Below are 288358 nucleotides of genomic sequence, written 5' to 3'. Positions count from 1 at the left end.
GCCCTCGTCGTACGTTCAGCGGCCGACTTACAAGCAGCGATGCAGTGGATTACCCATTACAGTGCAGGGGCAGGAGCGCTATGAACGTGGAAAAATCATGCGCCACGAAGATCGACCGCGGCCTTCCCGCAGACAGCGTAGTCCCATTTCAACTGGTGGACACCCTTCGTTGTCTCGGATTAGTGTACACGCGAGACATTCGCCGCACCTCGGCGATCAATTTTCGGGCGCTACTGCAACGCATCCGGGCCAACACACAAAATCACATACTACGCCCGCTGAATATGTGCCAGAGAGTCACCTTCGTCAATACCCATCTGGCAGCCCGGATACCCCATATAGCGCAGATTCTGCCCATCACTGCGACAATGGCGGCCAGATTACAGGCGGCTTTCGGCTATTTTATTTGTTCTGGACGCATCTTCAAAGTCCAGTATGAAGCTCTCACCTTACTTAAGCGGGACGGTGGCCTCGATCTGGTTAATGTGAGAGCCAGGACTACGGCACTTTACACCAATACTATGCTCCGATTATGGAAAAGCCAAATTGCTAGTTTTACTGGAATGTTGACCACCGAGCTCGCACCTGTTTCGAGACGCCCACCGACGTCTTGGCACACATCCCACCCCCGTTGTCACATATCAGCCGTTTATTTTTGGAGTACAGCTACATATGCACCGAGCTTCCCAGGACCAGGAAGACGACCACCCGCGACATCTATTGCCTTCTCCGAAAGTCTCCACCCCGCAACCCCATCGAAACACGTCACCCCCAGGTTTCATGGCCTACAGTTTGGAAAACGATCCACCAACCATATCACACCACTGACACCACCGCTATGTGGTACCTTCTCGCCAACGGCAAGTATACTACAAGACAGAAACTGCATCGCATCACGCTTGTGGACTCACCCCTGTGCCTCAATTGCAATGTCGAAGATACTGATTTACGTCTTTTTGAGTGTGGGCCAGCCGCAGAAGATTGTGGCTTTCTACCTCCGAGTACCACCACATCACGTTTTTCTCCTACCATGATGATACATTCCGACACGACCTGCTTTCCATCGGCTAAGTGGCACGCCATCACATGGATCAGTGGCATGGCTGTCAACTACCTCTTCCGGGACGACATCGTCGATCCGGCTGACTTTTGGACACGCCTCCATCACCACACCCTTCGCCGACGTCGACACTATCGGGCCACTTTCGCGAACTATTTACAGAGTATTTTCACCAACCCGCCTCATAGCTGGAATGTCAACGAACAAGACTGGACGATCCCACGTTCCCCTTTGATGGTCAATGATTGAATGCATTTTGTTCTGATGGCGAGCCAAAGTGGAACATGGCGCGGAAAGTATTCCTATTTTATTTCACTTCTCTTTTCTCCTGCTCTTCTAAGTTTTTTTTTTCCTTACACATGTTTATCCTTTTTACGCATAGCTCTCTATCTGCAGCCTATTTGTTTTCTTTCTCCTGTGATTCCCCCAAAAAAATAACATTAAAAAAAATTTAGGTTGCTGCTGATGGTGAGACTGTATACTCACTTATGTTAACAAAAAAAAAAAAAAAAGAAACAAAGGCCGTTGCGGAAATATAGCTACCTTTTATGTTTTGCGTTTTTCAAAGTATATTGTGTAAAAAAAAAAAGATGGTAGAGCACTTGAAAAAAAAAAGTTGGTAGAGCACTTGCCCAAGAAAGGCAAAGGTCCCGAGTTCGAGTCTCAGCCCGGCACACAGTTTGAATCTGCCAGGAAGTTTCACAGAGTAATTATAACACAACTGAGTAAACAAAAAATACTGTCGATATCAGTTTACATATCGTAACAAAAACATTTTCACACATCCGGTAAAGTTTGTAAGTCATAGTCTGTATTGTTTAGCTTTACCTAAAAGTATTTATAGCTCCATGTTTCGCGGATTTTTGCCCACCATACGCATCTACTGGCACGCACCGCGACCAGACTACCTTACTAACAGGATAACTTCATTTATAGTATCCTTAAAGAGATATACGTCTGTATGCACCTCATATTTAGAATGGTATTCAAGCCTTCTTCCATACCATATATCCTAAAACGGTTAACGTCGGGTTTCTCAGTTAGTAATTTTCTGTTTTGTACCACTAATGACTCGTGTTTTATTACTTGTTGAAATTGAGCTTTCTCTCTTATGTTATTAACAAATTACCAAGTGGAAAAGTAGGTGAGTGCTGTTGTATAAACCGCAATAACCGGTTTGGGCGAATTTTGCATAGGCGCCATTGCGGCCATCTCACCGACGTAACTACTAATTGCAATAATTCCTTAGAGTCTGGTCTTTATTTAATTAAACGCGATTCCGAGTGCCTAGTCTGAATTAAATTATCGTACTTAAAAATTTCTAATTCACACGGTTGCGAAAAAACGAAGCCAAGGCAGCTATTTCGAGACAAATAACTTTAACTCCGAACTCTTATCGTCAGTTTAACTCGCCCAGTTCTTATTAAGGCGAGTTAAACTGGCGACCGTTTGTTGTACTATTTAAAATAGATCATTAATATTCTGCATATGCAGTTTTATTTCAAAATGTATGTATTTCATGAGTGTTTCCTTTTCATGTAAACCAGTACATCTTAATATTTAATATCGCTAAAAATTAAAATGGAACGACATTTATTGGAAAGTAGCAAAGAAATTAGAGGAAGGTGTATAAATAAGGAAATGCCATGAAACATTTGTAACTGATAAACTTTTTGGAAGCTCAGTACTAACGGCTACACCACAAGGTAAGATAACACAAATCCATTCCGCTTAGTTCTTATTTCTGTAGCTGTAACTTTTTTATTTGAGGCTTTAGGAGTAGAAAATTTGATCAGTGCTAAAATTTGTAATTACTACGTAATTATAGTATACGTTGTAAAACAAGGCCAATTTCGTAGTTAGAGGTGCGCAGCTTGCAGTAGTGATTAGCAGTTGTTTCACACAAATGTATTTTATGGGTTTGAGCCATGTTTTTCAGCCGTGCGGAGGTACCGTCTGTGTACTGCTCACAACTTAGCTGCATTACAGTGATAATTAAATTCGACAAACTGTATTGTACGGTACTATAATGATAACTCGTCAGCAGTAAATAACACGATAGCTGCGACGAGTAAAATTACGTCACGGTCTATAGATCGGACTATTTCTGAACCTGTTAGCGTCGCAACATATCCTATTACGTAAATTGTACGAAAACTAGAAACTATGGCTGATGACATCGCCCCTTTGAGACAACAACAAGATAGCTTATCTAATTAGGTTGCGCAAATAACTGTCAAGGCCGGAAATCAAACTGAGCAGTTAAAAAACTGCTAGTCACGTGACCACTGTTTTGCAAACCGATCTAGAAACGGGCGAGTTAACATACATTAAAAGCACAATTACAGGTCTTCCTGAAGCTGTAGAGAAACTGACTGAAAACCTTATCACTTTGCAACTAGAACAAGAAACTTCGAAATCCACCATTCAGTAGGTAATAACCTAAGTAGAAGATCACTGATCACGAAAACAGAGGACATGCTTATTTAAAGTAAAGGAACGAACAAATTGCAGAAAGTCTAGAAAACAAATTAAGGAAAGCTGTGCAACAAACTACACTGAAGAGCCAAAGAAACTGGCACACCTGCCTAATATCGTGTATGCCTATACCAGTTTCTTTGGCACTACAGTGTGTTGCTAAAGTGCACTCCGAACCGAGCGACTTTCACAAAGAACTTGGACACAAGATTTGCGTAAACTGTAAGAAAATGTCGAGATTCATCTTAATGATGAGAAAGCTAACACAGAAAAAGACTTAAACGCTGTAAAGAAACACACCCCAGGCAGCTCAGGTAACAGAGGCCTGTGATGATTTCCATAGTTCAGTGTACAATGAAAATATATAAGTGGATGAGATGCGTTGTAGTAATCTGTTGCCCCAAAACCATGCAAGTAGGAATAGAGTGTGCAGAATTATCTTTTTCTGTTATTCTACCAGATAAAGGCTATTCAAAGAGCTTCATCTATTCATATTTATGACAAACGATAATAATAAGAATAAAAAACTACAATAACAGTTGCGGTGCGAGTTATATTTCGCAGCTGCATGTAAAGTTTTGTCGGCGCATTACGCCACAAGATGGAGTCGTCGGTTCGGTGACAAAAGCAATGAGCAGCGTCACCTGTCGAGAAGTGAGTGCCAGTCAGACACACGCAGCATCAGTGAGCGGGCTGTCCGTGTGTAGAATGGGGAAGGCGCGCGATCTATCTGAGTTTTGACCGTGGGCGTATTGTTAAGGCCCGGAGGCTCGACACAAGCATTTCGGAAACGCACGACTCGCCGGGTGTTCGAGGAGTGCTGTGGTGAGAGTCTTCAGCACGTGGCGAAATCAAGGTGAGACCGCGTCCAGACATCGGGGCGTTGGGCGGCCGCCCCACATCACATACGTCTGATGTCGTATGCTGGGCAGACTGGTAAAGCAGGACGGGCGGCGAAATATGGCTGAACTAACATCAGACTTTAATGATTGGCGGAGTACAAGCGTGTCTGAACACACAGTCTACCGAACACTCTTAATCTTCTTCACTATGATGAAGAGAGGGCGCGAATCCGTTATCTTCCAGGGGAACAGTTCCTCGACACGTGTACTGCTGGATGGAGCCAAGATGGCGGCGGCTCCGTTATGCTCTGTGAAACATTCACGTGGGCATCCAGAGGAGCTCGTGCAAGGCACCGTGGCGGCCAAGGAAGTCGTACACTGGTTGCGGACCAAGTAAACCGCTTCATGACGACTACGTTTCCCGACGGCAGTGGCGTTTTTCAACAAGATACTACGCCATGTCACAAGGCCAAGAGTGTGATGGAGTGGTTCAAGGAACTCAGTGCAAGGTGCAGCTCATGTGCTGGCCCCTGAACTCGTCAGATCTGAACCCAGTCGAACGTATCTGAGATGTGACTGAACGTGGCGTCAGATATCATGGTCCTCCTCCCCGTAGTCTATGGACATTAGGTAACTTGTGTGAGCAGATGTGATGCCAACTTCCTCCAGCGATCTATCAAGGTCTGCATCTACATCTACATCTACATGGTTACTCTGCAATTCACACTTAAGTGCCTGGCAGAGGGTTCATCAAACCATTTTTGTACTACTTCTCTACCATTCCACTCTATAATGGCGCGTGGGAAAAAGGAACATCTAAATCTTTCCGTTCGAGCTCTGATTTCTCTTATTTTATTATGATGATCATTTCTCCCTACGTAAAATATTAACGCATTCGGAAGAGAAAGTTGGTGATTGAAATTTCGTAAATAGATCTCGCCGCAAAGAAAACCGCCTTTGCTTCAGTGACTGCCACCCCAACTCGCGTATCAGATCAGTGACACTCTCACGCCTATTGCGCGATAACACGAAACGAGCTGCCCTTCTTTGCACTTTTTCGATGTCCTCCGTCAATCCTACCTGGTAAGGATCCCATACCTAGCAGCAATATTCCAGCAGAGGACGGACAAGTGTAATGTAGGCTGTCTCTTTAGTGGGTTTGTCGCATCTTCTAAGTGTTCTGGCAACAAAGCACAGTCTTTGTTTCGCCTTCCCCACAATATTATCTATGTGGTGTTTCCAAATGGTTCAAATGGCTCTGAGCACTATGGGACTCAACATCTTAGGTCATAAGTCCCCTAGAACTTAGAACTACTTAAACCTAACTAACCTAAGGACATCACACACACCCATGCCCGAGGCAGGATTCGAACCTGCGACCGTAGCTGTGGTGTTTCCAATTTTAGTTGCTCGTAATTGTAATTCCTAGGTATTTAGTCGAATTGACAGCGCTTAGATTTGTGCGATTTATTGCATACCCAAAATTTATCACATTTCTTTTAGTACCCGTGTGGATGACCTCGCACTTTTCTTTGTTTAGTGCCAACTCCCCCTTTTTTGCACCATATAGAAATTCTCTCTGCACCACTTTGTAATTGGAACTGATCGTCTGATGGTTTTACTAGACGGTAAATTACAGCGTCATCTGCAAACAATCTATGGGGGCTGCTCAGATTATCACCTAGATCATTTATATAAATCAGGAACAGCAGAGGGCCTATGACACTACCTTGCGGAAAGCCAGATATCGCTTTTGTTCTACTCGATGATTTACCGTCTATCACTACGAACTGTGACCTCTCTGAGAGGAAATCACGAATCCAGTCACACAACTGAGACGATGCCCCATATGCACGCAATTTGATTAATAGTCGCTTGTGAGGAACAGTATCAAAAGCCTTCTGGAAATCTAGGAATGTGGAATCGATCTGAGATCCCTTGTCGACAGCACTCATTACTTCATAAAGAGCTAGCTGCGTTGCACAAGAACGATATTTTCTGAATCCGTGTTGGTTATGTATTAATAAGTCATTTTTTTCAAGATGATTCGTAATGTTCGAGTATAGTAAATGCTCCAAAATCCTACTGCAAATTGAGGTCAGTGATATGGGTCTGCAATTCAATGGGTTACTCCTGTTTCCTTTCTTGAATACTGATGCGACCTGCGCTACTTTCCAGTCTTTAGTAGCGAGCGGCTGTATATGATTGCTAAGAAAGGCGCTATTGTGTCTGCATACTCTGAGAGGAACCTGCTTGCCTTTCTTACATGATTTGAGTTGTTTCGTAACACCTAAGATATCTACTTTTATGTCACTCATGATAACAGCTGTTCTGGTTTCGAATTCTGGAATATTTACTTCGTCTTCTTTCGTGAAGGAATTACGGAAAACTGTATTTAGTAACTCCGCCTTAGTGGCACCATCATCCATAACATTTCCATCGCTATCGTGCAGTGACGGTATTGACTGTTTTTTGCCACTGGTGCACTTTACATACGACCAGAACCTCTTTGGGTTTTCTACCATATTTTGAGACAATATTTCATTGTGTAAACTATTAAAAGCATCTCGCATTGACTTCCAGGCCACGACTCGACGCCACTGTTCTCCGTGTCAGAGGTGGACATACCGACTATTAGGTAGGCGCCCATAATGTTCTGGCCGATCAGACTGTTACTCATGCTACGACAAGGAACCGACCACCAGAATGGGTGTGGCCAATTTAATTCTAAATCAATTGGTTATTAGAATATCAGATTACCAAGAAACGACTAAACGACTTTATACGTACCGGGCCTTAAGAAATACTTTTCCCAAGTAAAGAGAGGTGAAAAGCAAACTACAGGCTCAGGAATCGCATTTTATAATCTCAGTTAATTATCGCTGAATACACTCTTACTATGACAGAACCAAAGTACAGTAAAAGCGAACAACTGCTGTCTGACTGCTACAAAAATGAATAAATGACTCTGGTTGTATTTCACTACGCTAGTAATAACGCAGTTTTACAAGTAAGTTGCTATTATTCACTAGCTACACACTTATTGTGGTGAGTAATGATAGGTGTATGACCACTGTAATTTTCAGCGTAAGTTTGTGAAACGGAATCGTAGTAATTTTTGGAGGGGACAAAAGAATCGACCTTCCATAAGGAATGGAATTTATCTGATGGGTGAGTAACCAAATGTGTACGAATTTTTGTGTAATATGTACGAGATAGAGAAGATGCCACCTCAACTTCAACTCAGAGAAAGAAGAGTAATATTAGCCAAAGATTAAATTGTAGTGTTCTCGGAGATCTGACAGAATGAATGAATAATGCAATGGCAAACACCTATGAAAACAGAAATTTAAAGATGTACAAAGTAATAGACTACCTATGTATAATCAAGAGTGAAGCCTTAGATGTGAACTTTCAAGCACTGTTTTACTCACAATATTTGTGGCAAAATATTTTATTTTTGTTCCCTAGATTAAGGTGTGCTTTTCCTCTCGTGAGAATAAGAGTCAGATGTTAAGTGCTATGTAAACCATTCAACTTAAGAAACGCGGTCTGATGAGTCATCTGGGGATTTATTTCTTTAAGATGTAGCCTATAAGGAACTCTGGACTGTGAATTTAAAATGACTACATTCTATTGAAAATCTTGGCCACAAAGTGGCCTGTTGAAAAAAATATAAAGATACCATGACTAGGTAATCTAACCTTCATCCCTGTATGCAGTAGGCGACGAGAAACTCACCGATTAGTAACTAATAGTAAGAGACTTGATACGTTCCACTCGTGACACTGGCTAAAATTTCGGATAGAGTGCGAAGTTTTGAGTAGCACATGCCAATAGGGGTATTTTTTTTATATCCATGAATTTTACTAACTATATATACACATATCTGTAATTAGTAAATGAGTAGCCTTACACAAAAATAGCTATTAACACGTTATCTGACCTATCAGTAAATGAAGGACCTCAATTTGCAGTAGGATTTTGGAGCATTTACTGTACTCGAACATTATGAATCATCTTGAAAAAAATGACTTATTAATACATAACCAACACGGCTTTAAAATTCCAGCTGAAGATAACCCAGTACATAAGAAATGTACGAGGGTCATTCAATAATTAAAGAGACAAAGCGGTCTGCGGAAAGACTGTTAGAAGGGCAAGTTTGGTACTTTTATGGCTTTAAGTTGGCATCACTGTGATGAGCTCTGGTTAGCTGATGTGTCAACATTGTTTTGTTTATAATCTCAAAAATACATTTGAAGATGGCGAGTCCACTTGAAACGTCCACATTAGTTAAACAACGTTCTGTTATTCCATTTTTACTTGCTGAAGGCGAGAAACCAGTGAAAATACACCGTAGAATGTCTAAGGTTTATAGTGAAGGTTGTATGAATCGTGCAAATTTTTACAAGTGGTTAGAGCAGATCAAAAATGGTCGCGACAGAGTGACTGACGAACACTGTTCCGGCCGACAAGTTGCAGTTTCAACAGCCTCACTTGAAAGTCGAATTGATGATATTATTCGTGCCGACCGCTGTGTGACTGTCGAAATGATAGTTGATAAGGTTCAGATTAGTACTGGTTCAGTTCATAACATTACCTGTAATACGCTGAAGTACCGCAAAACATGTGCAAGATGGGTCCCAAAGGAGTTGTGCAGCTACAGAAGGAAACAGGGTTGAGAGTCTGGACAGAGCTAAAGGAAAGTTATGAAAGAGAAGGTGAACACTTCCCCAACAAAAGTTTAGCTTATGATGAAACTTGGGTTCACTATTATCAGCCAGAATCAAAAAGACAAAGCATGGAGTGGAAGCACACCAACTCTCCTTCAAGAAAAAAATTCAAAACCGAAGCATCAGCAGGAAAAGTCGTGTTGACGGTGTTTTCGGATGCTGAAGGTCCAGTTTTTTGTGATTATTTCAAAGAGCACCGTACAATGAACAGCCAATACTACTCGTATTTGCTTTTAAACAAGGTGAAGCCAGCCATGAGAGAGAGACGTCGTGGATCTCAGAGGAGAGGTGTTCTGCTCCAGCAAGACAACGCACATCCCCATATTGCTTAACTAACCTGTGAAACCATCGACAAAATGGGCTGGGAAGTACTGCTTCATCCACCTTGCAGTCCTGACTTAGATCCTAGTGATTTCCATTTCTTTGGTGCACTGAAGGAAGCCTTATGTAGGAAGAGGTTGCAGGTCAACGAGGACGTGAAAAAGTTTGTGGGAAATTGGTTCAATCATCAAGCTAAACAGTTCTTTGCAGCCGGAATAAAAAAGCTTGTAGCCCGTTGGAACAAGTGCATAAATGTTCAAGGGGAATATGTTGAAAAGTAGAAAACGTATTCTTTCGTAAAAATAAACGCTTTTTCCTTCAGAACAATTTGTCTCTCTGATTATTGAATGGCCCTCGTACATTTACAGTAATATCTCAGATTTATTTCCTTTGACAAGTGAGTAAATGAGAGGTACCCTAGAATCTTACGAACAAGCCTCAAATGAATAAATTTTACTTCTACTTCATCTTTCCGTAAGCTCCGTGGTTAGGGTTTTTATTCTTTTTTTGTCTTCTTTAGTGAGACTGTTTTCTGCATTCATTGGTGCTCATCACGAGTTGTTTCACTGGTTAGCTGTCCGTTACCGTTTTTATCTTTCAATAAAGGAACGAATGGCACCGCCTTGCTAAGTGTGGCTAACGAAAACAGTACATGTCTAAAACACTCTTCTAATATGAACGGAAATAACACACAAAATATTTTCACTTAGATTAATCGAATCATCTTCCCTTACAGAGAGTTTTAATTAAATAAAAATTTATTATGGAATGTAAACGCACCAGGTGAATTCTTAAACGAATAGCAATTAAACTACACGTGAGTGAGACCTAAAATATATAGTGTTCCGTTAGTAAGGCAAGAAGGAAGGAACCAAATAATTTTATCCAGTCTCTGCAGCTATTTGTGATATGTGCATTTAGAACTATTTGTGGTGAAATAAAAGGTGAGGCAGTGTCAGCTGGCGATGCGAAATATCTGTGCCGTCTGCCGATTAAACTAAGTGAAAACGAAAGTGCGTTTCTATTATTAATGTTATACTGTGAAGGCGCACGGCATTTTTAGTCACTAAAGGAGTCGCCTCTTCACCCACAGAATTCTACATCTACATCTACATCCATACTCCGCAAGCCACCTGACGGTGTGTGGCGGAGGGTACATTGAGTACCTCTATCGGTTCTCCCTTCTATTCCAGTTTCGTATTGTTCGTGGGAAGAAGGATTGTCGATATGCCTCTGTGTGGTCTCTAACCTCTCTGATTTTATCCTCGTAGTCTCTTCGCGAGATATACGTAGGAGGGAGCAATATACTACTTGACTCCTCTGTGAAGGTATGTTCTCGAAACTTGAACAAAAGCCCGTACCGAGCTACTGAGCATCTCTCCTGCAGAGTCTTCCACTGGCGTTTTTCTATCATCTCTGTAACGCTTTCGCGATTACTAAATGATCCTGTAACGAAGCGCGCTGCTCTCCGCTGGATCTTCTCTATCTCTTCTATCAACCCTATCTGGTACGGATCCCACACCAGTGAGCAGTATTCAAGCAGTGGGCGAACAAGTGTACTATAACCTACTTCCTTTGTTTTCAGACTGCATTTCCTTAGGATTCTTCCAATGAATCTCAGTCTGGCATCTGCTTTACCGACGATCAACTTTATATGATCATTCCATTTTAAATCACTCCTAATGCCTACTCCCAGATAATTTATGGAATTAACTGCTTCCAGTTGCTGACCTGCTATATTGTAGCTAAATGATAAGGGATCTTTCTTTTTATGTATTCGCAGCACATTACACTTGTCTACATTGAGATTCAATTGCCATTCCCTGCACCATGCGTCAATTCGCTGCAGATCCTCCTGCATTTCAGTACAATTTTCCATTGTAACAACCTCTCGATATACCACAGCATCATCCGCAAAAATCCTCAGTGAACTTCCGATGTCATCCACAAGATCATTTGTGTATATTGTGAATAGCAACGGTCCTACGACACTCCCCTGTGGCACACCTGAAATCACTCTTACTTCGGAAGACTTCTCTCCATTGAGAATGACATGCTGCGTTATGTTATCTAGGAACTCTTCAATCCAATCACACAATTGGTCTGATAGTCCATACGCTCTTACTTTGTTCATTAAACGACTGTGGGGAACTGTATCGAACGCCTTGCGGAAGTCAAGAAACACGGAATCTACCTGGGAACCCGTGTCTATGGCCCTCTGAGTCTCGTGGACGAATAGCGCGAGCTGGGATTCACACGACCGTCTTTTTCGAAACCCATGCTGATTCCTACAGAGTAGATTTCTAGTCTCCAGAAAAGTCATTATACTCGAACATAATACATGTTCCAAAATTCTACAACTGATAGACGTTAGAGATATAGGTCTATAGTTCTGCACATCTGTTCGACGTCCCTTCTTGAAAACGGGGATGACCTGTGCCCTTTTCCAATCCTTTGGAACGCTACGCTCTTCTAGAGACCTACGGTACGCCGCTGCAAGAAGAGGGGCAAGTTCCTTCGCGTACTCCGTGTAAAATCGAAGTGGTATCCCATCAGGTCCAGCGGCCTTTCCTCTTTTGAGCGATTGTAATTGTTTTTCCATCCCTCTGTCGTCTATTTCAATATCTACCATTTTGTCATCTGTGCGACAATCTAGAGAAGGAACTACAGTGCAGTCTTCCTCTGTGAAACAGCTTTGGAAAAAGACATTTAGTATTTCGGCCTTTAGTCTGTCATCCTCTGTTTCAGTACCAGTTTGGCCAAAGAGTGTCTGGACATTTTGTTTTGATCCACCTACCGCTTTGACATAAGACCAAAATTTCTTAGGATTTTCTGCCAAGTCAGTACATACAACTTTACTTTCGAATTCATTGAACGCCTCTCGCATAGCGCTCCTCACACTACATTTCGCTTCCCGTAATTTTTGTTTGTCTGCGAGGCTTTGGCTATGTTTATGTTTGCTGTGAAGTTCCCTTTGCTTCCTCAGCAGTTTTCTAACTCGGTTGTTGTACCACGGTGGCTCTTTTCCGTCTCTTACGATCTTGCTTGGCACATACTCATCTAACACATATTGTACGATGGTTTTGAACTTTGTCCACTGATCCTCAACACTATCTGTACTTGAGACAAAACTTTTGCGTTGAGCCATCAGGTACTCTGAAATCTGCTTTTTGTCACTTTTGCTAAACAGAAAAATCTTCCTACCTTTTTTAATATTTCTATTTACGGCTGAAATCATCGATGCAGTAACCGCTGTATGATTGCTGATTCCCTGTTCTGAGTTAACTGTTTCAAATAGTTCGGGTCTGTTTGTCACCAGAAGGTCTAATATGTTATCGCCACGAGTCGGTTCTCTGTTTAACTGCACAAGGTAGTTTCCAGATAAAGCACTTAAAACAATCTCACTGGATTCTTTGGCCCTGCTAACCCTTATGAACGTTTGAGTCTCCCAGTCTATATCCGGCAAATTAAAATCTCAACCCAGAACTATAACACGGTGGGGAAATCTACTCGAAATATTTTCCAAATTATCCTTCAGGTGCTCAGCCACAACAGCTGCTGAGCCAGGGGGCCTGTAGAGACATCCAATTACCATGTCTGAGCCTGCTTTAACCGTGACCTTCACCCAAATTATTTCACATTTCGGATCTCCGTCAATTTCTTTCGATACTATTGCACTTCTTATCGCTGTAAACACGCCTCCACCTTCACTGCCCAGCCTGTCTCTGCGGTACACATTCCAATCTGAGTTTAGGATTTCATTACAGTTAACATCTGATTTCAGCCAACTTTCTGTCCCTAGCACTATGTGGGCATTGTGACCGTTTATTAATGAGAGCAGTTCTGGGACCTTTCTATAGACGCTCCTGCAGTTTACTATTACCACATTAATATTGTTATTCCCTGTTGCATTTTGCCTACTCCGACCTTGCCGCGTCTCAGGAGGCGACTTGTCGGGCCTAGCGAGGGAATTCTCTAACCTAAAAAACCCACATGTGCACTCCACACGTACTCCGCTACCCTTGTAGCCGCTTCCTGCGTGTAGTGCACGCCTGACCTATTCAGGGGGACCCTACATTTCTCCACCCGATAGCGGAGGTCGATAAATTTGCACCCCAGATCTCCGCAGAATCGTCTGAGCCTCTGGTTTAAGCCTTCCACTCGGCTCCAAACCAGAGGACCGCGATCGGTTCTGGGAACGATACTACAAATAGTTAGCTCAGATTCCACCCCGCGAGCGAGGCTTCCCGCCTTCACCAACTCCGCCAACCGCCTGTATGAACTGAGGATGACCTCTGAACCCAGACTGCAGGAGTCATTGGTGCCGACATGAGTAACAATTTGCAGTTGGATGGACCCAGTACTCAGTCCGGTAAAATAGCCACTAAAACACACACACACACACACATCCAGAACGTCCACTGAACCGATGCGATTCACCGCCGATGTGTAAGCGCCGATCACTCTTGCAGCACGATTCAAACCATGGCACGCCTGGTGTGCTAGCCTTGAAGACAGTTGTCGCTATCTACCTCTGACGACTACTTTCGTTAATGTTCTTTGAAACGATACGAAGCATATTTGCAAACAGTAGGGATACGTCCCTACACGTAGGAACTTTTGTAGGGACGTAGCGATGGATTTTCGATCATTCTGTAAAACGTAGGGACGTTTTGTCCAAGAAAGAAATATTACAAAAAAAGAAATTGAAACAGAAAAATTACGAAACTGTATAAATTTTGAACGCTGAATACGTCTTCACCACTGCGTATAGAAAGTTTGCCTGTAAGGCCCTACCTCAGGGACGAAACGAGATGCGGAAGGAAGTAGTTTAGTCATTGTCCGGAGAGGGGAAACATTGACGTGTTTGTTGTTTAGCGCGCCTCGTGCCGACGAGCTGCAGCCTCCTAAGACAAATTTCGCACGGAAGTAACTTTGATTCGGGAATGCACATTACGAGACAACATTTTCAAATGCGGTACAAATTTGCAGCAAAGAACGTAAATTAAACTACAGTTGTTGCAATACATTGCACTGCTTACAAGAGAAATGGCCACTGTTGAGGAAACGCAGACCCTAGCAACAATCGCCGGCCGAAGTGGCCGTGCGGTTAAAGGCGCTGCAGTCTGGAACCGCAAGACCGCTACGGTCGCAGGTTCGAATCCTGCCTCGGGCATGGATGTTTGTGATGTCCTTAGGTTAGTTAGGTTTAACTAGTTCTAAGTTCTAGGGGACTAATGACCTCAGAAGTTGAGTCCCATAGTGCTCAGAGCCATTTGAACCATTTTTGAACCTAGCAACAATCGTGAACGGAAGACAATCAACGCGAAGTGCTCCGAATGGGGCCGACATGAGGCGACCGAAACCAGTCATTCATCAGGCAACTTTTTGCGTGTCTGCTGTAATCTCTGCACCACTGTTACTTCCCTGTTACATTCTTCACTTCCACAACGGCGATTACGTTTGGGTCTCTGCTGTGCGTTCACATGTTGAAAATAAAGGATAATCAGCTCGCGTAGGTCAGTTCAGTTCCTTGAGTCTTCACATAATCTTCTAAAGTTTCTTTTTCGGGGGTGTTTAACTGTAGTATTAGCACTCTTTTATTACGGCTTCAGCACCGAAAAAGAAAAGAGAACTAAAAGCAATGATAGTCAAAGCCGAAACAAAAATTTAGGGAAGTGTGGCAAGAGGATGAACACTTTAAAAGGTGGTTAACTGCAGATTCCATGGACAATTACCGTGCTTGTTGTATCGCGTGTGATATTAGTTCGTGTACTAGAAGAAGCGAACTTTTGAAACAAACAAATTGCGACTCGCAAAAAAGTCGAGTGTCACCATTTACTAAACAATCAGTGCTTTCGTCGTGGGGGCATCAACCTACTACAAGTACCGCAAGTCTTAAGCCAGAAGAGCACACCATAGCTGCTGCAATAAGATTGGCGACAGCATTTGCTGAGCACCCACTGTGCTCCTTGTGTCCTTGTAGGAAATAAAGAATGTACTTATTAATAAACAGCACAGTACGCGTAAGCTTGTACACATATTAGTTGTAAATAATCTGGAAAATAGTAATGCTAGACAAAGCGGTAGACAAGTTTACTCCCATATCTCCTTAAGCTGGCTTCTCGGACCCCTGGTTCCATAACTTAAAATTGTTCAGTGGAGTATTTCTATGTCATGTTGCATTTTTTCACGCTCTTACGGAAACACTCTGCCGAACACTCACTCGTTCAAGTTTCGTTAGAATGCAAGTATATGGCTTAGTGGCTACGTGAATTAATCCAAAGGCCGATGGATCATTCCTAGTTGGCCTTAGGATTTATTTATGGTATTTTTCACTGTCACCTCCGTCAGTGTTTTGCGTATGACAAAAATTCATTTTTCGGAATCTGTATTTAGGCTGTAAGTTGCCCTGCTGTTAATTAAGCAAATCAGACGAATTACCAAATGGTTCAAATGGCTCTGAGCACTATGGGACTTAACTTCTAAGGTCATCAGTCCCCTAGAACTTAGAACTACTTAAACCTAACTAACCTAAGGACATCACACACACCCATGCCCGAGGCAGGATTCGAACCTGCGACCGTAGTGGTCGCGCGGTTCCAGACTGTAGCGCCTTTAACCGCTTGGCCACCCCGGCCGGCAGACGAATTACCGCCTCCCATAAGTTTATGTCCGGTTGCTATTACTGTGACCTTCAAACCTACCTTCAGTTTTATGACAGCTTTGCTTTTTTATGAAGTACTGCAATTTCTATTTATCACAAAATTAAGTTAGCGTCAGCGTTGATACAAATAATTTGGCACTTTTTCTACGCATAATATTTGTTTCAAAACAACGCACTATTAAATACACGGTAAACACTTGATGACAAAATACTGATATGATACTGTACTTTGTTTTCAGTAAGATTCCTCAGACTGTTAAAGTTCAGTTTATGTAACTGAGAGAGAACTGCACACTTTTAGACACTTACTTTGGAGTAGTTTCAACAAATGGAATCTCATTACCTTTTGCGTGCAGGACGTGATTTATCGCTCCCATCATGACTTGTCAAATCTAATCGACACCTCGTTATCGCGTACCGCTGATAATTATTAGTCTTGGCGTCAAAAAACTCCGCCCACTAGAATGTAATGGATTGTTATCATGATCAGTGCCTCATAAATATGTCATTTGTTATTGTCCATGAAAAGCAGGGAGGCTGGAAAAGTATCTTCCTTTGCACTATCCAGATGTCAGATTAATATGACATCCGTCACATGCAGGCTATTAATCCGCACAGAAACATCTCAAACTCGCGAACGTCTGCACACCAGTCGTGTATAGACTTATTTGCTTATGTCGTGGCCTTACACGTAAAAGCTACGATGTGATTCTTTATGATAATGCAGTTGTATCCTGTCGAATTTACTCCTTAGCATACCAATTTTTCACAATTTTAACCTAGCGACACAACCCAAAAATAGCAATAAACGTATGAAAGGACGTGCTGACAATAACTCCCAGAAATTTCAAATTCACGCGTGAACGGATTTGAAGACACGGAAAAAAAGCTAGGTGTACACGTAGACGTAGATTGACCCAACCTTCTTACGTATGAATACACGAAGATCCCTGGAAATCGCGGCAGGCATAAAGAACGGCCTGAATGAATCCTAACTTGAAGGATATGATGAAAAATATACGAGTAGCTTCACTGAGCGGAATCGGGATGTATAAAGGCGGCGTACGGTTGGGCAGTGCAGCGTCCGCTTGAGAGGGATCTCCATCATGATCACGTAATAGGTGAACTGACAGCTGCCGGCCCAAGGCTGGTATCTTCAGATCTCTACAGAGGAGAAGGATGTGTACACTAATCCTAGGAGACTGTTACTGTGATGACACAGGGCTTTTTAACGTGTTATTTTTTGCAGCTACGACACGTCGTAAAGTGTCCACCTGAATTTACTAATGTCACGTAGTACATAACAAAACCAATATTTGTATGATGATGTTAATTTTTTTAAAACTACAGACTTGCTTATTTGCTTATTTCTTATGTTTCATGAGGGGGGCAGCAGATAACACCCAAACCTTCAGATGTCAAACAGTCGGGTCGGCACCAAACATTGCAGGTAGATAAAGTATCAACGAAAACACTGATTTAGTTCGTGCTATGTACTGTCGTCCAGTAGAACATGCGTAAACGGCAATTAAAAGTAAAACCAGAACTACAGAGCACAGTGACAGTTTCGTAGGTCTCGCGAGGCTGAGTTGGTAGAGCGGGACATCGTCGTTCCTAAGGTCCCGCGTTCAAACTCAACTGGTGACAAATCCTTTTAATTGTTTACGGGTGAAACTGCCACACGGGAAAACATTTTCCTGACATGTAGAAGTACTTTACGAAGTTTGTAACAATGTTCTTCTGGCAATCTGCTTTCGCCTCGTTAGCTGAAAGTAGCAAACCTATAGAGCACATTTGTATAGATAAGTGTCGCGTTCTGTCGGAGATGTGTGACAGAACAGACACCGCTCATGAGGAAGCAGCAATTGTAGTTCCACAGAACAATGGCAGCAGTAGAATAAAGAAACAAATACATCACACGTGCGGAAGTATTAGTAGTCCCATATAACACACGTATAGCCGGCCGCTGTGGTCGAGCGGTTCCTAGGCGCTTCAGTCCGGCACCGCCCTGCTGCTACGGTCGCAGGTTCGAATCCTGCCTCGGGCATGGATGTATGTGATGCCCGTGTGGCAGTTTCACCCGTAAACAATTAAAAGGATTTGTCACCAGTTGAGTTTGAACGCGGGACCTTAGGTTAGTTAGGTTTACGTAGTTCTAAGTTCTAGGGGACTGATGACCTCAGATGTTAAGTCCCATAGTGCTCAGAGCCATTTGAACCATTTTGGTGAGCATAGAGCACATCACTGAAAACTAATCGGTTTATCATTTAAGAATTATCTAAAGTGATCAAGATTTGCGCAAAATAATTTTCCATACTTGGGAATTTTTAGTACGCCAGCTAGACATAAGTGCCCTCGCTGATTTTGGTGTTAACAATGGTGTTAACAGTAAACCTTGGCCGGCATAGTTAACCGAAATAAACCCATAGAGACAATCTTTGAATCAACTCACGTAATTAGATTTTTGAAGATAAATTTGAAGCATGAAAACTATTCAGTGCCCATAATTGGCCACTAGAGTGGAAACAACCTGTCTATATATATTGTTGCTGTTTTATACTCAATATACTTCATTATTAAAGGCGACTCTTTGCTGTTATTATTGATAATGCAAAAGTCGTTTATGAATAACAGAAACATGTTTTTTTATAATTTTGACGAAGTGTTGAAATGATGATTGATATATGTTTGTTTAGTGGTTTTTTTTATTTTGAGGAAATTGCATTTTCTGGTGCTACGTGATAAATCTGTTCATGGGTGAAGGGCACAATATTTTGGCAAGTGACCACGTTCCCGTCATCTGTTGCACTGATGGACTGTTTCGACGTGAGTTACGCTGGGAGAAGCTGAAGAAGCTTATTAAATCTGTAGCGATGACTAAAAATCTTTAGAACAGGCTCTCACTTTTGATTAAGGAAAAACTACGCCCAAGTTTGCAGATATAATAAATTTTATTATAGTGTAGTTCCTCAGCACATGTTCACATCCCCTTGGTACTCAAAAAAATATACTGTACAATTTACATTCGTTACACTCTTTATCCTTTAGCAAACAAAGTTTGAAATAAATGCGATCACTATCAAATTCTCTTTAAGCCATTTCAGTACCACCAAAAATTTAAGCAAAGGCTTTCGAAGTCAAATCAGAAAGAAACTCGCCTCACAACCAGGCTAAAGTTTACCTTTCCCTTAAATAAAATATACTAAAAAACTCAACGTTAAAAAGACACAACCGTAATTGCATTTAAAAAAAATATTTACCCAATTAATAAAATTATTGAACGTTCAACATTATCTTATCAAACCTTGAGCAAAGCGAAATTTCTGTAAGCTTAATTACCACACGTTTAAGCAAAAGCTACTCAGACAATTATAGCTCAATAAGAGTGCTAAATTACAGGAAGAAAATACAATTTGGAATTTTACATTCCTGTTCTGTACACATGCCCTTCTTGCCCTCCGAACGGACCCACACGACCCGCGTACTCCTTCGGGCCAAGGTACATAAACATTGAAACCAGAACAAGAATGCCTGCTAGAACATGCAGAAATCTGCTGTTAGAAACATTTCTACCCACGGCCTTATACATACCTTGCAGTCTTCAACATGCAAATAAAACACAATAAAATAGTGGCCATACAATTAAGAAAACAACCCTGCAACTTAATTACGAGTAAAAAAACCTTAACAATTACAAATCTCTCTTTAACTAATGAAAAGAACATTCACTGATATACACATACGAAAACCAAAATGCCTCTTTCGCAACCAATTAGCGTGTCCCAGCTTAGTCGAATATTAATTAACGACAGGTAATGAGCAGCACCAGTATCATAATCTGAATTGAGAAAGTTCTTATACGACGAACGAGCCTGCGCAATTCTTTAATTTTTGCGATAACCACAGTTGTCGTTGGAATGATGCTCACGAGAAAGATTATCGGTAAGAGTGAAATTCCAGCAGATGGAAACGGAGCCCCATAACCAACGTCTGAGGGCCTGAGAGCAGATCCACGTCCGGTGTTAACACCGAGGCAGTGCAGCCGCCACTCGCCCCTCTCGCACACTGTGCTCCAGCCCCCCGCATCGCACCACAGTCGCGCCTCCTGGTCGCTCAGTTCCGTCCGCCCCCCTGCTTGCCTCGGACATGCGCTATATACCCAGCCAGCGCGAGACACTGGCTAGCTTACATAGTCTTTGAACCAGAGGAGATAGATTCTATTACCTCGTTGTGAACACATCAAAATCTGTATTGTTTTCTTTCTCTTATACTACGACATCCCTCTGCTTCACGTCACAAGTCAGCCATTTTCTATTAAAATCTGAATTTAATATTGGCTACTTCGACTTTGCTATAAATACTATTTGTTTTTAAGCGACAGACAGGAGGAAAATTTTGTAGAACAAAAATATTCCATAGGTTATGGGGCCCTTTATACACCCTCACTCAGTTTCTAGACCGTTGATCTTCGCTTCCTGTTTCTAGGGGCATCCCTTACGGCACTTGTCGCATACGTAAAGAAAGAGCTTGGTATGACGTAACGTCTGATAGGTATGCAACACACCTAACGTAGAGGTAATGCAGGTATGACCTTAACTGAGCAAAGTTTCTAGGAAAACTACTATAGGTTGTCCTTATTACAGTAGCTTTACAACTCTACACGTTACGAAGTTCCTCGCCGCGTTTTTCAGTTTGCGTGAAAGGCAAAGCTCTCAAATTGCAGTAGCGTTTTGGATGTGAGTTTCACTAATTGATAGATGGATTTATGAAGAAGGTTTTGGCTGGTTCAAATGGCTCTGAGCACTATGGGACTTAACATCTGTGGTCATCAGTCCCCTAGAACTTAGAACTACTTAAACCTAACTAACCTAAGGACATCACACACATCCATGCCCGAGGCAGGATTCGAACCTGCGACCGTAGCAGTCGCGCGGTTCCGGACTGAGCGCCTAGAACCGCTAGACCACCGCGGCCGGCAAGGTTTTGGTATCTTATTCTTTACAGCTACACCAGACAAGTCATCCAGTCATAGATATTCAACGTTTCGATGTTACCCATGCGAGGATGAGGCAGGCGACTAGTCTTTACTATATTTGACAAAAAAATCAGCTACAAATCTTTCAAGCTATGTTATAGAGCTTTCATTTAAGGTGTTTTCTGACCATAAGTTAAAAGTCAAATGAAACGGTATGATGTCCATGAGATGTGTTTTCTATTTCACCTAGTATTTTATCAAATACTTTGTAACATTCTACCTCAAGTAGTCTCGCTCAGTCCTCAGTCGGCAGAAATCGGAAGCCATTGGTTGAATAGCATATTTGCTTCAGCACCCAATCGCTGACCTTTGAGATCTCACAATACGATAGTGAGTGGCAGCAACACGAACATGAGTGAGATGTGCAGGCGGCAGTTGTTCTGTCACAAAAACCACGTTGGGGATGGACGCCTGCTCGTTACTAGTCATTTCTATGTGACGCTACTTGGACGAAATGGTACTGTGACAACAGCGTGCACCTGCAGCAAGGAGGTTAAACTGAGGGCAGATGGCACTACCTTTGCCTAGCACAGCCATCGATTGAAGCCAGTGGCACAATCTTTTTCACTCCCGGTAGTGAGTTTCTCGGTTAAATACTGCGTGAAACTTGTCCTCTTAGCTTTCGATATGTCTAATGGAAAGTCATTTCTGGGTATGCAATTTGCTGCAATATAAAGCAGTACGGCAATGCAGTATGAATACTCACTCGACACGAAATGTTATAGACACAGCAGTACAGCGGCGGTAACTTCATTTTTTTTTTTTTTTTTTTTTTTTGTGTAAGGGCATCTCCCCTTATTCTAACCTCCTTGGCTTACACTCACGATCGAGTGAAACCCAGGTTTCCACGGGTATGTATTTCTTGCGTACCATCATGCAAACTTAACGCGTAAGTTACGAAAGCTGAACGGTTTTCTACTTTCTTGCACGATGCCGCTTCCCCCACCATCATGTACGAGCTTCAGCAACTATCGATAAGTGGATCTGCTCTCGTTCTACTCTTGTTCGGTCGACAGCACAACTCTAGAACCGTTTGTTTATGTACGTGGAAAGCTAGCATCATGCCAAACTAAGCCAAGTAAGTAAATACTTTCTAAAGTGGCAAAATATTCTTAACCCTAAATTATTAAACCCTTAGAAAATTTACGATTGTAGTAGGGTATAAAACAGGACATTTTGTACTTAATTTGGTATGTGGCATACCATTGGAAATCTAATAATCGTAATTAGCTAATGCATAACCTATAAATTATAACTTACTTTGAATAAAGTGTAGACTGGGAGTCTTTACGATGATTCAGTAGCAATATAAAATACCTCCCCTCCCCCCTTTAGTGTTCTACAGGGCTGCACCTAGGGCAATAGCCTACCTTAAAATACCAATGGGTCTGAGCACTATGGGACTTAACTTCTGAGGTCACAAGTCCCCTAGAACTTAGAACTACTTAAACCTAACTAACCTAAGGATATCACACACACCCATGCCCGAGGCAGGGTTCGAACCTGCGACCGTAGCGGTCGCGCGGTTCCAGACTGTAGCGCCTAAAATACCAATACACTGCCTTAAAAATACCATCATTTAATATGCTAAGTAAATTGTTCGTTCGTAGTATGGAATGACGTAAAAGAATTGATTTACTGCTAGAGTAGTGGCATCCAAACAATTCCTTATTAATCACAGTTTCTCATACATGCTAATTCGTTATTCTGCCCATAGAACCATGGACCTTGCCGTTGGTGGGGAGGCTTGCGTGCCTCAGCGATACAGATGGCCGTACCGTAGGTGCAACCACAACGGAGGGGTATCTGTTGAGAGGGGAGACAAACATGTGGTTCCTGAAGAGGGGCAGCAGCCTTTTCAGTAGTTGCAGGGGCAACAGTCTGGATGATTGACTGATCTGGCCTTGTAACATTAACCAAAACGGCCTTGCTGTGCTGGTACTGGGAACGGCTGAAAGCAAGGGGAAACTACAGCCGTATTTTTTCCCGAGGACATGCAGCTTTACTGTATGATTAAATGATGATGGCGTCCTCTTGGGTAAAATATTCCGGAGGTAAAATAGTCCCCCATTCGGATCTCCGGGCGGGGACTACTCAGGAGGACGTCGTTATCAGGAGAAAGAAAACTGGCGTTCTACGGATCGGAGCGTGGAATGTCAGATCCCTTAATCGGGCATGTAGGTTAGAAAATTTGAAAAGGGAAATGGATAGGTTAAAGTTAGACATAGTGGGAATTAGTGAAGTTCGGTGGCAGGAGGAACAAGACTTTTGGTCTGGTGATTACAGGGTTATAAATGCAAAATCAAATAGGGGTAATGCAGGAGTAGGTTTAATAATGAATAAAAAAATAGGAGTGCGGGTTAGCTACTACAAACAGCATAGTGAACGCATTATTGTGGCCAAGATAGACACAAAGCCCATGCCTACTACAGTAGTACAAGTTTATATGCCAACTAGCTCTGCAGATGATGAAGAAATTGAGAAATGTATGACGAGATAAAAGAAATTATTCAGGTAGTGAAGGGAGACGAAAATTTAATAGTCATGGGTGACTGGAATTCGAGAGTAGGAAAAGGGAGAGAAGGAAACATAGTAGGTGAATAGGATTTGGGGTAAGAAATGAAAGAGGAAGCCGCCTTGTAGAATTTTGCACAGAGCATAACTTAATCATAGCTAACACTTGATTCAAGAATCATAAAAGAAGGTTGTATACCTGGAAGAATCCTGGAGATACTAAAAGGTATCAGATAGATTATATAATGGTAAGACAGAGATTTAGGAACCAGGTTTTAAATTGTAAGACATTTCCAGGGGCAGATGTGGATTCTGACCACAATCTATTGGTTATGAACTGCAGATTGAAACTGAAGAAACTGCAAAAAGGTGGGAATTTATGGAGATGGGACCTGGATAAACTGAAAGAACCAGAGGTTGTACAGAGTTTCAGGGAGAGCATAAGGGAACAATTGTCATGAATGGGGGAAAGAAATACAGTAGAAGAAGAATGGGTAGCTCTGAGGGATGAAGTAGTGAAGGCAGCAGACGATCAAGTAGGTAAAAAGACGAGGGCTAATAGAAATCCTTGGGTAACAGAAGAAATATTGAATTTAATTGATGAAAGGAGAAAATATAAAAATGCAGTAAATGAAGCAGGCAAAAAGGAATACAAACGTCTCAAAAATGAGATCGACAGGAAGTGCAAAATGGCTAAGCAGGGATGGCTAGAGGACAAATGTAATGATGTGGAGGCTTGTCTCACTAGGGATAAGATAGATACTGCCTACAGGAAAATTAAAGAGACCTTTGGAGAGAAGAGAACCACTTGTATGAATATCAAGAGCTCAGATGGCAACCCAGTTCTAAGCAAAGAAGGGAAGGCAGAAAGGTGGAAGGAGTATATAGAGGATCTATACAAGGGCGATGTACTTGAAGACAATATTATGGAAATGGAAGAGGATGTAGATGAAGACGAAATGGGAGATAAGATACTGCGTGAAGAGTTTGACAGTGCACTGAAAGACCTGAGTCGAAACAAGGCCCCGGGAGTAGACAACATTCCATTAGAACTACTGATAGCCTTGGGAGAGCCAGTCCTGACAAAACTCTACCATCTGGTGAGCAAGATGTATGAGACAGACGAAATACCCTCAGACTTCAAGAAGAATATAATAATTCCAATCCCAAAGAAAGCAGGTGTTGACAGATGTGAAAATTACCGAACTATCAGTTTAATAAGTCACAGCTGCAAAATACTAACTCGAATTCTTTACAGACGAATGGAAAAACTGGTAGAAGCGGACCTCGGGGAAGATCAGTTTGGATTCCGTAGAAATATTAGAACACGTGAGGCAATACTGACTCTATGACTTATCTTAGAACAAAAATTAAGGGAAGGCAAACCTACATTTCTAGCATTTGTAGACTTAGAGAAAGCTATTGACAAAGTTGACTGGAATACTCTCTTTCAAATTTTAAAGGTGGCAGGGGTAAAATACAGGGAGTGAAAGGCTATTTACAATTTGTACAGAAACCAGATGGCAGTTATAAGAGTTGAGGGGCATGAAAGGGAAGCAGTGGTTTGGAAGGGAGTGATGCCGGCCGAAGTGGCCGTGCGGTTAAAGGCGCTGCAGTCTGGAACCGCGAGACCGCTACGGTCGCAGGTTCGAATCCTGCCTCGGGCATGGATGTTTGTGATGTCCTTAGGTTAGTTAGGTTTACCTAGTTCTAAGTTCTAGGGGACTAATGACCTCAGCAGTTGAGTCCCATAGTGCTCAGAGCCATTTGAACCATTTTTGGAAGGGAGTGAGACAGGGCTGTAGCCTCTCCCCGATGTTATTCAATCTGTATATTGAGCAAGCAGTAAAGGAAACAAAAGAAAAATTCGGAGTAGGTATTAAAATCCATGGAGAAGATATAAAAACTTTGAGGTTCGCCGATGACATTGTAATTCTGTCAGAGACAGCAAAGGACTTGGAAGAGCAGTTGAACGGAAAGGACAGTGTCTTGAAAGGAGGATATAAGATGAACATCAACAAAAGGAAAACGAGGATAATGGAATGTAGTCAAATTAAATCGGGTGATGCTGAGGGAATTAGATTAGGAAATGAGACACTTAAGGTAATAAAGGAGTTTTGCTATTTAGGTAGTAAAATAACTGATGATGGCCGAAGTAGAGAGGATATAAAATGTAGGCGGGCAATGGTAAGGAAATCGTTTCTGAAGAGGAGAAATTTGTTAACATCGAGTATAGATTTAAGTGTCAGGAAGTCGTTTCTGAAAGTATTTGTATGGAGTGTAGCCATGTATGGAAGTGAAACATGGACGATAACTAGTTTGGACAAGAAGAGAATAGAAGCTTTCGAAATGTGGTGCTACAGAAGAATGCTGAAGATAAGGTGGGTAGATCACGTAACTAATGAGGAGGTATTGAATAGCATTGGGGAGAAGAGAAGTTTGTGGCACAACTTGACTAGAAGAAGGGATCGGTTGGTAGGACATGTTTTGAAGCATCAAAGGATCACAAATTTAGCATTGGAGGGCAGCGTGGAGGGTAAAAATCGTAGAGGGAGACCAAGAGATGAATACACTAAGCAGATTCAGAAGGATGTAGGCTGCAGTAGGTACTGGGAGATGAAGACGCTTGCACAGGATAGAGTAGCATGGAGAGCTGCATCAAACCAGTCTCAGGACTGAAGACCACAACAACAACAGATGGCGTGCGAAGTTTGCGTGGGAGTTGTGCCTTTATTGCAATCTACGGTGCGAGGAATTCCCTTTTAAACCGAAATAAGTAAATTAGAGGTTATTTGTCCGTCGTGTTTGCTAGTGTAGTGTTGGTACAGTGTTTCAGTCAGTTAGCGACACAGTTGTTTGTTTGTTGCTATGAACTGAAGATTGACTAATTTTGCAATGGAGATGTTCGCTTTCTTCAGCAAAAAATGAAGATTTGAAGAGGAAAGTGACTAAGAAGAGCGGAATTCCTCAAAACGGATGGAAGCGCAAGATACAATTGCTACATATAGTTCTATGGAAATGAGTTCGGTGAAATATGTTGGTAATGTTTGCTATGGTATTCCTGCAGAGATTGTACAGATCGGACAACTGATAAAGCTAGTTGTTTTAGACATACATCCAAAATAAAATAACTTGGCCTGTGTAGCGGACTGGTTCAAGCGACATGAATAGTTGCAGTATTTTGTCGAAAAAGGTGCTGCTTTTTGCTTTCCTTGCCAGCAGTTTTTACCTCCTGGTAACACACAGGCTTCGTAAAGTTCCACATGATTCAGAAACTGGAAAAATGACACTGATTCAAAAACTGGTTTTCCAAACCACAAAAAATTCAGTTCTCATACACAATCTATGGCGATATGGTATGACAAACTATATACAACATCTACAACTTAGCAGTGCTGGAACGTTGATGCATCAGAAAGCATTAGAAAAAAACTGGTATTACGTGAAGTCGGTTATCGAGGTAATACAATTTCTAGTTGTCAACGAAACAGCTTTGTGTGGAAACTATGTTTTGGAGGAAGAAAGAGAACAATGATTATTTCAGAATTTGCCTGAACACACTTACATGAAAGACCCGAATCTGAAGGAGGCTGTCAGTCATATAACACAAAATGCAATATATCGTTCACTTGAAATGCAAATCCAAATAATAATTCAAGCAATGATTCAAGGAGTACGACGTTCTGTTGTCAAAGATATTAAGGAATCTGAGGTGAACTGGAAGATGGGACAAGCTAAAAAAGAAAGTATTGCAATAGCAGTACGTTACGAAATGGATGGTGTAGCCATTGAATCGTCCCTGGAAGTTACAACTGCTGTAAACTTGATGCAGCCACTTTTACAGAAACTGACGTTAAATGACCTTACGATAAATGACATTGACCTCTCTCGTATGCTAAGCCAATGCTATGATGTCGCAAGTGTGATGAGTGAGTAAGTTTCGGAAGCTACGAATAAGAATTGAAAATAAAGTGGCCCGGAGAACTCCTTACGTCCACAGCTATAGCCATTGGTTACATTTGACAGTATCAGGACTAACTCGGAAATGATTTTCATTGGCTCACTTTTTCATTAGAGCATCATGTTATAGGAAATCTTTCACCATGGCAAAATAGCTGCCTGAGTTGGGGAGAAAGTATTTGCCGAATCCTCGAACAGCGATGGTCAGGACACTTGGCGGTTACAAAAGTTTTTGAAGACTTCAGATGAACTTAAAAATCACAGATTTAACTGTGACGACGTTGCCAATACTGTCGAGATTTAAAAAGTCATGCTCAATTTGGAATTCCGAAAAAAATCTTATCCATACTTCAGCCTGCAACAACAGCATTACAAGCCGGAAGCGCAGGATTGAAAGACGCCATAATAATCATAATGTGCGTCCAAAATGAAATGACGAAACTGAGATCAGATAAAATATACAATCAAATTCTGGAAGAAGCTAAGTCTATGAAAAGCGGCGTTTCCGAAAATAGGACCCAGACCCATAAGACACAAGTCAAACACTCAAATCGGACAGATGACTGCTTGAAGTGTGGCCCTTCATGTTCCTCCGCGAGACAGTATATAGAAGACTAGGATGCACAGCCATTTAAATCTGAGTATTTTGAAATGTTGGACATGCTAATGGCTGAATTGCAAAGAAGATTTTAGGACAACGACCTACTAAATTCATTACCGAGTCTCGATGATTTGGAAGCAGACAACATGATCCAGCTGAAAAATTTAAGTAGACTAAGTGTGAGAAAATTAAACAAAACAACGCTCGAAAACCAAAGATATAATGGGGAAAACATAAGAGCATTTTCAAAGTATATCTTCTAATAGGGTTGTCATCTCGTAAAGCATTTTTGTAGTACATCTTTCCCCAACGGAAATCCAGTGATAGCATTTGACGTGTGAAAGCAGCGGAAAGACGGGCCGCGGCCACACACAAAAATATATTTAAATTGGTTTTTAAGCAACTTCGCGATGTCCGGTACAATTCTCTTAACTACAATTTTGTTCAAAAAGTCCTAAGCATCGTTAAGATCAATTTTTTTGAAAATGAATTCACAAGCAAAGTAGGCTTAATGTGCATATATGGGTAGTGGCTGGGAGGGAGGTGGGGGATGCACGTGTAGGAAATTCATTTCAGTAGAAACGCGGCTAAGGGCTTCTTCGCGTAGGCAGAAGATAGGAACACGACGGTTGGGGAAAGTCACGTATCTCTGCCTGTTAATTCTTATATCGTCTTTCTCTCCTTTTGCGGGCGGTTTTTGCGTCCGCTCTGACTTTGTGCCCATCCTTCTACTGCAGAAGAAAGCTATTAGGGTATTACAGGCTCATCATATAAGGCACACCGTAAACCTGTGTTTTCTGAGCAAAAAATTGTGACAGTAGTAAACCTGTATATATACTGTGTCTTAATCTACACGAAAAAGAAGCTACCCGAAGCTAAACGCAGAGAAAATATACATTGCTACAACACTAGGACGAATAGATGTATTTATACTCCATTCCACAGACTCTCAAAACCACTGAACAGTTGTGAACTAATGGGGCACAAATTATTTATTAAACTTCCACTAGCTATGCAAGATTTACCAGAGCAACCATTTAAACAAGCACTGTATGACTGGTTTTATATAGTAATATAAGTATGACTTTGTAGGATTTCACCAATCGTAATATTACCCTGTAATAACAAACCTATTGTTCTTTTGCAACATGAATAACATTGCATTATATGTTTGACCTTGTAATTGTAATATTATAGCGTTATAACAAATCTATTGCTCTTTTGCAACAGGAATTACATTGTGTTATAAGTATGACTTTGTAGGACTTCATAAATTATAATACTACACGGTAATAACAAACCTATTGTTGTATTGCAACATGAATCATACTGTATTATATGTATGACTTTGTGTGGTGTCACCGCCAGACACCACACTTGCTAGGTGGTAGCCTTTAAATCGGCCGCGGTCCGTTAGTATACGTCGGACCCGCGTGTCGCCACTGTCAGTGATTGCAGACCGGGCGCCGCCACACGGCAGGTCTAGAGAGACTTCCTTGCACTCGCCCCAGTTGTACAGTCGACTTTGCTAGCAATGGTTCATTGACAAATTACGCTCTCAATTGCCGAGACGATAGTTAGCATAGCCTTCAGCTACGTCATTTGCTACGACCTAGCAAGGCGCCATTATCAATTGCTATTTATCTTGTGATGCATGTACCGTCAGACCGATGTTCACCAATTATGGATTAAAGTTAAGTATTCCTGAAGCTACGTACTTTATTTGCTATTCTCCATTACGTGTCCTGTTCCAGACCTCACGCCAGCCTGCGTGAGCTAAACGCGTGCCTTTCGGTCTCCCGTCCATTGTGGATTGGCTGTCTTGCCAGTCCACAACACTTTGTCCATTGACTTAATGGCCTAACGAAAGTGAAATTATTCTATTCTATTCTATTCTATTCCATCTCGTCGCCACACCATCGGCGCGGCCCTGGATGGTGTGACTGGAGGACACGAGGTGGGAGTGAAGGTGGATTCACACTTGCCTGAATGTCACCGTCACGTTTCTTAACGTCGACGGTCAGAGGAATTACTGAACATTGACACTACACGGCACGTCAACGTCGAAAGAACTGGTTCATAAAACACTCATCAGAGGCTTCGTAGTTCATGGTAGATCTTCATAAAATGCCGAAACTTAGTTTAAAGCAGTTCGCAATGACTGCTGTTGCACTTAAAGATGGGGAAAAACAGAGAGCAAACAGAGTCTGGGTTGGAAAAATGGTAAAAAATCGAGACCGTGAAGGTGAGTTCCACATTCCTTACAAGGGGCTGGAAGAGGAGGAGCCATCGTTCTATAAATATTTCACAATGTGTAAAGAGCAGTTTTTTTTTACCTGTTAAGGAACATACAAATAAAAATTATGAGGAGAAATTCAAGATTTAGGCGTCGAATATCACCTTGACGGAAACTGAAGGTTTGCCAACGGTATGTCTAGATGAGCCGTTATAGACTGCTTGAACTATGTTTACACATATTTCTGCTACCTGTTGTTGGTCATTAATTTGGTACGAATCTTATTTTAAATTTCTGCAAGCCGCGTGCCTTTACTCCCGGTTTTTTTTCTTTTTTTTTTTTTTTTTCTACTGGAAAAATCGTGAGTAAAGCACACTGAACAAGATATGTGTCGTCTATTTTGCAATGTATTCCTTCAGTGTATAAAGTACAGTACGTTAACTTCGTATTGTCTTCCAGTACATATTAAGACTTTTTCATAATAGCAGTTAGTGGGGAATACTTTCGTATTAGTTCGCACTGTGTACCTAATGTAACAGTTGCTCGTCAAGTAGACTACCTATGGTCCGTCGAAACACTCTCCCCGAGGAACCCTGACGTGACGCCGTGACGTGTCGATGGCGTTCCGTTGACGGCGTGTGTGAATGGCACCGTTTGACCTACAGGTGAGACTCTTTTGACGTGACGGTTAGGTGACTGTGACGTTCCGGCAAGTGTGCGGCGCGGCGTGACGGAGCGCAGTGCGGTGGGCCGCGCGGAATGCCGGCGCGGCGCGGCGCGGTGCGGCGGCCGCCCGTGGGGTCCGGTCTGCCTGAGTTACTGCGCTGACCGCCTGCCTGCCAGGGTCGTCGACTCGGCGCGAGCACCGGCAGCGGGGCGCCGCCCACCTGCCAGGGCTCCGGCAGCTCCGGCCCGGTCTCCTCTGGCACGCAGCGAGCCGTGTTCCACGCGAGAGCACCTCTGCTCGTGGCTGTCACTTGCAGTACACATCAAAATACCTCAACTTTCTCACGTTCAGAAATCAGAGGGAGCGATCTGCGTTTACTTCGTAAAAACTTTCTAAAGCCGAAATAGCATATGTCTTTCTTTATTTACAACAACCATAGTTTTCTGTCATCTTCAGGTCTTCAAAAATTTGTGCTATAAAAGCGTTCATTTTTGGTCGGAACCTCACGCCAAGTTGTCATGTTAGTGGGCAAAATGTAGCACACTATACGTAGGTTTATCGTCAATAGTACATTTAAAATAAAAAAGCGTCATCTGCATGTAGCCATGTCCAGGGTGACAATTATTGAACTACACTGAAGAGCCAAAGAAACTGGCACACCTGCCTAATATCGTGTAGGGACCCTGCGAGCACGCAGAAGTGCCGCAACACGACGTCGCATGGACTCGACCAACGCCTGAAGTAGTGCTCGAGGGAACTGATACCATGAATCATGCAGGGCTGTCCATAAATCCGTAAGAGTACGAGGGGGTAGAGATCTCTTCTGAACAGCATATTGCAAGGCATCCCAGAGATGCTCAATAATGTTCATATCTGGGGAGTTTGGTGGCCAGCGGAGGTGTTTAAACTCAGAACAGTGTTCCTGGAGCCACTCTGTAGCAATTCTGGACGTGTGGGGTGTCACGTAGTCCTGCTGGAATTGCCGAAGTTCGTCGGAATGCACAGTGGACATGAATGGATGCAGGTGATCAGACAGGATGCTTACATATGTGTCATACATCAGAGGTGTATCTAGACGTATCAGAGGTCCCGTATCGCTCCAACTACACGCGCCCCACACCATTACAGAGCCTCCACCAGCTAGAACAGTCTCCTGCTGACATGCAGGGTCTGTGAATTCTTGAGGTTGTCTCCATATTCGTACACGTCCACTCGTTTGATACAATTTGAAACGAGACGCGTCCGACCAGGCAACATGTTTTCACTCATCAATAGTCTAATGTCGGTGTTGACGGGCCCAGGCGAGGTGTAAAGCTTTATGTCCTGCAGTCATCAAGGATACACGAGTGGGTCTTCAGCTCCGAAAGCCCAAGTCGATGATGATTCGCTGAATGCTTCGCACGCTGACACTTGCTGATGGCCAAGCATCGAAATCTGCAAAAATTTGCGGAAGGGTTACAGTTCTGTCACGTTGAACGATTTTCTTCAGTCGTCGTTGCCCCGTTCTTGAAGGATCTTTTTCCGGCCACAGCAATGTCGGAGATTTGACATTTTACCGGATTCCTGATATTCACACTACACTCGTGAAATAGTCGTACAGGAAAATCCCAACTTCATCGCTACCTCGGAGATACTGTGTCCTGTCGCTTGGGTGCCGTCTGTAACACCACGTTCAAGCTCATTTAAATCTTGATAAAAGGTGCCATTGTAGCAGCAGTACCGATCTAAAAAGTGTCCCGGACACTTGCTGTCTTATATAGGCGTTGCTGACCGCAGCGCCGTATTTTGCCTGTTCACGTATCTCTATATTTGAATTCGCATGCCGATACTAGTTTCTTTGGTTCATCACTGTCTATAAAAAAACGGAAATCAGTTACAAAATACGGTGTGCACACACTTTACTTAACTTGTAAACATTACTACGGGTTGAATCTAGAATGAAATTTTATGTCTTCAGCGGAGTGTGCGCTGATTTGAAAGTGCCTGGCAGATTAAAACTGTGTGCTGGGTCGATACTCGAATTCGGGACCTTTGCCTTTCGTGGGGAAGTGCTCTACCAATTTTTTTTTTCATTTTGTTTGGTATTATTCGTTGTGTTCGGTCTGGGCGAACGACATATGATATATGATTTGATCGTTAATTCCATTACGCAGTTTTTTAGTTACAGAGGACCACCGGCTCTCTGACCGAACACGCTGAGCTACCGTGCCGGCACCAACGGAGATTTACTTCCGCCAGTGCCTCGTCTCCTACCTTCGAAACTTCACAGAAGTTCTCCTGCGAAAGTTTCGGGACCAGGACTACCGGAAGAAAGGATATTGAGGAGACATGGCTTAGCCACAACCTGGGGGATGTTTCCAGAGTGAAATTTTCAATCTGCAGCGGAGTGTGCGCTGATCTGAAACTTCCTGGCAGATTAAAACTGTGTGCCGGACCGAGACTCGAACTCGGGACCTTTGCCTGTCGCGGGCACTACAGGTATTGGGATTAGGTTATGGCATGATCCATATACATGCCATCATTGGCGATGATGTGGCGCACACGAATAGCGAAATTCTGCCTGAACCGGTGAAGTGTCGGAACATCGATGCTGTCGATAACCTGAACGGCGGTTTTCAGCACAGCAATTGTTTTGGAGTTATTGCTGTACACCTTGTTTTTAATACAGCTCACAAAAACGAGTCGTATGTGTTCAGATCCGGAGAATATGGTTGCCAATCGAGGCCCTGCCAGGCCAGTGGCCTTTAGGTACACCAGAGCCAGTATGCGTTCCCCAAAGTGCTCCTCCAGGACATCAAACAGTCTCTGCTTTTATGGGGTCGAGCTCCATCTTAAATGAACCACATCTTGTCGAAATCAGGGTCACTTTGGGTAATGGGGATGAAATCATCTTCCAAAACCTTCACGTACCGTTCGGTAGTCGCCATGCCATCAAGGAAAATCGCATCGATTATTCCGTGTCTGGACATTGCACTCCACACAGTCACCCGTTGAGGGTGAAGAGACTTCTCGATCGCGAAATGCGGATTCTCAGTCCCCCAAATGCCCCAGTTTTCCTTACTGACGAACCCATCCAAATGAAAGTGAACTTCGTCGCTAAACCAAACCATACTAATTCCCATAACGCCCCGTGGCCAACCGTGCAGTTTGAACGTACTAACGCAAACCGTTCAGAAGTTAAGACGATTTTATTTCATGTAGTTCAGTAACAGTATGTAACACTCACAGATGATTGTTACGTCAAAAAAACGTAGTACACAATACAATGCACAGTAACCATCTGTTTACGTTAGTTGTACATGTTCTGATCAGGTCTGCACAGTAGCACTTCTGTTTACTTTAGTTGGACATGCTCTAATCAATAGCACAGTACGTCCAGCTAAGATAAACAGTGTTATGTTTATGACACAACAGTCTAATCCTGATTAGATTATATCCATCTAACGTAAAGAGATGTGCTACTGTACATTGTATTGTGTGCTGTGATTTTTATGACATAAGAATCATTTATGAGCGCTAAATACATGCACATGGCCATGTGCACAATGCGTTTTTTTTATTTTAAATGTTTTATTTATGACAGACCTTCGTATAATGTTCTACATTTTACCCACTAGCATGACAATTTGGCCTCAAGTTCCACCTCAAAATGAACACGTTTTATAACAAAAATTTTTGAAGACCTGAAGATACAGCAGTCTGGCGAAACAGGTTATCGCAAATAAAGAAAGATTTACGCGATCTCGATTTTAGAAAGTTTTTACAACATAAAGATATGATTAGGATTACAGCGGTTGGACGAAAACATGGAACTACCGTGAAAACTGCATGCTTGAACATAAATGAAGACGCTAGCCAAGCCTGCGGGTTGCGCCGTTGTGTTTGACCACGAACGGCAGCTGTGCAGTGTCCTCAACACGTTGCAAGTGCCAGTCGCGGTCAGAACAGTGTTCTGTGTAGCTGTGAGTGCTTTAAGTCGGAACTGAGTGAATTTGAAAGTGGTCAGGTTTTTGGTGGTTGTATGGTAGGAGCTTCCGTAACCAAGGGCGCAGAAGTATTAGGTGTGCCAAGAGGCACATACAGGGAAGGCATACCGCATACAGGGGAGGTGGAAAAACATCGTCCGCTAAGCCACAGCGCGGACGGAACTGAGTGTTGAGTGATCGTAAGCGTATACACGTAAAGAGCAAGCCACTACTGCACAACTAACCTATTGACGAGAAACTACTGGCAATAGCATCTGCCGTTAAATATTTACGAGTAACTATCCAGAGCGACCTTGAGTGGAATGACCACGTAAAAGACATAGTAGCAAAAGCAGATGCCAGACTGAGATTTATAGGAAGACTCTTAAGGAAATGTAGCTCTTACACGATGGGAATGGCTTGGTTCAAATGGCTCTGAGCACTATGGGACCCAACTTCTGAGGTCATCAGTCCCCTAGAACTTAGAACTACTTAAACCTAACTAACCTAAAGACATCACACACATCCATGCCCGAGGCAGGACTCGAACCTGCGACCGTAGTGGACGCGCGGTTCCAGACTGTAGCGCCTAGAACCGCTCGGCCACTCCGGCCGGCAGGGAATGGCCGATAGGGCGCCTGTTCGACCGAGTCTTCAGTGTTGTTCATCGATCTGGTGTCCTTACCAGATAGGAGTGATAGAAGAGACACAGAGCGTGAAGATCAACTAAGAGCGGCACGTTTCGCTACCCGATCGTTCAGTCGGCGCGAGAGTGTTACAGAGATGCTCAACAAACTCCAGTGACAGACGTTACGAAAGCGGAGCGGTGTATCGTGGACAGGCTTACTTTTAGAATTTCCAGAGACAACATATTACTTCCTCCCACATACATCTCGCATAATGATCACGACGAGAAAATTCGAGAAATGAGAGACAATGCAGTGGCTTACCCGTAATCATTCTTTCCGTGAACCATTCGTCAGTGGACCAGGCTGGAGTGCGGGGAGGGGTGGGGCGGAAGGGGGAAGGGTGAATCAGTAGTGGTACCAGAAGTACCCCCCGCCACACAGCATTAGGTGGACTGCGGAGTACTAGATACAGATCCTGGCAGACGGTGATTGAAGAGGATTGTGACGAAAAATAATTGGACGACAGCAGCAAAAGTCACTGCAGAACTGAATGTCGCACCCGCGAACCCTATCAGCGCTAAGGCAACTCGAAGGGAGCCCCACAAGCGGGGAATTGCAGGGCGAGGCTGGAATTCCGACTCTACTCGTCAGTGGTGCAAATACCCGTAACAGGAAAACGTGGTGCCGAAGTCATAAGACCTCGAGTGCGGAGCACGTCGGCTGAGTCTTTCCAACTTATGGCCGAGTTTACATCCCAGCAGTGAAATATGGCGGAGGATCGGTGATGATTTGGGCAGCCATACAGTGGAATTCCATGTGCACCACGGTTACTGTGCAGGTCGTATTACTGCCAAGCTCAAGCGGATTATGTAGCCACTTTGCCGATCTGGTTCATCCATTGGGACATCGTTTGTTTCCCAGTAGTGATACTGTGTTCCTGCAGCTCGCATCGTTTAGCACTGGTTTTTTGAGCATGAGGATAAACTGTCATCTTTGTGGTTTGCTATGGAGGGAAGATAGTCACCTCCATCATCGTTATCCCAACTCTCCACTACTTTGCAGGAAGCACGGTATAAGATTCCCTCGAATACCATACTGGACTCCTATCTATCCATTCCGAGACGACTGGAATCTGTTTTAGCTGCTAACACTTTTCCTACACCATATTAACCACGGCAATGCTCTGCCTTTTTGGTGTTTCCATAATTTTGTTCACCCTCAGTATATGCAGCGTACAAGCTCAAACCTCCTCTAGACAACCGATCAGTCAACTAGACATTGCATTGCATTAGTCATATACTGTGGGGTCTTCCCCACTTATCTCGTATAGGGTGCCTAAGGGATGCTGCGTTCTCGGAATGCTATACAACAATTCAAGCAAATAGCATTAGTAGTTTTACTTCAATAAAGCGGATTGACAGTACTTAACTTTGTATTTAGAACAAGTGTCGCAAGCAATGGGCGACATGCAAACAGTAATGTTCTTCGCTGTAGACAAAGTCCAAACAAGCAATGGATATGGATCACTAATAATAACTGGTATCGTAGCACTCTCTGCTAGGCCGCGCTAGTGCTGTCCCAGTACTCCACTACTGTCCGGCCGAGGCTGGCAGGAGTGGCCCTTATATTCACTTTCTGCAGAGGTCGCTCCTGTCGTGACGCGATCCTCGTCAGCGGGCTATTGGCTATTGGCTGACGTCGCCTCACTGCCTTCTCTGGTCTTGCGTTCTTCCTCTTTGTTCCTGCGCTTGTGGGTACGCCAGAACATATACCATGAATCCCGCAAACAAAAAAAGTCTAAGAAGTACAGGGTGCCGATAAATTATCTTTACAGTTGTGGACTTCCAGACCTTTATACCAAAACTAGATAATAACAACTTGTTTTCAGCATCTGACACGATAACTCACTGAGGTTTTTTTTCTAATTTCCACGCGCGGCAGATGTGGAGAAACACTGTACGCCACACGAGAAAGCTCAGTTTGTAACCTACTGCATAGAGAGAAATTCCGATACTTAAGCGTAACGAAACTTTCGGACACATAACCCATTAGTGAATGAAAATATGCGGAATAAACTAACAATACCTACACAAAACATTTACCCTCTTATGAAGCACATCACTGAAAAATTTTCACAACCTGCAAGAAACAGCAGTGTTAAGTATGGCTTTTAAGAATCTCCGACATTTGCTAAATACAATGTTATTCATTCTTATTTTATTTTGCTGTAGATATTTCGACAGATATGAAACCTTCTGGCAGAGCGATACTCGAGCTCGGGACCTTTGCCTTTCGTGGGCAAGACTTCTACCGTCTGAGCTACCCAAGCACAGCTTGGCTACTATCAAACGTCCTTACACAATGAGGCTTAGGACTTCTTTGTCACGAAATGAAGATAGCCGTGCCTTGGGCTTCTGGGATATGACAGTCGGCAGTGGTAGAGCATATTCTTAATGATATGTAAAAACAACTGGTAACCGTCTGTATGGTGAATTCAGTGCAACTATAAACGCAGTCAATAGCAACTCTTCATTGATTTATAATGTCCAGAAGACTTTTATGTTTTCCTAAAGATCGGGTATTGATTCTCGTAAGTCTTTTGTTGTTGTGGTCTTCAGCCCGAAGACTGGTTTGATGCTGTGGTGTCACCGCCAGACACCACACTTGCTAGGTGGTAGCCTTTAAATCGGCCGCGGTCCGGTAGTATACGCCGGACCCGCGTGTCGCCACTGTCAGTGATCGCAGACCGAGCGCCACCACACGGCAGGTCTAGAGAGACTTTCTATCACTCGCCCCAGTTGTACAGCCGACGTTCATAGCAGTGGTTCACTGACAAATTACGCTCTCATTTGCCGAGACGATAGTTAGCATAGCCTTCAGCTACGTCATTTGCTACGACCTAGCAAAGCGCCGTATTCAATGGATATTTCTCATGTGAAGCATGTACAGTCAAGAGCGATGTACACCAATTATGGATTAAAGTTAAGTATTACATAATCTACGTACTTTATTTGCAATTCTCAAGACATTGTCCTCTTTCCAGACCTCACGCCAGTCTGCGTGTATATAAACGCGTGCATTTCGGCCTCCTCTAGCAACACGGTGTTGGCTCTTCTGCCAACACTTCATATGGCGACGAAGATTTAACGGTCGTATTGCTCTAATTTCATTGTGTCATGGCTTCGCCACAATCTCCCGATGTACTGTCCGAATTTTATCGCTTGCAGAATCAGCAGATGCAGGCGTTATTGGATGCCCTTGGACAGATCGTCCAGGGTCAACGTGCAATGCAAAACGATGCGGCCGCCGCCGCTCCACCGCTACCGCAGCCACAACATGCAGTTGCACCACCTTTTCGTCCTTTTGATGCGGCACTGGAAAGCTGGACGGAGTGGTCACGCCAATTTGGATTCCATCTCGCCGCCTACAGAATTCAAGGTAACGAGCAGCAGCCTTTTTTGTTAGCATCCGTCGGGGTGCGCACGTACCGAGTGATAGTGAAATTATTTCCCCGATGCGACGTAGCAACTCTGTCCTACGACGAAATTTTGTCTGCATTAGATGCACATTTCAAAGAATCAGTCAATGTAGTTGCCAAACGGTATACGTTCTTTCGTACCAAACGTACGGCCGGTCAAACTAATCGGGAGTGGGTTGCAACTTTGCAAGGCCTTACTAGGGATTGTGCTTTTGAGTGTGAATGTGGACTCCCTTATTCAGATACTATGGTGCGTGATGCAATTGCACAGAACGTTTCTGATGTTCGTATCAGGGAACAGATTTTGAAACTCGTCAATCCCTCCCTTCAACAAGTGATGGACATATTGGATAGGCAGGACACACTTGACTTTGCTCAGGAATCATTTGCAACTTCGCCAGCCGTGTGTCACGTTAACCGGCCCGCCGGGCGCACTGCACGGAACAGTAAACAGCCCTCGTGCCCATCCGCGCAGCTGCCGCCAAGCTCTCCGCTACGTTTGCTGCGGCAGCAAGCAAATACAGTGAAGTCATGCCCGCGGTGTGCTACTAGACATTCGCGTGAGAATTGCCCGTCACGCCAAGCTATTTGCTTTTTCTGTAATAAAAAACGACATGTTCAGAGTGTTTGCCAGAAAAAGCTAAGATCGGACACTAACAACCATTCCAGGCCCTTTGATTCGCGCCGGAATCGAACCAAGAATACACGGGCTCGTGAGCCTTCGCCCATGGACATTCATGCAGTTCATTCCACTCCACCCAGTGCCACTCTCTCTAACAGTGACTGTGTTCGTTACACAAAAAGTGTGCGTCGACATCGCAGGAAATCACGTCAATTAGCAAGGGATTCTGTACCAGTGTCTGTTCACGTTGCACGAGACAGTCGCTCTTGTTGTCAGCAGGACAATAAACTTTTTGTAGACTTGGACATTCATGGCCACATGATACCATTCCAGCTCGATACCGGAGCTGCAGTTTCATTGATCAATAAAGACACGTACAAACAACTGGGCACACCTCCCTTGCGTGCCGCAAATGTTACGTTAACTAGTTATTCCGATCAGAATATCCCTGTGTTAGGACAGTGCTGCCTTCTTACGACATACAAGGGACAAACAAAACTTGTGTCATTTTACGTACTTCGTTCTTCTTCTGCTGTGAACTTGTTTGGTTTAGATTTATTTCAGTTGTTTAACTTGTCTATAGTCAATCAGGTCCTATCAGTGAACCAGACTGTGCCTTCAGCCAGTGTTTCTCGTCTATGTGAAGAATTTGCAGACATTTTTGCACTGGGCCTTGGTTGCGCTAAGAACTATGAAGCACATTTGGAACTGAAAGTAAACGCGCAACCGAAATTTTTCAGAGTGCGCAATGTTCCCCACGCATTGCGTGATGAGGTCGCAAGAACATTAAACGATTTGGAATCACAAGGTGTGATTGAACGTGTGCAGGCTTCTCTCTGGGCATCACCCTTAGTAATATTGCCAAAACCTTCGGGAAAATTGAGACTTTGTGTGGACTTCAAGGCAACAGTGAATCCCCAACTAGTGATTGCAACTTTTCCTTTACCCCGCCCGGAAGATCTTTTTGACAAACTGTGCCCGGGTAAATATTTTTCGAAGTTGGACCTCGCAGATGCGTACTTGCAAATTATACCAGTGGACATTGAATCCCAGCGCGTCTTGGTGGTTAACACGCATCTTGGTTTGTATCAATTCAAAAGACTGCCATTCGGGTGTGCATCCACCCCTGCATTGTTTCAGCAATATCTGCAAACTGTTTGTGCGTCGGTCCCTACTGCAACAAACTATCTGGACGATATTGTGATCTCCGGAAAACCGGAAGAAGAACATTTAGCCAATCTCAGAACATTATTTCAGGTCTTGCGACAAAATGGTCTTCGCTTGCGGAAGGACAAATGTGTGTTTTTTGCTCGTGATTTACCATATCTGGGACATGTAATCAATGCCCAAGGCATACATCCCAGTCCCGAGCACCTCAGTGCCATACAAGACTTGCCTTCGCCGCAGAATTTGAAGCAGCTACAGAGTGTGCTGGGAAAAATGAATTACTATAAGAACTATGTGTGCAACGCCTCTTCCATTTCAGCTCCGCTTCATCGCTTACGCCGTAAAGGTGTTCCGTTCGTCTGGACGACGGAATGCGAACGCGTCTTTCGCCAGTTGAAATCGGCGTTGCTTTCAAATACTTGCCTTACGCCATTCGATCCCCAGAAACCCCTTTTGTTGATGGTAGATGCGTCGGATTTCGGGATCGGTGCTGTGCTTGCGCACAAAGATGGATCGCATGATCGCCCTATTGCCTTTGCGTCCAAATTGCTCTCGTCTGCGCAAAGAAATTATTCACAGATAGAGAAAGAAGCTTTGGCTCTCGTATTTGGTGTTACAAAGTTTCATGATTTCTTGTATGGTCGTCACTTTACCATCATCACAGACCACAAACCTTTGACGTCGCTTTTTCATCCGAACAAGCCTGTACCTCCACGTACAGCGCAGAAATTCATTCGCTGGTCTATTTTCCTCTCGCAGTACCGCTACGATATCTTGTATTGGTCCACTGCTAAGCACGGAAACGCCGATGCGTTGTCCTGTTTGCCTGTTGCTGAGGATAGAGCATTCGATTCTTCCGAACTTGCTTGCATGTTCATTGATTCGGAAACCGATAACGTGGTCGAATCGTTTCCGATTGATTTTCGTCGTGTAGCTACAGCCACAGCTGCTGACCCTGTCCTTGCTACCGTTTTGCGTTTTGTTGCTACGCAATGGCCCTTGTCGAAGTCACAGATCGAGGATCCGTTGGTTTGCAGATTTTTTGCTCACAAGGAGAGACTTTTTGTTCGACGTGGTGTTTTGCTGTTGCGTTCTGATAATGATCAGTCCAGGGTCGTGGTCCCACATTCGTTACAGTCCTCTGTCTTAAGGCTTCTCCACCAAGGTCATTGGGGTATAGTGCGAACGAAACAACTTGCTCGTCAGCACTGTACTTGGTTCGGAATCGATGCTGCGATTACGAATATGTGCTCTTCTTGCATGGCGTGTGCCGAACAACAATCCGCACCACTGCGGAAATTCTTTGCATGGCCGAAAGCCACTTCTCCTTGGCAACGTTTACACATCAATTTTGCTGGTCCATTCTGGAATGCTCGATGGTTGGTTGTGGTCGATTCATTCAGTAATTTTCCTTTTGTTGTCCGGATGTCTTCCACAACGTCATGTGCCACCATCCAAGCGTTGTCCGCTATCTTTTGCATTGAAGGTCTTCCACAAACTATTGTTTCCGACAATGGCCCACAATTCATGTCCGCAGAATTTCAGTCATTCTGCAAGGCCAATGGTATTCAACATCTGACATCCGCGCCGTTTTCGCCTCAGTCAAACGGTGCCACTGAACAATTGGTCCGGACTTTCAAGTCACAGATGTTGAAGCTGAAAGAGTCGCATTCTCGGGAGGACGCGTTATTGCTCTTTTTGTCTTCGTATCGCTCTCAGCCCCGAGATGGTCGCTCGCCGGCTGAGTTGCTCCACGGTCGTCCTCATAGAACCTTGATGTCTTTGCTACATCCGCCGCCTCAGGTTCCTGTGCAGCGGCAGCCACCTGCTTTTGCTCCAGGCGACGTTGTGTCCTATCGTCACTATCGAGGTTCACGGCGTTGGCTCGAAGGGCGCATTCTTCGCTGCCTCGGCCGCGCTATGTATCTGGTTTTGGGGGCCTCTGGTGAGGTGCGTCGGCATCTCAATCAGCTGCACCTCTGTCGTCGCACGGGTTCTGCCGCTCCCCGTCTGCTTTCAGCAACGGTGCCGTCAGGTCAGCGCCCTGGGGACCCATCTACTGGCTCGCCTCATCCCCAGGTGTTACCGACGATGCCTTCCATTTTGCCCCATGGCGACGCGCCGCCGCCGGTCCTCCCGCCGGCGCCGCCCGCAGTGGACGCTTCGCTGCAGCCGCCAAGCGCCTCCCTGGGTCACGCGCCACCGATCGCTTCCCGTGACCAGCTGTCCTCCGACATGGAACTCTTGCCCGCTCCGGACCAGATGTCGTCTTCACCCGTCGGGTGCTCGACTCGATGGAGGTCGACCCTTCGGCCCCTCCTGTGTCTCTAAGGGCGCATACACTGCATGTTGGCGTGCACCCTGGACTAGGTTTTCAGGCGTTTCCTAGCTCCCCTCGGACCGAATGGCCGGGTGCGGGTGGCACAGCCTCGCCTGTTGTTAGGCTCCCCAGCTCGTCGCATACGTCAACATGGAGTCCTCCCCACGGCGGGCGGAAGCCTTGTAACACAACCGTTCGCCGATTTGCGGGGGAGGAATGTGGTGTCACCGCCAGACACCACACTTGCTAGGTGGTAGCCTTTAAATCGGCCGCGGTCCGGTAGTATACGCCGGACCCGCGTGTCGCCACTGTCAGTGATCGCAGACCGAGCGCCACCACACGGCAGGTCTAGAGAGACTTTCTAGCACTCGCCCCAGTTGTACAGCCGACGTTCATAGCAGTGGTTCACTGACAAATTATGCTCTCATTTGCCGAGACGATAGTTAGCATAGCCTTCAGCTACGTCATTTGCTACGACCTAGCAAGGCGCCGTATTCAATGGATATTTCTCATGTGAAGCATGTACAGTCAAGAGCGATGTACACCAATTATGGATTAAAGTTAAGTATTACATCATCTACGTACTTTATTTGCAATTCTCAAGACATTGTCCTGTTCCAGACCTCACGCCAGTCTGCGTGTAATTAAACGCGTGCATTTCGGCCTCCTCTAGCAACATGGTGTTGGCTCTTCTGCCAACACTTCAGATGCAGCGCTCCAGACTCCCTCCACAATTTACCCCTTCCCTCTATTGTCAAATGAACCATTCATTGCTGCCTCCCAGGATGTGTCCTAAGTACCAATCCCTTCTTTTAGTCAAGCTATATCGAAATACCTTTTCTCCCTGGTTCGATACACTTCTTCTTCATTAGCTATACCATCTGGTTCAAATCTGCGTTTAATTTTTCGATATTCTTTCCAAGCACAGCATTTCAAAAGTTTCTGTACTCTTCTCATCTGCTCTGTTTATCATCCATGTTTCTCTTCAGCACAAGACTGCACTCAAGAAGAGATTCTGGGAGAATAAGATTGCAAAAACCAGAAAACCAACTGCGAAGATTAAACATGCTCCTTCAGTGGAAAAAGCACAGAGAGAAGGAAGGAAGCGTTGACGATAATTTACGCAATTAAAGGTTTCTGTTTATGTGTCTGGTGCAAAATTTATTTTCGTCATTGACACTGAACGCTTCATCGCATTTTCTGATCCCCGCTCTTGTTTATCCAAAATAACTGCATAAATATAAAAAAGGTGGAGTTTTTTCATGAGTATATATCAGTATCAAATAATACAAAAGTTGAAAAATCAATATGTAAACGCTAATGTGCTTTCCAACTTCTCCACGGTCGCAGTTTCAGCTTTCGATTCACAAAAAAACGAATGAAGAGTTGACTCAGCCAATCTAAGACCCTCTGCACAAGTTTGCACATACATTTCAGCTCATGATCTGCTTCACTCAGTAGCTCCAGCTGTGTGGTGTTAACAGTCATCAAATTTCTCCGGTACCACCTTGTGCAGTTCCTTCTCTCTGCACCACCGCCTCGCAGTACCAGAAGCGCTGTAGAGCGCAGAAGACAGAGACCATCGCTCGGCAGTCCCACCCCCACTCTCTTCTCGCATACTGGAGGTGTTGTATCAGAGCAACTACGGTGTTTCACAAATATAACCGTTGAGCTGTCGCCTTGCTAAGTGGCCTGCCATCGGTAAACATATCAAGCGACTGCCCCACTCCTGCGAAGACTGGAAGCAGCAAAATGCAACTGCACTACGTGTGTTCCTCACACGGCTCAACTCACTGAAGCTTGGTGGCACCTGCACGTAGACTATGCAGAGCCCTTTTTAGCTTTTCATAGATCTGACACTGGTTAATGTGTTTTTAAAAGTTATTTTTGTGATTTCAGTTCATACAACTGTCGCTGAGGCTATTGTACCTGTCCTGTCAAAAATCTTCTGAATTGAAGATCTTCTTGAAACAGAGGTTTATGACTATGTCAGTCAGAAGCTCAAATTTTCTTTCATCAAAATGATATGAAGCGTATCTTAGCGCGATGGTACATTATCATTCAAAAGCGAGGCAAAAGCTGGGTGCGTATGTTTAAGGAATACATGCAGAGTACAAGAAGAGAATAGAAGCTTTTGATATGTGTTGTTACAGATGAAAGCTGAAGATTAGATGGGTGGATCCCGTAACTAATGCAGGAGCACTGAATAGAACTGGGGAGAACAGAAATTTGTGGCATAACTCGAATAAAAGAAGGAATGGTTGATAAGATTCATTATGAGACTACAAGACATCAAGGTATCGTCGTTTTATTATTGGAGAGATGTGTGAGGGTTAAAAACTGTATAGACGATTGCAATAAGCAGGTTCAAATGAATATTAGTTGCCGTAGTTATTCAGAGATGAAGAGGCTTGCACTGGAGAGCTGCAGCAATCCAGTCTTTGGACTGAAGACCACAGCAACAATGACATGCAGAGGAAGGTGTGATGGGTACCCACAGAAGAATCTTTAATCACCTTCCTGCAGAAGTGGGTGATGAGACTCATGTGGAGCTGTCACATGGGCGACGACCCTGCATCCTGGTGCACCGACTATGACCAATATTAAGAGCAGTAGCACAGCACAGCCAGTACCTCAAGCCAATGAGATTTCTGAGCATAGGTTTACAGTCGAAGATCAGGTCGGTTGTAGGGTGCCATTGTGCACACGAATGGATGATGCATACCTTCGGTTGTCATAGAGTTTGGCATCAGCCTCAAAACGTGCCATCGCAGTCTTCAGTCGCCGCCATCTCCGACTCCGTCAACGAGCATCGATCAGCGCCGTGGCTCTCAGGCGGTCGTGTGCTGTCCACTGTGGAGCGTCACCGCTGCCAGACTTGAGTGGACGATGGCGGTTGAAATTCCGCCGCCACAGCTGCCCTCCATGGAGGACTATAAAGAAAAGAAGTCATTGTTGCATTTGGCTAGCTGCCAATCTCCTCCTCACAGAAGCAGGCACGAATTGGGCCGTTTCCGTATGTATGTGCCATTTTTCTAGGGCAGTGGGAGAGGTGCTGTATCCTCGAGACCCATTCATGATGTTACTACGACTTGGGTGTCGATGAAGTGGGGATACGTTTTTCATCACTAGCAAATTGCGGCAGTCAACAAACCGATGGAAGCCCTTATTTGCATCATTGCCGCAATCCGCTGGAGATGTGATAATCGTGATTATGATGATTTTGTGATTCTTCAGTTTCTCCCGGCGTATTTCTAGCTCGAACAGTCCACGGGTATACTGCCGGTTCATAGTGTCCAACGGGCACTATATTTCGGCAATCAGACATGTCGCCATCGTCAGATGCGCTGACGAACTGAGCTCCTGAGGGCGGGCGGCCGATTTAAATCCCCTCCCCCCGCGGGCCGCTCTCATCGCCGTCCGCGCCCGCGCGCCGGTGGTCGCGAAGACGTGGGCGTCGGAATCTGTCGTAGCGTCGATGTGCTTGCTACTTCCGCCCTGGTCGCCAGTTCGTACTTCTTGCTGAGAGTCTTATTAATTATATTCAGTGCCGGGTCCCAAGCCTTGCTGAGATTGTAGCCGCAATCTCGGTTGATAAGATCTTCCCTGGTGCGAATTTCGATAGCCTCCCTTATAACGCTATCCCAATATTTAGAGGTCTGAGTCAGGATCTTGGTACATTCATAATCCATCTCGTGTTTCTCGGACAAACAGTGCTCTGCTACCGCCGACTTATTTGGAGTGTTCTAGTCATAAGCAGGATGAAAAATTCTGTAATGTGCTTTTGCTTAGCAGACGAGAATTTTTATTTTGCCGCTATGTTCTATCATTTGGGAGTAGACCGAGACCTCCGTTCGATGTATTGAAGAGCATGTGTTTTTAGCGCCTGTATGTGATTCTTGAGCCTTAGGTTCATTGTCTTTCTGATCGCCATCAGCTTTCTCATTCTCATCCATTGTTCGAGTTACATCATTGGTGAGTTGGTCTCCACATAATTCTGCTTCCGTTATGCAGTCAACATCAGCTGTACTGATGCACTCACTCACATCACTGGGCTCAACATCTGCTTGTAAAGTAAAGACAGCATCATACTTTTACGATTATTTTGGTACCATAATTTTTACCCCCCATGAACCATGGACCTTGCTGTTCGTGGGGAGGCTTGCGTGCCTCAGTGATACAGATGGCCGTACCGTAGGTGCGACCACAACGGATGGGTATCTGTTGAGAGACCAGACAAACATGTGGTTCCTGAAGAGGGGCAGCAGCCTTTTCAGTAGTTGCAGGGGCAACAGTCTGGATGATTGACTGATCTGGCTTTGTAACATTAACCAAAACTGTCTTGCTGTGCTGGTACTGCGAACGGCTGAAAGCAAGGGAAAACTACAGCCGTAATTTTTCTCAAGGGCATGCGGCTTTACTGTACGGTTAAATGATGATGGCGTCCTCTTGGGTAAAATATTCTGGAGATAAAATAGTCCCCCATTCGGATCTCCGGGCGGGGACTACTCAGGAGGACGTCGTTATCAGGAGAAGGAAAACTGGCGTTCTACGGATCGGAGCGTAGAATGTCAGATCCCTTAATCGGGCAGGTAGGTTAGAAAATTTAAAAAGGGAAATGGATAGGTTAAAGTGAGATATAGTGGGAATTAGTGAAGTTCGGTGGCAGGAAGAACAAGACTTTTGGTCAGGTGACTACAGGGTTATAAATACAAAATCATATAGGGGTAATGCAGGAGTAGGTTTAATAATGAATAAAAAAATAGGAGTGCAGGTAAGCTACTACAAACAGCATGGTGAACGCATTATTGTGGCTAAGATAGACACGAAGCACATGCCTACTACAGTAGTACAAGTTTATTTGCCTACTAGCTCTGCAGAGGATGAAGAAATTGATGAAATGTGTGATGAGATAAAAGAAATTATTCAGGTAGTGAGAGTAGACGAAAATTTAATAGTCATGGGTGACTGGAATTCGAGAGTAGGAAAAGGGAGAGAAGGAAATATAATAGGTGAATAGGGATTGGGGGTAAGAAATGAAAGAGGAAGCCGTCTGGTAGAATTTTGCACAGAGCATAACTTAATCATAGCTAACACTTGGTTCAGGAATGATAAAAGAAGGTTGTACACATGGAAGAATCCTGGAGATACTAGAAGGTATGAGATAGATTATATAATGGTAAGACAGAGATTTAGGAACCAGGTATTAAACTGTAAGACATTTACAGGGGTAGATGTGGACTCTGACCACAACCTATTGGTTACAACCTGTACATTGAAACTGAAGAAATTGCAAAAAGGTGGGAATTTAAGGAGATGGGACCTGGACAAACTGACTAAACCAGAGGTTGTACAGAGTTTCAGGGAGAGCATAAGGGAACAATTGTCATGAATGGGGGAAAGAAATACAGTAGAAGAAGAGTGGGTAGCTCTGAGGGATGAAATAGTGAAGGCAGCAGAGGATCAAGTAGGTAAAAAGATTAGGGCTGGAAGAAATCCTTGGGTAACAGAAGAAATATTGAATTTAATTGATGAAAGGAGAAAATATAAAAATGCAGTAAATGAAGCAGGCAAAAAGGAATACAAACGTCTCAAAAATGAGATCTACAGGAAGTGCAAAATGGCTAAGCAGGGATGGAAAGAGGATAAATGTAGGGATGTAGAGACTTATCTCACTAGGGGTAAGACAGATACTGCCTACAGCAAAATTAAAGAGACCTTTGGAGGAAAGAGAACCACTTGTATTAATATCAAGAGCTCAGATGGAAACCCAGTTCTAACCAAAGAAGGGAAAGCAGAAAGGTGGAAGGAGTATATAGAGGGCCTATCCAAGGGCGATGTATTTGAGGACAATATTATGGAAATGGAAGAGGATGAAGATGAAATGGGAGATACGATACTGAGTGAAGAGTTTGACAGAGAACTGAAACACCTGAGTAGAAACAAGGCCCCGGGAGTAGACAACATTCCATTAGAACTACTGACGGCCTTGGGAGAGCCAGTCCTGACAAAACTCTACCATCTGGTGAGGAAGATGTATGAAACAGGCAAAATACCCTCAGACTTCAAGAAGAATATAATAATTCCAATCCCAAAGAAAGCAGGTGTTGACAGATGTGAAAATTACCAAACTATCAGTTTAATAAGTCACAGCTGTAAAATACTAATGCGAATTCTTTACAGATGAATGGAAAAACTGGTAGAAGCCAACCTTGGAGAAGATCTGTTTGGGTTGTTAAGAAATATCGGAACACGTGAGGCAATACTGACTCTATGACTTATCTTAGAACAAAAATTAAGGAAAGGCAAACCGACATTTCTAGCATTTGTAGACTTAGAGAAAGCTATTGACAAAGTTGACTGGAATACTCTCTTTCAAATTTTAAAGGTGGCAGGGGTAAAATACAGGGAGTGAAAGGCTATTTACAATTTGTACAGAAACCAGATGGCAGTTATAAGAGTTGAGGGGCATGAAAGGGAAGCAGTGGTTTGGAAGGGAGTGAGACAGGGCTGTAGCCTCTCCCCGATGTTATTCAATCTGTATATTGAGCAAGCAGTAAAGGAAACAAAAGAAAAATTCGGAGTAGGTATTAAAATCCATGGAGAAGATATAAAAACTTTGAGGTTCGCTGATGACATTGTAATTCTGTCAGAGAGAGCAAAGGACTTGGAAGAGCAGTTGAATGGAATGGGCAGTGTCTTTAAAGGAGGATATAAGATGAACATCAACAAAAGCAAAACAAGGATAATGGAATATAGTCGAATTAAGCCGAGTGATGCTGAGGGAATTAGATTAGGAAATGAGACACTTAAAGTAGTAGATGAGTTTTGCTATTTGGGGAGCAAAATAACTGATGATGGTCGAAGTAGAGAGGATATAATATGTAGACTGGCAATTTCAAGGAAAGCGTTTCTGAAGAAGAGAAATTTGTTAACATCGAGTATAGATTTAAGTGTCAGGAAGTCGTTTCTGAAAGTATTTGTATGGAATGTAGCTATGTATGGAAGTGGAACATGGACAATAAATAGTTTGGACAAGAAGAGAATAGAAGCTTTCAAAATGTGGTGCTACAGAAGAATGCTGAAGATTAGATGGGTAGATCACATAACTAATGAGGAGGTATTGAATAGAATTGAGGAGAAGAGGAGTTTGTGGTACAATTTGACAAGAAGAAGGGACCGGTTGGTAGGACATGTTCTGAGGCATCAAGGGATAACAAATTTAGCATTGGAGGGCAGCGTGGAGGGTAAAAATCGTAGAGGGAGACCAAGAGATGAATACACTACGCAGATTCAGAAGGATGTAGGTTGCGGTAAGTACAAGGAGATGAAGCAGCTTGTACAGGATAGAGTAGCATGGAGAGCTGCATCAAACCAGTCTCAGGACTGAAGACCACAACAACAACAATTTAGTTTAGCATAACACTTTTTGATAAAGTTAGAAACAAGCTATTTCATACTAAAACTGATCGCTCTATCACACCTGGCAACGGTCAACTGTCTACTGAACCATATAGTAGACGATGAACCCATCAACAAGCCCAGTTCTGCTTGTAGCAGTGGCCCATGTAGGTAAACAAACACCTAGAGTGGGATGGTTGGACTAAGTCGGGAGTTGGACCATCTGAGGTCAGATTAGAGAGATTATGAGAAACCAATAGACAAGGTGTAGTATAGACACGGTGAGTTGGCCACCGGCCCTCAAATAACAGATCATTAAGAGTCAATAGTTCCTTCTTTCAGGTGCTTTCATCCTTAGCAACCCCAAAGTAGTAACACTGTAATTGCTTGATGATGTGCTATTGAGTTTTCTGTGTGAAATGATTAATTGGTTAATAACAGCAATTGTACCGGTACTTATATTTGTATGCATTTTGGAGTGTGAGGCACCATCAAAAATGTTTACTGAATGTTCAGAATGTCATTTTCAGCATTCGACACCTCAGTCAGTAGAAAGTTCCGCTTTCTGGCCGAGGACAGCCCAATCGGAGCCGACTGACTGCCATGCCAACCTCTGCCAAAGGCATTATTGGATGCGATGTGCAGGTGCTGTGGTCATCTTACTGCTCTCCTGGTCGTTGTCGAGTTTCTCAACCTTGGAGCCTCTACTAATTGGTCAAGTAGCTCCGCAATTGGCCTCAAGAGTTTAAGTGCACCCCTCACCAGTGCTCTCAGTACTGAGAATCAAACCTGACTCCTCCACATGACATTCAGTTATGAAGGCAGACTCACTCAGTACAAACTGAGCTGTTGCAAAACCTATAGATGAATGATCTGTATAACCAATTAAGTTTGTACAAAACCCTCAGAGTGCCAGCTTACTTGCTCTTCTGTATGTTTTTCTTCTACTCATTGCATTGTATCGCAACAACCTAGATTTAATTTCATATTCCTTTGCTACAAATGTGTACTGCATTTGTCTTATTATTTACCTTATGTCTTATTATTTGCCTAGTTTGCAGTTCCATTTGCAAAATGGTGTGTGGGAAGACCTGCTGTCAGTGAGCCTCTCTATGAATTGTATCATTCTGGTCATTTTATGACACACGTGTAAGAGGAAGAGCCGAAACTTGATGCTTGACTCTTCTTGGAGTACTGTATGCAGTCTTGTAATTTGAAAGGTAAATATCTTGAGTATGCATGATGCCTCTCTTGTAGGGGCTGCTACTGTAAATGAGTAAACATCTCATGCTTACTATATGAATTTGTGATGAAATGTGTGGCTCTTCTTTGGATATTCTCTCCCTACTTGGTGAATAAGGTTGTGTAGCTGTTAAGGTCCTGGATTCACATTCTGAAGGAGTGGGATATTCCATCCTCTAAGCTGAGCACTTACATGCAGAGGCTATCTAAACACAGAAATATCACCAGTGCAAATGAGGAGAGATGATGCGCTAGGCTCATTTTACCCAACCGCCTTTTCATTTACTGGGTCTTTCTCACACTCATCTGTGAATGGTTCTTTGCCTTCTTTACGGGTGGGGTGGACTTCCATTTTTCATCTATGAGTTTCTGTGAATTACCAGACTTTTTTATCATCTTTTCGATGCATCAGAATTCTCTCCTAACACATACAGATGTGGTACAGCTGTGTGATGAAGCCCAAGCACAATGGAATGTGGTAATATCAGTCTCATTATCAGTCTTACAGTACTATAGCTTTTGGCCACATGGCATCACACAGTCAGTGGAGACAATGACCAAGGGAATGAACATTGTCAGCAACTACCAACTAGATGGCACACTTTTCTCTATAAGATGCCATTGAACATTGTGATACCATTGTCAATTACAAGTGCTAGTATAGGTTGCCTACATACAGGCGCAATGACGAAACAATCCAATATGGCGTTATGAAATGCCCATCCTAATCAATGACATCATGATAATCATGATCGTCATCAACATCGTGTAATGAGCCATGTTCTCCTTCAAAGACACCATCATACCCCTCATCCATCCCTCCCCTCTCCAGCCAATAACAGCACGTTATTAAAAGCAGGCACCAAATCACAAAGTAGCTGTCATATTTCGAAAGCTTCACTTAAATTGTGTAAAAATGGCAACACGTTCAAAAATATTTGCCAGTACCACAGTATTATTTATTATCATCCCAACTATCACATTTGTGATATAAGATTTGACAGGGTACATTTTAACAACTATATAATATCTTTACAAAATTTTTATCTGTGCTGAATTCATATGAATCTATCTTATGTTTAATACAATATACAACTAATAAGTGTTTTATAACATAATTTGTTATGTACTTGACAGACATATTCACTGATGTAATTTCATTTTTCACGTTAACTTAAACATATATTCTTATACAGTTGCACAGAGATATTCACTTATGCTGTAATAACATTGGCCAAGCATGTGGTTCTTTATAACAGTTTTAAATTTATCCTCATTTTCCAGCTCTTTGATATGTTTTGGTAGTGCATTAAAAAGTTTGATGCCTTGATTACATACATGTTTCTGACTTCGGGTTCCTTGTTACAGCTTGTATGTGATCTTTCCATTTCCATGTATCATAATTATGGTAGTCTGTATTGGTTTTCATTTTGTCCTGATTTCTTTTGATCACCAACAGACATTTCAGAATGTATAATGATGGAATTGTTAAAATTTTCAATGCTTTAATAAGGAGCCTACAATGCGTTTGAGGTGGGCTCTGGGTCATTATCCCAATAGCACGTTTTTGTAATTTGAAAATTTCATTTAGACAACAATTTGTTTTTCCCCAGAATACTATCCCATAGGATGCAATGGACTGAAAATAGCCAGAATATACTAATCTGGTACAGTCATTACTACAAACTCTTGAAATTATTCTAAATACAAAACATGCTGAATTTAGTTTTAGTGCTAAGCTCACCACATGGTCCTTCCAGTTAATCTTCTCATCAATGTGCATACCCAGGGATTTTACACACTGTACTATTTCAAGTTGTTTGCCCTCCATGGTAGGATTTAGGTTGTCATGTTCACTTATTTTTCCATATTGCACATAATTAGTCTTTTTTTCATTCAGTGTCAGCTTGTTAGCACTAAACCATTTTTGTATATCTTGCAGGACTTGATCCACAGAACTGTGCAATGACTGCTTCATATCACTAACTATTAAACTAGTATCATCAGCAAATAACATGACGCTAGCTTTTCTCTCTGACACCTGAATATCATTAATGTAAATGAGGAACAGCAAGGGGCCTAATACACTTCCTTGGGGTACACCTACTGTGACCTCCCTTGGATCTGATCTTAATTTAATTTTTTGATTAATATTTGGTGCTGTAATTTCAACCACCTGCATCCTCTTTTCCAGATAAGATTCAAACCACTTTTTTACCGGTCCTCTGATACCTATAGCTTCAAGCTTTTCCAAAAGTATGCTGTGGTCAACAGTGTCAAAGGCTTTTGACTAATCTAGATTTATCCCAACTACACTTTTTCCCTCTTCCAATTTAGTGATTATTTCTTCTGTGTATTCCAGTACAGCTGTTTCGGTACTTCTCCCAGCTTGAAATCCATGCTGATTACTGTTTATCAGATTGTGGATATTAAGATAATGTGTGACTCTGTACTTCATTAGTATCTATAAAACCTTAGAGAAAGTTTGGAGAAGTGAGACAGGTCTGTAGTTTTCTATTTTTAGCTTATCACCCTTTTTCAACAGGGGAATGACTTTAGAAATTTTCAGTTTCTGTGGAAACACGCCCTCAGCCATTGACAAGTTTGCTATGTGCGCCAATGGTTTTGCTATTTGATTAGCTGTTTTCTTTACTAGTATTATTGGTACCTCATCTACTCCAGCTGACATCTTGGACTTGAGACTTTTAATCACTTTTAAAACTTCCTTTTCATTTGTTGGAACTGCCATCATACTGCTGGCTGCCTTGGGTGCTTCCATCTTAATCTGCTCCCCAAAATTATTGCTTAATGTCTGGGGTACATTTAAAAAGTAATTATTTATATAATTAGGCATGGCATATTTATCTACCATTTTATTCTCCTCATCTTTTAGAATAATTTCCTTGTTTTTGATAGGTACCCCAGTTTCTTTTCTCACAATTTCCCTTGCTATTTTAGTTTTATTTCTAGACTGTTTTATTTTCATATCATTACTTAATAACTTTGCATTTGCAATTACTCTGCGGTATATTTTCCTATATCTTTTTACATATTCTATAAAATCAGTATCTGTACACTCCCTCAACTCTGAATTCAGTTTTTCCATGTTTTCACATGATTTCTTAATGCCAAGAGTTATCCAAGAACTTGACTTTATGTGTCCAGTAGACTTGATTAGGTCAGTTTCTTTGGAAAACACATCTCAAAGTTCATCATGTAAATCGATGCAAATACACTATATGCCTCATCTGTACTTGTTTGTTTCATAACATCTAACCAATTTTCATTTTCTAAGATACTTATGAACTGATGACAGCTGTCCACAGAGAAATTTCTTTTGTAAATATTATTTACACCTTTATCTTCCTTTGACCTTAAAGAGATTTCAATGGTGAGAGCATTGTGGTCAGACAATCCCAAATCTATGTTTGTTACCTCTATGTCAGTTGCTGACATATTTGAGAAAATGTTATCTATGAGGCTATTGGAGGTGTTTGCTATTCTAGTTGAATTTTTTATGTGTGGTGACATTTTGAAACTCTTTAATATGTCGAAAAATTGCCTTTTTTGTTGACTTTCAACTAGAAGATTAATATTGAAATCACCACAAAGAATAATCACAGTTTCTTTTTTGTAAAAAGTATTTAGCAACAATTCAAATTTATCAAAAAAGACTTCTATGTTTCCACATGGTGACCTATACACTGTTATGACTATGACTTTTTTCATCAGGCCATATAGCTGGACAGCACCTGCTTCAAAGAACTTTTCAATACCTAAGTTCTCTGCTTCACATCTCTTTTTAAATTCTAACTCTTGTCTAAGGTAAATACCGACTCCACCACCTTTTGCAAATTTCCTACTATAATGATTTGCCAGTTTAAATGGATTAATATGAATACTACTAATTTCATGGTCCTTACACCACTGTTCAGTAATACACAAGACATCAGGTTGGGTGTTACTTATTCCTATTTCAAGTTCACAATATTTATTCTTGAGGCACTGCACATTTAAAGTCATAATCTTTAGAACAGGGGAATGAGCACCGATGATATTTCTCCTTTCGTTCAACACTGTTAACTTGGAGTTTTCATTATGGCCGGATACCAAAAATCCTGTTGTACCACAGGTTTCTTGTTTCTGTTGCTTTTCCTACTTGAAGTGGGTGATGCTGATTGGTTGTTTATACTAGCTGTGGCAGCTGATGACATTTTAAGATTCACTATAGCAGATGTTGATGTTTTTAGTGCTTCAGCAAATGTCGCTCTTGTTAAGGTTTTCATTTCTTCTGCTTCTGCCCTCATTTGGAGTGGGATTTTAGGGAACTTTTCTATTGATATACGGCTTATTTCTTCTAGTATCTTTTCACCCATCATCTTTTTTCCATAATAGTTCCTGTGCTGTCCATGCCTTGTGAACTGATTTCTCACTGAGCTGTTTGCATCCACAAAAGTTGCACACTTAAAAGCACAGCAGATCTTCGTAAATTTATTATTTGTTGACTTTATTTCTTTGTTTACACAAGATTCCTCGATTAGATCATGTCTATGTAGCACACTTACAATGAGAACCTTTAAATTTAGATCTGACAGCTTTTTTTAGAGTTGGTTGAAGTTTTTTAAAAAAAATACATAAGCTTCACATGATTAGTACCATGTTCAAAGATGTTTTCCTTTGAATTGCGTAAACTGGTGCCATCACTTACACTCACACTTACAATTACACACACACACACACACACACACAGACTCACTCTATTGGATGAAGACAATGATGGTCAGTTGACTGGGTGACTGTCATTATCCCAGAAACTATTTGGTACAGCAATGATGGTCGGTTCACAGACTGACTTGGCATTACCCCCTGATAATACTGAGTGGGGCAGCCATTGTCAGTTGAAGAGGTGGCTACCGCCATCGTCATCATCATCTTTGTTACCCCTCTATCCAACACCTGGTTGGGTTGGGATATTAATGGTACTTCGCCTGTAGTACAATTTCATATATAGGCTATTATTACGATGGGGTCACCACTCCCAAAGACATTTGGACCCCCCTGGAAAGGAAATAGTGTACCCCAACTGTCTGCGTCTAGTGTAATCCGTGCAATAGTGCAAACGTGTTCAGATGTTTGTGAGCCATGTAACTGAGGCGGAACGTGAGGACCAGTCCAGTATTCACCTAGTGGGATGTGGAAAACTGCCTGAAAACTGCATCCAGGCTGTCCGGCACACCGGCCCCATCGTTAGTCCTCTGGGCGGATTCGATCCAGGGCCGGCGCACTTACCCAAGTCCAGGAAGCAGCGCATTAGCGCTCTTGGCTACCCTGGCGGGTCTGAAAAGGTGATTGCCATCACCCCATATTCTATTGGATCTGACAATGGTGCTCATCAGACACTGTGAGTGTCATCTCACATGCGCTCACACATGCTCTCTCTCTCTCTCTCTCTCTCTCTCTCTCTCTCTCTCTCTCTCTCACACACACACACACACACACACACACACAAATCTGAGGAAAATCTAATGGACTCAGTGCAATTACTGGCTGGATGGCAGACAAACAGACAGACAGACACACAGAGAGAGGGAGAGAGAGAGAGAGAGAGAGAGAGAACCTTGGGGCTAGTGTGAGAGAAATAGCTCCTCGCATCACTGGTGAAGATAGCTGATAACATGCCCAGTTGGCTGCTAAGAGGCTACACATGTTGACCCTGCTAATGTTGTGTTAAATTCTATCTGTCTCTCTTGCATGAAGCACATATAACAAACCACAGAGAAAAAAAGGAAGGAATAAAGTCAAAAGGAATGCAGTGGATATAAACTTTGTTATAGAAAAGATTACATTCCAAAGATAAGTTAGATATAGATTTGGTTGACTGAGAACATTTACATACACCATTCAGTACAGCCCATTATACACAGTCACATAATCACAAAAATCAGTTGCATGTTACATTTCCACTATTTGAGCAATTATGATGAACATTTCTTGATCACAAAAAGATGCAAATAAATGAAATGATATAAATTTCTGATATGTCAAAAATTATACATCACAAGAAAAAAACAATATATGTGAAAATATGTTCCTGGTGATTGCAAATTTAGTCTGGTCAATCAGAAAGGAGTATTTCCATATGAGTATGTGAATTCACATCTGTTTCAAAGGTAGTAGTGACACCAAGCTACAATTTACAATTACAGTACAATTTTTCAATTTTTATCTAGGTCTCTCTCTCTCACACCCACCCACATACACAGAGAGAGAGAGAGAGAGAGAGAGCGGGGGGGGGGGGGGAGGGGGGGGGGAGGAAGAGAGAGATTTTATATTTTTCAGGTGTTTACATTATACACATTTTCATATAATTTCATTACTTACAATAAAATCAAACATATAGTTTTTCAGATGGTAGTAATTCCATGGCAATGGGTTTGGGTGACCAACATTTAATTATGGTTTTAAGGGAGATGATCAACATATGACCATGATTTAAGGGATGTTTAAGGGAGATTTAGTTGCAATAAATTTCAACTCCACAACTACATTTTTTGGAATGAATGACAATAGAAATATAAAAAACTGACATAATTTGCTTGCTTTTACTCCACAAACTGAGGGAGTGCAAAAGTGTGTACTAAAAGGATTCAGTGAAAATAGTACACTGTAGTAAGTATGATTATGGAAAAAGACTACACAAATCAGAATATTTTGCACTGACTGTCCTTTGTTTTCAACTGCTGCCAGTTTCAATGATTTGTCAGTGCAGGTTTTTTTGAAGTGTTGCAGAATGTTGTCATGTTGTGTGTGACAATTGAGAAATAAATAATGTAACAAGGATGTTTAAACACGGATGTCTTTATAATCTCAGTTCACGGTGAGTGCATCACTGTCAGTACTGACCAAGAAACAAATAAATGTACCCCCGTCTAAGTCAGTGTGTTTCTAGACACATAGGCTATGTCTCTCTTTCTCCACTACTTGCATTCCCTTGAGACAAAGTGCCTTCTTTCCATAGAAACACAAAGAGGAAAATGAATATATGTTGACAATATGCTGCAGACTTAGAAAATGCAACAAACAGAAGCCAAAATGAATACGTTTTTCTATGAAGTATTCAGAGAACAAAGGCAACGCCACAGGAAGGGTGGTGGCTTGAGTGTTGGCTGGCAATGTTATGTGGACTCATGTGGTATCACAAGAACTCATGTGGAAAAGCTGTGAGGTGTTGCAAGGCATTGGTGAGGAACCATATACGGTCACATACTAGGTCCCAAAGGGTGGTGGCCAGAAGCACCGACGTGCAATGGGTGATACAGCCTGCCACACAGATAAAAGGTGGGAGCAGCATAGCTTGAAAGAGTTCAGTAAAGATAGCAGTCCAGGAGGGATGTCTGCTTAGGCCAGGCCATGGACTGAACTTTAAGCATTCGCTCTGGCTCTGCTTGTGCTTATACTTAGCTGTGTACCTCCCTCCATGGGATTTTGCAATCACTTTCACTCAAGTCATTATCCAATTCTTGCCCAGATGAGCAATTTGTAGTTATTCAAGTCTGGTCTTTGTTCAGTTATTTCCTGACTGAGATCAATAACTCTTTCAAACTTCTAGTTAGCGATCTCCACTTTAGCTGACTGGATGGACCTTCTACAGTCACTGAGCGTCTAGACTTCTCACTGGACGTGACATAGAGATGTTTTTTCTGGTGCCAGGTATGGGGTTAGGTCACGGAATTAGCATGCAGTTATTAGACCATGAGTTTTAGGAATAGGTCACCTCTTTTTGGAATATCGAATCTTCCCAAGTAAGGCAATGGAATGGCTTTGAGAACCCCTTTTCCATTCTTTGAGTAACCCAAATACAGGCCGGTGGCAGATCCAGGAGCCTGGGCAGAAAAGAAAGAGGGTTCCTCTCTCACTTTCAAGAAGAAGAAGAAGGCACCCAAATTAAGAAGAAGAAGCCAATCTGGTACCACGTCCACAGGATTTGAATCCCTGCCAGACGTCATTGATGTCGAAGACCCCTAGAGGTCTCTGCACCATCGCACCGTGAGCTGTGGTGGCGAGCGCCTCCTGGTCTGCATTTAGTGTCAGGGTGCCACAGTGGAGCACGTGGTTGCAGTGGCCAATAGCGGTGCCCCCGATAGAGTATTTAAGTGCCTGCCTCTCACTCAGCCAACGAGTCTAATCTGGCATAAGTCTCTGGACACATTACCTTACGTTAGACAGCTTACTTACTTTCTTGTTCTGTGTACGAGTGGATGTGGTGGTAAGGTTTCCTTGTGACTCCATTGTGTTGTTTGTTCTATCCTTCGTTGGTCGTGTCTGTCCTCTCCCATTGTGTTGTCCGCAGGCCGTTCCGTGGGTCCTGCCGTGCTTTTTGTCACTTCAACCCCGCGACTATTCCGGTCGCAATTACAACATCCAAGACTAGCCCAGCAACAGACAGTGTCTGGGGACAATGAGGATATTCCAGAGGCATCCATGATTGGTGCAGCCTCAATAGCAGCAGACAGATGGTGCCTGGAGTCGAGGAGGACATCCCAGAAAGCAACCAAGTGTGGCTGACAGCAGGACGAGGATGCAGACGACCGTGCAAGAGCAGCTGGCAGCCATGGCAGATGGCACAGGCTCACTGGATGGCATGCAGAGGCAGTGCAGTGGCAACAACAGTCGCGGATAGTGGTGCAGGCCACAGATGTTGTGAGGGTACCAATAGCAGTGCAGTGACAGTGGTCAGCACAGGGTCGCAGATGCCACAGAGGTTGTGCGTTGGGACCGGCAATGACAGACAGTGGTGTGGGTAACACACAGCATGAAGGCAGCCAGCAACAGGGCAACACTTCACAGCAGACAGCACAGAAAAGTAATGGCAGCAGTGAGAATTCCAATGGAGAGTTAGAAGTCTAGCAGGCATGTCATGAGATTGAGATAATGTTTCTGATGCAGGCTCTGATGTGCCTGAGTCACAAAGTAGGCAATTCACAGTTTGTCAGATGTGTTAAAATTAATAGCATAATCATGCAATGGCTCTAAGGACATTCTAAATGAGTTCCTTTACAATTGTGATCTTGCATATGCACTTACAGATGCAGAGTAGCAAATACCATTTTGTAATTTATTAAACCTAAAATAGTGGGCTCAACATGTAGCAAATTATAAGTCAGAGATCCAGGCACACTTGGCAAGATGTGCACGCTATATTAGTAGAAAACTATGCTTGTAAAAGGACACTTGACTTCTACACATGTCAGATGTTTGCAAGTCAGCAAGAACGTAGGGAAAGTATAGCTCAGTGGGGCTCAAGGTTGGATGCCATGCAGCACCGTTTCAGAGAAGCAATTAGAGGTACGGCACAACAATCAGAGCTAGAAGCCAGCCTTGCTCTCATTTAGAAACATAAGCTGAGCAGTGTTTATCCAAGGGATTTACAATGACAGGATATAGACAATCTTGCGAACACGAGGTGAGCAGCTAACGTTAGCAGAATCTGTAGAGATAACTCTGACAGAAGAGAGTGTGACAGCCTCAGCCCAAGAAAAGATGATCACTGGAGGTGGTGGTGCAGTGCTGTGGACTGAGAAGAAACCCACCAAGTGTTTGATGTGTGAGAAGCCAGGCCATTTGGTGCAAGAGTGTTGTGCTGACAAAAGATCGAGAAACATGGGACTAGTCACAAGTAGTCAGGTCATTCACCAAGTCATAGAGGCCCATCTTTTTATTTGAAGTCCATAACATGTTTTAAATGCAAATGAAATGGTCACTATGCAAGAGGCTGTCCAGAAAGCATTTGCCATGTGCAGAATGCACATAGGAGAAGTAAAAGCCAGAAAAACTAAGTAATAGCATGAGAAAGCAGTTGCCTTATGCCTTAGCTGGAAAGATATTAATAGCCAACTGCAAAAGTAAAAGTGAGTTTATACAGTTGGAGTGTCAAGACGCCATCACTAATTGTCTGACGTTGCTCATGGATAGCAGCGCACAGGTAAGCCTAGTTTGGAGAAGTAGTTTGACAAATTGCGGAAAAGTGTAAGCCAGCTGAATGTATTAGGATTAAGGGAATCACCAATATGATTGCAAGGACAGAGGGAACTATAACCCTTGAATTACAAACGATAAATGGAATGAGAGTGAGGTACCATTTCCACGTAATTGAGGAAGATGTGAAACTTCCATATGATTAGCTTGTGAGCTGAGACTTTTTCAAAGAAAATGGAGTTGTAATCAGTTATGCCACCAGAAGCCTGTTGATTTGTGGAGAATGGATCAGAATGAAGACAGAATAAGAGGTGAACTCTGCCTGGTGCAAATTGGTATTAGAAGTCAGAAACTTGCTAATATGGTTATGCAGGTACAAGAAAGAGAAGGCTCTTTCAGAGAAACCTCAGACACAGAGCAAAGGGTGTCTAAAGAAATGAAGACAGAGGGACAGGGTGAGTTCTGCATAGTACATTCAAAGAAACTAGTGGGCTCTTGTGAGAGTGCAACGTGAGAAACATGTGGAAAGGCGAGAACAAATAGTGACAGAAACTCCTTAACTGTTGGAATACAACAAAGTTAAGTAACAGGTAATGCCAGAGAAAAGCAAAAGGAGTGCATACAAATTGTTTCAGTGTTAGCAATAGGATCCCAGGAAGAACAGGTGTGTCAAATAAAAATAAAGGCAAATGGAATGAGAGAGACTATCATTTTGAAGCATGAAATCACAAATGGAGTGTATTTTCCTGAGGCATTAGTAAAATTAGAATCAGGATAATGCCTAATGAGTGTGTTGAACACTACAGGTGAGAGTGTGTTACTGAACTGACAGCCTGTGGTTGGTTGCAGAAGCAATTCTGGAACAGGCATTGTTGTGGCAATCGTTCAGCATGAACCATCAGTAAAAATAAGCCACACCTGAAATCAAGAATAAGTGTGCTAAAGGAGAACATCTGCATGAGTCATTTGAATGCAAAAGAGAAAGCAGCAATTATTCAGTTATGCGCCATGACAGTGACATTTTCCATTTGCCTAGAGACATATTACCTTACATGAATAGTATCAGGCACAAAATTAAACAGCTACCAGGAGCAGAAGGTAGGGTGATATGTTTGTGACACTATAGAATACTGAAAGCACAAAAGGAGGTGATCCAGCAGGAAATCAAAACAATGTTAGAGAATGACATTATAGTTCCAAGTAAAAGTGGTTGGAATTTTCCTGTGATTTTAATTCAGAAAAAGATGTGTGCCAGTGGAAAGAAAATGGGTCAAATATTCATGGACTATAGGTGACTTAATAAGATCTCCCTAAATTTAGTGTATCCATTGCAAAGAATAGATGAAATTCTTGATGATCAAGGAAAGATGAAGTACTGTTCAGCCCTTGACTTAGAGAAGGGATATTATCAAGTCTTATTAGACAAACAGGATAGAGGAAAGATGGTTTTCAGTACGCCATATGGGCATTACGAGTACAAACAAATGCTCATGTATCTTAAAACAGTTCCTAGTGCATTTCAGAAGATAACGAACTCCATTTTGACATGGCTACTAGGTGACAAATTGCTCATACTGGGATGATGATGTAATATTTGGCTCGTCCTTAGAGGAACACAATGTGCAGCTGATGGAGGTATTCAAAAGGCTTAGACTCCAAAATTTAAAGCTGCAAGTGGACAAGTGTGTGTTTTTGTAAAATGAAATGTGCTATTTGGGTCACTTTTTATTGGTCCAGGGCTTGAGGCCAAGTACACAGAAAGTCAAGGTGATAAAGGAGTATCCACAGCTCAAAACACTGAAGCAGTTCAAGGTGTATTTAGGCCTTGTGGGATACTACCAGCATTTTATAAGCAACTTCAGCAAAATCATGAAGCCACTACATGACTTAGTAAGAAAGAGGTGACTTATACATGAGGTATCAAGAAAGTAAATGCTTTTTAACATTTGAAAGAGAAGCTGCACTACAGTACCTGGACTTTGAAAAAGACTTCATAATTACTGTGGATGCTACCCAGTCAAGTACTGGAGTGGTTTTAAGCCAGAAAAGATCGCAAATGACTTCCCTGTCATGTACGCCTCGTGGACGCTGAACAAGGCAGAGAGAGGGTACAGTATGACTGGGAGGGAGATATTGGCCATTTATTGGGCAGTGAAATATTTTAGACCATATGTATTTGGAAGGAACTTTTTGATATGTACTGACCATAAACTCCTAACATGGGTAGGGAGTTTATCAGATCTGTCATCCAGATTGATGAAATTTAGGTTAAAGCTGGAAGAATAAGACTGTCATATCCTGTGCAAGAACAGCAAATGAAATTCAAAGTGGCTAGTGTGCAACCAGAAGGTAACAGTAGTTTAGCTCAAAATACAGTGGAAACAGAAGCAATGGTGTGGGTCAGCGACCCACCGACAGGCGACAACAGCAGGGCTGCTGGCAGACACGAGCAGGTGGCAGGCAGGGCAGACAAGGACACAGGACATAAAGCGGTTGATCCAAGAACAGTAAAAGATATTATTCAGGAATGTGAAAACTTCATCAAGGTTATAGGAAAGAATATCTGGAAACAAGAGACAGTTGAGTTGGGAAAGAGAAGAAATAAGTGCGAGTGAAAAAGCCACAGTGTTAAAACAGCTTCACGGTTCTCCCGTTGGAGGAGACCAGAGCATAGGGAAAACCTATGAGCAAATAAGGAAGCACCAAGTATGGAATGGTATGAAGAAAGATGTAGAAGAATATATCCAGAAATGTGAAAGTTGTCAAAAGAATAAGCTTACTAGGAAACACATAAAGATACCTCTAGAGATCAGGATGATGCCTGAGCATGTTTTCAAAAGGTGTGGCATTGACATAGTAGATCCATTAAACCAGAAGGACAGAGGCAACAAGTATATACTTAGGTTTCAGGGTACACTGATGAAGTTTATGGCAGCTGATCCCATTAAAAGGCAAGATCCAATACAGTAGTTAGATTGATACTTGAGAATATTATACTGATGTATGGAATATGGTCAGTCTTATTGACATGGGAAGTAATTTCATAAGTAAGACTATGGAAAGAGAATGTAAACTACTGCATATCAAAAAGATAAAGACAACAAGTTACCACCCTCAAACAAATGGAGTGTTAGAAAGGTCACCTCAAACATTAACGGAGATGTTGTGACACTATGTGAATAGAGGTCAAACAAATTGGGACAGCTGGGTTCCATTAGAAGTTGTTGTGTATAATATGACACTGCATAGTGCAACAGGATATATGCCACATGAGCTATTCTTTGGAAGAACATGTAATGTTCCAGGGGTACAGCAGACAGATACAATTGGAACTAGGTATAATTTTGATGATTATGTGACAGAGGTAAAGGAGAGTATAATATGCAGAGAAAAACAAAGAATATTGTAATAGGACACAGAATCCAAAGGAATTCCATCATGGGGATAAAGTTCTGTTGTTTGATGAGAGCATATGATGAGGCCATCATTTAAGTTAGATACACAATGATGTGGTCCATATGTGGTGGTACAGACAGAGGGCCCTAATGGTATATCCTTCTGAAACAAAATAAATATCTCACAGTTCATGCAAACAGACTGAAGGAATTTTTCTAATTCCAGATGTCAGCCTCATACTGCGTCATCAGTGTCATCCTACTGCTCACTGGGATTCAGCACAACAGAGAAGAACCATACACACAAGTAATGAAGTTCCAGTTATCACCTGGACTGTTTTATGACGATATGGGTCAAGTGAAAATTTACAATGTAGCCCAGAAAATTATGAGTTATTTTAATTTGACAGAACAGAGAGAGATATTTGAGTGCACTGAGGTTCTCGCAGTGTGAGCAATTGGATATCATAAAGACAGGTTGGAATTATTGAATATGAAAGCAACAGATTGTAACAGTGTAGAAGTTATATTAAATGGCACTTAGGAAAAATAGAAAAGGTACAATATCTTCCTGGGCAATAGACATGGCGTGAACCCTGTCTAAAGAAATGAGGAATCTTAAACTTTGTGGGTGAAGTCAGGCTGTATCAAAATGTCTCAAATTATTAATTTTTGGAAAACTTGCAGTTCATACCAACAGTTAACTGTTGCAAATGTAATTGTTACATAAGTGACCAGCACAGGAAAGAAAATTGAAACATTGCATGATGTTACAATACAGATGCCTTCCAATTATCAGGACTTCTGTTTCTTGACATGAGATACTTTATAACAAGTCCTGTAGCATGGTTCTTACGATAATTTTTTCCCTGTTCATCAAAAAATGTGAAATGTCTATTGGATCATGAAAACCAAACACTGGAAAACCAGGATGGAATGTAGCAATATTACGAAGGAAAATTGCTACTCACCATATAATGGAGATGCTAAGTCGCAGATAGGCACAACAAAAAGACTCTCACAATTACAGCTTTCTGCTGTTAAGGCCTTCATCGACAATAAACAGACAAATGCACACACACTCACACACACACACACACACACACACACACACACACAAATGCAACTCACACACATGACTGCAGTCTCAGGCAACTGAAACCACACTGTAAGCAGCAGCACCAATGCATGATGGGAGTGGCGACTGGGTAGGGTAAGGAGGAGGCTGGGGTGGGGAGGGGGAGGGATAGTATGGTGGGCCTGGCAGACAGTGAAGTGCTGCAGGTTAGACGGACAGCAAGGGAGAGGTGGGGAGGGGGAGAAGGGGGGAAGTAGCGAAAAAGGAGAGAAATAAAAAGACTGGGTGTGGTGGCGGAATGATGGCTGTAGTGCTGGAATGCGAACAGGAAAGGGGCTGGATGGGTGAGGACAGTGACTAACAAAGGTTGAGACCCAAGAGGGTTATGGGAATTTCGGACGTATTGCAGGGAAAGTTCCCACCTGCGCTATTCAGAAAAGCTGATGTTGGTGCGAAGGATCCATATGGCACAGGCTGTGAAACTTGGAAATTTGTGGTAATGTTCTATGGAACCAAACTGCTGAGGTCATCAGTCGCTAGGCTTACACACTAATTAATGTAACTTAAACTAACGACAACACAGACACCCACGCCCAAGAGAGGATTCGAACCTCCGACGGGGGGAGCCATGCGAACCGTGACAAGTCACCTCAGTCCACGCAACACAAGCTGTGAAACAGTCATTGAAATAAAGGATATCATGTTTGGCAGCGTGTTCAGCAACATGGTGGTCCTCTTGTTTTTTGGCCACAGTTTGTCAGTGGCTATTCATGTGGGTAGACAGCTTGTTAGTTGTCATGCCTACAGAATGCAGCACAGTGGTTGCAGCTTTGCTTGTGGACCACATGATTGGTTTCACAGGTAGCCCTGTCGTTGATGGGACAGGTGATGTTGGTGACCGGACTGGAGAAAGTGGTGGTGGGAGGTTGTATGGGAAAGGTCTTGCATCTAGGTGTATTACAGGAGTATGAACCATGAGGTAAGGGATTGAGAGCAAGGGTTGTGTAAGGATGGATGATTATATTGTGTAAGTTTGGTGGATGATGGAATACCACTGTGGGAGGGGTGGGAAGGATAGTGGGCAGGACATTTCTCATTTCAAGGCATAACAAAAGGTAATTGAAACCCTGGCAGAGAATGTAATTCAATTTCTCCAGTCCTAGGTGGTACGAGGGCAATGCTCCTCTGTGGCCACACATTGGGACTTTGGGAAGTGGTGGGAGACTGGAAACATAAGGCACAGGAGATTTGTTTTAAAAACAAGGTTGGGACAATAATTACAGTGAGTGAAGGCTTCAGTGAGACACTCAGTACATTTCGCAAAGGACTGCTTGTCACTACAGATGTGACGACAACGGGTGGCTAGGCTGTATGGAAGGGATTTCTTGATATGGAATGGGTGGCAGCTGTCAAAGTGGAGGTATTGCTGGTGGTTTTTAGGTTTGATATGGATGGAGGTACTGATGTAGCCATATTTGAAGCAGAGGTCAACATCTAGGAAGGTGGCTTGTTAGGTTGAGTAGGACCAGCTGAAACAAATGGGGGAGAAGTAATTGAGATTCTGTAGGAATGTGGATAGGGTGTCCTCGCCTTCAATCCAGATAGAAAAGATGTAATCCATGAATCTGAACCACATGAGGGGTTTAGGATTCTGGGTGTGTTACCTGTGAAACCAGTTATGTGGTCTACAAGCTAAGCTGCAACCACTATGCTGCATCCTATGTAGGCATGGCAACCAACAAGCTGTCTGTCCATGTGAATGACCACTGACAAACTGTGGCCAAGAAACAAGTGGACCATCCTACTGCTGAACAAACTGCCAAACATGATATACTTCATTTCAATGACTGCTTCACGGCCTATGCCATATGGATCCTTCCCACCAATACCAACTTTACTGAGTTGTGCAGGTGGAAACTTTCCCTGCAATACATCCTACATTCCCGTAACCCTCCTGACCTCAGCCATCATTAGTCACTGTCCTCACTCATCCAGCCCCTTCCCTGTTCATATTCTAGTGCTACACAGCTGTCATTCCACCACTACACCCAGTCTTTTTTATTTCTCTCCTTTTCCACTACTTACCCCTACCCACGTCACACTGCCCATAGTCTTACCTGCAGCACTTCATTGTCTGCGACCCCAACCATCCTATCCCTCCTGCTGCCAGCTCCAGCCTCTTTCTTACCCCCATCCAGCTGCCACTCCCATCGTGCACTTGTGTGTGTGTGTGTGTGTGCATGTGTGCATATTATATCTACTGTTGGCAAAGACCTTAACAGTTAAAAGCTATAACTGTGAGTCTTTCTGTTGTGCCTATCTGTGACTCAGCATCTCCACCATATGGATCGTGAAAATTAACCATTTCCTTACATCAGGAACACCAGTTAAAAGAAAAACTGATGCACTCAGGCACTTCACAGTAATTAACTGTTATGTTTAGAACTGGGATGAAGTAAAAAATAGTCATGGCCATTGTTATGCATATTGTGCTGCTTAACCAAATTTGTAAAAAGTGGTGACACAAACTGACAATGCACAAATGACTAATGTTTAACTATTCTGTTTTACTGATAAACTGAAAATGAGATCTACAGGAATTTATTTTGTCTGACAGTTTTCTGAAGAATCCCTTACACTGTTGAAAAATTTCTTTATCGAGAGGCTGAATCACACTATTCGTTCTGGATGTATCCGAATTATACTAACAGTCTTTCCGTCATTCTCCTAAAGAGAGAGGTGTTGTTAAGTCCAGACCAAGACTCTAAACAAAGCAATGAATTATTTTATGCAACTGGTAAGAAGGTGTTATGGAAGTAGTATTGGAAATTATTCTCACCCATTTCTCCTGATTTGCTGAGTCGTTTACAAGAATTTTGCAACTAAGCTGTCCTTCTTCAAATTTTTAGTCTAATTTGACTTAAGGTTGCTGAAGGTAGACATAAAGATTTCTTAGAGTTGTTTCCTGTTTCTTCTAATCCTTCTTTTTCATGAAAATTTGGAACCATTCAAATGAATTTCAGCAGAATTAACTAATAAATGACACATGTGTAGGTGTTCAGGAGAAGTAGGTGATTTTGATTGCATACCACATTCTTCATATTTCATCCGTGCATCCGTGCATCCATTAATTGGAATCCACTAACTGTGAAACTCTGGAACCTGCACAAAGACAGGTGCTATTAAAAGCTTATACAAAGAAAACACACAGAAAATCAATTGATTTTTATCACCTTTGGTAACATTTAATGATACCACAAAGGCAACTGCAAATTATTGTGCATATTAAATGAGTTGCAAATTTAAGCAAATAACAACTGTGAACAATTGTGGCAGAGAAACTATCAATGGAAACTAAAATTTGCTTTACAAATTGCGATCACTTTGGCCTATGTTGTCTGTTTACTGATGCACTGTCAACCAAAACTATAACTGAGTCAGCGTAAGTTGGTCCCTGATAGTTCCAGTGGCCTGGGCATGGAAGCTTCGTGGGCCTACCTCAGTCAATAATGTAATGCGATTTTATAAATGTCTCCATGGCAACACTTCAGTGTTGTCACAAATCTATAAACAACTACTGTTCTCACCTGTAGCCATCAATTCTTCACAGTTGAAAGTTTATAACAGCGCTGTAAGCTGTCAGGGATCTTCTTATGCCATCTCGACTGTAGGTGCCTGCTCTGTTGCATGTGTGCTGCCTGCTACATCTACAGTAGCAGTGCACATTCATCCACTGTCTGGCGGGCTATGAATTTTGCAATTTTCAACATTTTTTAAAAAATACTTGCAGTTTATCTTGTTAGCTAAAATTTTGACATTGTGTTCCTTTCATTGTTGACAGAAACAGATAAGCAGTTTCAAGGAACTCAGATTTAGGTGCTGTCTCTATCTTCATCTATGGAGCATGGTTATACTGGATTTTTTCAGCAATAATTATAATTTTGAAGTGAAATTAACTCCCTTACTGTCTAAGTCTTATGAGCGTACCAGCTGTCAGCTGTCCATTGCTGCCTCGACACGAGTGAGCTGGCAGAGGACACATGTTGCTGTATGCAGTAAATTTTATGTTATGGAAAGTTAATGCAGAGGAAATTATGGCAGACTGGATCAAACCAGTTAGAAGACTCAAGATTGAACAAAAGGTGACATACAAACATTTCCAAAACATTAACTTGTTTTTTGCTAGGGAAATATTACGTACAAGCTACAATCTATGACAAGAACACAAAAATCCTTTTAGTGTAACATAAGAGAGTGCAGCAAGAATATGTCAATGTTGACATAAAACTATCTTCCCATGGAACTTTGATGTCTATGTGAATGAAATGTATTTTGTAAACCTTTTTTTGACATTCTGATTTTTTGATAGTCTGTCGGACCGCATGCATTGTCAAAACTTTTTTTTTTACTTTCCATTTTTTAAATGATTTGTATGAATGAAATTCTGTGATGCACCCACTGGCATAAAAAGGAAGTGAGGGGTATTGTGTTGTCAGCAGAGAAGCAGTAACAGCAGAATGTCTTGGTGAGGAGACCACAGTGACTTTGAATGGTGGCCAGTCATTGGGTGTCACCTGAGCAACAAATCCATCAGGGACATTTCAGCACTTCCAAAGCAGCCCGAATAGACTGTTGGTGATTATTTTTTTTTTTTGGGGGGGGGGGGGGGAAGAAAAAAACAACAAGACTAGTGGACCTCGTGGACTGATAGATTATGGATAGGCATTTTATTGGAAGTGGCCCCAGCAGATTTCAAGCTATCATAAAGGCAAAATGTGGACACACTCAATACTAATGTACAATCAGAAGTATTCAGAAATAATCCACATGATGATAAAGTGAAAGACTCAATGGAACAATGGGAATTTGTGCATGAGAACGTTCTATCAGATTTAAGAGACAGTAAAAAGTGGGTTTTGCAAATCTGGAAGCAGTTTATGTAATTATTGCATAGGATATCACAGCACTCTCTGGATCTAAGGAATAGATGGAGAGGGATTGTATTTGATTTCAGATGAGAATTGGAAATATAGTCCAAATTACAGTGCTAATATTATGTTCCCATCTGGACACTTAACTCAAAAGAACATGTGATGTACTGTCCAGCTGAACATATATCTTATTTTGCTCTCCCTGGGAGGAGTCTGGCACCTTCTGGTAGCTGTTTTGACGTGTCAGATATGATAGCTTGGGCTTTCATGCACAGCAGTAGGTAATTTTACTACAAAATTGGGATTATTGCCAACCAATGTAACCCATGCAGCAAGGAGGCGCTTAATGTAACACGTGCATTTGAGTTCCTTGAATGCTCATATCTGTTTCCTGTAATGTGGAGATACAACACACACATTTAAGATAAGTTTCCTTGGTTATGGATATCTCAAAGCATACATAGCTCTGAGATCACGTTCCTTGAAATGTGGAAAAAGAAATATAATGTTTGTAGTGACAAGACAGGACTTGCTAACTAATGCTATGTAATTCCTTGGTTTGCGTGTTGGGGCTCGTTGAACATGTGCCGTTCAACAGGATGATTATGTGTAATAAAAGCAGAAGACCCAATGCAAGTAGCTTGTCATTGTTGCTGGTCTGTAAGAGACATCATCATCATCATCACCATCATCATCCTAGTCATTACCCCCATTCATCGCTTTCTTCTTTTTTGGACACAAAATGTTAAGTCTGACATGCACTACATACTACTACTAAAATTTATATTTTGCTTATCAGTTATTTGTTGTAATACAAGATGGCAGGTGTTCTTCTGGCTGCATGTTGCAGAACCGAAGCTTCTATGTGAGGGTAGAAGCACAATATACACTGAAAGAAAATGACCTTGCAGGTGGGAGAGCACTATCCAGTATCAAGCATGAGACAAGTCAATACCAAATTGAAGCAAACTGGTCCATTCTGTTTAATCCTGGTGCAGCAACAGTGGGTCCACATTGCAAGTAAAAGACAGTCTCTGTTGCAACATTTATTGATTAATAACGCATTTTGCGGTCTTAGTGCATCATCAGATAAACTGCAAAACATGTAAGTTTTGATTCGTGAACCTATCTGAACCATTAAGTGGCAGAATAAGCTAATGGTCCAATGATGCAAACATACCTTAAAACGGCAGTGGAGGCCACAATAGTCAGAATAAAAAGCTTTGGTGGCAGTCACCTTAGTCAATATTAAAACCATACAATAAACTGGTTGAACTAGAATTTCTATCATCAAACTGAGATAAACGTCCCGAAATGATAAAAAGTAACCATCCATGAATGAAAAAGAATGAAAGCTGAGTATTCAGAATCAGGAAAGAAAATGAATTAATCAAGCACCAGTAGCAAATGGCGTAGATAGGTCAGTGCTCGCAGGCCTATGTCTCACTATAAGCAAATACTGTTCCCGATGAAGAAAAAAAGTTAATTCTCTTTGAAATAATGAAACTTCTTAAGTCACTGAGTCAGTTATGTCTTAATGACTAACTGGTCACTAGAAATCACATCTACTATGATGTCAGCTTTGCCGCAGTTTGCTTGATTTTGTTTGATGCTTGTTTTTTGTGCCTCACACACACCTGCCTCTCATCACTGTGTTCTTGTGTACATTTATGTTTGTCCCCTAATCTAGTTCTTAAAATCTAAGCAGTTCCCTACTGTTTTCCTGTTCCCCTTCCCCCCTACCTATTCACATACCCACCCGATTTCTCCTCCTATTTTCCCCTCCTCTCCCTCCCTGTTTAATAACTTTTGCGTCCTTTATTTTTTGTATTTCTCTTTACTCATTTATTTGATCTGCACATTTGTTTACTATTTTGCTAATGGTCATTTTATTGTTATCTATGTCTTATCAGTCATGTCCCTCACTTTTATAATTTTTCACATTGTTTTTAATTTTTTGCTTAAATAATAAGAACTGTTTTTATATGCTCACTACTTAACTTCTTGTCTTTATATCGCTTCTTGTTGTGTATTTTATTATTTCAGTTTTATCAGCTTACATAAATCATTCAATTCATCTCAGCCTCACCACTAGTGCTGCCACCCGGCCCTCCCTGTCAACTTCCACTTTTCCCTTACTTTACTCCGTGTCCTTCATACCTCAGCATACAACTCATTGGCAGCGGTACTTGTTTATTAGTGAATCACATGCCTGTGAATGCTGACCTATTTACAGTGTTCACTTCTGGTGCTTGGTGAGTTCATTTGCTTCCCTGATCTTGAATACTTAGCTTTGTGTGAATTTCATGTTTTTTCATTCCTGCATGGTTACTTTTTATCATTTCAGGACTTTTACTTTCAATTTGACAATTGTGCTTCCATTTCAAATGATTTTTTTTCCATGGTTTTAATGCTGGCCACAGTAATTGCCATTATGGCTTTTAATTTTGACTACTGTGGCCTCCATTTCCCTTTTTAAGGTATGTTCCCATCCTCGCACTATTAGCTTATTCTGTCACTTAATGGTTTAGATAGATCCACAAATCAAAACTTTCATGTAATACTGGTAATTACTTTGTCATGATCTGCAGTAAATCTGATGATGTGCTAAGAGAGTAAAACACATTGTTAATCAATAAACATTACAACAGAGACTGTCTTTTATTTGGAACCAGATTTGGAGAGGCAGTTCTGGTTTATCTGAACGACTGCAAAATACATATGTCAGCAAGATTCCCTCCTATTACTGATGGTGAACTTGACTTTCTCAGTTGTGGCACCATGTGCTTGATGTATTGTGGAAGAGTGAACAGCACGGACATAGCTGATTTAAAAAATAGTGATACCAATGAATGTAATTTGTTTCATATGTGCCTTGTAGAAAACTATGCAGAGTGAACATTAATAAAACCAACAATCTGCAGGAACAGATCCCTGACTGGAAATGGACAAAAAGGTCCTATGAACATGTGTCCAGAAATGCATCATTGCCACAATAGATTGCACTGACAAATGAAAGTTCCTCTGACAATGTGCTGTGTGTTGCTGGCTATGTGATTGACACAGTACTGTAAGCAGCAGAATGATCTGGTATTCACATCTGGGGTGGTCTTCATGTACCATCAAGCAGATGGAAACAGTCGAGAGGCAGCATGGCTCACAGACACCAACCACATCACACAATGTTTTGGGCATTTGTGTGATCATGGATCTTTTCAGATAGATGAACGTGCAGGGAGGGTGGTGGGCTGAGTGTACACCAGGTTTGGAGAGCCGGGTTCTACAATATATTGACACAAACCCTAGTACAAGGTCCAGGCAATTGGCCTACCAACATGGTGTAAGCCAAAGTATGATTATGCATGACAACACATCCATTGTGTCCCATGGAGGCCACTTTGAACATCTGTTGTGACATGATTGCGATGCAGCTCTGTACTGTGTTCTGGGACAATTTGTTGTCATTACATGCACACTGTACATTTCCAGACACATACATGATAATAGGATCGTTTTTCCTCCATTTCCATTCAGGAATCCGTCCCTTCAATTTGTCGCTTTCATTAATGTTCACCCTGTACATAATAATATCAGGTCCTACTCATAAAGTATGGCGCAGTGGAACTATAAGAGACATTAATGTTCAATTAATGTTGACTCTCTAAAGAAATTAAAAAATTGTTGTGGCTCTGTGTTTAATTTGGAAGTCATTGATTTTGGTAACAATCTAAATGCTTTTTTCAGTAGTGCATGAGAAAATGGTACAATCTCTCAAGAAGGAGTGTTTACAGATTCTGAATGCTTTGTTGGTTTTGAAGTGTATGATAAGTATCAATGTACTTATTACACTGAACTTTCAGAGTGACAAACAAGTCAACTACACATTAAAAATATATTGTTAATACTGTATACAGTTTGCTGACAAAATGCAATTCACTATCCCTTCAGTTTTATTAAATAACTGTCAAAACTTGATTATCTAATGAAATTGTCCAAATATTTACTTAAATCTTAACACCCTTCGGTTTACAATAAACGATATTTTAAAAAGTGTTGAAGATGATGATTTGTGGCAGCATAAGATGAGAAATAATTTGTGCTGCAAGTCAAAGTTAATTATGATTTTATAGAATGAAAATGTAAAAAAAAAATTATAAAAAGTTATATCCATAGCATCTTTGTTTGTATTTTTTCCCTCTCATTCCATCTTTAATATATTATGACAAGGTTGGGAGTGTGTGAGGGGGAGTGGGAGAGGGGATTTAATAAATAAAAGAGATGACATTTAGTGATTATGATGATGATGACCCACATGTGGAAATATACATAATTTTTTGATGTTATGTGCACATATGTGAGGTGAAATTTAATGACGAGACAGTACGGTATTTACAGAGATGTTTTCTCTTTGTGTGTATTTTGGTAAATATCTTTGAACATGGCATCATTTTTATGCAATACATGTGAAGCTTACGTAAGCTGACAACTACATTTTAATACTTGCTAAAATACTATGCTGCTGCTAGCTGTAGAGGGGAACGGCAGGGAAGGGGCATGATGACATCACTGAAAGGGGGCCTGGCATGTCATGTTGTGCCAATGATATCATTAATAAGGAGGTGCATTGCTTACTGCCCTCTCTGATTGTGATGTCAATGCCCCTGCATTTAGGTGTTCCCCAGTAGCACTTGAACTTAATAACAGTCGTATTGCAAGGTTCAATACTGTATTTACGTTCAAAGTTTGTCAGATAGTTGACTACTTGTGCTATTAGTTACACACTTTGTTTTGGCGTATAATGAGCACTAAAGTCTCTGATGTTTACTTGAAATAGCTACAGGTTGTTCTGGATAAGTGTGGTGTGGATATAGGGCCATCTTCAGGGTGGCACCACATATGAGTGTCAGTGGAATTGCCTCACAACTGGTAGTGTGAATAGTTGCATTCAATTTAATCTACTGTTATAAATTTCAATATGAACCTATTTCATGTGGCTCCAGTGTTATGCTCCACACAGTATACTTTTATTGTGGGCTGTGGAACACAAAATCAAACATTTGTGTGTGAAAATGTTTCATAATTTCAAAGCATTTTAAATATGAATAGGTGCCTTGAGCAATCACTTTTGCATTTTCCCCTGACACAGTCATTATCTCTCACCAGTTAAATTAATTAACTTCAGCAACTCTAGCTTTTACTGGAGACAATGCATTTCATGTCTGAAAAATGATAGATGAGTACTCTCACTGCAAATACCAGCATATTTAATAAGTGGCTGTCCTTATTTTAATATAAGGGAGTTTTGTGTTGGTAAAGTTTCACATTGTCTGGCTCAACAATACAATGCTCAGTGTTTGTTGCTCTGTGATTCTGGCTGATCATCTGTTAATGCCATAACAGATGTACCAAACCCCCAATACTACTTGCCCAACAAAACTGAATGCAGCAAGAAGTATGAATAAAATAATTTTCTCTACAACTAAGCATATGATTGCAGACATACTTGTGAAAAGGAATGACATCAGTTGAATACTGGCTGAGGATGAGTGGAGTATTTTCCAAAAATGCAGAAGTAACCAAATATTGATCTGTCTAGGGTTTTGTTCCATAACAGTGTGCCTGCTCACATGTTGCCAAAACATAAACTTTTCTTAGGGAACTCTTCATCAATCCCTTTCATGGAAATAGCAGGCACATCAGGAAAGAAGGCCAGTGTGAACTCAGTACGTTTGCCAGGAGGTCTCGCCCGAGATGCGGAGGAGGCCCTGCCAGCAGCTATTGAACACATTGAGTGGAACCAGCTGCAAAGCATGGCCCACATCAACATTAATGATGCGAGGCTGTTGCGTTCTGAGGCCATCCTTGATTCCTTTCGATGTTTGGTGAAGGCAGCTAGCATCACACATGGAGTGCAATCCCATCTCACTATTTGTATCATCATAAGCAGTTGATTTTGGTCCTCTGGTGTGGAGGCAGCTGGAAGTTCTAAACCAGAGGCTCCAATGATTCTGACACAATACTGAATGTGAATAAAGTAGAAAACAATAGGACTACCCTCACTAGGTCAGATATGCTCTACGGAAAGGAAGCAGCTACTTGGGTAGCAGACAACATGTGGCATGCACATGGAGGTCTCATAGGTTAGAGGAACCCCTCCTTGCTTGCAGAAGTAGGAGTTAAGTCAGTCACATTATTCACCAAGAATGTTAGCCCTTGTATATTGCTAGTAGACAAGATTAATACGATATCAGTAAACTGCAAGAGTACTCATGGTAGGGTCCCGGAATTAGTATCACTTATTAAATGTAATTATGCTCAGACAGTATCAGGAACAGGAATTTGGTAGGAAACAGAAGAGAATAGCAATGCAACCCTAATTTCCAATTGAAATTAATTAATTACTGACAACATAATGTAAATGGATGATAAAAAATTCTGCTCACCAAATGGCAGCAGAAGAAAATGAACACGAACACGAACACACACACACACACACAGAAAGGTTTAACTTCTATGAATTTTCAGAGCCAGTGGCTCCTTCTTCTGGCAGAAGAGTTGAAGAGGAAGGAGTACAAGTGAAGGAATAGGACTAGAGAGATTTAGGAAAAGGGGTACAGTTCACAAAAGTCACTCAAAACTCCAGGTCAGGCGAGACTTACCAGACGGGTTTTAGGTGACTTTTCTGAACTGTACCCCTTCCCCTAAACCTCTCCAGTCATTTTCCTTCACCCCTCTTCCTTCCCTCTCAACTTTTCCGCTAGAAGAAGGAGCCACTGGCTCCAAAACCTTGTAAAATTTAAACCTTTCTGTGTGTGTGTGTTCTCCTGCCACCTCTTGGTGAGTTGATTTTTTATGTATCCGTTTACATTACAATTTCCAATTGAAATATATATAGAATAGGTTATATGCAAATACAGCTGTGTATTTAACCCAGTAATGAATTTGATAATATCTAATGAGTTGGTTATGGATTCCAAATATAAAATATCTGGATGAAGTTAGGCATCAAACATGGATAATCGTATGCTTTGATAGACAACCTACCTCAGGAGGTGTAATGGCAGAATGGGTCAGACACAACTTGCATAGTATCGCAAATAAGTTTCATGATCATTTCAGTTTACGAGCTATAGAATGGGATGGTTACTTGCTCAAAACTGGTGCATAATACAAAGATTCATGCGAATTTAGTCTGAATGTCTTGTCTGACAATTACTAACAGAGATAAGAGGGGCTGGCCAGTACTTACCTCAGCTCAGTACAGCTGATAGATACACAAAAAACAGAACAAAAAATTTACGTTCCTAGCTTTCGGAACAAATGTTCCTTCATCAGGGAGGAGAGAGGGGAAAGAAAGGGAAGAAGGGAAAGTGGATTCAGTTACTCACAGCCCAGGTTATGAAGCAACAGGGAAAGGAAAACAGGGAGGGTAGCAAGGATGGAGGCATGGTTGTCAGAGGGAAGCCAAAGATATTCTGCTGTAAGTACTATACATCCTCTTTGGTTTGAAGCTGGCACAGCACTTACAGTAGAATATCTTTGGCTTCCCTCTGACAACCATGCCTCCATCCTTGCTACCCTCCCTGTTTTCCTTTCCCTGTTGCTTCATAACCTGGGTTGTGATTAACTGAATCCACTTTCCCTTCTTCCCTTTCTTGCTCCTCTCTCCTCCCTGATGAAGGAACATTTGTTCCGAAAGCTAGGAACATAAATTTTCGGTTCTGTTTTTTGTGTATCTATCGGCTGTACTGAGCTGAGGTAAGTACTGGCCAGCCCCTCTATCTCTTTGTTAGTATTTGTTTCACATCTTTATATGAGATTTTCCATTAATCATTTTGTCTGACAATTACTTCAGTTTGGTTGAGAACCAAGTCATGAGTGTTAAGGTCTTAGACTTCCTAGCAACAAACAGACCTGAAATGTTTGAATCAGTTAATATAGAAGAAGGCACCAGTGATCATAAGGTCGTCAATGACTACGAGTATTGCAAGGATTGTTAAGAAAGGTAAGAAAATATTTTCACTTAGTAGGAATGAAAGGATACAAATTGCATAGTATCTGAGTAGTCAATATCAAATATTCCATTCTACGGGTGAAGATGCGGAATACAGAAACCTAACTGAAGAACAAAAGCTGAATGAAGTACAAATAACCATGAAGAGAGCAATAATAGAAGCATTCAGTGAAGTTGGAAGATAATATTTCAAGCCAACCTGACTAAAAGCTGTAAAAAGTGCGCTTTGCTTTTCACTCTTATTAATTTGTGCACAATGTTTCATTAGTCCTCTCTGCCTTGCATATTACCCAGCCTTCCACCTTTAAGCTCTCAGGTTTTCAAATCTTGTCCAGTGCAGTCCCCAACAATCAGCCTTCCCTTCTCATCCCGTACAGTAAGTCTCCTCTGACCTGGGTGACTTTTCTGAACTGTACTCCTTATCCTAAACCTCTCCTGTCCTTTTTCTTCACCCCTCTTCCTTCCCCTTCAACTCTTCCGCCAGAACAAGGAACCACTGGCTCCAAAAGCTTGTCACACACTAACAAACAAACAGGAAGAGGAAATATGAAGAATTTCTGCTGAGCTATCGGGTAGAGCCTGATGTGATCCCACATTTCTGTCAAAAGAATATTTCTGGGGATGAAAGTTGGTGCTACCAGTGTAACCCTAACACAAACCACTATGACGCTCACACAAAGCAGCAAAGTTCTGAATGGTGGAGTCCTGGGTCACCAGCCTCGAAAAAAGTCAAACGACAACCTTCAAGAACAAAGGTGGTGTTGGTCGCATTCTTTGTTAGTGAAGGATCACTTTAACATGAATATGTTCCTCCAAGTCGAACAGTGAACCAAACTCTTTATATCAAAGTCTTGAAACATTTGTGTCAAGCAATTCGATGTCACCACCCTGATTTGTAGAATTCTCAGGACTGGTTCTTACTGCAAGATCCCACACTGCTTTATCTGTAACCAAAAATCTGGCCAGACATACTGTTATTGCCACTGAGATTTGCCATATTTGCCCGACCTCTTTTTTCTTCTGTCCATGAGTGAAAAGACGACTGAAAGGAAAGCTTCATCATGATATCCCAGACATCCAATGGACTGTGACAAATGAGCTTACAAGCACCACAGTTGAAAATTTCCCTGCTTGCTTCTAAGACCTCCGGAAATGTTGTCAACTAAGCTGTCCTGGAACTTTTTTTTTCAAAGGGAGTAAATTGACAGAAAGTACTCTGAATACATAGGCAAAGAAATCCAGTTCTGTATGATTATACTATTGGGAAAAAGTCACTGGAAACAGTAATTACAATAAAATACCTAGGAGTAACTATCCAGTGCAACCTAAAGAGGAATAAACACAGAAACCAAGTGGAGATTAATGGGAAGAATCTCAAGGAAATATGATTCACCTGTGAAAGAAGTGGATCGTAAAACACTTGTTCGACCTATTCCTGAGTATCAGTCAGAGACCCTCACCAGGTTGGATGGAAGAGGCAGATAAGGTTCTACTAAGAACAGTGGGTTTCATCACAGCATCACAGGATTGTTTTGTTGCCATGAGAACATGTTCAACAAAGTCCAATGAAAAACGTTACAAGAGAGGCACTGTGCACCATGGTGAGGCTTACTATTGAAATTTTGAGAATGTACATTGTAAGGAGAGTCAGGCAACATATTTTTTCCTCCCACATATGCTCGCAAAATGACCACAACAAGAAAATCTGAGAAATTACCAGAGTTAATACAAATATTTACTGATGGTCATTCTTCCCACACTCCGTCTGGGAATAGAACAGGGAAGTCAGGGAACAGATAGTGGTATCAGAATTATCCTCCGCCGCATATTGTAAGGTGGTTTGTGGAGTATAGATGTATATGTAGATTCATGAGCACCATTTTGAGTCTCTGAAAGTGGCTGTATCCAACTATGAAGTTTTTCTGAACAATCTTCTACGGAAGACGCACACTTTGCAGACTTCCTTAAAAATACATAGAGAGGAGACAGTGGTGAACATAACAAGAAGGGGAGTAGTTTGAAATGTAAAGATAAGTTTTGCAAACACAAGAGTTTTTAATAATTTCTCAACATTATGTGTTGCCCAGATACAAGAACAAAGAGTAATAAATTGAATTTCAAAAGGAAATCATGAAATCTAAAATTGTCGAGCATACAGCCTCATTATTTTCAACTCAGTTGTGGTGGAAAACTGAAACTCACATTTTTATAATTGTAGTATTTAACCACACCAACTTTTGCTAGCATGGCTGACTGCTTTAAACAGAGTTGCAAATCACATTTGACTAGGAAGCCAACAGTAAACAATGAATGCATGTAAGGTTTGCAAAACCTTTCTAGTTAATTTAAATATTTTCTTTGCACTAAATCTTATTATTCTGTTTAAACTGAAAAGATTGTACTTCTATGTATTTCACGTATGTCTGATTTTGGATATCTTCTCTAAGAAACTGTAGTATTAATGTAATAGCAACAATTACCTCTTTTGCATATTTGGGATTTGTTTTCAGCATTTTTCTGTAAATTTACGACCAGAGGTTTCAGAGGAAAAGGATGAAGATAGAGATGAAAATGAAACAATGCGTAGCAAAATAATGATATATTTTTCTGTTTTTAAAAAATTACTGCAGAAAAACTCACAATACACAGCCTAATGTGACCTTTTATATCAACCGGGCTCATATTTACATTACAATATGTTCAATTCACAGAACATGAGAATTGTAGTTGTGAAAATATGTAGATATAAGACTACAGCATATAGGAACACTTGTAACAATATCAAATTTGTTTCTCAGTACCTTCTTTTCATATCTCAGAATGGAAGTACAGATAGTTTAGCATCATATCTCACAATTATTACAAGAAAAAGTGAAAATGGTAGCACAATAATGTGTAAACTTTATGAGATATTTACATACAACAGTATATTCACAGTTTAATACTGTTAAAACTATCACATACATAATAAAAAGTTTAAAAATTAATAAAAAAAAGTTTTACATCCCAGCAAGTAACCCCGCTAATTTGTGTTCTTTACTGAATTATGAGGATAAAAAAAAAAACAATAATACTATTTAAATGCTACGATTAATAAAGTGCCATTCATATGAAAGGAAACTGGGCTTTGGCACCCACTATCACTTCTTCGGTTACTGAGGATGTTTGACACTGCCCAAACACACTGTTACTAGTACACAAACATCACTATGGATAATGCCTGTACACTTTAACATTCCAACACAAATGATGTGTTAATATTAGAGAGAACTTACAGTTCTCAACATAAAAACAGTTTTCTTGTGGCCTACTACAACAATATTGAGCGTAAAACATAAAATTTGATTTATATACTTATTTTTCTTAAAAAAAAAGAAGGAAAAAAGTAGTTAGTACAAATACAGGTGGAGGGGAAACAAAGACTTAACATTATGGAATATGTTAGGGATTGACAGCACTGAAAAGATGCTTTTGTGTAAGCTATTCTAAGCTTCACTCACAATAGAAACAAAGAAAACAGAGGCTTATACTAATACTACACATTTCTTTATAAATCTGTACATCCAAGTTTTCTTTGTTCGTTGTATAAATCATTCCTATAGGCATGATGGATAAGACAAAATTTGTTTTAAAGTCTGTGAAAAATGAATAATTGTTAACAAAGCAAGATTGAGGTAATCTGCAGACTAAGTCTCTCCTAATATTTTTTCCCTACTTCAGGTAAAATCCAGCAACATACCGGAATCAATCCCAAAGCTTGATTCTATAAACTATTGCAGAATTTCCCTACTATAAGCTTTTTCCTGAAATGCAGTTTTAACTATTTCTCATTCTGCTTATTCTTACCTACATGCTTCTGAATTAAAGTCTAGTGTTATCATTATGGTCAATCCTACACTGAAGAGCAAAACCAAGATTTCAGAAATAAAGTCAACAGTAAATTCTTACAGACACTGTTAACCACCTGTACTCCCGCTCTTTACAAAATGTTTAAAAACATTGTAAATAAATATAAAAATCACATTTCAATATCTGTACACAAAATTTCATGCAATGACCTTTGCATGGTCAGTCTGCTTATCAAGCTGTGGCAGAAGGTGCTGGCCGAGCACTTTTGTGCTGTTGATAATGTGAGGTGCTTCATTGAATTCCTCTAATTCATCAGTCAAATCCACATCTTCAGCCAATAAGAAATATTGCTCACTACGTGTGGGCCACAACAAATGTGTCATCACACAGAAAGCAAGGCAATCTGCTGAGTATGTGATACCTGCAACATGACAAAAGTATATTCAATCAGCTGTTATACTTGTTAGTGTCAGACAAACCTCATACATTTGGTTAGTACTTATGAGCATATTGTCTCCAAAACTGAATTTAGTTCCTGTGTATTTTTAGTATTCCATATAACTTTATGTTCTTTAGCTATGTACATAACAAAAGGTTTGGAAACATAGTATACAATGGAGGGAGTGTGAGGAGGGGAGAAAACCAAACAAAATTGTTTGTTCTCATTAAGTTAACTTTAAACAAACTTAATATGGAATGTACACTGTGGAGACTGCATAAAAGACAACTGCAATTCAAAGACATCAACTGAATTCTTACATATTAAACTATTTTTCTATCCATGCCATCCCATGTGTTATGTTGGAAATATTTTATATCCAGTTACAACGGATGCTAACTGATAAATAAAGCATTCCGTAAATAATTTAGGAGTAAAGGAGTACCGAATAGTAAAGGTGCTGAGTCACCAATAGGCACATAAACAAGACTGAACACACACACACACACACACACACACACACACACACACACACACACTGTATGGCGATGATGTGCCAGAGGAATACACTGTGCCAGGACTGCAGTCCTGCAGACATCTGCCACATCCAGACATACACTGATTTAAACATTCTCCCAGGAGACATAGGCTCCACCATTGTTGCGATGAACTGACTACCTGACACGGGGTATCTGTCAAATGGCTGACTTCTCCACCTCGAAGCCCTGCCTTAGTCAACAATCCTGGATGGCCCACTGTAGCTAGTTAGTGTGCTCTTGCCAACCAAACCCCAACTAACAGCCCACAGCCCAGGCTCGCATATCGAAGATAGGCTACAGTATGTTAACTGGAAGTTCACCAATTGCCAGAGGGGGTTGAAGGAGCGGAGGTTACAGGGTCGGACCCCACAAAGACTGCCACGGCATGGGGATCTATGTGGCGTGACACCTGCCTCCTGCAGTCCAGGTACCCTAACCTGTGCTTCAATGTTTCCGTGAAAACAGATGTCACGCATGAGGTGAGAGTCACTTAAATGTTGTTCATAATCAAATCTGAAATCAAATTGTGTATTGACATTTTTAATAAAGATCATCAGTACAACAATTGTATACACTTATCACAAGGAAAGGGAACAGTACGAAATAGAGTGAACATAGCAGACAATAGCTACTTCATACAATACTGTCAGATGCGTAATGCTGGCTGAAACTGAAATTAAATTACTACCAGCCGAAGGAAGGACAAGGAAGTTGATCATCAAACTTTCAGTTAACAAACTGTATGAATAATTTCCTTTGCCAAATCTCAGGCATACACACCCTATTACAGTAGGATCTCTTTTTGTAACTATTTAAGGCACCTTCATATACAGCAACAACACCATGTCTTGAGTCGCTACCAAAATGAGGGCAAGTAAACAGCAGCATAATAATGTAGATTTAAGCATAACAAAGCACACACTTTGCATAACTGAGCAAAGAAATATGGGAAATAAGCATTCGAAGGTGACTGGTGTCTTGAAAACAATACAGTACATAGTTTATGAAATAAATAATAACTGAGACTGTAATTTCTATTCTCTGGGTTTTATAATGACAATTATGCAATAAATAACCGATACTTGTAGCTCTTCACTCAGAAATTTAAGGAGACAATGGTGCAATTCCATCCAGCTCCCCATCACAACTGCTGTTGGAATCAGTGCCAAAACCAACTTTATTGTCATCATCACCAAGACAAATCATTAGGTGTTCATGGTTACCGATGATATCTTTCATTGTCTGTGGAATACGTTTTTCGACATGCTCAAATTTTTTCCTCCAAGGCACTACACCCAGTCGCAAGAGCTTCAGGCAACAGCCTTTCCACCTCTGTCATCCTGGACTGAAACGGCTGATTATATATATATATATATATATGGTTATAATAGAGGGAAACATTCCACGCAGACATATTTGTCTGCTTGTGAGATGTCTGCTTGTGTCTGCATATGTGTGGATGGATATGTGTGTGTGTGTGCGAGTGTATACCCGTCCTTTTTTTCCCCCTAAGGTAAGTCTTTCCGCTCCCGGGATTGGAATGACTCCTTACCCTCTCCCTTAAAACCCACATCCTTTCGTCTTTCCCTCTCCTTCCCTCTTTCCTGATGAGGCAACAGTTTGTTGCGAAAGCTTGAATTTTGTGTGTATGTTTGTGTTCGTTTGTGTGTCTGTCGACCTGCCAGCACTTTCATTTGGTAAGTCACATCATCTTTGTGTGTATATATATATATATATATATATATATATATATATATATATATATAGGGAAACATTCCACGTGGGAAAAATATATCTAAAAACAAAGATGATGTGACTTACCGAACGAAAGCGCTGGCAGGTCAATAGATTTGTGTGTCTATCGACCTGCCAGCGCTTTCGTTCGGTAAGTCACATCATCTTTGTTTTTATATATATATATATATATATATATATATATATATATATATATATATATATATCTGGCAGGTCGATAGACACACAAACAAACACACAAAATTCAAGCTTTCGCAACAAACTGTTGCCTCATCAGGAAAGAGGGAAGGGGAGGGAAAGACGAAAGGATGTGGGTTTTAAGGGAGAGGGTAAGGAGTCATTCCAATCCCAGGAGCGGAAAGACTTACCTTAGGGGGAAAAAAAGGACGGGTATACACTCGCACGCACACACACACACACACACACACACACATATCCATCCACACATATACAGACACAAGCAGACATCTCACAAGCAGACATATTTGTCTGCTTGTGAGATGTCTGCTTGTGTCTGCATATGTGTGGATGGATATGTGTGTGTGTGCGAGTGTATACCCGTCCTTTTTTTCCCCCTAAGGTAAGTCTTTCCGCTCCCGGGATTGGAATGACTCCTTACCCTCTCCCTTAAAACCCACATCCTTTCGTCTTTCCCTCTCCTTCCCTCTTTCCTGATGAGGCAACAGTTTGTTGTGAAAGCTTGAATTTTGTGTGTATGTTTGTGTTCGTTTGTGTGTCTGTCGACCTGCCAGCACTTTCATTTGGTAAGTCACATCATCTTTGTTTTATATATAGGGAAACATTCCACGTGGGAAAAATATATCTAAAAACAAAGATGATGTGACTTACCGAACGAAAGCGCTGGCAGGTCAATAGATTTGTGTGTCTATCGACCTTTGGAGAGAAGAGAACCACTTGTATGAATATCAAGAGCTCAGATGGAAACCCAGTTCTAAGCAAAGAAGGGAAGGCAGAAAGATGGAAGGAGTATATAGAGGGTTTATACAAGGGAGATGTACTCGAGGACAATATTATGGAAATGGAAGAGGATGTAGATGAAGACGAAATGGGAGATAAGATACTGCGTGAAGAGTTTGACAAAGCACTGAAAGACCTGAGTCGAAACAAGGCCCCGGGAGTAGACAACATTCCACTAGAACTACTGATGGCCTCGGGAGAGCCAGTCATGACAAAACTCTACCATCTAGTGAGCACGATGTATGAGACAGGTGAAATACCCTCAGACTTCAAGAAGAATATAATAATTCCAATCCCAAAGAAAGCAGGTGTTGACAGATGTGAAAATTACTGAACTATCAGTTTAATAAGTCACAGCTGCAAAATACTTACGCGAATTCTTCACAGACGAATGGAAAAACTGGTAGAAGCCGACCTCGGGGAAGATCAGTTTGGATTCCGTAGAAATGTTGGAACACGTGAGGCAATACTGACCTTACGACTTATCTTGGAAGAAAGATTAAGAAAAGGCAAACCTACGTTTCTAGCATTTGTAGACTTAGAGAAAGCTTTTGACAATGTTGACTGGAATACTCTCTTTCAAATTCTGAAGGTGGCAGGGGTAAAATACAGGGAGCGAAAGGCTATTTACAATTTGTACAGAAACCAGATGGCAGTTATAAGAGTCGAGGGGCATGAAAGGGAAGCAGTGGTTGGGAAAGGAGTGAGACAGGGTTGTAGCCTCTCCCCGATGTTATTCAATCTGTATATTGAGCAAGCAGTAAAGGAAACAAAAGAAAAGTTCGGAGTAGGTATTAAAATTCATGGAGAAGAAGTAAAAACTTTGAGGTTCGCCGATGACATTGTAATTCTGTCAGAGACAGCAAAGGACTTGGAAGAGCAGTTGAATGGAATGGACAATGTCTTGAAAGGAGGATATAAGATGAACATCAACAAAAGCAAAACGAGGATAATGGAATGTAGTCAAATTAAGTCGGGTGATGCTGAGGGAATTAGATTAGGAAATGAGACACTTAAAGTAGTAAAGGAGTTTTGCTATTTAGGGAGTAAAATAACCGATGATGGTCGAAGTAGAGAGGATATAAAATGTAGACTGGCAATGGCAAGGAAAGCGTTTCTCAAGAAGAGAAATTTGTTAACATCGAGTATAGATTTAGGTGTCAGGAAGTCGTTTCTGAAAGTATTTGTATGGAGTGTAGCCATGTATGGAAGTGAGACTTGGACGATAACTAGTTTGGACAAGAAGAGAATAGAAGCTTTCGAAATGTGGTGCTACAGAAGAATGCTGAAGATAAGGTGGGTAGATCACGTAACTAATGAGGAGGTATTGAATAGGATGGGGGAGAAGAGAAGTTTGTGGCACAACTTGACTAAAAGAAGGGATCGGTTGGTAGGACATGTTTTGAGGCATCAAGGGATCACAAACTTAGCATTGGAGGGCAGCGTGGAGGGTAAAAATCGTAGAGGGAGACCAAGAGATCAATACACTAAGCAGATTCAGAAGGATGTAGGTTGCAGTAGGTACTGGGAGATGAAGAAGCTTGCACAGGATAGAGTAGCATGGAGAGCTGCATCAAACCAGTCTCAGGACTGAAGACCACAACAACAACAACAACATCGACCTGCCAGCGCTTTCGTTCGGTAAGTCACATCATCTTTATATATATATATATAGCTGGCAGGTCGATAGACACACAAACAAACACACAAAATTCAAGCTTTCGCAACAAACTGTTGCCTCATCAGGAAAGAGGGAAGGGGAGGGAAAGACGAAAGGATGTGGGTTTTAAGGGGGAGGGTAAGGAGTCATTCCAATCCCGGGAGCGGAAAGACTTACCTTAGGGGGAAAAAAGGACGGGTATACACTAGCACACACACACATATCCATCCACACATATACAGACCCTAAGGTAAGTCTTTCCGCTCCCGGGATTGGAATGACTCCTTACCCTCTCCCTTAAAACCCACATCCTTTCATCTTTCCCTCTCCTTCCCTCTTTCCTGATGAGGCAACAGTTTGTTGCGAAAGCTTGAATTTTGTGTGTGTGTTTGTGTTTGTTTGTGTGTCTATCGACCTGCCAGCGCTTTTGTTCGGTAAGTCACATCATCTTTGTTTTTAGATATATTTTTCCCTCTACCCTATATATATATATATATATATATATATATATATATATATATATATATATATATATATATATATATATATATAATAAAGATGATGTGACTTACCAAATGAAAGTGCTGGCAGGTCGACAGACACACAAACATACACACAAAATTTCAGCTTTCGCAACAAACTGTTGCCTCATCAGGAAAGAGGGAAGGAGAGGGAAAGACGTAAGGATGTGGGTTTTAAGGGAGAGGGTAAGGAGTCATTCCAATCCCGGGAGCGGAAAGACTTACCTTAGGGGGAAAAAAGGACGGGTATACACTCGCACACACACACATATCCATCCACACATATACAGCTCTGTATCCTGATGTCCAGGCGGAGCTTCAAGTAATCCTCAGAACCTTAGGCCCCCCACAAAACCTTTCACCTGACTCCATCAACCTCCTGACCCCACCTACACCCCGCACCCCTACCTTCTACCTTCTTCCTAAAATTCACAAACCCAATCATCCCGGCCGTCCCATTGCAGCTGGCTACCAAGCCCCCACAGAACGTATCTCTGCCTACGTAGATCAACACCTTCAACCCATCACATGCAGTCTCCCATCCTTCATCAAAGACACCAACCACTTTCTCGAACGCCTGGAATCCTTCCCCAGTCTGTTACCCCCGGAAACCATCCTTGTAACCATTGATGCCACTTCCTTATACACAAATATTCTGCACGTCCAGGGCCTCGCTGCGATGGAGCACTTCCTTTCACGCCGATCACCTGCCACCCTACCAAAAACCTCTTTCCCCATTACCTTAGCCAGCTTCATTCTGACCCACAACTTCTTCACTTTCGAAGGCCAGACATACCAACAATTAAAGGGAACAGCCATGGGCACCAGGATGGCCCCCTCGTACGCCAACCTATTCATGGGTCGCTTAGAGGAAGCCTTCTTGGTTACCCAGGCCTGCCAACCCAAGGTTTGGTACAGATTTATTGATGACATCTTCATGATCTGGACCCATAGTGAAGAAGAACTCCAGAATTTCCTCTCCAACCTCAACTCCTTTGGTTCCATCAGATTCACCTGGTCCTACTCAAAATCCCATGCCACTTTCCTTGACGTTGACCTCCACCTGTCCAATGGCCAACTTCACACGTCCGTCCACATCAAACCCACCAACAAGCAACAGTACCTCCATTATGACAGCTGCCACCCATTCCACATCAAACGGTCCCTTCCCTACAGCCTAGGTCTTCGTGGCAAACGAATCTGCTCCAGTCCGGAATCCCTGAACCATTACACCAACAACCTGAAAACATCTTTCCATCCCGCAACCACCCCCTGACCTGGTACAGAAGCAAATAACCAGAGCCACTTCCTCATCCCCTCAAACCCAGAACCTCCCACAGAAGAACCCCAAAAGTGCCCGACTTGTGACAGGATACTTTCCGGGACTGGATCAGACTCTGAATGTGGCTCTCCAGCAGGGATACGACTTCCTCAAATCCTGCCCTGAAATGAGATCCATCCTTCATGAAATCCTCCCCACTCCACCAAGAGTATCTTTCCGCCGTCCATCTAACCTGCGTAACCTCTTAGTTCATCCCTATGAAATCCCCAAACCAACTTCCCTACCCTCTGGCTCCTACCCTTGTAACCGCCCCCGATGTAAAACCTGTCCCATGCACCCTCCCACCACCACCTACTCCAGTCCTGTAACCCGGAAGGTGTACACGATCAAAGGCAGAGCCACGTGTGAAAGCACCCAAGTGATTTACCAACTGATGCGCCTACACTGTGAAGCTTTCTATGTGGAAATGACCAGCAACAAACTGTCCATTCGCATGAATGGACACAGGCAGACAGTGTTTGTTGGTAATGAGGATCACCCTGTGGCTAAACATGCCTTGGTGCACAGCCAGCACATCTTGGCACAATGTTACACCGTCCGGGTTATCTGGATACTTCCCACTAACACCAACCTATCCGAACTCCGGAGATGGGAACTTGCCCTTCAGTATATCCTCTCTTCTCGTTATCCGCCAGGCCTCAATCTCCGCTAATTTCAATTTGCCGCCGCTCATACCTCACCTGTCTTTCAGCAACATCTTTGCCTCTTTACTTCCGCCCGACTGACATCTCTGCCCAAACTCTTTGCCTTTACAAATGTCTGCTTGTGTCTGTGTATGTGCGGATGGATATGTGTGTGTGTGTGTGTGCGCGAGTGTATACCTGTCCTTTTTTCCCCCTAAGGTAAGTCATTCCGGTCCCGGGATTGGAATGACTCCTGTCAGTCGACGTGCCAGCACTTTCATTTGGTAAGTCACATCATCTTTGTTTTTAGATATATTTTTCCTGAGCTATGCTCGGCCTCAGTTCTCTATGTGTATTGCTACAGCTCTTTGTATACATAATTGGTTCCTGCTGAATGTTACTTAAATACTGTGTTTCAAGTTGTTAATACTTCCATGGAATAAAGTTGTGTTTGGTCTACTGGCCGTGTTGTGCTTATACCTAATTACGACACGACTGAAAATGAGTGTGCCCGGTTCTCTGTGCAAATTTCTACTCTGGTTGGACCTCCATTTATTCTCAGGATGGCTAATGGCGTTACAGAGGATATTTTGCATTGATTGGTCAAACATAAGAAACATTCACCACAGCGTTGCACTGCCAATCATAGGCTTACGTTTTGCCTAGTCGACATGCTCGTTAGCCTGTGTCACGTGTTGTTTTGTCCTCCGCGGCCCCCACGTTTTCCCTTCACTAGATACGATGAGTCTTTTGAGGAATGGGGCACATATGAGAAATGCCTGCGACAACATTTTCACTTTCAAGCTTTTGGGGTTACTCACACTATTTTATGCGGCGTCTTGTTTCTTTTACGGATATTGCGAAGAATGTATCAGGTCCTATGTCAACTTGCTACTTTGCAGGATCCATCTTCTTTAATGTTTGATCAAATGTGTGAACTTCTTTCGAAAGACTACTATAAGTGTACCCATGTTATTGCACGCCAGGTTGAGTTTTACCACTGTAAGATGCAACCACTGCAATCCTATCGCGCAAGGGCAGCTGAACTACACGGGTTACATCATCATCGTCATCGTCATTTTGTGTCTGATGTGCGTAAAGAGCCATATGTCGATCAGACGGCGAGAGATGATATCATTCGTTTAGCTCTGGATCGTGAGGTGTGAGAGTGTGTCCTGCAGTGTGAAAATCCATCCCTCGCTGAGGTTTTAGATACTGCACAATCGTTCGCAGTGTCGTGAGCTGCACGGTCATTCAAATTGAATTACGGTGTAAGGTACAGCCAACCCGACCCTCTCCTCCACACCGACCCTCTAGATAGTTCACAGGAGGAAGACGTGGTCACGGCGGTCTGCACACACTCACAGTGTCGAGGCAGCCGGCCTCACTCCCAGCAGCAGCAGCGTAGGCAGGGCCCGTAGACAACAACGTAAGCAATTCGTGCTCCCACCCTGCCCAAAATGCAACAAGAAAGACCACATTCCTTCTGTTTGTAATGCAAAAATTCAACACAATGATCCTGATGCTGATTTGGATGTAAACATTGTATTGGCTATTTCTGTTGCATCAAACAAGCTTTTCATTGATATTATGGTTTTTTGTAAACTTCTGCACATGCAAGTAGATACGGGAGCTGCAATAACCTCGTTAAACTTCCGAACTTACCATATATACCCGAATAATCTGCACACGTTTTTTTCCGAATTTATGGACAAAAACTGGGATGTGCGGGCTATTCAAAACGAGGTTGGTACTGCTCTGCCTCCAACAATAGATCTCATTATACTATTGCACTGTTGTGGTCTCAGTCTGTGATGTGTCAGTAACATGTTAGAAGTGAAATATTAATAACATTTTTAAACTTGTTAATCACGGCTACAAGTTCTCGTTATTGCTCGTACACTGCGAAAGAAAAACTGAAAATTATTGAAGAAGCCACGAACATTGGAAACCGTGCAGTGGAAAGAAAGTACGACTTGAGAGAGAGTTGTATTCGCAACTGGCAAAGAAACAAAATGTGGCTCCAAGAAATTAAACGTGGCTTCAAGAAACTACCAGTAATTGCCAGGAATTTCTCAGCCAAAAAGCGAAGCATCTGGATCTCAAAAAAAGACTCTGCTATTATGTAGATCAGAAGCAACAATACGGATATGCGATGACAAGTGAATTGTGCCAACTTAAAGCATTGGCTATAGCCGAAGAACTAGGCATTACTAGTTTCAAAGCTATTCGAGGCTGCCTATCAAAATTTTTCAACTGAAATGGATTAGTATTCCGGAGAAAAACTACCACTGCTCAATGGTTTCCATGTGATTATGCAGAAAAAATGTGCATTTTCATTGTTACATGATAAATCTGAGATGTGAACAGCCCTATATTATCGCAAACTGGTAATGCGGACCAAATGCCATCTATTTTGAGATGCCGCTCGACAACTCCATGAACAGGAGAATCCAGCTTCATGATACCAACTGGTGGCAGTGAGAAGGAAAGGTGTACAGTGACGTGATGAGTAACTGGTGATGGACAAAAGCTACCACCTTATGTGATATTTAAAAGAAAAACTATTCCGAAAATATCAGTGAAAGGAATATTAATGAGAGTGAATCTGAAAGGGTGGACGGACAATGACCTTGTGGTTGACTTGGTGATGCATGTTTGGCAACGTCGTCCTGACCCGTTACTGAATTTATGTTAACATGTTGGTCCTGGACAGCTTCCGCGGACATACAACTAAGGAAGTGCGAGAGAAATTATGAGGGTAATCCCAAAAGTAAGGTCTCCTATTTTTTTTGTAAGTACATAGACCTGTTTATTTCTACAATGGTTTACATTAGTTTACAGCTTGAACATTTAGCTATTTTTCGACATAATCACCATTTCTGTCTATGCAATTTTGTAGGCGCTGTGGTAGTTTTTGTATGCCCACGTCATACCAGCTCTCCCCCATGCTGTTCAGAAAGTTATGAACCTCTTCTTTCACCTCATCGTCGGAGCTGAATCGCTGGGACCACAATTGACGCTAACAGGTACTGTGAGACTCTGAAAAAACTCAAATAAGCAATTCAGAACCGGAGAAGAGGAATGTTGAGCAAGGGCGTACACATTCTCCATGACAACACTTGCCCACACATCGCTCAGCAAACTATTGCTCTCCTGCAACAGTTTCAGTGGAACATAATCACCCACCCACCCTACAGTCCTGACTTGGCACCCAGTGACTATCACCTGTTCCCTAAGTTAAAAGAACATTTGGCCGGAAAGCGATTCAGCTGCGATGACGAGGTGAAAGAAGAGGTTCATAACTTTCTGAACAGCATGGCAGCGAGCTGGTATGACATGGGCATACAAAAACTGCCACAGCGTCTACAAAAATGCATCGATAGAAATGGAGATTATGTCGAAAAATAGCTAAATGTTCAAGCTGTAGACTGATGTAAACCATTGTAGAAATAAACAGGTCTATGTACTTATAAAAAAATAGGAGACCTTACTTTTGGGACTACCCTAGTACAATACGGGAAAACTGGCTTGGTCATTATACCTGGAGGCCTAACATCCACTTTACAACCACTACATGCGTGTACAAATTGTCCATTCAAAGCTGCACATAAACAGCGATATACACAATGGATGGCTGATGAAAAACACAAGTTCACAGCCAGTGATAAAATCAAACGGCTGGATTTGCGCCAGATTAGTGAGTGGGTGAAAAGTGCATGGGACTCCATTCTGCGACCACTGGTGGAAAAAAATCCTTCAAAAAAATGTGGTATCACAAATACACTGGACGGAACAGAGGATGACACTCTATGAGGAGATGGTGACGACAACAATTGTTCTCTCACCAGTGATGACAACGAAAGTGATGATGAATAGAGAGGTAAGCCAACATATGTACTGACTAAAATATTTTATTCCACATATTAATATTACATTCTTAAACATGGTAATTCATATTTTTTTAAATGTTTTTATTGTAGGTAGGTCTAGAGCCCCAGCTGGCAGGAATAATGTTCCCGGGCTGGCCACTTGGCTAATGGACCAGCTGGTAGGCCTGCCAGCTGACCAGCTGCACGCTGCTGAATTCGCTGTGTTTTAATGATTTATCAGTCTCTACTACAGTATGTGAGGATTATAGATTATGACACATTTCTTCAAATCAATTGATATTATATATAATTCTGAACACATCATTACATTAAAGCAATTTTTTTTTTTTGTAAATAAAACAAATTAAAGCAAAAAAATTTTTCTTCTCTCTCACAAAATTAGGAAGCGTGGATTATTTGAAGGCATGGATTATTCAGGTATATGCAGTATGTCAACTTGGTCTCCCCTCTGCTTCTCCCTGTGTCAAGAAAGTTACTAAATTACAGTAAAACGGAGTATTCCTACTCTCACTCAATTCTCTGCGACAGTGATCTACAATTCAGTAGTCCAGTCACTTACATTTCTTGTTGCAGATAACACACATATGGAGAATCTTTTGGGATTAGGCACTTTTCAGCTGTTTGGTTTTACAATACAGATAAAGTGAATTTAATATGTGAACAAGTGTTCTAACTGCAGTTAGATGTACTATGTTCTGAGTTTTCCTCTTTGTTCTCTCCTGAATTGGTGTATGCCAACATTTTCAAATGCACATTACCTTCTGGTCAGCCTTGTGTTTTCTGAGCCCCTCTGGTTCTAGTTGCACTCAGGGACTAAGTCAAGGATGAATTAGATCGCCTCATGGAATACGCGATTGTTTGGCCTATTGCATCCAGTGAATGATCTACTCCCTTATTTATAGTAAAGAAACTGTTGGGCCACTTCTGCCTCTGTGGTGATTTTGAAGTTTCTGTGAACGCACAAACCATAGTGGATACATACCCAATACCTCACCCAGATGAACTCTTTGCAAAGTTATCCGGTGGTCAATGTTTCTCAAAAACTGACTTGTCAGATGCCTATTTACAACTCCCTTCAGATACAGAGTCACAACGTATGTTAGTTGTCAATACACCTTTTGGACTGTACCGATACTTGTGGTTACCTTTTGGAGTCGCCGGCACTTCTGCTATTTTTCATCGATTTTTGGAACAACTTACAGCATCTGGGCCACGTTGTGCAAACTATTCGGATGACATTTTTGTTTTTGGTGCCTCCACTGAGGAACAAAATCTCTGTACTCTTTTTTTCTGTCCTCCAAGAGGCCAGGTTGAAGTGTACTTTAAAAAAAGGTCAACTTTTTCAACCTTCTATAGTTTATCTTGGGTTTGAAGTTTCTCGCAAGGGCCTCAAAACCCTGCATCAACATGTTTCTGATATTGTGCCACTTCCAAGGCGACCCCCCCCCCCCCCCCCCTGCCGTCACTCATAGAACTTCAAATTTTTCTAGACATTTCTTTTACTACCATAAATTGTTGCCTGGGGCAGTGACAATTGTGGGGCCATTAAATGTGTTGCTGTGCAAACAGAGTCAGTTTTGCTGGTTGCCAGTTTGTGAAACCACGTTTTCCACCCTTAAGATCATGTTGCAGTCGGCACACTGCTTAGTCACATACTAATCAGGCCTCCATTTGGTCCTTGTGATGGATGCTTCACAGTACAGGCTGGGGCGGCACTGGCCCACAGATGTCCCGATGGCTCTGAGCAGCCTACTGCTTATGCCTCAAAAATGCTGACTCCTGCTCAAACTAGGTACTCTCAGAGAGAAAAGGAAGCTTTGGTCATTGCCTATGCTGTGAAAAAATTAAATGTTTTTCTTTATGGTACCAAATTCCACCTGGTTACTGATCACAAATCACTGGTTTCCTTATTCAGTCATTCTGCATTATTACTGTGGTGTCACTGCCAGACACCACACTTGCTAGGTGGTAGCTTAAATCGGCCGCGGTCCATTAGTACTCGTACATGTCGGACCCGCGTGTCGCCACTGAGTGATCGCAGACCGAGCGCCACCACAAGGCAGGTCTCGAGAGACGTACTAGCACTCGCCCCAGTTGTACGACGATGTTGCTAGCGACTACACTGACGAAGCCTTTCTCTCATTTGCCGAGAGACAGTTAGAATAGCCTTCAGCTAAGTCCATGTCTACGACCTAGCAAGGCGCCATTAGCCTTAGATAGCTTGTATCTAAAGAGTCTCACTTGTATCGCCACAATCTCCAGATGTCTCATCAAGAACGATGTATACAAGGATGAATTAAAAGTTAAGTATTCAAGGAGCTACGTACTTTTCTTTATACCATTCATTACGAATCCTGTTTCAGACCTCACTCCATCCTTCGTGAGTTAGCGCGTGCATCTTGGCCGCATCTTTCAATTAGTGTGCGTAGTGTTGGCAAGTCTGCCGACACTACAATTACCAGATCCATCAGCACATCACATTCAACTTTGGACTCTTCTCCTTTTGTGTCAGAACTACAAGATTCATTAATGCCCTTGGAATCAACACGCAAATGCCAATGCCTCTGTTCAGCCTACCAGCTGGTATAGATCCAGAATTAGATCAGGAGGAATTGCTTTGTTTCCACGTTGATGTCGCCGCACAGCAGACAGTTGCTGGTTTTCCTGTAACTAGCGCACAGATCACAAATGCTGTAGCTTCAGATCCCGTTTCGCAGGTCATAACATTCATACAACATGGTTGGCCAGATTCACCACCTTATTGTGTGTCTGACCCCTCTGTAATTATTATACCTTTCAACAATGGTTCTCAGTTACGGATGGTACTCTGCTTTTAGACATGGATCACATAGCCTCTCAGGTAGTGATCTCCACAGTGGTTTGTTTGGAGACTCTCCATTTATTACATGCTGATCACTGGGGTATGTCATGTACAAAAGCATTGGTCCAACAATACGCATTTTGGCCTGGCTTGGATGGTGATGTTACCTGCCTAATTGCCTTCTGTTTACAGTGTGCGACACACCAATCAGCTCCCTGGGCATCGTTGTCTCCTTGGCCGACGCTGTCGCATGCATGTGGCTGCATGTGGCCACATACATGTGGATTTCACTGGCCCCTTTCTCAACACTTATTGGCTGTTGGTCGTTGACATGTTCTCGTTTTCTGTAAAATATTTGTTGTGTTTCCAAATTCACAACTGTCACTATCGTAGCATTGCCCAAAATTTTTTACTCGAAGCCTTGCCCACAACATTCGCATCTGATAATGGTCCAGAATTTTCATCGGCAGAATTTTGCGATCCCTGTGGTATCTGTCACATCCTCGACCCACCATTCCGTCCATGATCTAATGGTGAGGTGGAATGCCTAGTGCAAATGTTTAAAACTAAAATGAAAAAGTACGGTGCCAACTCTTCGCCCAACGTTGCCTCAGAATGGTTTCTCTCCTCATATTATTCATGCCCTCGGCAAGAAGAGCCTGGCAGAGCTACTCCACAGGTGCCAGCCAAGGACACTGTTAGATTTCCTGTGTTCTCCACCTGGACATCAACCTGTGCAGCCACCGTGCCTCTTCAGGCTAGCTGAGCTATGTTCAGCTTCAGTTCTCTATGTGTATAGCTACAGCTCTTTTTATACGTAATTGGTTCCTCCTGACTGTTACTTAACTACTGTGTTCAAGTTGTTGATGCTTCTGTGGAATAAAGTTGTGTTCAGTCTACTGGTCATGTTGTACTTGTATCTAATTACAACACCGTGCTTGAAAATGAGGAACTTCCCACTCACAATCCTTCCCACACCTCCCACAGTGGTATGCCAGTGTCCACCCAATCTACACAACATTCTTTTCCATGCTTTTGTCATATCAACTCGCAGCTCCTAGCCACATGGGTCATATCCCTGTGCAAGACCTGATATGCCCAGTATATCCTATTCCAGTCCTGAGACAGGCTTATCCTATACAGTTAGACACAGAGCCACTTGTGAAAGCAGTCATGTCATATACTATGTCTGCTGCAAATTTCTAGACAATATTTTACGAGCTGTCCACCAACCAGCTGTCAATCCAAATGAAAGGCCACTGCCAAATCGTGGCAAAGAGAAAAGTTGACCATCCAGAGGCTGAACACAATGCTGAGCATAACATGCTAAATTACAATGATTGGTTCATAACCTGTGCTATCTGGATCCCTCCCCCAACACCAGCTTCACTGAGCTACATAGGTGGGAGTTATTCTTACAACATATCCTTCATTCCTGTAATAATACTGGCCTCAAATTGCTCTAGCTCCCTGCACCACACCAACCTCCAACCCGCTCCACTCATCCTCTTCCCTGTAGTTTCCCCTTTCTATGTTCTGTCGCTCCCTCTCAAACCACTCCACAACGCCACAGCCATCATGTGATGCACTAAATCACTTGTGCTGGTGCCTACATCTCATTCTAATCCCACACATGTGTTGCCTCTTCCTCTCACACTCCTATCCTGTGGCCCTACTGCTTCCCTTCCAGCTGTCAGTCACTCTTTCCCAACTCTCAGTCCCACTTCCCGTATCTTCTCCACCCTCACGTAATCCACCTGACACAACTGTTCAACCCCAGTAAACCAACAGGTCCCAGCACTATGTATTCAGCCAGTAAAACATAGCAGTAAAGGTGTGTGTGTGTGTGTGTGTGTGTGTGTGTGTGTGTGTGTGTGTGTGTGTGTGTGTGTCAGGGAGGGGTGCTCTAGTTCGAAAATGGATTTGTCCAAAAGCTAGCAAAGTTTTCAGTCTTTTTTGTGTACCTCTCAACATCTAAATGATTCTACTATTCAGTGAGGTGGCACTTTTATTCTTAAATCCTATTAATTTTCCATAGTTCTCTTTTTAAGTATATACACAGTTCTACATAGAGGGCAATGTATACTTGGTATAAACAACACATTATTTTGTTACACACTGCACTGTTCTAAGCACTATCTTTTTTACACCACGCTGAAAATAATTCAAGTAGCCACAGCAACATCCAATGAAATTCCACATTGTGGGATAATAACGACAGATCCACATATATTTTCTTGGTTTTTTCCCTTAGCTAGAATGGTTAGTTAGTGTGATTGCCATTCTTTACTTCTCTCTCTCTTGCAGTTGACACATTTCAGATTCATTATAATGTATGAAACAGGTAGTGGTCTACAATGTTACAAACATGAAAATTTCTAGGGGATCTTTGCTACAAACAAGACATCCCAAAGAAGTCACAACATTAAAGACATATTTCAGATAATCTCTGACTTCTTCAATTGATTAAAAATTTTAATCCTATCAGGTGATATTGCATTATTTATTTTTGTTCACTTACCCAGAAGCAATTTAAATCTCCAAAGTGTTGAGACTTGCAGTGCAATTAATGCAACAACTGGTAAATATATAAACCAGACAAGAGCTGAAGCTCCAAAGTGAAGGAAAAAATTAAGTTTTTGGATGTTGTGCTCATATCTCATTGTGCTCCTCAATTCAAAAAGGAACCATATCATAATAAGACTTCTGAACACAATAATGAGCCACCCAGGCCAGGTCTGGTACTGGTCAATATCTTCAATAATGTCAACTTCTGTCTGCAAAAATAAATATAAAAGGAAGTTAGACAAGATAAAAGATCCTTCATAAAACAGCTTTAAAATATAAATTATTTCAGTTTTCTCACTTGCAGTGATTGCTTCTTAGACAATCTGTCTTTAAATGAATAAAGGTCAGACTGATAAATAGAACTTAAAAATATATACAAATTACATTATCTTTTCTCTTGCACTCAACAGTAACAAAGTTTGGAGCACTGTGAAGGCAGCAGAACTGTCCATGTTCATTTTGGAGCAATAGAACTCAGAAAAGTAACTACCAACATGTTCTGTAATAGCAGAATATTCACAAAGTGAAATGAAAATCAAACTGTAACAAAAGTAGAACCCAATTCCAGAAGTAAAAAGCAAAGTCTCCAGGCTAAACAAAGAATTTTAGTATTTCTGCTGACACTGGTTTTGTAGGTATTACGACGTTGTCTGGTTCAGTATCTTAGAAATAGGGAGGGATAATAAATTGTTAGCACTTACACCAGCAGTGTTGCCACAAAGTGTACTTCATCAGAGGCTTTCTATCAAATGTTACATCATACGACATTTCAGGAAAGAGAAAGAGAAAGACAGAGACAGAGAGAGAGAGAGAGAGAGAGAGAGAGAGAGCTGGGGCAGAGGGGGAGTGGAGGAGTGGAGCCTGGGGGAGTGTGCATGGACACCCAGTCTGGTACCGTGCGCCATGGAATTTGAATCCCCGCCAGATATAATGGACGTCGAAGACCAATAGAGGTCTCTGCACAATCGCGCTGTAAGCTGTGGCGGCGCGTGCCTCCTGGTCCGCATTTAGAGTGAGGGCCCCACAGTGGAACACGTGGTTGCAGCGGCCAATAGCGGCGTCCCCGATAGAGTACTTTAGCGCCCGCCTGTTGCTCAGCCTTCGAGTCTAACCTTGCGTGCGACTCAGGCCATATCGCCTTGCATTAGACAGCGTATTGACTTTCGTGTTTCTTTACGAGTGGACGTGGTTGTCTTGTTTGGTTCGTGACTCTGTTGTCTGTTCTTGTGTCATAAGGTCCTTCGTTGGTCGTGTCCGTCCTCTCCCGTTGTGTTGTTGTTCGCAGGCCGCTCCGCAGGTCCCGCGGCATTTCCGTCACTACAACCCCGCGACCATTCCGGTCACCATTACACATTTTGGCGACGAGATAAACGGTGGTCATTCTTGGTATGGAGGCGAAGTTGGTCTGTCTGCTGGAGCAACAGCAGCAGCTCATGCAGCAGCAGCAGCTCCAGTTAGACATCTTACAAAAGTTGCTGCAGTTGCTAATAGACAAAGTCGATGCCCAGGACACGTTACCGCAACAGCTTCAGACTCCTCGGGTGTCCGATGCTTTCCCGCGTCCGCCGTCGTTTACACCCTTTAATGACGCTAAAGAGGACTAGGAAACCTATTTACATTGGCTGGAACAACATTTCACAGCTTTTCCAGTCACGGACGACTCCTTGCAGCAGTTGTTGTTTTTGTCTTGGGCCTCTCCGGACACATTCTTTCTTCTCCGCAAGTTGGCACCATTGCCCGATCCTGTGGCTCTCTCTTTCCAGGAGATCTGCCTTTTGCTGATAAACTATTATTCCCAACGCTACCATGTGGTTGCCTCTCGGCTGGAGTTCCACCAGTACCATAAACAGCCTGGTCAATCGTATCGTTCCTGGGTCACGGACTTGCAGGGTCTCAGTCATCGATGCGATTTTACGTGCACCAATCAGCAGTGTAAGGCTTCGTATGTGGACTCCGTGATCCGGGATGTGATGGTTCAGCTGGCTCCAGATCGTGAGGTCCATACTGTGGCGTTGAAACTAGACAACCCCTCCTCGGAAGAGATTCTCTGCATTGCCAACTCCTTTGAAATTGCTGAAGCGGCTAACGAGCGTCTTATGGCGCGACCGCATGTGGCGGCGACACGGCGTCACGGTGGGTTCCGCCCTTGCGACGTTGACGTGGCCCGGCCGACAGAGGCCAGCGCCGTCGTGACTCCTCGTTGTCCGACGTCTCTATGGCATCGGCGCCTTCGGTCGCCGGTCGCGCGGCCCACTTCCATCTTCCCCACAGTGCTTTACTGCACATTCGCGGGCTGATTGTCCCCACCGCTGGAAAACATGCACGCTGTGTAAGAAGGAGGGCCACAGCCGATCGGTTTGTCGTAGTCGCTCGACTCGCTCCAATCCTGCCCCTCAAGATACAGTCCACGCTCTGCAATCGGTCGTCCCACAGGACGACCCGTCAGAGTGGAAGATTTTCCTCATACACCGTATTTTCACAGAGGATGTCAGTTTTCAGGTCGACACTGGGGCCACCGTCTCCCTCATTAATATGGCGACATATACCCAGCTGGGCTCTCCTGCGTTGTCGCCTCCCTCTCGCCGTTTGGTCACCTACGGAGACCGTTCCATTCCCCTTCGTGGGCAGTTCGTCGTCTAGGCGACGCACAAGCGTGTTCCCCGGTTCCTTACCCTCTTTGTCGTCGACCATCCGTTGGCTTCGAATATATTTGGCCTGGATGCATTTCAACTGTTTGGCTTTTCAATTTCCAACGAAGTTAAGGTCGTTTCCACGGCTGTTCCCTTTCAGGACATGGACGATCTGTGCTCCTCTTTTGCGTTGTTGTTTTCACTGGATCTCGGATGTGCTTCCGGCTTTCAGGGGCACATCACCATCTGGCCGGATGCACAGCCTCGCTTCTTCTGGGCCCAGCCCCTTCCGGTGGCCTTACAGCCTGCGGTCAAGCAGGAACTTGATCGGCTCCAGGCTGCTGGCGTGCTGGAGCCTGTCACTTACAGTGCATGGGCGACTCCACTGGTGGTCATACGGAAACCCAATGGGTCCCTTCAGCTATGTGGGGACTTTGGCACTACAATCAATGCTCAGTCCCGATTCCCTGACAGGAAGACCTTCTTGCCAAGCTTACCGGCGGAGAGTATTTTTCTAAGGTTGACCTGGCTGAGGCATACCACCAGTTGCCCTTGGATGCCGAATCTCAGAACATCATGGTTGTCAACACGCCTTTCGGATTGTATAAGTACAAGCACCTTCCCTTTGGTGTCTCTTCGGCGCAGGCCATTTTTAAGGGGTTCCTGGAGCAGCTTACATAGCCTATCCCTGCCTGTGTGAATTATCTGGATGACATCTTGATCACCGGGCGTTCCCGCCAGGAACACTTGCAAAACCTCAGCGCCTTATTTCATGCTCTGTAGTCTGCTGGTTTACGCTGTCGGCTGGACAAGTGTTGTTTTTTTTTCAACCGGAAGTGGAATACTCAGGCCACTGGCTTAGCAAAGATGGCAATCGCCCATCAGGTCGTAATGTTGCGGCCATTGAGGCCCTTCCTCATCCCAAAGACTTATCTGAAATCCAGGTGTTTTTGGGCAAGGTTACTTATTACTTAAAGTTCTTGCCCCAGGTAGCCTCCATTGCTCAACCCCTCAATCACTTGCGTCGCAAAGGGGTACCTTTTAAGTGGACCCCTGCCTGTGACCAGGCTTTTCTCCATTTTAAGGTTATACTGAAGCCTGCCCCTTGTCTTACTCCCTTTTCTCCGGACCGTACCTTGGTTGTGGCGGCAGTTGCGTCGGCGTACGGCATTGGGGCCGTCCTTGCGCACCGGGATGCCGACGGCTCCGAATAGCCCATCGCTTATGCCTCTAAGATGTTGACCCCAGCACAATGGAACTACTCCCAGATTGAAAAGAAGGCTCTGGCGATCGTGTTTGCTGTCCAAAAATTTCACCCCTATCTATTTGGGACAAAGTTCACCCTCCTGATGGACCATAAACCCTTGGTTACACTTCTCGGACCCCACTCTCACCTTCCGGAGGGGACGGCTCATCTCTAGCACTGGGCATTGTTTTTACGTAATTACATTTACACCATTCGGTATAAGCCTACCGCCCACCATGCTAATGCGGACACTTTGTCACGTCTCCCAGCGGGCCCCGATCCTGCCTTTGACCAACATGAGGTCCTCTGCTTTCACATTGATTCTGCCCGCTGGGATGCGCTGAACGGTCTGCCTCTTATGGCTGCTCACACTGCTGCGGCTACCCGCCGTGACCCTGTCTTGCGGCAGGTTCTCAACTACGTGGTCCATGGGTGGCCGTCCTACGTCACTCATCAGATGCAGTCTGATTTCAGCCCGTGGTGCCCCTGTCCCACAGGTTCTCTGTGGTTGATGATGTCCTTCTGTTAGCCATGGAGTCAGATGCCCATCGGGTGGTCATTCCTCCGGCATTGCGGCTTCAGGTGCTCAGTTTGTTACATCGCGGGCACTGGGGTACGTCCCAAATGAAAGTTTTGGATCGCCGGCATGTGTATTGGCCTGGTATCGACGGCGATATTGAGTGCCTGGTCCGTGGGTGCACTGTCTGTGCGCGTCACCAGGCGAGTGCCCCTCAGTCATTTGCTCCCTGGCCTGTGCCTCGCCGGCCCTGGGATCGCATCCGTATCGATTTTGCGGGCCCATTTTTGGGGTCCATGTGGTTGCTCATTGTTGATGCCTACTCCAAATACCCATATGTTGTCCGAATGGCATCCACCACCACGGAGGCTACACTCACGACCCTGGCCCAGGTTCTCGCCATCGAGGGTTTGCCACACACATTGGTCTCCAATAATGGTCCCCAATTCACGGCGTCCTCCTTCACGACTTCTGTCAGGCCAACAGTATCAAACATATCCGTAGCCCACCTTTGCACCCTTCATCCAATGGCACGGCGGAAAGGCTTGTCCACACTTTTAAACAACAGTTGACTAATGCGGTCGACACATCTCCAACCATGTCGGCCCTCACCCTGTTTCTGACCACCTGTCACACCATGCCCATTGATGGTTGCAGTCTGGCAGAGCTCCTTCTTGGGTGACAGCTGCGGACCCTGCACCATTTGCTGATGCCATCTTCCTCCGGCCCCCACTCCTGGCCCTCGCTGGTACGCCCCTGGCACGGCAGTGTGGGCCCGCGAGTTCGGGCGCAAGGTGGGTTGGACACCCGCCATGGTCGTCGCGGCCCATGGGCAGCGTGTGACGTCGGTGCAGACATCGAAAGGCTTGGAGCGCTGCCATCATAATCAGCTCCGCCCGCGTGCCGCCACGGGACTCGCACTGCCACCTCTGTCCCTACCTCCTTCTGGCACGGACATGGTCCTCGAGTCACCGTCCCTACTCCCAGTTGCCGTCTCCCCGAGGGCCTGCCGCCAGCCCTCTCCGCCTCCGGGTGGATCGTCAGCTCCCTCCCCAGCCCTGGACTCTTAAGCGCCTGCCTGTCGCTCAGCCTGCGAGTCTAACCCGCATGCATCTCAGGACATATCACCTAGCATTAGACAGCGTATTGACTTCCGTGTTTCTTTACGAGTGGACGTGGTTGTCTTGTTTGGTTCGTGACTCTGTTGTCTGTTATTGTTGTGTTGTAAGGTCCTTCGTCGGTCGTGTCCGTCCTCACCCATTGTGTTGTTGTTCGCGGGCCACCATTACAACACCCAGTATACTGGAAGAAGTGAATAGAAGTAAGTAGAAATAAATAATAAAAAAGTAAAACATACCATATTCCACACATACAGCAGTACATGTACTATTCCATATAAGAACCATATTCCAAAGACAAGAGGCTTCCATGTAAATTCTTGTCTTGTAATTGCCCATCCTTTTGCAAGGAGCAGCAGCAACAGCATGAAGATAGTCTGCAGAAAATAAAAAGAGACTGAAACTATTTGAAAAACTGAAAGAATTACAAGAAAATTGATCAAAATATGTTCAAACTGCTGTTATGCAACTAAATAATGGAGAATTTGAGTCGCAGACAGGCACAACAAAACTACTGCTGCCAACACAGCCAGAATCATTGGTCATGAATGTCTGAGTTGTGTTTGCGTGAATATGTGTGTGTGTGTTTTCTAATTCAGAAGAAGACATTTTGGCCGTAAGCTTACTTGTTTAGCAGTCTTTCTGTTGGGCCTATCTACGTTCATCATTTTCTCTACATGGTGAGTAACAACCTATTCTTTTCATAATATTGTCATTATTCCATCTTGGGTTTTCCATTGTTTGATATGTAACTAAATTGCCATAAAATTGGTATGAAATTTTTGGGCGGAGAACAATGATCATCTGAATTCTTGATTTCAATTAAATATCTCTAGAATTGAAATAAATGTCAGTCTTAATATTTTTAATTTGGGTACAATTTGAAAAGTAACAAACAACTTAGCCTGTCTTATTTTTTTTCAGTGGGTTCATTCATCCTCTGTTACAAATTAAGTAATTTCAGCTGCCTGAAAGGCATCTCACAAAACAATTTCCTTACACTAATCTTAGTCTGGTAGCTCTTTTTTATTTTCTACAAGTTGCTTCACATCTTCTCTAATTACTTATTATCCTAAATTCTTTGTTTAATCTTTCTTAACCATAGGTATGTACACACAGTGTTAAACAGCAAATTTCCTACTTGGAAATCATCTGCAGCAAGCAAATGTATTTTTAATGATAAAGATTTTTGTTTAATTAGTCAACTGCATGAACTTTACTTAAATTATTAGTTTTATTAACTTTGTTCTCGGCATAAAATACTTGGATATAATTTACAACTCTTATCAAGTTTTAGATTGTTTAATGTATTAAGAACTTATGAAACATCTTCACTCTATCTATTTTGCATTTACAAGATAACTGAATTTCTAGTTGTCATCTGAACCATTTACTTAACATACTGCCTGTTATCGCAACTTCTCTCTGTTGTGACTCGCCGTTCTTTCAAAGTGCCGCCGCACAGCTACGCGCGTCCTCTACATGCGGTGCTGTCTGCCAGCCATGCAGCAACAGTGCCACCTAAGTGGCCAGCCAGCCAGTGGCCGCTAGACTTGGACTCAGTTATGATTTGACTGTTAAAAGTGACACACGTCTTACTCTGTTTACTTGCTCTGTGACTTTCATGTATTGCGTCGTCCTTGAAATATATTTGTTCAACTTGAAGTTATAACAATTGGCGATGAGGTAGGAATTTTTCTTTTCATCGTTGACCCACGTGTTTCCATGGCTACTTTAGAGCAACTATTGCAAGGTCTCATAGAACAGCAAATGCTTCTCACAAATGCGATTCGTGATTTCGTTGCGGCATCAAATGTGGGGCGTCTCTCGTCGTTGTCTCTACCTCCTTTTCCTCCTTACGACGAGATGGCGGAAGACTGGTCTGATTATGAAAAAAGTCTTCGGCAGCGCTTCTCGGCCTTTCATGTCGCGGACGACCAAACATGTAAGTCTCTGTTCCTTTCGTGGATTTCACCTCAAATGTATCGGTTGTTGTTGCAATTGGCTCCTTTGAAAGATCCTGCGTCTTTGTCCTTTGCTGAAATGTGCTCACTTCTGTCCATCTATTTTCAAAAGCATACGCATGTGGTAGCCTCTCTTGTAGCCTTTTATCGTTGTCAAAAACAACTGAAGCAACCCTATCGCGCTTGGGCTGCTGAACTTCACGGCCTCAGTAGAAAGTGTCAATTTGTTACTGAAGTTCACAAAGAATCCTATACTGATTCCATGGTATGGGATGCTATTATCCGGTTGGCGCCCGACAAAGAAGTTAGGCAATGTGTCCTTCAGTTGGCAAATCCGACTCTAGATGAAGTCCTATCCATCACTCAGTCTTTTGAAATTTCTCACACTGCTGGAGCACAAATAGAGGCATGGGGTGACGTCGGGGAAATACAACCTTTGTGCAATCTTGACGAAGCGTGTGGCATGTCCCTGCCGGCCGACATGGCCGCAGTACGATCCCAAGTGCAGCCTCAGCCTAACCGTAAACAAACCTCTAAGAAACTGCAGCAAAACCCACGGCAACTTCCTTCATGTCCGCAGTGTTTTACGAAACATTCACATGAGGATTGTCCACAATGTTGGGCCGTGTGTCACAAATGCAAGAAAACAAGGGTCATGTGTCATCCGTTTGCAAATCCTACCGCATATGTGATGTTCATGAACATGGTGCCGATTCTGATTCTGTGTTGTCTGTCAATTGTATTTCTTCCCTTTCAGGGAAGTTATTCCTCACTGTCCAAATACTTGGTCGAGATGTTCGCATGCAGGTGGATACTGGTTCTGCAGCCACTATCATCAATTCTCAGACGTATCTTCAGTTGGGTTCTCCAATCCTGTCACCTGTCACTACGCAATTTACGGACTTACAATAAACAGAAGATTTCTCTCTTGGGACAATTCGATGCTGAGGTATCTTACAAATCTGTCGTTCACACTGTTCCCATATTTGTGGTCGACCATAGTAAAACAGAGAATCTTTTTGGTTTTGATGCCTTTCACGTTTTTGGGTTCTCCATAGATGACTGTGTCAATATCGTCTCTGATGTTATTCCTTATGCTTAATTGGATTCCTTGTCGATGTCATTTTCATCCCTTTTTTCTCCTGGGTTAGGCCATGCAAACGACTTTGAAGCTCATATCACACTCAAACCCACTGCTCGGCCGAAGTTTTTTCGGGCTCGGCCCATTCCTGTGGTCCTTCGTGATCAGGTCATATGGGAGCTGGATCATCTCACTGCTTCAGGGGTCTTTCTTCCTGTCACTTCCAGTGAGTGGTCCTCTCCTGTCATTGTTGCTGCTAAGCCAAATGGTGATATTCGTCTCTGTGGCGATTTCAAAGCCACTGTAAATGCTCAATGCCTCATCGACACTTACCCTATGCCTCAACCTGAAGAATTGTTCACTAAACTTGCTGGAGGCCAGTATTTTTCTAAACTTGACCTGTCAGAAGCTTATCATCAACTTCCTCTCGACGCTGCTTCCCGGCAGTTTCTGGTCCTTAACACACCTTTCAGCCTCTATCAATACCAATGATTGCCATGCGGGGTTGCCAGTGCCCCTGCTCTCTTTCAGTGATTCTTGGAACAATTATTGCTCACTGTCCCTGGGTGTATAAATTACATGGACATTGTTGTCACTGGTTCCACCACTGAAGAACATCTTCAGAATCTCCGCACACTTTTTCATGTCTTACAGACTGCCGGTCTTAAGTGTAACCTTCAGAAATCAAAATTTTTTCAGGCATCTATCACGTACTTGGGGTTTCAACTCCCTCGGGATGGTATTCGTCCGCTTCAGCAAACTGTCGCTGCGATCGATGCCCTTCCTCGCCCTACATCTGTTAAGGAACTGCAGACCTTCTTGGGGAAAATAGCATACTGTCACAGGTTTTTACCGTTTGCTGCTATGGTGGCTCAGCTGTTGCATCGCCTGTTGCATAAAAACGTGCCGTTTCACTGGTCCGCGTCATGCGATGCGGTTTTCCAAAAATTGAAGAGTATGCTGAAACATGCCCCGTGCCTGCCTACTTATCGACCTGGCCAACATCTTGTTCTTGCCCTGGACGCCTCTCAATACGGGGTTTCTGCAGTCCTTGCGCACCGTTTTTCTGATGGTTCTGAACAACCCATTGCTTATGCCTCCAAAACGCTCACAGACGCCCAACAAATGTATTCTCAAATTGAAAAAGAAGCTTTGGCCATTATTTATGCTCTTCATAAGTTTGCTGTTTTTCTCTATGGGTCCAAATTTCATCTTGTTACGGATCACAAACTACTTATTTCCTTGTTTCATCCATCCACGTCACTTCCCGACAAGGCTGCACACCGCCTCCAGCATTGGGCTCTTTACTTGTCTCGTTTCAATTATGAGATTCATTTCCGGCCGACGGCTCAACATGCGAATGCTGATGCACTGTCTCGACTTCCCATGGGTCCTGATCTGGCATTCGATAGGGACGAACTTTTGTGTTTCCACCTGGATGTTGCCGAGCAGCGGGTTGTGGACGGGTTCCCCATCACCGGGGACCAGCTGGCGGCTGCTATGGGTTCTGACCCTACCCTCTCCCGGGTTTTACGCTATATTCAGAAGGGTTGGCCAGATCGTTCATCCGCTAAGACTTCTGATCTGTTGCAGAACTACTACGCTTTGCGTTACCGCCTCATGGCTAGGAATGGTGTTATCCTCCTTTTCACCGAAAATGCTTCGCCGCGTGTTGTGGTACCTGTGTCTTTGCGTGCTTTGGTCTTGCGCCTCCTTCACAAGGGCACTGGGGTGTCTCTCGCACAAAATCTCTGGCGCGCCGTCATGTGTACTGGCCCGGCATCGACTCTGAAATCGCGCACATGGTCACTGCCTGCGGCCCTTGTGCGTCACAGGCCGCCGCCCCGAAGTCATCTTTGTCACCGTGGCCTTTGCCTGAGAAGCCCTGGGAGTGTGTTCATGCTGACTTCGTGGGACCTATTTTAGGTACTTATTGGCTTCTCGTTATTGATGCCTACTCTAACTTTCCTTTCATTGTCCGTTGCATGTTACCTACCCCCGCGGCAACCACTAATGCTCTAGCTCGCATTTTATCTTAGGAAGGTCTACCCTCTACTCTTGTTACTGATAATGGTCCGCAATTTGCCTCTTCCGATTTTGCGGATTTTTGTGCCCGTCACGGCGTCATGCATATCAAGGCCCCTCCGTTCCATCCACAGTCAAACGGTGAGGCTGAACGACTGGTCCGCACACTTAAGGCTCAGATGAGGAAACTCCTGACTTCTTCTGCTGCTGGTGATGCGCTTCTCCAATTTCTGGCTTCTTACCATTTCACCCCCATGGGCGACCACAGCCCGGCTGAGCTCTTACATGGTCAACAGCCCCGCACGCTACTTCATCTTCTGCGGCCTTCCACCTCACAGCCACGGGTGCCTTCGCTAGGCTGGTTCACTGCCGGTGACCTTGTACGGGTACGGGGATATGGAGGTGGCCAAAATGGAGTCCTGGCTGCATCTTACGACATCGTGGCCGACGTCTGTATGAAATCCAGACAGACACTGGTGTTGCAGTGCGTCATTCGGACCAGCTTCGGCCTCGTGTGCCGGCAACGCCTGTTCTGGATGCCGCTACACCACCTTCGGCTCTACCTGATGCTCACGATCCTGGAATCTCTCATTACTCACAACGCAGTCCTCTCACCATCATATCGGTGCCAGCACAAGAACTGACGCCAACAGGAGATGTGCCCATGCAGGAACCAGATGACCATCATCTGTCAGAGCAACTCTACTCGCCTCCTTCTCCTATGGACGCGGACACATCGCCCATGTCTCCTGTTATAACAACCGGACTTGCCGCAACGGGCAGATTGGTGCATGGGGCCCCAGCAGATTCGACCCCCACGTCTCCTGTCATCTCGACCCGTTATCATTGGGGACACTTCTGTCCGTACGGGAAGCCTCCTCCTCGAGATTTACAGCCAGTCAAACAACACCTATGGACGTTAGCAATCTACAGGCCAGCTCCATCAAGACCTGTGCAAAAACTACAAAGGGGGGAAAAGTGTTGTGACTCGCCGATCTTTCAAAGTGTCACTACGCGCGTCCTCTACATGCGGCCTGTCTGCCAGCCATGCAGCAGCAGTGCCACCTAATCGGCCGGCCAGCCAGTGGCCGCTGGACTCGGACTCAGTTATGATTTGACTGTTAAAAGTGACACACGTCTTACTCTGTTTACTTGCTCTGTGAATTTCATGTATTGTGTCGTCCTTGAAATATATTTGTTCAGTTTGAAGTTATAACACTCTCTCAGTTCTCCAATTCCATAAATTCATTTTCTACCTCTCTATGGACCAAAAATATTCCATTTTTGTATCAGTGGTTTGTTATGGGAGAAATAATCAAGGTTCCAGTCACTGGAAGGTAATACCATAGGTATGTAGACACAATGTTAAACAGCATATTTCTTACTTGGAAATCATCTGCAGCGAGAAAACGTATTTTTAATGATAATGATTTTTGTTTAATTAGTCAACTGCATGAATTTCACTTAAATTATTAGTTTTATTAACTTTGTTCTTGGCATAAAATACTTGGATATAATTTACAACTCTTATCAAGTTTTAGATTGTTTAATGTATTAAGAGATTGTTTAATGTATTAAGAACTTATGAAACATCTTCACTTCTATCTATTTTGCATTTACAAGATAACTGAATTTCTAGTTGTCATCTGAACCATTTACTTAACATACTTCCTGTTATCGAAACTTCTCTCTCAGTTCTCCAATTCCATAAGTTCATTTTCTACCTCTCTATAGACCTAAAAATAGCCCATTTTTATATCAGTGGTTTCTTACGGGGGAAATAATCAAGGTTCCAGTAACCTGAAGGCTCTAGCATGAAGTAAAATGAAAGAGTATTATTTCAGTGCTATTTTATAAAACGCCATGTAAAATGTCATACAACCGGTAAACCTCTTATACCACCCACTTGATGATACTGTAAACTCACTTATGCCACTACTTACAGTAGAACATTCAACTAGCTTTCCCTGGCGAAAGAGCAGTAAATGGAGACTAAGTAAGATAACAGAGGTGTGTGATGGAAAGGACAATTTATCGAACAGACTAGGATCAAGCAGCAGGTTTTCCACAGTAGAAGCACATACAGAAGCAGTCAGTATATATCCCATCCTCTGATACAGTTGTCCACTGTTTAATGATATAATGAGTAGGCCAGTATTTAATTTTTCATGAAATCACACATACAGCAATGCTGTTAAACAGTTTTATGCAATTTCCATGTAATGATGCTCATTAGATAACAAATCTTCAGTTTCAATGGAATATATAAAAGACTGTTAGATATAGCATGTTCAAGTGCCTAAAATGCTAATTCACAGTTTTGTTAATGTTTTTAAAGTTGATATGTCAGAATAATGGGACAATTAGGAAAACAAGTGGAGTTATCATCTTCATAAACTCAAACTGTGCATTATCTTTATCTGTGTCACAGACTTCAAAACTGAAATATTTATGAAAAGGAAGAAAAAAGGTTCCTGTCATTGAAATATGTCAATGACAAAGACAGAAGTGATTTGTAAACAACAACTATGCATTGTCATGTTAGAACAGATGGTTATGACAACTTCTTACAATGTACAATATTCCAGTTTTGTGATTGTACCTATTTAGGAATTACTTATATCATCAATGTCAACAGAAAATATTCCAAAGCTGAGCACATGTATGAGAAATTAAGGATATATCTGCTGTCAAATCCATGAAATTGGGGCAGAATTTTAATGAGATTACTAAATAATTTATGAGTACAGGTAACAACTCACCAAACAGTAGAGGTATTGAGTGGTCGATGGGCACATAAACAAGACTGAAAGCACCTTTTTAGCACTAAAGTGCATGCATGTGGACACACAAACATACCCCTGCTCCCCACAAACACCTGTATGGCTACACTGTGCCAGCTGAATTGAGTGTATTTGTCAGCACTATGTAACCAAGCAGGTGTGTGTGTGTGTGTGTGTGTGTGTGTGTGTGTGTGTGTGTGTGTGTGTGTGTGTGTGTGTGTGTGCGCGCGCGCGTGTGGGGGACGGGGGGGGGGGGGGGGGGGGGCACAGCACAAAAAAGGATTTACCTCAAAACTAGCAAAGTATTCGGTCTTGTTTATGTCTCTGTCAATAACTCAATGCTTTTACGACTCAGTGAGTTGATATCTTCACTCCTAAACTACTTACATTCTACCTGGACTTTGCATTACTATATGCTGACATTAATATATTTATTCAATTTAAGTCTGCAAGACAAATGTCTTAGGATAAAATAAAGAGTATTTAATGCTCATTTAAGTGGCCTTGCCACTCTACAGGTAACACTTAATATAGACATTAATATCTAGACCAAAAAGTTACTTTTAGGTAACTGATCAAGTATTCAGGAGATTTCATGTGATTATTTGAGGGGAGCAAACAGTAACTCAGTCCCAAGGCACAATGTCAGCTACCTTCGGACAGTTGGAGGCTATCAGAAGTTTATGCCATAAAATGATCTCTGTATTTTAGAAATCAACCTCTATCATTAGGGAATATTTGAAATTAGTATTTCTAACCTTTGCCTGCGATTGTTAATTTGTATTTTTAACCTCTGTGTGCGATCATTAACAACTTGAACATAATAATGAATTAAATGTTTTGACTCATTCCACACCCACTTGCTTTCACACTATGATGTATGTTTGGAACATGTAGAGCAACAAATAAATAAATATGACTTATCAAAATGTGCCTATGTTGAAGTAATCACTATGTTAACAGTAACTGAGGACATATAAGTGGAGTATCATTTGAGACTACATGGTTGCATCAACCAAAATATGTATGCAATAATTATTAAACACACCACAGTCTTATATATCTTCTGAGGTCCACATTTGGCGCAAATGAGTGAAATGTTTGTCAACAATATGCCAACACACTAAGCACATGTGTATATCTTTTAGAAATACTACTTTTTGACTCTGCAGTCCTGAATCCAGAGAGAGTTTAAATTTTGCAGTCTTTTGTATGACAGAAGTAGTGAAACAGAATTACAAAATGTGCTTCAAATGGAAAATTTGGGCAAAAAGCAATGACATTTCACAGTTGACGGCAAATGAAATGAATTAACTAAACAGAATTTTGCATAATTCAAAACATTGTTATTTAATGGCATTCATACAATGTCATAAAAGATGAAGTTACAAAGCTGGTCTTAATAAGTTCAAAGCAATGCTTCTACATGTAAGTGTAACATAAGATGTCAAATGATAGTTAAATAAAACACTCCCACAAAATTGATATGGCAGAGAGATGACGTTTCTTCTTTCTATGGGAACAATTATATCGGCTCTATAATGAGCAATTCTCACATAAAATGAGGCTATTACTTATTTTAGGACATCACATCAAGCAGTTTAGTGGTGTTTCATAGCTAGAGCTTATTTTCATGAGAGCACCTCATTTTGGCCATCTGAATAATCAAGTTTCCAATTATGTGGTCAAACATCCCACCCAGTGTTCACTAATACTTATTGTCCTGCATCTTAGATCAGTATTTGGAAATGGTGTTATACAGGGAGGTTCAAAAGAATTACTCCATGTTCAGTGTCATCAAAAATTCATTTTTATAGCTACCCATTAATCTGAGATCATGTCTGAAGACAATTTAAAAATGCTGAATAGAGGAGCTGGACAAAATAATTTTACGCTACTATAAACATTACAAATCTGTAATGCATTATCTGACTTATCTGTAATTTATTAGCACTGTTCTTAGTTCTCCCCTTGTACTTTGATATCTCTGGAAGTGAACCCCGAGATTTTTCAGCATGATTGATTAATGGTGTGCTTTCAGTTACACAGTCAAGTTGTTGGTTCCATTTTGTGCACTATATTTGGAAAACCAATTCAGCTGTCTTCTTCAGGTGCTGAGAGCCATGTTCTTACACATACCTGTTGCCTGGATCCCAACCAGACTACGTAGTATTGTTGGTGTCATACCACCACATATGACTGAGTTTGACTCCCGTGCCTGCTATGTACTTCGATGCTCATTTGCTTTTCAGAGCTGGAAACAACTGGGAGAATGTAAGCTTCACAGAATAACATTGCAAGCTCTGGAAAACAAATGAGCACCAAAGGACGTAGTGGACACCAAGAGTTGAACTCTGCTATAAATAGTGGCACAACAGCAACAATATTTCACAATCTGCTAGGAGTCCAGGTGGCAAGTACACATAATCACACAACTTGTAGCACCTGAAGAAGATGGTTGATTTGATGCAGAACCTAAATTATCTGATCTTTTATTAACCAACTCCTCGAATTATCTGACCATGTGTTCAACCATCCATCTGCTCCAAAAAGTGGGGCAGCATTGTCGATTGATGTTGCTCCTGTCCTAACAGGTGTCCATCCGAATAACACTCCTCACGCATGCTCAATTGACAGACTCTTGTCACACCAAACTATTCGCTTTACTGTACTCTTTAATCTGCTGCCTTATTTGTAAGCTTTTCAAGTTTATTGCTGTATTCATTTTAATTTTAAGGTTACTGTGTAGTTTTATACAGTTTTAAAGTTGTATTTCAGTAGTGTAAGGAATTCTGAAACACTAAAAATTGTTACAAGTCAGAAAAGGAAATGTTGTGTGCATAATCAAAGAGAAACTAAGAGTTCTGCAGAGACTTGACAAAGGTGAGTCAGTTACTAAATGAGCATGTGAAATGCTTGTTCGAGTGACATTCATTAAAGACTGCAAACACAATGAAAAAGATCTTTAAGCTTTTGGGTTAACTGTAGATGGCGAGAACATTTTAAAACCTAGACTAGCACTGAAAAAAAAAAAAAAACTTGAGCTCTTGAATGATGCAGTGCGGGTTTGGTGTTGCCGGGAAAGACTTACAGGGACCACCCTTTCAGACCCTATCATAAAAGCTATTCAACTGCACCAAAAACTTGGGGTGGCATGTCTGAAGACAACAGATTGCAAGTAAGTGAAGGTTGGCTTCACTGGTGGAAACATCATCACAGCCTTAGGAAAGTTGCTCTTTCTGATAAAAGCTTTCTGCTGATGAAGATGAAGGTAGAGAGCATGTCACAAAATTTGAAAAACTAGTCTCAGAAAATAATCTGGTAACTGATCAATTATACAAACATTGTTGAGAGTGTGCTAAACTATAAAATGCTCCGTCAAAAACCCTTGTCTCAAAGAATGAAACAGTCACAGGCATGAAGCAAACAAAGGACAGGATCACCATTGCAACATGCAGCAATGCAAATGGTGAGTACATGTTGCTGTTGTTTGTAAATGACAAATCTAAGAAACCAAGAGCCTTTAAAAACACAAACACACTCGCAGTTTACATTTATTACAAACCTCAAAAAGTGCTTGGAAGAGTGGTAATTTGTTTCAAGAATGGTTTTTGTTGAATTTGTTCCAGCTGTTAAAATCAAAAAATGTACAATGCCATGCACTTTTATTGCTGGACAATGCCCCAAGCCACACCTCTGAGTCTGAACTTCAAGTAGGTGATATAAAAGCTATATTTCTGCCCCCAAAATTTACTTCATTAATCCAGACAATGGACCAGTGTGTTATGGAGTGGTTAAAACAACGTTACTGGAGGAAATACATCAGCGATTTGTTAGAGAAGACAGAAGAGCGTTGTGATCTTTTAGAAGCAATGAAAGGCCTCAATATGTACAGTTGGTCAAGCTTGGGAAGTACCTAAGAAAACCACTCTACAAAAACCATGGAAGAAAGTTTGTCCTAGCCTAATAAAGACCTGGAACTTCCAGAATCTAATGAGTCAATTGCTGTAGCTTCAGTCACTGATTTGCAAACTCTTCATAATGATGTCCAAAATGCTGAAGTAAAGGAATGGCTAGCAGAAGGTGACATTGCTGCTGTCACCAATGAAGAACCTGAAGATCAGTAAAGAAGTAATCTTGTTTTACAACAGAATGTGTTGAGCATGAGAAGTCATATGATGAAGAAAAGGAAGAATACGAAAAGATCAGCCATTCTGCAGCAAAGGATGCATTCAAGACTGCCCTCAAATATCTGGAACAGCAGTCAACCACTACAGCTATGGACATACTGTGTGCAAAGAAGTGGCATGATAGAGCTGTGTCAAGCTTTACGAAATGGAAACAAAAAAACACTTCACATTTTTAAAAATAGATTTTCAGTGTCTAAAATTAAACTCTGTAAATGACTTGTTTCATTTTTCTCTGATTATCAGACCTTTTTGTCATTCTGACCTCTGCCTGATCTGAGAAGTGATGGTTAATCGGGGTTTTGGCTGTGTGCCCGAAATTGCACCATTAATCAATAGAAGTGTCTTTGCTTGATAAAATATTTGTGATGATCACCAATCATGTCAAACCTTACAGTATTTAAGTGAGGGTAAATTTTAATGAGCTAATAGCTCCATGGTAGGGTTAGAGAGAGAGAGAGAGAGAGAGAGAGAGTCTGTCAAGAGCACTAAAGAGTTAGTGAAAATCTTCACTTACAAAAAATAGTAGTGGAAGGGAAACTATATCAACTGATAGACATGAAATGCCATTAAAATGATATGTGGCTCCTAATGAGAAGACAAGTGCTGAGCTTAACATACAAGCAGAGATGACGAAGTCCACAAAAACAGTATGATGAGGATGATACATGTAAAACACTGATGATAGTACTGCTACTACCAAACCTTGTACAAATTAAGTGAACTCAAAGAAGAGCCTTGAGCAGTGAAAGAGTGCAATGCTTAACTTTTAATCAATGGAAACACGTAGTATGGCCTGCAAAGTCTGCTGGTCCACTATTCATGCAGGATAGGGCCACAGTTTGAGAATAGCAAGGGTAGTGTACAACCCAGACTACTTGCATCTTTGATACACAGTGGAGGGAGGTCCTGTAACAGTTAGGGTGGCCCTAACATGATTACAGTAAAATCAACAGTTATCAGTTACCTATAGAATGAACTTAAGTAGCCATGTGCACTACATGTCACAGGAATTGTTCCCAACAGGGGACTGCATAATCTGAGATGATAATGCAAACATGCATATAGCTGGAAATGTCTACAATTAGTTTATCGAGTAAGAGGATGAAACAAGAAATGAAAAATTCAACAGTACTGAGTTACGGTGGTTTGTACGTGAAAAACCCATTAAGGGTAGATTATCCACTTTCTGCATCTCTAAAGGAACTAGAACAGTTTCTTTGTGGGAAACTACACAGGATTTATAACCATAAATCCCCAGTATTCAGCAAGCCAAATGTAGGGCTACACCATTGCAGATGTGTATTTACATTATTTTTATGTGTATTTATATTATTTTGTATAACTGCTATAACTTTCTTGAGAAATATTTCTAGTGAATAATTCTTGAGACTCTTCTCAGTGACAATAAATTAGTATTTCCTTTTGCTCTAATGAACTGTTTCTTTAAAAAATCTGTTATCAAATTTATGCAGAGAGGATCTTCTACATATTCCATCAATTTTCTGTTTTTCATTTTTTGAGAGAGAGAGAGAGAGAGAGAGAGAGAGAGAGAGAGAGAGAGAGATGCACATCAAAATAAATTAATGTGTGGGAGGTCAGAAATGATAACAGAAACAGTGGGCAGATCTGTGGGAGTAAAAAGGTGACAATAACAGAATACTTAAGAAAGAGACAGGTCTCGTAGGTGATCTACACCACACACACACTGTAGAATTTTTTGTCTGACTGTTTATGCCTTGTACTTTATCTTACCTTTTTATACCCTGGCTGCTTTTTTTCTGACTCTGTAACCAGCTTTTGTTGTATAATTTATGGATCTACTTTCAGTTTCTCTCACATATCTCTGACTTGTGAAACTTCTTTGTGCTGTTTCTTAATTATCAAGTTACAAAATATAATCTGTTCATAGCATTTTAATGTTGGGTGTTTTCTTCTCTCATGCTATTGTCTATCCCTAGAATCAATTTGCTGATTAATCTTAATACCCAATTCTTTGAATGCACTTTTTCCTCACTTTTGTCAAATGAAGGGACTCCATTTCTATCAGTGGATCTCTATCCCCAATTAAGAAAACTTTTTTTTTTTTTTGTGAGCATCAATCATGATCATTTTGTGATGTGTACAATATGCATTCTGAAGAACACTGTTTTCTGCATCTGCCATACATCGGCAATGAGTAGTTGCGGAAATGGTGAAACTATTTTGCTTCTAGCATTGGTCTTAGTAGTCATTTGAATGATGCTAATTAGGTAGGACTTATAGCACTTGCAGACTTGGGTGATGCTTGTCAGACTCATATATACACTTTCTTCCTTTTTCATATTATAATACAGTTGTAACTTTTTTATGTAAGGGTACTCAACATTGTCAGTTATGCAAGAAAACTTGATATTAATAACATAAAATGCACTTATAACTTAGGTAACTGTGGTGCATAATTTACGAACCAAATAATTACTTCAATATGTAAAATACAGAAATAAGTCATACCCGCGACAATATGTCAAAAATGTCTCCAGCTATGGATAATTCCTGGACACCCACGCCATCGAGTGAGAACTTAATTATATGAAGCAGTATAAATCCGAGACCCAAAAACTCCAGCAGGAGACTGACAGTGAACAGTCTGGTGACAGGATGACTCTGTCTAACTGCTGCATACAACTGCAGTGGTACAAGAACCATATAGCAGAGAAAGAATGCTAGATACAGCTCCACTGTTCCCTGAAAAAAGAAGACGCCTCAAATTAAAACCAAAAGTTAAATAATGCAGAAAGAGGTTCAGTTCCATTCAACTTAAAAGATCACAACAATTTTTTACACTGACCTGTGTTTTCATTATTTCAATTGTTTTACAAGGAAAATGCAAGTGAGAAAACTAATAAATTATGAAACAGAATTAGTGACAAGTATTTACCTTCTAGAGGTGAAATATTTAGTAATGCTGATAGGCACATATAAAAATAAAAGTAAAACCAACAATGTTATCCTAGTTTTTGAAAGTATTAGTTTATTCCTCACCAAACAGAGAGGTATGGGTTGGGAAATGTTAAAAATGAAGGGCAGGTCACTTGGACCAAGGATGCGACTATTAGTTTCAAAAACTAGGACAGGGGGTGGGGAGGGGGGAGAGGGAGAGGGGGAGAGAGAGAGGGGGAGGAAGGGGGGAGGGGGAGGGAGGGAGGGGGGGGAGAGAGAGAGAGAGAAGAGAGGAAGAGAGAGAGAGAGAGAGAGAGAGAGAGAGAGAGAGAGAGAGAGAGAAGAGAGAAGAGAGGGTGAGAGGGGGGGGGGGGGAGAGAGAGAGAGAGAGAGAGAGAGAGAGAGAGAGAGAGAGAGAGAGAGAAAGGGGGGGAGGGGGGGCAATGGAGGAAAATGATGCACCATAAAGGAATTATCTGAATGGGATGCAAATTGGAAGATGTGATGTACATGTACAGACAAACAAAAATTGGATGATTTATTCAAGAGAAAGAATTTCGCAAACTGAGCAAGTAACACACTGATCCACCTCTGGCCCTTACAAAAGCAGTTATTTGGCTTGGCAGCGATTGATAGAGTTGTTGGATGTCCTCCTGGAGGATACTATGCCAAATTCTGTCCAACTGGCATATTAGATCATCAAAACCCCGTGATGGTTGGCCAGTTCTGCCCATAATGCTTCAAACATTCTCAAAAATTAGGCTATTTCATCAGCATATTACGAAAGTGTTGTGACACTGCCACGACATTTAACAGTGCCGCCACGACAGTACGCGAAAACGGCGATAGAGGCGCTCCGCAACTCGGTGAGCGCGGGAGCGCCACCTAGCTACGAACGGCGCTGGCTGCATGTCACGGCACGGCAGTCGAATAAGAGATACTGAGTTGTTATCATGTAACCAGCTATTGTTTCTAAGTGAGTGTGTTTGAATATCCATGCAATTATTGGTGATTAAAGATTATACCACTTTTTGGCGACGAGGTCGGATATTTTCACTGCGTTGTGGATTCGTGTGTTCGTGACGGGGCAGATATGGAACAGCTTATGCAAGCACTCATTGAACAACAAACACAGCTGACGGCTGCTATTCAGGCATTGTCGACGTTGCTTACTCATCGTCTGTCTCCCTCTTCTCCGCCTCCATTCCCTCCTTACGACAAGGCCGCTGAAGACTGGGAGGATTATGTGAAGCGTTTGCGGCAACACTTCTTGGCTTTCGGCGTTGTTGACGCTATTATGTGTAAGTCGTTATTTCTATCTTGCATTTCCCCATGGATCTATCAGCTGCAATCTCAGTTAGCCCCTCTGCGGGAACCTGCCTCTCTGTACTTCCAAGAAATGTGTGACTTATTGTCTAACTATTACCGAAAAAACACCCACGTCGTAGCCTACCCGCGTGGCATTCTACCGGTGTCGTAAACAGCCCCATCAATCTTACTGGGCTTGGGCGGCGGAACTACATGGTCTGAGTAGGAAATGTCAGTTTGTCACGGACACTCATCATGAGTCTTATGCTGATTCAATGGTTAGGGATGCTAATCTACGGCTTGCTCCTGATAAAGAAGTTTGCAAATGTGCCCTACAACTGACAAACCCGTCGTTGTCGGAAGTTCTAAGCATCGCTCAATCCTTTGAAGTGTCTCACGCTGCTAGCGCGCAAATAGACGCGTGGTGTAATGTAGGCGCTGTACAGTCAACTTTCGGCACGGACAATTTGCCTGTTTCACAGGAGAAAGAAGATGTGGTGGTGGTTCACTCGCGTAAACAACGTCGCGTTGGGCTGCAACGCTCGCAGCGAAAACAGCAACCACAGAAGCAGGTTCGTTCCGCACTTCCTTCTTGTCCACGTTGTTTCGTAAAGCATGACAGGGCCGCGTGTCCAAAACGTTGAGCCACGTGTAATTCATGTAGGAAAAAAGGCCACATTGCTTCTGTGTGTCAGTCCCCTAAAGTTACTGTCGACGAGGACGAGGCATTGGACATAGATGATAACTGTGTGCTTTCTCAAACGAATAAGTTGTTTGTTACTGTTCGTGTTCTGGATAAAGACATTCGCATGCAAATGGACACTGGCTCTGCAGTAACTCTCATTAATTCTCGCACATATTTGGAGTTGGGCTCCCCTCCCCTGTCTCCAGTTACGCGAAATCTGAGAACTTATAATAAACAGAAAATTCCTATCATTGGCCAGTTTGATGCTTCCACTGTCTACAAGTCTGTTGTTAGGCCCCTCACGTTTTATGTGGTGGATCATGTGGGCACTGAAAACCTGTTCGGTTATGATGCATTCCAGTTGTTCGGGTTCTCCATTGATGATGATGTGCACCTCATATCTGAGGATATTCCATATCAACAGCTGGAAGGATTGTGTTCTGAATTTTTGTCCGTGTTCTCTGCTGGTCTGGGTCGTGCCAAGGATTTTGAAGCCCACATTACTCTTAAACCTACAGCTCGCCCAAAGTTTTTCCGGGCACGCCCTATTCCGGTGGCATTGCGTGCACCTGTCAAGGCTGAGATAGACAGGTTAACAGCTTTCGGGATTCTCCTTCCTGTTACCTCCAGCGAATGGGCATCGCCAATCGTGGTGGTTTCTAAACCAAACGCGAGTCTGCGATTGTGTGGTGATTTTAAAGCCACCGTCAACGCTCAGAGCCTCATTGACACTTATCCTCTTCCCCATCCTGAGGAGATATTTACCAAGCTCGCTGGGGGCCAGTTCTTTTCCAAACTTGACTTATTGGAGGCGCACCATCAGTTGCCGTTGGATGCTTCTTCCAAGGAATGTCTCGTCATCAACACTCCTTGTGGGTTGTATCAGTACCAGCGGTTACCATTTGGCGTCACTAGCGTGCCGTCCAGTTTTCAGCGGTTTTTGGAACAGCTCACGGCTTTCGTTCCCAGCTGCATAAACTATCTGGATGACATTGTTGTCACGGGGGCCTCCACTGAGGAGCACCTTCGCAATTTGCGTTCACTGTTTCGGGTTTTGCATTCGGCTGGGTTAAGGTGCAATCCGGACAAGTCACAGTTCTTCCAACCCTCCATTGTGTATCTTGGTTTCCACTTGTCCCGTGAGGGTATACGTCCTCTACGTCAGCACGTTGAGGCCATTAACGCTCTACCCCGGCTGTCTACGGTCAAAGAATTTCAGGCGTTTCTAGGCAAGATTGCTTATTATCACAAATTCGTTCCATCCGCGGCGGCAGTAGCTCATCCTCTGCATCAGCTGTTACGCAAAAACATCCCTTTCTGTTGGTCCGACGAGTGTGAGCAGGCTTCTGTCCGCCTGGAGGCTCATTTGCAGTCGGCGCCTTGTCTTGCCACATTCCGTCCGGGTCAGTACTTGGTTCTGGCGACTGACGCATCACAGTATGGCCTAGGGGCTGTTCTTGCCAATCGGTATGAGGATGGGTCGGAATGACCCATCGCATATGCTTCCAAGTACCTCAACAATGCGCAACGGTGTTACTCTCAAATCGAAAAGGAGGAGCTCGCTATCATTTATGCTCTAAAAAAGCGCAGCGTTGTTTTGTATGGTTCTAATTTCACCTCATCACCGACCACAAGCCGCAGGTGTCTCTGTTCAGCCCATCGGCGTCGCTTCCGGATAAGACAGCTCACCGCCTGCAACATTGGGCCTTATACTTGTCTCGTTTTCACTATGAGATTCACTATCGCCCCACGGCCCAGCACGCCAATGCTGACGCATTGTCGCGATTGCCGATGGTCCCCGACCCGGTTTTCGATCGTGATGAACTACTCTGTTTCCACATTGATGAGGAGGAACGTTGTGCAGTCGAGGGTTTTCCACTTACAGGTATGCAGGTCGCGTCGGCTACTGCGCGGGACCTGGTCCTGTGTCAGGTGATCGGTTTTGTTCAACGGGGTTGGCCGGACAGGACCAAGGGCCGGGCATCGGATCCCCTCCGCAACTACCATGCCTTGCGCCTTTGTCTGTGTGTTCGTGATGGTGTTGTTCTTCTGGCCACGGATGGCGCATCTCCACGGGTCGTGGTGCCAGTCTCTCTTCGCAAAGATGTTCTCAAACTGTTGCATGAAGGCCATTGGGGGATTTCTCGGACTAAGTCCCTGGCCTGCAGGCACGTTTATTGGTCCGGTATTGATTCAGACATCACCCACATGGTTGCTGCGTGTGGTCAGTGTGCTCAACAACTGGCTGCACCTCGTACAATGCCCTCTCTGTGGCCTGATCCGGCGCAGCCATGGGAACGGGCGCACTCTGACTTTGCCGGCCCCTTCCTTGGTACTTATTGGCTACTGTTGACTGACGCCTTCTCGAAGTTTCCGTTTGTTGTTCGATGTCCGTCGCCCACCACTGCACGACGACGCTGGCTTTGTCCAAAATCTTTGCGCTAGAAGGTCTTCCATCCACGATCGTCACGGACAATGGCCCTCAGTTCTCTTCGGAGGCCTTCCGTGATTTTTGTACTGGACAATGGAGTCATCACGTTACAGCACCGCCCTTCCATCCGCAATTGAATGGGGAGGTCGAGCGCATTGTCCGCACTTTCAAAAGCCAGATGAAAAAATTCCTTAGTGATTTTTCTACAGATGACGCTCTGCTGCAATTTCTGAGTTCTTATCGCTTCACGCCTCTGGGTGATAGCAGCCCTGATGAACTCTTGCATGGCCACCAACCGCGCACTCTACTGCACCAGCTTCACCCTGTCAGGCCCTGTGCTGTGTCCCCTAGTGCGGGAAACTACTCGGTGGGCGCCGACGTGTGGGCACGAGGGTATGGATCTCGCCCTAAATGGGTTCCAGGGGTGGTCAAGGCTCTTCGCGGCCGCCGGCTTTGTGAAATACGTACGGACGATGGCATGGTTGTTCGCCATTACGACCAGATGCGGCCACGAGTGGTGGCCATGCCGGTGCCACCGCCCCTTCCTTCGCTTCCACCAGCCTGAGAAGCCAGTCCTGTCGCTGCTGCCGATCTACCGTACGTGTTGATGCAGCCGACGTCGCTACCGCTTCCGAGTATGCCGGAACCAGCCCCAGTCGCGACGCCGCCTTCTCCAGGACCCATCTCGCTGGAGCACACCCTCAGGTCCACGACACCTACGGATGCTGCTCCGGAGTTTTCACCCATCATCTCGTCCAGGAGGCACGTTCCACGCACGAGCTTCCGTCCTGGACATTTTCGACCATACTCTCGTGTCTCTATGCGGGATTTTCTCGGGGCCTCACAAGAGGCCATGGATGTGTCCGCACTGTCCATGTCTCCAAGGAAGTGAGTGTTTTTTTTTCAAGGGGGGAAATGTGTTGTGACAGTGCCATGACATTTAACAGTGCCGCCACGACAGTACGCGCAAACGGCGATAGAGGCGCTCCGCAACTCGGCTGAGCGCGGGAGCGCCACCTAGCTACGAACGGCGCCGGCCGCATGTCACGGCACGGCAGTCGAATAAGAGATACTGAGTTGTTATCATGTAACCAGCTATTGTTTCGAAGTGAGTGTGTTTGAATATCCACACAATTATTGGTGATTAAAGGTTATAACAGAAAGAAACCTAACTGGTATACTGACAGGATGGTAAGACTCGTCTTAAATTGATTTATGTTGCTTTGACTCTCTCTTGGAAATGCGTCAAGCAAACTTTTATCTGATGTTCCGAGTCGATAAATTTTACATTTATGTTTGGTGGATTTGGATAATATGGTACGCAGTCTCGCTGCAATGACCTTGTGGTCACTGGTGCTATTTATTTGCTCAGGATTCTTCGTCACTAAGAGGTCTAATATGTTACTGCAACCACTGATACTTTTGTGTGGACTCCTGAACTAATTGCACAAAATAATTTTTGGAGAATGCATTTCTACATCAATGATTACAACCTGTAAGCAGATTTGTGGTGTGTAGTGGAGAGTACATCTAGTATCACTAGCTGTTTCCCCCTTCCTGTTCCATTTCCAAATGGCATTTTGGAAGGACAACTGTTGGTAAATCTCTGTATTAGACCTTATTTCTCAGAATATCTTATTGTGGTAATTTTGAAAGATGTATGTGGGAGAAAGCGAAACATAGATTGCCTCTTCCCAGAATGTACTCTTCAGGATTTCAATAGTATACCTTTCTGTGAAACACAATCCTTTCTTCTACCATTTTCCACTGGAGATTGTTGAGCATCTGAGTAATGTTCTTGCAGCAACTAAACAATCATTCAACAATTAGTTGTCTATCAGTTCTGTTAATTCACCCTGGTAAGAGTCCCGGACTAACGAACAAGACTCAAAAAATGATCGAACCCAAGTGTTTTGTAAGCCATCACTTTTGTGAATGAATTACATCTCCTCAAGATTCATCCTACGAATCTCCAACTCACATCTGCTTTTCCTTACATTTGTTTTACATGGCTGTTGCACTTTGGGTCACTCCGGATTGTTAGCCCTAAGTATTTTACAGAAGTTATTGTTTCAGGCGATTTTTCACAAACAGTGTAATCACACAGTAGTGGATTTCTTCACCCATTTATGCATAGCAAGTTAAAAACTTTGAGGTTCGTCGATGACATTGTAATTCTGTCAGAGACAGCAAAGGACCTGGAAGAGCAGCTGAACAGAATGGACATGGTCTTGAAAGGATATAAGATGAACATCAACAAAAGCAAAACGAGAATAATGGAATGTAGTTGAATTAAATCTGGTGATGCTGTGGGAATTAGATTAAAGTAGTAAATGAGTATTGCTATTTGGGGAGCAAAATAACTGATGATGGTCGAAGTAGAGAGGATATAAAATGTAGACCGGCAATGGTAAGGAAAGCATTTCTGAAGAAGAAAAATTTGTTAACATCGAGTACAGATTTAAGTGTCAGGAAGTCTTTTCTGAAAGTATTTGTATGGAGTGTAGCCATGTATTGAAGTGAAACATGGACAGTAAATAGTTCAGACAAGAAGAGAATAGAAGCTTTCGAAATGTGGTGCTACAGAAGAATGCTGAAGATTAGATGGGTAGATCACATAACTAATGAGGAGGTATTGAACAGAATTGGAGAGAAGAGAAATTTGAGGCACAACTTGAGTAGAAGAAGGGATCAGTTGGTAGGGCATATTCAGAGGCATCAAGGGATCACCAATTTAATATTGGAGGGCAGCGTCGAGGGTAAAAATCGCAGAGGGAGACCAAGAGATGAATACACTAAACAGATTCAGAAGGATGTAGGTTGCAGTAGGTACTGGGAGATGAAGAACCTTGCACAGGATAGAGTAGCATGGAGAGCTGCATCAAACCAGTCTCTGGACTGAACACCACAACAACAACAAGAACAAGAACAACAAGTTAAATTTATTTATGTTCTGGGTAAATTGCCAGTCCTTTGACGAACTGTCAATCCTCTGAATGTCTCCCAGCAATTTGCTAACATCCTGTGGCACTGCTACCCTCTTATAGACAAATGTGTCACCTGTGAAATGCTGTACGGAGCTTTTGACATTGTCCACTATGGCGGCCAAATGGCCTTCTTGAAGCCAACACTCCCCCACTGCGGAATCTGTGTACCCACCTGTCTGCACCCAGAGTGATCCTCATGTTCAAATATTTCTTGATATTTGTGTAGCATCACACTATCTTGAAGCACTCCTGAAGTAATCTTTATATCTCTCAGTTTCATTTCATTAATAAAAATGAGATCGACAGGAAGTGCAAAATGACTAAGCAGGGATGGCTAGAGGACAAATGTAAGGATGCAGAGGCTTATCTCACTAGGGGTAAGATAGATACAGCCTACAGGAAAATTAAAGAGACCTTTGGAGAAAAGAGAGCTACTTGTATGAATATCAAGAGCTCAGATGGAAACCTAGTTCTAAGCAAAGAAGGGAAAGCAGAAAGGTGGAAGGAGTATATGGAGGGTCTATACAAGGGTGATGTACATGAGGACAATATCATGGAAATAGGAGAGGATGTAGATGAATATGAAATGGGAGATAAGATTCTGCGTGAAGAGTTTGACAGAGCACTGAAAGACCTGAGTCGAAACAAGGCCCCAGGAGTAGACAACATTCCATTAGAACTACTGACAGCCTTGGGAGAGCCAGTCCTGACAAAACTCTACCATCTGGTGAGCAAGATGTATGAGACAGGCGAAATTCCCTCAGACTTCAAGAAGAATATAATAATTCCAATCCCAAAGAAAGCAGGTGAATGACAGATGTGAAAATTACCGAACAATCAGTTTAATAAGTCACAGCTGCAAAATACTAACGTGAATTCTTTACAGACGAATGGAAAAACTAGTAGAAGCCGACCTCGGGGAAGATCAGTTTGGATTCCGTAGAAATATTGGAACACGTGAGGCAATACTGACCCTAAGACTTACCTTAGAAGCTCGATTAAGGAAAGGCAAACCTATGTTTCTAGCATTTGTAAACTTAGAGAAAGCATTTGACAATGTTGACTGGAATACTCTGTTTCAAATTCTGAAGATGGCAGGGGTAAAATACAGGGAGCGAAAGGCTATTTACAATTTGTACAGAAACCAGATGGCAGTTATAAAGAGTCGAGGGACATGAAAGGGAAGCAGTGGTTGGGAAGGGAGTGAGACAGGGTTGTAGCCTTTCCCCGATGTTATTCAATCTGTATATTGAGCAAGCAGTGAAGGAAACAAAAGAAAAATTCGGAGTAGGTATTAAAATCCATGGAGAAGATATAAAAACTTTGAGGTTTGCCGATGACATTGTAATTCTGTCAGAGACAGCAAAGGACTTGGAAGAGCAGTTGAATGGAATGGATAGTGTCTTGAAGGGAGGATATAAGATGAACATCAACAAAAGCAAAACGAGGAATGTAGTCGAATTAAGTTGGGTGATGCTGAGGGAATTAGATTAGGAAATGAAACACTTCAAGTAGTAAAGGAGTTTTGCTATTTGGAGAGCAAAATAACTGATGACGGTTGAAGTAGAGAGGATATAAAATGTAGACTGGCAATGGCAAGGAAAGCGTTTCTGAACAAGAGAAATTTGTTAACATCGAGTATTGATTTAAGTGACAGGAATTCGTTTCTGAAAGTATTTTTATGGTGTGTATCCATGTATGGATGTGAAACATGGACGATAACCAGTTTGGACAAGAAGAGTATAGAAGCTTTCGAAATGTGGTGCTACAGAAGAATGCTGGAGGTTAGATGGGTAGATCACATAACTAATGAGGAGGTACTGAATAGGACTGGGGAGAAGAGTAGTTTGTGGCACAACTTGACTAGAAGAAGGGATCGGTTGCTAGGACATGTTCTGAGGCACTAAGGGATCACCCATTTAGTATTGGAGGGCAGCGTGGAGGGTAAAAATTGTAGAGGGAGACCAAGAGATGAATACACTAAGCAGATTCAGAAGGATGTAGGTTGCAGTAGGTACTGGGAGATGAAGAAGCTTGCACAGGATAGAGTAGCATGGAGAGCTGCATCAAACCAGTAGGACTGAAGACCACAACAACAACAACAATAATTATATGCTGAGTTCTATCTGCAATAAAATCCTGAATTCAGTCACAAATCTGATCTGATTCTTGTTTTCTTCTTTTTTCAGCTCAAAATGGTACCAAATGCCTTTGTGAAGTCAAGGAACATGGCATCAACATGGGTGCACTTGATCTTATGCACAAACGCAATGAGCTCAGTTTTGTGAGATTAAATCACAGTGGTTCTTTCCCATCTCTTAAAACCTTGTTCAGCACATACCTGTATATGTCATAATGAAGAATACTTTGGAATTTTATTCATTTGTGCTCCACATCTTTGTTCTCAGAGTTGAATATTTTTATGTTGGCTACTAAAATACTTTGCAACTTGTATCCTGTCATTCTTGCTAAACAAAAACAATTTCTTATCTTTCTCAACATTCCTTGTAATACTCAGAGTCGCTGATGCTATCAGAGCCTTATGATCACCGATGCCACCTTCTACATTAACTGATTAGAAAAGTTTAGGTCTCTTTGTGGCTAGGAGGTCTAAGATGTTACCTGAAAAGTAGGTTCTCTAACTAATTGCTTGAAGTAATTTTCATACCAGACATTCACAATAATATCATGCAAACTATTATCTCTGGCACCAGTTTTGATTGCACAATTGTCTCATTAGCTGGCACACTGAAGTCCCCCCTACTACAACAGCAAGCTCAGTAATCAGGAAACTCACTCACAAAATTTTGTAAGTTCTTTCCGAAGTGCTCTGCTACTATGTCTCCTGACAGAGGAAGTCTATAGAAGCAACTGATTACCACATCTGGCCCACCTCTGACACCTAACTACACCCAGATTTTGGTATTTCACAAATTCTGATGATGTTTTATGCCTACCACCACCTTAGAATATATATTTTCGTCAACATAGCAAGGGCAGATCAAAGTCAGCACCAACTATAATTGTATGGGGTGAGTATCTATTTGAAATAAGACTCAACAATGTAGGAAAAGACTGATTGTTACTTACTATTAAGAAGACATGTCAAGTTGCAGACAGGCACAATTAAGAGGCACTCACATATAGCTTCGACCAAACACTTCATCAGTAACACACACACACACACACACACACACACACACACACACACACAATTGTCAACTCCAGAATCTCAGGTCAAGTTGCTGGAGTTAGCAGTCGTGTGTGTGTGTGTGTGTGTGTGTGTGTGTGTGTGTGTCTTTTATTGACGAAGGCTGTGGCTGAAAGCTATATGTGAGGGTCTTTTAAGTGTGCCTGTCTGCAAGTTGACGTGTCTTCTTTATGGTTAGTAGCAATCTGTCTTTTCCTACATTGTTGATATTCCTACCTGGGGTTTCCATTGTTTGAAATAAGACTCAAACTGTCGTTGACCCTTTCAGCAATTACATCACCTGAATTCAGGGGTTAGTAAAAGTAACCAATTATTAATTTATTTCCGTTGTCAAGTATAACCTATACCCACACTAGCTCACGTGAAAGATCTACTTTAATTCCATTATAAGATGAACCACTCCTAACAGTGACAGATACACCACTACCAACTAAATTTTGTCTATCCTTTGTGTACACCATTAGGTCCTTGGTAAAAAGTTTAGCTGAACTTATCTAAGGGTTTTAGACAGATTTCAGTACCTACAAAAATTTCTACTTTAGGGCTTTCTAAGAGCACTTGGAGTGATTTGGACTTTCCCAAGGCAGCTACAATAATTTACAAATATAGTAATGATGTTTCTTAGGTTTTCTCTAGCCCTGTGTTTGACCTGCTTCCTTCAAACCTGTACCCTTGGATGAAGTTCTCCAAGACACACTAACCTGAAAACCATGTGCTCCATTACATCCAGCCCCTACTATACTCTCTACGTAGCTGCCTCCCATGTATAATGGTCCTCTGATCTATTAAGCAGATCATGTCACCCCTACACTCTATGATCCAAGTCAAGTAATCTAGAGCTTACACAGTCACAGAGCTGCTTGAGCCTCTGATTCAGACACTCAGCTCTGTACCAAAGACCTGGAGAATCAGTCTTGTCAATTATGCAAAAATACACTTTAGCATTACAGTTTTTTCTGATGTGTTAACTGTTCTCGTGATATGCCAAAAGTACCTTAATTTTGTCTGGATTATTTTGGCCTCCAAAGATATTTTTTTGTTTTATTCTTCCATTACTATTTTATTTATCACTTTTTCAGCCCACAACATGCTCAAAATCTCTTTCCAAACACACACTTCAAAAGACTACCTAACATAAACTTATCTAAAAAACAATCAAAGCGTATCTCTTAAATAATGAATGCTGAAAGAAAAAAAATGTGATTGCAGGTGAATAATACTGATGTCTCATATATTTTCTGAGTTCAACATCAGTGGATGTTGACTCTGTTACTCAGCACGGTCTTAGTCCTAAGGTTATTGGCAAGTGTGTATGATATGTGCAGTGTAAAGTGTGAAGAGACTGAAGGAACATGTTATTAAGCTATGTTGTTCGTAGTATGCACAAAAGTAAGACAATTGTTGTGTTAGGTGTAAATGAATGATGTAGTGCATGTGGTGAGACATTGCCCTCACTTTCAGGAGACCGCAGGCTCACACACTGTCTGACCCTACTAGTTTAGGTTTTTGCAATTCACACCATGCAGATGTCAGCGTCACCCTTTAATAATCAGTGACACACTATCTGTCCTCCCATAATTAAATATGAGTAAACATATCCATATGTCTGTATATTTGATTTATGTCTCCCTCATAATAAGATGAATGATCGATCCTACATCATCACAAAAATTATCACTGGATGAATAAATTATTAATACTAGTGAAATATTGCATGGCAATCAAGGATGTTAATGAATAAAGCTTAATTCTCAGTCAAGTACACAAACCTGTTTGTCAAAAGAGAACTGGTACACCAGGGAAGTAAATCCAGTGACATTGGGATTTCCATTGACAAGCCATAAGTCGTATTCCAGTTCAGCTTCTTCTGGAAAGTGATGCCAGGTACAAGTTGTCAAATTACGATAGCATGCAACTAGACTGATGTACCAAAATCTGAAAACAAAAACATGTAAATCTTTAATGTAATCAATTAACAAATTTCCAACAGTTTTGTAATATCTACATCTATAAACGTACTTGTCAAGTGCATCCCCATCAACCTGAGTCTGAGTGAGCAGGTCCTTCTTTCTAATCATTCTTCCCAACTTAAGCCTCTCCCTTCCCTTAGCAAGAAACTAATAGTTCTAAAAGCAAGGGATGGGTTTTTACAATTTTAAATACATCTACTAATATATGAAAATATATAAATTTAAAAAAAAATTGCAAAAACCAACAAAGCATATTATACAAATCATCAGCTACACCAGATGTGTATGAGTCTAGCACGCAATACAATCTGAGCTAGTCCAATCCCCTCCCTGACTCCCTGAAACACTGCATCGCTGCTCCACCAGGTCCACACTGCAGTGCCGTCTCCACCAGATCAAGTAAATAACATGTTCCAAGCAAAATCAAATGATCATTAGGATGTGAACATTGTTGTTGTTGTTGTTGTTGCTGTGGTCTTCAGTCCTGAGACTGGTTTGATGCAACTCTCCATGCTACTCTATCCTGTGCAAGCTTCTTCATCTCCCAGTACCTACTGCAACCTACATCCTTCTGAATCTGCTTAGTGTATTGATCTCTTAGTCTCCCTCTACGATTTTTACCCTCCACGCTGCCCACCAATGCTAAATTTGTGATCCCTTGATGCCTCAAAACATGTCCTACCAATCGATCCCTTCTTCTAGTCAAGTAGTGCCACAAACTTCTCTTCTCCCCAATCCTATTCAATACCTCCTCATTAGTTACGTGATCTACCCACCTTATCTTCAGCATTCTTCTGTAGCACCACATTTCGAAAGCTTCTATTCTCTTCTTGTCCAAACTGGTTATCGTCCATGTTTCACTTCCATACATGGCTACACTCCACACAAATACTTTCAGAAACGACTTCCAGACACTTAAATCTATACTCGATGTTAACAAATTTCTCTTCTTCAGAAACGATTTCCTTGCCATTGCCAGTCTACATTTTAAATCCTCTCTACTTCGACCATCATCAGTTATTTTACTCCCTAAATAGCAAAACTCCTTTACTACTTTAAGTGTCTCATTTCCTAATCTAATCCCCTCAGCATCACCCGATTTAATTTGACTACATTCCATTATCCTCGTTTTGCTTTTGTAGATGTTCATCTTATATCCTCCTTTCAAGACACTGCTCTTCCAAGTCCTTTGCTGTCTCTGACAGAATTACAATGTCATCAGCGAACCTCAAAGTTTTTACTTCTTCTCCATGAATTTTAATACCTACTCCGAATTTTTCTTTTGTTTCATTTACTGCTTGCTCAATATACAGATTGAATAACATTGGGGAGAGGCTACAACCCTGTCTCACTCCTTTCCCAACCACTGCTTCCCTTTCATGCCCCTCGACTCTTATAACTGCCATCTGGTTTCTGTACAAATTGTAAATAGCCTTTCGCTCCCTGTATTTTACCCCTGCCACCTTCAGAATTTGAAAGAGAGTATTCCAGTTAACATTGTCAAAAGCTTTCTCTAAGTCTACAAATGCTAGAAACGTAGGTTTGCCTTTTCTTAATCTTTCTTCTAAGATAAGTCGTAGGGTCAGTATTGCCTCACGTGTTCCAACATTTCTACGGAATCCAAACTGATCTTCTCCGAGGTCCGCTTCTACCAGTTTTTCCATTCGTCTGTAAAGAATTTGCGTTATTATTTTGCAGCTGTGACTTATTAAACTGATTGTTCGGTAATTTTCACATCTGTCAACACCTGCTTTCTTTGAGATTGGAATTATTATATTCTTCTTGAAGTCTGTGGGTATTTCGCCTGTCTCATACATCTTGCTCACCAGATGGTAGAGTTTTGTCATGACTGGCTCTCCCAAGGCCATCAGTAGTTCTAATGGAATGTTGTCTACTCCCAGGGCCTTGTTTCGACTCAGGTCTTTCAGTGCTCTGTCAAACTCTTCACGCAGTATCTTATCTCCCATTTTATCTTCATCTACATCCTCTTCCATTTCCATAATACTGTCCTCAAGCACATCGCCCTTGTATAAACCCACTATATACTCCTATATACTCCTTCCACCTTTCTGCCTTCCCTTCTTTGCTTAGAACTGGGTTGAACATACACTGGTTGTGAACATACACAAATTAAATGACGTATTGTGAACAAAATACAAAAAATGAAACATAAAGGTGATATGAATATAATAGAGGGAAACATTCCACGTGGGAAAAATATATCTAAAAACAAAGATGATGTGACTTACCAAACGAAAGTCCTGGCAGGTCGATAGAAACACAAACAAACACAAACATACACACATTGTGTTTGTTGGTGTGCCTATCGACCCGCCAGCACTTTCGTTTGGTAAGTCACATCATCATTGTTTTTAGAAACATAAAGGTGAAACGTACAAACAAAAACACACACACTATCAATGCAACGTACGAGGGTAAGTCACAAAGTTTCAAGTGTGACCCCAAAACATAATATTACATAATTAATTTTGATTTGGTTATTGGTTTGCAGATAAATGCCTGCACTTATGGCACACAATGAAATCCCAATACTACAGTAGCACAGCATGTCATTAGAGAAACCAAAACAAAATGACACATCCTGTTACTAAAGTGCAGTGTAATGCTGCATACGCTACGTAGGTCTGATTGGTTGCTCAAGCAAACCCCAAAATTTGAGTGAGTATGCACAGCGTTCCTCACTGAAAACTGAAGTATTATTTTTTCTTTACATTACTGTTAAAATTGACTTGCTCACCACATTGATGGGTAGCTGGTTTTTGTAATGTAGCACTGTAAAAAGGTTATTTTAAAACATATGGCTAATTGAATTTGTAAGAATTAAAATCCACACTGACATATAGCATATAAGTGAAGTCACCATTTTCTAAAAAAAATCAAATATTACGGGAATGCCACTTTTTAAATCAATAACATAAACTGAGGTGGTAACCTTTAATTATTATTATTATTATTATTATTATTGTATTAAATAACTAGAAATGAAGCCGGTTGAGTATGATATGATGAGAACATTTATACTGCGAAGTATGAATTTAAATAGCAGTTTCTTTTAATATAACCTTTTGATACAGCCACATATGTTACTAGTGAGCCAACATACCTGCTGTGAAGGGTGCCCCATCTCTCCTAGCTAAAACATTCAGTAAATGGACACTACTTTAAACAACTTAGCGAAGTTCTTTGTGGTTGAATTTGCAGCTCTACAACAATCACGAAACACAACAGGCAGTGAGAGATTTTTTTTCCCCTTGTGAATCCTGTTGGATGTACTGTAACTTATCCTGAATTTGAATTTCCAGACTTCAACAAGTGAACAAACAACGAAGTAGTCCGAAGTCAGAATGTGCACACCACTAAACGTTAGTTTGTGTTCTATTTGAAATGTGTCATCTGTGCTTGGAATTATATTGTGTCTTCGTGCCTTGCATGTCAAAATCGTTAAAATGGATGAGTATATAGTGAAATACAAAAGGACTTCAACTGGTAATTGTGATTGTGATGGTGATATCGAGTCGACAGCGCGTGGCAGTAGAAGCGATCCATCCTCGGCAGCTTGTGACAATGAAATCCCTGTTACTATTTCTGGTAATTTCACAAAAAATGATAGTGGTACTGAAAGTGGCAGCCATTGGGGCAGGACTTCACAAAAACACTGGATAAAAACATCTACATGGATTCAGTACAACGAAAAATATGACAGAGTTTATTGTTTTTTGTAGAGGTCTATGTGTGAAAACAAGGGATTGCCTCTGAAACTGCGAACAAAGATTCCTATAATGCATTCATTAAGTACGGCTTTAAGAACTGTTCCGTTGCTCTAAAACAAAACTTAATGCAGTACTTCAAAAAGTTTCATTGAATTTCTGCCTTGCTTGTCATTCTGTAGATGCTGTTTTGTAGGAGTCAGAAATACAGATACTTTGGGAAGATGCTAAATAAAAATGTGATGCATTGCAATTAAGGGGGGTAGGACGTCAAACGGGCCGACTTGGAGCAGGAGAGGCACCACAGGACATTTTAATTTCCACTGTCTATACTTTTACAAATAAATTCATAAAACTTTGTCAGCACGACCAGGAAGGATTCAGAATTCACATTCATAGCAGTGGAAGTTCGAAAACATAACGAAGTAATTTTTTTTACATGTGAAATTTCATCATTTTTTTCACTTACTAGTGGCAGCATCTGTTGCTATAGGTACACTTTTCATCATAAGTAAGAGAGATGGTTCGATGAATTTTGCACAACATACAAACCATACTTAAAGGTGTATGAAACTCTAAAATTTTCCAAATCTATTAAAAACTGTGGTAAAAATTGAGGTAATTAACTACAAAATTTCTGTTTTTTCTAACCATGAAGTTTAAAATACAACAGATCATTCGTTTTTTCATAAATTAAATAAATTCTAGAGTTTAATACACCTGCAAGTATGGTATGTATGCTGTGCAAAATTCATCGAAGAATCTCTCTAACTTATGAAGAAAAGTGTACCTATAGCAACAAATGCAGCCATTAGTAAGTGAAAACATTATGAAATTTCACACAGTAAAAAAATTATTTTGTTATGTTTTCGAACTTCCACCTCAATGAGTGTGAATCCTGAATCCTTCCTGGTGAAGCTGACAAAGTTTTATGAATTTATTTTTAAAAGCATAGACAGTGGAAATTAAAATGTCCTGTGATGCCTCTCCTGCTCCAAGTCGGCCCGTTTGACATCCTACCCCTGTAAGTCTCCCCACTGTTTCACGCCCTAGAAAATTCCCATTAAAATTAGGAGGTAGTGACAAGCATAATTCGTGAGATATTTAAGAAAAGTTGCTTATTTTATACCACCAAAAGTACCTGCATTTAAACAGTTGCCATCGCTTCCACACCAAAAAAATCCTTTCCCCTAAAGCACAGCCACCCAGGGATGGCGTAATTAAAGTGATGGCTGCTCTCTTGCCCAGAACCATAAAGGCTTTCACAGACAGGTACTGTCCCCCGTACATAGCCTGAAAACAGATTTCCCATGCCACATCCCCACACACCCCAAATCCTTCTACCACCCCCAAGAACTAGTTACAGAGGAATTACCTTCCCCCCCCCCCCTCCCCCGTTACCCAATACTCCCCTGGACTGAAACAACTGAGCCATATCCTTCATTAGGGCTTTGATTACCTATCGTCATGCCTTGATATGTGAGACAACCTGTCCAAGATCCTTCTCACCAGGCTTATCCTACACCATCAGAGGCGAGGCCATGGGCATTTTGTCTCCATTCACAGATAATTTAAACATTCCTGTAATCCTCCTGGCCTCAACCTTTATTACCCATTGACCTCACCTACCTAATGCCTTCCCTGTTCCCATTCCAGCACTACACAGCCCTCTATTCTACCAACACACCCAGTCTTTTTTCTTCTCTCCTTTTCCGCTATCCCTTCCGCCATCCACCATATAGCCTCCCGACTACACCTACCTGACCTACCCTCTCTCCACCTCGTCCCTGCATGCTCCCACAAGCAGCACTTTATCATACCCCACCCCTACCCTGTTATACCTCTCCCTCCTGTCCCCGCTCTCTCCTTACTCCCATCACTCAGTAGCCTCTCTCACCATGCGCTGTTGCTCGCAGGCTGGCTTCAGCTGCCAGATATTGTGGCCACATGTGCGTGAGTTGTGTTTGCCTGTGTGTGTGTGTGTGTGTGTGTGTGTGTGTGTGTGTGTGTGTGTGTGTGTTTTTGTCTATTTTCAACAAAGGCTTGTTTGCTGAAAGCTCACTTTCAGACAGTCTTTTTGTTGTGCCTATTGGCGACTCGGCATCTCCGTTATATAGTGAGTAGCAACTATACTTTTCATAATAATGTTACATTCGACCATGGATTTCCCATTTTTTGATTTTGCCTCATGGCTTTTCTTCCCTCCCGTAACCCTGTGTTGTTTTCCTCTGTTATTCTAATACATTACTATACTCAGTGTCTATCCTTCTTTCTCTTCTTTCCTGTGTTTCTCTTGTCACCTTTAAAACTGCACTCCACACTCTACTTACGAACAACACTGTATCAAATGTCTCGGCCACGCACAACAGATGGCTACAAGACCATACTGATTGTTGGTGCAGCATCTCATGTCCCATGTTACTCCCGCCGATATCATTAATCCATACCTTCTAATCCTGTGTCACTCTCACTTATTTTTGCGTGTTATTGCCCATGTCTTTCCTGTGCCACACTAACTAGTATCTCATCCAACCAACCCCTTCCCCACTCGTCACTCCTTTTCCTCTCTATTCTTGTTTGCACTTATTTACTTCACCTATTCTAATCACATCTGCCATACCCCTTTTTCACACTTATCTGCCCACAGACATGCAGCCCCCATTACAATCTTTTTATTTAATTTTTCTTCAATCCCATTGTGTCTTCATGCCAATTTCAGTTGCTTTTCACCTTTCATTATCGGCCTACTCCATAAGATTTCATCTTGTTTCCCCTTACTTCATCCTTTTCGTGATTTTTTCCTCATGATTGGGTGTATTTTTGTGCATTTTGTTTGATGTAATTCTACATCACATGCACATTTTTATGCATTTTTGGCCACCACCATGGATCCCTGTTCCTTCCATCTGCATCAATACAGAAGTTTCCTTATCTATAGCCAGAAAGCACTCCCGTATACTGTTCCTGCATTGTTGCTTGGCTCATGGAATCCCCCTAAATGGCCTTACCAACAAATTACCCCTCTGTTGCTGTCACACTTCCTTCCACAATGAACTCCGTCTGTTCAGATTCCGCCAATTCTGAACCCTCACTAACAAAGTCCTACAAAACCGTATCAATCAGGCACAAACCTCCCTGCAATATCTTCTCTCCATCCATAAAATTCCTCTGCTATGCAATCCCAAATGCCTGGACCCCATAACTCACGCTGAAACTCTTGCCCTCCAGGAACTAGAGCAATATGTACAATGCCACCTCAAAAAACTCTCCACCATGTTCGCTTCTTGCTCCTGCATTGGACTACCACAATCAACCACCTCTACAACAACCTCAACACCTCCCCCACGTCCCCTCATAGTTGACAAACAATGTCTCGCAGACCTACTACATTTGCCCCACCCTCCAAAACTCCCTACCACCACCACACAGAATCCAGAACCTAAAGGGACCAAAAACACAGTCATGAACCTTTCTTCCAAATGCCTTAGCCCCACAGAAGTATCAGTCCTTTGCAAAGGCCTCAATTTTTTACCCACTCCCAAATTCAATCATGCAGGACCTATATAAAACGTTCTCTCCTTCTCCCGAACCCAACAGTGGAGACACTTTTTCACCACCTACTCTACCAATAAGACTCAACCAATGACCAACTCAGTTCACTTCTCCATCTAACAGTGATCCACCCCCACTGCCCCCAAATCACCCCTGTTAATTTTCCCCAAATCCCTCAACATGAAAACTAACCTTACACCTGCAGAAAGAACAGCAATCTACCACCTAAAAATGGATCCCAACCTTATAATCCTACCTGCTGACAAAGGGTCCACCACTGTTGTTCTGAACTGCAGAAGGACTCTGCCAGCTGCCAGATTCATCCACCTACAAACCCTGCTACACTGACCCTATACCAGATATCCAGCAGGATGTCCAGTGTCTCCTCATCCCTACCACTCCCTGCACTCCTACCTTCTACATGCCTCCTAAAGTCCATAAAACCAACAAACCAGGATGCACCATTGTGGCCAATTACTACGCCCCCACTGAGAGAATCTCTACTCTCATAGACTGACACTTTTATCCTATTACCAACAATCTACCCTCTTATATAAAAGATACCAACCATTTCCTCCACCGACTCTCCACAGTTCATGTTCCTTTATCACATGGTGCCCTGCTTGTCACTACTGATGCCACCTCCCTTTACACTAACATCCCTAATGCCCATAGCCTTACCCCTATTGAACACTACCATTCCCAATGCCCAATGGATTCCAAACCAACAAGCTCCTTCCTAGTTGCCACAACCAACTTCCAAACCAACAAGCTCCTTCCTAGTTGCCACAACCAACTATATCCTCACCCACAATTACTTCTCCTTTGAAGGCATTACCTACAAACAAATCTGGGGTATGGCAACTGGCATCCACATATCACCATCCTATGCCAACCTATTCATGGACCATCTAGAGGAATCCTTGCTAAACACCCAGAATCCCAAATCCCTCACCTGGTTCAGATTGACTGATGACATCTTCATGATCTGGATCAACCCAACAAGCCACCTTCCTCAACGTTGAACTCCACCTCAAAGATGGCTCCATCAGTACCTCTTATCTATATCACACCTACCAACCACCAATAATACCTCCACTTTGGCAGCTACCACCCATTCCATACCAAGGAGTCCCTTCCATGTAGCCTATCCACCTGCAGCCATCGCATCTGTAGTGATGAGCAGTCCCACTCGAAATATACCAAGGTTCTCACTGGGGCCTTCACAGACTGTAATTATCCTCCCAACCTTGTACAAAAAGAGATCTTCCGTGCCTTATCTTTCCAGTCACTCACAACCTTCCAAAGTCACACTGTCTGGCCACAGTGGAGCATTCCCTTCATGACACAGTACCACCCAAGGCTGGAGTAACTGAATTACATTCTCTGCCAGGGTTTTGATTACCTCTCATCGTGCCCTGAGATGAAAAGTATCCTCCCCGCTATACTTCCCATCCCTCCCACAGAGGTATTCCACCGCCCACAGAACCTACAAAATATCCTCACCTATCCCTACACAACCTCTGCTCCCAACCTATTGTCTCATGACTAATATCCCTGTAATACAGCTAGAAACAAGTCCTGTCCCATACATCCTCCCACCACCACCTACTCCAGTCTAGTCATAAACATCACGTATCTCATCAAATGCAGGGATACCTGTGAAACCAGTCATGTGATCTACAAGCTAAGCTGCAATCACTGTTCTGCATTCTACGTGGGCATGACAATCAACATGCTGTCTGTATTCATGAATGTCCACTGTCAAACTGTGGCCAAGAAACAGCTGGACCACCCTGTTGCTGAGCATACACCCAACAAGATGTTCTTCATTTCAGTGACTGCTTCACAGCCTGTGGCATCTGGATCTTTTCCATCAACACAAGCATTTCTGAACTGCACAGGTGGGAACACTCCCTGGAATATATCCTATGTTTCTGTGACCCTCCTGGCCTCAACCTTCGTTAGTCATTGTCCTTACCCATCCAGCCCCTTCCCTGTTCCCATTCCAGCACTAAACTTGCCCTCTATTCCACCAATGCACCCAGTTGTTTTACTTCTCTCCTTTTCCGTCACCCCACCATCTGTCTGACCTCCCAACTGCACCTAGCTCCCCTGCCCTCTCTCCACCTTGTCTCTGCACACTCCCACAAGCAGCAGTTTATCATCCCCAACCCCTACCCTGCTATCCCATTGCCTTCCTGCTTCAGCCTCCTCGTTACCCCAAACACATTGTTGACTCTACACGATGCACTGCTACTCTCAGTCTGGCTTTAGCTGCCAGAAAGTGTGTGTGTGTGTGTGTGTGTGTGTGTGTGTGTTGTGTTTGATTTTCAACAAAGGTCTTGTGGCTGACAGCTCACTTTCTGACAGTCTTTTTGTTGTGCCTATTTGTGACTTGGCATCTCTGTTGTATGGTGAGTAGCAACTGTCCTTTTCACTGTTAATTTTATATATATATATATATATATATATATATATATATTTGTTTAACATGAGCAGTGAGAGGCAACATCCTTGTCAAACCACTTGGTGAATGTGTTTCCATTCCAATAAGTGGAATAACATTTTGACTGTATGTGTTCCAAACTGCTTTTAACTGCTTTTTATGGTGTGTGTTAGGGTGTTACTTTCTGCCCAGATTTTCCAAAGTATTTTCTCTCAGCTGTGCTGAAAGATTTCTTAAAATCAGTAAATGCCAGATATGTTTTCAGGTTGAATTCTTTCCTTTCCAGTTAGCATCTCCAGTGTGAAGCAGCCGTCAGTGCATGATCTACCTTTCCAGAACCCATTCTTTTCTTCTTCCAAGAATGGTTCACAAAAAGTTTGTAATTTTGATTTTATGATGCTGGAGTAAATTTTATAACCCATAAGCTTATGGCTTTATAGCTACTCACCAACCTGGGCTGAACACTAGAAAACCACACTCTGAATGCCAAAAGTCAAGGTAAAGAGTGAGTGATAGAGGAATAACACCTCCTTAAAAAATCTCAGTCCACTGACCTAGCTGGAAGTACCTTATGAGGGTCTCCTGCCAGGGTTAGAGGAGAGAATGGTCAATTGTTTTGAAGGTTGAAGAGGACCGTGCATACCAATGGTAGATAAAGCACATGAATGATCTTCTTCTACACTGCCACATAGGTTTGATAAGGGACTTTCCAAGACTATGGGAGACAACCCCAACAGAAAATTGAACTTGGGTCTGAATGTAGAAATGTGGAAGCACCACAGCCAGACCTTCTACCTTTGGTTAGCAATGAATTGGAAGGCTACAAGCTTTGTTTTCAAGCCTCAAAGAATAACAGGATTGGTTTTAACAGTGATTTCTTACAATCCGAAGATCAAATTATAGATTTACTATAGTTTTCCAACAAAAGCACATCTGTAACTGAACTCTCATTAGACAGCAACTCATGTGTCTATAAATGACGAGTGTTGGATAAATACACACTATTATGGTTACAACATGCAAGTTGTAAACACACGTTTTAGTTATCACTACGTTCAAATTCGTACACTGAATATTGCAGGTGACTCAAACTGCATGGAGTAAGAAGCAGTGCAAAATTTGGAATATTTTTCTTTTTTCCTGAAGGGAGCAAAGCAGAATGACATTTACAGCTGTGATGATACAAATATGATGCATTTATGTCCACATTTAAGCATTTTTAATATCTTTTGGAAAGAATGATGATGGTGATGAAAAAGGGTGTAAACCAGACAGTCTGCAACATACTAAAACCTTAGGCCAGAATCCAGACATATCACAAAATTTTAAAAGCTTCGCCACACTCACCTCATCATCAGGTAAAATAGAGGGCAGATTATGAAAAAGTCTTTCCATTGGAAGCCGAGTAACAGTAAGGTACACAGGTGCATATGGCATTGACAGCATCTTATATGGCTGGCTCACACTGAGCAGCTGTCACCTGATGTGTGAAGTGGCAGCTCAGCAGCCTCAGCACAGAGGCTCAGTATGGGGCTAGCGAAATCCCTTCATTGTGCACTAAGTCCAATATCTTTAAATAAGATGGTCTTGCAGACCTATACACCATGCGCCCATAATTGATCCAAGACCGCAAGAAAGCTCTGTAAAATTGGAGCAGACAACTCCTGTCTGCCCCCCCCCCCCCCCCCATGAATTGTGGCTAAGGCATTTTAATATACTCAGTGCTTTGAGAGACTATCTTTTCAGGTCCTTAAGGCGTGGCACCACGTAAGCTTCAAGTCAAATAGGCCCAGAAACCTAACCGTATCTTTAAAATCAAGAAAAATGTCCCTCATCCTCAACTCAGGGAACTTGAGAACAGAATGGGAACAGTTAAAAAGAAATCACACAGACTTCTCGGCTGAAAACTTAACGCCTCTCTACTCTGCCCATTCATCCAACTGCTGAAGAGTGAGTTGCATCTGATGTGTTGTCGTTGCAAGGCTTGAAGAGGAACAAAAGACAAAGAAGTCATCCACACACAAATAACACTGTACAGGACATTTAACATCTGATGTAACACTATTAATAGCTATGCCAAAGAAAGTCACACTTAAAATACTACCTTGAGGGACACTGTTCTCACGCTCAATGCAGTCATGTCACCAACTTGAGTTTGGAAATACCCCGGAGAGATGAAGGACCACATAAAAATGGGAAGATATCCATGAAAACTCTGTTCATGGAACTGCCTGATGATAAGAAGCCTCCAAATAGTATCATAGGCCTTCTCGATATGAAGAAATATACCCAGAAGATGACGGTGCAGGAAAGCCTGTTGTATAGCTGTCTTCGGGAAGGCCAGTTTATCAAAGGTGGAGCAATATGTCCTGAACCCACACTGAAAGCGACTAAGAAGCTGCCTGGATTCTAAGATTCAGACAAGGTAGCGGTTGACCATCCACTATGAGGTCTTCCCCACACAGTTAGTGAGGGCAACATTATGATAACTTCTTAGGCATGTGCAATCTTTTCCAGGTTTTAAAAGAGGAATTAAAACTGCCTCTCGCCACAAGTAGGGAACGTAACCTTATGCTCAAGTGACATTAAAAACGGTTAGGATGATTTCTTTGCTCCATCCTGATAGGTGCCACAGCATACTATAAAGGATCCTATTGTGGCCAGGGGTTGTGGCAAGCCGCAGACAGTGGAGAATCTAGTTTCCAGATGGAAAAGGAGCACTTGTATTCTTCATCAGTAGTGTAGCAGAAGGCCCAACTGCTCCTCTAAGCACACACTACGCGGTGCCAGTAAACTGGATCCTGATGGTTTGTGGCGGTACCTGTAGCAAAATAGGCCACCATAGTCTGAGAAATGTCTTGTAGAGGGGTTTGGAGACTTCCATTCTCATTACAGCAGCCACCGGTCACACCCTCCTCTCTCAAAAATTTTCCTCATGGCCTCCCATGCAACTATACTTTCAGTGGAACTATTTCCTGACCTCTTTTCTTTTCCCTAATAATTCAGTGATATTTTTGTTGTGACAGTGCCACGACATTTACAGTGCCGCCACGACAGTACGCGCAAATGGCGATAGAGGCGCTCCGCAACTCGGCTGAGCGCGGGAGCACCACCTAGCTACGAACGGCGCCGGCCGCACGTCACGGCACGGCAGTCGAATAAGAGATACTGAGTTGTTATCATGTAACCAGCTATTGTTTCTAAGTGAGTGTGTTTGAATATCCACGCAATTATTGGTGATTAAAAGTTATAACACTTTTTGGCGACGAGGATGGGATATTTTCACTGCGTTGTGGATCTGTGTGTTCGTGACGGGCCAGACATGGAACAGCTTATGCAAGCGCTCATTGAACAACAAACACAGCTGACGGCTGCTATTCAGGTGTTGTAGACATCGCTTACTCATCGTCTGTCTTCCTCTTCTCCGCCTCCATTCCCTCCTTACGACGAGGCCGCTGAAGACTGGGAGGATTATGAGAAGCGTTTGCGGCAACACTTTTTGGCTTTCGGCATTGTCGACGCTACTATGTGTAAGTCGTTATTTCTATCTTGCATTTCCCCACAGATCTATCAGCTGCTATCTCAGTTAGCCCCTCTGCGGGAACCTGCCTCTCTGTACTTCCAAGAAATGTGTGACTTATTGTCTAACTATTACCGAAAAAACACCCACGTCGTTGCTGCCCGCGTGGCGTTCTACCGGTGTCGTAAACAGCCCCATCAATCTTACCGGGCTTGGGCGGCGGAACTACACGGTCTGAGTAGGAAATGTCAGTTTGTCATGGACATTCATCATTAATCTTATGCTGATTCAATGGTTAGGGATGGTATTCTACGGCTTGCTCCTGATAAAGAAGTTCAGCAACGTGCCCTACAACTGACAAACCCGTCGTTGTCGGAAGTTCTAAGCATCGCTCAATCCTTTGAAGTGTCTCACGCTGCTGGCACGCAAATAGACACGTGGTGTGATGTAGGCACTGTACAGTCAACTTTCGACACGGACAATTTGCCTGCTTCACAGGAGAACGAAGATGTGGCGGCGGTTCACTCGCGTAAACAACATCGCGTTGGGCCGCAACGCTCGCAGCGAAAACAGCAACCACAGAAGCAGGTTCGTTACGCACTTCCTTCTTGTCCACGTTGTTTCGTACAGCATGACAGGGCCGCGTGTTAAAAACGTTGGGCCACGTGTAATTCCTGTAGGAAAAAAGGCCACATTGCTTCTGTGTGTCAGTCCCCTAAAGTTCCTGTCGACAAGGACGAGGTATCGGACATGGATGTTAACTGTGTGCTTTCTCAAACGAATAAGTTGTTTGTTACTGTTCGTGTTCTGGATAAAGACATTCGCATGCAAGTGGACACTGGCTCTGCTGTAACTCTCATTAATTCTCACACGTATTTGGAGTTGGGCTCCCCTCCCTTGTCTCCAGTTACGTGTAATCTGAGAACTTATAATAAACAGAAAATTCCTATCATTGGCCAGTTTGATGCTTCCACTGCCTACAAGTCTTTTGTTAGGCCCCTCACGTTTTATGTGGTGGATCATGCGGGCACTGAAAACCTTTTCGGTTATGATGCATTCCAGTTGTTCGGGTTCTCCATTGATGATGATGTGCACCTCATATCAGAGGATATTCCATATCAACAGCTGGATGGATTGTGTTCCGAATTTTTGTCCGTGTTCTCTGCTGGTCTGGGTCGTGCCAAGGATTTTGAAGCCCACATTACTCTTAAACCTACAGTTCGCCCTAAGTTTTTCCGGGCACGCCCTATTCTGGTGGCATTGCGTGCACATGTCAAGGCTGAGATAGACAGGTTAACAGCTTTCGGGATTCTCCTTCCTGTTACCTCCAGCGAATGGGCATGGCCCATCGTGGTGGTTTCTAAACCAAACGCGAGTCTGCGATTGTGTGGTGATTTTAAAGCCACTGTCAACGCTCAGAGCCTCATTGACACTTATCCTCTTCCCCGTCCTGAGGAGTTATTTACCAAGCTCGCTGGGGGCCAGTTCTTTTCCAAACTTGACTTATCGGAGGGGTACCATAAGTTGCCGTTGGATGCTTCTTCCAAGGAATTTCCCGTCATCAACACTCCTTGTAGGTTGTATCAGTACCAGCGGTTACCATTTGGCGTCACTAGTGCGCCGTCCAGTTTTCAGCGGTTTTTGGAACAGCTCACGGCTTCCGTTCCCAGCTGCATAAACTATCTGGATGACATTGTTGTGACGGGGGCCTCCACTGAGGAGCACCTTTGCAATTTGCGTTCACTGTTTCGAGTTTTGCATTCGGCTGGGTTGAGGTGCAATCCGGACAAGTCACAGTTCTTCCAACCCTCCATTGTGTATCTTGGTTTCCACTTGTCCCGTGAGGGTATACGTCCTCTACGACAGCACGTTGAGGCCATTAACGCTCTACCCCGGCCGTCTACGGTCAAAGAATTTCAGGCGTTTCTAGGCAAGATTGCTTATTATCACAAATTCGTTCCATCAGCGGCGGTGGTAGCTCATCCTCTGCATCAGCTGTTACGCAAAAACGTCCCTTTCTGTTGGTCCGACGAGTGTGAGCAGGCTTTTGTCCGCCTGAAGGCTCATTTGCAGTCGGCGCCTTGTCTTGCCACATTCCGTCCGGGTCAGTACTTGGTTCTGGCGACTGACGCATCACAGTATGGCCTAGGGGCTGTTCTCGCCCATCGGTATGAGGATGGGTCGGAACAACCCATCGCCTATGCTTCCAAGATCCTCAACGATGCGCAACGGCGTTACTCTCAAATTGAAAAGGAGGAGCTCGCTATCATTTTTGCTCTTAAAAAGTTCAGCGTTTTTTTGTATGGTTCTAAGTTTCACCTCATCACCGACCACAAGCCGCTGATCTCTCTGTTCAGCCCATCGGCGTCGCTTCCGGATAAGACAGCTCGCCGCCTGCAATGTTGGGCCTTATACTTGTCTCGTTTTCACTATGAGATTCACTATCGCCCCACGGCCCAGCACGCCAACGCTGACGCATTGTCGCGATTGCCGACGGGCCCCGACCCGGTTTTCGATCGTGATGAACTACTCTGTTTCCACATTGATGAGGAAGAACGTCGTGCGGTCAAGGTTTTCCACTTACAGGTTCACAGGTTGCGTTGGCTACTGCACGGGACCCGGTCCTGCGTCAGGTGATCGGTTTTATTCAACGGGGTTGGCCGGACAGGACCAAGGGCCGGGCATCGGATCCCCTTCGCAACTACCATGCCTTGCGCCTTCGTTTGTCTGTTCGTGATGGTGTTGTACTTCTGGCCACGGATGGCACATCTCCACGGGTCGTGGTGCCAGCCTCTCTTCGCAAAGATGTTCTCAAACTGTTGCATGAAGGCCATTGGGGGATTTCTCGGACTAAGTCCCTGGCCTGCAGGCACGTTTATTGGCCCGGGATTGATTCGGACATCGCCCACATGGTTGCTGCGTGTGGTCAGTGTGCTCCACAACTGGCTGCACCTCGTACAATGCCCTCTCCGTGGCCTGATCCGGTGCAGCCATGGGAACGGGTGCACGCTGACTTTGCCGGCCCCTTCCTCGGCACTTATTGGCTACTGTTGATTGACGCCTTCTTGAAGTTTCCGTTTGTTGTTCGATGTCCGTCGCCCACCACTGCGGTGACGGTGCTGGCTTTGTTCAAAATCTTTGTACTAGAATGTCTTCCGTCCACGATCGTCATGGACAATGGCCCTCAGTTCTCTTCGCAGGCCTTCCGTGATTTTTGTACTGGACAAGGGATTCATCATGTTACAGCACTGCCATTCCATCCGCAATTGAATGGGGAGGTCGAGCGCCTTGTCCGCACTTTCAAAGGCCAGATGATAAAATTCCTTAGTGATTTTTTCCACAGATGACGCTCTGCTGCAATTTCTGAGTTCTTATCACTTCACGCCTCTGGGTGATAGCAGCCCTGATGAACTCTTGCATGGCCGCCAACCGCGCACTCTACTGCACCTGCTTCACCCTGTCAGGCCCTGTGCTGTGTCCCCTAGTGCGGGAAAATACTCGGTGGGCGCCGCCGTGTGGGCACAAGGGTATGGATCTCGCCCTAAGTGGATTCCAGGGGTGGTCAAGGCTCTTCGCGGCCGCCGGCTTTGTGAAATACGTACGGACGATGGCATGGTTGTTCGCCATTACGACCAGATGCGGCCACGAGTGGTGGCCATGCCGGTGCCACCGCCCCGTCCTTCGCTTCCACCAGCCCGAGAAGCCAGTCCTGTCGCTGCTGCCGATCTACCATACATGTTGCTGCAGCCGATGTCGCTACCGCTTCTGAGTACGCCGGAACCGGCCCCAGTCGCGACGTCGCCTTCTCCGGGACCCATCTCGCTGGAGCACACCCCCAGGTCCACGACACTTATGGATGCTGCTCCAGAGTTTTCACCCATCATCTCGTCCATGAGGCACGTTCCACGCACGAGCTTCCGTCCTGGACATTTTCGACCATACTCTCGCGTCTCTTCGCGGGATCTTCTCGGGGCCTCACAAGAGGCCATGGATGTCTCCGCACTGTCCATGTCTCCAAGGAAGTGAGTGTTTTTTTTTTTCAAGGGGGGAAAAGTGTTGTGACAGTGCCATGACATTTACAGTGCCGCCACGACAGTACGCGCAAACGGCGATAGAGGCGCTCCGCAACTCGGCTGAGCGCGGGAGCGCCACCTAGCTACGAACGGCGCCGGCCGCATGTCACGGCACGGCAATCGAATAAGAGATACTGAGTTGTTATCATGTAACAAGCTATTGTTTCTAAGTGAGTGTGTTTGAATATCCACGCAATTATTGGTGATTAAAGGTTATAACAATTTTTCCCTTACTATCCAAATGCTACGAGGTCCTCTCTAGATGGCCGGCATTTGAACCGATGGAGAACCAGCCGCCTGGACTGGATTGCAGTGCAGCATTTGTCACTCCACCAAGGGACAGCTTGCCTTTTCAGCAGGCCTGAAGACTGTGGAATGATGCTTCAGCAACACGGTGAATGACATGGGTAACACAAACCATCCATACCTGGACACTGTTGCAGTGTTCAAAAACAGCGATTTGGCTGTAAAGTGTCCAGTCTGCCATACAAAGTGAATGTCTTTCTGGTACCACTCAGTCTGGCAGATGAATCTAGATTGGGAATTGATGACTTGAGTACAAATCGTCAACTGCTTCCCACTGAGCGGTGTGTGCAAGGATCTACAGCAGTGAATAACCTCGATGAAGTGCATGTTCTGCTCCATGTTCAACAACATGCATGTGACAGAGCCCCAAAGCACATTATATGCATTCAAATTGCCACAGAAGGTAAAGGGGTGGGGAGCTGAGTAAGAAGGTCACAGAGAGGCTCTTTATCAAACACTTCATGTGGGGGCAGGTAAAGTGAACATACCTTCAACTGATGACGTACGTGAACCAATAGAGCACTTGCTTGCAAGGCTGGTTGTGAGGGAGAGAAGCAAGGAGTGGTAGACATTGTTGTAAAAAATGGACACTTCTCCTTTAGCTCTCTCTCCACTGAGGTTGTCCTCCTTGTTGACAACATAGCCATGTAGCTCAGGAGCATCAGAGGATTTAAAATATGTCTCTTGAAGATAAGACTCACTGATCTACCCTGAGTTAACGGACAGAGTTCCTCCACATGTATCCTGAAACCATTGAAGTTCCACTGCAGTATGGAAGCCATTTTAACAGTAAGGGTTCACTCCATCTTCTTTCCCTTCTGTTCCTCCATGGTAGCGAGACTGCAATGGAGGGAGAGGTGGGGTGGGTCACTTGAGGAACTCACTGGTTCCCTTACGACAATGCCGACATCTGTACCAGCGATGGTATGGTCGTCATTAGATCCATCCGATGGCTTTGGAGCAGATAGCTTTCTTCCTATGTCTCCTGTGAGGGTTTTGCTATCTATAGTTACACTATGTTCAGTAACTTTCAATGTTTCAGTGATAGGAAGACTAGGCTGCAAGACCAGTGGTGCAGGCTGGCAACTGCGTTTACAGGTGCAGGTTGATGTTCTCTGCTCAACTGCTACAGCCTGAGTACTAACACTGACCTTCTGGGCAACCTGCTTCAATGTTGAAGCAAAAGACTTAACAAAGCTTTGTGGCTCAGAGGCCTTAAATTCTTTCTTCACGTCAGTGTAAGAGATACATTGGGTGACTTTAATTTCCTGAATATTCTTTTCTTCAGCAAAGGCAGTATAGTCCTTGTTCCTAACCATAGGGGCATGGGAACAATTAACACACCCAGGTGGGGCAGTGCATTGAGAACACTGCTTGTGTCCCATGTTAGCACATCGTCCACACGCTGCCAGACCATTTCAACCTATAGTGGTATGACCGAAGCATTGCCACTTGAAGCAGCACATTGGATTTTGGGCATAAGGTCTGCCCTTAAGGCAGAGAATGCCTGTTACAATATACTCAGGCAGCTTCAGCAGACTGAACAGCAGGATAAATGATACTGACTTTTGAAGCTCACTATCAACCCTTTTCATAACTTTCTGGACTTGAATCAGCCTTACACTTTCCCACTTCAGATGCAGTTGTTTTGTATCCATATCCACAATGTCCCAGCACGTTACATTGCTTTTCATGATGTTTAACTCAGTATGCAGCTCACTGTTGATGGGATGTTTTCCATGTAGCTTGTCATTCAACAGCTTCTGTAATAGGGTAGCCTTCATAGTTTCCAGAAGGAGAGTACCATTCCACAGGCTCTTCATCGATTTGAGTTGCCCTGCAAGTACCTTGAGAGTTCTATGGATATAAAATAGCGACAATTTCTCAAAAGACCCAGCCACATGTTTCATGACAGCAAAAACATTATCTACTGCAGAATGTGGTAATTTACTTTAATTACTGTCACTGACAGGAGAGGTGACTCACGTGGACTAGCCACGTGGCATCATGATTTTGGGTGTTAATATTGCCCAATGGCCAAACTGAACCACTGGGAATAGAAACAGGTGTCTTAGGCTTCATGGTGTTCCCACGAACAACTACGGAAGAAAGTCCATCCAGACAGATCCCCACTTGCCTGGGTAAAACTTATAGGTGACCGCCAACAAAATGTTGGTTCTACTTCGTTCGTTATTGTCAGTTATTACCCAATGTAGTGGTATTGTGTGTAATCTGATTAGCTGAGTGATAATGTGCTTGTCTACCATGCAGCAGACCCCAGTTCGATATTTTCTCCACTCGTGGACAGGGTGTTATGTTGTCCTCATCATCATTTCATGATCACCCACACGTAAGTTGACCAATGTGGCATCACTGCAACCCAGCAACCAAACTTCCCCGGATGGGGCCTCCCGGCCATCAATGCCACACAATCATTTCATTTTACAAGTATTGTGTGATTTTTCTTTTGAGAAATATATGAGTACATAGCGTACAAGCTGCCAGTGAAAATTTTTTTCATTCTTATCGTCCATACTTTCTAACATATGAACAACTTTCCAAGAGCCAAAATGTACTAGAACAAATAAAATGTCTATAAAATGCCACACAGTACAATGTACTTGTGGTGAGACAGTCGCAATTCCTGAAATCCATTGCCTGTGGTCTCTGGCCTGTTGAAGAGCACTTGCAGTCCTGGGTCCATAATGAAAATCCACCGCATTATGCCACACACAGACAGACCCAGCCTGTGGGCAGGTCAGTGAGACCAGATCTGATGGGCAGCACCTGCACATTAGTGGAAAATATTGGGCGTCACATCGGCAGGCCTGATTCCTTAGAGATACCTGCAGAAATGGCCTGCAGTTTTGGCCTGTCATGGAAATCCACTCATGTGGCCAGCTATTCACGAGTCACAGACAGCATGTTGATGAAATGAGACTGCGGTGATCAATCCGTGCAACAGATAACTTGCACAAATACTCTGAGAATCAACAATAATGAGGATAAGTAGCAACTCATTGTGAAGATATCTAGATTTCTACATGCCACAGACAGGCACGTACAAAAGACAGTCACACTCTCACAACTAAATTTTCAGCCATAGCCTTTGTCAGAAAACGAGAGCACACACACTTTCACATTATCACTCAGACACAGCTTATGTACACATGACCGCTGTCTCTGGCCACTTAGTCCACAGTCTCTGAGAATCAGATCCAAACAATCGACTCCTCACATCCCCCTGCCTATCATTGGCAGCAGCTAGGCTGCTGGCAAGAAATGGTGGCAGCACTGACTTCAAGCTGAGGGGAGTGGTTGGAAGGCGAGAAGCTGTAAGAATGAGGGAGTAGGGAAGCGGCACACATACTCAGCTGCATCCAGCCAGTGACCATGCATGACATCACAGTAATCAAACCACTTCATCTACTGAGACAAAAATGAGATTTTACCTTTTTCTTTTCTTTCAAATGTCCCTGATATTTGCCTAATTCCCCTGACACATTTGAAATTCCCTTATATTCTCTGATTTCTAGAACTTGTGGACCACAAAAGGGATAAAAATCATGTGAAAAAAGGGGAGATTTTATGAATACTCCAACCAAACTACTAATCTTGATTTCTTTACTTACTATGAAAGATATGAATGAATATAAAATGTTGATAAATAATGCACAGCACGGCTTCCAAACCAAAAGGTCAACCCAGTCAGCAATATTTGCCTTTTTAACAGAAATAGTAACAACAGTATGAAAAACAACATCCACTGGCTTATATATTGAGTTTAGTATCTTGAGTTTAGCCGACCAAAGTGTCTGATCCCACCCATTGGCTTCGACCTGTGATGTAAGGCTGTTTTGGTGTGTGACATTACAACGGCGCGGAATTTAGTTTGCGAGACTGGTGTGTTTGTAGGTGTAATTTTGATGTGATCGGTGGTGCTCTCTGATGGTATGTTTATGTGTTGTGCGTTAGGTGACGTTTTCAGTTTAGTTTGCGTGTGTGGCGTGTTTATAGGTGGTGTATTGTTGCGATTGGTGTTTCTCTCTGGTGGTGTGTTTATGGGTAGCGTGTTACGTGGCGTATGGGGTTCATTTGCATGGTGGCAATGCACATGTGTGGTATCGGTAGTGACTGTGCTTTCAGCGGAATATTTTTCAGTGAGTTAACGGTTTTGGTTTGGTTATGTTAATGTTATTGTACACTCCTGGAAATTGAAATAAGAACACCGTGAATTCATTGTCCTAGGAAGGGGAAACTTTATTGACACATTCCTGGGGTCAGATACATCACATGATCACACTGACAGAACCACAGGCACATAGACACAGGCAACAGAGCATGCACAATGTCGGCACTAGTACAGTGTATATCCACCTTTTGCAGCAATGCAGGCTGCTATTCTCCCATGGAGACGATCGTAGAGATGCTGGATGTAGTCCTGTGGAACGGCTTGCCATGCCATTTTCACCTGGCGCCTCAGTTGGACTAGCGTTCGTGCCGGACGTGCAGACCGCGTGAGACGACGCTTCATCCAGTCCCAAACATGCTCAATGGGGGACAGATCCGGAGATCTTGCTGGCCAGGGTAGTTGACTTACACCTTCTAGAGCACGTTGGGTGGCACGGGATACATGCGGACGTGCATTGTCCTGTTGGAACAGCAAGTTCCCTTGCCGGTCTAGGAATGGTAGAACGATGGGTTCGATGACGGTTTGGATGTACCGTGCACTATTCAGTGTCCCCTCGACGATCACCAGTGGTGTACGGCCAGTGTAGGAGATCACTCCCCACACCATGATGCCGGGTGTTGGCCCTGTGTGCCTCGGTCGTATGCAGTCCTGATTGTGGCGCTCACCTGCACGGCGCCAAACATGCATATGACCATCATTGGCACCAAGGCAGAAGCGACTCTCATTGCTGAAGATGACACGTCTCCATTCGTCCCTCCATTCACGCCTGTTGCGACACCACTGGAGGCGGGCTGCACGATGTTGGGGCGTGAGCGGAAGACGGCCTAACGGTGTGCGGGACCGTAGCCCAGCTTCATCGAGACGGTTGCAAATGGTCCTCGCCGATACCCCAGGAGCAACAGTGTCCCTAATTTGCTGGGAAGTGGCGGTGCGGTCCCCTACGGCACTGCGTAGGATCCTACGGTCTTGGCGTGCATCCGTGCGTCGCTGCGGTCCGGTCCCAGGTCGACGGGCACGTGCACCTTCCGCCGACCACTGGCGACAACATCGATGTACTGTGGAGACCTCACGCCCCACGTGTTGAGCAATTCGGCAGTACGTCCACCCGGCCTCCCGCATGCCCACTATACGCCCTCGCTCAAAGTCCGTCAACTGCACATACGGTTCACGTCCACGCTGTCGCGGCATGCTACCAGTGTTAAAGACTGCGATGGAGCTCCGTATGCCACGGCAAACTGGCTGACACTGACGGCGGTGGTGCACAAATGCTGCGCAGCTAGCGCCATTCGACGGCCAACACCGCGGTTCCTGGTGTGTCCGCTGTGCCGTGCGTGTGATCATTGCTTGTACAGCCCTCTCGCAGTGTCCGGAGCAAGTATGGTGGGTCTGACACACCGGTGTCAATGTGTTCTTTTTTCCATTTCCAGGAGTGTAGTTTTTTTCTGTTCGTTGTGTGTGAATTTTGGTAAACTGCTTTTTTTATCCAGAATGAGATTTTCACTCTGCAGCGGAGTGTGCGCTGATATGAAACTTCCTGGCAGATTAAAACTGTGTGACCGACCGAGACTCGAACTCGGGACCCTTTTATGTCTTTGGTAGGTACGGATGTGACTGACAAGGTCAACAGTTTTTGGTTGTCGGCAATGATGGGGGACACTGTGTTGTCTCTAATAAAATTTCTTCAACTATTCGGATTTTTGGATGAAGTCGTGAAGTCTTCAATGCGTCATAAAGAAATGAGGCTTACTAAAGTTCAGGCGTCTCAGACCAGGAACGGCTATATGTGGAGATGTCGTAAGGATAACAGGTCAAGGGAAGTGTTCGATTCCAATTTTGTTGGTTTGTTGTGTTTTTTGAGGTAGTGATGATTGCGGATGTGGTTGTAGTTTTGGGTTTTATGATTTGGTATCGGTAGTTTCTGTTGACCTATACAGGTCTTCCAGTATCGGGAGTTGCTGTTGAGCTATATAGGTCAAGGGAAGTTTTCGATTCCAATTTGTGGGATCATCAGCTGCTGTTGGGCTATATAGGTCAAGGGAAGTGTACGATTCCAGAGGATATTGTGTTTAGTGGAATTTGGGGAGTTTTGTGTTGTCGGTTTTTTTCGTCATTTTGTGTGGTTTGGTATGGTGGTGTGTGTCTAAATTTGTTTATATTTACTTTGTCCCCACCCAAAAATCCCCAATTTCCCACACTTGTCCCATTAGTTTCATTAGATATTTTGTGGAATGTGTGTGTGTTGGTATCTCAATATATTTTCGTGTTCGTGGTCATGGTTACGTAATGACGTCATAGGCACTATATTAGAGCTGTAGTGTATGGTTGTTTCCGCCATATTTGTGACATCATGAGTGAAAGCAGATGGGCGGAATCAGATGCTTCTGTATTTCCGTATTTGATGTTACACTGATCACGAAAATCTCTTGCATAAATTAAGTAATTACAGAACAAGAGACAAGTCTAATGGATAGATACAGCCACGCCTCAGAGATCATCAACAGAAATAAAATATAAAGACACAGTAACACACAGAACTTCTGATTATTGCAGTAATGTGGGGTGGATTCTATTGTGAAGTGCCTCAACAGTCAGTTCTGTGACCTGTCCTACTTCTGCTGTATGTAAATGATTTGCCCGAAAAAATAACTTTATAGATGTCACTGATATTCTAATTTGATCGCACAAAGAGGAAATCTGCAGGGAACTGTGACATCAACACTGCAAAGTTTAGCAAGATGTTTCACAACAGACTTATCATAAACTCTGAAAATAAACGGTGGCACTTAGCTTCCACACTATACAAAAACTTCACAATGCAAATCCTGTTTTCATAATCAAGGGGAGAAATGTCTGAAATGAGGGTGGCACAAAATGTTTAGGCGTATGTGTACAAAAGAATCTGAAGTGGGAGATCCACATTAAAAACAAAAAAAAAAAAGCTGAGTACACTTACGTGTGCTGTTAACTGTCACACTAAAAATACAAATTACCATGGCACTGCAGTCTCTACTTACATACAGAATTATTTTTTGGGGAATTCCACATTTAAAAAAAATAAAAGGCAAAGCTGCCAGTTTTGTTTTAAAAATGCTTGTTGAAATAATGTTACCCAGCCACATTCGCGTGAGTTATTTGAAAGTAGAACAGTTCACATTTGACGACTTCTTTTGCTCTGTTTCTGGATGAAGTAAATCTGATTTACCAAATATTGTTAGCCCAATTATATTATCATTTTGTGTTATGACACTTTATATTAGGCCTATGTTATATTATTATTTACTTGTTTGTGTTGAACTTGTAGTCTCACTTACTAACTAATGTAATTATTAATTAACTACATTACCTGTGAATTGTCCTATACAATATGAAGAGTGGACATGGAAAACATTTTAAGTGCCAAATCTGATATTTGTCATGAGAAGGAAAAAACAGTGTATCTCTATTTGTACCTAACTGATTTGTATCCACAAATACTGAGGTGTTCTGATCATCATCATCATCATCATGATCAGAACACCTCAGTATTTGTGGATACAAATCAGTTAGGTACAAATATTGATACACTGTTTTTTCCTTCTCATGACAAATATCAGATTTGGCACTTAAAAATGTTTTCCGTGTCCACTCTTCATATTGTATAGGACCATTCACAGGTAATGTAGTTAATTAATAATTACACATTAGTTAGTAAGTGAGACTACAAGTTCAACACAAACAAGTAAATAATAATATAACATAGGCCTAATATAAAGTGTCATAACACTGAGGTGTTCTGATACCACAAAATTCTGAAGCTCACAAAAAAACTATGTTTAAACAAATAAGAGCATAAATATCTTATTAAGAACATACCATACCAGGAAACTGAAAAAGAAAAAATTAGCAGCCGGCCACTGTTAACACTGTTATTTATTTACACAAATAGTACTGTTGCCGGTTTTGAACCGAAAGTTTCATCTTCAGATGGCTGTTCACATTTATAGTACATTTGTTGTTGAACAGGTGATGGCTGTGTTTTTTTTCCCAATAACTATTGTAAACAATAATAAACATAATATAAACATGAACAGCTGTTTGAAGACGAACCTGTTGGTTTGAAACAAGTATTATGTTATGAACAGTGGCTGGTTGATGTTTTGATCTCTGCAAGAATCAGCTTGTATTTTGTGCACGGCCACAGTTTCAAAAATGTCAGTTTTGACAAATTTTAGCAGGGAGAAAGTACTTGTTCCAAATGCAATTGATAATGAAGCATAATTTTTCATTTGTGGTAATACAAGTACAGAAATACAGCATTAAGTTCTTAACTAGTAGAACTGTAGCCAACAAAAGCCACTTCTCGTGTTTTTACTCCACAGGGAAGCACAGCCTGACACAAAGCCCATATGCCATCTACTAAAACGTATGTTTCAAAGACATTCTGCATGTGTTGGCACCTGGATCAAGGCTATGCACATGGAACAGATTACCAAGAACAGAATAGCACTGAAAATGCATTTCATGAAATAGTGTCATTAAGAACGTTCTGTATTAACACTCTTTAGATGTATGAAAAAAATGTACCAAAAAGATTGACTGGGCCAAGTGATAAATAAAAACAAAATGAATAAACACGAATACTGAGTTATCATTGGCAATATTAACACATGTAACTTCTATTTCCCTAAAACTTAGTTTGGAAAGTCCCACAGTATTTAATGCTTTCTGCTCTATAAGTGGCACATTAGCTTTATTGCTTACCTATAACAGTTTCCAAGTAATTAAATTCAACATAAATAAGTTAATTTAACAAATGATAATGAATGGACAAATTAAGGCCATCATAAAACTCCATATAACTTACTGCTTCTTAAGGGTGTATATCACACATCAGCAGTAAGATTGACAGCCGTAATTACAGATTAAATGAGAAATGAATGCAGTCTGTTTACCTTTTAGCAGTGTAGAAAGTTTTGTAATGAGTGTTAGTCATTTGAAGGATTACTGTGACATGAAAGAGCAGGAAGAAACAGATGAACGTTATATACATATACCCCATGGCACTGAATCTAATATAGTTCAGTCTAATTTACTATGAAATGGTTATAAGGTTAACGAAGAATCCATACATAAGCCTACCTTGGCTGTTTGAGATCCTCTATAACGAACGTCAGCTGATTTCCTTTTATGACATTCCACGGTGCATCTTCATCCTTACACAAGCTGTTTTCCGGACAAGGTACTTTCCGGAGAAAATCATTCTTTCCGTCGTTATTGCACACAGAATCGAAGGCTGATTTATTAATTTTATTAAACATCCTAGTACAAGCTACATCTTTATTTTCAATTGATCTGTTTCCATAATATTCTAAAAAGTAGTTTCTGTCAAGTACAGCTAACGTCACCGGGTTAGAAAAATTATTTTTTGAAGTAATGTTCCCAAATATATAACCTGAAGTGTCTCTTTGGTTATGCATATCGGTTTTCTGAATGCCATATTTCACTAGGAATTTGAAATATTCTTTTGTGTTCCAGGTACCTTTTACGTGCAGTCCACACGAATTGTGAATAAATAAACAAACAAAAAAGAAAACGTAATATTTCATATTACGTTACTTGGCAAGCAACACAAACACACAATGAACCTTGCACGATTTCGTCGATGTTATGTTTATTGTCGTTGTCTCCTTGAGTATATCAAAACAATTTGTTATCTTTGTCCAAAGGTACAGCAAGGTGGGAGCAGTGATCTTTGGCAGGTGGCGTACCGGTAGTGTTTGTGGTGGTTACGTGATGTTGTGGTGGTTATGTGATGCATTGACATTTAATGTTGTGTTGTGATTTGACACTTCGAGTTTCCTCATAGGAAGAAGACGCTTTGGTTTAAGGACGTGCTATGAGTTTTAGATAACGTTTCATCCTAGAGGTGTGTAGTTTGTGTTGTCAGTGCAATGTGATTCGCCTACAATAAACAATTTTTCATTGTTTTCCTTTTCAGGTAGTTGTGTTGGTGTGTCAGCAGCTATTAGTTCCTTTCTTCTGACATGCTTAATGAAATGTTATTTACGAATGCACGAATGACAAATTGTTTATAATTTACCTTGTGATGAAGTAACCTCAGCCTTTTCGGTGGTGCATAAAATATATACTTTGAATTATAAAGAAACTGTTTCCATTCTGCTGTAGGATTGCGTGTACCACCTTCGAATTCAAAATTTCTTCCTCTCCACCTAATGCGGCGATAAATGAATATTTTCCTATAGTGAAATGAGTGCATCAGCGATTCGATCTTCTAGCATAACCATCATGCCGCGTGCTTGTCATATAATGGGATTAAGACTTTGTGGTGTAATTAAGAATTCTTTTTCTTCAATGTGGTAACTGTAGCGAGGATATTTGTAAATGTTACCTTTACGATACAATCGGACAGTTCTTGATTCAACGACATATTGGTAACTCCCGTGACAACCTCTTATCTGTAGGACACGATGTAAGCACAGTGTTTGTGAGTAGTTTACAAATTGTAATTAGGAAATAAACGATATTCCAAGTACTTCAATTCTCACACGCTACGGATTGCAGATGGTGATTAACGGTAAGCAGTGGAACGTGTTGACTGCATAAACACAAAACAGGAGTGGACACAGTGGCATCACTGTAACCCGCACCTTCAGTATAACAAAAGAAGTACTAGGTGCCATACCGAAAGTGAATGCCTTGTGGAGGTTTTTTTTATTATTTTTTTATTATTAGATAATGACTTTGCCTTGCCCTGACATATCTGGAGGGTTATCAATTCTAGACCAATGTTTCATAAGTACTTGGCATGAATATACAGCCACACGCCGTTCTCTCTGCTCATGTGGCCCAGTGTATACCAGCTATTGTCTTCAGTGAAACTAGACGTATGTAAATTTTTTGTACCACTTATATGAAATGGAATATTTCTGAGACATTCAGAGTAGTCTGTGTTAGTTATGAATTATCATTTTTGCTTATTTATTTTAAGTAAAGGAATACACTGTTTTTAAATTGTGTGGTGACAGAGATCAGTGCAAGGAATGCTGCAGTTGTTTTCCATTCTTTTTGCCACACTTTACTTAGGCTACAGAATGATTTATGGTGATGCAGTGATTGCCATTATTGCTAACACAAACCAGTAGTGGGAAACTAGCAGCTACTTTTGAGACTTGAAGTTGATTTGGCAGGGAGAGTTTGGCCAGGAGTGTTAACATACTTGTTATCTGCAGATGTTAGCAGTAATATTTGGGCTAATCAATGTGAGTAAGTCGAAGTCAAACTGCCAAATTGGTGAAGAATCCCAGGAGATATTGCAGTCCAAACACCACAGGTCGCTTCAGTATTTCAGTGACTGGGAACAATGGAACAAGGTGGTGCAGTAGTTGGCATACTGGCGTCACATTCAGGAGGGTATTGGTTCAAATATCCACCTTGCCATCAAGATTTAGGTTTTCTATGGCTTCCTCACATCACTTAAGGCATCTGCTGGGAAGGGTCCTCAGAAAGTACATGGCTGATTTCTTTCTCCATTTTTTTCCAACGCGAGTTTGTGCTCCATTTCTAATGATGTTGTTGATGGGGCATCAAAAAAATAATCTTTAACTTACGAATGAAGGCACGGAGACAGCCCCACATGTTCAAAAGCAATCTGACTATATAGAACATCAGTTGCAAGTAACTATTTGAGACTAAGAAGTATGTAATGGTTTGTAGCATTATTGGGATGGGTCAGCCCCAACTGGCACAGAACTCATTACAGAATATATCAGATTTGTATTTAAACAGAGGAAAATTCTGGATGGCATGAAAATATGAATCAGGCTAGATTACTATTCACCACTTGTAGGAAGTTTTGAACAATTGACAGGTACATTTAATGGCAGACATTCAAGTGTGTGTGTGTTCTCTGTGTGGCAATCTATCGTAATTTGTACTGTTGTTCATATAGATATTTAATCCTGTATAATTTCAGAGACAACATGAAATATGTCTTTCATCCATGTGAGAAATTGAATCATTCCATGTCAAATCAACACACCTATTTTACCTCACCCACTGAGATTAAGAAAAATGCCAAATTTCAATTTTTTTATCTCAAACCATTCCTGAAATTTGGCTATGTAAACTTTTAAAAAACCAGCCAAAAATGTGTGAACGGACTTTTTTAAAATTGTCCTAGGAACTGCCCTAATTGAGCTAGAGAACTGGGAAAGGTGTAAAGGTAAAATAGTATTAGAAATATCAAAACATCACCTTATTAAACCAAAACTAATCAGCATATTTTATAATTAAGTTGATTGCTTTTTTTAATTTCACTAACAGTATATTAACCGATATAACGAAAACAAGAAATTGAGCATTTAACTACAAACTGAAATAAAGTATGAATAAGTACAAGTATTTACATAATAGTTCTGGTCCATGATGTTTGAAATGGAACTATTAAACAAATTAAATACGTAATGCTTGTTTTTGAGGGAAATACGGAAGCGTCCGATCCCGCCCGTCTGCTTTGACCCATGACGTCACAAATATGACGGAAACGACCATAAACCACGATTCCAATATGGCGCATATACAGTCGGTACGTACACATTATGAGGACGAAAATACATCGAAAAACAAACACACACACACTTTCCACAAAAAGCCTAATGACACTAACGGGACAAGCGCGGGAAATGGGGTGTTTTTGGGTGGGGGCAAACTAAATATAAACAAATTTAGACACCCACCCCCATACAAAACCACACAAAACGACGAAAAAAACCTACATCACAAAACTCCCCAAATACCACTAAACACAATATCATCTGGAATCGGACACTTCCCTTGACCTATATAGCTCAACAGCAGCTCCCGATCCCATGAATTAGGCTCAAACACTTCCCTTGGCCTATATAGCTCAAAAACGTCTCCCGATAGCAACATACACAGCCACACATTGGGATCGAACACTTCCCTTGAGCTGCACACTGTTAATTTTATGCGTCATATCCATCCCTGAACAAAAACAACAACCGATTAATTTTACTAAAATTACCACACGATGTGCAGCGAACAACACTAAATTAACCTTCACACAAAATCATTAACTCACTGAAACGAATTCCACTACAAACACAGCCGACGCTCGAACAATTTTGGATAATGAGCAAAAAAGCAAACTCAGCCCATTACACCACACAAACGAAAACCCTGAACATATCACCATAGAGCACAACACGACGACATCTACAAACACGGCACACTCACAAACCAAACTCCGCGCCGTCATGACGTCACACACGACAACACCCTTACGTCACGGGTCAAAGCCAACGCGTGGGATCGGACGCTTCTGTCGACCCTTTTTGAGTAACAGGTATCTGTACATAGCTAAATTTAACACAATAGTCACTAACAATAATTTTGAAACAACTTTCTATAAAATATACATTAACACTAACCTGAGACAAAAATTAAGTTTTGAGCTGAAAGCAGTTTCCCAATAAATTGTCTTGGAACTTCACATATTACATTTTAATAAAGCTGACTGGGTTTGGTTTACATCACTTTCATTAAGAATGTATGTTCTCCCTGTCGGAGTAAATGGATTCACTTTTGTGAGAACATCCACAACTGACACCCACAGGACATCTGCATGTGCAGGATAAGAGAATGACTTAGCTGGTCCACATGGATGAAGAAGAGTTATTTTCACTTCATAAAGTTCTTCGTTTTTTTCTAAAATGTACCCAAGCCACCAGTTTCTGCCATATTCAGTGGTGACATAGCCTGATACATCTTGTAACTTCAGTTTGTCTGGTGATGTAGTTACTTCCCTCTCCCAACTCTGCATATCACATGAGAACTATTTGACTATTAATTTTGATGTAGTGTTGAAATGAAAGCGTGAAATTGCTGTGTTCCTTTGATTGTCAATGCCTCTTCAAGTCAGCTTTATAAGAATATTTCTGAAGCAGCGTAGTCTTCTTGAGTGGAATATGCAAAATCGACATTTGTGATATTATCTACTGCCCACTCAAATAGATCTCGTGTGGTTTGGATCTGATTTTGGTATGGCCTTTGCAAACTTGCATGAGCTGCCAGTCTCTTTACTGAATCCCCTACTCCATCACAAGGCCCTTTCCCATGTGCTGTGGCTGAAAAGTGCCACTCAGCTTTTATGATGAAGTCTTCCTCATGAAGGCAGAGGTTCAGGAAGTTTTTCTTATTTTTATACTGAGCGGCAGAACCGTCAGAATAATAGTAGATCTTTTTTGGAATCTTTTGAAATTTATTTGTTAGATATGAAATTAGCTTCTTTTGAAAGGTGTAAACCGCAGTTGTATTGTGCTCCAGGCAATCAGAAACAATGACAAAGCTCATATGCTCAATTTTGTCTTCCTGTTTGTAATATATAACAAAAGGATGAATGGTAATCTGTTGTCTTGTCCAGTAGAAACTCTGAACTTCATCCTGTAGAACTATACTATAATTTTCTGAAAAATCACATATGACAACAAATTCAGATTCCATAAGGTTTTCTCTTGTGAAGTTGAGGAATGTTCGTAGTTGCTTGGCAATGAAGTCATACCGACTCAAAGTCGACATCTTACAACAAAATAAATCTATGAATTCTTCAGAAGGTTTCTGAACAATTTCCAGATTACATCGGTCAACTGACATCCACTGTTGGAACTGAACTTGTTCAATTAAGTTTTCATGAAAAGAGTCTCTTAAAATTTTACATATGACAGTTTCTCCTGGGCAGTATTCACAGTTTCCCATGTTGGAATCAACTGATGATGGGTTGCAAAGCATTTTTGCTATGGACTGCTTATAATTGTTTAAGCTGCTGTTTGTTGCTGTATTTAGTTTGGCATTTTCTATCATTAATTTTATGTTTTGGGGAGTTGTGCACACACAAACAGTGTGTGCGCCACTCCGGCCAGCTAATACACAATGTTTTGGTCTCAACTCAGCAAATTTAGAGAAATCTATTTTTATGTTAGGAAACTTGTCTTTAAAATGCTTGTAAGCTTCTTTAAGGTTACACAAAATAAGTCTTTTTTGATATTTTTGTTTTATTTCCACTTGTTTCTGTAATTGTCACACAATCTTTAATACCTGGCATTGCCCTGCTAACTTCATCATTTTCATAAAATGAATGTACAGTTTTGACAGTTTCTGTTGGTAAACACTTCCCTGGTTTTGGGTTTGGACCTTCCATGAATCCTTTCTCTTTCAAAATTTTTTTGGACTGCCGAACAATGTAATTAGGAGCATTAACTTCCCTCATTATTTTCCTGACACTCCACTTTTCAGGTAAACTTGTAAGAATCATTAGTTTTTTTGCTCTACTTATAGAATTTTTAAAGTTTCTTTTAAGATCTTCCAGAACGGATTCATTAGTATCTGACGAAGAAGTTTCAGGAACAACAAAAAGTTTACATGTCATTGATGAGATTTTCTTCACTTTTGATTTGGCGTAATACCTAGATGTTTGTTTTCTCTGGTCAATTGGGGCTCACCTAGTTTTTGAAGTGTTGTGTTAAATGTTTTACCAGCTACTGAAGTTGGAGTGAAGTCAGGGTCTTGGTCTCGGATAATTATCTCTGATCCAGAAGATTCTTCTTCAACACTTTCATCACTGATGGGCTCTGGCGTATTTTTCAATTTGGTTACATCTTTCCTACATTTATCACAAATCTTGGCACCACTTGATATTTGAGGAAATAATTTGGGCATCCATGTTGTGACATTTCTCATTTTTTTTCTGTCTCTAATAAAATGATTTGACTTCTTCAATGGATTACAACACTGCACTCTTACAGCACTGCACTTTTTACTTGGTTCCATATTTATACAAAAACCACTTATAAACTGTCCTTCAATGTATAGATTTACTTGAAAATGAACTATTAAATATAATAGATACAGACTGGTCAACACAGAGGTAACAATTGATTTGCTCCAAAACCACAGTGCACAATAATGTTGTATGCACAAAAAGCCTTAGAAGGTAACAATGCAGACTACATCATCTCAACAATGGCTCCAGTCTCTGAATTATTGTACAGACATCAAGCCCTATGTATACGGTCTTCTACTGACGTACTACCGTAAAGGTCAGTTTGGTCAAACTAGGGCCGTTAGTGAAAAACAAGAGTCCGGAATAATTTTTTTTAACAATGAACCCATCATCATCCCACATTTATATTTTGACATGTGATTTACAACAGTATGAAGCATTTATGGAAATATTTTGCAAATTTTCTATTATGTACTTTTTGTAAAAAAATTAAATCAAAATATTAATTACCATTTTGTAAAAGGTTATTAATTAGAAGCTATGTTTTTTGGTCTATCACTGGAAAGAGCATGAAAAATGCTGCAAAATGACACCTTTCCCAGTTCTCTAGCTCAATTAGGGCAGCTTCTAGGGCAATTTAAAAAACGTACGTTCATACATTTTTGGCTGGTTTTTGAAAAGTTTACATGACCATATTTCAGGAATGGTTTGAGGTAAAAAATTGAAATTTGGTATTTTTCTTAGTTTCAGCACCCACTATAAGTATACCAACTTTCAGCAAAATCAAAGAGGATGAGGTAAAACTTTGATTTAAAGTGTGTTGATTTGACATGGAATGCAAACTTCAACTGTGAATTTGTTGCAAGAAAAATGATGGCAGTATGTAAAGAGTTCCCTTTCAGGAACAGAGTCTTCCATGTGTGCGTAACATCACTGCTGATGGGTGTCTTTGTGCCCAAACACAATTGGAGTCCTCCACTGTACTGCGTCAGAAATATTAGACTAGTTGACTACAGTCCACTGTACTGCGTCAGAAATATTAGACTAGTTGACTACAGTCCATTGTACTGTACTGCGTCAGAAATATTAGACTAGTTGACTACAGTCCATTGTACTGTACTGCGTCAGAAATATTAGACTAGTTGACTACAGTCAACTGTAGTCAACTAGTCTAATATTTCTGACGCAGTACAGTGGAGGACTCCAATTGTGTTTGGGCACAAAGACACCCATCAGCAGCATGAGTGATGTTATGCACACATGGAAGGCTCTGTTCCTGAAAGGGAACTCTTTACATACTGCCATCATTTTTCTTGCAACAACTATGTGCACTGTTCCCTTAATATTTCACAGTTGAAGTTTGCTTCAAGCAGTTACTACTAAAATATTTACTACTATTTGTCAGCTGCTTAGTAGACTGTGGATAAATCAGTTTCGAACTTCGTCACTGTATTCTGCAGTAGATGCTGGGAAATAATTACATAATACCACATCTACTGTCTTTGAAATAATATAGCAACATGTCTCATATTCAGGGTGTTCATTAAGTAACTATGCAGTTCATAACCTACCGTATTAAGATCATGGAAGTTATAAGAGATGCTGGTAGTGATCCACTTGAACTTGAAGTCACAGTTGCACACATTTCTGCATGTTTTTGAAGATGTTGAACAGAACATTGGGACTGATGTTCCGATGTGACGTGTGCAGCTTGGAATTCTTGTATGGTATGCGGATTGCCTTCATAGGCCTTTCCCTTCAACATACCCTATAGGAAGTAATTCGGTGGAGCCAAGTTGGGTGAATGTTGAGGTCAGAGTCCTCGAGAGATGATGTGGTCACCGAAGGTGTCCTTTATAGTGTTCATCGCCTTGTGGGCAGTATGTGCAATTGCCCCATTCTGTTGGAACCAGGCATTCTCAATTTTGTCCTCATTCAGTTCACCTAGGAAGGGCTCCGGGATGCAGGTGCAGTGCCGATCTGCATTTATGATGTCCTGAAGTAAGATCGGTCCCAGTGATGTGTTTTTGAGTCACGGCGCACCAAACACCAACCTTTTGGTCATGCAGTGCAGATACCTTAAATTTACATAGATTCTCCGAAGTCCACAGATGACTATTCTGGCTATTCACGTAACCGGAGAGGTGAAACCACACCTCGTCCGTGAAAAACGTTGTGTCAAGAATCCCCTCACCATTGTCCTACAGGAAGGACAGAAACCAGTTGCAAAAGTTCACACGCACCGAGTGATGGGTGTCTCTCAGCTCATGTACGACCAAGATTTTGTACAGATTCATGGACAGTGACTTACTTAGAATCTTGTGAGTGGAACCCATGGACACATGGGTCTGCTCAGCTAGTTGTCTAACTGATTTCTTTGGTGAAGGCGGAAAGCCTCGCTCGCGGGGTGGAATCAGAGCTAACTATTTGTAGTATCGTTCCCAGAACCGATCGCGGTCCTCTGGTTTGGAGCCGAGTGGAAGGCTTAAACCAGAGGCTCAGACGATTCTGCGGAGATCTGGGGTGCCAATTTCTCGACCTCTGCTATCGGGTGGAGAAATGTAGGGTCCCCCTGAATAGGTCAGGCGTGCACTACACACCTGAAGCATCTACAAGGGTAGCGGAGTACGTGTGGAGTGCACATTGGGGTTTTTTAGGTTAGAGAATTCCCTCCCTAGGCCCGACAAGACGCCTCCTGAGACGCGGCAAGGTAGGAGTAGGCAAAATGCAACAGGGAATAACAATATTAATGTGCTAATAGTAAACTGCAGGAGCGTTTATAGAAAGGTCCCAGAACTGCTCTCATTAATAAACGGTCACAACACCCATATGGTACTAGGGACAGAAAGTTGGCTGAAACCAGACGTAAACAGTAATGAAATCCTAAACTCAGATTGGAATGTATACCGCAGAGACAGGCTGGACAGTGAAGGAGGAGGCGTGTTTATAGCGATAAGAAGTGCAATAGTATCGAAGGAAATTGACGGAGATCCGAAATGTGAAATGATTTGGGTGAAGGTCACGGTTAAAGCAGGCTCAGACATGGTAATTGGATGTCTTTATAGGCCCCCTGGCTCAGCAGCTGTTGTGGCTGAGCACCTGAAGGATAATTTGGAAAATATTTCGAGTAGATTTCCCCACCATGTTATAGTTCTGGGCGGAGATTTTAATTTGCCGGATATAGACTGGGAGACTCAAACGTTCATAAGGGGTGGCAGGGACAAAGAATCCAGTGAAATTTTTTTAAGCGCTTTATCTGAAAACTACCTTCAGCAGTTAAACAGAGAACCGACTCGTGGCGATAACATATTAGACCTTCTGGTGGCAAACAGACCCGAACTATTTGAAACAGTTAACGCAGAACAGGGAATCAGCGATCATAAAACATAATGGCATCAATGATTTCAGCCGTAAATAGAAATATTAAAAAAGGTAGGAAAATTTTTTATGTTTAGCAAAAGTGACAAAAGGCAGATTACAGAGTACCTGACGGCTCAACACAAAAGTTTTGTCTCAAGTACAGATAGTGTTGAGGATCAGTGGACAAAGTTCAAAACCATCGTACAATATGCGTTAGATGAGTATGTGCCAAGCAAGATCGTAAGAGATGGAAAAGAGCCACCGTGGTACAACAACCGAGTTAGAAAACTGCTGCGGAAGCAAAGGGAACTTCACAGCAAACATAAACATAGCCAAAGCCTTGCAGACAAACAAAAATTACCCAAAGCGAAATGTAGTGTGAGGAGGGCTATGCGAGAGGCGTTCAATGAATTCGAAAGTAAAGTTCTATGTACTGACTTGGCAGAAAATCCTAAGAAATTCTGGTCTTATGTCAAAGCGGTAGGTGGATCAAAACAAAATGTCCAGACACTTTGTGACCAAAATGGTACTGAAACAGAGGATGACAGACTAAAGGCCGAAATACTAAATGTCTTTTTCCAAAGCTGTTTCACAGAGGAAGACTGCACTGTAGTTCCTTCTCTAGATTGTCGCACAGATGACAAAATGGTAGATATCGAAATAGACGACAGAGGGATAGAGAAACAATTAAAATCACTCAAAAGAGGAAAGGCCGCTGGACCTGATGGGATACCAGTTCTATTTTACACAGAGTACGCGAAGGAACTTGCCCCCCCCCCCCCCCCTTTCTTGCAGCGGTGTACCATAGGTTTCTAGAAGAGCGTAGCATTCCAAAGGATTGGAAAAGGGCACAGGTCATTCCCGTTTTCAAAAAGGGATGTCGAACAGATGTGCAGAACTATAGACCTATATCTCTAATGTCGATCAGTAAATCTACTCTGTAGGAATCAGCATGGGTTTCGAAAAAGACGGTCATGTGAAACCCAGCTTGCGCTATTCGTCCACGAGACTCAGAGGGCCATAGACACCGGTTCACAGGTAGATGCCGTGTTTCTTGACTTCCGCAAGGCGTTCGATACAGTTCCACACAGTCGTTTAATGAACAAAGTAAGAGCACATGGACTATCAGACCAATTGTGTGATTGGATTGAGGAGTTCCTAGATAACAGAACGCAGCATGTCATTTTCAATGGAGAGAAGTCTTCTGAAGTAAGAGTGATTTCAGGTGTGCCACAGGGCAGTGTCATGGGACAGTTGCTGTTCACAATATACATAAATGACCTGGTAGATGACATCGGAAGTTCACTGAGGCTTTTTGCAGATGATGCTGTGGTGTATCGAGAGGTTGTAACAATGCAGGAGAATCTGCAGCGAATTGACGCATGGTGCAGGGAATGGCAATTGAATCTCAATGTTGACAAGTGTAATGTGCTGCGAATACATAGAAAGATAGATCCCTTATCATTTAGCTACAAAATAGCAAGTCAGCAACTGGAAGCAGTTAATTCTATAAATTATCTGGGAGTAGGCATTAGGAGTGATTTAAAATGGAATGATCATATAAAGTTGATCGTCGGTAAAGCAGATGCCAGACTGAGATTCATTGGAAGAATCCTAAGGAAATGCAATCCGAAAACAAAGGAAGTAGGTTACAGTACGTTTGTTCGCCCACTGCTTGAATACTGCTCAGCGGTGTGGGATCTGTACCAGATAGGGTTGATAGAAGAGATAGAGAAGATCCAACGGAGAGCAGCGCGCTTTGTTACAGTATCCACACAGAAGCATACAGACAATCTTTCTTTCCACGAACAATACGAGACTAGAATAGAAGGGAGAACCGATAGAGGTACTCAGGGTACCCTTCGCCACACACCGACAGGTGGCTTGCGCAGTATGGATGTAGATGTAGACTTGGCAGGATTGTGTCTTGCAGCTCCACCACCTTCTCTTCGGATGTGGATGGCCTGCCTGATTTTGGAGCATTGTGAACGCTTCCGGTCTTTCAAAACTCGATGATGAGATTCCGTACACAGCATTGCGGTTAGGCATCTTCACTCCTGGGAACTTTTCTGCAGATGCAGCTTCTAATGCTGAGGTAAACTTGTCTGCGTTGCGGGACACATACTCCACAAGAAACACTCTTTGATCAATCGTCAGCTTGATGATGTAATGATATCACACAAGACGTTGGTCTTCAATTAAGCCAGACCAGTGAACAGATACAAATACCTAGTCAAATATGGTTCAGATGTGCTTGAAATATGTTAATCAGTGGAAAACATTGTATTAACAATTGGCAGTCATATCAGTCATAACTTACTTTCTGAACAACACACACACACACACACACACACACACACACACACACACACACACACACACACACACTTCAAATTCGATACAATAATCTTACTATAACAAATATTTGATTCTTGGAAAACACTACCAACAGTGTCATACTTCAGAATGTAAACTAAAAGTTCTAAGTGACAGATCATAATTGTAAATACAGTATAGTATTCATTTGTCTTACAAAATCTGTATAGTGTAATGTGATTGGATAGATAAAAAATCTACTTACCAAGCAGTGGCAGGACAACATCCCTCTAAAAAAAGGTTTCATGTATGCAAGCCTTCGGAGCCAGTGGCTCCTTCTGGCAGAAGGATTGAAGGGGAAGGAAGAAGGGCAAGGAAAAGCAGTAGAGTTCGGAAGGCACCCAGAACCCCGGCTCAGAGGAGACTGGGGATGATAAGAAAAACTCTTTATAGTCTGTACTTGTCATTGTTCTGTTTTGGCACTTATTCAAGGGAAGGCCCACTTCTCCAGCAGAAGTCGGCGATACATGGAATGTCTATATCACACCCACACAGGTTCTTCATCTTGTGAAGTTACTGTGATCACCGATCAACCTTGAAGACGTGCTGTCCATTGACAAGATAAATAATAAATTCACACAGCAGTCTTGCTCTCCTGTACAATAATGTAATGTATTGTTTTATTCAGTGTGAGTGTCATTTGTTGAAAAGGCAAACATAGTGTTGCACATTACATTTCCTGAGTGATATGTAACACCATATATTTTCTCACTTAGACCAACAATCTTATGACAAATTCAAGTACTTTACTTTAGTTGTGTGTTTTTAAATAATTGCAGTATATCCCTTAGTGTGTAAAAGTCTTTATCTACTGCTATCTTATAAAGTTAATATTTTCATTTGGAGAATAGTGCTATAATTCTTGCTTTCCTTGGTCATCTGTCTCACTACAGCCATCCACCAGTGTTAAGTTTCAGTTGTCATTAAGTATAATGCTTCTGTATGTGCACAAAAGTATTTTCTTAACTTAAATTACGTCCAAACTTAACTCCTACTGCGAAGTACGTCTTTTGTTTTGCCTATACTTAGTGTCTAATGTAATTTCATTTTTCTGTCCAAGCAATTGCAACACAGTTGTATTACATTAATGTTTTTTTTTTCAAAACCTCTTACTTATCCTTAATAATGGGTTACTGCAGAATTGTTGAGCATATTCCAAGTCCCTACATAATAAATTTCCTTGAGGCAGAAAAGCATCTGTGCACAAATCAGCACGGACTTATAATGCAAAACTCAGTTTGCCTCCTTTTCTCACATAATATCCTGTGAACCATGGATTATGAGTAACAGGTAGATTCCATGCTTGTAGACTGTAGATTGCCAAAAGGTCTTTGCCACAGTGCCCCGCTGCAGACTGTTCACAAAGGTCTAAGCATACAGTGTAGGTTCTCAGATATGTGAGTGGCTCAAAGACTTCTTAAACAATGAACCCAGTATATTGTTCTGGATGGCAAGTGTTCATCAGAGACATGGTTATCATCAGGAATGCCCGAGGGAAGGATGATAGGACTGCCCTTGTTGCTTGTATACATAAATGATCTGATGAATAGGCTGAGCAACAGTCTGTGATTGCTGATGAGATTATAGTGTACAGGAAAGTGTCATTGTGTGACAGTGGGGAGATACCGGATGACATGAACAGAATTGTTGTTTGGTGTGACGAATGACAGCTTGCTCTAAATGTAGAAAAATCCGGTTAAAGCAAATTAGTAGTAAAAACAACCCTAGAAAGTTTGAATATGATATTGATGGTGTGTCACTTGACACAGTCATGATGATTAAATATCTAGGTGTAATGTTGCACTGTAATATCAAATGTTGCACTGTGATATAAAATATAATGGGTACATAAGGCTGGTAGTGGGTGAGGCAGATTGTAGACTTTGGTTTACTGAGAGAATTTTAAGAAAGTGTAGCTCCTCTCTAAAGGATATAATGTATAGGCCATTAGTGTGACACATTCTTGACCCCTGCTGTTGCGTTTGGGATCCCCACCAGGCTGGATTAAAAGGAAGACATCTAAGCAATTGAGAGACATGCTGCTAGATTTGTCTGATCAACATGTGAGGATTAATGTACTGAAGAATTGCCACTCATTTGGAGATCCAAAATTACTTATGTCCAGAAGTAAAAACAGTATTTGAAGGACAATACCTTAAGCATGTTAATTTTGGATAACACTCTGCACCCAGTTAGCTTATCTGAATTATCTGGCAGTGTAGAGATTGAGTATCCTCTTAAAAATACAACAGCTCTGCTCCATCCAGTTGTTCAAGGTTCAGTAGCCGCTTTTAAGTCTTATTATTTATGAAGAACTTTTCATAAACTTATACATGAAATCAATGGTAAATCTTTAATGACAATAAAAAATATTGCAATAAACAATGGCTGCATGGCCAAAACAATTGATAATTTGGACACACAAATACACAAAAATAAGACAACAAATTGCCACACTAATAAAGAAGAGAAAATATTTCCCAGCATCCCATGCCTAGGTGCCATATCACAAAAAATTGCAAAGCTGTTCAATAAAACCAATGTGACAGTTGCATTCTCCAATAATAAGTCATCACGCTTACTAGTATGCCACATAAAAACAGATAACCATAAATTCAACAGCATTGGAGGGTATAAAGTAACACGTCTTAGTTGTCCTGCCTAATATATAGGGAAAACAGGCAGAAATTTCAAAAGGTGTTTCCAGGAAGACACAAAAGCTTTCAGTTTACACCACTTTGAAAAATTGGGTATTGCACAGCACATGCACTGCACGTTGAAGCCAAAGGTAAAAATGTGTGCCCAGAGTGATGAGTTGCGCAATGACAGAATGAATAAACTAACATATGCTGACCTCAAAACATTAAAAATTTTCTTCTTTGTACTAAGGTCTTCTCTGGCTTCCAGCCTCATCGAGCGGTTAAAAACCCATGAACTTTCGACCGAGCTCTCCTACACCATTGTCAAGTGGTAAATGACTGATTTGTTGCTGTGGCCTCAGTGTTACATAGCTGCAGTGCCGACTGTGACATCACAGGTTCACTCTTCTTTGCCAACTGCAGTAATGTTTTTGTCCTGCATCCATCACGCTCGCTTCAACATTGGGATGGCCTGGTCTTGGTCTGTGTTGAACTGCAAACGACCATCCATGTTGGAGGTGTTTTCAGATTATTTTTATATCTACACTAGGCCATTTTTGCTGGGGGCCTGAACACTGATGAGATGATGTGTTTCTTCAGGAGCCGGCTAATGTTTCCCGACACTGTGCCACAGAAAGGCAAGACTGCAAGTTTCTTGTTCATATCTTTGGTGGTGTTTTTCCTGCGTGTCGCACAAGAAATAGCCTGTGATACCTGACAGTGATTGTAGCTATTTTGGTACAGCTGCTACAATGTCTGCCAAACTACACAATGTGGATCAATGCCAGACTGAACACAAGAGGTGCTTACACCTGTACTGTCTAATGAAACATCTGTCATTATGAGGACTTAGAAATTGTGGGGTGCATCATAAAAGAAGCACTAGACAGAAATATCTGAAAACACCATCAACAAGGACTCCTGTTGCAGCTCAGCACAACCTGGGACCCAACCATCCCGAGGTTGAAGCGGTCGCAATGCGTGTTGGATGTAAACGTTACCACAGTTGGCAAAGAAGAGGACACCAGGGCCATCACAGCCAACAGTGCATCTGTGTGATGGTGAGGCCATGGCAACATGGCAGTCATTAACTACTTGACAATGGCAGAGGACAGATCAGTTGAAAGCTCATGGGTTTTAACCTCCTGGTGCGACTGGAAGCCCAAGAATGTTTTAATAATTCATATCACAGTGCGACCATGCATTCGTATATTCTTACTTGTTTGTTTGTTGAGTTTTTTACTGTCCCCCCCCCCCCCCCCCCTTGTTTCTCTCATATTTCCGCACTTGATTCACGAAAATATTGAAACTTAGTGTCTCATTTCTCACTATAGGAAAATACTTTTCACTTCATTCAAAGAGCAAATGTTTGATAATTTGCACCTGAAGATGAACCCACAGGGTGGAAATGCATTGCGTAATTTAATAAATGAAAGAAAATTGTGACTGAAGGCATTTTTATACAAACTTCTTGTGACACTTTTAATGTTTAACACCAATGTTACTGTTTATTTATTGACTGATAAGTTTCAGGCTTTGCCCATCTTAACAAGCCACATACATCTTTGACATCTTTTAACATAAATACCAGATAGATTTAAGTGTGTTGACACAAGTAGAACTGTCCACACCAACCATTCCCTAATTACAAATACAAAAGTAGTTACTACATGAACCATTTTATTCACTGATACCTTTATTAACCACATTCACTATAACAAATTTTGTTCTCTGTAATAGGTGGTTTGTGAAAATAAGCAAAGCCAGAAGCTAGGCAGCAAGTAAATAAACATTAGCTTTGGCGTTAAACATTAAAAATGTCTTTTCTACAACAATGTTATTACCAACCACAGTGCATGAAGTTAGTAAAACTGTACAAAAACCAAAACATCAAGTATCAGCAGGCGTAGATGAAGTATCCATCTGTGTGCTGAAACGGTGGATGTGGAGCATACAAGCTGCCATACAAACATAATAAATGAATTTGCATCAAGTAATTTTCTAGGGTATTAAAAACAGCCAAGAGTTGGCCCTCTGTTAAAGGAAACGCTAAAGAAAGAAAACACTACAGGCCAAATTCTGCATTGTCGTCATTCTGAAAAATAAATGAATCAGTTGTGAAACACAAATTAATGAGTTGATTAATAAATTCTAAGTGCACTGTAATAGAAGTACAGAATCTGCCATAGTAGAATTTACAAAAGCAGTACTAAGTGCTCTTTATAAGGATGAGTGTTTTGCAAGCATATATTATTAGATTTGTTTAAGGCTTTTGATAGTGTTGACCACGAGATTCTGCTAAATAGGCTATAACCAGCAAGAGTAATAGCTATAGCTAACGACTAGTTCTGATCATGCATAACAGATAGGGTACAAAATAAAGCTCCAGTGAAACAGTTCTCAGAACCAAAACACATTAAGATAGTAATTTCTTGCGATATAATATTAGCCATTACTGCTCCTGATACGTATCATTGACTTTTTCAATAGTGTTAATCATGGAGGAAAAGTTTTCGTTACTGGTGACAGCAGCATTATCGTTGCTGAAAAAATGAGAGAACTCTCAGTGAAAGCAAAGGAAACCTTTGTTTACCGTTGGTGAATATGCAGTTAAGCTACATTGAACATAAAGAAAACAAATAAATGAATTTCAGTTTCAAGAGGAAAACTATTACTGGAAACATAAATGTAGGTGATACATCTATAGACTACATAACAAAAACAAAATTTCTAGGAATGATTATTGTATGTTGAAATGGCCTGAGTACCAAAAGATATTTTCAAACGGATTGTTGTAACCATTTTATATCCTTACAGTTCTGCCAGAAGTGTGTAACAGCCAGTGCCTTTCAGATAAAACTATTTTTATGCATAGTCACTTCTTAGCAAAGGAATTCTTTTCTGAGAAACAAATACATGAAATAGAACATAGTTTTCAGTGCACATAAAAGAACCATAAGGATAACAACAAAAATAGTAATGAGGCTCTTTGTATATATTTGCTCAAAACATTAATGATTTTAACTACACCATATGAATACATTTACCAGTGTGTTACACACATCAAAATTAACCATGATAATTACAGCTCATGCTCATCACCATGGAACAAGATCTAGACCGAAATTGCATTTACTAAGAAAGAATAAATATAAAACTACTACTACATACAGTGACTACACTGTTTAACTATTGTTTTCATAACACCTGATTTTGTGATGTAGACATTTCACTGACTGCAACCCAAGTATGTGTGTTTAATCGGCTACCCTCTACATTCAGGTAATGTATCATGCTTGTGGACCGCGTTGCACATACAACTCAAACTCCTTTTTTTTTGTGCAAGGAATAAACTTGTTACAGCTGATATTGTGCATAGTGTTAAAGTACATTATGAAATGATGTGTCTAAAATGTGTTCCAAGTGAATGGATGGTATAGAACTAGCTTTTTACGTAATGAGGTAATTTCTTTGAAAGATGATGAAACGACACTGTTGTACACTAGGATAAACCAAATAGTTTGATCAGTTTTAAACAAACTGGTCCTGCATTTGAGGGGATAGAGGGTCTAGTTCCAATCCAGCCAGCCTGATTTAAGTTGTCCATGGTGTTCCTAAATTACTTCAGGCAGCTGCCAGTGTGGCTCCTAGTATAAGGCCGTAGCCTCACCTGTCTCATCCTTGTCAAACTAGATCTGTGACTATGTACTTTGTTTTTTGTTCTTAAACTGTAATATCATGCATGGCCAGAATCCTTGTAAAAATGATCCAAGGATTAATAAAAATATTATGGTGCTGCCACTACCCTACTACTACTACTACTACTACTGCTACTACTACATCATGCATTGTCAATTATGATCATGTAGGCTGGAGGTTTGGTAATGCGAAACTCTCAAGACTTCGACGGAGGGTGCTGCTTGAAATACGTACTCAGTAGTATTTGTATGGATTGACTCCATCTATGAAATGCAAACATGTGATGAAATACTGTAGGAAATAGATGTAAAGTCTCTTTGGGGAGAGAGAGTGTCAACATGTGCGTTATTGGAGGGAGTCTTTATCATTTTCCAGACAGTGATGTCTATTGGACTTGTGTATGGAAGGTCTCATTGACAGACAAATCTTGTGCATTTGTGAATGGGAAGACACCACGAAAAAGTGTCTGCCCCTGTAAAAGGTAATAGAAATGACACTTCACTTTCACACAAACAATATTAATTTTGAACTTCACTGCTTTGAAATGAGTTGTTTTACTTGTGCCCATCATGGAAATATTATTGAGAAATATAAGTGGATTACTTTTAAGTTCACTAGGAAGTCTGACACTGCTGCCCAATAGCCAAGTGGTATACAAATGAAGCTTCGTTACTTAGTTTGACGTTCCATTTATAATTTGCACAGTAAATCATAATGTTGTGGAACGAGTCATTTTACATTCACATTGTAAATTAATTTGTAAATATGGATACATGCTGAAACTTTATGAGATAATGTAATTTATCATTATTATTATTATTATTATTATTATTATTATTATTATTATTAAATATACAGATGTGAGTTAGTAATTCCTACCCACCACATTTTTACACATTACAAAACATTTTCAGTTTGTTTTCAAATTTTACTTTGCTGTCTCTCAGACATTCTGTATCTCCAGGTGAATGGACAAAATTTTAGTTACAGCATTGTGCACCCATTTTTGTGCAGTAGTCAACCTTAATGTGTAGAAATGAATGTCATTTTTCTGTCTGCTATTCTAATGTTATATCATTGTTCCTTTTGAACTGGAGTGGTTTATTTACAACAAACATTATGTGGGACTAAATATACTGTGAAAGCAGTAGTCAGAATGCCTAACTCCTTAAGCAGATGTCTACAAGAAGGTTGAGGGTGAGCACCACATGTATTCTTACAGCACTTTTGTGAGCGATAAAGACTTTTTTCTTTAAAGATGATCTACACCAGAATAGTATTCCATATGACATTATTGAATGAAAATATGTCAGGACAATATGTGAACGACATGTACAGAATATCAAATTGATCAAGCCTGTGGAGTAACTATTTATAGTGATATCCAATGTAATTACTTTCAAATTGCATTGGTTGAAGTGGGAAACAACAAGTTAAATGTTACTGAAGGATTAAAGGGACAGCACAGATCTATCCACGAAGGAGACCTGCTGCAGTATCTATGTATTAGTGTTCTTCGTTGTGAGTCAGATTTGAGCGAATGTATGACAGCTTTAATTGAGTAGACAATTAGAGAATGCATGGAACAGATGTGTAATTTGGAAATTAAACTATGATTCTTACAATTATGTAGCTAGCATTAAATGAAATAAGCAATAAGAAAGGTAGCATTTTCATACCTGAAAAGTTAGTGACACTATGAAAAATGCACACAAAGTTTAAAATGCTCAGTATTCCAATTTCATTCAGAATTGTCATAATTTTAGTACTACAGGAAATAAGCATGTGCATCATTGTCCCATTAATTAGTTCATGGTGTATGTAAACAGTCTTTTTGTCGTGTTCCATTTATTTATAGATTGCAGTAGGAAGCTTGTGCAACTGGTTGAGAGTGTTAATACATAGGCAGTAATATATAAGTTTATTTATTATTTTTTAATCTGTTTCCTACATTAGGTTCAAAGATATACAACAGATACTATCCGGTTTCTGTAGAATGAGTACTATTTGTTTTACTTGTGGAATAACCTCAAAATATTATCTCATATGACATTAGTGAATGGATGTATGAAAGTAAACTAACTTTCTGGTGAAACTAGTGTCAAATGCAGATCTGATCACCATCTACTGTGGGCCTACATCAGAATTAAGCTGAATAAACCAGTGGCTGAAATGAAGTTGAAAAGGCTGGCAGCAGCTGACCCAGTTATATTCCAAGAAGTACTTTGAAGAATTGGACTTCCTGACCTAGAGAGAAATTGCAACATAGCTTGAATGAGAGCGGGAAGATAGATAACAGGTGTAATAAACAAAATCCCAAAGATGAACACCACAGTGTAGTGATAACACTAGATGTTAAATGAAACTTTGGCTTTGATTGAAAGGCAACTTAACATACGGCTTACAGTCATAGATCCAGGACAATGAGAACAAATTATGGAAAAAGTGAATAATGATATTAAACATACTTGTAGGAAAGACAAAAATGATCAAATTAACAAAATTTGCGTAGAGCTCAAACTCAGTGCAACAGAGAACCACAGCTCGGTACTATATGACAAGGTGAAGTGCTTGGCACGGGTGTGGGAGTTTTCACTCAGGACTCAGGTTATTAAAGACAACTAAGGGAATATCATCACAGATGCAAAAGGTATTGCTAAAGTGTGGAGTGAATACTGCATCAACCTGTTTGCTGAGGACACTCAACCAACCAGAGCACAACTGACACTGAACCAGCGATTCTTAGACAGAAGTGGAACATGCACTGAAAAAGTTGTAGAATCAGAGGGTACCAGGCCAGGTTGGAATTACTGCTGAAGTCCTAAGAAAACGTGGCTAACATGGGTGTGGGCATCGCACATAGGTTATGTCAAAAGATCTGGATGTTTGCAAATTGACTGGATCAATGGTGCCTCTCCATTTTCGTACCACAATTCAAGAAAGATTCTCCAATTGAGTATACAAACTGTAGAACAGTAGCCTTTATTTCCCATGCAGTAAAGTGATGCTCACTATATTGAATGAGAGGCCGAAGCCCTTCTTACGTCCACAATTATCAGCTGAACAAACTGGATTTATTCCATGCAATGGAACTCATGAGAAGATCCTAAATGTCTGACAGCTCATTGAGAAGGTAGGAAAATATAATACCAAAATGTTCATGTGTTTCATGGATTACAAGAAAGCTTTCAACAAGATGAAATAGTCAAAGCTGTGGACTATCTTCATTGACATGGATACGCCGAGACACCTAGTATACCTGATACGGCAACTGTACTTTTCGAACATAGCGACAGTAAGAATCGGTAACACCTCATATATTTTCCTACTAATGCTGGCATAAGACAAGGATGCATTCTCTCTCCACCATTGTTCAGTGCATATAGTGAGCACATTATAAGAGATGTTCTTGAAGAATGGTACGATGTGGCATTATTGTCAGCGGCAGAAAAATCAATAGTCTCAAGTAGGCGGGTGACACTCTGAAAATTGCAACAGATGAGCATCAGCTGAAAACCGTCATGTGAAGGTTGGCTAAATGAAGCAAGAATAAGGTCTTGAAATCAACAATAAAAAGACCAATGTGATGATTGCAGATTGTCCTAATGACAACAGACCTGATATCACAGATATTGCTGGTTATGAGGTCATCAGCCAGTTTGAGTATCTGGGGTCTCTTGTCACTGATACTGGAGATTGTGAGCCTGAGATCCATGGGTGCATTTTGACTGTGAGAAATTCAACAGCAAAACTTGCTCACAACTGGAAGGATGCCTCTGTCACTGTCAAGACAGAGCTCACCTTCATCTGGCTCTAATCTCCCCTATCATGAGCTATGCAGCAGGAAGTTGGATGATGAAGGGTTTTGGATCATCGTAGGATTCATGCTGTGGAAATGTAGTGCTATAAAAGATTACTTTGAATTCCATGGACAGCACATCGAAGTAGTGAATCGATCCTGAGAAAGCTCTAGATCATCTTCTCAACCAAAATTTGTTAAAAAATTTTGCTCACATTGGCAAAAGGCAATGAAAAGAACAATGATAGAGGGAAAAGTCAACAGCTGAAGACCTTGAGGATGTGCACCATTACCCTGGATAAACCAGATTAAGAGCTTGACCAGGATGGGCTTGCAGCAAGCAAGTCACAATGCCCAAGACAGAGCTCTGTGGAGGCAGATTAGCAAGGCTCTGACCACATGATGCCACTATGCCCCTGCGCAGGGTTATACCAAAGAGAGAAACGAGATAGGAGGTTATTTATGCATAGCAAGAATGTTACTGGATTGTTTGTTGCCCAGACTACTGCTTTAGCAATTATTTACTTTGTGAAGAACTGCTTTGCTTTGAGACACCCATAAAACATCATATTTTTATGCTTTGTTCTTCTATGAATTGAAGAAAACTAATATTCTTTATTTTTCCCATTTTTATGATTTTCTTTCAGCAGAAAAGAGTAACAGCATTGCTTTGAATTTTGATTTTGAGGTGACACATAGTGAAAATGTTACTACTTTCAAAGAACTGCTTCAAAACTGTTTCGTCCCTCTGCTCAGCCTACCCCTTAGGTCTTTCCAGCAAGGTAAGTTATGTACTTTTAACATTAGTTTATGGAGAATATTGATTTTATCTTCTTAATAATTATGATATTTATTTGTCTTGTTTTACAGTACATTCTAAGAAATGGATTCAGTTCACTGAAACAACAAGTTTCATTGACAGCTCATAGGGTAAGTGGCGTCTTTTTTTTCTGTTATTCAATTTACTAGTATGACAGTAACACAATTTTGTTCAATTCGCATAAATCACTTCGACATAGTTGACTGTTAATATAATTTTGTTCAACGCACGTAAATCACTTTTACACAGTTGATTGTTGTTACCCAAAACTTAATTTTCCTTAATTATAAGGCAACAGTACAAACAGTTCCATGAATCTTCCAATCCCGCAGTTTTCCTGAATTTTCACCAAATTTGATAATGTTGACTAAGGAATATACACACTTTTCTCTTCTCATGTTTGCTCCACATGTCCAGCAAACATTGCAGGGTTTCTGGATACGTGTTCTTATTTCCTGTAGTTTCAAAAGAAGAGATAGAAGTTTCAAATTATGATGAATTATTACATTTTTGGCCTCACAACTACGCATAAATGCAAATGCTTTTCTGTTACATACGTGTTTTTTGATCTCGCTCCATTCACTTCATATTTTTGGTCTTGTTCTTCTTCTTAGATTTGCAACCATCAGATCAGTTAACAGCAGCTCGGTATGCATTTCTGTCTTTAGCTTTGCTCTTGAGAGCGGTATGGGTGGTGCAGCTGGTACCATCAATGATCTGGTTGATGGAATCTAGTCTCAGTCTGCCTCTTGTGTTCTCCACTCTACTATCCCTTCAATGATACAATCATATCTCACCAGATGGTCAGCCCATGTGTCCCTTCTAAGTCGGATAAGTTTTGAAACATATGACTTCTCTTGCTCCACTCTGTGGTGCTCCTGTTCATTTGAAATCTTGTCTACCCAGGAAATCTTGAGCTTAGGGTATCATCACATCTTGAAGACTGTTGTTTTGTTTTTGTCTGCTTCTCTGAGTGTGGGTTGATCGATTTGGGGGAGGGGACCAAACAGCGAGGTCATTGGTCCCATGGATTAGAAAAGGATGGGGAAGGAAGTCGGCCGTGCTCTTTCAAAGGAACCATCCTGACATTTTCCTGAAATGGTTTAGGGAAATCATGGAAAACTTAGATCAGGATGGCTGGAGTGGGTTTGAACCATCGTCCTCCCAAATGTGGGTCCAGTGTGCTAACCACTGTGTCTGAGTGTCCATATTTGTCTTCTGTACAGCAAATCCAAATAAATGTGTTCATGAGATCCTGTGATGTTTGTCTATGCAACTGGTTGTAAAAATGTTTCTTTTCTTGTTAAAAGCAGCTTTTACTTGATGGATTTGGCTTGCAATATCCTTTATTGATCTTCTGTCTGATGTAATTTTACAGCCTTGGTAGGCAAGGGATTGAACATTCTCCAGTCTTTCATTATCAAGTGAGCATTGGGCAATGGTGTTTTATCTACTCACCACTAAGATTTTTGTTTTTCTGTTATTAATTTTCATGTTATGAGAAGAGCTGAGAGTAGCTTCCATCGGGGTCAGCATCGCTTCTAATTACATCTTAACACTGCGGTATCATCAGCGAATCTCGACATGTCTATTTTCTGACCATGAACTTTAATTCCACCTATAGTCCCTATGTTCTCCATAGCTTCATCTATTGCCCTCTGAATTTATATGTTCTTCTTCTTCTTCTTGGTCTCCAAATCTTTTCACAGTCTCTGCACTACTGTAAGTACTTTATGCCACCATCTGTCAGAATCTCGGAAAGCTGTCACTAGGCTACTGTTACAAACACTTTTTCTAAGCCGCTGAAGGCAATATATGTGTCTTCAGCCTTCCTCAGCCTTTTCTCAAGAATTAATCATAAGCCAAGTACTGCCTCTCATGTGCCTACACCTCTTCAAAAGCCAAATTGGTCTTCCATGATCATTGCATCCATCCTGCCTTTGATCCACCTTAGAATGATAGAGGTCAAGATCTTGGAGACATTTGTTACCAAATTAGGAGTCCTAGAGTGTTCATGTCAGTTTGGAGATTCTTTTTGTAGTATTGACCTTGTACATATTTTTTAAAAGTCTGTTTGTTGGAGCTCTCCAGTTTTTTCACATAACTTGTATGAGGTGGAACAGTTCTTTGTGTAGCTGTTCTCCACCAGCCTTGATGATCGTATATCATCAATTCCAGTGGCTTATCCAGGTTTTAGCTGCCTGACAAAAATGTTGAAGTCATCATACACCATCTCCCTCCGGTTTTGGATCAACTTACTCAGCGTTCTCCAGTTGCAGATCTTCATTATTTCCTGCATACAGCTTTTTAGTGTTTCCACATTTTTCTTGTCTGTTTCTGGTCATGTAATACTATTCCATCTTTGTTTTGGACTCCAATGCATTTGATTTATACAGGGTGTTTCAAAAATGACCGGTATATTTGAAACGGCAATAAAAACTAAACGAGCAGCGATAGAAATACACCGTTTGTTGCAATATGCTTGGGACAACAGTACATTTTCAGGCGGACAAACTTTCGAAATTACAGTAGTTACAATTTTCAACAACAGATGGCGCTGCAAGTGATGTGAAAGATATAGAAGACAACGCAGTCTGTGGGTGCGCCATTCTGTACGTCGTCTTTCTGCTGTAAGCGTGTGCTGTTCACAACGTGCAAGTGTGCTGTGGACAACATGGTTTATTCCTTAGAACAGAGGATTTTTCTGGTGTTGGAATTCCACCACCTAGAACACAGTGTTGTTGCAACAAGACGAAGTTTTCAACGGAGGTTTAATGTAACCAAAGGACCGAAAAGCAATACAATAAAGGATCTGTTTGAAAAATTTCAACGGACTGGGAACGTGACGGATGAACGTGCTGGAAAGGTAGGGCGACCGCGTACGGCAACCACAGAGGGCAACACGCAGCTAGTGCAGCAGGTGATCCAACAGCGGCCTCGGGTTTCCGTTCGCCGTGTTGCAGCTGCGGTCCAAATGACGCCAACGTCCACGTATCGTCTCATGCGCCAGAGTTTACACCTCTATCCATACAAAATTCAAACACGGCAACCCCTCAGCGCCGCTACCATTGCTGCACGAGAGACATTCGCTAACAATATAGTGCACAGGATTGATGACGGCGATATGCATGTGGGCAGCATTTGGTTTCCTGACGAAGCTTATTTTTACCTGGATGGCTTCGTCAATAAACAGAACTGGCGCATATGGGGAACCGAAAAGCCCCATGTTGCAGTCCCATTGTCCCTGCATCCTCAAAAAGTACTGGTCTGGGCCGCCATTTCTTCCAAAGGAATCATTGGCCCATTTTTCAGATCCGAAACGATTACTGCATCACGCTATCTGGACATTCTTCGTGAATTTGTGGTGGTACAAACTGCCTTAGACGACACTGCGAACACCTCGTGGTTTATGCAAGATGGTGCCCGGCCACATCGCACGGCCGACGTCTTTAATTTCCTGAATGAATATTTCGATGATCGTGTGATTGCTTTGGGCTATCCGAAACATACAGGAGGCAGCGTGGATTGGCCTCCCTATTCGCCAGACATGAACCCCTGTGACTTCTTTCTGTGGGGACACTTGAAAGACCAGGTGTACCGCCAGAATCCAGAAACAATTGAACAGCTGAAGCAGTACATCTCATCTGCATGTGAAGCCATTCCGCCAGACACGTTGTCAAAGGTTTCGGGTAATTTCATTCAGAGATTACGCCATATTATTGCTACGCATGGTGGATATGTGGAAAATATCGTACTATAGAGTTTCCCAGACCGCAGCGCCATCTGTTGTTGACAATTGTAACTACTGTAATTTTGAAAGTTTGTCTGCCTGAAAATGTACTGTTGTCCCAAGCATATTGCAACAAACGGTGTATTTCTATTGCTGCTCGTTTAGTTTGTATTGCCGTTTCAAATATACCGGTCATTTTTGAAACACCCTGTAGGTACATTTCAGCTTTGCTGTGCTGATCATTTCGTTCACCTCTTTGTATTGGTCCTCTAACAATTGTTGTTTATTCTTTTTTTACTCCTGGTTGATTTCATTCCTCAATGCTTTGTATTGCCTTTCTCCTACCTCAGCTTTGTCTTGTTTCTGCTTACATCTTAAATTTATTTTTGTTATTGTTCTTTCTGTACTCTGTTCTTTTTTATGCTTTGTCTTCTGTGTCTTGACTGTTTAATTTGCTACTCGTAGGATGTTATATTTCGAAGACACCCATTTTTCTTCAACATTTTTTGGTGTGTGTGTGTGTGTGTGTGTGTGTGTGTATACTGTAGCCATGTTTGTTTGTTTGTTTGTTGTATGCTGACCTAACTGTGTCATTCTGTAGTCTGTTCAGATCCCATTTATAATTTGCCAAACACATGTAATTAACGCACAGACAGACAGGATAGCTGCCAGAACATACTTTCAGGAGACACTCCTTCCATTACTGGGGATAGAAATACTTAAAAATAGATCACCACACTCTTAGCTTCAACAACATTAATTTCCGTATAAACAACATTAATTTTGTTCTTGTTTGGTAGGGGACGTTCCGCAGAGGGGTGGGTCACTTAAAAACTAAGATAAGGAAAGATGTCAGATAGAGTAGGGGGTGAAAGACAGTGGATTAAGAAGTGTCATGCCAGCTGCGAGTCAAAAATGATAGAAGGACCAGTGTTAGCCAGTGGGTTAGAAGGAGAAGAGAGAATGAATTGTGAGAAGAATAGCGTGAATGTAGAATAATAAATAGAAAGAAAGAAGAGTGAAGAGAGAAAGAAGGTAGAGAAAGAAGTGTAGGTGGTGGGGGACCCATAGTAGAAAAGAATAAAAAGGTAAAGAAATGAAAATATAACAAAAGTTTGACAAATGCAAATGTAAGAATGGCTAAGGCGAGGGGGGGAGACATTAGGCTGTGAAATATTTTTATATTTCCTTATAAGCACTACTTGGAGGTGAGTCCCCCAATGGCATATACTGGCAGCCAATTCTGTTCATTGTCAGTAACAATGTTTTGAATTGAATTTTCTCTTTAATGGAATGAACACAAGATACATATATCACAGGATGTATGGAGCTGTCATGTTACAAAACACTGTTTTCTTTACCCTACAAGAGTGGTGTCCATGAAAGAACATGAGTGTGTGTTGCATTCTGCGCAGAGAAGGAGAATACTTTGCGGAGAGCACCTCTGTGTCTGTCTCACACCACATGCTACAGTTGTTCTCCCCTCTGACACCTGGTAGGGTTGGTGTGTATTCAACATGGGGAGTGTGTTTCTGCTTCTATCTCTTTTTGAAAAATATATGCATGCAGAAAACTAGAGCTACTGCTTGTTAACGTAATACTTACATTTGCTGTATGTCAGCCAGAATGAAAACTACAATGACCAAATACCCTTATTGTACATACGTGCATTATGTGAAACTCATTGTTAAATATTTTATGCTCACAGTGAAGTATATACTACAGAAACAAGCTGCAGAATGATGTTAATGGCTGAAGTATCAAGCGGTATGCTATTCAGTGCTACTGTGCATCACCTCCTCACTCGCCTTCTTATATACACACCCCTCTAATTTTACCAGGACTTGACCATCATCAGAGTATTCTGATTCTTTTCTTTAGCTTCTCAAATGTATCTCCAAAAGCTACAATGTATTATATAGTACACAGTGTTATAACACACATCCTGGAGTCATTTTGTTATGTGTGAAAAAAATTAAAAACACACCAACTGTTTTAAAATCTTGTTGACACTCATCTGGAGAAATCAAATAATGTGTTTTGCATTATAACAGATAACAAGTCACTCAACATACATGTGTTGATTTTGTATGTTAAGGAAATTAGAGTATATATCCAAAAATGAAAGATCAAACTGTGCAAAGTTTTGTTGAAAAAATAAACATATCAAAAAAATAATGGCAAGTGGTAAAATGTGATACAGGAAACCAGTATAATTCTTCATAATTTGGAACTTGGGATCCTTCTTGAAGATAAGAGAATGTTGGAAGAAAGCAAAGAATAGTCAAATATGTGAAACTGGAATGCATTCTACTGATGATAATATCTGCATGGATGGAACATGCATAAATAAATATTAATCAATGGACAGCAACAGAACAGATTTGAGATGAAGCAGCTGTACATGGTCACTTAGAAATGTGGTGACACAGATGCTAGGTGGAACAGATGATGATGATGATTTTGTTTTGTGAGGCACACAATGGTGTGGTTAAGAGCACCCGTGCAAATTCCCAATCTTTTCACTGCCAGTCTTGCCTCTTTCCTGAATGGTGATGAAATGATGAGAACAACACAAACACCCTATCCATGGGCGGAGAAAATCTCTGAAACGGCTGGGAATTGAGCCTGGTACCCTGTGATCCAGAGGTGGAACAGATTGTAGAGCAATTGCGAAACAGAGGAGGTGCATAAAATATAACAATTCAATAGGCAAAACAGAATCAAAGAAGGACCAGAACAGTTTAATTAATTATGCAGAAAGCTTCGTGGCTACCAGCATCTAACTGTATACTCTGCTAACCGCTGTTTAGTGCACGTTAAAGTATACTTTTTTTCTCCAACATTAACAATGTAGGAGAGGACAGATTGCTATTTACCGTAAATAAGACTTATCAAGTTGCAGACAGGCACAACTGAAACACACTTAACATAAAGCTTTCGGTTACAGCCTTTATCAGTAAAAGAGAGACGCACACACCATTCACACAGGCACACACACCTTATGCGCACATGACTGCTAACTGCAGCAGCTTGGACCGGAATGCTACTATCACATGGGACGCAAGCATCAATCTAGAGGGGGTGGAGAAGAGGAAGGGGAAGGGATAGTAGGAAGGGGTAGTTGTGTATGGGTAGGGAAAGAGACAAAAGCCATCTGGTGGAGTGTGCAGGGACTAGACTGCCAACAGGTGCAACGTCGGGGTTGTGGGGCAGGGAGGTTTGGCAATTGGAGGCCGGGACTGTTATGAGCGGAGAATTTGTTGTAAGGATAACACCCATCTGCACAGTTCAGAAACGTTGGTGGTGGAGGGAACGATCCAGATAGCTTTGGTAGTGAAGTAGCCATTGAAATCAAGTTTGTTATGTTCAGCTGCATGTTGTGCCATTGGGTGCTTGGCCACAGTTTGGTGGTGGCCATTCGTTCTGGTGGACAGCTGGTTGGTAGTCATACCAATAAATTATATTGGTATATGGTCTTTCCCCTCTCCTCTCCTTTTTTCCCCATCTCCCTGTTCCACAACTTGCAGACACTGCATATGTTGGCAGTCTAGTCCCTGCACAGTTTACCAGAAAAGAGTGCTTGTCTCTCTCCTCTCACAAACAGCTGTCACTTTCCCTTCCACACCCCCTCCAGGTTGCTGCTTGCATCCCACGTGATAGCCGCATTCCAGCCCGAGATGCTGGAGCTGTGGGTCGTGTGTGCATGAGGTGCGCCTGCTTGTGTGTGTGATGTGAATGGTTTGTGTCTGTCATTTATTGATGAAGCCCATGGCTGAAAGCTTTAGGTAAGTGTGTTTTAATTGTGCCTGTCTGCAACTTGACATGTCTTCTTTATGGTAAGTAGCAATCTGTCTTTTTCTTATATTTTTGATATTCCTACCTGGAGTTTAAGGTGTTTGATTTTTCCAATATTACTCACTCCATTTTTAATCACATTTATCTGTGGAACATGGGATAAGTGAATGTTTGCCTTCATATGCACCTTAATCACTTCTCCATATGCGCCTTAATCACTTTTATCATCGTGATTCTTACTTGAGATATAAAAATTAAGGTAAGAAATTTGCTGCATAGTCCACACAGAATATCACTAGTCATCCATTTGACTGTTAATGGTGTGCCAGTGGTAGGTCTAGAGACCATGTATGTGAGAGGCAGGGACCAAGGAGAAGTCGGGGTTTTAAATCCATTCACCTAACCAATAAATTTGATCTGCTATCTTCCATTACTGAGCCCGTGAGACACACTTCACTTATTTGGAAACATGCTGTGTCCTGTGCGAAGGTCAAGGAAACACAAATGTGCCCCAAAGGGAAATGGCAGCAGGGGTTGGAAGGGATCACCGCGTGCGGTCTTTGTTATGCATGGAGGCCTCATTCAACATGTTGAATAGGATACAGCAGCCATTGAGGGAAGAGGGTGCAACCAACTGCAAATTCTGGCAAGTGTTGGAAAGAACACTGCATGTCTTTTGGTGTCTGAGGCCATACTCGATCAACCCACTGACTGACATATTGGGTTGAGAAGACAGCCTTACTGCAATCCAGTGATCACCAAATTCTGTAGCATTGTTTCTAGAAATGATCAGGACCCTTTGGTTCTGAGCCAAGTAGAAGTTTTGGTCCAGAGATTTAGAAGGTTCTGTTAGTAGCTTGCATCTTGCTACCTGGACTTGTGCCATAGGGTTGAGAATTGTTGGGTCCCCTTAAATGGGTCATGTGTGCATTGCACATTAGAGGCTGCTATCAAGGTGGCTGACTGTACGTGGATTCCACACAAGAATTTTCTAGGTCAAGCCCTCTTCTGTACGTTCCAGATAATCATAGCTGTAGGTGACTCCGAAGTATAAGGCGAGATTCAAAGAAATGCCCCACAGACTATATTATTAAAATCCTAGTGATCACCTACTGAAGAATTTGCAGGAAAGTTCCATAGTTTGAAGCAGTCCTAAAAAGCAGTACAGCTCTTTTAGGTACAGAAAGCTGGCTAATACCTAAAACTGACAGCTGTTAGATTTTTGGGGTAAATGTAAGTGTATATCAAAAGGATAGGCTAATGGTATACGAAGACAATGTGTTTGTCACAGTAGACAATAAACTTGGACCCACCAAGATAAAAATCGAAGCTGCATAAATTTGCAACTGTTTCTTTTTATCGGCTACCAGAATAGCCTCCACATGTAACTGCAAACATTAGAGAGAACCTCAGATTGGTTGTATGAGTGTCCAGACGTGTCATCATTGGAGGAGGCTTGAATCATCCAACCATCAGCTGAGAAAATACAATTCTGTATGTGGTAGGCATGACAGGACATCCTGGGAAATGTTTCTAAATGCATTGTCTGAAAACTGTATAGAATGCATTGTTCATGAGCCCATTCATGCTGGAAATATATTAGACCCAATGACAAAAAATAAACCTACACAAATCAGCAAGGCATTAGAAAAAATTGTTGGTGCAAAACTCAGTTTGCTGTTTTCTCATGATACCCTGTGACCCATGGCTGAAGGGCATCAGGCAGATTGCATATTCCTAGATATCCAGACAGTGTTTGACACTATGCCCCACTTCAGGCTGTTAACAAAGGTCTGAGCATAAGGAATAGATTCTCAAAAATTTGAGCTGCTTTTGAAGACTTCTTAAGTAATACACCTCAGTACATTGTCCTCGACAATGAGTGTTCATCAGTGACAAGGCATCAGGAATGCACTATGGAAGTGTGATAGGACCATTTTTATTCTCTGTATGCATAAATGATCTGATGGACAGGGTGAGCAGCAATCTGTGTCTGCTTGCTGATGCCACTGTGGTGTATAGGAAGTTGTCATCGTTGAGTGATTGTAGGAGGATACAAGATAACTTTAACAAAATATCTAGTTGGTGTGGTGAATGGTAGCTTGCCCTAAGTGTGGAAAAATACAAGTTAATGCAGATGAGTAGGAAAAACGCTCTTGTAATGTTGAAAATTTAGCAGTAGCGTGTGCTGCTTGATAGAGTCGTGTTAATTAAATATCCAGGTGTAACAGTGCAAAGCGATATGAATGGAATGAGCATGTAAGGACGGTAGTAAGGAAGGCAGATGGTTGATTTCAGTTTATTGGGAGATAGTGTAACCCATTCTTGAGTGCTGTTCGAGTGCTAGGGATTCCCACCAGGTCAGATTGAAGGAAAACTTTGAAGCAATTCAGAGGTGATGGGGTGCCATATTTGTTACCTGTAGGTTCAGTCAACACATCAGTTTTATGTAGATGCTTTGTGAAATCCAATGGGAATCTTTGGAGGAGAGATGCCTTTCTTTTCAGGAAACACTATTGAGAAAATGTAGAGAATCAGCATTTGAAGCTGTCTGCAGAACATTTCTGCTGCCGCCAACATGCATGTCACGTAAGTACCACAGAGATAAAGATATAAGAAATTAGGGTTCAAATGGAGGCATATAGGCAGCCATTTTCCCTTTCTCTATTTGTGAGTGGAACAGGAAAGGAACTGAGCAGTAGTGGTACTAGGTACGCTCCGCCATGCATGTTACGCTGGCTTGGGGAGTTTGTATGTAAATGTACTGGGCAATGCAGTCAGTCTACAAAGGACACTGCTTACGAATCACTTGTGTCCATCTTCGAATATTGTTAAAGTGTATGGGATTTGTATCAAATAGAACTAACAGGGTATATTGAACTTATACAAAAAAGTGCTGCATGAATCGTCACAGGTTTGTTTGACTCATGGGAGAGCATTACAGGAGTGTTGAAAAAAAACCTGAATTGGCAGACCCTTGACTGTAGAAACAAATTGTCCCATGAAAGCCTACTTACAAAATTTCAGCAACCAATATTAAGTGGAGAATTTTGTTGTAGTCTTCATCTCCCTATGTTTTGGTCCCCTAAGGACAATGAAGACAAACTTACACTAATTACAGTGTGTACAATGGCATTCGGACGGTCATTCTTCGTGCACTTCATACATGATTGGATTGAGAAGAAACCCTAACATGTTATACCATGCAAATTACCATGTGCCACGCCCAGAGGTTTGCAGCGTATGTTTGTATAACTTTTTTTCTGAAGTAACCCAACATATTATCACTAAAATAATGGTACTTCTCTTCCAATGATTCACTGGTCATCTCTGTTTCACTTTTGTACAAATTGTGGGAACTTGTAACTGTACTAACTATGCTTGTTTGAATTCTTGAGACATGTGATGATACCATAGTATTCCAAGCATTTGGTGTGTGTGTGTGTGTCAGCAATATGACATCATTGGTTACACATTTTGAAGTCCCCCCCCCCCCCCCTCCTCTCTCTCTCTCTCTCTCTCTCTCTCTCTCTCTCTCGCAATAGAGAAGACAGTGACTGTAAAAAATAAAAATTTTGAGACTGTGAAATGTTCCTTTATACAAGGCGATTAAAACAAATGAGGTCAAGCTGTGGGAAACGGCCACTGCAAGAACAAGTAGTAGTGTCAGATGAACACATGTCCAAGGTTGCAAGTTTTCCATGTTGGAGACCATCTTACAATATCGAGGAGGACCCTGTACAGCACATTTCAGCAGATGAAAGGCAGTAATTCCCTGCCACAGGAAGCGCTACCTCGTAACAGCCAGGTGAACCTTTTAGGCTGTCAAAGCCATTTCTTTAAGCAGGAGAGACACGGTGTCTTGTAGAAAGTAAACACATCTTATTTTGAAACTTCGTGGCAGATTAACTGTGTGCCAGACCGATACTCGAACTCTGGAACTTTGCCTTTCGCCGGCAAGTGCTCTACCATCTGAACTACCCGAGCACAACTCACGCCCCGTCCTCACAGCTTCACTTCTGCCAGTAACTCATCTCTTACCTTCCAAACTTCACAGAAGCTCTCCTGCGAACCTTGCAGAACTAGCTCTCCTGGAAGAAAGGATATTGCGGAGACACGGCTTAGCCACAGCCTAAGAGATGTTTCTAGAATGAGATCTTCACTCTGCAGCGGAGTGTGCGTTGATATCACTGGCAGAAGTGAAGCTGTGAGGTCAGGGCGTGAGTCGTCCTTGGGTAGCTCAGATGGTAGAGCACTTGCCCGCGAAAGGCAAAAGTCCCAAGTTCGAGTCTCGGTTGGGCACACAGTTTTAATCTTCCGGAAGCTTCATATTAGTGCACACTTCGCTACAGAGTGAAAACCTCATTCTGGAAACATCTTATTTTATTTTCCAGATATAGCAGGAAAGCTTACTGAGCAAAATATCACTTATGAATATTACACAGACACGTGATTTAAAAAATATTTCTCATGGCAACAAATAAACAGCAGTATATCAAAAAATTACCTACTAAAATAAATACTTTACGGCAATAGAGAATATACCAGATTTGGTTACAAACATGTGCAGCAATAAATCTCTGAACCATTGGCATATTTTATAAATTAGTCATCTTCTGCCATCTTTCCAGAATGCTCTAAAATCACCAATATGGAGCCATTCCATTAATAATAATAATAATAAAAACATGAAGAGGTGCCAAACAGTAGAATAAAAAATTTGAATTTTTCTGTAGTATTGTGGCTGAGTTTGTAGACCACTCAACTGAAGAGTAATATTTTTTTTTGTGTGTGTATGAAGTGTTTCAGGCTTCAGACACCTACAGTGACAATTCACTCATAATCCTAGCTTTATCAAAGGACTCTGATGCAATCAGTACAAGCGGTTGACAAGAGTAATATACCGAAGAATGGAAAAGGAAATTGAGGATCTGTCGGATAATGATGGAAAAGAAAATTGAAGATGTGTCAGGTAATGATCAGTTTGGCTTTAGGAAATGTACAGGGATGAGAGAGGCAGTTCTGACATTGTGGCTGATAATGGAAGCAAAACTGAAGAAAAATCAAGACACATTCGTAGGAGTGTAGCGTTTAACAATGTCAAATGGTGCAAGATGTTTGAAATTCTGAGAAAAATAGGGCTAAGCTATAGGGAAGATGGGTAACATACAATATGTACAAGAACCAGGAGGGAACCATAAGAGAGGAAGACCAAGAACAAAGTACTCGCACTAAAAAGGAATGTATTCTTTCGCTCCTACTGTCCAATCTATACATCGAAGAAGCAATGACAGAAATAAAAGAAAGGTTCAAGATTGGAATTAAAATTCATGATGAAGAGAGATCAGTGATAAGATTTGCTGAAGATATTGCTATCCTTAGTGAAAGTGAAGAATTACAGGCTCTAGTAAATGGGAAGGATAGTGTAATGAGTACAGAATATGACACGAGGCTAAAAGAAATGAGAATGGTGAGAAACTTAACATCAGGATTGGTGGTCATGAAGTAGATGGAGTTAAGGAATTCTACTACCTATACACCAAAGTAACCCATGATGAGTGGGGCAAGGAAGAGACAAAAAACGGACTAGCACTAGAAAAGAAGGGCATTCCTGGCCAAGAGAAGTCTACTAAGTACCAAACGTAGGCCTTAATTTGAGGAAGAACTTTCTGAGAATGTATGGTAGTGTAACACAGACTGTGGGAAAATCAGAATAGAAGAGAATTGAAGCATATGAGGTGTGCTGCTACAGAAGAATATTGAAAATCAGGTGGACTGGTGTTCGCATGGGAGAGGAATTTGTGGCAGGCTGCATCAAACAGTCAACTGACAGATGACTCAGAAAAAAAGGCTGTTACAACGGAAATATTTTGCCATACAGAATAGAGTAGTAACTAATTCTGATATTGGAGTAAGTGAACAAACATAATATACAAAATTTCTAGGCATTTAAATATAACTAAATATAACAGGACATAGAATGGGATACACATATAGGCTATACAAACAGAAAATTGAGCAGACTCTGTTTCATAAGAAGAATGATAGGGAGCTGCATAACAAAATATTCTCAGGACTATATATTTATCATCTGCTCACTAACAATTAGTACTGAAATACAGAGTAGTATTTGGGAAACTCTGTAGCAAACCTGAAGTATTTCAGGCCAAAGAAAAAGATTACACTGTTCGACATGGGTTCTATTTCTGATATTAGAGTATGTGCTTCTAGACCATTTTACCAAGGGAAATTCAAATATGTAAACAAAATATCGTTGTCAAGGATACTTTTTATGTAATATGTACATATATATGTATATTCACATTTCATGGCAAACACAGGGACGTTATAGAGAAATACGGGTATGTTGCCGCATCCAGTAGTGATAGAACGTGATAATTTCTTGTGCAACAGCAGGTGGGAAGAATCAGACATCATTAGGTTATCCCCTGCCACACCTATTTCATTAAGACCACCTGAAACATTTCATTAACTCGAACGGCGACAGCCAGTCGCTGCCTCGGCAGTAAAGCTTCATGCCTCCTAGGTGCAGGTGCATCGAGTTTACAACAGTGGTGTGAGCCGCAATTTGTGTCAGTCTTAACGAGTGGGTGTTTTGGCTGACAAGTAACTGTCTGTCATATTTCCGAGCACGGTTGAATTTTTTAGTTCCTGTGTGTAAACTGAATGAGCCTGGCGCTGAAGGTAAAACGACTGCTTGTTTTTACACATCAGCGTTCCTCTAGTTCCCTACTATTAATTTAATACAGGTGTATTACCAAAGTGGTATTTTTAAATTTGCAGAAATGCCACGTCGTCGTGGATGTCGATATAATCCGGAAAACTTCTGCTACATCTGTGGGAAGTTCACTTTTGCCAGAAATAGGAAGAAAATTTCTTCAGTCATAAAGAAAGCATACAAACATTACTTTGGAGTAGAGGTAGGAGACCAAGATAAAGAATGGGCACCACATTTCTGTTGTGATACATGTTATTGCAAACTAATTCAGTGGTGGAAAGGTAAAGAGAATGTGGCGTTGTTTGCTGTTCCCATGGTGTGGAGGGAGCCTAAGGACCATGTTACTGATTGTTATTTCTATCTAACAAAAATTCACGGTTTTACAAACAAAAAGTCGAAGAGGCACATTGTTTACCCAGATCTGCTTTCAGCGAGAATGCCAGTGCAGCATTCCGACAACCTTCCAGTACCTTCAATAGCACGAGGTCAAATTCCGAGTGACAGTGAAATAAGTAGTACTGAAGAAATCACAGATGATGATTCTTTATATCACTGCACAAGTAAGTCATCGCCACATTTGTTAACACAGGCAGATTTAAATGATTTAATACGTGATCTAGGACTAAGTAAACAAAAGGCGCAGCTGCTTGATTCAAGATTACAAGAGTATAATATACTACACCAAAGTGCTAAAATCAGTGTGTTCAGGCACATAGAATATGCCTTTATTTCTTATTTTTCAACTGACGAAGCACAGGCATTTTGCAATGACGTTGCTGGCCTGATGAAAGTGCTGAACTTTACTTATATTTCACAGAAGTGGAGACTTTTCATAGATGCATCGAAAACAAGTCTGAAGGGTGTTTTGCTCCATAACAGAAATAAAATACCCTCTCTTCCAGTAGCTTACGCTAGTTTGACAAAAGAGAATTACAAATTCGTACAAAGGATGCTAAATTCATTAAAATACAATGAACACAAATGGAAAATATGTGCAGATTTCAAGGTAATTGCTATGGTACTGGGAATGCAACAAGGCTACACAAAGTATGCCTGTTTTCTTTGCGAGTGGGATAGTCAAGGCCGAAATTCTCACTACGTGAAAAAGAAATGGCCTAGGCGAAGATAGAAAGTTGGCGAAAAGAATGTACAACGTGAAAGTCTGATAGCTCCTGAATATATACTACTTCCACTGCTTCACATCAAACTTGGCCTGATGAAACAATTTGTGAAGGCCATGGATCCAACAGGCTGTGGGTTTGCATATCTAGCTACCAAATTCCCCCGTCTTTCAGCTGCAAAAATAAAGGATGGTGTATTTGTGGGCCCACAAATCAGGGAGCTGCAGAAAGATGCAAATTTTGAAGCATGTTTAATGGATAAAGAAAAAACTGCATGTGACTGTTTCAAGATGGTATCGGAAAACTTCCTCGGAAGAAGAAGAGCTACTAACTACAAAGCAATGGTGCAGCATATCAGGATTTGGGGTGCAATATGTCTTTGAAGGTACATATGATGGACTCTCATCTGGACTACTTCACAGAGAGTTGTAGTGACCTATCGGATGAACATGGGGAAAGATTCCATAAAGACATTTCTACCACAGAAAGGCGCTATGAAGGGAAGTGGGTACCTTCTATGTTAGCAGATTATTGCTGGAATATCATTCGAGAGAAGAAAGATTCACAATACAAAAGAAAAAAGTGATGTGCATTACAAGGCAGTGGCTCATTGTTTGTCAATTTTCTGTAATTTCTCATGTCAAATAAATGCTTCAAAGTGTGTACACGAAGGTTACTGTGTTATATGTTAGATCCCACCCTCCATTAATGTGATGAACTTATATCATCATAAAGATGTGCATTTGTTTGTCGAATTTCACCTCACGGTTGCTGCACTATATCAGAAACTGAAAAGATAAATAAAATTGCGATTACTCATAAACTATCCCTGACAGAAAAAAACAAAAACAGTTTTCAATTCAGCACTCAAAATACAACTAGGATCACAATATTTTTTTTATCAGAAATAGAAAAAAAGGTTTTTTTTGTAGAACAGTGTTATTAATGTCAGTGATAATGTGTTACCAGTCCCATACCTGCATATTAGAAAGTATAACTAGCACAATATAAAAATTGAATAGTAGTTTGTGCCTTTTCCTAGTTAATCTGTAAACAGCTCCTAAATAATGCATTACCCAGTGGCACAAAAATAATAATGGACAAGGGCAAATTCTAAACATCACTTAAAAAGTGCTTGGTCAGGTACAGGTAATTAATTGTGAGGGAATATTTAGAAAAACAGAATTGTAGCACTATTTAATGTTATGTTCATAAAATATTCTGTATGAATCAGTGCTGTACAATATTGTTTCTTGTTGAAAAAATATGTTCTTCACTATAAGATGTAAGGACTGGTTCATTTTTTGTTTTTAAACTGCACAGTTGTTAATTTACAGATCATTAAAAATAAATCCATCCTGTGAGATGATGCTTCTTTAGAGGTTAAGACACAAGTAAGGTCTAGTGGAACACAGCTGTAATGGAGAGCAGTACCACATACTGATAGTGAACGATGGTATCACACTCATCAGAATGTACTGTAGGCCCACAAGTGCTGCATGGCCTCGTAACTTAAAAACCCTATGCTTCTGGAATGTATTCGTTAAATCAAATCTGTTATGTATTCTCTCTGGGATCATCTTCTGAATTTTGTCCCTATTGTTCAAAGTCACTTTCTGTATAATTTATATATTTATTTTTGCCACTTGGTTTTATCCTATTTATTTTATGTCATCTCATTGTCACTGTAGAGCTGTACCATGGGAATCAAGTAGAGGATATCGTTTGGTGGCCGGTATCCTCTTTTTTATAACACAAACTGCACACATAGATTAACTGGGTTCTTTATTCATAAGAATGGAAAGTTTACTTAACTCAAGATATTCAGTGTGGTACAAGCTCTTCTGTGTAGTGCACGTTAGCCTCACTGCTGGTGAAGAACAAAAGTCTGTTAGGTACACTATTAGGGTTGTTATGTGCTGCCTGTCTCTGAGTTAGCAGCAGAGCTAACTGCTACTGTGATTCCCGCTGGGTTGTGGCTGATGACACTGGAACTTACTCAGTGCGACAGACTTGAATAGACTTGCTCTCCTGGTCCATAGCAGCACACTAAATACTTGTGGCTCATAGGGCGTTGGCAAAGCGTTTCCTGTGACTCTGTTGTTGGCCTCTATCTATCGTCTTGCAACCTCTTTGCCACATGGTGTGCTGGTGTCAGCTTTACGCCAGCAGGTGCCTCCCTTACCCTCTCCTCCCCCCCCCCCCCCTTTCCCTCCCGGAATGCCGCACCATTGTCATATAGTGAAGCTGTGAATGACAACGCGGAGGGTGGCAGGACACTGGACGTAGAGGTCGACATACTCCCTATTGTACCCCGTCATCTGGCTTGCGAGCCAACAGGAACATCCTCCAGAAAACTGCTGCCAGGGCACACATCCCGGCCTGAGGGCGTGTGCTGGGGCGATGACGGTGACGGCGGGCCTAGGTCCGTGGGGTAAGTGAGCAGGGACAGTGGGAGCGAGAATGCATTGTCCATCTATTCCTCCTAGGGTGCGCTGTCGGCACCAGCAGGCGGCTGCAAAAGTTGCATTGTCCTATGAAGTCATGAATCTGGGGAAAGAAAAGCAGCAGAATCACAGGGCAAAATGACATGCATGAATTAGGTTCTGGTGGTGGTGCTGAAAACCATCGGGACCTGCAATGAAATATATGTAAGAGCAAATGCATTCCTGGGTCAAGCCTCTTTTCCAGCACCAACAGTTGCCATAAACCCTGAGAATAACAAGATCACGCAGTGCAAAGTGATACTTGTGGACCATTGGCGGCGCTGGATGCTGCGGTGGGTGTAGCAAGTGTAGCTGCATCCAATGGTGGTGGCCATGCAGAAGTTCCACCGGTGATGGTCCGTCTTGTGTGTGGGAGGTCTTGTGTGTGTGTAGGAGGTGAGAGAGAGTTGCAGTACCTGTTTCTGTGTGTGGGTTGTGCAAAGCTTGGCCGTCTATTTCTTGAAAGTGTGAACAAAGCATTCTGCTACTCTGTTGGACTGTGGGTGAAACGGAGCACTTGTTAGATGCATTCACAAAACTGTTCAAAGTTATGTGAAGTGAACTGTGGTCTATTGTTCGAGACAAGTACTTCTGGCAAAGCTTCCATGCAAAATATTGAAGACAATGGTATAATAGTGCTACTTGATGTGTTAGAAGCCATAGGCAACACAAATGGGAACTTGCTAAAAGAATCTACCACTATGGGCCAACAAGTGTTCCAAAATGCACCTGCAAAGTCAATATGCACTGCTGCCATGGCAATGGAGTTCTTAGGTCAAGCAGAGAATGTTTATGGCTGAGCAGATTTGGTCCACGTGCACACGCAACACTGTGATGTCATCTGTTCAATGTGGGCATCCGTGCCCTGCCAAGTACAGTGTTGGCACACTAACTGTTTAGTGGAAACAATTCCTCAATGTCCTTGATGGAGCAGTCACGTCACATCCTTTTGCAACATTTTGGGAATATGCACACAGGATTGTCCGTTGTCATTTTGAACTAGAGTCACACCTTGTTGAACCGAAAGGCTTTGCCGATGGGCAAAATATTGGCGCACAACATAGTTCTGGATACTGTTCAATGAAAGAGGCCAAGATGTGCGAATATAATGCAACAAAATCTTGAGGTCTGGGTCTGCTTCCATGGCCTGTACAATTTTTTTTGTTGCAAGGGAAAAGATTCCAGCAGTTCAGAGTCCTGTGCATCAGTTTGCAACAAGGTGTGGCAATGCATCAAAATCAGAGTCTGGGCCAATTGGAAGGTGAGATGCGGCATCTGCATTGCCATGTTTTGCCGTAGGTCGGTACACAATTTCATGTTGATACTGCGAAAGCAACAAAGCCAGCGTTGCAATTTTTGAGAAGTGCACGTAGAAACTGGCTTTTGCGGATGAAACATGGACTGCAAAGATTTGTGATCTGGCACTAAATAGAACTTGCGGCCATACAAATAGTGATGGAATTTAGTCACACCATACACAATAGCAAGAGCATCTTTTTCTATTTGAGAATAATTGCATTGAGTTTGAGTGAGCAACTTTGAGGCAAAAGCAATAGGTATGTCTCGTTCACCAATTCTGTGCGAAAGCACAGTGCCGATTCCATAGGAAGGAGCATCGATTTGCAAAACTATTGGCTTGACAGGGTCATAATGCACTAAACATCTGTCACTAAGCAAAGCATTTGTGAATTTCTGAAATGCATCTTTACAATATTTAGTCCACACAATGGAGCCGTGATCTGAGTGGCATTCGGTATGAACCGAATGTAGTATGTCATCTTGCCTAGTACTGACTGTAGTTCAGACACATTGCGAGGAACGGGCAAGTCATGGATTGCAAGCAGATGAGATTGGAAGGGATGCACACCCTGACTGTTTATCATGTGACCTAAGTACAGTAATTCAGTTTGAAAAAAGTCACACTTTTCTAGATGACACTTGAGTCATGCTTCTGACAACACTCAAAAAAAGAGTACACAAATTGGCAATGTGTTCCTCTGATGTACGATCTCAGGGAACAATATCATCAAGGTAGTTTGAGCAACATGACACTTTAGCAGTCAGTTGTTCCAACTAATGTTGAAAAATGGCGGGTGCGTAAGCACTGCCAAAGGGCAAACATAAATATGTGAACAGTCCTAAGTTTGTATTTACAACAAATACTTTGTTTGATTCTTCATTCAATGGAATTTGCAAATAGGAATCACGCAAATCCGTCTTAGAAAAGAAATGCTCTGCACCAACTTGTTCACGAGTTCCTCAGGATGAGGTAACGGATAAGTGTCAACTACTGTATGTGGGTTGACTATAGACTTCAAGTCAACACAAATGCGAATGCGACCAGAAGGCTTAGGCAACAAAACTAGTGGACTTGCCCATTGACTAGCTTCAGTGGAAGCAATTACACCATTATCTTGCAAGTCTTTCAATTCACTGGCTTCTTTGTCTCTTAAAGGAATTGGAACGGGGCAGGCCTAGATAAACTTAGGCTGTGCATTGTCTTTCAATGCAACATACGCTACAAAGTTATTAGCTTTTCCCATTCCTTCTGAAAATAGTTCAGGAAATTCTTTAAGCAAGCTATCTACACTTTATAGTGGTACAAATGTAGAGACTGACAGTACACCGTTATGGATGCTAAGGCCAAACAAAACAAAGGCATCTAAACTGAAAATGTTCTCACTGTCTCTTGATTTTAACACATTAAAATTCTCTGTTCTAGTGTGAGAATTGTAAGTGACAGGCAAACTAGACTGTCCAAGCACTGGAATTTCCTATCTGTTGTAAGCAGTGAGGTGCTTGCTAGATTTAGAAAGGCATGGTGAGCCCTTTCTGTTTGTACGTGGCACAATTTAGCAAAGTGACTGATGCACTTATGTCTAACTGAAAGTTCACACGATGGCCACCAATTTGTAGTGAGACAAATAGTTTGCTAGAATGTCGTTGCACAACACTAGGGCGAGAAGGAGGCACAACCTTAATCTTACTTTTGTCAGAACTTGTTGTAGGCTTGGAAAACACAATGTTCACTTCATGTACACAAGCCTGTTTTTTCTGGGAGCGGGCAAAATTGGTGTTTTTGTGCCATTGCAGACAAACTGCTTGGCCATGGCCTTTTTTCCGCACATGTAACGTGTTGCGCTTCGTGATGGGCAGTCGTGTCTTTTTTGGCGAGCAAAAGATGTAGGGCAAGACTTCACAAGTCTGTTTACGTGGCTGTGCGCATGTTGTGGCTGCTTGGGGCAGTCGCGAGCACAGAGTGACTCGACCCAACAAATCAGGGTCTGGTCAAACTTATCGGCCACTACAGCACCAGAATCATTTTGCTCTAAGATTGCAACATTTGAGAAAGTGAAGGATCACAGTACTTTAGGATCTGTTCCCATATTCTACTATCTTGGACACTGAATGTTACAGCATCCCTAATCGTTTAGTCACCGTAAACATTGCCACAACTACACTTGACTTTACACTTCCCAGTCATGCCTGTTAATTCTGTATACCACTTATGGTACATCCATTCCGGCTTTATCTGCAAATGAAAACAATAATATCTGGCTGCAGCTACTTGAACTTGCTGATCATAGTACTGAGTTAATGCAGTGACTAATTCATCATAACTGAGTTCATCGGGAGATGCAGTTGGGAATAGTTTTTGTATTAACCTGAACACACTACCTTAAACTCATTGAACTGCACAATGAACTTGGAACTGTGGGTTAGGTATTCGTGCCATGCGCCTTCTGTGTCGTTAAATTGCCAGAACGGTGGTGTGCTGGTCAGTGGCATTTGTTGGGTGTGTTGGTCGGTTGGCTTCTGTTGTTGTACGGCCAATGCTGCTTGTGCAACCAGAAGTTGTTGTACCATCGTCAGCAAGGGAGCAATTTGTTGGTTCTGAAACTGAAAAGCTTGTGTTAGATCCATTACATTGGAAATCTGTGGCTAAGGTGCAAAGGGGGGAGGGTGGGGGGCAAGCAAAGCCTCTGAAAAGAGAAAGTTAAATCGTTCTGCAGCTTCCCTCCTGGGATACATGTGAGACACAACAAAAATTTAGCAAACACTGGAATACAATCACCCTTGCAATCTGAAACACAAGAAAAGCAAGCAAATTTTTCTTCACTGAAGTTTTCTTGTTGCCATTTTTTATGTCGTGTTGTTGTCTCAGTAGAGCTGTACCATGGGAATCAAGGAGAGGATATTGTTCGGTAGCTGGTATCCTCTTTTTATAAAACAAACTGCACACACAGAGTAACTGGGTTCTTCATTCATGAGAATGGAAAGTTTACTTAACTCAAGATATTCATTGTGGTACAAGCTCTTCTGTACAGTCCACATTAGCCTCACTGCTGGTGAGTCCACTAGGTACACTATTAGGGTTGTTATGTGCTGCCCGTCTCTGAGTTAGCGGTGGAGCTAACTGCTACTGTGATTCCCGCTGGGTTGTGACTGATGACACTGGAACTTACTCAGTGCGACAGACTTGAATAGACTTGCTCTCTGGTCCACAGCAGCACTCTAAATACTGGTGGGTCATAAGGTGTTGGTGAAGCATTTCCTGCGACTCTGTTGTCTGCCTCTATCTATCATCTCGCAACCTCTTTGCTGCAAGGTGTGCTGGTACTAGCTTATGTCAGCACAATTTATACACAACGTCATGAATGAGACCTCTCTAGTTCTGGGTCAGTTGAAGTCAGAAGAAATCAGTAGCCTTTGGGCCATGAGAATTTTGTGCCCAGCTACTCCTAGTATTGATCTAAAAATACAGCATGTGTATGTGTATGACTGTCATGTTGTGCAATAAGCACATGCGTAGTGCCAGCATGTGTATGTGTATGACTGTCATGTCATGCAATAAGCACATGCGTAGTGCCAGCATGTGCTTTAGTGAGCAGAACTTGCTTTCTCCTCTCCCTACACCCCTTGGAAACGAAGCCAGGACTTCATAAACAAATAGTGCCTCTACATATTTTTGTCTACTTCGTATGTTCAGCTTTTTGTTTGCCCTTTTTTGTACTGTTTGAAGATGTAGATTCATGGTTTACTGGGAATCGTGCATTAAACAAATTTTCAGTCTCACCAAGCTCTTCAACAGTTTTTTCTGGATAATGCCATTAATATGGTTGAAAATATTTAAAGCTCCTGTCTACTGCTTCACAGCATATTATTTCCCTCATGATATTTGTTGTAAATAAATCACTGCAGTTCGAAAGGAATAATGATGTGCAGAATTAGAATACCAGATGGAAAAAGAGCATTCATCACGCCACATTACGATTGTCTTTAGCACAGAAAGGGGTGCACAAGCTGCATCTAAAATTTTTGCTTACTTACCCAGGGACATAAAATGACTGACACATAGCAAAGTAAAAGTTGAAAACAAACTCAAGAAAAAGTACATTTTCCCATTTTGTTTCACTGATTATTTATTTTTTGGCATAGGTTTAAGGTTATTAGCCAGCTATCAAACATAGCTGACTAACACATGGAGTGCATAGTGGTACAAACATAAAATACAAGAATTTACAATCATCAAAGATATTTATTTGTGATTCTAGAAAAGAATACATTCACAATAATAGAACATTAAAATACATAAATAACTGACAGATCAATTCAATGAAATTGAATTGGGAGTTGGGCAATTTTGGTAATATCAATAAGTGGAGAGTGAATGATGTCTGTTTGTTCATTCAGTAGGCGTTCAAGACACTTCTTGTACTGCATCATGATCTGAAGTATTTAAGCAGTGACAGTTTCTGCCCATTGTGGTCATAGTGCAGTATTTTCATGTCTACTACATAAGTGTGTCTGATTTTCATATAATGCTGCACAAACATGGAGTCTGTTTTCTGCAGCTCCCACTTTCTGTGTTGATCTTTAAGTCTGATGCGTGCTGAACTACCTGCTTTTCCTGTCTTCTTCATTTTAAGTTATTGTTTTCTTGCAGATCAGCTGTTCCCAGCCAACATCTTCATTCTAATGCAGATACTGTCAACAAATAAAGTACTAATGTCATCTGTGCTCTGAAATCTTGAAATAACTGAGGAACTTTAGTCATTAAAATTTCTTATCTAATGCTAGTCATTGCCTGAAGTGGTAAAGCAGCTAAGACCTTTGATTCATAGCAAGATGGAGAGATGGAATTTGATGTCCTGGCTAAGAGAGTGGGCTTGTATTTGGAGGCTTGCCATTCAAATCATTGCCATGCCATCTTGATTTAAGTTGTCCTTGATTCCAATCTCTTTAAGTGCATACCTATGCTTGGTTCCTGCTACAGAGCAAAGTCTAAATACTTCCCTCTATTTCCTGCTGAGACCTCCATATCTCAGTCCACAATGTCAGTGCAATATTAAACTCTGTCCTTCATTCCATTCTTTTGCAAAATGTGTGTGAATGTTCTAAATTTTGTGGTTATCTATAATTCATGAATTTAAATTATAGCTGCAATCATCTGCTTTAATAGTAAGGCACCTGTGTAATGCCTTCAAAACCGTGTTCTAATATAGCGGTTTAATTATGTTTTAGCAAACCACATCTTTAGCTGCATCCGCATCTGCGTCTGTGAGAGCTGCGCCCAAAAATGAGAGATTGGTTGGATATTGGCTTTTGGGATGTGGTTCCATGGTTTTTGGTGCAGTTGTGCTAGGTAGTGTAATTGTATCATAACTTTGTTTTACACAATATTAATTTTTACTTACAATTTTGAGGTAGAAGTTGCGCATTAGTCATTGACAATAATAAAGCCAAAAGAGTAATATTTGTTAATGTCCATATGGAAACATTGAAATCAGTTCTGTATTGATGCTACTACAAAATTAACTGGATGTAACAATTGAAAATTTGTGCCACACCGGCGTTCGAATACTGAACTCCTGCTTGTGGCATTCAGTCATATTAACCAGTTAGGGCATATGAGTACATCTCTAGGCACTTTACATCACTTCCAGCCATTCAGTTTCAGGTTTTCAATGGTTTACGTGTATCACTTAAGTTAAATACTGAGATGGCTCCTTCGAAAAGGACATGACCAAATTCTTTCCCCAATCCAAGATTGTGCCTGCCGCTAATGAACTCTTCATTGTTGAGATGTTAAATCCATTTCTATTTGGAATGGCAGCACTGTACATGGAAAACAAATATATGGGGAAGCAGAATGTCGTGGTGATATTACACTTCACAACTGCAGTTAGTGTAATGATATTCACCTTCAGTGACAACAGCAAATTTGCACCAGACTAGGACAAATATGTGTCATTTATTACAGCTCAAGGAACATGTGTCAAAATAACAATAATAATAATGCATGTCAGAGAAGATAATATGTTCAGATGTGATGTGTTCCTTGACTTGTTTTGAGGTGTGGGCTATCTGAGCTTTGTTATTAAGGCTTTTGCTGATGTACATTGCATTTCTTACAACGCATGCCATTGCGATTTGTTGAGCATTCCTATGACACGCCTGTGCTAAGTAAATGAACCACTGAGAGAACTAACAGCTTTTCTTTGAATCTTTTCTCTCTGTCTTCCATTTATATAACCTAGTAAGAGTCTACACACAGGCATGTTTGGCTAACCAAATTTTCTATTTTCAGTGTAGCTCCTTACGTGCACACGAAACAGCTGAGAAATGGTTCTTGATGCAATTGACAAGATTCACTCACTACAATATGTCTTTTTCTGATCATAAATTTTCATCTTATTTTCACCTACAGAACTGGTTGCTCAGTATTTCCCTCTCCACAGAGAAATTTTGTAATATCTAACAATGGAAAATCTGTGAATAATGACATTATCATGAAAATGATAGTTGCTACTCGCATATAGCAGAGATGCTGACTCGCAGATAGACACAACAAAAAGATTGTCAAACAGAGCTGTCAGCCAAACAGGCCTTCATCAAAATGAGACAACACACACACACACACACACACACACACACACACACACGACCACAGTCACTGGTCTGGCCTTGGCAGCTGTAGGCTGTGGTCATGTATGTGTGAGTTGTGTTTATGTGCTTGTTGTCTAATTCTGATGAAGGCCTTTTTGGCTGATAGCTTTGTTTCATAATATCTTTTATTCGAGGTTTCTTTGAATAGATATTTTTTTTATTTTAGTAACAACAAGCGCTGTTGTATCTTATTTTATGTAGTCTTTTGTGCACTTTAACAGATTTTACAAATATAATTTTCACAATGTAATGTGAAATATTGTTCTTTTTCACCAATTACACAAACTCCACTACCATTAAGTATAGTTAATGCTACAGTTGTTTTGTAAAACTTTGAAACCGCTTGTTTCTTGGTCTTATTTCATAGAATCACCCTTACTGTTCTGCATAGTGGCTAGCATTTTTGCATTGAGTTCTTGATTTCATTTCTTCTCTTACAATAGTTGGTATTTTCAAGAAATGTGAATTGATTTAGCTTTCCATTTCAACAGTAGTTAATACTGTCAATATTTGCTGAACATTAACACTGTTTCTGCTATTTTTACACAAGCTTGTTTGTTAGTATAACCTTAAAGATAAAAAGCCAAGGAAAAAGTTATCTTTAAGAAACCTGTAAATTTTCATCCCAGGTTTTTCCTTCATTATTTATACAAGCGAAGCTTCAGGTTTTAAAGGAAACACACAATACTTGCAGCATAACAGATCCTGAAATTAAAACAATATTAGAAAGGCTAATTTAAAGTTAATTACTTTGTGTTCAGATAAACATAACACCAGTAAGAATACAGGCCTGCCATGAGTGCTATCCTCGGGTACTTAATGAGGTAGTTGCTGTTTGTTGCATGTTGCTGCATGTTGTTCTCAATGGAGACTAATCTTCAGGTGTAAAAGTAACTTGAGTCATACCCCTGTGGAGTATTATAGGACCATTATATAGATGACCTAGTGGATAACGTCTGAAGATTCATGAGGGTTTTTGCAGGTAATGCTATTGTGTACAGAGAAGTTGTAACACTAGAAAATTGTAGCAAAATACAGGAAAACCTGCAGAGGATCGGTCGTTGGTTCAGGGATGCCAGTTGACCCTCAATATAAACAAATGTGACATATTGCACATAAATAGGCAGAAAGAGACATTAGAGCAGACCTCAATCACCCAACCATCAGTTGGCATAATTACAGTTCTGTATGTGGTGGATTTGACAAAGCATTCTGTGAAACATTACTAAATGACTTCTATGAAACATACCTAGAACAGGAAATTCAGTAGTTCACTCACAGTGGATCTTCCTTAGACCTAAAGGGAACAAATACACCTAACTCCTCGATGATGTCCATATTGAAACTGACGTCAGCGCCTGAGAGGCAGATGTAACAATAGTGATTACTAAAGTAGGAAGGGCAGCTAAAACAAGTAAGAAGATTTACGTATTTAGTAACAACAACATAAGGAAAAGTATAGATTGCTACTCGCCGTAAAGATGACACATTGAGTTGTAGACAGGCACAATGAAAAGATTGTAACACACTTACCTTTCAGTGAAAGCTTCATCAGAAAAGGAAACACGTACATATTCATTCACACAAGCAAGCACACCTCACACACTCATCATCGGCAAGTCAGACATGAATGCAACTGTCACATTGAATGAAAGCAGTAGTATTGAGTGTCGGGGGAAGAGAAATGGATACCATCTTTTCAGAACTGTGCAGATGGGAGTTATCCTTACAATACATTTTCCACTCCCAAAATTTTCCCTGCCTTATCCTATGGTAACCTACTGTCTACCCAACAGTTTATGCCCCCTTTATCCTATCACCTTCTCCCTATTCACACACCCTCTGTCCTACCATCTCCTCCTAAAAAGCACTTGCCTGTCTTTCTCCATCTCTGCTCCTCTACTCCCCCCCCTCCCCGCCAAACTCCCTGCCCCCATGACCTCTAGGCGCTGTGCATGGTGACAGTGTTGTCATACAATCCATCTGGTCCCCGCATGCTGTGCCAGATAGTGCTCCTCTTGCCCCACACTCCCCACCCCACCCCACCAGACATCTGTAACTTGGTATCCCTTCGCCTTCCATGCATCCTCCAGATTGATGCTTTTGTTCAACCTGACAGCTGCATTCCGGTCTGAGCTGCCAGAGTTGGCCATCAGGTAGATGCAGTAATTCTTGATATCCCAAAAGTATTTGACCCAATACTGTATTAACTTTTGTTAACAAAAGTATGATTGTATGGGGCACTTCAGGTGTGCTCTGGGAAGTGAGTTGGGACCCTTGTTATTCATGTAGTATATTAAGGACTGGCAGACAATAGAAATGACGAGCTTTCTGCAGATGATGCAGTTATTTATAATCAAGTACTGTCTGAAAAAAGCAGCAGAAATATTGTCAGATCTTGATAAAATTTTAAAGTGGTGCAAAGATTGGCAACTGACTTTTAGGTGTACATAAATATAAAATTATGCATAAACATTGTCAGAGATTCACAATTATAATCAGTCAACTCATAGAAATACATGAGTATAACAATTAAATCAAACAATGGAAAATCCAGGATGGAACGTAATAATAGTAGAGAAGGAAAGTTGCTACTCACCATATAGCAGAGATGCTGAGTTGCGATAGGCACAACAAAAAGATTCACAGAATTATAGCTTTCGGCTATTAAATCCTTTATCAGCAGCAGACACACAACACACACGCACACACATACTCACGCAAACGCAGCTCGCACACACGTCTGCAGTCTTAGACAACTGAAACCACACTGCGAGCAGCAGCACCAGTGCATGATGGGAGGGGCGATCTGGTGGTGGTAAGGAGGAGGCTGGGGTGGGGAGGGGGAGGGATAGTATGGTGTGGGTGGTGGACAGTGAAGTGTTGCAGTTTAGACGGAGGGCAGGAGAGAAGGCGGGGGGGGGGGGGGGGGGGGTTAAGTAGCAGAAAGGAGAGAAATAAAAGTAAATTAAAAGATTGGGTGTGGCAGTGAAATGATGGCTGTGTAGTGCTGAAATGGGAACAGGGAGGGGGCTGGATGGGTGAGGACAGTGGCTAACAAAGATTGAGGCAATGTGGGTTACAGGAACGTAGGGTGTGTTGGAGGGAAAGTTCCCACCTGCGCCAATCAGAAAAGCTGGTGTTGGTTGGAATGATCCATATGGCACAGGCTGTGAAACTTGGAAATTTGTGGTAAGGTTCTATGGGACCAAACTGCTGAGGTCATCAGTCGCTAGGCTCACACACTAATTAATGTAACTTAAACTGTGAAGCAGTCAATATCATGTTTGACAGCGTGTTCGGCAACAGGGTGGTCCACAGTTTGTCAGTGGCCATTTGTGCGGACAGACAGCTTGTTGGTTGTCATGCCTATGTCGAATGCAGCACAGTGGTTGCAGCTTAGCTTGTAAACCACAATACTGGTTTCACAGGTAGCCCCTGCCTCTGATGGGATAGGTGATGCTAGTGACCGGGCTGGAGTAGGTGGTCATAGGAGGACATATGAGACAAGTCTTGCAGCTAGGTCCATTACAGGGGTATGAGCCATGAGGTAAGGGATTGGGAGCAGGTGTTGTGTAAGGGTGGACGAGTATATTGTGTAGGTTCGGTGGGCGGCTTCAGCAAGGTCACCGTACCAGAATATGAGAGCTCACTTCCCACATACAAACATTGCATGTTCAAAATTATGTTCAACCCACCAAATACATAGTACTTCTCAAATGAATGTGATTACTGCAGTGATGCAAGTACTTTTAAAGATGCCGTAATTCCTGCACTTGAAGAGAAAACTATAGAAACTATATCTCTCCAAGTTCCTAAAATTAGGTATTGCATCTTGCACTGTTTACAATTTCTTGTAATCCTTGAAAGCGGAGTATGTCTATATATTGAATTCAGTGCTTTTTGTTTCTTTGACCACTTCAGGATGTCCCAAAAGAGTAGCCTATACTGAAATTATATTCCTCTTGCTGTAATCTTTTCCCTTCATACATCAGCGTATGTTGGAAAGATATTTCATTCATTTATCTCCCACCCATCTGACTTGTGAATGCCTGAATGTTTAGATCTGACTGCAAACTGCAGATTGTTAGCTGATAAAGTGTGGTGTGGTGCTCTTTCTCTCACTTTTTAGTTTTGTTTACAGGTAGGTGTCTTGTTGCATCTTCCAGTATAGCAGCCTTAATGAATTTCTTTTATCTGATTCCCAACTTGTGCAGGTGGGGTAACACGCCTTACTGAGTCTGGGTTGTCAATGGTAACATGGAGATTACTTGGTGAAAAGAGACCAGTCACACAAGCAGAATGGGAAGCTGAGTTTCTTAAGTATCAACAATTTCCAGAGTTCAAGATGTGAGTATTATGAAAATATATTAAGACAGTGTGATTGCGTTATTTTCAATGAAAGTTTAAAATGACTAGCAAGCATCAGTGTATGTCTTCGTGAATAAATAATTTTTTCAGAGTTGTTTTATGTGCAGAATGGAAATGCTGGTATAAGAAGAGAAAAAAAAAGAAAGATTCTTTAGTGATAAAACATTTTCTTAATCTTCTTCTGGTTGACATAATGCTGAAGTCATTTTCCTAGTTTGTATTAATTGCATACAGGTGCACAGTCTGCTGTGTGAGTGTCTAAGTATTGCACCTGAACTAGCCTTCCTTGTGTCCTTTCCTGCGCCACCCATCTCACCTCCTACTGCACAACTCCAGAGCCCACCTGCTATATCTTCCATGTAGAGAAACATGATGAGAAATAATAATACGCAAAAACAAGGGTTTATTACGACCACAGCAGAGATATTCAATAAGAAAGGGAAAACTTTTCTTAGTAAAAAATAATACAACTTGTCAAACACAAACAGGCATATGTCTGAAACAGACCATGAATAAAAGTAGTGGGATATAAAAACTATGCCACTGATAATCCTTAATGACAGAGGTAGAGCGTTCGACATAGTTGGTCGACAGGTACGTCTTGGGATATCGCTGGAAAGTTGTAGTTCCCACTGCTTTGTTTTCTGACTAGGCTCTGACTGATGGATTGTTAAGAGTCGGGGCATGAATTGTGCCAGAGCTACGGTGGACTGAACTGCCAACATGCGCTGCCCTATATGGCCGGGGTGTGGAGGAATTCATGTGAATCCAGTTCCGCACACATGATATGGTGGAGGAAATATGTCATTGGGACAGAGGACCTATGGTGGTGCTTGTCCTATCACCTGTTGTCCTTGTTACGATTGACGCAGTCTGGGGAGGCAACACCTTGTACATATGCAAACCTGTGATGCTTCAGTGTCTGAGGGTTTCCCGGTCCCTTTAGGTAAATGGCGGGTACATGACACCACATGTGTGCTTCTGCATCCGCTTTTTGAACCGTGCAGTAGCTTATTTGTAATTTGTAACATGTAATGATCTCTCTACATCTCCATTTGTACTCCATAAGCTATCATATTTATACCAGAGTCATTGTTTTACTTTTCTCTTCCATTTGTGGATGACACATGAGAAGAAATATTGTATTTCTGTGATATTCTCATGCTGACTAAGCAAACCCTCTTTCTGAATCTTCTCAGTCTGATAAACATTCCATACCAACAGGTAGTTCTTAGGAATTGGTTCTAAGATGATTCACATTCCCTAAGGAGTCTTCCAATAAATCTGTTTGGCACTGCTGTTCCCCTGGTTAGATATATGTGGTTGTTCCACATTAAATCAATCCAGAGATGTACTCAAGACTTGATTGTTGTGACTGGTTCCAATGACTGATCATACACCGTGTTGGCAAATGATATTGCCTATGTATTCACATTACTTTAAATTTATTTCTATTTTGGTTCAGCTGCCAGTTATTGCACTAGTCACTGATCATCTTCAAATCTTCTATATTTTGTAGCTATTGTCTGTGATGTACACTGTATGTATACATGTGCCATTTGTGAACAGCCTCAGAGAGCTGTAAACTTTGTTTGCCAGATTGTTTGTATAGATCACAAACAATTACTGTCCTGTCACAGTCTTACCATTGAAAATCACATACTCAATTTCATTTTATCAGGAATGCTTCAATCTAATCAAACACTTTTCATGGTATTCTGTAAGTATTCCATGTATTTAGTTTAGTAGGTGACAGTGCAGAACTGTTTAAAGGGGCTTTTCAGAAGTCTAGAAACTCAAAATCAACTTGGACTCCAGTGTCTACAATCGTCTGTACCTTGTGAACATGACTTGTACTTGTAGAAATTATGTCAGTTATTACAGAGAATATATGTGAAATTTTCCCACTTATGTAGTATAGTTACTAAGATCTCTTTTTAATTACACAACTAGTTTTTATGTGGTTATGTGAACAAAGTGTCTTACACACAAAAATAGCAGTTTATTCACATGATGTGCTGCCATTCATAATGATTTAAAAATTATACTGTTTGTGATGTTTTGACAATCAGTGCACTTAACGCAAGAAAATATTATTAGCATTATATGTTTGCACATCTGTTGCCACCTTAAGTGCACTAATTTTCTGTTACACCATCACGACCAGTATAATTTGTAAACCATTATGAATGGCAGCACAGCATACAAATTTGCTGCCATTTTCACGTGTATGATACATTATTCTGGGTAAACACTCAAAAATAGCTTTTAAGCTGACACTAGTTGGGTAACAGAGAAGAGCTCTTAATGATTGTACTATCTAAATGGAAATACCCTGCTTTCATTCAACAAATTTATGGCTGTGGCACCCACTATGTAGATGATGTCCTACAAAGATATATTATAGTCCCTAAAAAAAGAGTCACCGTAAACCAACAAAAAAAAATGGTTTAATAATGCTAATTAATGAGATGCAGGGAACAAACTACCTTTTTTCCCCCAACCCCTTTTGATTCTCCCTTTTCCTGTTGTATTTGATAGTCTGTTGCTGGTAGAGAGGCAAGACCTACCAGAGAGTTAGTGAGGGACCTATCTAGACCAGTGTATTTCCTCACTTGATGACTGGCAATTATTATTTATTTTCACATTCTCTTATTTTGATATTTCATTTTTGTTGCCTAGAGGCAACGGAAAGTAACAAGTGTGCTCAAGTCTCCCACTGCGAGTCAGTTTTGGAAGACAAAATTGAGTATTTTTGTATTCATTTATTGCCTCGTGTGTTGCTGTGTCACCATCACCAATGATCATATAAACAGATTTTATAGGTGACCAATACCTTTTAGGATAAGTTGGTACAATTGTAGGTGAAATCTTGATTTTTAATTTGTTTAACACTTCTTGCCTGACTGTCTATACATTTGTTTTGACTCTATTATGGTTCCATTTGCCAGCAACGAGTTCAGCTACGTTTGAATCGATTTTACAGTTCTCTCTGTTTTGAATCACGTGGGTTCTTTCCACCCCTCTGCGTCTTCCTCGACACAAATGTGTGTAACACATAACCTACAATATTTGTAAATTTCTGCCATAAATTGTGCACTCTCTCCTATTCACAGCTGAATGTATCTTTTTTGCTGCTCAGGTAGTTTAAATAATATACTTGTAGCTCACATTAAGTTGAAATAGCTTCCTACCCATAACATTTTGTTTGATGCTAATAATAAATAATACACCAACAGCATTAGTGACATGGAATTGAAGATTCGGGGCATGTTTTTTACCAGATTTAAGACATATCCCTTTGCAAATGGGACATTTAGTATGTTTAGTATGATGTTGTAAGATTCTGTGTTCCTTCATTTAATTCTAAATACACGTATTTCATACTCTAAAGTTTGCAGATTGAAATCTTCTTCCATCACTAAGGCACTATTGGAAAATTGTGCGTGTGATATTTTTCATGCTTTCTCTGAAGCATTCCATAACTTTGGTACTTGATTTGGCTGTACTGTATTTATGTAGCATATAACCTACAATATTTGTAAATCTCTGTCAGAGATTCTGCACATTCTCCTTTACAGAGCTGAGTTCATCTTTGTAGCTGCACAGATAGTTTTAATAATATTCTTGTTGCTTGAATTACTTTGAAATATCTTACTACCCTTAACTTTCTGTTGAATGCTAATAATAAATACTTAATATTTCTATCCAACTAAGAGGATTATTTTCAGCCAGATTACGTCACTTTCTGACTGTATTTATCTGTTTAAATGTCGCTGAATTCTGCACAGCAATAAGTAGGCTTCCGCTATGAGTTTATCCTCCAGGTATTCATTCCATTCCGACTCTTTAAGATTTCATTTCTGTTTATTACTGATATAGACAACTTTCTAATCCAGAAAGTTACCATTTCTACCATGAGTAATTAATAGTAATTTTGGGAGATTGCTTTGTGAATTCTTCTTTAGTTAAATTATACTAACAATTTATTTTTCTGACTTTGGAGGACATGTGTTCTGCCTGTATAACAACTATAAGTGAGCATTAATATAATAGAGGGAAACATTCCACGTGGGAAAAATATATCTAAAAACAAAGATGATGTGACTTACCGAACGAAAGCGCTGGCAGGTCGATAGACACACAAACAAACACAAACATACACACAAAATTCAAGCTTTCGCAACAAACTGTTGCCTCATCAGGAAAGAGGGAAGGAGAGGGAAAGATGAAAGGATGTGGGTTTTAAGGGAGAGGGTAAGGAGTCATTCCAATCCCGGGAGCGGAAAGACTTACCTTAGGGGGAAAAAAGGACGGGTATGCACTCGCACACACACACATATCCATCCACACATATACAGACACAAGCAGACATATTTCAAGACTTTAAATATGTCTGCTTGTGTCTGTATATGTGTGGATGGATATGTGTGTGTGTGCGAGTGCATACCCGTCCTTTTTTCCCCCTAAGGTAAGTCTTTCCGCTCCCGGGATTGGAATGACTCCTTACCCTCTCCCTTAAAACCCACATCCTTTCGTCTTTCCCTCTCCTTCCCTCTTTCCTGATGAGGCAACAGTTTGTTGCGAAAGCTTGAATTTTGTGTGTATGTTTGTGTTTGTTTGTGTGTCTATCGACCTGCCAGCGCTTTCGTTCGGTAAGTCACATCATCTTTGTTTTTAGATATAACTATAACTGAGCAGCTTGATATATGGTGTACAACTACACTCAGCTGTTTCTTGGGAGTGTAGTATCCCCTCTCCTCTTCCCTCCCCCTTTAGGCCTAAAAAAACTCTCATGTTCTTGTCTGCACGTGCCGGGGAAAAAATGAACTACAATTTACAATGAGGTAGCCAGCTGCTCGTAGGACACACAACCTGCAGAGCTGCTTCCACATCTCCCTCTCCCTCAGCGAGTGTAGACTTTTGTGGAAGATTTGCCCTAGTCCTAACAGGCGAAGTGACCCATGCTGTCTCAGCCATATTTTCAGCAACAGTCAACGTCTCATAACAGTAAGGTGATTGGGAACAGCTATTTGACCAGTAGCCAAATTCACCTGCCACCCAGAGAGACGTGGCCCTGTTGTTGTCCACTATTCACCTTCAAGTGGAGACTAGTCAGCAAGATGAAGTAAATCAGAAGATGCTGTGATGTCAAGGGACACAGGTGATCCCAGAGACAAAAGTTACCAAATATTCTCAGTTTCAATCAAAACAAATTCTGTGGCTGATGCACTCTAGTGAATTGAGATGTCTAAGAACTGCATCATTGCTTGATAGTGTTCCTAATGACTAAAACAGACATTATTCAGAGAATAATCTACAAGGATATTGGACAATAGTTTTGTGGATCACTTCCACTACTCTTCTTGTAGATGGGTGTGACCTGTGCCCTTTTCCAAGAACTGTACACGGTTTATAGTTCGAGGGATCTGTGACTGATTATAGTGAGAAGAGAGGCTAATTGAGCCACAAATTCACTATAGAATCTGATAGGGGTTCCATCAGGCCCTGGAGCTTTGTCCAATTTTAACAATTTCAGCTGTTTCTCAACACCACTGGCACTGATACTGATTTCACTCATCTTTTCGGTGGTATGAGAATGAAATTGGGTCACTTCTCCTGGGTTTTCCTTTATAGAGAAATATTTGAAAACAAAGTTAAGCATTTTGGCTTTTGCCTTGGTACCTTCAATTTCAGTTCTTGTCTCATTCATTAGGGACTGGACACTAACTTTGGTGCCACTAACAGCCTTTACATATGACAAGAATTTCTTTGGGTTCTGTGAAAGATCATTTGACAATGTTCTCTGACAGTAGCCATTGAAGTTATCACACACTACTCTCTTGACAGCCAAACATGTTTCATTCTGCATATCTCTTTTTATAGCCCTACAATTTGTTTAAAATCTATTATGCAGTTATCTCCGTGTCTTTCGAAATTTCTTTATAGTGACTGTATACCATGGAGGTTCCCTCCCATTATGAACTGTTCTACTAGGTACATATATATCCAGTGAATAGTTTAAATTTGAGTCATAGTTCGTCTACATGCTCTTGCAGAGCTGAAAGTTTCAAGTTCCTCATTCAGATATGGCACTACTGACTGATTTTTGTATCTAATTGACTGAACATTTATATGAATATTTATATCTTTCTGCGTGTTTTATTTTTCCTTTGTACTTTGGTAATCATTGTTGCCACAGCTGTGTCATGGTTATTGACATTAGTTTTGATGTGGAAATCGCAAAGAGGTCAGGTCTTTTTGTTGCATTTACATCCAATATATTTTCATCATGTGTGGGGCTTCTGACTATGTGTTCTAAGTAGTTTTCAGAGAAGGCATTTAGTAATGTTTCACAGAATGTTTTTTCGTGCCTGCCACAAACAAAACTGTAATTTTCCCAATTAATTTTTGGACAAATGTGTGGTTCCTGAAGAGGGGCAGCAGCCTTTTCAGTAGTTGCAGGGGCAACGGTCTGGATGATTGACTGAGCTGGCCTTGTAACACTAACCAAAACGGCCTTGCTGTGCTGGTACTGCGAACAGCTGAAAGCAAGGGGAAACTACAGCTGTAATTTTTCCCGAGGACATGCAGCTTTACTGTATGGTTAAATGATGATGGCGTCCTCTTGGGTAAAATATTCCGGAGGTAAAATAGTCCCCCATTCAGATCTCCGGGCGGGGACTACTCAGTAGGACGTCGTTATCAGGATAAAGAAAACTGGTGTTCTACGGATCAGAGCGTGGAATGTCAGATCCCTTAATCGGGCAGGTAGGTTAGAAAATTTAAAAAGGGAAATGGATAGGTTAAAGTTAGATATAGTGGGAATTAGTGAAGTTCGGTGGCCGGAGGAACAAGACTTTTGGTCAGGTGAATACAGGGTTATAAATACAAAATCAAATAGGGGTACTGCAGGAGTAGGTTTAATAATGAATAAAAAAATAGGAGTGCGGGTAAGCTACTACAAACAGCATAGTGAACGCATTATTGTGGCCAAGATAGACACAAAGCCCATGCCTACTACAGTAGTACAAGTTTATATGCCAACTAGCTCTGCAGATGATGAAGAAATTGATGAAATGTATGACGAGATAAAAGAAATTATTCAGGTAGTGAAGGGAGACGAAAATTTAATAGTAATGGGTGACTGGAATTCGTCAGTAGGAAAAGGGAGAGAACGAAACGTAGTAGGTGAATATGGATTGGGGGGAAGAAATGAAAGAGGAAGCCGCCTTGTAGAATTTTGCACAGAGCATAACTTAATCATAGCTAACACTTGGTTCAAGAATCATAAAAGAAGGTTGTATACCTGGAAGAATCCTGGAGATACTAGAAGGTATCAGATAGATTATATAATGGTAAGACAGAGATTGAGGAACCAGGTTTTGAATTGTAAGGCATTTCCAGGGGCAGATGTGGACTCTGACCACAATCTATTGGTTATGAACTGTAGATTAAAACTGAAGAAACTGCAAAAAGGTGGAAATTTAAGGAGATGGGACCGGGATAAACTGACTAATTTCAGGGAGAGCATAAGGGAACAATTGACAGGAATGGGGGAAAGAAATACAGTAGAAGAAGAATGGGTAGCTCTGAGGGATGAAGTAGTGAAGGCAGCAGAGGATCAAATAGGTAAAAAGACGAGGGCTGGTAGAAATCCTTGGGTAACAGAAGAAATATTGAATTTAATTGATGAAAGGAGAAAATATAAAAACACAGTAAGTGAGCAGCAAAAAGGAATACAAATGTCTCAAAAATGAGATTGACAGGAAGTGCAAAATGGCTAAGCAGGGATGACTAGAGGACAGATGTAAGGATGTATAGGCTTATCTCACTAGGGGTAAGATAGATACTGCCTACAGGAAAATTAGAGAGACCTTTGGAGAAAAGAGAGCCACTTGTATGAATATTAAGAGCTCAGATGGAAATCCAGTTCTAAGCAAAGAAGGGAAAGCAGAAAGGTGGAAGGAGTATATAGAGGATCTATACAAGGGCGATGTACTTGAGGACAATATTATGGAAATGGAAGAGGATGTAGATGAAGATGAAATGGGAGATACGATACTGCGTGAAGAGTTTGACAGAGCACTGAAAGACCTGAGGCAAAACAAGGCCCCGGGAGTAGACAACATTCCATGGGAACTACTGACGGCCTTGGGAGAGCCAGTCATGACAAAACTCTACCATCTGGTGAGCAAGATGTATGAGACAGGCGAAATACCCTCAGACTTCAAGAAGAATATAATAATTCCAATCCCAAAGAAAGCAGGTGTTGACAGATGTGAAAATTACCGAACTATCAGTTTAATAAGTCACAGCTGCAAAATACTAACGCAAATTCTTTACAGACAAATGGAAAAACTGATTGAAGCCGACCTCAGGGAAGATCAGTTTGGATTCCGTAGAAATGTTGGAACACGTGAGGCAATACTGACCCTACGACTTATCTTAGAAGAAAGATTAAGGAAAGGCAAACCTACGTTTCTAGCATTTGTAGACTTAGAGAAAGCATTTGACAATGTTGACTGGAATACTCTCTTTCAAATTCTAAAGGTGACGGGGGTAAAATACACGGAGCGAAAGGCTATTTACAATTTATACAGAAACCTGATGGCAGTTATAAGAGTTGAGGGGCATGAAAGGGAAGCAGCAGTTGGGAAGGGAGTGAGACAGGGTTGTAGCCTTTCCTCGATGTTATTCAATCTGTATATTGAGCAAGCAGTAAATGAAACAAAAGAAAAATTCGGAGTAGGTATTAAAATTCATGGAGAAGAAGTAAAAACTTTGAGGTTCGCTGATGACATTGTAATTCTGTCAGAGACAGCAAAGGACTTGGAAGAGCAGTGTCTTGAAAGGAGGATATAAGATGAACATCTACAAAAGCAAAACGAGGATAATGGAATGTAGTCAAATTAAATCGGGTGATGCTGAGGGTATTAGACTAGGAAATGAGACACTTAAAGTAGTAAAGGAGTTTTGCTATTTAGGGAGTAAAATAACTGATGATGGTCGAAGTAGAGAGGATTTAAAATGTAGACTGGCAATGGCAATGAAAGCGTTTCTGAAGAAGAGAAATTTGTTAACATCGAGTATAGATTTAAGTGTCAGGAAGTCGTTTCTGAAAGTATTTGTGTGGAGTATAGCCATGTATGGAAGTGAAACATGGACGATAAATAGTTTGGACAAGAAGAGAATAGAAGCTTTCGAAATGTGGTGCTACAGAAGAATGCTGAAGATTTGATGGGTAGATCACATAACTAATGAGGAGGTATTGAATAGAATTGGGGAGAAGAGAAATTTGTGGCACACCTTGACTAGAAGAAGGGATCGGTTGGTAGGACATATTCTGAGACATCAAGGGATCACAAATTTAGCATTGGAGGGCAGCGTGGAGGGTAAAAATCGTAGAGGGAGACCAAGAGATGAATACACTATGCAAATTCAGAAGGATGTAGGTAGCAGTAATTACTGGGAGATGAAGAAGCTTGCAGAGGATAGAGTAGCATGGAGAGCTGCATCAAACCAGTCTCGGGACTGAAGACCACAACAACAACAACAACAACAAGTTTTGAATATTAAAGTCTCCACCAATGATTATTATATGATTGGGGAACTTACATACAAGTGAACTGACTTTTCTCTAAAGTTTTTGGTTACATCAGGAGATGAGTCTGGTGTGGAATAGAAGAATCTAGTCACCATTTTACGGCCACCCCTGATACTGAGTCTTGTTCAAACATTTTCGCATGCAGTTGCAATTCCTATCTTGGTGGATTTGAGTTACTTGTCTACTGCGACAAATACATCACCTCCATTTCCCATTTGCCTATACTTTGGATATACACTGAAATTTTCCCCAAAAATCTCACTCCTGTCAATTTGAGGCTTCAACCAGCTTTCTTTACTTAATATTATGTGAGCCTGACTGCTTTTCAGGAGTACTTCAAACTGTGGCACTTGCGAATGTTTTGGCAGTTTACCATTAGGATTTTAATTGTCTCATCTGTTGGAAGCCTTTCTTTCGATCTTATATTGTTACTTCTGGGTTTCCTACAGCTATTGTTATCTCAACTGGATGGAGAGTCGCCTAACCTAAAAAACCCTTGTGTGCATCCCCCACACAGTCAGCTACCCAAGTAGCTGATGTGCAGTGCTCACCTGACCCTGACAAGTGGTGTGATGTTAGTTTGTGTCCCTTTTTTTTATATTGGTGAGGGTGTGAGAACAACTATTTGGATTGTAGATACAAATGTGTTCCTGTTGTGGTGTTCTCAACTTTGGTATTCATGCAAACATTTACTATAGTTTTTAGTACATAAAAAAATGAAATATATAATACCCTGTAAAATTGTTCTCAGCGAATTCTTCAACAGTACTTTTCCACAAGAAGAGTAGAGATCAATATTTTCAGTGAATCAAGCTCCATAATAAATATATTACTGCCCTTTTATTTTATTGTAAATATTTAACCCCATATGCAAGTATTCTGGTTTTTGTGCATATGGCTATAAACAGTTTGCTGTGTCATATTTATTAAAATATTGTACATTCACAGGCTAAATTATCTAGATGGGCCATATTTTCATATTTAAATCAGAAACCTATTTTTCCCCCTTCTGACAGAAAGTGTGTTAACTAAGAAACTGTAGAAGTGTCTGTTTCTGATGACAAGGAAATTAGCTCACTGAATAATATATATGTCCAGAACCTGTTGTGACTATTGACTGCTGCTTTCAGCACAGTTTATTGATGGACCTGATCTCTTAATGACTCTCTAAAATTCTTTACAAATGTTATTTTATAGGCAGCACTGATGTCAGAATGATACAGTAGATAATAATTCATAACTGGATTTAAATGGACCATCTGATAGTAACTGTTAGTTGTTGGACACAAACTGAAATGTACATAATTAATTTTTTGTCACATTATATTTCAGTGCTGTTTACAGCTTTGAAGAAAACATTTATGACAGACATAAATAGTTTTTGAAAGTTCTGCTTTGTGTAATGTTAAAAACTAAGGAAATGCATTTTTTATTTCATATTTCTTCAAATAACTCTCTCTCTGTGTTCCTTCCTTCACTTCCTTTTATTTATATTTTCAGAAAAAACAGAGACATCACTTTAAATGAGTTCAAATGGATCTGGTGGATGGAATATGCGCATCGGATGTGGGGACGTACACTTGGTGCAGCATTCTTGATCCCAGCTGCATTTTTTTGGGCTCGTGGTTATCTAAGACCCGCTATGAAGAAGCGTGTTTTGGCATTTGGTACATTAATTGGTTTGCAGGTGGCTAAATATTAATATATGCATTGACTTTATAGAATTTATGGTACCTCATGTAATAGTTAAACCACTGTTCTCATGATTTTTTTGTGATGTAAACTGATTCCAGGGCCTGATGGGCTGGTATATGGTACAATCAGGATTGGAGGATCGTTTCCATGGAGAGAGTGACGTTCCAAGAGTGTCTCAGTACCGCTTGGCATCACATCTTAGTGTTGCATTTGTGTTGTATACTCTCTTTTTGTGGTCTGCTCTTGACATTCTGCTGCCAGCACAAGCAGCTCCACTTGTGAATAAGGCAACACGCCGATTTAGAATGCTTGCACACACATGCAAGGGCCTGGTATTCTTCACTGCTGTATCAGGTATATTTTTATCTCAATTGGAATTGCACGTTTATATGATCTCTTAAGTACAGAACTTTTTTGTCAGTTATGAGACATGTAATGTGGGCATTAAGAACAAGTTTGGTGATAGCAGATTTCAGAAAATGCGTGTGTTACATATTTGGTCTCTTAAAATTGATCACTTATTACAAAACAAATGAATTCACAGTAAACCACATATTGATATAGTGTTGTGAGAAATAATTACCAGATGACAAAAACAATGCATACACATGCGTGTGCACCGATATGCTGTATTCGTACACCCCTCTCCTGGCCCCCCCGCTCCCATAAACAAACACATTAAAATAAACAATATTATGAAAAGGAAAGTTGCCACTCGCCATATTAGTGGAGATGCTGAGTCGCACATAGGCAAAACAAGAAGGCTGTCACAAATAAAGCTTTCGGCCCATAAGGCCTTTGCCAAAAATAGATGACAGACACACTGTGTGGCTACAGTTGCCTTGGACAACAGTCATGTGTGTGTGTGTCGTCTGTGTGTGTGTGTGTGTGTGTGTGTGTGTGTGTGTGTGAGGGAGAGAGAGAGATCTATTTTTGACGAATGCTTTACGGGCTGAAAGCTTTATTTGTGACAGCTCTTTTGTCGTGCCTGTTTGCGACTCAGCATCTCCGCTATATGATGAGTGGCAACTTTCCTTTTCACAATATTGTTACATTCCGTCCTGGATTTTCCATTATTTGAGTCACATTAAAATAAATATAGAATTATAGTGAATGGACAGGCCTAGGACTAAAAGGACAGCAACTCACTTCATGGACGTTTAAAAGACATGATGCAGCTAAGGGTTTGCAAATCTGGCATTATATTTTTCTGTTTCGATGTAACTTATGGTGAAAGTGTAATAACATAGTGTGTAAGAAAATCACATTTAGTGTCTAGCAAGAATGTGAGAATTTAGAGGCAACTTCTTAAAGGGTGGTACTTAAAAGATGAATAGTGCTGATTTAGGACTGTTTAAAAAATGATCATTTACAGTTGTTAATGATTCAGGCCCACGTTCCTGGATAGTTCTTCACATGGTTCTTTTTTTTGCAGAAATTAATGGTTTTAAATTACCTAATAAGAAACGACTACATATACCTGCTTATGGCTGTGAACTTCTGCTCACAAAAGAAAAAAGGACTAAGGGCTACGGATACAGCAGTGTGATTGTGTTGTGAACCGGATCATAAACAAACATATGTACCATATTTACCTGATTATAACTGGACCATGACTATAAGATGACCCTCCTTTTTTTAAGAGGCTCCTTGAGAAAAATATAATTTTTTGACATATTCTGACTAATCAAAATTACAAACTTTCTCTGCCTAAACAGTTAACATTACATCAATTCAAACTTATACCATTTATTGATTATCTACTTTTTGATAATTTAAGGAGAAATAAAATAAACAAAAAAAGTAATTTAAATTAATTATGGGGAATTGTTTTCTTCACAGTGTTTTTTGTTCACTTAGCCTACCATCTGTGGTATTACAATTTTTAATCCTCTTTGTTGTCATCCTAACAGGACAGCTGTGAAACTTACATCTTTGTTGTCACAAATATTTGGCTGTTTCTTCTGAATATGTTGCAGTTTGTGAGCTTGTGGTTCCAGCGGGACCTGAGAACAGTGTTTCACCCACCCTTCCGAAAACCTTCCGAGGGGGCTTGCCACGTTTTGGCTGGTTTGTGCTTGGCTACCACAGGGCCTCAGCCTTTGCAGCATCTTTTCCCTTTGGTGCTGCATTCTGTCCTCTAGCTATTCTTTTTCCTCTCCCTTGTGCAACATGTCTGGGATGTTTTTGGGAGTGTTCTGCATTGTCCATTGCTGACATAAGAACAATCTCACCATTGTTTTTCATTCACTTTCCTTTTTTTTTTTTGTTCACCTTCTCCTATCCTCCTCTGCTTCGGCATTTGAGGTTCTTCTTTTTCTTCTTCTTCCCTGTGCACTCCTGAAGGCCGGCCCACGCATCTGACACTTAACACGTGACTGGGTAACACATAATTCCCAGCCCTGGGTTGACAGGTAGGGTTCGCACATACCCCCTGGTACAGGCCAACCCCAGGGAGGGGTGACTGGCTAACTTGCTAACTTCCCAGATTGCCGATTGGTCCCTGTGTCAGGGGTTCAGGAGTTGTGACCTGAGGGTTGAACAATCACCTAAGGCGGGTGTGTTCCCATGCGAAGGGGGCCTCCAGTTGTAAGGAGTGCACCATCGGAGATGCTGGCAATAACGGGAGATTTTCTCGCAATGAGCCAATCATCTTCACAATTAATGTCTACGAAACGTAAACAGAATGCCACTAACAACTCAAAGGCCCTTCCAGGTGCACCATGGTTCCTCATTGTTTCACATACTGAAAATGGTCAGCCCTTCTCAATGGTAAATCTGTTTATTATTCAGAATGGTGTTGGTGCAATTGCCAGCCTTGTGAAATCTTGCTCTTGTTTACGGAATGACACTTTGCTTTTAGAGACTACTTCTGATTCTCAAGCACAACAACTGCTTGCTGCTTTGCTTCTCCATGGCTATCCTGTTCATCTCGTGGCCCATAGAACTCTGAATTTTTCCTGAGGTGTTATTTACATTAGGCTGCTCGACGGTCTGACTGAGGCCGAAATCCAAACCTCTCTGATCAGGGTGTCCTTGCTGTCCATTGGGCGATGAAAAAGTTGTATTCATCCTCAGTGCCCATGCACTCTTTTTTTCACCTTTGATAGACTGGTGTGTCCATCCAAGTTTGAAACAGGTATGAAGTTATCACAGTCTGACAGTTCATTCCGAACCTGATGCACACCTACCCGTGTCATCGTTTCAACCACACTCAAATGTCTTGTCAACTCCCAGCTAAATGTGTAACCTGTGGTAGGGATGCGCATGGGGGCAATTGTCCACATCCTTCTCCCTGCTGTATCAACTGCAATGGCGACCATGCTGCCTCTTCTTGAGATTTTCCTCGATAGCGGCCTGTCCAGGAGATCCAGGTAAAAGATAAAGTTCCTTACCCAGCCACTTGCAAGTTATTGGCTAGTCGCAAACCCTGCGTTCTGCTGTCTGTCACTTATAATACTGTTCTTGTTACATCTCACTCCATGAAGGACATGGCCACACAGACATGCGACCTCAAATTCAGCTCTGAGGTTGTGAAATTGGCCAGTATCAAAGAGCATCACTTCCCCTCATCGAGCTGTACAACAAGCCATGAAACTCTCACCTCAAAGGGTGAAGTCACCAGCTACACAACCAGCAGGCCAGAAAGGACAGAAGAAATACTCCTGTGTAGACTTCCTAGTGTCCCTCCAGCCAACCAACACCCGAGTCTTCCTCTGCTAACCAGAAAGGCTTGAAGAAGTCCAACAAAGGCAAACAGATTTCTCCTTTGCCGACTTGAAGATCCTCTACGATGGTGTTGCCACGTGATACCTTCGCCTGGCTGGCCTCCGTGTGACCAGTGTGCACCACCAACCGTTTTTCTGTGTTGGACTCCGCAGACAGACAGCACAAAAAAGCTGATGCTTCTGTGAACCTCATGGAGCAGGATCCTCCTGCCTCTGTGCCCTGTAGCAGCGAGTCTTTGCAGGCTGTAACTCGGCAGCCGCCATGGTGTCACCCCTTCATTTTTTCCTCCTTATGACTCTCCTCCAATAGAACATTCATAGCCTTCTACCCAACAAAGAGGGTTTATGGCTGCTCTTAGCATTGCATCATCCCTTTGTACTCTACCTTCCCCCTTGAGGCTGCCATTCCGTCTCATGGGGGAGTCGTGCTGTTCACATGGGATGTGATGTTCATAGTCAACGCATTTCCCTGGCTTCCCGTCTTCAAGCTGTTGCAGTTCGCCTTTTTCTTCCTCTCCTGACTTTTTCCATCTGTACCATTTATATCCCCCAGTCATTCAATGCCACCAGTTCCAGCAGAGTTCCTCCAGCTTATTGGGCAGCTAACTCATCCATTTCTGCTGCTCGGTGACTTTAATGTGCACCATCCTCTTTGGGGTTCTGTTATAACCTGCCGGAGAGGTGCCGTGTTTTTAACCATCATCCTATGTTGGTAAACTGCATTCATTATAAACAGATGCGTGCGCAGTGTCGTTGCGTTCTTTGGGATAGCATAAAAGCTAGCTGTATTTCATTCACTAGTTCTTTTAACAGTTCCACTCCCTCCTCTGTCGTGTGGGCCAACCTCCAACAGCTCTCTGGGACCAAGATCCATTCCCCAATTTCTGGCCTGACAGTAGCACATGATGTCATCATGTACCCTATTCCTATTTCCAAGGCCTTGGGCCGCAATTTTGTGGAAGTTTTGAGCTCTTCCATCTATCATCCTGCCTTCCTCCATCGGAAATGAGTGGAGGAGGCTCGGGCGATATCCTTCTCTTCACAGAATAGTGAGTACTACAATGCCATGTTTACTACGAGAGAGCTATATCATGCTCTCACTTCATCCTGATCCTCCTCCCCAGGGCCAGATGCTGTTCACATTGAGACATTGCAGCACCTTTGCCTTGTGGAAAAGCACCTTCTGCTTATAATACCTACAACTGCATCTGGCAGAGGGCACATTTGCCAGACGCTGGTGTGAAGCCACTGTCATACCCGTACCTAAGCCCAGTAAGAAGAAAACCCCCCCTTCTAGCTACTGCCCCATCCCTCTCACCAGCCGTGTTTGCTAGATGATGGAATGTATGATTCATGCCCAGCTGGTATAGTGGCTCGAGTCTTGCAATTTACTAACCACTGCACAGTGTGGATTTCGAGTGCGCCGTTCTGAAGTTGACCACCTCGTCACTTTGTCCACCCATGTCATGAATGGCTTTCTGCGGAAATCTCAGGCTGTGGCCATGTTTTTCGATTTGGAGAAAGCCTATGACATCTGCTGGAGTACTGGTATCCTCTGTACTCTCTACATGTGGGGCTTCCATGGCCGCCTGCCACGTTTCCTTGGGGAATTTTTAAAGGACCGAGTTTTCAAAGTTTGTTTGGGTTCTACCCTGTCGGACGCCTTTATTCAGGAACATGGTGTGCCTCAGGGTTCCATCCTGAACTTCATCCTCTCTAGTACTACCATTGACCCTATAATGAGTTGTCTCTCACTGGGCATTTCCGGCTCACTGTTTGTTGAAAATTTTGCCATCTATTGCAGTTCTTGATGGACCTGTCTCATTGAGTGGCGTCTCCAGCAATGTCTCAATTGTCTTTACTCATGGAGCATCGATGATAGCTTTTGTTTTTCCTCTGACAAAACCCTGTGTATGAATTTCTGGTGGCGCATTTGGTTTCCCCCATCGTCTTTACATCTTGGGCCTGTTGCTCTTCTGTTTGTTGAATTTACAAAACTCTTGGGGTTCATACTCCCATGTGTCTTACCTGACAGCTCGCCGTACGCCGTCCCTCAATATCCTACGTGTCCTCAGTGGTACTTCCTGGGGTGCAGATAAAACCTCCGTCTTCTGTTTATACTGTTCCCTTGTCCATTCGAAACTAGACTTTGGGTGCTTTGTTTGTGCACCTGCACACCCATCCCACTTATGCCATCTCAGTACTATCCGCCACCATGGCATCTGTTTGGCCTCTGGTGCCTTTTACACTAGCCCAGTTGAGAATCTGTATACGGAAGCTGCTGAACTCTGCTGTCCCTACCATCATGACTTTCTTCTCAGTAGGTATGCATGCCATTTGTCTGCCATGCATGGCCACCCGTCCTAGGCCTCCTCCTTCAATGACACCTTTGATTGCCAGTATGGGGCACATCCCTCTTCTCTGTTACCTCCTAGAGTTCTCTTTTGGTACTTGCTCCAGCAGCTTAACTTCACGCTACCTGCAACTTTTCCGGTGGGTGTAAACCCTTCACCACCTTGGCTTCGGGCGGCGGCCTGTTTTCACCTTGACCCTCATTTGCTTCCTGAGGACACTACTCCAGCCTCGATCTATCGCCTTCAGTTTCACAACCTTCACATCCAACTTCATGATTGTACCTATGTGAACACTGATGGCTCTCAGACTGACCGTGGTGTCGGGGGTACCTTAGTCATTGCTGCCGATGTTCTTTAGTATCGGCTTCTGGCACACTGCTCAGTATTTACAGCAGAGCTCTTCGCCATGGAGTACATCCATCAAAGCAAGCTTTTTGATTGTGTCATCTGCTCAGACTCTCTCTGTGCCCTTCAAAGCATCTGTGCACTGTACACCGCCCATCCCTTAGTGCAACAGGTCCAGGAAAACTGTCACTTGCTCACTCTTGATGGAGCCACTGTGCTGTTTATGTGAGTTCCTGGTCATGTTGACCTGACAGGAAATGAGGCTGCTGATGCTGCTGCCAAGGCTGCAGTCCTTGTACCTCAGCCTACCAGTTCTTCTGTTCCCTCCGATGATCTCTGTGTTGCCGTCTGTCAGGAGGTGGTGTCACTGTGGCATCGCTACTGGTCCTCCCTGATTATTAAGCCTTTCCCAGTGGCTTGGACGACCTCCTCTCGGCACTCCCACTGCGAGGAGGTCATTTTAACTAGGTTGCGTATTATTCACTGCCTACGATTTTGTACACATTGCACCCAATTTTTAATGTCTACCACTTCCTGACAGAATGCCCATTTTTTAACGATTTACGTTCCTGCTTGGGTTCGGCTGAGTTATCAGCTGTTTTAGCAAACGATGCGTGGGCTGTCAACCACATTCTACTTTTCATCCGTCTTAGCAATATGGTGAAGGCCATTTAAATTTTAGTTCTGGGCTTCCATTTCTTTGTGGCATATTTTATAGTCCTTTCTCCATGTCCCTGTTTTTAGCTGTCTTCTCTTCCATTGATTGGGATTGACATGTAGCCATTTTTAACTCATCTTTTTGTTTTCGAGTTTCATATCTTTGACATAGTCTTGTATGACCCTAGTTGTTTTTGCAGCCTGAAACAAAACAAAGAAAAACCTCCCAAAAACATAGCGGATTTTGTTTCTATACTGACGTGAGAATGTTACAGTGTCTCTTGCTTCCGAACATGTTGCCTGTCCATTACTCTCTCATTGATTGCGTAGAACCAGCAGCTGACACACCCCTAGTCATTCCATCATACCTCACGGTGAGCATCAACAACATTGGTGCACAAAACCAATGCTGGCCTCAATCTAGACTTTTAGTATCTCCTGCAGAAATGTATGCTATTGTTGACTATTTTTCCAATTTTGAAAGTCAGTTCGATTCCGAAAGCAAATGGATTTAAGCAAACTGCAGTTTAAACGTGATAGATGTTCATAAAAATCGAAACTATGCAAAATACGTTCCCATGGTTGGTAACACAGTGGAATTTCTGCCCGCTCACTACTACCTTCCCCACACTCATCCTAGTTCAAAGCCGAGCCGGTGCCACTGTGCCCCCTGTAACGTTCCGTAGTGCTGTGCTTGAACAACAGTGAAACGTGGATAGCAATATCTTCCAGGGTGGAGGTCATAAGTGACAACAGCAACTAATACATTAATAAAAGATTGCAATCATGATTTGATGCAATTCTTAAACTTTCTCAAACCTGCAATGTAGTTACGTCTGCTGCTACTATCTCCATAATGAGTCTTTCCATTACAATTTATTCTTGCGATAACAGTTGCAGTAAGTTTAATGTGATCTACTTTCTTTGTTAGACATTTAACTCTGGGTTAATTTTCTTTCTCGTTTCATCTGAATGTCATCATCTTTTTATAAAGCCGATTAAAAGCTGACAACATTTTTCCCCAGTATTCTAACACATGAACAACAACCAAATTTCCCATTTACAACCCACTTGGTAAATCTCTACAGTTATTCATAAACAAATAAGGTATTGACTTGGATTCAGAATAAAGTAATGATTTTTGAAGGACAGGATTTTGCCTTTGAATGTTGCATTTACTTAACAAAGCGGCATAAATGTATTTGTATGGTATCCATATGAATCAGAACTTCTTTTCACAAACCTGCTCCAATACTACAAAAGTTTGTAAGTTTATAGGATTTAATGGCATTTCCTGTGATGTTTCACAGAATTGTTAACTTTTACACAGGGCAGTGGCTGTTGTAGTCACTAGTTCATAGCTTTTCGTGTATCCCTTGCAATAGTGCCGCGAATCTGATGTCACGTGATTGTTCAAGCAAGGTCAATACTGTATCAAATGCTTCAGTGTATCAGGAAATTTTGAGCCTATTCAATTGTAAGCATTGTTTGTTAAGCCTCCTACCCTTTGGGATTGTTAAAAATAAATTTGTGCGAAACATCAATTTCCAAAGCTTCATCTTTAAATGTAAGATGACCCCTATGTTAATCTATTAAACAATGTAAAAACTTTGAACTCAGCAGCAATTGCTTAATCTGCGAATATGAGAGGACCTTGTATTTTTCAAATGATGAATATGGTGAAAAATTCTCATCTTATAATTGGGTAAATACGGTACATAACATTCATTCATAGGAATATAACCTCCAAATAAACATGAAGCACTTTCTGTCTACGGGATGGCAGCAAAATTTAATTGAAGTTTTTCAGGAATAGTGGTGGATTGGAGTTAATGAGGACTTGTGTGTTACAAAGGCAATCGCCAGGCAGCTGGATTAAGGGGAGTTATGATGGGATAGTATTATATAAACATTTACAATGAAATACCAACAGTTCTTAAGATTTGAGAACCTCTGGAGTTAGAATTAACAGAGATTAGAAATTAAGAAAAGGTCTCCTGCAATTAAAGTACAAAGGAGACAAAGTGGTTAGTGGCAGAAAAAGGAAACAGACTTGAAGTTGTGCAAAAGCAGCAATCAGGATACTTAAAGACAAGAGAAAATACAAAGTATGCAAGAAAGACAAAAAAGGAAAATAAATAAATGTGAGAGAGAATAAAGTTTATGGTTGAAACTAAAGAGTGAAAATCAAAAAGCAGAGCATCAACAGCATAGTGCTTAGTGTATGTGGTAATCAGAGGGGCTAGCAGGAATCAAGTTCCCAGTGAAACAAATTCCCACTTCATATGTTATATTGCTGGTGGCCATGAGATAAACAGGCAGTATTTGTCACTGTTGTGATATAGCAAAGAATAGTCTGTGATAGTGTTCTATGACTAAATGGTATACACCCTCCATATTTATTTCTCCCGACAGTATTAATATGGTAACATAAAAAGTTGAACAGTTGGTGCTTGTCACCCACTATATACAGGATTTCTGCTAGATATCCCTTCCGTTGATAAAGTAGTTGCAACTAGGTCTGGTAGTGGTAGGGAGGACACAGGAATGGTTTCATGGTTGTGAAACCAGTACACAAGTATATTGAATATATGCTAAGTTATGTGTTTTCAAACAAGAGGTGCTCTGTTCAAGCAATCTCCTATTTTATTCATGTTATACTGTAAATTCCTTTTTTCCCCAATTTGATTCTGTATCACCTCATCAGTCATCTGATATACCCATCTAATCTCCAACATTTGTCTGTAGAACCACATTCCAGAAGCTTTTCTTTTCTGAACTATTTATCATCTAGATTTTGCTTATTTATGAGGCTATACTCCAGTTAGATGCCTCCAAAAAAGACTATATAACAATTAGATTTACGTTCAGTGCTAACAAATTTGTCTTTCTCAGAAACACTTTTCTTGCTGTTGCCAGTCTGCATTTAATATCCTCTACTTTGGCCATAACCTGTTACAACAGAAGTTATCTAATACTGTTAGTTGTTTTGTTTTGTAATCTAATTCCCTCAGCATCAATCACATGATTTAATTTGACTCCATTCAATTAGCATTGTTTTACTTTTGTTGGTATCCATCCCATTCAGCTGCTCTTCCAAATAGTTTATCGAGTCTCACAGAATTATAGAGTCATTATCAAACCTCAGAGGGTTAACTTTTTCAGTTTTAATTCCCATTCGAAATTTCACCTTAGTTTCCTTCACAGCTTGCTCAATGTACAGATTGAATAATATTGGATATGTGCTACAATGTTGTCTTCTCAACTACGGCTTGTTTCAGGTCCTCAGACTTTATAACTGCAGTATGGTTTCTGTACAAGTTGTAAATTACCTTTCACTCACTATATTTTGTCCCTGCTACATTCATATTTTCTAAGAGTGTAGTCCAGTTAACATTGTCAAAAGATTTTTCTAAATCTTCTAATGCTGTAAACATTGGTTTGCCTTTCTTCAGTTTATCTTATGAGATAAGTCAAAGGGTCAGTCTCGCCTCATGTGTTCCTACAATTCTTTGGAACCCAAACTGATCTTCCCTGAGATTGGTGTCTACCAGTTTTCCCATTCTTCTGTAAATAACTCATGTTAGTGTTTTGTAACCATGATTTGTTAGAGAGACGGCTTGGTCATAGATCCTTCTATGCAGTTGGATTATTACATTTTCTTTGAAGTCACAGGGTATTTTGCCTATCTTGTGTATCGAACATCAAGGGTGGGGAGGGAAGAAGAAGAAGAAGAAACACCAATAAGTCCTATATGGGCTGCCACAGAGAAGAAGTGGAGTATAAATCCCCATCTGCAAAACAGCTTTAATCTGCCAGGAAGTTTCAAATCATCGCACAATCCACTCCAGAGTCCAAATTCGATGTAGAAGTGGAGTATAAATTAACAGTGACCATGTAAAAATTAGACTGGTTAATTAAAAAATGTGGAATGGTTATAATTAATAGTTAGAAAATGGTGATAAAATCAATAGAAGCAGAGTACTAGACAGGAAATGATTGTGACAGAATTGATGCAACTAAATGGGAACTTGGTTGATTGTAAGAACCAAGCACATTCTGTAGTTGAAGACCTTAAGGTTTGATACCATTTCATAATTGAATTTCCTCTCACTCACTCCATATCACCGAGCAAGGTGGCACAGTGGTTAGTACACTGGTCTCGCATTCTGGAGGCTGACAGTTCAAACCTGCATCCGGACATCGTGATTTAGGTTTTCTATGATTTCCCTAATTCCCTTCAGGCAAATGTCGGGATGGTTCCTTTGAAAGGGCATGACCGACCTCCTTCCCCATTCTTCCCTAATCCGATGGGACCGATGACCTCGCAGTTTGGTCCCCTCCCCCAAATCAACCAACCAACCAATCACTTCATTTCACTTAAGACAACAAAGTGAATGACATCTCTGTTTATTCCATGAACAGTATTACTTCCTCCAAACCCTTTCTCTCTGTTTGTCAGGCAAAGGAAATAAAATTTAATTTGATTGGGTAGTAGTTTTGTAGTGGAACACATTAATGTATCTTATGGTAGTACTTCTTTGCCAAATGCTGATTACTTCCTATTCACCATGGTGCAAGTGAGTTTAAGAGGACTGTCTCTCTATATAAGATGAGCTCTTTTTGTTTGTAAGTGGAGTATATAAATTGCATTTGAACATCTTCGACTCAGTAAAATCTTTACTGGGCTGAGCATGTATCCAGATGATTGCTTTTCCTGGGCATTGCTCTTCTTATTGAGGTATTCATACTTCCTCACACTGATTCAAATTTGCATCTCGGTACCAGGTTCCTTCCTATACATCCCAAAATCTTCTTACAAAGTCGGCTGCAGGGATGTGTGTGTGTAACTTAACTGATGCTTATCTGAGTTTTTTGTTATCTTTTGCTGTGTGGATATTAACAGTATTACGCACTACCATTTAATACAGTACAAAATAAATGTTATTTCTCTGTTTAGGTGCGTTTGTTGCTGGTCTGGATGCAGGACTTGTGTACAATTCATTCCCAAAAATGGCAGATCGGTGGATACCAGATGATATTCTAGCATATTCTCCACCACTTTCAAATATAACAGAAAACCCGACAACTGTGCAGTTCAACCACAGGATTCTGGTAAGTAAAGTGGAAAGAAGATTGCCTCTGTAACTAGTGGCAGTGGAGAACAATTGTTGGCAACAAATATGTGGATGAAGGCAGCATATGTATTTTCTTTCTCAGAGATAAAGAAAAAGTAGGAAAATAGCTGCAGTAGAGAGAGGGATAATCTGCTGAAAGCATTAGCACAAAAGTAACAGTGGCACAAAATGTACAGGAAACATGTTGGATATTACCACAGAACATAAAACTTTCACCCACAGTCCAACATGTTTGATAGTGAAAACATAGATGTCTTCTCAAACAAAAATTGTAACTATTTTAGTATTAACCCATTTATCTGTTCACCAAAATGGCACAGATAGATTAGTAAGAAAGACTAAAGAATTTTGAACTTTTAAAACCCAGAATTTCTCCATTCATAGGTAACAGAGAAAGTTAAAAAAGTGAAGTGTGAGCGTGGTGAATCTGTGGTCTTCAGAGAGCTACAGTTTCTCTTCCAAGTAGCCCATCTGACTTCACTACATTGTCTCATGCAAGATAATCATAATCCAATTATTGTTTGTGCTTTTGGTATTCTGGTATGGCCAAGAGTGCCCCCACCTCCCTCCCCCCCCCCCCACTCTCTCTCTCTCTCTCTCTCTCTCTCTCTCTCTCTCTCTCTCTCTCTCTCTCTCTCTCTCTCAAATTTCACACAGCAGCTTAAGAGAGTCTGTGAGGGATCTTCACCTCTTGTTGGGTTGCCTGTGGTTTCCCACTCAGCAAGGGGGAGATTTTTTTTTTGGGGGGGGGGGGGGGGCGGAGTTGGAAGGTGATGGTGATGACGATGATGACCATTGTGATGAGGTATCCAACTCGTAGTCTCTACTGTTGATGGAAACTCATTATCAGAAAACTTCTACATTTATTCACTGCTGAACTTTCGTATTATTTGATCATGTGCCATTTATAGACACACACACACACACATCAGCAATCACAGGTGCTGAAGATCATGTGCTGACCTTACAGTGTTCCTCCATAGATGATGGTCTTGTCCACTCTGGATCCAGTTCTCATGAACACCCAGCTGCTGGAGGCCTATGTGCAGTTCCTTCTCCCACAGCTTCTTTGGTCTTCCACTTCGATGAGTTCTATCACAGGATGTATATGATACGGGACAACCAGGAGATCCGGGAGTTTTTTCATCCGGGAGAAAACCGGGAAAAACCTGGGAATTTTTTAGAATTCCTAGTGTTTTTCGTTGTTTTAGTTTTCAGTTAAATTTTTGTTATTTTGACTTGTAAGAACCGATACTCTACCAAAGGATATTACTGTATCTCTGTACTGCAGAGTAATACTTCAACAATAAAACATAGATGAGAGGAAAAAATGAAAATAAATTGTGAAGGAAATGTGCGATATACAACGACGACACACAGTGCTCATGCAAGCGTCTGCCAACAGCAAAATGTGTCAAAGGCTTTAGGAAGACTATCCAATGCTTCATAACAACAAATTGTCTCCAATGAGTGTGAAGTCACAACTGTTTACATTAGATTCGTTTTAGCAGTTACGAGCGGGCTCTTGTGCATGCGCAGTTGAGTCACGTTTGAGTAGTAGATTCTCCCGCTTCTGGCTACAGGAATGTGGCTTTTGGCTGTGCAAACAGTCGCAGCAAGCAGCTAGATGCTACCGGGAAAAGGGGACACCAAATTCATATTCTTGAGGAAAACAAACTTGTTTCACAAAGTGCCTAGCATCCAGCGCAAGTTTGTCTATTGATTATTCATATGATTTTGAAATGTATCCCTGTAGGTTTTTGAACACATTTTAAGTTTATTTCTTAATCATGAATCATAAGTTGATTTTTGAATACGTGCATGGTGTATGTGATGTCTCTGTCAGGAGAATCCTTGTCGCATCTAGAAATAAACTTTCCGCAGACAAAAGGGGACAGGGCTATACGAGCTGGGCAGAGTAAGGCCGAACGGGTGAACGCCAATCGCTGTCTGATTATGTGGTTGATTGTGTTTGCAAAGGTTCAGAGTTGTTCTAATTACCAGCAAAATCCATAGATTCAGACTAGCAGAGTGGAAATAAACGACTAACAGGAACAACAGGTGAGAAAGATTACGTATTATCTTCTTGGTGTATCCAACAAAATGAAATTGTGACAGAGAATTTTTGGCCAGGTCACTACACTAGTAGTGTACAGTCCCCGGCTAGCAGCCGCTTAAATTCTATTCTGGAAGTAACGCGGAAAATGTGTTGTTCGAATATGTAAGAATGCCTAACAGGAGAGTAATTGCGGGGTAACTAAACCTGTGATTCTGGCAGGGTTTGTGAAAGTTAATCGCGAACAAATTTTGACAATGGCAGGAATAGCTACAGAATTCTTGATGACAAGATTGTTTGTTAGAACCAGGAAGGAGAAGAAACGGGGACATCACACAAATTATGGAAGAATAAGACGATTCCAAATTTATATAAAAATTTCATAATATTACTTTTCGATCTCGTGATTGAGAAATTGGTGCTTATGAATGAAATGTGAAACTATTTCCTAACATAAAGCTTTTTGTGAATCTTCAGGTTTTGGCGGCGCAAAGACTGTTCCATTAAGTTTCGGGTGTGCAGCCGCAAGAAATCTCCTTCTTCTTCTAATATTTCGGCTGTATAACGTTCAGCCATCTTCAGAGTGAGCCGCAAGACTGCCGTTCCAGTGCTCGCTTCGTCCCTTTATACTGTTGTACCGCGCGACTGCGCATGCGGCCACAGAGCACTGGAACGGCAATCTTGTGGCTCACTCTGAAGATGGCTGAACGTTATACAGCCGAAATATTAGAAGAAGAAGGAGATTTCTTGCGGCTGCACACCCGAAACTTAATGGAACATAAAGCTTTTTGCTTGTAGTAAGCCTTATAGGCATTTTACATGGGTACTTCTTGAATTATATTCTATCGTGTTATAAAAATGACCATTTGTGCCAAAACAGCCTCGTTTATTCGGTGTGTGCTACAAAACTACTGCAATATTAGAAAGGCCTATTTTGTTTTATCTATCAGACAGTGACAAAATAGACGTAATCAGTTCGAGGAACCACATCAGTCTTGGGTATTATTTGTATTAACAGCTTTTTCAGTATTAGATAACAACATTTCGATTTCTCATGTAGCCAAAAGTTTGATGAACTTTGATGAGGTAATAGATTCTTTCGCAGAAAGGAAAGCACGTCATGTAAAGCTGTAGCAAGATTAGAGAGAAAAAAATTTTTTAGGAGCTAAGGATTGAAGAAATGTGTACTTTCTTGCCTGTCTCTTGTCTTTGTTGGTTTTATGTATCCTGTATTTAATTTTATGCCACACAAAACAGCACATTATTATCTAAGAGACAATAAAGAGTGTAAATTTTCTGAAGAGTTCCTGTTCTCCTGATTACAAATAATCCCATTAACTATTAATTGCGATATTTTTTTTAAAGAGGGGCAGGCTGTCAAACGGGCCGACTGGAAGCAGGAGAGGCACCACAGGACATTTCAATTTCTACTGTCCTGTGTAGGCTTGATGGCATCCATTACAAAATATACACATTTCAGTTCCACAGAGCGAAAAACAGTGACATGCTATAGAAGAATGCTGGATGAAGAGGCGTGGCACTGCACTTTGGCACACTTAAGACCAAATAACATGTCTTACATTTCCTCGAACACACATGTTTTATGTTTCAGACTTTTCAGAAAGATGTGTACAAGATGAACTTTTTTTTTTTTTAGTATTGACCCCTTTCGCAAATATCGTAGATCCGGGCCTGATGCACAGAACGGTCTGACTTATAGTGGGTAGTCTCCATATGACCCGTGTTTACATTTAGTGATTTTGCTGTTTCCCCTTTGTTTACTCTCACATCAAATGAAAACAAAGTGGATACCTATTGCCGGGAGCTATCAAGTGAATTAAAATACATTCACATAATTACAGAAGGCTAAAATATGTTATTAGTTTCAGATTATATTTTATTTCCACCTTTCTGACAGTCAAGCATTAATCGCCTTGCAGAACAATGAAGTTATTTTTGTCTGTTTGCTAAAGAAATTTGACTTTTATTTACCTTTTCCACAGAGGCAGTCAATGTATTTGAAACAAAATGTTTAATTCCACAGTACTGGCTAGTTTCAATTGTTTGCTGCATTTCAAGTGCTTGTTTTCATCTTCTAGCACCTATGGCATTATGTCATAATAAAGAACCGATCATGATATAATACAGTGCTGGTGCTCCAAGAAAATTTACATCCTGAAAACCACACTGAAAAGCTTAATATCAGGTCATGGTCTACTTCATTGGGAATCTGGACATACGAATGTGCACTTTAAATGTGCACATTTTAGTATAGTTCACGAAATTCCTGAGCTGTTGGAGTATCCTCTGATGACTGATCTTTTAATGTTTTACACGTACATACATACGGGCCTCGTAAGTTATGGTAGCTGCACAAGCACGGTGCCGTCTGTTATCTGCGGTCTCAGGCAACTGCTGAAATGAACCTATTTCTAACAGTCGCGGGAAAATACTGCAAATGGTGGTTTGAAAAGCGTTACTTTCAAAGTAAATATCCTCTTAAGTAAGTAGAACTATGTGCGAGGATGTACCATGAATTTATTAAATCACAGAGCCTTTGACTCTCATTTAAAAATCAACTCTTTGATGATGAGCCATTTAGAAGAATTTCGAACCCTGAAGATCAGACATATATGCCAATATAAAAAATTTTACTTTCACATTTGTGTGATATATCTTACAGTGTAACACGCACAAAAAAGATCAACATTATATGCGAAAGCTCAGCTTCTCTTGCAGCTTATTAACCTTAGAGACCAATATTATATGTGAAAGCTTTGCTTTTCTTGTAGCAACACTTTGTATGTTAATTTAAACTATTAACTTTCCCTGTTTGTGTCTTCGTGCTACTTAACAGTGATGTTGCTGTTGGCTGACTACATCACGTGTCCTATCTATGCTCTGAATATCTGCTGTCATCGGCTGGCGAGATCACGTGACATGAGCTATGACTGGCTTACAAAAGTGCATCGCAATCTCAATTTCAATGATTCGGAAAGTAACATGCGGTGTTTGTATACTTTTGTAATACAAAAATATGCAGCGTAAATGTTGCTGCACATCAAAAATATTTCCAAAACGTGTCTTTTTCCCTAAGTTTTGTTTTCTAATGTGCCGTGAAATTGTACACCCGTGTATAAAACCATAATCATTCAAAGGTTTGATAAGGTTTGCAGTTCCGAGTGAAAATATACTGTTACTTAACATGGAAAAAGTGTGTTTTCACCCGGGAGAAAGTGTATTTTTAACCGGGAAAAATCCGGAAATTTATTTTACTTGTCCTCGTATACACCCTGTATCAGGTTTCCTAAAAGCTCAGGTTTCACCCAGCACATTTCTGACCGTCTAGCAGTGTGCCCTGCCAGGCTTACTCTCCATACTTTCATTTCTGCACAACATTCAGTTACCTGTAGAACCAGGTGCCAAGGTATTTAAAATTTTCCATTCTGTTTATATTCCATATTGCAACTGGTAGTGGGGCATTATTAGGGGTTCTCTAGATACTTCTATCATTTCACCCTGAAGACAAATCCTGATAACTTTATGTGCCAGTTAGCAAACATAATTAATAGGCTGCAATAACATTTTATACACTGATACAAGATGCTGCTACATGCCTAAACTAGAAAGTCGTTGACTCTAGAGTGAGGCTCCAGTGTAACAACATTAACGGACACTCGCTACACTGTTGTTTCTCTATAGTTACTTTTAAATAATAATGCAACAATTTTACAACATTGGTTTTAACTATCTTTTTCCATATAAAATACTTACTTAATTAATCACTCTCACATCAGTTACTATTCAGACATCACCATCTTTCTTGCTCACTACATGTAAAGGGCTGTTATGACAGCTGTCAGTTCTTTCAGTGATAGCCTCAGATAACATTATTTTAGTTTCAGCATCAGCTGCACTTCTACGTCCCAACAGCATTGAATATAGTTTGCTGTGTAAAAGTTCTTTTATCAGGAAGCTACATTTAGAATCCTCCATGCATGCTGGTTTTGAGAAACATGTTATACGTTGTTAAATCCCTTTGCGTTTTCTGTTTGTAGTCTTCTGTAAGCCTGCTCAGTTTGTTGACCTCTCATATTGTTCAAATTACTTTCTTCACAGTATGACTTGTTGTTATGTCAGCATCTTGATCCATATCTTCTGAACTCACATTCACTGAATGTGTACATCTCACAGTTATGTCTTCAGTGGTGCTTCCTTTGTTGTTGACCTCTGTCATTTTGAGAGGAAAGTCTGCCCCCGGTAGCTGAGTGGTCAGCACGACGGACTGTCATCCCTAAGGGCCCGGGTTCGATTCCCGGCTGGGTCGGAGATTTTCTCCACTCAGGGACTGGGTGTTGTATTGTCCTAATCATCATCATTTCATCCCCATCGACGCGCAAGTCGACGAAGTGGCGTCAAATCGAAAGACTTGCACCAGGCGAGCGGTCTACCCAACGGGAGGCCCTCGTCACAGGCCATTATCAATATTAGAGGAAACATTCATATTTTTCAACTTTAACACACACACACACACACACACACACACACACACACGCAGAGAGAGAGAGAGAGAGAGAGTGAGTTTGGGGGGGGGGGGGGGTATCACATTAGTTGGAATTCACTACAGAGAATGTTTTGTCTTTGAAAAATATTGGCCACTGACTCTCATGCAGTATGTTTTGGTGCATATTCTGTTCACAGTAGAGAGGCCACTAACTGCAATGTAAATTTACCATAGTTACATGAAGCAAATAAATAGGTTTCAGAGATGTTATTACGTTTAATCACCAATAAATTGTGTGGATATACAAACGTAGAAACAATAGCTGTTTACATGCTACCAACTCCGTATCTGTCGCTCGACTGCCGTTCCGTGACATGCGGCCGGCGCCGTTTGTAGCTAGGTGGCGCTCCCGCTCTCAGCCGCGTTGCGGAGCGCCTCTATCGCCGTTTGCGCATACTGACGTGGCGGCACTGTTAAATGTCGTGGCACTGTCACAACACTTTTCCCCCCTTGAAGGGAAAAAAAAAAAAAAAAAAAAAAAAAAAAAAAAAAAAAAAAAAAACACTCACTTCCTTGAAGACATGGACAGTGCGGAGACATCCATGACCTCTTGGGAGGCCCCGAGAAGATCCCGTGGGGAAACACGAGAGTATGGTCGAAAATGTCCAGGACGGAAGCTCGTGCGTGGAACGTGCCTCCTGGACGAGATGATGGGTGAAAACTCCGGAGCAGCATCCATAGATGTCGTGGACCTGGGGGTGTGCTCCAGCGAGATGGGGCCCGGAGAAGGCGGCGTCGCGACTGGGGCCGGTTCCGGCGTACTCAGAAGCGGTAGCGACGTCGGCTGCAGCAACACATACGGTAGATCGGCAGCAGCAACAGGACTGGCTTCTCGGGCTGGTGGAGGCGAAGGAAGGGGCGGTGGCACCGGCGTGGCCACCACTCGTGGGCGCATCTGGTCGTAATGGCGAACAACCATGCCGTCGTCCGTACGTATTTCACAAAGCCGGCGGCTGCGAAGAGCCTTGACCACCCCTGGAATCCATTTAGGGCGAGATCCATGCCCTCGTGCCCACACGTCGGCGCACACCGAATATTTTCCCGCACTAGGGGACACAGCACAGGGCCTGACAGGGTGAAGCAAGTGCAGTAGAGTGCGCGGTTGGCGGCCATGCAAGAGTTCAGCAGGGCTGCGATCACCCAGAGGCGTGAAGCGATAAGAACTCAGAAATTCCAGCAGAGCGTCATCTGTGGAAAAATCACTAAGGAATTTTTTCATCTGGCTTTTGAAACTGCGGACAAGGCGCTCGGCCTCCCCATTCAATTGCGGATGGAAGGGCGGTGCTGTAACATGATGAATCGGTGCTGTAACATGATGAATCCCGTGTCCAGTACAAAAATCACGGAAGGCCTGCGAAGAGAACTGAGGGCCATTGTCCGTGACGATCGTGGATGGAAGACCTTCTAGCACAAAGATTTTGAACAAAGCCAGTGTCATCACCGCAGTGGTGGGCGACGGACATCGAACAACAAACGGAAACTTCGAGAAGGCGTCAATCAACAGTAGCCAATAAGTGCCGAGGAAGGGGCCGGCAAAGTCAGCGTGCACCCGTTCCAATGGCTGCGCCGGATCAGGCCACGGAGAGGGCATTGTACGAGGTGCAGCCAGTTGTGGAGCACACTGACCACACGCAGCGACCATGTGGGCGATGTCCGAATCAATACCGGGCCAATAAACGTGCCTGTGGGCCAGGGACTTAGTCCGAGAAATCCCCCAATGGCCTTCATGCAACAGTTTGAGAACATCTTTGTGAAGAGAGGCTGGCACCACGACCCGTGGAGATGCGCCATCCGTGGCCAGAAGAACAACACCATCACGAACTGACAGACGAAGGCGTAAGGCATGGTAGTTGCGAAGGGGATCTGATGCCTGGCCCTTGGTCCTGTCCGGCCAACCCCGTTGAACAAAACCGATCACCTGACGCAGGACCGGGTCCCGCGCAGTAGCCGACGCGACCCGCGAACTTGTAAGTGGAAAACCCTCGACCGCACGACGTTCTTCCTCATCAATGTGGAAACAGAGTAGTTCATCTCGATCGAAAACCTGGTCGGGGCCCATCAGCAAATGCGACAACGCGTCAGCGTTGGCGTGCTGGGCCGTGGGGCGATAGTGAATCTCATAGTGAAAACGAGACAAGTATAAGGCCCAACGTTGCAGGCGGTGAGCTGCCTTATCCGGAAGCGACGCCAATGGGCTGAACAGAGAAACCAGCGGCTTGTGGTCGGTGATGAGATGAAACTTAGAACCATACAAAAAAACGCCGAACTTTTTTAGAGCATAAATGATAGCGAGCGCCTCCTTTTCAATTTGAGAGTAACGCCGTTGCGCATCGTTGAGGGTCTTGGAAGCATAGGCGATGGGTCGTTCCGACCCATCCTCATACCGATGGGCAAGAACAGCCCCTAGGCCATACTGTGACGCGTCAGTCGCCAGAACCAAGTGCTGACTCGGACGGAATGTGGCAAGACAAGGCGCCGACTGCAAATGAGCCTTCAGGCGGACAAAAGCCTGCTCACACTCGTCGGACCAACAGAAAGGAACGTTTTTGCGTAACAGCTGATGCAGAGGATGAGCTACCGCCACCGCGGATGGAATGAATTTGTGATAATAAGCAGTCTTGCCTAGCAACGCTTGAAGTTCTTTGACCGTAGACGGCCGGGATAGAGCGGTAATGGCTGCAACATGCTGACGTAGAGGACGTATGATACAGTGCCCGCATGATCCACCACATAAAATGTGAGGGGCCTAACAACAGACGTGTAGGCGGTGGAAGCATCAAACTGGCCAACGATAGGAATTTTCTGCTTATTATAAGTTCTCAGATTTCGCGTAACTGGAGACGAGGGAGGGGAGCCCAACTCCAAATACGTGCGAGAATTAATGAGAGTTACTGCAGAGCCAGTGTCCACTTGCATGCGAATGTCTTTATCCAGAACACGAACAGTAACAAACAACTTATTTGTTTGAGAAAGCACACAGTTAACATCCATGTCCAATGCCTCGTCCTCATCGACAGGAACTTTAAGGGACTGACACACAGAAGTAATGTGGCCTTTTTTCCTACATGAATTACACGTGGCCCAACGTTTTGGACACGCGAGCCTGTCATGCTGTACGAAACAATGTGGACAAGAAGGAAGTGCGGAACGAACCTGCTTCTGTGGTCGCTGTTTTCGCTGCGAGCGTGGCGGCCCAACGCGACGTTGTTGACGCGAGTGAACTGCCGCCACATCGTCGTTCCCCTGTGAAACAGGCAAATTGTCCGTGTCGAAAGTTGTCTGTACAGCGCCTACATCACACCATGCGTCTATTTGCGCACCAGCAGCGTGAGACACTTCAAAAGTTTGAGCGATGCTTAGAACTTCCGACAACGACGGGTTTGGCAGTTGTAAGGCACGTTGCCGAACTACTTTATCAGGAGCAAGCCGTAGAATAGCATCCCTAACCATTGAATCAGCATAAGACCCATGATGAGCGTCCGTGACAAACTGTCATTTCCTACTCAGACCGTGTAGTTCCGCCGCCCAAGCCCAGTAAGATTGATGGGGCTGTTTACGACACCGGTAGAACGCCACGCGGGCGGCAACGACGTGGGTGTTTTTTCGGTAATAGTTAGACAATAAGTCACACATTTCTTGGAAGGACAGAGAGGCAGGTTCCCGCCGAGGGCTAACTGAGATAGCAGCTGATAGATCCTTGGGGAAATCCAAGATAGAAATAACGACTTACACATAGGAGCGTCGACAACACCGAAAGCCAAGAAGTGTTGCCGCAAATGCTTCTCATAATCCTCCCAGTCTTCAGCGGCCTCGTCGTAAGGAGGGAATGGAGGTGGAGAAGAGGAAGACAGACGATGAGTAAGCGACGTCGACAACGCCTGAATAGCAGCCGTCAGCTGTGTCTGTTGTTCAATGAGCGCTTGCATAAGCTGTTCCATGTCTGCCCCGACACGAACACACAAATCCACAACGCAGTAAAAAAAATATTCGACCTAGTCGCCAAAAGTGTTATAGCCTTTAATCACCAATAAATTGCGTGGATATACAAACATAGAAACAATAGCTGGTTACATGCTACCAACTCCGTATCTGTCACTCGACTGCCGTGCTGTGACATGCGGTCGGCACCGTTCGTAGCTAGGTGGCGCTCCCGCTCTCAACCGCGTTGTGGAGCGCCTCTATCGCTGTTTGTGCGTGCTGAGAGTGGTGGCACTGTTAAATGTCGTGGCACTGTCACAACAAGAGAATGGGTAAAGGATGATAGTATGAAGCAGAATGAGAAGAAAACAAGTGATAAAAGCATTAGAAATGGGCAAGAAATCAAAGCCATTGTTTCTTTCTCTTCAACTTTACTTCTCCTTTTTTTGCGTTATTGGCAAGTTTTACGTCATACTGTTTGCATTAGTTGCATGAAATTTTTGTTTCTATGCATGTATTGTGTGTTTCTCTGCATCTCTTCTTGCACTTAGACATCAAATTTTAAACAGTCATTATTTTTAAGTTTGAACCTCGACTAACACATTACATCGACTGTACACTTTCCTTCCCTCATGCCTCCACCTGTCTCCCACCCTTCCCTCTACGCTTTTAGAAGCTAGGTTAATGAGAACCACTCAATTAGAATGCATGACTCCATGTGTATTTGAAATTTTTTATTCCTTGAGTGAATTGTAACTAACATGGAGTTTGAAACAAGGAAGGAGATGTATCATGAACTGATGTGTCAGAATATTGTGTACTTACTACTCCTACTCACCTGGCCCCACAAACTGCAGCCAGTTTTTGGCCTTGTGAAATAGCTTCGTACACAGTGTCATGTCCTCAGCATCATCTTCCCTTCCTCCAAGTATCTGAAGATACTTGGTCACCTGGTCTCTCCATCTTATTTTTGGTCTTGCTAATATGAATGTCTTCGTCCCTTTGGATTTCATCTGTAAGTATTGATCTCTCCTCCCCTGTCCTCTATAGACGTAGCCGATCCATCTAAGTCTCCTTGTCTTGGCTTCCTTATGAACATATGGTTCAATGTATATCTCATTGTTCTTTCTTCTTCACCATTCTCCTCCCTCACAGATTGTTCCAAATATCTTTCGCAAGATCTTTCTTTCAGTATGTTTATCTAGTCTCCATATTTCTGTCCCATATACAGTGAAACCCCTAGTTTATGTTTAAGTGCAGTTCAGGCTTAAAAAAAGCAAAATTGTGGAAAATGCATAATTGAAGAAAATGCTAAAGCCCCCCAAAGTATGTGCAAAAATACATAAAATTCGCATATATGATTAAACATCACAGTCTTCTCCAATACTTTGTATAAAATCTGCCTAAGTGAAGGAAATTAAATTTACAGTGCAATGTTTATACAATAATTTGTGGTAATGAATCTCAACAGATTTGCAACAGCAAGTAAAAATTCATCAAAAAATTGAAATTGGTATCTGAGTTCAAGGTAATCAAGCTGTTTTCCGACTTGCTACGACTACAAATTATACACTCAAAACACGTGTTTTTGAGAGATTATCCTTTGTGCTCACACACACACACACACACACACACACACACACACAAAAGTGAAAATTGATGAACATGCTGACTTAAACCAAAAACATCACAACAGCTAAGTGGTTAAACTGTAAGCATCTACTTAGTTACATACTTTGTCACCATTGCTCTTATTGTTTAATGCTTTTCTTATGAGCCACACTTCATATGTTCACCACCACTAAAGTGTTATTTTAGGCTTGATGAGAGAAACAGATGTGGAAAAAAAGAGTTTACTTCCCCAGTTCACGTTAGAAGCTTATTAGAAGTTTGGTTAGCGAATTTCTGTACACTGTGCGAAATTTGAAAGAAAACTCAGGTGCTACATTTTCGCTTCAGGCTCTCTATCACTGCTGCCAATCTGCACAATCTACAGTGTGGGTGTGTGTGGTGCAAAGTATATACGTGAGTAGTGTATATAGTTGTTGCAACTATATCATGTCAGATTTGAACACAAAAGTCTTTAAAATGTGCTGTCGCAAAACCCATGTTCTACTTCCATGTGACATCTCTTTCATAGCACATCATCTGCATGAAAAGTATATTTTCTGCACTTCACAAAATGTTTTCACCCCTACCTGCACTCCCGTCACTGAAGGGCCATTCCCTTTCTCCACACATCCAGTAGGAGAGCTCATTTTCCATGTGTTAGTGTGGTGTGGTGGCTGCATTGGCTATTGGGTGACTTAACAAGTTGCCAACCAATAAGATTTCACTAGGCAGAAATGGGTGAAGTTTCCTCGGTTATGACCAAACATATTCTTCAAGACTCGGTGCTAGAATTTAAAAGGTTGGTGACTGATATTGTTGCTGAATACAGAACATCAGACATACATGCAAAAAGATGAGACAGGTGATGACTGTGCCCCTTTGTCACATAATGGCTCAGTCCAGAACACTTCATGTCGACTGTCTTGTTTTTCGATTACTGCTGCAACCTAGCAGTAGTTGTATCATAATTGTGCGGTGAAGCTAAATGTTTCAAGTTGTGTTTTCGTGTAACTCCTACACCAACATCTATATACATACTTCACAAGCCACTATACAGTGTGTGGTGGAGGTTAACCTTTATCACTACTAGTCATTTCATTTCCTGTTCCACTTGCATATAGAGTGAGGAAAAAATGACTGCCTTTGTGCCTCCTCATGAGCCCTAATTTCTCTTGCGAAATGTACGTTGGCAGCTGTAGAATTGTTCTGCAGTCAGCTACAAATGCTAGTTGTCTAAATTTTTCTGATTGTGTTCAGCTATAAGAATGTCATCTTCCCTCCGATGATTCTCCTTTGAGCCCCCAAAGCATCTCCATAATACTTCCATGTTGTTCAGACCTGTTGTTCAGGTAACAAATTGAGAACCCCACCTCTGAATTATCTCGATGTCTTCCTTTGATCCAACCTGGCCTGGATCACAAACACTTGAACAGTACCCAACAATGGGTCGCACTAGTGTCCTATATGCGATCTCCTTTACAAGTGAACCACAGTTTCCTAAAATCCTCCCAATAAACTGAAGTCAGCTATTCACCTTCCTTTCTGCAATCCTCTCATGCTCATTCTATTTCGTATTGCTTTGCAGTGTTACAACTAGATATTTAATTGACTTGATTGTGTCAAGCAGCACATTACTGATGCTGTACTTGAATATTATGAGTTTGTTTTTCCCTCTCATATGTAGTAATACATTTTTCTACATTTAGAGCTAGCTGCCATTCAGCACACCAATTAGAACTTTTGTCTAAGTCATCTTGTGTCCTCCTGCAGTCACTCAACGACAACACCTTCCAGTACGCTACAGCATCATCAGCAAACAGCCGCAGACTTCTGCGTACGCTGTTCGCCAGATCATTTATGCATATATAAAATAACAGCAGTCATATCACACTTCTTTCCACATTTCTTTTTTCATTTATCTCTAATCCACCTTCCTTTGCTTTTTTAAATGGCTTTCTTGCCAGTATTTCCAGGTCATGTAGATTTTCACTGATTAGTGGTACACCATATGCAAGGTACTGTATATTCATTTGTATTCCCATCCTAATTCCGTCTTCTGTTTTGCTTGCTGAATCAAATGCTTTCTGATTCTAATACTGAACAATATAATGGTGGCATTTCATGTCCTTACCTTATTCTTATTTTTATGTCTAAACCCTGAAATTTGTCAAAAACCCTGGAATATTCTCCATCCATTTTCACTTTTTCTTTCAACCGTTCCATGGTAACTTTTGCGAGATTTGTAATTGTCTTTAGTATTCCAAACTTCGGCATTTTCTCTCTCAACGTTTCTCTGTATATGCTCTCACAGGCTTTCTTAAAATCAACGAACAGTATTGTTGTTGTTTATTGTATTTGCAATATTTTGATATGGCTTCTTTCAGTAAAAATATCTGATCTGATCTGTGGTGGATTGATCCTTCATAAAACCTCCATGTTTCTCATCTGGTACTTCTTTTAAATATGGTTTCAATTTTTTCCGAAGAATCTTGGCGAACACTTTTTTCTTCTTTTCTGCACCTGCTTCTTCATATTTGTTTTGTTATTTATCATGTGCTTTCAATGTAGAGTTTGTATTCTGTTGTTAGAAACTCAGATCTGTTTTGAAACTTAATGACAAACTCTTGTGTCTTGTCATTATCTTTCAATTTATTTGTGTCAGTATTCTATTGTTTTATGCTCTTTCCTTCCTTCAGCTTTTCTATGGATATTTGTTGCTGTACCTGTCATGACTAAATAGTGATCTGTGCCTGACGGGGTTCCCAGTATGAGTCTCACGTTCATTATACAGCTTTTATATCTTTGGTCTGCCAGGAGGTGTTGTCCATTTGGTTTCTTGTTCTGCCATCAGGAAGCAGCCAAGTTGCCTGTAACATCCTTCTGAGGGAAATATGTACAGATAACTATTACGTTGGCTACACTTGCATAGCTAAGTAGCCTCATTTCTGTATTGTGCTTTCAGCATGTGGGCTTTTAATTGCTACTATTTACTTCCATAAGGTCTCCCTTCGATTTTAGCTTTGGCATCTCTAGCCATGAGCTTTGCATTATGTCCTGGTATTTTACTTAAGTACCTCTTTAAATATTGCATAGAAACTGCCTTTCTTTCCATCCTCAATTGGTTAGAAATCAATTACTGCAACTGCTATTCTTTTATTGGCCACGAAACATACTACCTTTTGGAAATTTCCATCTTCCGATCTACTGTAGTATAGAATGTGTTAGTCCGCTTCCAGTTTTCCTGTTTATGGGCATCTTGTGTCTTGCACTGCAACTAGGCCCGTTTCATATCTGTCAAGTTCTTCTGACAGAATATTTAGAGGTCCAGGTGTTGCCAAAGTCCTGACATTCCATGTTCCAAATTGTAAGTCCTTGTTGGTAAGCAGCTTTCAATAACTAACTAACTATTTATGGGATGTGTTGCTTCCTTTAGCTTTTCTATAGCTATTCATTGCTGTACCTGTCATGACTAAATTGTGGTCTGTGCCTGGCTGGGTTCATGTTATAAATCTCACATTCATTACACGGCTTTTATATCTTTGACCTGCCAGGACATGTGGTCTATTTATTTTCTTGTTCTGCGATAGGGAATTGCCCAAGTTGCCTTTAACATGCTTCTGAGGAAAATACGTGCAGATAACTCTTATATTGGCTACACTTGCATAGCTAAGTAGTCTCATTTCTGTATTGTGCTTTCAGGATCAGTCTAGTTATTTTTTTGTGGTGAGTATTTTATTCCTTCACTAACCTCCAATACCGCTGGCAGCAGAGCTGGCAAACTTCCTGCCCCACCCCCTGCCCCCAATTCTGAAGGTGATGCACCTGATGAGAGTAACTGGCAAATCCCCCACACGGATTATTGTGTACTTCGTCGTAACTAGTTTGTTCGTGTATGTAACAGATTATTGGGTGCACAGTTTAGAGTGAAATTTGAGGCCTTGTGTAATATAACATGTGGCTTGCTGTGGAAGTTCCAGAAAATACCCTGTGGCTTAAACTTGAGACTATTGATATTGCTGTCTTTTATTGAACTAACCAAGCTGTCATCCTAGGCCTACCACAGATCAGGAAGTTTACCTGCTGCTATCAGAACGAAGGATGTACATAGTCTCAAAAATATGACAATGTTCCCGACAATAAACACATCAACAATGGAGGAAAATAGGGCGGAGGGGAGAGGGAGAGAGGAGAGAGAGAGAGAGAGAGAGAGAGAGAGAGAGAGAGAGAGAGAGAGTGCTAGCTAGCTCCACTGACAGAACCATTTTTAGTGTAGTTCATATAATAGTGGTATTGTTTGTTTTAAGCATAGCTTATAAAGATTGAAAGCCCTATGTCTTTAACACTAATTAATTTCTTTAAATGAGAATATACCTGGTGAAGTATGCCACAGATGCAAATAATATTAGTTGTACTGGTTAGACAAAAGTCAAGCCATAGAAACAAGTCACTGTGGTGAGTTTAACAACACTACACAAGTAAAAATAGTGAGTTAAACTTCCAGAATACTTTGTTATGTTTATGATAGTTTAAGTGAAAAATAGTGTTTCAGAGGTACTGGATAAATGTTTAATAATATGTCAGTAGTTTTTTTCTTGTAACTCAAAGACACTGTATGTGTTATTGCAGGGAACATCTACACTGGGAATAATTACGGGGATGTGGCTACTGTCACGTAAGAGGGTTCTTCCACCCCGTGCTTACACAGCAGCAACTGCTGTGGCTGTCATGGCCTGGTTGCAGGTTAGTTTATTACTCCTTTGTGCTGATTTTCCTTACTCCTGACACTTCAATATAGAGTCCACCAGCACTCATAAAATGTTAAACTTTACCATTTAATTAATATTTCTAGTTGATTCTGGACTCTTCAGCTACTGCATGCTGCACAGTATCTTTTTTTAATGTATTTACTTTATGGCTAGTTTCAGCCAGCAGCCATTTTCAAGGTGTACTTACATAAGCATGTTGTATGTGTTTACATTAAAAGAAAATGTCAGATGATCAGAACTAGTTGTGATACAAACACAACAAACATGATTTTGTGTAGTCAAAGTGGAACAGTAGTTTTTTATTACTAGCTCATAAATATGAAAAAAATGTTATTTTTTTTCTTTTGGCATTCAGTAAGTGGAGGTAAATCTCGATTTTTCAGGTCACACTTGGAATCACCACACTTCTCACATATGTTCCTGTCCCAGTTGCTGCAAGCCATCAGTCTGGCTCACTTGTTCTATTGTCATTACTTGTGTGGCTCACTCATGAATTGAAATATGTCAAGAAGTTACCAAAGTAATGGAAATATAAATGATTGTTACCAACCATTGTCGTATTTCATTCTGTGTCTGATGTAAGATATGAACTGTTATTTAGATTGCAGTAGTATAGTCCTAGATACATTTATAGGGACTACCGACTTATGGTGTGGAATCATGAGTAAACAATTTCTACTATATGCAAATACTGATCGCCATAAATGCAAAAATGTGTTATGTAAACAGGATTCTATTTTTGTACTTTTGGGCTTATTCGCTATATCATTATTTAAAACACACACAATGTAAATACTTATTCTAATTAAAGTCAGTTTTTTTTTGTGAAGTGTTCCTAAGTATTTCAGCCTATAGTTGAGACAGAGTAAGTTGATCCCTGACAGTTGCAGTGGTCTGGGCGCAGCAGCTTCACATGGCCACCTTGACCAGTAACGTTAGGTGTAAAATAAAGGGTAGGGCTATAGATAGAGAGATGCTGAATGAAACATGTTTGGCTGTCAAGAGAGTGATGCATGATGCCTTCAATGACTGCCGTAGTAGAATATTGTCAAATGAAATTTCACAAAATCTAAAGAAATTCTGGTCATATGTAAAGCCTTTTAGTGGCACGAAAGTTAGTGTCCAGTCCCTAGTGAATGAGACAGGAGAATTGCCCCAGTATAATCCTCATACCACTGAAAAGATGAATTAAATAACTTTCAGTGTCAGTGGTGTTGAGAAACAGCTGAAATCGTTAAAATTGAACAAAGCTCCAGGCCCATATGGAATCTATGTCAGTTTCTTTACTGAATTTGTGGCTGAGTTAGCCCCTCTTCTCACTGTAATCTGTTGCAGATCTCTTGAACAAAGGACTGCACCCATTTCTTAGAAAAAGGCACAGGTCACACATGTCTACAAGAAGAGTAGTAGAAGCGATCCACAAAACTACCGTCCAGTATGCTTGACATCAATTTGTTGTTGAATCTTTGAACATATTCTGAGTTCAAACATAAGCAGGTATCGTGGACAGAATGACCTCCTTAATGCCAACCAGCATGGATTTTGAAAACGTCGATCATGTGAAACGCAACTTGCACTTTTCTCACATGACATACTGAAAGTTTTGAATCAAGGCAATCAGGTCAATGCAGTATTCCTTGGAGAGTCACCATCAGATGTAGAAGTAACTTTGAGTGTGCCCCAGGGAAGTATGTTGGGATCCTTGCAGTTCATGTTGTATATTAATGATCTTGCAGACAATATTATATTAAAATAAGACTTTTTACAGAGATGTTGTTATCTATAATGTAATACTATCTGAGAGAAGGTGCATAAATATTCAGTCAGATCTTGATAAGATTTCTACATGGCACAGAGACAGGAAACTTGCTCTAAATGTTCAGAAACGTAAAATTTTGCACTTCACAAAACAAAAAAATGTAGCATTGTATGACTATAGTATCAATGAGTCACTGCTGGAATTGGCAGCTCATACAAATTCCTGGGTTTAACACATTGCAGGGATATGAAACGGGATGATCACATAGGTTCAGCCATGGATAATGCAGGTGGTTGACTTTATTTTATTGGTAGAATACTGGAGAAATACAATCAGTTTAGAAAGGGATTGCTTACAAATCACTCATGTGACCCAGCCTAGAATATTACTCAAGTGTGTGGGACCCATACCTGATAGGACTAACAGGGAATAATGCATACAGAGAAGGGCAGTACGAATGGTCACAGGTTTGTTTAATCCATGAGGGAGTGTCACAGGGGAGCTGAAGGAACTGAAATGGCATATTCTTAAAGACAGGCATAAACTATTCTGAGAAAGTCTATTAATAGAGTTTCAAGAACCAGCTTTAAATAATTATTCTAGGGATATACTACAACCTCCTACATTTCATTCACACAAGGATCATGAGGATAACATTAGAATAATTACTGCAAGCACATGGGCCTTCAGACAATTAAATTACTCTTCCCACACTCCGTACATGGATGGAACAGGAAGAAACCCAAATAACGACTGAGCGAGGTGCCGCAGTGGTTAGCACACTGGACTCACATTCAGGAGGACGACGGTTCAATCCCGTGTCTGCCCATCCTGATTTAGAAACTTCCTGGCAGATTAAAACTGTGTGCCGGACCGAGACTTGAACTCTGGACCTTTGCCTTTCGCGGGCAAGTGCTCTACCAACTGAGCTACCCAAGCACGACTCACGCCCCATCCTCACAGCTTTACTTCTGCCAGTACCTCGTCTCCTACCTTCCAAACTTAACAGAAGCTCTACTGCAGGTTCCGAGTTCGAGTCCCGGTCCGGCACACAGTTTTAATCTGCCAGGAAGTTTCATATCAGCGCACACTCCGCTGCAGAGTGAAAATCTCATTCTGGAAACATCCCCCAGGCTGTGGCTAAGCCGTGTCTCCGCAATATCCTTTCTTTCAGGAGTGCTAGTTCTGCAAGGTCTGCAGGAGAGCTTCTGTTAAGTTTGGAAGGTAGGAGACGAGGTACTGGCAGAAGTAAAACTGTGAAGAAGGGGCGTGAGTCGTGCTTGGGTAGCTCAGTTGGTAGAGCACTTGCCCGCGAAAGGCAAAGGTCCCGAGTTTGAGTCTCGGTCGGGCACACAGTTTTAATCTGCCAGGAAGTTTCATATCAGTGCACACGCCGCTGCAGAGTGAAAATCTCATTCTGGATCCTGACTTAGGTTTTCCATGATTTCCCTAAATCGCTCCAGGCAAATGCCGGGATGGTTCCTTTGAAAGAGCACGGCCGACTTCCTTCCCCGTCCTTCCCAAATCCGATGAGACCAATGACCTCACTGTTTGGTCTCTTCCTCCAAACAACCCAACCCAAATAATGATTACAATGGGGCATAGTGTCTGCCATGCACTTTACGGTTGTTTGCAGAGTGAAGAAAACGCGATTCTGTAAATATCTCTATGAAGTGCCTCAGGTTTGTCACAGCTCTATAGATAGTTATTGTTTATGCCTGCAGCTATTTGTGCTTCACAATTGAAAGCTGGCAACAGCACTGTGAGCTATTGGAGAGCTTTTTATGCCATCTATGCCATAGCTATGGTTACATGCTTCAGCACTGCATTTGCTTTACAATCAAGGGTTTAATGAAAAGTAATGCCTCCACCTTTGTTAATTGGGTTTGGATGGGAATATTTTAGTAAATAAAATGCAGAAATAATCCTTAGAATGTGATCTTTACTTACCAATATTCACTTTTCCACATAATTACCAGCCAGTTGGGTACATTTCTGCCAATGATGAACTAGTTTTCTGAAGCTGTCATGGAAGAAATCAACACTCTGTTTCTGTAACCGCAATCTTACAGTTCTCTCAACGTCTTCATCAGAAGCATAATGATGTCCCTGCATATCATCTTTCATTATCGGAAACAGATGTAAGTCAGACGTGCTAAATCTGGACTGTATGGAGGATGCCATACAGTGGTGAGATTCAGTCTCTGAAGTTCTGCTGTGGTGGCACGTGAAGTGTGTGGCTTGGCATTGTCGTGCTGCAGGAAAACATTTCCATTTTCCTTTCAGACCCCTGTTAGCCGTCGTTTAAGAGTTTGCAGCGTTGTGATGTAATGCTCCGAATTTATTGTTGTTCCACGATCAAGGAAATCAACCTGGATAACACCATCTGCGTCTCAGAACACTGTGGCCATTATTTTTCCAGCTGAGGGCTGCATCTTGAATTTCTTTTTCTGGGGCGAGTCTTTGTGTCTATGTTCCATAGACTAATGTTTCATCTCCAGGTTGTAATGGTGTACCCACGTTTCGTCTCCTGTCACAGTTGAATGGAGAAAGGCATCGCCTTTATTCTCGTAACGTGAGAGGAGTTCCTGGCAAATTTCAAATCTGTGGGCTTTCATTTCAGGAGTCAGCATCCAGGGTACCCATGGTGCACAGATCTTCCGATAGCCAAGCGGAGCAATAATGTGATCCACACGTTCCTGTGAAATGCCGATTGTGCTTGCAGTTTCTCTCTGAGTGCTACAGTGATCATCCTCAATCAGTCTGTCAACATTTTGCTTGTGAAACTCTGTGGTTGCTGTCACAGGACATCCAACTCTTTGTTTGTCATGCAGGTCAGATGTTCCCGCCTCAACATCTTTAAAAGTACTCGCCCAACGACGCACAGTACTCACATCAACACAATCACCATAAACTGCTTTCATTCTCTGATGAATTTCCTTTGGGGTGACACCTTCTGCTGTCAAGAATTCAATGACTGCAAATTGCTTAAATCACATTGACCAACCGTCTTCGCAGGGTTTCATACTTTACACTGTAACATCATAACCATTCAATGCTAAGGCTTCCCACCAAATGGAGATGTAGAGAAGAGGCTACGGAACAAGCCAGTACCTTAAAGTAGAAGGAAGGTCAGTGTTGGCCGTAATTTTGATTGTTTATTGACAGCAAAATCGATTTTCAATCGCATAGTGATCATCATCAGTGCTGTAGTGTACACACGCCCGGGTTCCCGGGTTCGATTCCCGGCGGGGTCAGGGATTTTCTCTGCCTCGTGATGGCTGGGTGTTGCGTGCTGTCCTTAGGTTAGTTAGGTTTAAGTAGTTCTAAGTTCTAGGGGACTTATGACCACAGCAGTTGAGTCCCATAGTGCTCAGAGCCATTTGAGCCATTTTTTTGTAGTGTACAAATTAAACTCATAGGCACTGGTGTCAAGTTATTATCAGTAACCAAAGCTATGTAACGATCACAATAAGTTATTGTTGTTTCTCACGTTTCAGTGTCTTATTGTGGGCAGTGAGCAGTCAAGTCCACTTAAAATGCGAGGTCTGCAATCCATTTCAGATGTTCTAATTGTTGTTCCTGCACTCCTATTTCTTTGGTAAATTCAACAATAGTGAGTTTTAAATTTAAAAAAAATTCCAGACATGCCCTTGATTTAACCAACATACTTTGCAGTAATATATAAAATCTTCATACTCATTGTTCATTTCCATTGAAAACTGTTGCAACTGTCAGTGGAATAATGTGTGTGACTTTAGAAATTTTTAAGTAATGAATGACAGTTGCAGACTTTCCTGAATCATCTAATATGATGAACAAAATTAAGTTCAGAAATTTTATTGTTTTTACCATCAGCTTCTTCACGTGCTCCATGTCTGCAAATTTAGCACAGAGTGCTTATTGATATACAGAACAATGAACCCCATCTGTTGATTGTTGTAACTAAATCTTTAAATTCTTTCTGCATAGTACTGTTATGTTATTTTATAGTCAATTTGCAGTACCTGTCTTTAATGTGACAGCTTAATATATATTGAGAATTATTATACCTCTCATTTGTCATTCTCATTCATTTTTAAACTCTTGTGACGATAGATCACTAGACTGCCTCTTTTTGTGTAAACAGCCACTGGACTTGTGAACATTCTTCGTACCATAAACCAATTGCTAATGGTAAACAGCACTGACACCATGTTTCTGCCGAACAGACTGAAAAATGCTGCACTTCAATACTCAATAAAATGTTTCTGTGTTCTGGGTGTTTTTGAGAAGGACTGAGCAAAGCCAAGACAGTTTGGGCATTGGCTCACACACACTGTGTGCATGAAATTTGGCTCGCTGTGGCCAGCCCTGGTTTAAATGGATTGTAGGTCATGCTCTGGAGAAGTATGTGCCAAATATGTGGATTACAGATGAAAAAGACCCACCGTGGTTTAATAACAAAATTCAGAAATAGCTGAGGAAGCAAAGACTGCATTCTCGGTTAAAAAGACAACACATAAATTGTGACACACAAAAGTTATTAGAGGTTTGTGCGTCTGTGAGAAGATAAATGCATGAAGTGTACAACAATTATCATCATCATACTTTAGCAAATGATTTTGCCGATAACCCGAAGAAATTTTGGTGCTATGTAAAATTGCTAAAAGGCTTGAAGGCTTCTGTCCAGTTTCTTGTTGATCAGCTTCTGCAGCAGTGAAAGAAAGTGTTTAAGAAATCATTCATGCAGGAGGATCGTACAAGCATACCGTCATTTGACCAGCACACAGACTGCTGTATGGAGGGCATAGTAATGGGCACCTCTGACATAGAGAAGTAACTGAAAGAGTTGAAAATAAATAAGTCTCCATATCTGGATGGAATCCCAATTCGATTTTACAAAGAGTACACTACGGCATTGGCTCCTTACTTACCTTGCATTTATCACAAATCTCTTGCACAGTGTAAAGTCCAAAGTGCCTGCAAAAAAGCCCAGGTGACTTCTCATCTATGGAATGGACCCATGAAATTACAGAGCAGTATCCTTAACATTGGTTTGCTGCAGAGTTCTTGAAAATATTATGAGGTCAAATATAGTGAAATTTCATTGAGACAGAAAAGCTTCTGTCCACAAGTCAGTGCAGTTTTAAAAAGCGTCACTCATATGAAACTCAGCTTGCCCTTTTTACATGATATCCTGTAAACCATGCATGAAGGACAACATGCATATTCTGTATTCACAGATCCCCAATACGCATTTGACACACAGCCCCACTGCAGACTCTTACTTACGGTACAGTGGCACATTGCATAGTGAGCATAAATCGTTTCAGAATCTTACTCAGAGTGCGAAACAGTCAATAAGCAAAACAATTTATCCCATATAAATTAATGTAAAATATGATAATATATTCCATGCAAAAGAGGTACTGAAAGTCGTATCTTATTCATGCCATTTATTCAAAGAAAATTGTACATACAGTATTACGTATTTTATTATTCACAATAAATAACTAATTCTTTTTTACTAGGTAGCTATTTACAGTCATTTGTTTCTGCTGATACTTCATAACTTGCAAAAATGTGACACAGCATTATCATCAATCAAATTTGTAGCTTCCCTGTGGTACTCCTGAGACTATCCTTGTCTCTGAGGAACACTTGCCATATAGGACAACATGCTGGGTTATACTACTACAGAAGTCCTTGAGGCACCTACATATTTGGGAACCTATTCTGTATGCTTATATAGTGGAACCTCACTTAACGAGCACCTCCCATAATGCACAATTTGCATAACGAGCAAAACAAATTGTAATAAAATGACTCACTTAATGAGCGATGTTTCGCATAACAAGTGATGATGATTTAGTGTGACATCACCAGCTGTTCGTGTGCAGTGGGGGAAATGTTCAACAATATGAACATCTTTCATTGTCAGCAGTGGTGTATGAATAATGTCTTTTGTATGAACTGCAGTCAGGTTTTAGCGCTGTTTCTGCTACCGTCTTAGTGCAGCTTGTGACCACACTAAACTTCTGTACACACAGTGCTTTCGTGTGTGCAAAGTTTAATAACCTTCGTAGAAATGTCTCTGAAGATAAAGCCACAAGATGATGACCGTAAGAGAAAGAAAATGGCTTTACAAATTAAAATAATTGAAAAACATGAATGTGGTGTGAGTGTTGCTGATTTAGCATTCACATAAAATCAGTTTATATCAATTATTTGCACTGTCCTCAAGAACAAGGACAAGATTAAGGAGATAATGCTTCAAAGGGAGTGACAAGAGTGTCTAAACATCAGTTTCGTGTTCTATATCGATAAATGAAAAGTAATTGCGGGGCATCAGCATTAACAAGAACATCATTTGTGAGGAGGAGAGAATGAAATGAAATGAAATGACCGTATGGCATTGTTGGCCGGGAGGCCCCATGCGGGGAAGTTCGGCCGCCATATTACAAGTCCTTTTTAGTTGACGCCACTTAAGCGACTTGCGAGTCAATGATGATGAACACACAACACCCAGTCATCACGAGGCACAGAAAATCTCTGACCCCGCCGGGAATCGAACCCGGGACCCCATGCACAGGAAGCGAGAACGCTACCGCAAGACCACGAGCTGCGGACAGAGGAGAGAATGATTTTTTTTTGCTGACCTCATTAAGAAGACGCTGGGATTATCAGTGGCCGAAGAAGTGTTTAAGGGAAGCCACGGGTGGTTCGGGAAGTTGAAGAGAAGGACGGGCATCCACAGCACTGTGAGGCACGGCAAAGCAGCCAGCTCCAAAACAAAGGCAGCAGAGAACTTCATCAGCAACTTCAAGATGGGCATAGAGTCTGGGGGTTATGTGCCACAACAGGTTTTTGATTGTGACGAGATGGGTCCATTCTGGAAAAGATGCCAAAGCATACCTTTATAACAGCAGAGGAGAATGCACTGCCCTGTTGCAAGGTAATGAAAGACCATCTCACACTGCTGTTCTGTGCCAATTCAAGAACAATTTGAAAATTAAGCTTATTTACCATTCAGAAACTCCATGAGTCTTCGAGAAGTGTAAAGTCTAGAAGGGCAGGTTAAATGTGACGTGGAGGTCCAACATTGGGTGACAAATGATCTTTTTTGTGATTGGATCAATGAAGTGTTTGGTCCTTCAGTGAAAAAATATTAGCTTCAGATGAATCTGCCACTCCATGTCTTGCCTGTTATGGGCAATGGTCCTGCCCATTCTCCAGGCCTACAAACCCCTTCTTGAAGAATTTCAGTTCATCAAGATCCAATTTCTGCCTCCCAACACCACTCCGTTACTCCAGCCTACAGACCAGCAGATTATTTCCAACTTTAAGAAGCTATACACAAGGTTGGGCATGCTTTGAGTTGACTGTGAAGCTACCAATCTCACTTTCAGAGAGTTTTGGAAATATCACTTCAACATCTTTGCCTGTGTCAAGATGACCGAAAAGGCATGGGAGGGGGTTATCAAGAGAACCCTCACTTCTACTTTGGCTGGAGTGCATTGTCAAATGTGACCCTGAAGCATTTGAGTCAGTACCTGTGAAGCCTGTAGTCAATGAGATTGTGTCTTTGGCCAAGAGCATAGGTCTAGAAGTGGATAACAATGATATCGATGAGCTTGTGGAACATAACAGCTAAGAAATGACCACTGAAGACCTTATGGAATTGCACTGTGTTTGACAGCAGGAAGTTGTGGAGAGGAGTTCTTCAGAGGAGGAGGAGACAGTAACAGCAAATCAGCATATAAATGATCTGACTGACAGGGTGAACAGCAATCTGTGGCTTTTCACTGATGATGCTGTGATGTACAGGAATGTGTTGTGGTTGAGTGACTGTAGGAGTATAGAATAACAACAATGTAGGAAAAGAGATTGCTACTTACTGTAAAGAAGAAACATTGAGTTGCAGACAGGCACAATTAAAACATACTTACTTACAGATTTCAGCCACAGCCTTTATCAGCAAAAGAGACTCTCAAACCATTCATACACACAAGTAAGCACACCTGATGCTCACTTAACTGCCAACTCCAGAATCTTGGGCCAGAATGCAATTAGCACTTGCTATGCAAGCAGCAATCTGGAGGAGGTGGAGAAGAGGAAGGAATAGTAGCGTACAGTTGGGGAGGGAGACGAACGCTGTCTGGTGGAATGTGCAGGGCTGGAATGCCAACAGGTGCAGCACCATGAGGTTATGGGGCAGAGGGGTGGGGAAAAAAGGAGTGAAAAAGGAGAGGGATGGAGAAGATGGGTGGGTGCATTGGCAGAGGGTGGCAAATAAACAGGGTGGGAGACGAGAATCGGGAAGAGGTGATAGGACATAGTGGTGGAAACTGTTGGGTGTAGGTTGTGGGGACGGTATGTTACCTTGGGTTGAGGCCAAGATAATTACGGGAGTGGAGAATATATTGTAAGGATAATTCCAATCTGCACAATTCAGAGAAGCTACTGCTGGAGGGGAGGTTTCAGATGGCTAGGTTAGTGAAGCAGCTATTGAAATCGTGTGTTACAATTTAGATGCATGTTGGGTTACAGGGTGGCCTAGTTTCTCATGGCCACAGTTTGGTGGTGGCCTTTCATCCTGTTGGACAGTACATTGGAGTCATATCAATATGAAAAGCTGTGCAATCATTGCAGCAGAACTGATAAATTGACATGGCTGCTTTCACAGGTGGCCCGGCCCCTTATGTGGTAGGATAAACCCGTGACAGGAAAGGAATAGGAAGTGCTGGGTGGGTGGATTGGGCAGGTCTCGCACGTGAATCTGCTCCTAGTGGCAAGGAGTTGGGATTGGGATGGACTAGGATGTTATGGAGGTTGGGTGGGCAGTGGAACACCACTTTAGGAGAGATGGGAAGTATCTTGGGTAGGATGTCCCCCATTTCGGAGCATGACGATGGGTAATCAAAAGCCCTGGTGAAGGATGTCATTCAGTTGGGTGATGAGGGGGACACTCCTTTGTGGCTGGTGCTTGTGGGGTGGTGGGAGGATTGGGAGGGGAAATGGCACGGGAGATCTATTTGTGAACTCATTCTAGGGGATAGCGTCTGTCTGTGAAGGCCTTGGTGAGACCCTCAGCATACTGAGCAAGGTAGTTCTTGTCACCACAGATATGCTGTCCCCAGCTGGGTGAAAGGGATGACGGCTGTCAAAATGCAGGTACCGTTGGTGAGTTAAATGTGGACAGAGATGCGGATGGAGCCATCAGGGAGAAGGAGGTCAACATCTAGGAAGGGGGCATGCTGGATTGAGGATTGGATGGAAGAGAAGATGTTGAGGCTGTGAAGAAAAACCTCCACAACATTCTAGTCCATCCATATGCCACTCCCAATCCCAACCACTTGCTACAAGGATCATATACTTGTGGAAGACCCATGTGCAAGACCTGCCCAATCTACCCACCCAGCATCTCCTACTCCAGTCCTGTCACAGGTTTATTTTTTGTCCTGATCTAAAGAACAAGTTGTACATCCTACTGCTCTTATTTCATAAACTTATGTTGTAATATTCAACAGAAATGTGGTGATAAGGAACCATTTAGCAACACTGACATATAAGAAAGCTTCAAGCTCAGAACAGTTATTAAGTTATGTAAAAGTATGATTCTCTCTGAGCAACTTTCATGTGACAGACATCTGAGGCAAATTCTCAAGAAGAGAATAAATTGGAATATTCTGCTAAAGTAATGTTGTTCATATTTTCCTTTCACCTATGTTATTTTATTTAATGTTCTGTCACTGCTGCTATAAAACATATTACAGTATTTTTCAGTGAAGTTAAATACTTTGTTTGCATAATTTATAAGCATATGTTGTATAAAAACATCTACCCTTTGAAATCAGTGGCATAATTGTAAACAAACAATTGATTAATTTTAATCTTCTCACAGTCTTTGGTTTGATGTTAACTCTAAAGTTCTTAGAGGAAGAGCTCTCTCTCTCTCAGAAGATTACAGGAAAAAGTGGAGGATGAGAAAAATGGGAAACAATATAGAGTCAGCAAAGAGACTGGTAGGCGTATAGGACAATTAGCTCAAATTCTCGAGTCATTGGGAAGAAATTGCTAGAGGACTTGATTATGATTGTGGGAAAGAAGACAGTCAGTATACTGAGAAATAACTCAATTTACAGCTGCAAAGAGATTTGAAATGAAAATAAGGATTCTAGGGTTGTAGTAGGGAATTGAGGACAACAAGCATCCATTTAAAGAGAACCAAAATCATCTCTCATTACCTACTTGTAGCTTAAAAAATGTAATGTAGTTCTTGTTTACTTTATCCTCATTTTACAATACATCATAAATTCCACTTTATTCCTTTATTGTACTTCTGTTCTTTGTGTTGTTATTAACACTCCACCTACCCCAATTTTTTACTGTGTTGTGCTTTATGTAACTGGTATGTTGTAATTTCTTAAATGGAAAGAAGTTCGCATCTGAGCAGTAAAAGTAAGTATTTTCCTCAAAAGTCGCATTTATTGCTGTCCTCTTTTAGGTCAGTACAGCCTTTCTCAATCTAGGGCTCTTCTCACAAATAAAATGTTGACCGTTAAAACTGTGACACCATTAAGGCAGCTTGCAGGAAAGATCAAACTGGCGTGAAGCATCCTACATGCTCGGCCATGAGTGATTAGCATTTCAGCACAACCACACAAAGTAAGTAGGATTAATACCATCTACAATTCCCATTCAGAAATCTCTTTTGAGTGTTGGTTATTTGCAAGATCATGTTATGTCTCATACAAGGAAGAGAAGCCTATGTCTACGTGCATGTGCAGGAATTCGACCATGGTAGGATTGTGGTCTTTTTGAGACTGCCCCATGTATCATTCCACAGTATTGCTGCTCGCATTAGTTGGTATCCTATGGCTGTTGTCCAAACATGAAACTAGTGGATTCATGTGGGATCTCAATGGTCTCACATGACTAGTGCCTGAGGGGACAGACATTGTTCACTCAGCCACATTATGTACCTTAAGGCAGGAAATTGACTTGTTTGCAGCAATACTCATAAAAGGACAATGTGTTCAGCACCACAGACTATCAGCACAGCAACCGTTGTTGCAGTTTCATTTGGTGCGGCAGCAGAGAGAGGCATACTCTACTCGCGAGGCATACTGGCGGTGGGGCACCCAGCAACAACAGTGAACACAGGAGTGACACTATGTCATCTTTACAGACAAGTACCATTTCTGCATGCAGCTTCCTGATGAAGATATCTGTGTGTGGAGACTGTTAGGAGAACAAATGTGTCCAGATTACGTTCATCATCATATGGGCCCAGCACTTGAGAGTGATAGTATGGACTGCTACTGGACACACAACATGGTCACCTCTGGTTTGAATAGCTAGTAATTTGGACAGCAGCCATTACATTTGTGATGTGTCAAGGCTTGTTGCTGTGACCTGTTAACGAGCACTCCACGACGTTACTTTCCAACGAGATAATGCAAGACTGCTAGTAGCCCTTACTGTCATGACATACCTCAGTACAGAGTGTGTCTGACTACATTCTGGCCAGCACATTCTCCAGATCTCCTACCCATTGAAAACATTTGGTCACAGGTTGCTGAGAGACTGACACACCACTGCTCATCAGCCTCTGGGATTGATGAATTCTGTAAAAGAGATGAAGCAGCATACTAAGATGTACCATTATCTGTCGTCCAAGCTTTGTTCAATGCGATCCCAGAGGTGGCAGCTGTGTATATCAAAATTTCACATCCTTTATGCCGAGAATGCACCAACAAATTTAATTATATGTTATTCCTGCTACACTGTATTTGCACAATAAGCAAAATTTTGTTATTGCTATTCTCATTATCATCATCATCATTTAAGACTGATTGTGCCTTTCAGCGTTCAGTCTGGAGCATAGCCCCCCTTATAAAATTCCTCCATGATCCCCTATTCAGTGCTAACATTGGTGCCTCTTCTGGTGTTAAACCTATTACTTCAAAATCATTCTTAACCGAATCTAGGTACCTTCTCCTTGGTCTGCCCTGACTCCTCCTACCCTCTACTGCTGAACCCATGAGTCTCTTGGGTAACCTTGCTTCTCCCATGCGTGTAACATGACCCCACCATCTAAGCCTGTTCGCCCTGACTGCTACATCTATAGAGTTCATTCCCAGTTTTTCTTTGATTTCCTCATTGTGGACACCCTCCTGCCATTGTTCCCATCTACTAGTACCTGCAATCATCCTAGCTACTTTCATATCCGTAACCTCAACCTTGTTGATAAGGTAACCTGAATCCACCCAGCTTTCGCTCCCATACAACAAAGTTGGTCGAAAGATTGAACGGTGCACAGATAACTTAGTCTTGGTACTGACTTCCTTCTTGCAGAAGAGAGTAGATCGTAGCTGAGTGCTCACTGCATTAGCTTTACTACACCTCGCTTCCAGTTCTTTCACTATGTTGCCATCCTGTGAGAATATGCATCCTAAGTACTTGAAACCGTCCACCTGTTCTAACTTTGTTCCTCCTATTTGGCACTCAATCCGTTTATATTTCTTTCCCACTGACATTACTTTCGTTTTGGAGAGGCTAATCTTCATACCATAGTCCTTACATTTCTGATCTAGCTCTGAAATATTATTCTGCAAACTTTCAATCGAATCTGCCATCACAACTAAGTCATCTGCATATGCGAGACTGCTTATTTTGTGTTCACATATCTTAATCTCACCCAGCCAGTCTATTGTTTTCAACATATGATCCATAAATAATATGAACAACAGTGGAGACAGGTTGCAGCCTTGTCTTACCCCTGAAACTACTCTGAACCATGAACTCAGTTTACCGTCAACTCTAACTGCTGCCTGACTATCCATGTAAAGACCTTTAATTGCTTGCAAAAGTTTGCCTCCTATTCCATAATCTCGTAGAACAGACAATAACTTCCTCCTAGGAACCCGGTCATATGCCTTTTCTAGATCTAAAAAGCATAGATACAATTCCCTGTTCCACTCATAACACTTCTCCATTATTTGTCGTAAGCTAAAGATCTGGTCCTGCCAACCTCTAAGAGGCCTAAACCCACACTGATTTTCATCCAATTGCTCCTTAACTAATACTCGCTCTTTCCTTTCAACAATACCTGATAAGATTTTACCCACAACGCTGATTAAAGAGATACCTCTGTAGTTGTTACAATCTTTTCTGTTTCCATGTTTAAAGATTGGTGTGATTACTGCTTTTGTCCAGTCTGATGGAACCTGTCCCGACTCCCACGCCATTTCAATTATCCTGTGTAGCCATTTAAGACCTGACAATCCACTGTATTTGATGAGTTCCGACTTAATTTCATCCACCCCAGCTGCTTTATTGCACTGCAATCTATTGACCATTTTCTCCACTTCCTCAAATGTGATCCTATTTCCATCATCATTCCTATCCCATTCTACCTCGAAATCTGAAACATTACTGATCGTGTTTTCACCTACATTGAGCAACTCTTCAAAATATTCCCTCCATCTGCCCAAGGCATCCACAGGATTCACCAGCAGTTTTCCTGACCTGTCCAAAATACTTGTCATTTCCTTCTTACCTCCCTTTCGAAGACTGCTAATTACACTCCAGAATGGTTTTCCAGCAGCTTGACCCAATGTCTCCAACCTGTTTCCAAAGTCTTCCCAAGATTTCTTCTTGGATGCTGCAATTATATGTTTGGCTTTGTTTCTTTCTTCAACATAACTTTCTCTGTCTACCTGAGTTCTAGTATGTAGCCATTTTTTATACGCCTTCTTTTTCCTTTTACAGGCTGCCTTGACTGTGTCATTCCACCAAGCTGTTTGCTTCCTCCTACTTTTACACACTACTGTTCCAAGACATTCTTTAGCCACTTCTAGTACTGTGTCCCTGTACCTTGTCCATTCCTTTTCCAATGACTGTAATTGACTACATTCAACTAACTGGTACCTTTCTGAGATTGCTGTTATGTACTTGTGCCTGATTTCCTTATCCTGAAGTTTCTCCACTCTTATCCTCCTACATATGGACGTGACCTCCTGCACTTTCGGCCTCACAATCCCAATTTCACTGCAGATTAAATAATGATCAGTGTCATCAAAGAATTCCCTGAATACACGTGTCCCCCTCACAGCCTTCCTGAATTCCTGATCTGTTATTATATAGTCAATACAGATCTGGTTCCCCTGCTTTCCCAAGTATACCGGTGAATGTTCTTATGTTTAAAAAAGGAGTTTGTGATTACTAAGCCCATACTGACACAGAAATCCAAGAGTTGCTTCCTGTTCCTGTTGGCCTCCATATCCTCTCCAAATTTACCCATAACCTTTTCATACCCTTCTGTTCGATTTCCAATCCTGGCATTAAAATCACCCATGAGCAGAACACTGTCCTTGTCCTTTACTCTAACAACTACATCACTGAGTGCGTCATAAAAACTATCCATCTTATCTTGATCTGTCCCTTCACAATGCGAATATACTGACACAATCCTAATTTTCTTGCTAGACACTGTCAAATCTATCCACATCAGTCGTTCGTTTACATACCTTATTGCAACTACGCTGGGTTCCATTTCTTTCCTGATGTAAAGCCCTACACACCATTGTGCTATTCCTGCTTTGACTCCTGACAGGTAGACCTTGTATTCTCCCACTTCCTCTTCTTTCTCACCCCTTACCCGAATGTCACTAACAGCTAAAACGTCCAGCCCCATCTTACATGCAGCCTCTGCCAGCTCTACCTTCTTCCCAGAGTAGCCCCCATTGATATTAATAGCTCCCCATCTCATTACCATTTGTTTGCCAAGTCGTATCTTAGGAGTCCCTGGTTTGTCAGTTAGAGGTGGGACTCCGTCACCTCCAAAGGTCCGAGGCATTTTGCTCTGATTGTTGCCAGCATCATATTTATTCTTCTTGCTGTTGCAATTTTAATAGCTGTTAGTGTAATTTCATCCACTTTGTCTAAAAGAGTTGCGTAGATTTTGCCAGTTTTTGTTTTAGCCCCTGTAAGGTAATTGATGAAAATAATCCCTTTTGCAGTGCAAAAAGCAACTTTCAGGCAGATGATATGGACTTATTACCTTTATCTTTCTTTGGTACAGGGTTACCAACTTTCACTCACTGTTTTGATTATGGTTTCACTTCTGACAAGATCTCATCATCTAGGGGGGAAAAAAAAGTGACATCCATCTTGCAGAAAGGTTTGTCATATGGTCAGTTATATACGTTAAGTGCAGCATAGTGTTTTTTTCTTTTGGTTTTTCTATGGTGTCAACTCCTTCATACCCCTCTAATTGTCCATTACCATGTACCATATCATGCACTTTATTGATGCTTTCACTTGCTGTTGTATTGTTGGGATGCATTTCATGTAAATTATCTTCAAGAGAAGTGCTGCCACATTTAAATTCATGTGCTCATATATTAACTGATGAAAATAAAGTGCCAACTACTTATACAGCTTCTCCAACTTAGATTAATTTCCATTGGTAATAAAATATGCAAAACATATAAGTTTATTGTTGTATTCCAATCGATCAGGAACACATCGATGCAAGTACTTTAAAAAGTCATATAAATAAAATTCTTCTGTAGGTCATGTTGAGTCTTGATTAATATTATTGTGCAATATATACCAGATTAAAAAATTTCATTGATATTTTGCCACCTGAGTTCCATGTTGAAAACTTTTCATTTTTCCCTTGTAATAAGAATTTTAGAACTTGACACTACAAAAAGGTTTTAATTTTAATACTTGGTTTAGTAAGACCTTTCCAATCTCCTTTTCTTAATATTAACTCGATTATGTGTGCCACTGAATTTAATTCTATTTTCTCATTTGCTGCATTATGCTCTTTTTGAGCATATTTGTCAGTTTTTACTACCACTATTTCACTTTCATCACTGTATTCACTCTGTAATTATTCTTATCTTATCTATTACTATCATAAACAGTAAGATCCACAGCACACTTTTTTCTTGCAGCAGTTTCGTAATCCTAATTGATGTTGTAGTATTAGCTGTGCAAATCTTTTATTTGTCTTTTGTCTGGTTTTGTTTTGTATTGTAATTTATATAAGATGTTTTTGTAAGTCATAAAATGGCATATTTCATCTACCTATAAAAGAGTAATGTATTTTTTTAATTTCTGACAACAAGTGCTTTCCCTACGATAAAGGTTTAATTTCTCTGACTGGAACTGCGGTCTTTTTGTTTAATATAATTCTCATAGGTGTACGACATTGGACTGACAAAATTAATTCCATTGCAAGTTTTTAGAAATTTGGTATATTAATTACTTTTTGCAAGGCATCCAAAACTTTGTACCTTCTCCATATGTCCCCGACTACTTGGTATTTGAATTTCTCCAACTGAATTTCTTATTTCTGTAATTAGCTCTTCAATCATCAGATAAACCAGTTATTTTAAGAGACTGGATACAAATGAGTGGAGTGAGAATCTCAAAATATTAGTTGTTAAGTGCCAGAGCATTCAGAGTAAAGTCCAAGAGCTCACATCTCTCATAAAAAGCAGTCACCCCCATGTCATATCAGGACTGATAAATTTTCAGCTACATGTGGAGCATATATCTGAAACATAAATTAAGATTCTTCAGGAGAAGGATTGTTCATACTGACAAGCAGAAACCTTAGAATACTGAGGTCCAAAATTAATCCAACTGCAAACTAATATGAACAAGAGCAACTTAGGTAAGTGTCAGATTAATAATCAGTTTTTTTTTTTCATAGAGTCATTCAAAAATAGCAGTATCCATATAGCCTCCAACAACTAGTCTTGAGTATCTGCATGCAAAAGAAATATTTTACACCTTCTTATTATTTTATTTAATAAAATTGCAGCCAAATAGCCATATACAGTTACTTTTCTTAACATTTTACATTTTTGCATATTCATTTATCGATTTCACTCTTTTACTGCACAGTTCTATGTGATATCGTTCACAGGCTTCGTTACACAGTTCACATACACATGTTGCAGTTGGGTCGTGATAAGTTTTGTTTTTGCAGATTAGATGATGAAAGCCGTGAATAGAAAGTCTAGTTATGACATGTCGCTGTTGGAAGTTTGGTGCTGTCCATGAGCGGTTCGTCATTGCTTCGGTGCCATAAAACTCCGGCCATATTTTTTCTCGTTTGTCCTCCATGATCTTCAGTTGCTTTCTGGAAGCCCTGGTGTGTGGCATCATATATCGAAGTCTGATGTCTTAAATTAGGAATGTCTCTCTCGCTAGCAGGTACACTAGTCTAGATCTTGTTGTCTTTGAGAGACCTAGTGCTCTTTTTAGATAGGTCGATTTTACCTTTTCTAGTGTTTCTAGATTTTTTTCTGTCAGGTGGTCCCATATAACCTCCATCCCATAGGCCAGCATAGGCAAGATTTTTGTGTTGAATAATTTCATGGCTGTTTCTAGACTGAGTAGGCGGATGTTTTTGATGTCCTGTATTGCTATTATTGCTTGGGCTGCGCGTTCTGTTGTATGTTTTGTGAAGCATTTGGCTGTTGGTTGCAATGTCACTCCTAGGTATTTAAAGTCTGATGAGATTTTTATTTTTTGTCCTCTGATACTGATTTCCGCATTCTTGGGTGTTTTGCCTCCTTTTCTGAAAATTACCATTTCTGTCTTTGTTATGTTTATGTGTAGTTTGTGTTCACTGCACCATTTGTCTATTTTCCCAATGATTCTCTGCAGCTTCTGTATATCTGTTGAACCTACGGCTATGTCGTCAGCCTATGCATATACATACACATCTTCTTCATTTTCTCCAATTTGGAGTACTTCTTCAGTGGCAATAATGTACAGCAAAGGGCTCATTAGGTCACCCTGTAAGACTCCGTTCGATTGCAGAATGGGGTTCGAAAAAGAGAGGTTGGCTGATATTGTAATTAAGTTGTATTCGAGGATTGACTCGATTATTCTTGCCCATACGCTATCTTCTCCCACTGTGTTTTCCAGTTTTCAGACTATGAGCTCTCTTTCCAATAGGCCAAAGGCTTTGGTAAAGTCTATGAACACTGTGTAGAACATTTTTTCTTTTGTAGCGCATCATCGATGTTGTTTAGAAGAAGCCTGACTACCATAAGTGTTGATCTTCCAGATCTGAAACCCATTTGTCGTTCTGGGAGATGACTGTCCACAGAGGCTTGGATTTTTTGTGTTATTATCTTTGAAAATATCTTGAATTAAGTATTTTCCAGGGCTATGCCTCTGTACTTGTTTGGGTCCATTGGGTCTCCTCTATCTTTGTAGAGAACTTTTGTTGTTGAGTGTCGGAATTCTTCCAAGTTCCAGGCATTTGTTAAACAGTTTGGTCCATATGTGTTGGAGGGCCTCTTTTTCATCTTTTATATGTTCATTATATATATTATCAGGTCCTGCTGCTTTCTTGTTCTTCAGTGCTTTTATTACTTCTTTCACGTCATCTTCATTTAGGGGTTCCCATGTATTGTCTTTTTCCTTAGTTTGATGTTGTTTCTCTTTCTTTGGGGGTGTTTTGAGTCCTCGTTTGTTCAGTATCTTACAGAAGTGGTCTTCCCATTTCTTCAGGTCTATATTTGGTGTATGAGCCATTTTTCTTGGTCTTGCTGCTATGTATGGGTCTTTCCCTGCTTCATCCGCTTCTCTTTTTGCCTCTCTTTCTATGTATTCTTTTTTCTTCTCTTCTATTAGTTTTTTGTAGATTCTTCTCTCTTCTGCGTACAGTTTGCATGTTTCCTCGTCATGCTGGTTTCTTAGTCTGTGGAGGGTTCTTAGAACAGTGTTCCTTTTGCCGTAGCATTCAGCATCGAGCCATCTTTTGGCCGTCCTTGTTTTGGGGATTGTTTGTATCACTGAATTTTTTAGGAGGTCTTCTATTTGATCTGTTGCTTTTTCAAGGTCTCCTTCCTCTATGAAAGTTTCTATTTGTGTTAATTGTTCTTGCTGGTTTGTTAATTGTTCTATATCAATTTTTCTTTGTGTGATTTGGTGGGTCTTTCTTGCTGGTGGTGACGTGACTATATTTATTATTATCTTCATTGGAATGTGCTTTCGTATAGGAGTAATGGAGTCATGCCATATTGGTTGAATACTTCCTTCTATGTCTCCTCTCGTTAATGTGATATCAATGGTGCTCTTCCCATTGTGGCATATGTATGTAGGTATCTGTCTATCGGTAAGTAGGGTGAAACCATCTTCTTCTAGGGTTTCAACGACTAGTTTTGTTTTATAGTTTTCTGTGTCTATTCTGCAGTTGAGATCGCCTGCAATAATGGTAGGTTTGCTGTCGCATTGTTTGATGAGTGTGACTATTTCGTCAATTATTTCTACAGCATTTGTGTGCAGTTTAAAATAGGCTGCAATTATATTTATGTTTGCTGCTTCTATTAGCATACTATTTTGTTGTTTTATGATTTTTTTTGGTGGGCGTCATCCAGTGTTTCAGTAGGATAGATATTCCTCCCATGGGTCATCCTCTTTCTCCATTCTTTGCCATTAGGTGGCATTATAGAAATCTTTATGTTGCCAGCTGTCTATCAGGAAGGTTTCTGTTAGAATTGCAAGATCCGAGTTTTGCAGAATGTCTGTTGGTGTTAGGTTAAGAGCACTTTTTACTCCCTCTGTATTCCACACGACTGCTTTTATTTCTCGCTCTTCTGGTTTTCTTCTTAGTTTAGTTGAGCTCTGCTCCCTCTTCCATTGATCGTCTTGGGAAACGAAATCGACATACTTTTATGTTTTCTGGCCAGAATTCTGGTTCTTGTGTGATTTGTAGCTTTTCAAACGGAATGCCTACTTTGAAAGCTTTTTTGTCGCCCAGTGTGCGCAGTTCTTCACATTCTAGTTGTCCCAGTATTCCGTTCTTGTTAAGGTATTTCCCTACTGTAGCAGTTGTGGTGGTTCTCTTTAAGTTACCGATGTATAGCCACGCTGTTGTTTCTGCTGCTTGCATTTCTTCGTCTTTTTTGGTACCCATTATGGTTTTATAATTACTCTGGTTTCTTCTGTACCAGCTCCTCCCTGCCACAGTACTCCAAGTCGGTTCCTCCAGTTCATTAACCTGATTTCGGGTTTTATTATGTAGCTCATCTGCATTGATTTGGACTTGTAGCTGATTTTGTTGCTGGAGCAGAGAATTTCTGTATATTGTCATTCCCACTGGTTTAACTTTGTTGTTGTATTTAGTTTGTATGTTGTTTCCATCAGTGTTGGTTTTCTCTGCGTCTAGGTGGCTTTCCTTTTCTACAGTTTTCTTTATTTGCTCTTGTATTAATATCCCTAGTTGGTTTTTTAGGAAATCAGTTATCTCCTCCACTTTATGCCTCAGTTCTCCCATTTCCGTCTTATTTCCGTCTTTTTTTGCTTTTTCCAGAAACCTATCCACACCGATGTCTCCGTTGAAGTTCTTCTCAGATCCTGTAGATGTCTCTTCCGTCTGTCTCTGTCTGCTATGTGCTGTTTCCTGCGTTTTGCCAATAGATGTCGCTACGTGACTAGCAGTCCACTGTCCGCTATGTGCTGTTTCCTGTGTTTCACCAATAGATGTCGCTACGTGCCCAGCAGGCCACTGTCCGCTATGTGCTGTTTCCTGAGTTTCTCCAATAGATGTCGCTAGTTGTCCACCAGTGCAGCTGTCTTCTCCTGCGCTCGTCTCTTGTTGGATGTTCCTAACCTCTCTTGTAGGATTCCTATTCTCCACCTTATTTGCTTTTGTTTCGTTTTTCAAAGATTGTAAACATTTTCTTATTTCACTCACCGCCTCTAGTAAGTCGTTCTTCATTTCCTTCTTCATATATCCTCCTTCTTCTGCCACTTTTCCGATCATCACAAGAGCGTTCTTAATACGATACACTGCACTGTCCGCCATCTTACTCTGCATCTTCTTATTACACCTTCTTATTACAAACAGACTTGATCTTTTTGAGAGTATCACCAATAAGAGGGGCTAGCAACCATGATGCTGACGCAAGAACAATGATCACCAAAGGCAAAAACGTCGTCGAGAAAGCTACGAGAGTATTTGTGTTTCGTTTAACATTTTTAAAGGACAAACAGAGAGCATTTAATTCAGATTTGGCAAACACGGAACAATTGTGGTTAAAGTTTAAAGACATTATCAACTCAGCAAGTACATCTTAATTAAAGTAAAAAAGGACGCCAAAGGTCCATCTTAGCTTAATGGTATTGCTCATGGGATGCTGCAAAAACAGATACTACTACTGCTCTTGATACAAAAGAGATTTGCAGAGATACTGACAGAGAAAAGTTGATAGTGACTCTTGCTTCCATTAGAATGGGTTTTTGTGAAGCCTACAACAATTTTCACAGTCATCCCATGGCAAAAGACTATGAGAAACCTAAGTTGTTCTGGTCATAAATGAAGTCAATGAATGGATGCAAACCTCACATTCAATCTTTTGCGGAGGTTCTAGTACTGAAAATGAAAAAAATGAGCTGAAAGCAGAAATTTTAAATCCCACATTTAAAAATGAATTTGCAGGCTAATTTTTGACCACAGCACATACTCTCGAATGAGTGATATTGATATTAGAATCCCCCCCACTGAAAAACAATTCCACAATTAGGACTTCTTAAAGCAAGCAAGGGTCCAAGCCTTGGCAGAATTCCAGTTAGATTTTACACAGAATTAGATCCTTTCCTGGCTCATGTGTACTGACAGTTGCTTGTGCAGTAAATAGTCCCATGTGACTGGAAAAGAGCACAGGCCACTCTTGTTTACAAAGAGGTCAATAGACTGGATGCAAGGAATTATAGACCACTTTTGCTGGCGTCTTTGTTGCAGCATGCTAGAGCATATTGTAAGCTCAGACATTACAATGTTACAGGAAAAAACAAGCATCTCTCAAAAAATCAGCATAGTTTTTGGAAAAAACCAATCAAGTGAAACACAACTTGCCTTATTTACGCATGATATCTTGCAGATAATGAATGCAAGTGAACAGGTAGATTCTACCTTCCTAGCTTGTCGTGAGGTGTTTGACAGGGTACCACATCATCAACAACTAACAAAGCTACAATCACACTGTGTACCTTCACAATTATGTGACTGGTTCGAAGAATATTTGATTAATAGAAGCCAGTATGCTATAATGGATAGTGAAAGTTCCACAGAAAAGAAAGTAATATGAGGTGTGCCACAAAGGCATATAATGGGGCCTGTAATGTTTTCAGTATATTTAAGCAAATTATCAGACAGGATGAGCAGAACTGTAAGATTGTTTAGTGATGATGCAGTTGTGAACAGAAAAGTATTGTCATCAGACAACTAACTGTAAGGAACTGGACCAAGACTTGGGCAAAATTTCTACTTGCTGTAATGAATGGCAGCTCTGTTTAAATGTGGATAAATGTAAGATAATGCCTGTAACAAAGAGAGATAATCATGTAATGCTTGATTGCAACGTAGTGGTGTACATCTGGAGCCCTTCACAGTGTATAAGTACTTAGGAGTTATACAAATAAGTGATATAAAATGGGACTCTCACATGAAATCAGTGTTAAAGAAGATGAGTGAAAGAGTTAGATATTTTTGAAGACTCCTAGGGAAGTGGACTGCTTCTGTAAAGGCAATGGCATACAAAGCACTAGTGCAACCAACTATATAGTATTGTTTCAGTGTTTGGAGTCCTTATCAAGTAGGCAAGACAACAAAAATTGAATGGATTTAGAGAACACTGCTAGTATCTGTGGTTCAGATGGAATATTGTGATTTGGAGAAATTTCAGGATATGGTGATCCCTTACCATACTGACGGCACAGCTCTGATGACATATTCTGACCTGGTAATTGCTCCAGCACTCTCAGGTCAAGTAACGATATCCCAGCAATCAATTGGCTCTGTATGCTACAGTTGGCAGACAGCAAAACAACTCGGCAGAGCAATGCTACATATAGGTAGGCTCAATAACCTACTGATCTGCGAAGAATTCAGCAACAGAGCTCAGAGGACCTGTGTGTCAGGCCACACAGCTTCCAACAGGCAGCTGCCGGCCACACTCCTCGGGGTCTGAGGTTCGATGCTGCTGGGCTGCCCATAAAATCCTGCAGGTGAAGGATACCTTCACAGGGATGCCATCAAGTGTGCTAACAGCAACTCTCTTGCCTCACATTCACTGCCTACACACCAACTGGTCATCGCTGCTGCTTATGGATCTACCACAGCAGCACGTCAGTATGTATGTATTGTAGGTTATGTATTGTAGGTTATAACCACCGATATTTTTAAAAATATTGGGAATCTCATATATCAGTATTTAAAAAAATATCATTATTGGCTCTCAATATATTGAGAAAAAGTATCGGTATACTGACGGAAAAAATATTGACGTACCGGTCCATAAATTCACATTGTAAATATATTACCGGTTTTAGAGCTGTATACTTAAGTATTGATTTAGTAATAAATGAAAAGCACCAGTTTGCTTTTGTTCTGCAATATTACTTTTATTACTAACCGGTTTTCGGCTTACAAGGCCATCTTCAGACATTTACTGTGTATACTCAGTAAATGTCTGAAGATGGCCTTGTAAGCCGAAAACCAGTTAGCAATAAAAGTAATATTGTAGAACAAAAGCAAACTGGTGCTTTCCATTTATTATTATAATGTTGTTCTACCAAGAACCGTCGGAAGATTCTGTTAATATTGATTCAGTAATAGAAAGTTTGTATATAAACAAACTAGCAACCTGCCAATTTCTCTTAGAGTAAGGATTGAAAGGAAAATTATGCCTGTTTACACTTGGCAGTAACCCCTTTGCTAACAATGGTAGCTGCCCACTGAGTACCCAACACTCTGCCTTCTTCTTCTTCTTCTTCTTCTTCTTCTTCTTGGCACAGGGGAGCATATGCATTCTCTACATTCCACCAATCACCTTTTGGACCGTATCAGTTTGCTAGTATAACATTGCCAGTTCCTGGTTTTTTAATCTCCTCCATTCTCACTGAGTGCCCCTTTTGGGCCCATATATTTTCCTTATCATCTTTCTCTCAAACACTAGCAGTTTTTGTCATGTTTCCTGAATGTAAATGCTTAAGAGCCATATAGAGCTACTAGAAGAATTAAATTGTGGTGTAGTTCTATTTGAAAACTTCTTGAAACTGCTCTACCACACAGCATGTCCTGAAAGCCAAAATATGCTCTATTTTCCTCTGCAATCCTTACCTTCCATTCTACTCTGCTCATTAAAAATGCTTCCCAAATATTTAAATATGTCTATTCTTTTAAAGCTTTCTGCATCAACTGTCGATGGAGTACCATCACTCTATACCTTGCTCTTGATCACATGCTCAGTTTTTTCCTCATTATTTTGTAAACCTGCTTCCCTTGCAATATTTCTGTAAGAACTGCCCATGAGTTGCAAGTCGTCCTTGCTAGCACTTATTATAAAAACATCATCTGCATACACAATTTGATTTATTGTGTTCTTACTCAGTTTTATTGCAGCTTAGTTTAATTTTTGGTGTCCTCTGTCTATCTTTTCTAAAATTGAATAAAAAATTACTGGAGATAATGTATCTCCTTGTCTAAAACCAGTTATGATTTTAAAATGATCTGACATTCCTGTAGTTGTATTTACTCTGCAGTAGGTTTCCTCTCAATACATCTGTATTAGATGTATTAAGTTTTGTGAAAACTGAAACGCTTTCAAGCCATTGGTGATTGTGCCCCTGTGTAGGATATAGTTAGTTCATGTGAATCACAAAAAAAATCATATGAATATCAATGTTATGTTTGCAACCTTTCTCAGTTACCTGCCTGATTGTGAGCATAAAAAACTGGTCTATAGTTGATCTGTTCCTTCTGAAACTACACTGATAGTGCCCTATATAATTCCTTTTGCAATTTGAATCATTCTCTTAAGTAAACACTAGTGCAATTCCTCTAGAATCATCACATACCAGGGGTTTGTCCTTTGGTATAGAGCAGGCTATTGCCATTTTCCAGTTGCCTGGCAATCTCTCATATTCCCAAATAGTCTTTAACAGGTTCATAATTATTTTAACCAGTACCAGTCTCCTGTTCTTTATTACCTCTCGTGAAATTTTATCTTAACTTAAAGCCTTATTGTTTCTTAGGGTTTTTATTATTTGTCATATCTCTTTTTCATTGGAATCTTCATTTTGATGTATACAGTGTACAGTACCCACATGGAAGAGATTCAGTGGGGTCATCAGAGTTTAATAATTCTGCAAGGCACTGTGCCTATCACCATTCCATTCAGTGTCATTTGTGAGGATCTTCCCCTATGTATCTTCCATAAATGTCTCTTTTTTTTGTTATATTTCTGTGCTACTTTCTTTACTTTTTGGCACATGTCTCTTATCCTGTGGTGGATACAGTCCTCTCCAGCTTCTTCTGTTATCTTCTTGCACTGTTTCTGTTTCCCTTGCCTTAGTATAGTTGCTGTTTCCTTCCTGAATCTGATATAGCAGTCTTTTAACTCTTGATCCTTCATATTTACTAACCACTCTTCCTAGCCAACCTTCTCTCTATTTTGCTGGCACACTTGATTGAACCGCACCTTATCTGACTTCTTTTATTTGCCTAGAATTTCAGATGCTTCCATGTTTATTGTTTCCTTAACTTAAGACCAGATGTGCTTGATATCAGTCTCCTATCTTTTCCTCACATGTATGTAGATTTTCTGCTAGAGTTGACTGGTATTTTCTTTTAATTTGTCTCCTTTAATCTGTTTATATCATAATATGTAGTTTGCTTAGCTATTCTATGCACCTTCATAAAATCTCTCTCTCTCTCTCTCTCTCTCTCTCTATCTATCTATCTATCTATCTATCTATCTCTCTATTTCTGCCAATTTTAAAAATCAGGTTTCAAATTACTCTGCATGTCTTGTTAGATCTCTGGCATTTTTGGAGTGACTGATGGTAGAGGTTGTACAGCTTATCCAGGAAAGAATAAATTATTGCTTTCTTAATAAAAAGCTTTTCTTACATCACCAACAGATGGCTCTAGCTTATTGCTTCACTATCAGTGGCTACAGAAATGAGAGATATATACTCTTTCTACTTTGAATCTTATGGATACTATCCTTTCATTCACGCATGCATAGGCCTGTATCTCACTTTTTCATTCTGTAACTTCTTGCAAGGCACCACCATATGCGGTGGACTATTGTCTTAGGTCTTGTGACACTTTTGGTTTCTATTTTGTCTTTGTTAGTAAAGCAGGATCTATCTACTGTCTATCGATCTGTCTGACTTACATTCCATGTCACAATTTTAAGACAATATTGTATACGAGAACATTTATCCTTCTTCCATTTCCTGTTATTATTGTTGGTGGTGGTCCTATTATCTGAGGCTTTATTGTAAGGGTTAACAGTAGGTAAAGTGTCCTCCAGCAACATTACAGATGCTGTGCAGGGATATTTTGGTTTGTTAAACAATTCTTAGACTCTACAAATAATATAATGTCACTAGGAATTTTTGCATATACATCTTCATATATACTTCACAACTCTCTGTAAGAAACCGTGCATGATGGGCAACAAGTCATACAAATATTAGTGATTTCTTACCCTATTCCATTTGCATATTGAAAGAGGAGAAAATGATTGTCTGTATGACTCTACACACATCCTAATATCTATTACATCAGTGAAAATAATAATTTTTTGTAAATGTAATGTAATTGGATAGATAAAAAAAATCTACTCACCAAACAGTGGTAGCAACCCACATATGAATATTTAGAAATTTTCCAAGTTTTGGAACCAGTGGCTCCTTCAGCTGGCAGCATGCTTGAAGTGGAAGGAAGAAGGATGAACATATAGGACTATTGAGGTGTGGGAAAGAGGGAGAGTTTGGAAAACTTGCCCAGAACCCTGGATTAGGGAAGACTTACCGGATGGAATGAGATGGAAACTCCTGACCTAGGGTTCTGGGCACCATTTCCGAACCCTCCCCATTTCCTACATCTCACCAGTCCTTTTCCTTCACCCTTTGTCCTTCCCCTTCAACCCTTCTGCCAGAAGAAGGAGCCACTGGGTCTGAAAGCTTGCAAATTTCAGTATCTTTATATATGTATCCTCCTGCTGACACTAAGTGAATAGATTTTTTATCTGTCCAGTTACCTAACATTGATTATCTTATTCTTGTGATCTCTTTGTAAGATATACAGCAATGACAGCAGAATTAATGCACAGTCTTCCTCTAATACAGAGTTAAATTTATCCAACAGAGTTTCACAATAACTACATTGCCTTTCTTTCAAACATTTGCATTTAAGTTCCTGAAGCATTTCTGTTACACTTTCATACAAGCAGTACCAACTTCTTACAATCATAGCAGTTCATCCCTTATTTCATCAACTGACTGTTGTCATGCCTGCTTGATGAGATCTCCAAATGGTGGAGCAATATTCTTGAATTAGTCGTGCAACATAGTCTTGTGTGCTGTTTGCTTTACAGATGCACTGTGCCTTATCAGACTCCTCCAAACAAATCAAACTCTCCCATTCACCTTCCTTAATACCAATTTGAAATGTTTGTCCTACTTCATATTGCTTGTTAATTTACCACTAAATGCTTATATAATGTGACATGATCAAGATCTTCATTACTAATCATGTAATTGGTTACTAGTAAATTATTTTTCTTTGTGATAAGCTTAGACTTTTATGTCCTCATCAAAGCTGTTGAGTGTACGAAACATAAAATTTTCCTTTTGAAGGCAAGGAAACAGAGATGTGGGTTAAAACATTCCTTGATTCCAGAAAGTAGTACTACACAATTTAAATGTACTTCCTCCAACTGGAGTATCATGACACGTGGAGTTCACACAATTCCTTGCTTGGTCATTTGCTGTTCTGTGTCTTCATTAATGACCTTCCACAGTGGATGAGCCAAGAAATTTACTTTGCTATATTTTTACTTCTATCTGGAGTCATGAGAACATTGTTTGAAGAAGTAGTCAATTACTTTGCTTCAAGTGGTTTTATGTTCAAAGTCCACAAGACACACTTTCACACATCAAAAAGTGTTCAAAGATTGAATAACACATGAAAAAGACAGTGAAATAAACTAAACATGTACTTTTTGAAATTACCTATTGACAACAATAAAAATTAGTTTACTTACATTACTGACCTTTGTAAAAGATTGTTTGTTGTAATTTGTACTATCACATCCATATGTTACATGGATATGACTGCAGCTGCATATTCAGGCAATTTCCTTTCACTTGTGGTGTCATATTCAAGAGAAACTGACCACAAGCAAATAAAATTTTTATTGTGTAAAAGAGTGTCAACAGAACTGTGATTAGTGTCCCCTCTAGGTGTTTATGGATGTTAATTACTTTTGAATGCATTATGGGAGTATGCAGTGATCAATGTTATTAAAAAATACTTACTATCAAAAACAGTCTTGATCACAAATTGTTTATTCCAGTGACCAGTTTCGACCACAACTGTGGTCATCTTCAGACCAATGAGTAAGAACCTCATTTACCACCGAAGGAGGTTCTTACTCATTGGTCTGAAGATGACCACAGTTGTGGTCGAAACTGTTCTCTGGAATAAATAATTCGTGATCAAGACTGTTTTTGATAGTAAATGTTTATGGATGTGGTTATTGAATTAGATGGGTTTCCTTAACATGTCTTGACAATACACTTTCTTTTTACTTATGTGTCTCATTGCTAAGAATCAGACAATTTACAAAATGAATAACACACACTACAATCATAATGCAGAAAGTAAAAAGATCTTTGCACAGAAGCAGAAAATCTCTACTAAATACATAAATGAGTATATTATTCATGCATAAATCACTAGCAGCTATATTAGATTTATCATTGCTGATGTGACTAAATTTAAGAAACAGTTAAAACTTCATATTTTGGGTAGCTCTTTCCAATCTGTACAGAAATTTTGGCAGTGAATATAACTGTATAAATTGTGACGAGTTTTAAGTATTCCTATGTAAAAATACTACGTAATCACTTATACTTCATTACTCAAGTAACTATTATTAAATTGCTCCAACCATAAGCTTTGTACTGATTATGTAAGGTTATTAATAGTTCTGCATTATTGTGATGTACTTATGTCATCAATGCATGAAACTTGAAGTAAAACAATTAAAATAAAAGGATGAGAAATTACATTGACAGCTTGCTAGTCAAAAAATTAGGGACCCCTAGGAGACTCACACTAATACTAAACAACATCACCTCTAGCCTTTATTGTGGCATTAATTTGGCAAGGGAGTGTGTCCACAAGTTTCTTAAAGTATGCCATATCCAGCTGAGGACACTCATTGATGATTAGATACCATACAGCTCCTCACGGACATTGGTTGCTACATTTCACCCACAGTTCCAGTTACTCCCTGACATCTTCTAGGGGTCTAAGATCAAGTCATTTAGTGAGCCAGTCGAGTTGCAATAAGGTACTTGAGTGTTTGTCAAACTGGAAACGTATATGTGCAGCCCTGTGAATGTGACTGCTGTCGTCTTTGTTCAGGATCTTTTTCAAAGGCTTGCCATTTTTGCTATTCAAATGGTATCTGAAGTAAGTGACAGTTCGGAATGAAAAGTAGTCTACTTTGGTTATTTGCATTCACTTATGACATATGTTAGTATATTCTGGGGCAACTCTTCCCATTCTCAGAAATGGCCAGTTCAGGCAATAAGTGGTGTAAGTTCATGAACCTCTTGTCAACCCCTGTTCACTAGTCTGGGTGTTCTGACATAAGTCTCTCATTTATTTTTAACAACATCAGCTTAATCCTAAGAATTAGCAGCTTTCACTCTGTTAATACTAGGCAGAAATCCAATCTGCATTTGGATTGCACTTCCTTGACTCATGTACAGAAAGATGTGCAGTACAATGCTGCATCCATTTTCAGTAAGCTACCACAAGAATACAAAAATCTTAGCAGTAATCCATGTGCTTTCAAATTGAAGCTGAATGAAGAGTTCTTCATGGATCACTCCTTCTATTCTGTCAAGGATTTCCTTGAAAAATTAATCTGATTTCTGTGCTATACTGTTGATTGTGTTTACATAAGCTTATGCCTTGTCTTTTTTTGTTCATAAACATTTTATTTTATCTGTTTTTACTTGTATGTTGTAATTTCATGTAATGACACGTTCCATGACCTTGGAGATTTGCTCCTCAATTTAGACCTACAGAACTAGACATGTAAAATAATAAACAAATAAATAAATCTTGGAAGACAGAGTGTCCACAGCATACCCTTCATGAAGATGTAGAAGAATGGACAACCCTAGGATATCAAGATGTTGACATAAACATTGTGGTAATGTTCACAGTAAAATGAATGAGTGGGTGCAAGGAATGGTATGAAATATTGCAGAAACACCTCTGAACTGAACTACAGCCTACATAAAATGTGAATTAAATGCCACACTGGGCTGCTAGTGTACTCAGTGCCTTGTGTCACTTAAAAAGAAACAAAATTATAAATTGTGAGACTGTACTACACATGGTACCAGTCTCCTAACATCTAGATTCTGTATTGTTTGGACACTGAAGATGTACAGCTTTAAGTGCTACAGTGAGCAAGGCCTTTTGCAAGGTACCTGATTCTAATAAATGTCCACTGCATGCAGGTTCCTTCACAATTTTTGCACAGAAAATGGTTGTGATGGAGCTGCATTCTGTGATAGCAGGAACTGACAAAGTGTGACACCACTCCCTCATGCTGTTGGTAAGAATCTTTACACAACCACTGCTGTTATGCCATGTCACACAGCTGTGTGTGGTACATCTTTCCTTGTAGACACACGGGACAGTCTGCATGTATACCCCAACGAATTGGGTATTTCATGTACAGTGTGGTCACAGGCATGTCCAGCATAATAACTCCTTTCTGACAGCCTGTCACGTCTACTCATATTACTGCACTGACTCCGTTCTGACTGGCACATACACACCACTTTGCTGCCATACCCTACATCAGTGACAGAAGGTCACATGTCTGACTGCTCACACAACTACCTGGTACCATTTCTATATCACCAAGGTGACCAGTGCGCTGTCTTAAGGGGGTGACTTATATTTTATAAGATGAGCTTCCTAATAGTCCAGTAGGTAATGTTGTTTAGTCTGAAAAATATTTATTGAAATAGTTTTCAACTATTAATGAAACCTTTTATATATTCATTCTCTACTGAAAACCTCTTGACTACAGACATCTGTTTCACAACCACAGCATGATAAAACACACCTTTCTTTTCACTTATATGAAATCAGGGCTGTTTAGAGCTAAGGCCATTTCTGGAAACAATCTCAGGAAATAGATACCATGAAATATTTAATGTTTATCAGGTATCGTCAATTTTTGTAGTCCCATTGCCCTCTGTTCCATAAAATATCACAGTATGTTGATCATTTATTACTTTGGGACTGTCTAATCACAACTGCATAAAACAAAATTTGTGTGCCATATGCATTTGGCCTTTATTTTCAGGGCATCTTCAGTGGTTTAGAATATGTTCATATTTTGTTTATACTATTTATTTTATATTTTGCGATGTTGTATATTCACCTCATAAACAGTTTCGGCACTTTTTGCTTTTTTACAGTGTTGTAATACTTTAAAGTCCTACTTGCAGATTTTGTGGATGCTGATCTAGGTGTGGCAGTCAAGTAAGTTTGGACTTGGCTTACAATATTAAATATCCTTTTTTAATGATTAGTCCTTGCATATTTTAAGTTGTTTGTATCTCATCAGTGGTCAGATACTGCAATTTACCTTTTAATTCTTGACCCCATCCAATTTCAAGTTAATCCTGTCATAATTTTTCTATTTTCTTCTCTACAAAGCTTCTGTTAGAAAAGAAAGAGCTTCCATGTATGCTCCTATCAGCCCTTTCACTTTCATTGTTGAAGTAAATATGGAAGACTGAGAAAGCTAGTTTTTCTTTGGCTGGTATACTCATATGTGCCATTTGATTTCCAGCGTGTTAATGGCAGAAGTATTATAATGATGACAATTTCATGTCGGAAACAACAAACAAAAATGTAAAAAACCAGCCACTTACCTTTACCTGATCAGTTAAAAATAAAGAAAGAAACCTAGCACAGATACTATTCCAAGAATTGGTATGCTGTGATGCACCAGCATGTTTGTGTCCTTATCAAGGATAAGGAATGCTGGCTTGTTATCTTCTCCTAAGCAGGATATGTCATAATAAGCAGTTGAGACAATACAGTATTTTATCCTATACTTATAGGAGCTTAAAAAATTGACTTTATGTTACTAGTTTTTGTGTAACAGAGTTACATACCGT

General features: G+C 41.4%; 2 protein-coding genes across 6 annotated transcripts; one reads left to right on the top strand and one right to left on the bottom strand.

Annotated features, from left to right (window-relative positions):
* Positions 1-81918: 81918 nt before the first annotated feature.
* On the bottom strand, positions 81919-160938 carry LOC126202013 (integral membrane protein GPR180). Its single transcript, XM_049936829.1, has 6 exons — positions 160326-160938; positions 133187-133352; positions 120367-120600; positions 106073-106210; positions 100276-100531; positions 81919-83604 (listed from the first exon to the last, which is right to left on the bottom strand). Exons 1-6 carry the CDS (start codon positions 160790-160792, stop codon positions 83381-83383), a joined length of 1485 nt encoding a protein of 494 aa, XP_049792786.1. The 5' UTR covers positions 160793-160938; the 3' UTR covers positions 81919-83380.
* Positions 160939-160961: 23 nt separating this feature from the next.
* LOC126202029 (cytochrome c oxidase assembly protein COX15 homolog) lies at positions 160962-254880 on the top strand. Of its 5 annotated transcripts, none has more exons than XM_049936833.1 (10): positions 160962-161112; positions 183525-183659; positions 183748-183807; positions 208097-208217; positions 213739-213871; positions 225000-225186; positions 225293-225548; positions 237239-237393; positions 254192-254305; positions 254715-254880. In XM_049936833.1, exons 2-10 carry the CDS (start codon positions 183582-183584, stop codon positions 254853-254855), a joined length of 1245 nt encoding a protein of 414 aa, XP_049792790.1. In that variant the 5' UTR covers positions 160962-161112; positions 183525-183581; the 3' UTR covers positions 254856-254880. The 5 variants fall into 5 exon arrangements, with proteins under 5 accessions (XP_049792790.1, XP_049792788.1, XP_049792791.1 ...); XM_049936831.1 differs by having other exon boundaries at positions 160972-161112; positions 183528-183659; XM_049936834.1 differs by lacking the exon at positions 160962-161112 and adding an exon at positions 161655-161781 and having other exon boundaries at positions 183528-183659.
* The last annotated feature ends 33478 nt before the right edge of the window (positions 254881-288358 follow it).

This window comes from Schistocerca nitens, chromosome 1 (genome assembly GCF_023898315.1).
Source record: "Schistocerca nitens isolate TAMUIC-IGC-003100 chromosome 1, iqSchNite1.1, whole genome shotgun sequence".
NCBI classification, from domain to species: domain Eukaryota; kingdom Metazoa; phylum Arthropoda; class Insecta; order Orthoptera; family Acrididae; genus Schistocerca; species Schistocerca nitens.
This window is presented reverse-complemented; position numbering and strand designations above follow the sequence as displayed.

Coding starts and splice junctions, on each gene's coding strand:
- LOC126202013 (XM_049936829.1), bottom strand. CDS start 160,792: ATGAAATATTACGTTTTCTTTTTTGTTTGTTTATTTATTCACAATTCG. Junction 133,353..160,325: donor GAGGATCTCAAACAGCCAAG/GTAGGCTTATGT, acceptor TTTTGTTTTCAG/ATTTTGGTACATCAGTCTAG. Junction 120,601..133,186: donor AGTTCTCTTTTGACAAACAG/GTTTGTGTACTT, acceptor TTCTTTTTTCAG/GGAACAGTGGAGCTGTATCT.
- LOC126202029 (XM_049936833.1), top strand. CDS start 183,582: ATGTTACTACTTTCAAAGAACTGCTTCAAAACTGTTTCGTCCCTCTGC. Junction 208,218..213,738: donor TTTTGGTGCAGTTGTGCTAG/GTAGTGTAATTG, acceptor CAACTTGTGCAG/GTGGGGTAACACGCCTTACT. Junction 254,306..254,714: donor CTGTCATGGCCTGGTTGCAG/GTTAGTTTATTA, acceptor TCGATTTTTCAG/GTCACACTTGGAATCACCAC.